Here is a 243,793-nt window from a genome sequence, read left to right on the forward strand (position 1 = left end):
CTTGAGAACAGTAGGGTTCTTAGTACTTGGGCGATGGAATGACCCATTTGTTTTACGTCGATAATACGTCCACGAACAAAGTCGCTATGATCACCACATTTGCCCATGTTCGTCGATTGTGATGTACTGTTGGGAGGCCTCGATGTCAGCCTATTTAAGTCTGCGTTTGGTTTGGGTACGTTTCACTCTGCACCGGGGATGCCAGTGTCAACTTCCCGCCACCCCTATCTCTAATGTTTCATCCATTGAGTGTATTTCCTCACACATTCACTATATAGCTTGGATTATACGCATGAGATGAAGACAGTTGTCTGATATATTCTTCTATCACTTTTACACCTGGAAACGTACTCATTTCAACTTCATGATGAAGTTGAGAACTTCTAAAAAGTGCCAGATGTTCCCTTGGGGAATAAAAGGGAATCCAGGCTTTATTACTTATTATTATAGATTTAGATTATAGATTATTTATTATTATAGAAACACAACCCTATTATATACTATTGTTCCAGGAGAAAAAATACATCGAAATGTAGAATACTGTACAAAAGATATTAGCTGGTAAACTGTGATATTGTGGTGTTCCACTTTACTTGCGACACAAACTAAGAATCGGTGGTTTTAAGCTTCTACGAGAAAGTTTTTTTGTTGAGCATGATTTTTGTTGTGTAGAAAGTTTCGGTAGTGACCCTGTAGGACAAATTGTGCTTGAAAATTTAGAACAGTAGTTTCACGCTGATGTCAATAAAACGAACATTACAGTTTCTAATTAAAAAAAAAAAAAAATTCAGAAAAACTGAACGAGAGATTTGTTACAAATTGAACTACTGACCTACAACGATATGAAAAAAAAAAAAAAACTATCGAACAAACATTCATTGAACAGATATCCTTTGGTAGGAAAGACGTAAGAATAGCCCTAAGACAACTTTCCAGAATGAAGTGGACTTACGCAGATGTCAAAATTCTCGACAATATTGCTATCTCAGAAAAAGTCAGCGGCAACAGCAAAAGTATTTGATTTTCGGTTATGTTCGATTATGTTCGTTAATTTCGTATGTGTTCTTCTGGTCGGTTTGTCTGTCTCGCGGAATGCACAACCCACAATCCGAGTTTTCAGAAGAAGAAAACGCTGCAACTTCCATATAAGATTGATTTTCTCACCTTCAGTTGAAAAGTCGTTATGGTGTTTCCTTGAGACCTAAACGAAAATCAAACCCTACCATCAAGGAACATCTGTTCAATGAATGTTCGTTCGATAGTTTTTTTTTTTTTTTTTTTTTCATATCGTGTAGGTCAGTAGTTCAATTTGTAGATTAGAATAGTTACACAGATTTATTTTGTTCTTGCAATCTTGCGAATATTTACGAAACCTGTCTTTGTTTGGATTAATGCAACATAACGTTTTCTAGATATTTATACAAACAAGTAAACAAACAAAAAGACTTCTTGGATTTCAACGACCAAATGAGGTGATCCAGTCCTCTTCCGTTCTTGAATGTCCGTTTAGAGAACCTCGACGTCATCTGACTCCATTTCTTTGAAGATGGTCTCAGGAAAATTATCCTGTCCTTTGTTCGATATCTCAGATGGTTTTGTCTGGATGGAAATTTTCTTTTAGATGAACCAGGGTCTGGTAAGATGACCATACCTTGAGCAATACTTCCATCAATGTTTTATTTTCAGAGAAACACTGTTTGTGTCCTCTTTTGGAAAGACATTCGGCATGGTTGATATCCTTTGTCGAGAAAGATCTGAACTCGAATCCAGTCTACGTTGCGACGAACCATCATAAGGAATTTTTCAAGTGAAGAGGAGTTAGCTGATCTCATGCGGAGGAATTAGGTTTTCCTTTCAGAAAACGCAGCTTCTAATCTCAGCTTCTAATTCCATTTCTCATTTATTAGCTGATTAAAAGAACATTATGTCTTATAACATTATTTATTTTATAAAAGTATAACTTAGAAATATTATAAAATTATTATATCCGTTATCAATGTGAATTAGTGTAAAAATTCTCAGTATCTATAATAGAAACTTTACGGCTCATAGAGCTTACTTGAAGCAATAAAAATGTACCGTTGTGACCTTAATATTCTCCTGAAACAAACTTTTAATGGTGAATGCATTTTGTCTTAATAACACTTTATTTGTAGCCGCTGTATATAAATATTTCACTTGTTAAATCTGTGCATTCAGCTGTAAAATTACTACTGCATAACATTATCAAGTTTTGGATATTTCTGTATTTCTTCAAACCTAATAAACCAGAGAATAAAAACAGAAAAGTAATTTGTGCTGTTTTCTATGATCTTGTTTGTTGATATACTTAAACAAGAATATTAAGTTCCACTATGCCATTCTCGTTAAAAAAAACATCTCGTTAATTTTTTATACAAATTTTTGTGAAGCAATTTCTTTAGATATAAATTTTCTAATGTAGGTTGAAATTTTTCATAAATTTATCTTCTGTTATTTTATTCCATAAGGTTTTTAAACTAGTAAATCTCATTTGATTTGTAATAAAAAGATGCCTAGTTCCATTTTTCAAGCCATAGTGAGTTCTAACAATCCAATTTTAAAATAAAATAAGATTTGCCAGTCCCAGTTGACTGCTGAAAGAATGGATCAGCTTAATTCACCTCCAGAGTTTGAATTTATTCCTTTATTTGTTTTCCTTTTTTTACTACATAATATGATTTCTACTAAATTAACTTTCAGGAATGGCTTATCTTATCGCAAATTGGGTTATTTCTCTACTAGAAAGAAGGCTAAGTTGGAAATACGATGGACTGCATAAAATACTGACTCAGAATATAAAGCAGTTTTGGGATTTCGAGAAATAAATTTGTTTTATTTTTCTTATAATGAAACACTAAATTTTGAATTTATTTATTTAATTATTTATTAATATATTTTATTAATATATATTAATACATTGATTAATATATTTTGAATGGATCCATGCTATCCATCCATTTTAATATAGTTATTAATGTTCTGTTTAATGATGACTATGTAATACAACTATGAGCTATGTAATGCGTGAAAATTATTTCTATACATTTACTGCTTGGAAACTGACACAAAAGATAGTGACATAATCGTATTAATTGTTTTTGCCAGCGCCCTCTACTATGTTCTGTAAAGACAGCATTGAAAATAAATATCATATTAGACTAAAATAATACTTTTCAGCTAAGTGTTTATTCGATAAACAGAAAATTCGCCTCCATAATGTTAATCTCAGGTTAGAAATGAATATCTGTGAAACGAAGAATATATAGAACAGCAATAAAAAATGTAACGCATGAAAAGTATTTATATATACATTTACTGTAAAAAAACTGACTCGAAGATGGAGCAGTAATTATCTTTATTGGTATTCATTAGCGCCATCTACTATGTTTCGTCAAGAAAATTTTGGACATATATAATATCTGATTATTCGATAAATAAAAAATTACGCTCTATAATGTTATTTTCAGGTTAGAAACATATTTTATAATGATCTGTGAAAAGAATGTTTACTACAGTTATAAGATATATAATACGCGCCTCTGAAATAGAAATTCAGAGATTTTTTTTAATATCCCTAGATTCTAAAGCGATGAGTTATTGAATTCTCTATTTTTTTTTATTACACATGTGTAAAAGGATCGCCATTTATTCTTTTTTTCCCCTTTTTTTCACGGTATTTTTGATATCCAGGCATGAGTAAATTATATTTTTTCCCAGACTTATTTGCAACATCCATCTCCTAGCAAATAGCGGATTTTCACATTCGCCTTAAAGGGTATTGACAGAAACATTAGTTGTGTGTGCGTATTTTACTTCTCGCAAGAAATCTTTATAGCGTTATCTGAACCAAACTGCCATGTTGGGAAAAGGAGTACATCATTAAGAAAACTATAACAAGAATTTGATCGACGACTGATTTATGAGCTTACCATCAATCATTTGAAGAAAGCTAATAGATAGCAACAGTGGGAGTTAAAAAAAAATAAATATAAAATTGCAAAAATATATATTACAGAACGGAACGTATAATTCGTTCTGAGCTGGGATTTTTATTAAAAATAACAAAAACGACGTGCAAATAGTGCAAATGTATCGCACGTTCTACACTACACGAATCTTGTATTAGTGGAAACAGATTAGTTAATCCATGCATACTGCCCAGCGAGTTTAATTTCGTCTCTATTCAATCAACATTTATCGAAACTAATTAAATAAAAGTTGTTTTCTTTTAAATTTCACCTTTGTTCTCCTATCCGATATCCATATTCGGAAATTCTAGCAAGGGACCAGGCTAACTCTTCTTCTGCATTTTGAATTTTAATCTCCTACAATGTTTTTATAATATTTCTAATGATTTTCTTACTTTTTTCTTAAAATTTCGGTTAATTTTTTTTTTTAGTTTTAACCAAAATTTTAAAATGTTTGTTAAAATCCATCCCTTTATTTCCTTTTTTAAACTATGCCCCGTTGTAAAATTTTTTCAAGAAAAATTGCATTAAACTTTTACCACATGTACCACATGTGGTAATTGTTTAATGCAAATACCACATATTTTGCGTACGTACGTGTGTGTAGTCTGTCGGCAAAAACGGGTAAATGGTCAGAGTGCTTTAATTCTATTGCTTGAAGTAAAGTCAGTAGCGGCTAATCCCTCAGAGTGAGAAACCTAAAAGTTAGAATAAAACCATTAAAAATTGAAGAATTGCCGGTAAGCCGTACCATTGCGTATTGCATACGTATGTAGGAATGATGCCCTTCCACATCCCTTCATTTCCTTTTTTTGCAATTTACTCCATCCCTTATCCAGGCCTTCTTTTCCCACCAGAATCATTCAGTCTCAGATAAGACATCTTATTTTTAAATCATGTATTAATGGTTTAAATAAAAAAATAAAATAAAAGACAAGTGGAAGCTGCAGAAATGAAGTTTCTAAGACTGCTCGCAGGCTATAAAAGAATAGATAAGATAAGAAATGAAGAAATAAGAAAACAGTTATCCATAATTAACATAACAGAAGACATCACAAACATAGAAAGAACTGAAAAAATACACAGAAAGAATGAATGAGGGCAGATGGCCAAATATTGCTTGGAAATATAACCAAAGGGACATCTCTCAAGAGGAAGCCCCAGGAGGAGATGGGCAGAAGACTTTCTAAATCTTTGAAAACGTTACTGGCAAACAATTGCCTAATACGGGAAGCCAAGAAGAAGAAGATGATTTAAATTTAAACCCTTAGACGTGGTACTCCGAAGTATTAGCTGCCAATATTTGTACTCGTATAGTCCTTTCTCTTATTATTGTTGTTGTTTCTGTTTGAGTTTTCCCAATTCTCATCTGGGTCTTTGTTTTTTATATGGCAGTATAAATGTTACGAAATGAACTGAAGGGAAAGAATCAGGGAAAAAAAATACCTAAAACTGAAACTAATAAAATTTTATTTCATTTCTGTCAACCACTTCCAAATTCCTTATTCTCTTTCCTTATGGGTGTTTTAATGGCTTTTAGTCGAAGTTGAATTTTTACTACCGACAAATCATATGAACTATATCTCCGGGAAAACCGTCTCCAGTAGACTCCTAACCTACCATCACTATATATACACAATTTTTCACTTTTGACAAGCGTAAACTTCTCTGCAATTCTCAAAAACTAAGATGTACAAGAATCACCTGAAGCATTTCTCCGATTGTTTCACTTAACTGCAATACAATATTTCTATATTCAATCTGAATTCATGAAATAGTCATGGAAAGTTTTTTCTTACTTTTTCCCTCTAGTAGTATATTATACGTGACAAAAATGTAATCTTGTTTTTCGGCATCTTTCTCTTTAGCATTGGCAAATAATGAATATGCAGGAGATTATCAAAATAATGGAAACACCTACAATTGTTTTGTACTTTTTTTTATTAATAAGCTGAAGGACCACCTCGGGCTGTTATAACACCATGAATTTGACGTGAAATAGACTGATACAAGTCATATACGTAAGATAATGGAATTTGGGAGCATTCTCCTGCAAAATATGTCCCAACTGTGCCAGTTATGTTGAAGGCGGAAAATGTGATCTTACCTTGGAGAACCGATTGGAAACAATGCTTTGTCCGTTTCCGCACCTTATAATCTTCGATTATAAGGTGCGGAATGCGGAATGAATGTGGCTCATGATACACCTACAATTTCTACCGTTTTGTTTACGTCAGCTCCTGCAAGTCGCAATCCAATGATCATTCCTTTTTTTGGAGGTCATTGAGTTCTGACGTTTTGTGCAAAAGTGTTCTCCAAGGTTCGAAAACATTTTTTGCTTGCCAAATCACTGGCACAGTTAGGACATATTTCCAATGTCCCAAATTTCAGTATCATCACTTATATCAGTCTATTCCACGTCGAATTCATGGTACTAACATCCCGATGCGGGCCTACAGCTTATTAAGAAAGATATTCCCCAAAATATTTGTAGGTGTTTCCATTATTTTGCTAATTACTCGTATGTATTAGAAATAAATTTAAGATTCTAAAAAAAAATATAAGTATACTTAGAGCAAGACTTTGCTTTTACTGTGGAGAGTTTGCTTGTTTTGTGGTAAGATATATTTCATAAAAAACATCTATTTTTCATAATGAGTATTACTGCTAAATTCGATGTAATAGTACTAATCGTTATAAGAATCGTTATAAACATTCTTAATGAAAGAGCACGTGTTTTATCTTGGTATAACAACAAAAAGGAAACAGAAATGGATGACCTCAGGGAAAATACTTCGAAAGAATGGCTACAGTCTAAGAACTATCAGCATTTTACTAAACCCACCAAATGTCTCGGTACACATGCATGAAAATAAGGATGTAATCACTTTACCATACATAAAAAATGTAAATGATAAAATAGCTAATGTTCTGACACATGAGAACTTGAAGTTGCTTTTCAAAGTCATGCCAAAAGTTGCTACGATACTTCCTGTCACGCAAATAATCATGCTTACTTATAAGATCATGTGTTTATAAACTTTTCTGCTTATGTACTATCTATTACATGTATTACTATTTATTACATCAAACAAATGAGACAATTCCAAGAAATTTGTATGTAAGAATATTTATATGAATATAAATATATATTTATATTTATTTATTTTTAATATTTAATATAATAAATTATTTATTTATTTAAATTTATATTAATATAATAAATTATTTATTTATTTACATTTATATAAATATCAATATATATTTATATATAAATATTGATATTTATATTGCTATAATTTGTTACTTTATATTAACAATCTTGACGATATGAAGCATAAATAAATTCAAAACTATTTTTTTTTTTATTATGTTTAACGTATTTATAAATTGCTAAGTGAAAATATTGTACTGACTGCTTCATTACTATTTCGGAAACATATTGTTAGATGGCGCCTTGTAGTTTGAACTATATGTGATTTTTTATTGTAAACAAATTCGGGTATACTCATTTGCATGAATAAATTCAAAACTTTTTTTTTAATTATCACGCTTAATGTATTTATAAATTGCCAAGCGAAAAAATTGTACTGACTGCTTAATTAGTACTTCGGAAACGTGTGATTTTTTATTGTAAACAAATTCGGGTATACTCATTTGCATAAATAAATTCAAAACTTTTTTTTAAATTATCACGCTTAATGCATTTATAAATTGCCAAGCGAAAAAATTGTACTGACTGCTTAATTAGTACTTCGGAAACGTATTGTTAGATGGCGCCTTGTAGTTTGAAATATATGATTTTTTATTGTAAACAACATTCGGTTATTCTCGTTTGCTTCCGGGCGTTTTGAATGATCTGGAATATTATTATTACGCTAGCATGCAAAATGTTTATTAAAGCATTTCTTTGAATTTTTCCGTAAACTGAATGAAATTCTAATGGTTGCAACTGATTTTTATTTTCAAGTTCGTTTTCTGTTTCCTAAAACTGCCACAAATAAGTCAAAATGCATTACTTATTCATTCTATAATCAAAAAAGCTTTTTTTGTTTATATAAAAATGCATTACCGGAAACTTGACCAACTTCTGAGAATTTCTAAAAATGTGTCTTAAACCCCTAAGGAAAGCGAAACGAATTTTAAAAAAGCATAAAGAGAACTCCGCACATAATTATCTGAATCTGTTTGTTCATTCTTGTTACTCGGAAAAGAATAATTTATATCTCTCGAGATTCCAATGCATAAGGCTTCCATTAAAACGTTTTTTTTTTTTTTTTTTAATGTTCAATTTCTGTCATGGGAGATATGCTGCGCACAATCCAGTAATTATTCTCGCCTTAATAACTAGCTACATTTAAATTATTTTCCTGTGGAATTCTTAAAAAAGTGAAATCTTTAATTAAGACAAATGCACCTTTGAGTGGATGCAAATACCAGCAGTATAAAGATGGATACAGACGGAAGACATCAAGCAAAGTGAGAAGTAAATTATTATATTTTTCTTATTAATTGAAGAAAGTTATTAATATGGACAAATTGGGTACTTAATATTAAAATTTTGAATATGAGAAGATTAGGTAAGAGACTGAATTAAGTCATTTTTTTAAAGTCTACTGTTGAAAAGGATGTTGAAAAATATATTTATTTAATTTTATGTATTTATTATTTTAGTTTATTTTTGTTTTATACAAATCAACTTCAGGATTCTAAATAGAATATTTTCAGGTTATAAGGCTGTATCGAATTATTTTCCCATAGCCAACAAAAGTTAATCCTGTGGAACTGCAAGGGTTCCATTACTGCCTATGGGTCTACGTTCTATGGGAAAATATGCTTAAGCCCTCATTTAAGAAATCCCGGTCCATTAACGTGCACATCATTTACTTTAACACTCATTATATTTCTGTAAACAAAAGAAAATGGCGAGTAACTTAGATCCTTAAATGTCATTGACAAAATTTAAAGATGTAGTTTTTGTAATAAACACAATATTGCCTGCAGGGGAATGGGCATTACAAAGCTTTATAATTCTCTACTAATCTTCTTTTATAGCCCTGGTAGGAAGCATTTCCAGACATCTTTATTGCCGCAGTTACATTTTAAATAGCATATTTGGGCCGGAACCAATCATAAAATTCTCGCAATCCATAACTGTTCGCAGTTTTGGCTTCCTAGTATGTGATTCAAAATGAGGGCTTATGAACACATAGTGTAGGCTGGGTAAGTCGAGATAGGAACGAGTGGCTTTGATGTATATCTTAATTAATTGGATAATAACACATTACCAAAACTATGAGCGTCGTAGTGAGAATGAGAATATTTTTTGTCCTCTACAATCTAATGTCATCAGACAATTAGACTTAAATTAGGAAAATAAATCTTTATAATTAAATTAATACTTTAATTGTGATGCGAATTCATTCATTTTTAAAGATAATTCCTAATTTTACATTCAGTTAGCACTTTTGCTATGATGAATTTATTTATTATATAACAGAACGCCCTATTTTTAATGATTTGCATATATGTTAGAAATATATATAGTATTTAAAAGTATTTAATTTAAATTTTTGAAAAAATTAATAGTTTTTATTCAAATCAATTAGTTCATTTAAAAATTAAAAGTGTTTAAAAGTACTTTTAAAATATTAATTTAATAATTTGATTGTAATGTGAATTTATTAGGAAAATATTTATTTATTATTTATTATTATTTATTTTTTAAATTTATTTATAATTGTAAGAAATTTATTATTATATTAAGAAAAATTTGCTGTTTTAAACGTAATTAGCACTTTTGTTGTGTTATTGAAATGTAAAGACAAATAAACCAAATGTTGCAGTTATTTATATTTTATACATAAATATTTCATCATGCCAATAATATGTAGTTAGATAACATTTTTTAGAAAATAGAATGGATTTGTTAAGGGTAGATCTAGTTATGCCAATCTACTCGCGTTTAATGATAAACCCGAGTAGATTGGCATAATAACGATAAGGGACATACCATAATTCGTTTACATTTGACCAAAGCGATTATTATACAAATTCAAAGGAAATGGGTATGCAAAGTAGACATGGATTAACGGCGGCCATCACAGGTAAAAAAAATAAAAATAAAGAATCTGTTTAGAATATGAGAGTGACATACGAAGGTGGTTTGACAAGTTTTCGGCCTCGACCAAAAATCGTCACTATGGGAAGATTTTTTTTTTCTAAGTTGGCATATCTGTCATACGCATCGATGTGAAATTGCAAGTCATTCTATCAAGTAGTTTGTTTTCTACAGCTGTCTGAAGCAAAAGTGTTGTGTGTATCCCTTGAAATGGATAAAATTGAGTATCGTGCGGTTATAAAATTCTTTGTAAAAGAAGGTTTAACGCCAAAGGAAATTCATTCCAAGTTCATAAAAGTTTATGGGCACTCTTCTCCTTCATTTTTGACAATTAAGAAATGGGCTGCCGAGTTTAAATGTGGCCGTACCACCCTTGAGGATGATCCACGTGAAGGACGTCCAAAAAGTGTAACAACACCAGAAATCATTGATCAGTTGCATACTATTGGATGACAGGCAAGTTAAATAGTGTGAAATTTCTGAGACTATAGGCATTTCAAAAGAACGTGTAGGATATATTTTGCATGAAGAATTGCAAATGAAAAAGCTTTGCGCAAGATGAGTGCCGCGCTTGCTCACAGCAGATCAAAAGCGCACTCGCATGAAAATCTCTGAACAGTGCTTGGAGCGTTTTAACAAGAAAAAAAACTGATTTTCTTCTTCGATTTATTACTATGGATGAGACTTGGATTCAACTTTACACACCAAACAGCAGTCAAAACAGTGGACAGAAGCCGGTTGTTCAGCGCCAAAGAAGACAAAGTCGGTTCCATCGCCAGGAAAGGTCATGGCATCGGTGTTTTGGAATGCTAAAGGCATTTTTGTTTATTAATTATATTGAAAACGGTAAAACAATAACCGGGGAATATTATTCCGTTATTTTAAATAGACTAGACGAAAACATTCGTGAGAAAAGAGTGGGTTTGCAGAAGAAAAAAAAAATCATCTTTCATCAGGACAATGCACCTGCCCACAAAGGTATTTTGGCAATGGGAAAAATTAAGTGATCTGAACTATGAATTGTTGTAACATCCATCACATTCCCCAGATTTGGTTCCCTTTGAGTTCTATCTCTTCCCAAAACTAAAACTCTTGCTCGCTGGTCAGCGTTTTTCTTCGAATCAAGAGGTGATTGCAGCAGTACAGTGATATTTTGCAGATCTTACTGAGAACCACTACAGGGACGGGATAATGGCGCTGGAGCATCGCTGGAATAAATGTATTAGTCTTAAAGGAAATTATGTCGAAAAATAAAAATAATTTCGAAATTATAAATTCGTTATTTCATTGTTAGGTCCAGAACCTTTTAGACCACCCTCGTAATCTGTGGTATAATATTAGTACACTTTATCGCGCAGTTTCTGTCCTTGTACTACTCTTGTTTAAGATGTACATTGATGATACGTGGGAGATCCTGGAGGGAAACATTCAATACACGGATAATGGATCGAGTGACAATGATATATCTCATGCGAGATCTTTGCAGGCTGCCTCGAATAGACTGGTTCTATAGAAAAGGCGAATGAATGTCAGTTTAAATGTTGCAAGTCCTAGGTTATAAAGATGATGCAGACTGAGTATTGTATTGTATTTTATTAAGGAGAATTTGCTGCAAGTAATTCATAATAAATAAATATTAATTATTATTAATCATTACCTAGAGGCAATGTTAGGTTCAAGTATTTTTAATGGTGAGTGGTGAATGAATGAAAGCCACTATTAGACATTATGAATGCGTTCTTCAGTTTTCAAGGAATTACATCTTCAAGAACCCTCCCTCGATGAGTCCCCCAATCCCTGCGTTTGCCTATACACCCTCTGTCCAAAACGAAACCGAACTTTTCGAAAATAGAAGAAACTAGTGGCGCCACCTGTTGAATCTTTTTGTAGTCGAGAGCGGCAACTTTCATTAGTGTTGTGTCAACTGTTAATGACATTTGTTTCATTAGAAGTCGAGTTATAGTGCCAAGAGTGACAGTGTGTTTTCACGAACGGTCGGTGGTCACGATATTCATTCCGTACGCGAGGAATTCTCGCTATCGATCGCTTCAAAACTTCGAGATAAAACTCACCATTGACCATTTGGCCAGGCGGAACGAATTCTTTGTGGATAATGCCCTTAAAATCGTAGAAACAAATCAGCTTCAAAATTCAAACAATTTTGACTTCTCCAAGCGACTTTTTATCGGATGTCCCTCTTCTGGTGGTCTCGACTCAGCACTCTGGCGCTTTGTTTCGAGCTCATACTCAAAACACCACGTTTCGTCACCAGTAACGATCGTTTCAAGGAAGTTTAATTGACGAAGGCCCAAACTCTCGGTCAAAATGTTGTGCACTGTTGATTTTGGAATCCCCAATTCATCTTCAATCAATCTCAAGGACGAATTCAGGTTTTCTTTGATGAAATCACGCACTTTTTGGATGTTAACTCAGTCCAGTTTTTGGACGGTCCGACTTTTCGTCGTCCTGAAACGTCTCACGACCACTTTGAAATCGCTTAAACCACTCGTAAACTGGAGTATGGGATAAACATTCATCACCGTATGCTTTTTGAAGCATTTGATGAGTTTCGGTAAAACTTTTACCAAGTTTAACACAAACGCAGCTCTCTGTTTGAAACTCATTTTGCGACCGTTCGTCAAAACACAGTCACTCTTGGCACTATAACTCGTCTTCTAATGAAACAAATGCCATAAACAGTTGACACGACACTAATAAAGGTTGCCGCTTTCGACAACAAAAAGACACAACAGGTGGCGCCACTAGTTTCTTCTGTTTTCGAAAATGCTGTTATCTTAATATTATTTATTTTTTTTACACCAACAACAAAATGTTTTAGATTAGATGCAAAATTCTTTCAGAAATGCCTGGTTATTTCCACATATACGGTTAACTTTTTTTTGCTTATTTATTTATTTTTACCCCTATCTTAGCTAACATTGGTCAAATTTTATCGCTGATTAGAAAGTTACGATTAGGCTTTATGATAGAAAAACAAGCAATAGAACACACATCTTAGTGCATATCTATCTCGAACATACTATATAATTATTGATAAAATAAATGTGCTCATGAAACATCTTAAACATTTCTAAAGATACATTATCTTCTCACGTGATTTACATTCGATCCAAATTTCAATAACAATAATTCGTAAGAGATTAATATGCACAATTTTAAAATATTCCATGGATATACTGAAAGAATCTTTCCCTTCATTTTTCTGTGGAACTCAAGCAAAGATTTATTGTATCTTCATAAAGCGTACAACCCAAATCACCCACTGTTCAATACTTTTATGTTCGTATGAAGAGACACCGAGAAATTCTTATGAGTGCTGTCATCTTTTTGAAATATTGCTAATAATGAAACAGAAGACTGGCTTCTCTGTGAAATTATACAGCGAGTTAAAGAAATGTTCATATTCTCCAGACGAGACTTTCAAAGAAACTCGGAAAAATTTATTTCTCGAAGACCATGGTGGTTATTAAAAGTTTTCCGACCGATGATTAAGTGGATAAAAAGGGAACAGTTAAAGAAGGAATTCAATTCACAACAAATATCAAATTAAATTTGATTTCTTTCAAGAAATTTTGATAAGTTTCTTATTGGGACTAGAGGATTATCATTATTCTAAATCCTTTAATTCTAGATTATAATTATCCTAAAGCTCTAAATATTATAAATAAATGCCTTTTATTACCTTTACATTGTTCTAAAACTTTGAATATTATAATCATTCTAATTAATGCGACGAAGTGATATTTTTAGTGACACCTCAAATCTCAAAATGAATGTACTTCGCATAGTATACTATGTGCGCATGCGCAGGTCAAGACAGATTACCAAATTGAGAATGGCAGCTCATTGAACGGAAATAGCAATTTTTTCTGACAATCAGGAAATAAAAGAAAATAATAATTCTTGAATAGTCAATTTACTTATTTACTAAATTCACTTAATAGTCAATTGAAGCTTACACAGGTTATTATACGGATAAAAAAAAATACAATTTAATTTATATTTGATAAGTAACTAAGTTCGTTTTCTATGTTTAACGGACGTTTACATTTTTGTAAACAAACTTCAGTGTAATTAATTTCGTCACAAGTTGCCATTGGTAACCATATCATGGTTACTAAGGCAATCTGTTTCTATGAAATTAACTTCACGTGAAAACTTCTGTTTGTTTCGCTAAGGTAAAATATGATTAAAACAAAAAGTTAATTTTAATCATCTATAATTTTATACATCTATATTAATCATCTATAATTTTATACATCTATATTAATCATCTATAATTTTAATAATCAATAATATAATAATATGTATTAGTAAATAAATAGTGAGGAATAAAATTGCTGCTATTTCGAAAAAGTTCAAGTCCAAAAGACATTATGGAAGTAAATATGAAGCAATTACGTTCAAAAATATTTTGTAAATTTCTTGGAATTTTTAAGGATTTTAAGGACGTTGAATTGTGGCTATTTTTTTTTTACGAACATTTTAAATAAATAAATAAAACTTTCCTACGTTTTCTCTTAATCCACAATTCGGTAATAGAGTAGGAAACATATAATGAACGTAATAAAGAAGTGACAAGTTTGCAAACAGTTCAACGGAAGCGTTATTTGTTCTATTTGCTAACGTTCTCGGGTGGCGACTTCCTGTGTATGCTATGCTATGCACGTACTTGCTGAAATTCAAGTTTCGTAAGTTATTACGAATGACTCTTGCACATTCTTTCCGGCCACTGACGCTATGTAATAGACGAGCGGAAACGTGTGATCACTCCAAGAATTCCAAACAGGGAACAACAAAATTTGTAAAGATGCTTTTATAAAATATTGACCAGGACTAGCCCAAATCGTCGTATCTTTACTCTTTAATGTGACCAAAATCTAAAGCAGAATCTTATTTGGCGTGAGAAATAGTCTATGAACAGTTAATCCACTTCTGTTTGTTTTACAATATTATTAGTTCTTTTTGTGAATCCTAAGGTTGGAATGGAATGGATTCTGTTTAGTGTTAAAAGGTTATCACTGCTGACGGATACGATATACTGTATGCCAAATGATAAGAATGAAATATCACTGATTTTGGATTTGGTAATGATTTTATTTATTTATGCTTATGGCTACATGAAAACTGGTAAGTGAAAAGTACAATCACAATTTCCAGAAACAAATGATGAAAATCTTAACATATAAAAGTTCATTATATAAAAGGCACAACCTGCTTTCTAAGTCTTTCCTTTTTAAAAAAAAAATATAAAGCAAAAGTAACTTGTCATAATTAAGCCAGGGACAATTATCGTCCTGCTGCACCAAGTATGACAAGCCTGCATATTCTCACAACATAAAAGTAGCTGTATCCTAGGTTTAAGTAGAGAGCAGTTGTGTCCTGTGTGAGAAAACTTGATCCATTAGAGGAGGCCCATTTCACACTTTATCATCATCTTCTAACATGAGGAAGAGTTCTGCTGATACTATGACGAGGACTATGAGAGTGACAACGAGAATAACGTCTTCGTGGTGAGACGGGACCGTGATCTTCTGTTTCCTCCATAACCACCCCCGCCATCATACCGACTACAAGTCAGGGTCCAGGTTGGAAAGCCAATTCAAGGCCTCATCCGCCACCTTGTGGATGTCCTGTAGGCCACCACCGTGAAATTGGCGCCTTGAGCAGTTGTTCACAATGTGAGTAATCGTTGGGCCACGGGAGAACAATCACAATAAGGGTGATCTGACAGCCCCCATTTATGTAGAAGATGGCCACATCTGCCCTGACTAGTTCTGATCCTGTTTATGGATGACAAATCTTTCTAGGAAGATCAAAACCAGGTTGCAGAGCACAGGGATTCTTCTACCAGGAAGCCGTTTGTTGGGAAATTGTTGGACCAGCATTCTCTCCATATGTCAGATATTGATGGCAGCGCAGCTGAAGAGAGTTCGTCTATGGACCATAGAGGCTTTCTAGATTTGAGGCGAAAAGTAGGTGGGTTTATGAGAGGCTGATGTAGGGGTAGGAGTGGGTTTCTCATTGCTTTATTAAATTCCTTAATCGAGGCTTGTCTTCTCCGTATGTGTAGTGGAGCAATGTTAGATAGAACAGACAGCTAGGAGAGAGGGGTGCTTCTCACTGTCCCACTAATTTTGTGCATGGTAAAGTTCAGCTGGGTGTCTATAATGTTAGTGTGCGTACTTCTTTCCCAGACAGGGGCAAAATATTCTGCTGCAGAGAATGCGAGAGCTAGTGCAGACGACCGTAGGACTTCTGCACCACAACCCCAGGTTGTTCCAGCAAGTCTTGAAATGATGTTATTTCTGGTTTTAATTTTATTGGAGAGGTTGATGATGTGCCTTTTATAGGTTAGGCTTCTGTCCAGGCTCACTCAAGGTATTTTGGGTGAGGCTCATGTTCTACCATTTTTCCACAGAAGGAAAGGTTGAGTTGTCGATTCGCCTCTGCATTGTACAGGTGAAATACTGAGGACACTGTTTTCGTTGGATTTGGCTTCAAGTACCCCTGCTTGAAGTACTCTTCCAGGGTGTTCAGGTCTGTATTCAAGGTTGATTCTAGGTTGTTAAAGGAGGTGGATTGATGTAAGATCGCTAGGTCATCGGCGTACATACAGTTGCTTGATCTGGTATGAGGTAGTCATACACAGAGATGTTAAAAAGTAGAGGAGATAACACAGAGCCCTGAGAAAGACCGTTGTGAAGGAATCTGGGCCTGCTCTTTTTCCCGCCAATATGAACCCGGATCTTTCTGTTGGAGAGAATATATTAAAAAAGTTGTAGAGTTTTTTTACACTTTATGATATTTCCTAGTTTTAGGAGGAGGCCTCTGATCCAGACTGTGTCATAAGCAGATGTTAGGTCAATGAAAGTGGTTCCAGATTTAAGTTTCTTCTGGAAGCCTGCTTCAATTTAAGTTGTCAGGGCCAGGACCTGGTCACAGCAACTTCTTTCTGCCCTGAAGCTAGCTTGTTTGGTCGGGAGTGCTCTTTCGATGAGTGGTGAAATTCTTTTAAGGAGAATTCTTTCAAAGAGTTTAAAGGTGGTGCAAAGCAAGGAGATAGGTCGTAGTTTTTCACTTCATTTGGATCTTTCCCTGGTTTGGGCATGGCAATTATTTTGGCTTCCTGCCACAACTTTGGTAATTTACCAGACATGATGATTTCTGAGAAAAGGACAGCCAGCCATGTTTGGCCATGTTGACCAAGATGTTTTAGGAAATCAGGGAGAATACCATCCACTGCTCTACCTTTGCCATTCTTGGTCAGTTTTAAGGCTATTTGTACCTCTCCCGAGATATTGGGTGTACGAGTTCAGGAAGCTCGTGTTCCATCTTCAGGATGTGTCTGATGGAAGCTTGTACAGCAGTTTTCCTGGTAGAGCTGGAATGAATCTTGGAGGTTTTCAATAAATTGTTAGCCATTTGATCAGCAGTTATCTCTGTTGTTTTGTGTGTTGGTGGCTCTGCTTCACCTAATTTTCTCAGAAATGACCAGCTTCTCCGACTAGATGTGAAGAAATCGAGTTCATTGATGGTTGAGATCCATCTTTCCTTTCTGTTTTTATCCAGGGTTGATATGAGCTCCTTAGCAATAGTTGGATCTTCAGTTTCCTCATATTTGGCTAGGAGTTCCTCACTTTCTCTACTCCAACATGGGATATATTGTTTTCTGTAGCCTCTAGGGATAGAGGCTTTTGTTGCAGATTTGAGTAGTTTAACAAATCTAGGATAGCAATTAGTAGTAGGCGGATTTGCTATAATGGTTTGCTCGATTTGTTTCTGAAATGCAGACCAGTTGGACCTGCGGAGATTCCATGTAACGATTGGTGTTCCGCTGATGGCTGGGATTGATGTTCCTATCTCTATTAATGTAGGACGATGTTGACTATTAAGAAATCTGTTGAGGATGGTTCTGGTTGATGGAAGAGGGTGGTCTTCGGAGTCTTTAGTGACTATGCACAGATCTGGGGTGTAGGTTCTGTTTCATCTGGCTCAGTAAAGAGTGCCGTCCTGCTTGGCATCATAATTCAAATACAAATTATATGTATCCATCCCGTTTGCTAGATTATTACCATCCCAGTTGTTAGAGAAATAGCCCCACATGGCGTGATGGGAATTGAAGTCATCAACATAAATAGCACGGTGAGGAGGAGGTCGGTCCATCTGATCAGGCCAGGATTGCGATGGAGGTTTGTAGACATTATAGATGGTGATATTTTGAAATTTAATACCTATGGAGTATTCTGTATCAGGAACACTTTGGGTTATATCTTTGAAACCAGGCCGGATATAGGTTGCAAGGCCATGCTTGAGATGGCAGTTATAAGACACGAGAATGAGTCCTGGGATCTTTAGTCTACTGAAGGAGGTGTCAGGCGCATGGGTTTCCTGTAGAGTTAAGACATCAATTGCTTTATCTTTGGCTATTTTGCCGATGACTTCGGCTTTGGATTTAGATATCCCTTCTGTGTTTAGGGAACATATCTTGAGGTAGTGTTGAGTAGGGGACTGTAACATGTTTTTCGAAGCTTGCCCTCCACCTAAACAAGCTACGCGATCCTTGTTTTTCCGGGCGACCATCGAGCCGGCATGGCAATTTGGTGGCATCATTTTGGTAATGATGCCACCAAATATGGATGTATAACTTCGTGTATTGTATCAGATATATTATGTACGCGATTTTAATTTTTTCAACATGTTATATCTTAGTTTAGGTTTGACACGAAACACTGTATTCTCTATTGGCTTAGGCTAAAAGACAGTGATGGTACAGCAAGATATGTCGTACTGGCATGTGCGTCGCTCTGTTAAAAAAAGGGCCTCTTCTGTTTTCCTCAGGGAACTAGGGCGAACAGTGGAGTATCATCTACTGAAACACACTCTAACTCAACATCATCACAATTCAAGAGACATCATCAGCCTAAGAAGAAGAAGATTTAAAGAAGTATTTAAATGGGTCCAGTTATTTAAACAATAACTGGACCCGTTGCAGATGAAATGGATGTAAGGACTCAGAGTGCAAAACGCGCAATACATTGGATCGAGATACTCCTATAGGCAGAGGCAACGGCACGTGTGCTTGTCTCTGGATTATTGTCCATCACATGCAACACCTCTTCCATGGCGGGATTTCGCGTCGATCGTGGCCTGCGATCCCTGAATGATCCATAGTCACACAAATTCTGATGCAAATGCGCAAACATTTGGTGATGCTGTATACGTCTGTTTGGATACCTTTCGCGATACATTCGTACAACTGCTCGTCCGTTACCGTCAGCTAACCCGTACACGAGGTGCATGTCTGCCATCTCAGCGTTCGTAAAATGACAAACGACCCATGTTCTTCGTACGATGTGGCTTGAATGAGGAAACCCCCAATTGCTCATCTGGAGCGCTGGCAAACAGCGCCACCTATCACTTTCGGGTGGCGTTTCCGGTCATACTTTTCTATGTGAATATGGTTGATTTTGATATTCTCTATTCTCTACTTCTCAAAGTTGGTACGTGAAATTTGAAAAAATCGTGCGTATTTAAAGATAAAGAGACCTTTTAACTGAAAGGATCTCCCGAACCAGAAACACAGATTAATCATAATATTATGATAATAAAAAAGTAAAGGTGTGTTTGACATATATTTTAAAATTTTAGAAATTTTTTGTAATATTTAAAATTATTATTTATTTATTAAAGCAAAATACGAATACATTATTATTTCAGAAATACTTTAAAAAATAAATTCATAAACTATGTAAATTATGCGTGATTCTTCACCTATTTCTATATCTTATCAACAAAACATTAAGAGATATAGTGATGAAAATTTAGTTGGATGGGTTTTTATTTACTTATTTGTTCCGGTTTTCATCTTACCGAAGCACAAAACAATGTCACGAAATTGGTAATTTACGACATGTGCCAAATGAGTGCAGAAGCAACACCTTTACGATAATTTTGAGGCTAGATAAGGTATCATACAAAACCTTTCTGTACACAAAATAATGCTAATTTGGGATTACTTTGGTTAACAGTTCTGTAATATTCGACCCGGTCTGCTTTATTACAAAAGATGTAATTTATCAGGAGGAAAAAAAAAAAAAAAACCAACAAGGAAATGGAGGGGTATTCCTAACAAAGTGGCCACTCAGTGTAATATACTAATTTCCTCTGACGATAATTAACCTTTCAAGCAAAAGGACTTTTGACTCCCGACTGAATAGGGTCAGTCTTACAGCTAAATCGTTTGAATATGTAATTGCATGTTGTTGCTGCATGTCTTTATATATTCAATTTACGTTGATTTATGTACACTGAAGATTAATGAATTCTCATTGTTTAGTGCAAGTAGGAAAGAACCCAATTTCTTTTTCATAGTAATACCAGAAGTTCAATCGACAGTACGAAGGTGGTCTGAAAAGTTCTCGGCCTAAGAATGAAAAAATGAATTTATAATTTCGAAATTATTTTTATTTTTCAAAATAATCTCCCTTAAGACTAATATATTTATTCCAGCGATGCTCCAGCCTATTATCCCGTCCCGGTGGTGGTCCTTAGTAAGATCTGCAAAATACCTCAAAATACAGCTGCAGTCACCTCTTGATCCGAAGAAAAACGCTGACCAGCGAGGAAGAGTTTCAGTTTTGGAAAGAGACAGAAGTCAGAGGGAGCTAAATCTGGGGAATGAGTTGGATGTTCCAACAATTCATAGTGCAGATCCCTTAATTTTCCCATTCATAGAACACCTTTGTGGGCTATTGCCATGAGCATTGCCAGGTGCATTGCCATGATGAAAGATGATTTTTTTTTCTTATGCAAACCGGGTCTTTTTTCACCAATGTTTTAGTCTAGTCTGGTTATAAGATCGGAATAATATTCCTCGGTTATTGTTTAACCCATTTCAAAATAATTAATAAACAAAATGCCTTTAGCATCCCAAAACACCGATGGCATGACCTTTCCTGCTGATGGAATTTGTCTTCTTTGGCGCTGAACAACCGACTTCTGTCCACTGTTTTGACCGTTTTTTAGATTCTGATATGTAATGGTGAATCCAATTCTTATCCGTAGTAATAAATCGACGCGCAATATGAGTTTTATTCTTGTTAAAACGCCCCAAGCATTCAGAGATTTTCATGAGAGTGCGTTTTTGATCTGCTGTGAGTAAGCGCGGCATCCAACTTGCGCAAAGTTTTTTCATTTGCAATTCTTCATGCAAAATATATCCTACACGTTCGTTTGAAATGCCTATAGCCTCAGCAATTTGAAGCACTTTGATTCGCCGGTCATCCAATACCAGATCGTGCACTTGATCAATGATTTCTGTTGTTACACTTTCTGGATGTCATTCACTGGACCATCTTCAAGGCTGGTACGGCTATGTTTAAAGTCGGCAGCCCATTTCTTAATTGTCGAAAAAGAAAGGAGAAGAGTGCCCATAAACTTTTATGAACTTCAAATGAATTTCTTTTGGTGTTAAACCTTCCTTTACAAAGAATTTTATAAACGCACGATACTCAATTTTATCCATTTCAAGGGATACAGACAACACTTTTGCTTCAGACAGCTGTATAAAACAAACTGCTTGATAGAATGACTTGCAATTTCACATGGATGCTTATGACAGATGTAGAAGGATTTGTAGTGGTAGTAGCTGAAGGAGATCAAACAAGGTATTTAATGAGTTTGTGTGTGTGTGTGTGTGTGTGTGTGTCACCCACAAAAGGTTGTAAATCTATAAAATATTAGTACCATCAGTGGGCGATTTATTTTTTAAAAATAATTTTCGATTTTGTAATTTTGTTCCATAATCCGGAAGTACTATTACAGACACCAAACAGACTTTTTTTTAAGCCTCTTCAGGTTTCCAGGAAGCCGGGAGATAGTCTAGCAGTGGACGATGAAATCCATCTCCAATCTCAAGAAAATCACAAACATTCAAGCTCATGGCGGGAATCAAACTCATCACCTGTTGGTTGGGGAACGCATATGTGCTAATCACTCGCCAACCAGATCAGAAATTTATTTAATTATTTAAAACAGTTAAAATGTAATTATTTAACGTTCATTAATTACTTAACAGTGAATATTAAATGAATATTATATTTATGCATAATACTAATTGAATATTTTATTTTATTTTATATAAGGAGTGAAGTTATCAGTATGCTAAACATTGATCTTGTAAAGTCTGTCATTAAAAACTTAGCTGTGGAACCGTAACCTTGGCAACGTTAATAACACTGAAATTCAGTATCGCACATGCGCAGTACTCCCAAAGGAATTGGCTCATTTTGAGAGGTTACTGTATTGTTAATATGTCTTTTGACGTTATGCAGTGTATTGAAAATTACCTATTCAGTAATTCATAAAATGATACACAAATTTGTTTTAGATGTTCGTCATTGCAAAACCATTTTAAGGAATACTGGAAGTAACTAATAGTTTAGAGGAATCTCGAAAGATTCCTAGAGGCACACTAAAATATGTTTACGGAAATTTTAATAAAATACGCAACGAAAAATTGATTTTCTTGTTACTACCGAAAGTGTTGTTTACACAGGTTAAGCCTTCTCTTGCGTGTAAGTATTGAGTTTCATCCACTAGAGACTTTCTCAGTTGACTCTCATCAGTGTAAAATGATTAAACACATATTTTATGTTTCTAAGCAGCAAAAGGAAACTACCCAGAAGACCCTTGTTATCTTGGCTGTGTCATGAAAATATGCCTGTCAGCTTAACAGCGTCAGTTTTATTAAGACCTATGGGGTCCATCAGTATCAACAAATTATGTTGTATCCTGACAGCTAATTTACTCGAACAATAATTTGCTTTTAAGATTTCTAGAAAGTGTTTTTAAATTAGAGTTTGATTATAATCTTTATTTCAAACATTTAAGTAGTTTAAAATGCATTCTAAAATTCTACAAAGCACAAACATTCCTATCATATTTATTCACATAATAAATACACAGTCAAAACAAGATTTAAACAACATTATTTAAACATTTTTTATCATTTAAAATTACTATTGAAATTATTATTTAAAATTATTATTATTATTATTATTATTATTATTATTATTATTATTATTATTATTATTATTATTATTATATTTTGTTATTTATATATTATTTTTATTTATTATTGATTTGATTTCATTATTATTATTATTATTATTATTATTATTATTATTATTATTATTATTATTATTATTATTTAAATAAATAACCATTCAGTCGGGTTCGTTACCAAAAAAGTTACCAAAGGGGTAACCTTTGGTAACTTTTACCACAAAGTGTTCTGATATATTCTTTTCACGGGATTCTATATGTATTTAATCCATTTTTATGACATAATAGAAGATAAAAAGGCTTATGAATAACAGGTATATTAATAAATAAATTATCAATACTTAAAAAATAAATCATCGATTAATTAATTAATGATCTATTTTATTCGTATAAGGTGAACTGCCAAAAACAATTCAATAAGATTTTGATGATGTTATCATTGAATGATTTTTTCTTTTTTGTTAATAAACCACCTATAACGCATAGTTTCTTTGAAATTCATTGACATATTTTCAATCGAACTCACAATTGTACTATTAATATTAATTGACCTTAATGTCTTAGAGGTGAAGCGAAAAGCTTTTTTCATATTCCCCGCTGTCTGTTACGGCTACAGTGAGGGTAGAATTTTATGAGCAGTTTGCTCGCCCTGAATGGGCATGGAGATTATGCATCACTACAGAAAGTTAAAATAGCTTTTGGTCTTCTGTGTTTGAATATATCCGTTGCATCGTACGCTACAGCTTGCTGAACTACAGAAGATTATTGGGATGTGTGGACGTCTTTAAGAAGAATTATGTTGCTTTAAGAAGAATTAGATTGCAGGAAAGAGAAGATATAAGGAATATAAGGAATATTTGTGTCTCGATGGAGTTGATTATTTCTGACGAACGATGGGGCGTTCAGCATCATTCGCAAGCACTTGTTTAATAATACTTATACTTTCATCTTTCAACTTTATTGGCTTAAAGGGTGAAGCAGATGCTTTTCATATTCCCTGCTATCTGATGAGAAAAACTGTGAGAGGGAAAATATTAATAAGCCTGTTGCTCGCCCTAAGTGGGATTGAGGATTAATAACTGAGGTTGCAGTTTAAAATAGCTTTTGGGCTTTTGTACTTGGTTTAATCTGTTGCGTCGTAATTTTCAGCGAGTTGAATTAGATTATTAGGAAGCACAGATGAAAAGAACTTAGTTGAAAAGAACTTAGTTGCTGTAGTCTGCATGAAGGTATAAATATAGGGGACTTCTGTGTCCTGGTGAAGGTTCATAGCGCGTATGAACCATGGTTCGTTCAGGATTATTCTGAGACATTTATTCTGCACACGTTAGTTTGAGGATATTAGTATTAGCAGTATGACTCCAAGCCAGAGAAGCATAGATGAGTATAGGACGAATCATCAATTTATATATAAGTAGTTTGATTCTGGTGCTCAATTTTCTGTTTCTGTTTATTAGAGGATAGAGCTGTGCAATGATTTTTGATGTATTTAAACATTGAGACTAGATATGGGAGCTTAAAGTCAATTTTCTGTCCAACAATATGCCAAGATATTTGATCTCAGACTGCCAAGGGATTTCGTGTTAAACAGGAGAACGTGTCCAGTAGGAAGCATTGATCTTCTGGCGAACAATACGGCTACGCTTTTCTGAAGATTTATTTTGAGTCGCCATTTGGTGAAATATTGTTCAATTATCAGTAGATTTTCCTGCAGTTTTTTGATTGCTAGATGCGGTTTTAAAGATCTGACTAATATCGCTGTATCATCTGCATATAAGGCTTTTGATAGATGACAGTGGGTTGTGCGGAATATCACACATATAAATGGAGAAAAGAGTCGGTGCCAGTAGTGATCCTTGTGGGACACCAGCCAAAATGCGTTTTGTATGGAGAGTGTGCCATTTAACTTAACTTGCATGCGCCTATCATAGAGGTATGATCTGATCAGGTGAACCACTTCCAATGGTATTTCAGATGTTAGCACTTTATATAGCAAGCCGTAGTGCCAGACTTTGTCGAATGCACTGGCTATGTCAAGGAAAACAACCCCAGTGCATTGACGCCAGTTAAATCCCGTGGTGGCATATTCTACTAATCTGTATACTTGTTGTGTAGTAATTCTAATCTGTATACTTGTTGTGTGAAATTGTCGGAAAATCCAAATTGCTCCTCAGGAAGAATGTCTAATTTGTTCATTAGTTCTTGGAGTCAAGTGAGAATGACTTTCTCAGCAATTTTGCATAGGTTGAAGATGAGGCTAATTGTTCTATAGTTTTTGTGGTGATCGCGGGTCTTTTCAAGGTTTATGGATTGGGATTACATCTGATAGTTTCCAGTGGGAAGGAAAATATTTGTAGTGTAAGATGGAATTTAAAATGTTAGTCAGATGCACAATAGTTGTGTGGGGGTAGTAGTTTTATCACCCTGTTTGTGATTCCATCAGGTCCAGGAGCCTTTTTGCTTTTAAGCTTCTTGATTATGTCGTATAATTCTACAGGTGATGTGGGTGCAATTTGGAGAGAAGATCTGACATGTCGATGGACCTTGTATATGTGATTGAAGTCGAGATGAGGGTTTGCATTGTTTTTCTAGAGATGTTACTATTGCCTCGGCTTTGTCTGCGTCGGTATGGATAAGGCTAGTATCTGTTTGGAGAGGAGGAAGAGGTTTGTTTTTATTCTTGATGTTTTTGAGATAAGATTCCATCCCATATGGAGTGATTGTCAGAAGAGATAGAATTCAATTTTCCTTCACAAATTTGATTTCTGTGTGCTGTGAGGGCATCTCTAACTGCAGAGTTGAATCTGTTCAAGATTCTTTTATCTTGAGGCGCTCGCGTGTTGTGATATCTTTTTCTTGCTCTGTTCTTTTCTCTGATCAATTTCATAATGTCTTCTGGCAAGTGGTTAGATCTGGGGATAGTTCTGGAAATAGTTACTGTTGCAACGGCAGTGTTGATTTGTTTAGTTCGATCCTTTATAGCTGTTTCAATTTCCTCTGTCGATTTAATCAATGGTACAGGACCAATATATTTTGGGAATACCTTGGATAGCTTATCCCAAAGTATATATGAGTGTGGGGGGGAGGAGACAGGTTATCCTGGTTTCCCAGTTTTAATAGAATGGGATTGTGGTCAGATGAAAGATCATTTAGAGTCACTACACTCTACTGGAGTCTTACATTCTGTAGGATAGTTATGTCTAGTACATCAACCCGACCGTATGTAATGGGATGATTAGGCGCTGTGGGGCCTGCCACAACCACATTGTTGGATCCAGAGTAGTTAGCGAGGATGTGACCATTTTTATTTGTGGAACGGCTATTCCAGATAGGATGATTGGCGTTTAAGTCGCCAGCCATGATGACAGGCTCTCTGTTGATAATAGTAATGTTTTTTTTTTTTTTTTTGCGGAGGATTATATGCTGCGAAAATCTTTAGTTTGCCCACCGTGCACGTGGGAATTTCTGTGCCTGTAATCTCAAGATTAATGGTGGATGGAATATTTATAGAGTGATGATTGATGTAATTTTTAATGTAAATAGCAGTGCCGCCTCCTCTGCAGGATAATCTGTCAGTTCTGTACATCTGGTATCCATTTATTTTGGGATTATCTGATGGTCGGAGATGGGTTTCACTTATCAAGAGTATATCCGGCTAACGCCTTTGGGCGAACTCCAGGAGCTCCAGCATTCTGCCTCTTAATCCGTTTTTATTCCATGCTATGATCTGTAAAGAAACTGGTTTTATTTTATTTTTGTTCATGAGTGAGCGCTGAGATAATGACTTGTGTGTCCTTTAGAAATCTATTTGTAGAGCATGGTCACGGGTTGGATCTGCTAAAATCCAACAGCATATTTGATAATGATAGCTGTCAGATTTGGATGTGATGTTGGCAGTTCCAGGGATGTCTGTTTAGGGCGAGTTACATCCACATATGTCCTAGACTGTTTTTGCTGAGTTGTTCTCTTAGTGGCCTCTGACTTCAGCAGACGGGCTTCTGACCCTTTATGTTGATTTTTAGGAGTCTGTGAAGTAGTCTCTAACGTAGGTGTGCAAGAAGAGTATGTTTCTTCTTCTGATTTTCTATTTCTTGGATTGTGCACGCATTCTCTGTAGTTAGCAGTGTGAGGACCGCCACATTTGGCATATTTAGCCGGGATGGATTTTGGCTTAGAGTATGTATTTGTTGAGTGGCTGACCTCACATTTTAAGCATTTAAATTCAGCCTTCACATTGTTGAAGCAGTTTTCCTTAATGGTTCTATAGTTCTTCAGTCCACAGATGAACGTCAGATCATCTATGTGCTTGTAGGTTTGACTGATCTCTACTAATACCAGTGGCATTGGAGTCCTGTCTCTCTGGTCATTCTGCTGACCTTTACGGGTGGTAAATCTTGCCGGTGTAGATCTGCAGTGATTTCTTCTGTGGAAACATCTTCAGATACACCTCTAATCACTGCGTTGAGTTTTATTTCTGATCCTAGTGAAAAATCAGGGACTATCTTCTTCGATTACATCGCATTGGTTGGCTCAGAGGCTGCAGTTTTGGGTTTTTTGCAAGCACGATCCTCCTGATAATCGGTGTGGTCTGTAAGGGGATTATCGTCAGCAGTTGTTGCCATTTCGCTAGCGCTGTCTTGAAGAAGTTCTAAAAGTTGAGAGTCATTTGTATTAACTTCTTTTATTTCATGCACTACAACTTTTCCTGGCCATTTTGTGTGAAACAGATTGCCTACATGTTTAAATATTGCCAGAAGCTGTTTAAAATTAAGTTCTTCGTACGGTGCATCCATGGTTAGACCTAAACCTTGTTCTGTAGAGCAGAACAGGTCTTTCCCTTTCCACAATAATAAGTAGACAGTTTCTAATGAAGTAAATGAAGCAATGGAACAATTGCCATACTAATTGCAGTAGGCCTAGCGTATCGCCCTTGTTTTGAAATTTGTTGACTTACCTACGTAGCTGATTTATTTGATGTATATAAAAAACCTCTTTGAAAATAAACCGATTGATTATAGTAGTAAAACTATTTGCTTCTAGTAAATTAACTAGTCAAAATTCCTTAAATCACATTTTATATCAACTATCAAAATCCAAACTCGATCGATACCTCCGCAGGACGCAGGACATATATGGCGCAGAGGGCGAAGCTTTGCGCTTTTTATATTCCCTGTTGTCTGTTTCGGGAGCAGTGATGGGAGAGATTTGTGAGCTATTTTAGCTCGCCCTGAGTGGGAAGAAGTGGTTACACGTCGTTGAGTGTTAGGATGATATTCGGTCTTTTATGTTTCCAGTAGTCATTACCGTGATAGCTTCCGGCTTGTTGTATTAGTTGGTTTGGGTGCGTAGATAATGTCTTCCTAAAGAATTTTTTTTTTAGGGAGTGTAGTAGTGAAGAGATATAGGGGATATTTATGTCCCGGTGGATCTGGGCGTTCCTGATGAACCACGGGGAGTCCAGTATCATTCGCGGGCACTTGTTCTGTAGTCTTTGTAGCTTGAGGATGTTTGTCTTGGAGGTATGGCTCCAGGCTGGGAGGCGTATATAATTGTGGAACGGATCACTGTCTTGTAGAGTAAAATTTTGTTTCTTGTGCTTAGTTTGCTGTGTCTATTGATCAAGGGCCTTAACTTTTGAAGCTTTGGTGCATGTGCTCTTGATGTGGCTGTTGAAGCATAATCGTTTGTCGAGAAGTATTCCGAGATATTTTGTTTTAGTTTTCCAGGGAATTTTAGAGTTGAACAGGGTGATGTCTCCTTTGGGGGATGCTCGTCTTCTTGTGAGGAGTATCGTTGTGCTTTTCTTGGGGTTTAATTGTAGTCGCTAGCCTGTAAACCATTTTTCTAGATTCAGGATGGTGTCTTGTAATTTTTTGGTTACGAGATGTGGTTTGTGGGATCTGGCTAGTATAGCCGTGTCATCTGCATAAAGGGCGTTGATGGATGTGAGAGGATTTTGATGGATGTCTGCCATATAGATGTTGAACAGGATCGGGGATAGCAGTGATCCTTGAGGAACTCCAGCGAGGATTTTCCGTTGGGTTGAGACTGTTTCATTGATTTTGACTTGCATCCTCCTGTTTGAGAGGTATGATTTGATCAGGTGTATCATGTTTAGTGGAAGGTTGGCGATGATAAGTTTGTAGAGGAGGCCTTGGTGCCAGATCTTATCGAAGGCCTTTGAGATGTCTAGGAAGACGGCTCCAGTGTGTTGATTCCAATTGAATCCTGTGGTGATGTATTCTACCAGTCTATGGATCTGTTTGGTGGTGCTGAGATTTTGACGGAAGCCAAATTGTTCTTGTGGAATGATATTTAGTTGGTTGACATGATCTTGGAGTCTGATGAGGATCGTTTTCTCAGATATTTTCTCTAAATTGGATAGCAGGCTGATGGGACGGTAATTTTCAGGTAGGTGTGGATCTTTGCCTGGTTTGTGAATTGGGATGATGTCAGCTATTTTCCATGACTGGGGGAAGTGCTGCCATTTGAGGATGGAGTTTATGATGTTTACCAGATGTGCTATGGCTTTGTGTGGTAGTGCCTTGATGACTTTGTTATTGACGCCGTCAGGACCTGGGGCTTTTTTGATCTTGAGATGGTTGATGATGCCGATTATTTCGGTAGGTGAGGTAGGCATTATAGGGCTTGGATTGTCATCGGGACGATTTACTGTGAACCTGATTTTATGATGCATCTTGTATACATAGCTGATGTTTAGGTTCTCATATGCAGGACTGCATTGTTTCTCTAGGTTTCTTGCTTTGGCTTCAGCTTTGTTAGCATCTGTGTATGCAAGGTGCAATTCTGCTTGGAGAGGAGAAGGGATTTGCGCTTGTTCCTGAGGTTGTTTAGGAATTTCCATATGGAATGATCTGCTGTGGAGATAAAGGTGAGCTTGTTATCCTATTGTTGATTCCTGTGGTTCTGAAGAGCTTCTCGGACAGATTTGTTTAGTCTGTTGAGGGTTGTTTTGTCCTGGGGAGCACGTGTGTAGTGGTATCTTTTTCTTTGTCTGTTTTTTTTCCCTTATTAGGTTCATGATTTCTTCCGGGAGACGGTGTTGTTTGTGGGTAATCGTGGATACTGTGGCTAATGTTGTGACTTCATTGATTTGATTGGTGAGGTTCTTTATTGCTGTGTCTATTTCTTCCTTGGCTTTTATATGGGGAAACGGACCAATGTGTTCTGGTAGTACTTTCCTAAATTTCTCCCAGACAATGGAGGTTTTGGGGGGGGGTGACTGGTCTTTGTTCCCTAAGTGAAGTAGGATTGGTTGTGATCTGATGCTAATTCGTTCAGTGCTTGAATGCTGTACTTTTATTTGATGTTGTGTAGGATGGCGATGTCTAGGATGTCGGCTGTGCCAGTTGGGCTGTGGTGGGTTGGTTTGGTGAGTCCTGTTACGACAGCACTGTTTAATCATGTGTAGTGAAGAGGATACGGCCATTTTTATTTGTGGTTCTGCTGTTCCAGGAGGGATTTTGGAGTTTAAGTCCCCAGCGACGATGATGGATTTCTTTATGCCCAGTACAGCATCCAGGTCAGAAAATAGCAGGGTCTTAGTGGGGGAGTTGTAGGCGGCGTAGATTTTAAGTCTTCCAGTTGAGTTTGTGTGGACTTCGACACCAGTGAGTTCTAGGTTGGAGGTTGGGGGGATGAGTATTCCATTGTGCCTGATGCAGTTCCTGATAAATATGGCTGTACCACCACCTCTGTAGTCCGGTCTGTCATTTCTATACAGTGTGTAGCCTCTCAGTTTTGGATTGTCTGCAGGTCTTAGATGAGTTTCATTAATTAGGATGATGTCAGGGCTGTATCTGTGAGAGAATTCTTGAAGCTCCAGTGTCTTTTTCCTTTTTAGGCTATTGGCGTTCCAAGTGGCGATCTGTAGTGAGTCTGGGCGTAATCTAGTTTTGTTCATGAACAAGCACTGATAATATGGTTTGAGTTTCTTTTAGAAATCTTTTTTGTGGAGTTTGGTGAAGGGTTTGACTTACTGAAGTCTTGAAGCATGTTTGCCAATAAGGCTGTGATGACTGTTGTCATGTTTGGAAGAATTTGGTCCTGCTGGATATCTTTGGATGGGCGGGCTACTTCGGCGTATGTCCTGCTTCGACGGTAGCTTTCCAGACTGTTGGTATTTTCCATTTGTGAGTGCTGGTGTTTTGTTGTCTTTTGTTGAGTGGCAGGCAACTGGGGAACCGTCGACTCTGGTGCCTGTGAGCAGGGTTGAGAGATCTGTTTCATTTTGTTGTCTGTTTTGTTCTTAGGGTAGTGACTGCAGCCTCTGTAGTTTGTCGGGTGGGGGCCCCCTGCAGTTCGTGCATTTGGCTGGTGAGGTGCTGGGTTTTGAGCAGGTTGCTGTGGGATGGTTTTGCCCACATTTGAGGCATTTGTAGTCTGCTGTGCAGAGTTTCTGTGCTTGTCCGTATTTCCACATCTGTGGCACTGGCCCGACGAGGCTCTTTTCCCTTAGTGGTTCAGTTGTGATTTTCAGACCACAGATCGTTGTTATCTTGTGTATGTTCTTGTGTATGTTGGGTATCTCTACGAGTACCAGGGGCATTGGACTCTTGTCGGTCCGTAACATTCTGCTGATCTTGACAGGTGGGAGATCGTGGAGGTGGAGGTCTTCAGTTATTTCATCTGTGCAAAGGTTTTCTGTTACTCCACTGAGTACAACTTTTAGTTTTTTCTCCGACTTCAGTGAGTAAGTGTGATATTTAATATCTAACTCACCCATGGTGTTTGTGAGGTGTCTGTAGTCGCCTACTGTGGCAGGCTGGATTTTAACTCCGTCGTCTACTTTTTTTGCCAATGAATAGGCAATTTGGTGGTTCTTCATAATAGGCTTGAGGTCCGTCCATCGTTCTTTTTCCCGTAGTACAATTGGCGGAACGTTTTCATTGTTGGACGTGGGGAGATCAGTGTTGGGGGCATCTTTTTCCATCCCCTCGTTTATCTGAGTCTCCGCTGTTTTACGCTTTTTTCGAGCATGGGTTTCTGTATGGTCTTTTGGTGTTGGAGTAGAGATTATCAAGTTCATCTTCCCTTCTTCCCCTGGTGTTGAGTTGTCCCCCTTCTGTGGAGTCATCCGTCGCTGAATATAGGTTTAGAAACCTTGGCCACTCTACCTCAAATTTCTTCAACAGTTTTTTGAGGAGGTCAAGCGCTAGCTTCTTATCCAGAGATTGGACACAAAGTCGTCGGAACTTAAACTATATATATATATATATATATATATATATATAGGGGCGGGGCGGAAAAATTGCACCAAAAGTCAAAGACTTACCTTGTTCTCCGCTATCAAAGAAGAATCACAAAATCTAAAACTCACTAATCACCACTGAAATCAAAAACATTCTTTGCAACAACCACACTCACCCTCGATCGATACTGCCTTATATCCTTATATGGACTGGCTTAAAGGGGCGAAGCAAGAATGCTTTTCATCTTCCCCATAATCTGTAGAGGACAGTGTAGGGATAAGGCGTTTTTGAGCTATTAAAGCTCTGATCATGGTAGGAGGGTAACAGCAATAGCCGAGCCTCAGTTAGAACTTAATTGTCTACAGCATTGCCATCCATTACCCTCCAAGGGTATTAATGACCGCATCTCACGGTCGTTAACTCTTTTTCCGTTCCAATCGATCGATACTACCGAAAACTGATAACTGATGTGGCTTGATGGATATCAGTCCCGTGGACTCTGATCCCTTCATCGTTATGAATAATTCCCGGTTTAAAGGAAGAAAGTTTTGAGCACTTGGCTCGCCCTAATTAGGGCTGTGTTGAAAGATTTCAATCTGTGATCAGGGCCGCCTTTGGGCGTTTATGTTTCCATCTGTCTTTTTCATCGTAATCTGATGACTCACGAATAAGTAGGTTGGGATGGAGTGGTGCTTGAGTAAAGTACTTGGTTGCTATCTGGAGAAGAAATGTAGGAAACTCTGTATGGCGGAATAGAAATGTGTGAAGTGCAGAAATAATCATCCCTCGCACACATGTACCAAACCAAGAACCACTGCTGCTAGGTGTGCCAATGCAATGCTCAGAATAAACTATTTATGATTGCATTTATGATTGCTACGAAGTGCATGACAGCTTTGTGTGGAAGGGCCTTGATTGTTTTGTTGTTATTTTCATCTAGGTCAGGGGCTTTTTTGTTGTTGAGCTTCCTAATGATTGAGTAGACCTCTTTAGGTGAGGTGGGACAGATATTTTCACTGTTGTTAGGCTGATGGAGCGCAGTACAGACTCTACAGTGAATTTTCTATATGAAGACCAAATCCTCATGCACATAATTAGGACTGCACTGAAGTCGAAGAGCTTCTGCCTTTTCATCGTCCCTGAAAAACTATACCTCTTTCTCCGTGAATGGAGTGGATATTGGAACGGTCCGTACGGATAGCCTTTGCCAACTTCCACAAGGATTTATCTTCAGTTTTCAGGGAACAAAGTTTTCTTTCCCATTGTAGATTTCTGTGATCTTTTAGTGCATAGCGAAGTAAGTTTGATGCTCTGTTCAGCTTTGGCTGAACATGAGGAGATAGCGTGTTATGAAAGCGACGTCTGATTTTATTTTTGTGTTTGATTAGAGCAAGGATTTCTTCTGGAAGTAGGTTTACTTGAGCTGGAGTGAAGATAGAAGGGGCTGCAGTTAAGCTAGTTTGAATTTTTCTTTCCAGGTTGTTGACTGCGGCATCAATTTCTTCACAAGTGAAGATATTCGGCACTGAATCCATGATAGTGTTGATTGTAGCCTTGAATTTTGTGAAATTAGTAAATGACTGACTGGAATAAGTTCCGGATCCTCTCACAGTTTTAGAAGTACTGGGTTGTGGTCCGAACTCAGGTCGTTAACTACTTGCAGCTGGAATTGATGAGATGTGTTTTTGAATATGGCTATATCTAATACATCGGGCCTGTCATGTGTTCCATAGTGTTTTAGTTCAATCGGGCCTGCGATGATAATATTTCTCAGCTTAGCAAAATTTGAAAGGATTTTTCCGTTGTAATTGGTACACCTGCTATTCCATAAGGGATGTTTTGAGTTTAGATCACCAGCTACTATTGTTGCTTCCGTAGTGTCAAGCAGCTGAGAAAGATCAGAGGATAGCAGAGTTCTGCATGGAGAGTTATAAACAGAATATATTTTTAAGTTGCCTGCATTAATGGTGTAAATTTCTATGCCAATTTTTTCCAGATTAGTTGTAGGAATCTTTTTTATCTCATTATAACGGATGTTTTTCTTGATAAAGATTGCAGTACCTCCACCTCTGGCATTAGGTCTGTCATTTCTAATTAACGAGTAATTTCTTAGCTTGGGATTATCACAGGGCCGCAGATGGGTCTCATTAACTAACAAGACATCAATGTTGTAGTGGGTAGCAATTTCTTGGAGTTCTAGAATGTTGTTGCTGAGTCCATTAGCATTCCAGAATGCAACCTGTATAGAATTTATTGTGATGGCCGAATTATCCATTAATCAACGAGAATATCACTTGGGTATTTTTGAGAAATCTGTTTGTGTCAGCCTGGTTTCGATTTGATTTGCTAAAAGCTGATAGCATTTCTCCCAAAGCATTGCAGCAGAGTTTTGGCTGCTTGGTGGTTTCTGCCGATTTGTTGTATGAGGAAACTACAGAGGCATATGATTTATCAGGTGTAATATTTCGCACTTTAATTTCCGATGTAAGGTATGTGATTCGCTTCTGAGTGGGCGGGGTTACTGCCTTTCTAGTCCTTGTCAGGTTAGATGGGTGGAGTGAACAGCCCTTGTAATTAGCTGGATGTGGGCCGCCATAGTTGGCACACCTAGCAGCAGTGGTTCTTGGTTTGGCACATGTGTGCGAGGGATGATTATTTCGGCACTTCACACATTTGTATTCCGCCCTACAGAGTTTCTGCGCACGACCATACTTTTGACAGCGATGGCATTGTCCGGCGGATGTCTTTCTTCTGAGGGGTTCAGTCTTGATGACCAAGTTACAGACAGATTTAAGGTCATAAATCTCTCGTTGATCTTTATTGATCTCCACCAAGACCAGAGGCATGGGTCGCTTATCCGCTCTGTACATGCGTGATATTCTCATTGGTGTTAATCCTTGCGATTTGAGATCAGTGGCTATTTCTTCAGATGGTATGGTTTCTATTATTCCTCTGATTACCACCTTGAGGTTTTTTCACTTTTAAGTTGAAAAGTGTATGAGACTTTTAATTCATCTAAATGCCTGGTGAACAGACGGTAGTCCTATGCACCTACAGGCTGAATCCGGACTCCTTCATCGGTGTTCTTAGCAGCGTTGAATTTAATGTTCTTGTTTTTCATCAACTCAGTGATTGATGACTATTTTTCTTTGAATCGTAAGATCACTGGTGGAATTCTCTCTTTAGACTGAGCCACTATATCCGTCTCCACCCCTCCCTCAGCCTGTGCTGCAGTATCCATTGGTGTTGCTCTCTCTGAGGTCCGAGGCAGCATTTCAGGTTCTAGAGACTCCTTCTTTTGCTTCTTCCTACTGACTACTTGGAAGTCGTCATTATCGTCTAGTGTGTGAATATCAGTTGATGTGGCATTTTCTTTGCTGGAATCTTGAAGGGGGTCAAGGGGATTGGCAATCCTCTGATTCAACCTCTTCTACTTGGTGAATTGCTACCTTTCCTGGCCATTTCCTTTGCAGCAGGCCTCCTACATGTTTGAAGACTGCCAATAGCTGCTTAAAATCAAGCTCGTCGTATGGGGAGTCCATAATTTGGCCTGAGAGAAAATAGCAGTTTTTGGATTTTCTGATTAATCCTGTAGACTGAGAGTCTACTAGCTAATCCCGTAGACAGCTTAGAGTAAGCGTCTACCAGCAAAAAGTTAGTATATATAGGTGACTATCCTAAAAACAAGGAAATAGGAGTTTCGGGAACTTACTTGGACACAGTACTGCGACCTACCTCCCTAAAATACCATTCAACCACCACTGGTCCTCATTGCGGGTGGGGCCTGCCGGCCATTAGAACACTGTATATTTCATACAGAGGGGGAGAGGTCACGAACTGTGTTAGTTCCAGTGCATTGCGAGCTTCACGAAAAACCTTATATAAAATTCAACTAGGCAGAGTCTATAGGAATACGTCCGATCACAATGACAAACCCATAATGATAATCTTTTTCAAAAGTGGTATTGAAATGCAGAATGAATCTGAAAACAGACAATTCATCGATACTGCCATCTAATAACTAATAAGGTTATATATCAACTATAAAATAATATTAATGGTGTGGTCAAGATATATGCTATTACAATTTTTATACTTTGTAATAGGTAAGTTATTCATATTCATATAAAATTAATTACTTAATTATATAAAGTTATTTAATTATTTATTCATATATCAATTTATTCAATAATGTATTCATATATCAATTTATTTAATTTATTTAATAATTTATTCATATATATCAATTTATTCAATTTATTTAATAATTTATTCATATATATCAATTTATTCAATTTATTTAAGTTTTATTGTAATACTCATTTATTTTCCTGATATTTTTTCTTTCATCACTAATATAATCCATCTTCGGATGACATTGCATATTGAAATTGCATGCAGTTTAACTAACGCATCGAATAAAAAGAATATAAATTAACATATTGAATTATAATTTTTACCCCTTTGAATACTAGGAATTTGTGTATAATTACATCAATTTTTATTTATTTTAATTAATTTCTGTGGAATTTTTTCTTAGTACAAATCTAATCTAACTTCGAATATGCAGTCCTCAGTTATTAATCAAATAAAAAATCGGTTCCACATAAGGCATAAAAATAATAACGATAAAAACTATTTTCAAATGCAATATTTCATCTTCACTCACTCTCTCTCTCTCTCTCTCTCTCCTGTGCAATTCTTATTTATTCGAAAGGAAATTCTGGGAGTGCAAAATAGCTTCCTGAGTCTATAAATCGTATACCGTAAAACTCATTTGGCTTGACGATAACGGCATAATATTCTTAGCAAACTCCCCTGGTGCAGCTAAATACATTTTCCGGAAAATTATTATTCCCCCCCCCCCCCTTGGAGATATAGAATGTCGGAAAATAGTATACGGATGTCGCTATTTTTTATTTCTTGTTTCTATACTAAAAAGGAAAATAAATTGAACTCCAACTCTGGTCTGACATTATAATCGCGCTGCTTATTTTTCTTTACTAGCTTTCCATAATAATTTCGCATGAAAACAAGAAGCTATAGTTTGTTTTTATTGCTAATGTTGTTGGTGAAGGATGAATTCTATTAAGAGTTGAATAAAGCCATGGTGATCTGAATAGTTTAAATAAAAGAATAATAAAATTCTGCTTAATTATTTAAAAAAGAAAATTGTCACAGGATTTATTAAATTCGGCCCAATAAAAACTGATTACTTCTGACAGATTTGCATTTTCTTTTCCAGACGTATAGCGTGTTTGTTTCATTCATTTTTTCGGAGCGCCCTCTTAATAAATAATGCACTACGAAGTGAATATTTAAAAAAAATAAATATTAATATTTTTGTACCTAACGACATCACTGATGAAATAGGACTGTGAAGGTTATTATTAAAGAGGTCAAAAGATTGATAATGAATAGTTGATTAATAATGAATATTAATAATATTCATAAAGATCAGCGCTACCTGTAATAATGATGTTTTAATTTTCTTTCAAAAATGCTGTCGGAAAACTAAGTTTTATTATCTCTCAAATAAATACATTCATATACTATAAATTTAGGCAGTATTTCTATATTTTTATAGGCAGTCCAGTAGACAGATTATAATTAATATCATCATAATTTGTATAATTAATGCAACTGACACAAAAGCATAATTCATATATTATTATTATTACTATTATTTTTTGAAAATGAAAGCGTTTATTATCATAAAAAGTAATTACACGTATATAATGAGAACATTATCATTATACTTTCTGTCCTGTACACAGATTCAGTACAATATGCTGGGTACATTCCTTTTTGATAAATATATCATGCAAAGTAATATTTTATACTTTGCAAAATAATATTTTATAATAATAGGTCTGTTATATTATCATCTTACTGAGTATTTACATATGTACAGATAAAGCTTTATTATTACATTTACTCTTTAGTACGGGATATTAAAAGCATTCGTATTTGATAAATATCCGTGATTATTTTTCACTGCTGTAATATACTTTTTTTTTCTCTTTGTTCTGGTAATGTTTCTGCTGTGTTCCTCGAAATTTGTGCTACGCTACGCTTATCTGAGGAAGATATTAGATGGCAGTGGTTTCGTGGTTTGGATTCAGTATCCACGATAAGCCAGGTGTCGATGTAACTGTGTGTGTGTGTGTGTGTGTGTGTGTGTGTGTGTGTGTGTGTGTGTGTGTGTGTGTGTGTGTGATCTGTTAACTTTCTTTTGGTTGACCGAATGAAAATCCTTTTAGGAATATTTAGATTTTGACAGTTGTAGGGAGAGAGAGAGAGAGAGAGAGAGAGAGAGAGAGAGACTGCCATGGAATGTGCGTGCGTTTGGCTTTTCATATTCAAAATCGCGCCTTTCATCCAAAGCTATAGAAACCAACGTCAATACAATAAATTAACATTATAAAAGTAGTACTGAGTGTCGCACACAATACAATCACAAAGAGTCTGAGAGATACGCTATTATTGTGACCACAAGCTAACCCCAGTTTAGTTTATTTTGTTTCAAAAACGTAATTCTGGATAAATTTTATGTGACTTGCACGATCGTATTGGATTAAAAGTTAGATCATCAACAGAATGGTGATTTATATCAGCAAAATGCATTCAGCTATTAAAATGTTTACTTTTAATTAATAAAACTATATTATGTCTGAAATAGTGTGTGATTTATTTTTCGACTGAACCGTGGATGCCAGCTACCAATATTTTGTATGTTAGTATGATCTTTATATGTTAGTTAGGGCTAAAGAAAAAATTAATTTTCTACTACAAGTCACAAATGGATTTTGTAACTTGTAGTTGAATAGTTATTGTAGTTCGGTCGGTATAGACGAATCCCTTTGGTCGGAAAGACCTACGTTTGATTTCCGTCAGTGACGTGAGGGTCGTTATCTGGTCTCTTTCGACTAAAGGTAAGTTAACCGGTCTCATATGAAAGTAGGGGGTTTTTTCACACGGGTTTTTCGTTCCCCCAGAACAGGCAAACCGGTCCGGTGAACATACGCATCTAGGACACACCTGTTAGTATAGAGTCAACCACCTTATCCTCGAGATGGTCGCAGTTGTGAAGACCACAAGCTAAAGAACCTCTCAATGGTTCGTGTAAAGCTTAAGATAAGACAGAACTAGTTATAATTATATCTAAATGTTTTGTTTCTAATTATTAATTGTAAAATGAAATATTTACAGTATTTATGATATTGTAAATAATAACATCCATGCTTTTATTTCCAAATAACTTGTGTTCGTACTTGTCAAAGATATAGACAGTGGTGGGAGTTTATTAGCATTGGAGTTGTTCATTCGTCAAAACGGGCAAGGTCAAAAGCACACCCATAGTTAACATAATAATAATAATAATAGTAATAATACACCAGACTGGCATCTTCAAAATAATCAACTAACTTCTCAAAGAAATGGCAGATCGGGGGGGGGGGGTGAACAGTAACCATCCCTTTTTCCTTTAGAACCTATGGAAAAGAAAAAAACTATTGTGGTTTTTGGTAAACATTAAAATACTGAAGGTTAGTAAAATGTTAAAAAACAATTGTTAAATCATAAAATCTTATGTTTCATGTCCCCTATCCCCCCTAAAAAAATAAATAAAAATGTATATATAGATAGATCCGCTTCTTGGTCAAGAACAGGTCAGCCCCGTATATTGCAATTTGGACTGTTCTCAATTAGCAGGAAGGCGGTCTAATTAATGTCTCCTTGCCCATCAATGCGAAGAGCTTAAACGCCTCAAACGTAATCTCATGTCAATTCCGGATGTGCAGTTGACATGAACTTCCGTCTCAGTGGCTGTCGCTAGTACAATTCAAAAGCTTCATTAGTAGAGCCACAGCTTTTGCTGCCGAAAGGCAATGGTTCCCAATCTCAAGGGGGGGGGGGGGGGGATGTTTGCTAACTTGCTTCCAGGTGAAAAACGATCAGCGTCGTTCCAAGAATAAATAAATAAACATGAATAGTCGATTATTTTTACTTCCAGATGATACGCCATCTAATGTTTAATAAAAATCGGAAGTGAGTTAGTTGGCATAAAAATAGAAATTTCATTTTTAAATAGAAATTTGCCCTATACAAAACCAGTAGTACAGTAGGTGTTTTAATTTTCTTTTGGTTTAGTATTCATTTTAATAATTAGTCGATTAGTCACAGTAATAATTTAGTCATTATTTTAATAAACAGTTATAATTTAATATTTTATTATAAACATTTTTTTAAAATTATATTTTACTGTATAACAATCATTTCAATAGCAATATGCAATAACCAGAACAACGAAAATAATAAAATCAATACATAAAGCTACTGTCCAATTTATTAGAATGATATATCAAATATAAGGTTTCGATTGGACATTGTACTGTACGAAAACAGATGCGAGATCCTTCGATACTTCTGCGCATGGCAGAAGAAGGGGAAATCCATTTCTATAATAGGGTAATCAATGCGTTTCGTGGGATGAGTATTTATTATTACACGTCGAAAAATTATCTTTTCTTTTATGAACATTCTAGTTTTTAAAATGGTAACTATTTTGCTTGTTCAACAGCTGGAAAATTTTACTTATAAATCACGTGATTTCGCGTGTTGGTAACGAATTCGTACATTGCCTTATTCCTTTATTCTCTTCAACAGGAATTGACTCTTCTTGGCACGTTACCAGCCGCGGGTGTCGCATCTGTGGTTGGACAGTAAATATATACAAAAAAGGTCTTTTGAATTTAGGCCTAAACAATCAGCCCTTAAATTCAGAACAATTTATTTGTTGTTTTTTTCTTGATTTGCAATTACACGTGGAAAACACAATCCATAGTGTTCACTATGCATGATTAAATTGGATGCCATCCATCAATAAACTATTAAATACGATCAATAAACCAGCAGAATCGGCTGCCAAGTGATTTCCCAAAGAGTTAAGTTAAGAACTTCCTTGTCCTTTACGAAGTAAAGTATCCCCTTCTAGACGTGATTTATTTTCGAATTTCATATTATTTTTATATCTAGCAATTACAACAATCGGAGAACAGAAGTCACCGAGTGACCTTTTCACTTCAATGAAAATAATTCTTTACTGATGACCAGAACAAAAGAACAGAAAAATAATTCATGCGTAGGATACAAAGACTTAAAGGAAAACACATTAAAATAGGAAATATTAATTATTTTCGCATTAATTATACCACTTTCTATTAATTATAATTACCGATGTAAAGACCATAAGATGATATTGATCAAAGGAACTTCTGATTAAACAAATGGAAACCCTCACATGAAAAGATAGCAAACATTAATTGCAATCCTTCTATGATTAACTAACCTAAATGAAATTTTTTTTAAGAAATACACTTTTCATTCTAACTTTGGCATAATTAGCCGACAGGGAGAAAACATCACTATAATGAAAATCCATAATGTAATGTTAACAGCGAAGTAGAGGATAAATGAATTCTAATAACTATCCCCAAAGGTAACCAGATGCATAGAAATTAGGTATAATGCACGCATATATCGATGAACTTAGAATCTTAATCTTATGGTATTATAGTCTATTTGTTTATAGTCCTCTGATAAGAATTTATTAACTACTTTGTAATTTATTATTTATTTTATTCACATAATTGTTACACAGTCAAAACAAGATATCATTTAAACAACAATTTGACTGGTGATACAGAACAGTTCAGATTCGACCCAAGAATCTAAGAATAGTTTGTCAGGTAGCGTCGTAAAATATGGACTGTTCCAAGTAATGCTGTTTTCTGTAGGTCATATGGGGTCACTTCGTTGATTGTTTAATTGCTGTAAATACTTGGATAGCTTCTTTGAAATTGCACCAAGTGCATCGATAACTATTGGGATGACTTTGGTGTGTTTAAACCAAAGCCGGCCAACTTCGATTGCCAGATTTGATATTTAGTTACTTTTTCCAGTTCTCTGTTGTTAATGTTGTTATCACTGGGTTCTGCAATATCGATAATCCAAACCTGTCGATGTTCGATCATTGCGATGTCAGGTCTATTGTGTTCCAAGTGCCGATCAGTTTGTATTCGAAAGTCCCAGCGAATTTTTGCTGTTTCGTTTTCCAATACTGTCTCTATTTTATGCTGCCACCAGTTATCAGAAGTAGGAAAGCCATATTTTTTGCATAGATGCCAATGAATTATTTTTACAACTTGATCATGGCGGTATTTATAATCAGTTTGCGCTATTTTGCTGCAGCACTGATTAGATGTTCTACATCTCATCTTTCTGATCACATAATCTGCATTTGCTGTTATTATTGATGTTCGAAATTTTTGTTTTCATTGCATTAGTTTGTAATGCCTGTTCTTGAGCTGCAAGAATAAATCCTTGTTTATCAAATACTAAATTATAAATAAATCCTAATTTATTATTATTATTATTATTATTATTATTATTCCGCACCTTCTGGAATTAAAACCTCACTGAGGTAAGAATAAGAAAACCAGCAGGGTCACAATATTTGTCATAACCATGCCTTAAATTGATTCAATGGGTGTGTACGAGTATTTATCACTTTCTTCAAGAACGCTTTCCACTCACTAATTCTCCACGCAAAAAAAAACATTATCCCATCATTATTCGAGACTCCTTGCTCACTTTAACACCTATAATATAATATCACCAATGTGATACACAACGTTATATTTCTGAATTCAGTGTGTAAACCTTACATTTATTGACGTTGAACTGAAATTCCTACTGGTCTGTCTACATAGACAGTCTATTCAAATCATCACCATTATCACTGTCGGTGCCAGGTTATTTTGCGCCCTAGGCAAAGTTTACAAGTGCGCCCCTTATTTCATAAACTAAAATGCTTCTAATTGACATTAAACAAAATAAAATTGTCTTTCAGGTTAAATTAAGAGGTAAATTAATAGGGCTTTTTTTCTTTTTTAATTAATTTGAAAATTCTCTGTTATAATTCATTTACAAAAAAAAAAAAAAAAAACAGTTATAAAATACCGAAATTTAATATTTTAAAATGTTAACGCTTAAAATAATTATCTTAACTGAATTTTAAATAGCGATAAGTTCAAATCATTTAGGTAAGGAACAAAAAAGAACAAATAGTTAAATAGTAAAATAGTGTGATGTGTGAGGGATAAGGAAAAATAATCGATACCTAAATCATATATCACTATTTAATTTCGATATTTTAGTAAAGTATGAATAAAGCATAGTAGCTTGAAGTTTTGCGCCCTTTTGTGGCTTTCGCCCTAGGCGGTTGCCTAATTTGCCTAAATGGTAGCTCCGGCCCTGATCATTATCCTCATTCGTAAATAGCTTCTTCTAACTTTGCACTTTGTTCGTCTGACTGTCAACAATTCAATATACACTTGCAAACTCCCTCTCTGTATCATTAACATACAGGTTAAACAGCAGTGGTCCCAGGACAAAACTTTGTGAGTGTCCATGGGTAACTCCACTCCCCCACTCAAAGATATAGAACCTCTATACACAACAATTTAGGGTCTATGAGTGTATCGGTCAAATGTTTTGCAAAGTCCGGAAATATCACGTATATAAATCTTCTTTATTCACCACTGTAGTTGCCTTTGTAGAGCATTTGGACTTGTAGAATTTTTGTGTAAGAAAAGCCTGAATGAAATATTAAATATTTCATTTTTCGAAATATTTTCGTACCGTATCAAATGTGTTGGACTTTTTACTTCAAATTTCTGTTCATCTGACTAGGAATAAATGAAAAAATATTTCCTTTTACATTACTCTCCAAAATACTTGCTATATTTGCAAGCCAGAAATTCTTTTTAAGTCAAATTATTTCTTCAGATATTCTAATAATTCTCCTGATATTTCTACAGAAAATTGTGATACAGTATTGCAAAAACTGAATTTGTTTCGAAGTTCTACAATAAAGATGATTGCTGAAATTCTCATGATGACGTTCTTTTTAAAATAATTTTCTTTTTAACGACTTCTCAAAATCGATAATAATTATGCTTTTTTTTTTATGAAAACCAATAACTTCGTTTATACTCGAAAATGCTGATTTTAAGCGAGGGAAAATGATTTATTGTTATAATCTGCAATCGCCGCTAGGTGGCAAAAAATCGACTGCTCGTAATTTGGCACGTGAAACGAACTTAAAGAAAACTGATAAAATTAAAATCCACTTCACGTACATTTCTCTGGTTTTCAAAGCGTGAACAATTTTTTAATAAAAGCTATCATAAATGAGCATAAAATTGCCGTCTGCTGTAGAAGATTAATTACAAAATGCGTCAGTAATTCCATACGTTTAACAAGAAATATACGTCTTTGCTTTGTGACAAAAAATGCATTGTAATCCTACTTAGTCCTATCAGCATTCTCTTTTAAGTAATTAATCTAATTTATTACACAGTAATCCTTCTTTTAGTTATATTTCTTTAAGTTTTTGATTATTATCATTAATTTCTGAATTAAGCTGGTTTAGTGTCATGCAAATAAGTAACTAGAAGAAACAATTTCTAGTTAAAGAAAATATATTTATTCGTCAGGGAAAAAATAAAGCTTTTCTTGAGGCTTATCTTTGTAAATTAATTAGGATTAAATGGAAAAGAATAATTACTGTATCTGAGCAGCTTAACTGAACTTCTTCAAAGACTTCATGTTCAGAAAAATCATAAGTCACAAGAGTCAATCAGAAAGTCCAATAACGTCATATATAAAAAGGAGGCAATTAGTTACATTTTAATTTTCATTCTTTTTTTTTCTTTTAAATCGCTCTCCTTCCTGATTTATGCTCACGGGGAGACACACATTTTACCGCGCAGGCGTTTGAAATCAAATTCTCCGAAATAGGGTGATTAATTCTTATTCCCGTTTAAACCCATGAAGACCACATAACTTTATGTGGTCTTCATGGGTTCTTCACTTCTTGAGGTCTTAATATATTTGTAGGATGAAAAGGATTAAAGTTATTAAAACTATTAAAAGATTGATGACTACAGAATTTAGGTGAGGTGACTCAGACAATTCCTTGTGTATTGGATTCATAGTACCTTGATAGACGTTACTACATAAAGGAGCCATCGAATGACTTACCGCCTATTATTCATGGGAATTAATACGAATCATAGGAGATCTCCGTCCAGAACCAAAACACAAACCTTCAAATTTCTGCCCCATAGCAAAAAAACCCAATGTCAGCAGGTGCAAATGCAAACAGCCATCGTAAAGGTATTTTCAGATTTCACTACACCTTAGGGAATGCTGCTTCCCAACTCCAACGAACTCGCTTTCAACTTGTGTCATCGGAAGACTATTAGTTCTTCCCACAGAAAATATACCACTGCCTCACTTCACAGCATCCAAACTCTCCAGGTGCAAATGCATCTTCATCCATCTGTTCAAAGCCGCCACTACAGCTTCTACCTTAAATCATAACAGATAATAACCCTGCCAACCACCGACTTGAAGTATAACACCTCTTGTGCAGCTTACGCAGAATGAATTGAAACGTTTCCTTCAAATATATATTTTACCAAATGAAATAAAAAATAAAAACCGCAAGTATAGATCTATAGACAGAGACAGGGAGAAAGAGAAGACAAAGATCGTATCGTTTAGTCAGTTATTTCTATAATTTCATATTATTATCGCATTATGGTGTCTTTTAAGAATATCCTGTTTAAAAATAACGAATAATAGTTGGAAATTTTTGATCTACAAATTTGTTCACAATCCTAAACACGACTCATTTGAATATAATGAAACACTGCTCCTTAGAATTCGAGAATTTCGAAATATTTTTTATGTTATGCAATTAAACTTTAGTTTAAAAAATACGCTAATAAAAATTGCGCTACTAATGGAACCTGAAGATATAAAAAAACAGACCACATGCTATAATTCCTGATTAATTTTCCCATTGTCAACAAACAGTTGTAATTTAACTTTTAAATAACATAAAATCACATTAATGATAGTTATAAATAAAATTGTTTTTCCTATGGCGAACCATAAATCAAATGTATTTTTACATGGTCTAAGCGATGCTGCATAAAAACACCGTCAAAGAATTTGATCGATTATTACATTTAAATCCCCTCTTACTCAGAGGAAACTAAAAATCTTAATTACATGAAATATATATTCAGCATTATTTAATTCTATAAATAAAAAACAGAAGGAACTATTATATATTTGTAAATTATTTATTATTAAATGAAATTTAAAATGATTTTTTACTTTTTTATTATAATATAAGAAACCACCTATTTAATCTTTTGATATGAAAAATCCAACTAGTATGCTATGCTCGTGCATACTAGTTGAATTCCAGACGTGTCAGGAATGCTAAGAATGCCACAATGTTCTTTTTGCTGGTGTGAATCTTTTATTAAACCTCTACAAAAAGATTCTTACGATATACAAAAAGATTCTTACGATATATATACACTCTATTTTAATAGGACTTAGCAATAAATAGAAGTAAAATTTTCCCCAATTCTCTCTCCTAACTGCCGCTTGGAATGCCAACGGCATCCCTAACAAAATTTTAGAACTACAAGTATTTGCGGTGAGATCACATGTTACAATCCACATGTTATTGTAATCAGTGAGATGCATTTGCGACTAGCAAACAATACGAAATTAAGAGGATACTTGATTTCAGATGTGATGGCACTGTCATTTATATTAAAAACTACATTAAACATAATGCCATAACCCCCAAACTACAAACTTAGAGATTACAGGCATCGAAGTCTACACCAACACTGCTGCTAATTTAAAATGTACGCTGCATATAACTCACCTAACAAAATTTGCTGATGACTGATTTAGACGCCATTCTAGGTATTAAAGACTCTCATCATCACGGCAAAACGCACGCACGCGCGCACACACACACACGCGCACACGCAATCTTCACCATGGAGTTCACTGGAAATACCTGATAGAAGTAAACGATTAATCGTCTTTGGGTAATACAAAAATTTACTTATGATTTAAGGATCGAGGAATATATTACAATAAATAAAAGTTGAATGAAAGGAAAAAAATTATATTTTATTACATTTTTAGTAGCAAGATAGCTTGAAAGTGTTATATTTAATCGAAAACTGTATCACATTTGATGTAGTTTTCGATAAAATGAAAATAGTAATAAAAATATACTCTTGAAATGCGAAAAAATGTGTATAATATTCTTCACCCTAATTATTTTAATAATTTGCTGTAAAGTTTTCAAACATGACTATTTAAAAAAATCGGATTCTTATTTTTCTATTCAGTACAAAAAAGATTAAAAAGTAACATTTTGCGAACAAATTAACGAGAAAATAAATTCACTAAAAATATGTTTCTCACAGCCAAATATAGAAGTTAACCAAACGATCAAATAATGTACGTTTAGATTAGGCGTTTGGTTTATATTAGCTTACAAAATAGACCAGTAAAATAATATTTATGTTATTAAAAAGGTGCATTATTTTTTATCAAAATATCAGTTTATTTACGTCTTTTGCGAATAAAGTTTATATAAAAAAAAACGGAAATTACTTTCCACAATCGATTTTTGTATTAAGAAGAAAAATAAGAGAAATAATAATAATAAAAACAAATACCTGAAGTGTAGTCGTTTACTAGTACTTCTAAATCTTCTTTCACCAACCATCGATTTCTTCACATAGAGGATAAAAAAAAAACGGATTTTTTTTTCTTAACTTTCTTTTTAAGTTTCCAGTTGAAGTAAATTGCTTCAAGTTAGTTGCTGTCACTTGACACACTACATGAAATTTGACTTCAGGCTTAACACAACAATAGATGACATAAACGGTTTTCTATTATGTACCTGTTTTGGATCCGTTGAAGATGGGGAAACGACACATCGTGGATCTAACAGTGACACAAACAAGAATCAACACTGTTGTTTCTGTTTACCCAAGCTTTGATTTCTCGACATGGAAAGTTGACCCAAAGTGATAAAAATAGATTTTATCAGAAGTCTGTGTTGTTTGTCTTTAAATTTGTTCGTCGAATGTTTTCTCTTTCCTGGAAATACAGTTTAGCCCACTTAGATGTCTAGAAAGAAATTCAGTTGTTAGATTTTCCGTAGACATCGTATAATGTAACACGTCTTCAAGACACTGCTGAATATATGGATCTCAAATAAAGAAATTCAAAGAAAAAAAATCAGATAAATTACCACATATATACAGCGTAATCAAAATTAAAGTCTTCTTGTTTAAGGCCTTGTTGAGCGCCTTTCAATGATCCAAATGTTGCGATACTTTGCAGGAATACATTGTGCGTCATCCGGAATTGAGGACATTTGCCAGTCGCGTGCTGTGACCTGCTCAGTTACTGCTGAGAGGTATCGCGATATGATAAACCATTTTGTTGTGTGACATCTACTACTGCGTCTTTGCATGGATTCGGTCATTTTCATGCAAGATGAGGGCCCAATTCACACATCGGTCATAGAGAACGGGAGCCAGAGTGATCAGCCATGCGCTTCTCAGTGCATGGTCGCCTCGTTCACCTGATCTAACCCGCTGTGACTTCTGGATCTTGAGATTTTTTTAAAGACAGGGTTTATCTGGAATCGTTCTGAAAACTTGCCAACCGCTGAAGACAGTACAACGCAATAAAAAATGTGTTATTTATACTTGTGTCGCTTTTCTCCTTTTACACACAGAAATATTGCTACATCTATATTCGGTACCTCGTGCAGTGCCCCCTGGTGGTAAATTTTGAACTAGTTTTTTTTTTTTTTGGCAAAAATGATTTGACAAATCAATTTTGTCAAATCGTTGAATCGTGTACATTTCCCCGTTGCCTACCTGCTTTATATAGCCTAGAACGAAGACGACAGTGTCTATGCCAAACAGTGAATTTCTGAACAACGATGCATGCCTAATATATTGTACAACGAGTGTGTATTGAAACTTACATAGCATATGAAATATAATTCAGATAGAAGATCCCATTACTTGATAAAAATAGAAAAGCAATGTATAGACATTTATCAGAAACTATATGGAGCATGGCATATTTATTGTTTTGTATATAACATATGTTTCGCATGTACATAAATTTGTCCTTCCAGATGTTATGGATTTTTGGGTCGATAGGTAGGTTATTCCCCAGTATATTATTCTGTAAGTGCAGAGTTGGCTGCACCTCAATAAAGCTAAAGGTTGCTGAGCATTTCCATTCTGATTGTTTGTCTCTGATAATAGAATTTGTAGAGGCTCTCTAGAGAGCTTATGTTATGATGTTGATGCAAGAATCTCCAACTAAGTACACTGTCAGTTGCAATTGCAAGATATTTCATGGTTTTTCTATTTGTTCGAATAAGAATAATGTGACGTATATTGCAGTTTGTCTGATAATATTATTTTTGTTAGGAGAAAAGTTTTATGTTGTAGTGTAAACATCGATAAATGGATTAGAATGTTTATTAGTTTGTCGTATGATAGAAAATGCATTCTTTAATGAGTTTTTTTTATTGGATTGAATCATTTAAAAATAGGATTTAAATATATTTCGATGCAATCTCTCTAATATCATTTCTTATTAACAAAAAATATTGTAGGTAATGTTATTTTTGTTAGGAGAAAAGTTTATATAAATTTTATTGGATTGCATGCCTGTAAAGAACAACCTTGTCAGTTGTTACTTATAATTGAATAACAACTGACAAGGTTGTTACTCAATTATAAGTAACAACTTATTGAATTGAGGTCAAATACTTGGCTTGTTCGAAATTCAAACCGAGGCCTTTCTCACTAAATGCGTCTTCCAAACTGACCGAGCCTATCGAAGTGTCTGTTTCAGTTTCCAAGTCGCATTATTATATCAATAAATTCATATTAAATCCAACGCAAGAAAGCAAAGCGTTTATGTCAAAATATAAACCGATCCACAAGATCAAAACGCTCCGGATGCCTTCAAATACCAACAATTCATAATACGAGCTTTGGATTTAAGTAAATAAAATATTCAAAATATAAAATATTCTATCAAAGTACAAAACACAAGAGAATCGAGTTATACTAAAGTAATGACATACAAATACTTGGCTAGTAACATGAATTTGTTTCGAATATCTACCATTTCAATATTTTCCAAACGTTTTACTTCAATGATTGGTTATCTTTTTCTCTGAAAGAATATTTCTATAACTCTAGCGTGCAGAGATCCTTCATTAGTTTAAAATTGTGATTTCAAGTACGCGATGAATATTCTTATATAGGATAAAATAATATATATTTCTTTGTTCTTCGCTATCGTTAGCAGATGAGTTTATTTCTGTCAATGATTTAAAAGTTTGCGTGTGACAAGAGTGCTGAAGATAACCGAAACATCTCGTATTCGTAACTATAGCTCGTATTATTGCAGGAAACAGAGTGAATTTCAAAGTTTTCTTTTTTCAATTCTTCTTAGATATAACGTTAAGAATTCAAATTTCCATAATAAAAAAATACTACTTTTCTACACCAAACATGATAGTTCTTCCGATGCGGAAAGGGAAAAAAATCCAATTATATTATAAATTTTGAATAAAATTCGATTGAAATCTTTGAAATATATATAGAATTAATAATTAATATAGTAATTTATAAAATAAATTTATTTATTAAGACAATAAATTTATTTATTTAAGACAATAAAATTATTTTTAGAATTGTAAATTATTAATAATTACGTATATTATATATATTATTTCTGGGAAAACTCCATTTCTGGGAAAAATTAATAATTACATTAAACAAAAATATAATAAGAATAATAGACCCCGTGTGGTGGCCGGGATAAGAATAGCCCACTGTAGCCCATGCATGTCGTACGAGGCGATTAAAATGGATGCTGTAGCCAACGAAGTTTTAACTGAGGCTCGGCTATTGCTGTCACCCTCCTGCCATGATCAGAGCATATATATATATATATATATATATATATATATATATATATATATATATATATATATATATATATATATATACAGGGTGTTCGGGATAAATTTGACATATTTATAATTAATTATATTTTTCCGTAAGTTACATGTATTAACACACACTTCTCTTCATTTAAAAGTTTGGACCCTTCTTCATTCATATACAAGATGTCAGAAAGGATGGATAGCTGGAACCCACCTGAATCATGGAAGAGAATAACTTGTATCATGATGATTCGGGCCCGCCATCAAAATAAGGATATTACGACTGCTGCCCAATGCTCCCTGAATAAAGTAAAAACAATCAGGCATGAACTAGAGACTTGCAATGGTGACTACGAGGATGTAGCAAGAAGAAAGATCCCTAGCAGACGATCTGATTGCGTTCGTACAGCAGAATTCCTCGCAAATCTGCAGGAACAGGTGTTGAAGAACCCTGGCATTGGAATTCGGGCTTTGTTCGTGGAGTTGCTAACTGTAGTCAAGCCCTGGATAACAAGGGTAGCCAATGGTAGGCCGTATGTATGACAGCAGGATTCGGCCCCTTGCCACACCTCTGGGAAAAGTCAAAAATGGTTGTCTGAAAATTTCTACGACTTCACCAGTCCAAATGTTTGGCCTCCAAACTCCCCAGACCTTAACCCCATGGATTATTTTGTATGGGGCGCAGTTGAAAAAGACACCAATCGCACTTCCAGTAATACAAAAGCCCAGTTAATGGATAAAATTAAAACAGTTTTTGCGGCCCTTCCCAGGGAGACTGGAGCATCAGCTTGTTCGAGGTTCCGAAGCAGAATTGAAGCTGTGATCGATGCTAATGGTGGTTATTTTGAGTAAATCTTGTTGATAGTATTGTAATTAACTCTGCCTGTAATGTTTTTTTGTCAATTTATTAAATTTAATAGATACAAAGAAGATTTTCTTTTTCCTTACGAAACTGTCAAATTTATCCCGAACACCCTGTATATATATATATAGATTCAATTATTTATTTATATTAATTATATTACTTCATTAATATATTAATGCAATAGTATAATTAATATAATATAATTTAATTAATATAAATAAATAATCTAATATATATGTATTTTTTTCTTTTTATATATATATATATATATATATATATATATATATATATATATATATATATATATATATATATATATATATATATATATATATATATATATATATATATATATATATATATATATATATATATATATATATATATATATATTAGATTATTTATATAGTTTCTTATATCAGGACTGGTTTGGAGAACCGCATTTTTATTAGGTTGACAATGTGCACAAACCCCAATCATTTGTCAAGGTCTCTTACCTCTTACTAGGAGCAGTGACAAATAATTGATTGCATGTAGTAACTCAACACGATCGATAATCCATCTCAGCATAGCGTATGAAGTGCCAACATTTATTAGCTGACTTCAAGAGGTCAATGAAGCCACAGCTCTTTAACTTATATCAGTAATCACTTGGTGTGTCAGGTATATTTTATTCTCTGTGTCTTAAGAAATTAAAAGATTTCATTTATTTGATTTGTTTTCACCGAACGTTATCATTTCATCAGGTTACAAAATGGCACGAAACTAGATCCTTCTAATATACGATAAATAATGGTTGCTATTTAATCAAGAAACTATCTCGGAATGTCTCTGTAACGTGCTACAATAAATCGCAGAATTCTGCAGTGTTCATCAGATAGATGCAGCAATCAGAACTTGTAGAGGACAGCATTTGTTCCACTCGTGTTCTCTTGTAATTGATTAGAGCAAAGATTACGAGTATCGTAAATCCATGAACTAATGACAAGTTAGAAATGTTCCTGCACTTAATAATGAAGGTTGTCTGGACACAAATAATTGAGCAGCAGAAAACTTCCGAGTAGTTTGTCGTCTGTTAAAGCAACAGTTTAATCATTATAAGAAGGGTTAAAAGAGAAATGTCTAGCAATTTATATTAAACGCAACGCGTGCTTTTAACTTACTAAGAAGACACTCACCGTTGATAAATTTTGAAAATAATAAACTCATTAAAAGTATGAGTTTACTGCTAACTTGAAAACGTTTTAAAAGAAATTAAAAGTTTTATCGTTCTCGTTTACGTTTTGATTGCTACAAATGCTTAATAACAGCTACACCTGTAAACAATGCATTATAGATGTCGCTGGTCGCTGCATGTCTTCTGATTCAATTATATTTCATAGTAGCGACATCTGCAAATAATAACCGTTAATAATTCTAATATAATAAATAATATTAAATGAAATAGTAAAGAACAATTTAGCTAATCACTTTTATTTCAAATTAGATCATTTACATAGAGATTATTAAACTTGTAAGAGAAAAATCAAACGACTACAAACAGCTAATTTAATTTAATATTTTCTAACATCTTATGAAAAATGCTGACTTTATTTAGAATATTATGCTATACGATAATCGATACGACAAATTTAGAATTACCAAACTGTATGGCAATTATTTAAGCAACATTTTTAGTATATATCTCACTTTCGTCAAATAATTTTTTACGCATTTTTTCCATAGAATTTTAGCTTTCCAATGGCCCTGATTATTTACACTTATATCTGCTTCTATTTGTCAACCACGAATGTTTTACGACTTCAAGAAAGAACTTCGAAAATGTTAAGGATCTTTATAGACAGGAAACTCTAAATGAGATGAAATGCCAATGGTGGTTGCAGAATTTCAGCTCTGGTGATTTACAGTTTAGCCAATGAACCGTGTTTCGACTGATCCATTTAGTGTAATAATAACCTGCTATTAACTATGGTTGAACAGAATCCTAATTTAACTGTTCTAGAACTTGTCCTGAAGCTCGGTTTGAGAAGTTACACTATACATCGCAAAGCACATAGTCTGGGAAACTTGTCAAAACTTGGAAAATGGGTTCCAATATGTTGTTAACAGATGATCAGATAAACATTTCTGCTTCACTGCATCTTGTGAACTGCTCTGTTTTAATCGCTTCATTCTTAACTAACGCTATCGTATTATCTACAAGGGGTAAAATATCCAATAATGATTTTCATCTGAAGGAGATTTTGGTATGCGTTCAGAACACATTCAAGGTATAGTTGAATATGAACTAACTCAATGAAGCTATTACAAGCAAAGTCAGTTTGTCAGTAATTCGAAAATGTAAATACAATATTATCAAAAAGGCTTGGTTTTGTTTTTCTCTAACTCTCCTGATTTGAATCTCATCAAATACCGGTTTCATTGAATACCAAAATTCTGCCTAGTTGGTTCAGAATAAAAGCTCAGAACACCTTCCTTGGTCTAATAGAGTAGAGGCGAAGACGGATTCAAGGGAGTTCAAAGAAGGCCCAACACGCTACTAGATGGTCATGAATTGTATATATAAAAAAATACAAAAATTAATTAATAATAATAATCTTTAACTTGCCCATGGCTAATGCATATCGATTTACAATTTTTCCCACAAATAGAAGTGGCATAAAAAATTAAAAATATCAGATCTTCACAACTACAAATCTATAACAGTTTCTCAATGGAAAATTTGAAAATTCACATTGAAAATTTCGAAGCGGTTCGTAGTGATCATTTATATTTTTGCTTCAAATTTTAATTATTTTATAAACATGAAATTAAAGTGCTTGTAGGGAGGAAAGAAGATGATAGAAGCTATAGAGACCGTAAAAAAGACAGTTATTCAATTTCAGTTGTATTTTCAGATATACAAAGAATATTATTTATGACATGATTTGATAACATGCAGGTGTGTACAATCATCTCCTACACTTGTCTTTGTATGTTTAAGAAAGGTAAGAAAAATAAAACTGCAGTGTTTATTAATATTTAGTATTGAAGGTGATGTTTCACTGCCAACCAGGCTGACGTCTGTTCTCTTGCATTTGAACAGACTATTGTTATGCTAAAAATTAGATTACTGTTCAAAAGAATAAGGCTAATGTTTGGTTGACTGATTATATGCCTTGTGTCACTTAATAAGCAGTATAAAAATTCTCACAGGTCGTCTTTCACCGCTAACGTTCTAGAAATTAGGATGGTAGATGATCCTATCCCTTCGTCATTGTTATAAATTCAATATATTTCTAGCCACTGTGATCAGACCTAAGTAACACTAGAACATGACAGGCAATTGTCGCTATCTCATGTTTCAAATCTCAACTATTATTTTATGTGTTGTAAGTTTTATGGTCGATTTTTTTGAACTGTGTATTAAAAAACAAAGGTTTACCCAGAGATGAAAAATATTTTCCTGTCATAATGGTTTCGTGTGCTTAGGTCGAACCTATAAGATTCACTGCCGATTTAGTATCACGTAGGCAATGAACTGTAATAATATTCTTTTGATGGCCAATTGAAGTATATTGGACTTCTCTGGAGCAATTATAAAGTTATTCTTAAATAAGATAATTTTTTTATTTATTTAGTATTTGGATAAATAAAGCAGTTATGTACATCAGACATATGAGTTATATAAATTACACTGTTTGCCGTTTATAAACTTAAATTCTGTTCTTTGATGCATTTTTAAAATAATACAAAACGAGACATCCATTTATTACATGTATTACATTTGGTAGTTTATTGGACACAAACAAGAAATTGTGTGGAATGCACAGCGACTTAGGTGTTATCCACATATTAAGAAGGTTCTTCTTGTGTAAGAGAGATTGAATCACCAGTTCAGTCAAGAACTTTTTTGATTTTATATCTTCCCCTCATCTGTTGTGACACAGTTCCTCACTGATGTAGATAGATTTATGGATGTTAGTTGCTTTTCCAAAATGTTGATAATGATTTAAAGGAGGGGAAAGTTAAAAGTCAGGATTGCTCAATCTCTGTACCATTCATATTCCATACAGGGAAGCCATTTATCTTCTGGTATTAGATTATTTATGTGTGTGTGAGAGAGAGAGAGAGAGAGAGAGAGAGAGAGCTGTGATCAAACTTGTTCACCAGACAGCAGTACAGTATTCTTCAGTGGAAAATATAAAAGGGCTACAGAAGCTGTCCTTAGGGAATTATCATAACATTCTTAAGAGGTTCTTTTCAGTTTTAATTGCGATGGTCATTCCTGAAACTAGATTTGTCTTCAGTTTTACTAGATGCTGTTTCGACGTTAGTAGTTAGACCAAACCGTCACATTCTCAAATTCCTTATTATTCATTTAAAAGGAGAAACAAACTATTTTCACGATATCAAGGTGAGTCTTAATATAAACAAGAGTGGTATTCCAAAATTTCTCACTTTCTTCAAGTAAACTGGATTAATTTATTCTCAAAACAAGTCCAACAAATACTCATTTGAGAGACATGATATTTTAGCCTCATAACCTTAGTTATCCGACCGTATCATCAAAACTGATAAAGTTACAAGCTGGGATAGGAATAGGATCCCAAAGTAACAGACAATGGTGGAACAGCTCAATTCTACAGTCTACTAAGTTTCCTAAGACAGTGTGTCATAGTGACGGATAGTGAATTATATCTCTTCACCTGCCTATAAAATAATCAAGTACTTATCATTTCTTCTAAGTAAAAAATATGAAGCATTCCAACGCTATTAAATATTCTCCCATTTTCTTGAGCTAGTTTAAGTCATTACAGCCGATTTTATGGTAGTTTTTGATATCGCATTTCTATTTATCAACATTCCCTTAGTAAACACAGTACGCATTTAAGTCCCAAGTTCTTGTCATCCTTGATATCTTCGACTTTGGTCGTACATTCTGATGATGCCTTCCTCCTGGCTATTTACAACATCTGGAAGATCAACTATTTCAACGATGATTCATAATTCAGTCATTCCCTTTAAGTCTGCTATGTTCGCAGCGTTTTTGCAGTTTTTCATAAATTTACTATGCAGAAAAAAAACAAAAGAGCAAAAAAGTACTCTTTTTAGAAGTTTACGTATGAAGGATATCTAGAAATGGTTTGTATAGGTAGACGTTCTACTTACACGAAGTTCAAAAGGTACTTCCTGTTACTACCATATGTCGCAAACCCATCTTCTGAGGTAAATATATTCAAAAGAACTCAGCTTATAATCTTTTGCAGAAATGCCGCGTTGTAAACATACTTCTCACAGAGCTAGCACCCTTCATTTTCATGTAGCCTTACGAGTTCTTAACTATCAAATCCTTGATGCAGCGAAATGGGCAATGCCCATCCAAAGGATCATAGACAAATACACGCTCATTACCGCCTACAACGAATATATATGGTAAGAGATATACATCTTTCGTATATCCAAAGGCAAAGTATATCTTTATACCATATCCCATATCTTTTCCCTAAAGATATAAAATCAAAATAAAAGATTTTAAAAAACATTGATCTTACATGGTGTTAATCAGATTTTTTTTTTAGTTCAAGTGTTGGATTTTATATAAAAATATACTATTTAAGTCCACTTGAAAAGATTATTATTATTATTATTATTATTATTATTATTATTATTATTATTATTATTCGTGACACCTCCAAGGAATCCGAAGACTCATCGCAGGAGGACACCTACCTACTATACAACTAAGTTTTAAAAGAGGTATACCGTGAGTAGACATATCGATACAAAATTAATAACGGAAAAAACTCACATACAAAGATTATTTAATAGTATAATTTTCGCCTGTGTGTCACAGGCATCTTCAGTACATTAAGCTCAAAATTAAACACTAACTGACAATTCCAAAAAGCGCCACCTAAGTAGCTTGTGTAAGATAACTAAAAAGGTCAATAACTTTCCTTAAAAATAAATAAAATAAATTAATACAATAAAAAGTTAGGAAAGATTAGCTGATTTGTAAAGTACTATCTCCCATAAAGGGGATAGACGTAAGCCGTCGGATATGTTTAAGTTAGGAGAATGAAGTAGAGTTTCACATGTTTCTTTATAAAGACGTTCCATGAAAAACTGACTTTTGTGAAGAACTCTTGTCTTTCTCCAATGAACTCTGTGTCTAATGAAGATGGCATGTTCTGCAAGTCCAGACTTTTCAGGTTTAAAGTATTCAATATAAGATTGGTGTTCTTCTAGCGGAATAGAGGCAGATCTTCCCGTTTGTCCGAAATAAGATAATCCACAAGAGCACGGAATCTGGTAGACACCTGGATGATTAAGATGTGGAAGCTTGTCCTTAGGAGAAGTGAGAAAGGTGGAGATTTTTCTAAACGATCGAAAGGCAACAAAAATATTCAGTGTTTTTAAAACTTTTGCTATACGTTTACTGATTCCTTGTACATAAGGGATAGGAATGCGTCGTTATTTCTTCTGTGTTTGAAGAGGAACACATATTAAAACTACTCAAAGAAAGAACTACAATATATAACTTCTTTCTATCTAATGGTTATAAGAATTGCTTCATTAAAAGAACTTTGAGTAGTTTTAATATGTCTTCCTCTTCAAACACAGAAGAAAAAACGCGCATTCCTATCCCTTATGTACAAGGCATCAGTAAACGTATAGCAAAAGTTTTAAAACCACTGAATATTTTTGTTACCTTTCGACCGTTTAGAAATATCTCCATATCTTATCTCGTTTCTTATTTCGGACAAACGGGAAGATCTGCCTCTATTCGGCTAGAAGAACACCAATCTTATATTGAATAATTTAAACCTGAAAAGTCTGGACTTGCAGAACATGCCATCTTCACCAGACACAGAGTTCATTGGAGAAAGACAAGAGTTCTTCACAAAACTCAGTTTCTCATGGAACGCCTTTATAAAGAAACATGTGAAACTCTACTTCATTCTCCTAACTTAAACAGATCCGACGGCTTACGTCTATCCCCTTTATGGGAGATAGTACTTTACAAATCAGCTAATCTTTCCTAACTTTTTATTGTATTAATTTATTTTATTTATTTTTTTAGGAAATGTATCGACCTTTTTAGTTATCTTACACAAGCTACTTAGATGGCGCTTTTTGGAATTGTCAGTTATTGTTTAATTTGAGCTTAATGTACTGAAGATGCCTGTGACACACAGGCGAAAATTATACTATTAAATAATCTTTGTACGTGAGTTTTTTCCATTATTAATTTTGTATCTACTATAAGCCTGTGTAGCTCAGTGGATGTGGCGTTTGCACACCACCGCACTTGGCCGCACGAAGGAAGACTTGGTTTCGAGTCTAGTCGGCGACTAGAGGAAATTTTTCTAAGCCTTTTTTCGACCGGTTCCCGAGTTAGTCGATCTCTGGCACTGGCAAGCAGGTTTTTCCTCCCGGAAACTCGGGTTTTTCGTCCCGTAAACTCAAGAAAATCGACCGTAGAACCCACATTATTTCAGACATTAAATATAATGTGTTAGGGTTAGGGACCACGAGATGGCGTCACATTTGAGCCGTCTCTCTTCACTGCGTACCGCTTAATTAGTGATAGCTTTGGGCCATCTGTCTCTGATTGGGTACCAGTGGAGATTGAACTGCCCACTAAGTCTCCAAAAGTTAGATAGGGCTAAATGGCCTTGCCTACTCCCGTATACGGGAATAAAAAGGCGTTAGCTGATTTTTTTTTTTTGTATCTACTATACAACTCTCTCCACCACTACACCATACCTCTACTACCAATCATCTCCATCAACGCCATCTACCGCATACCACCACCACAAGTAGTATTTTTTGTCAGTAAATGGCGTGTTTTCTGAAGGGCCAATTTGTCTGTATGCGGGATGAAAAACCCGAGTTTCTGGGAGAAAATACCCTGTTACCTCCGTATGAGATCGGCTAACTTACCTTCGATTGAAAAAGTCCACATAAACATTCCTCCCGTCACGACGAGAATCGAACTTAGGCCTTTTCCAATCGAAGGGCGCAATGTAACGTCGTTCTTCCAATTGTGATACGGAGGCGTTAAATATAAATTTCAACGGAGATCTTTTCGAGATTAAGCATTTGCCTGTTTTGGCTTCACTGGTATTTCCATCTTGGATCTGTTAGAAGAGAACACGCAGTTTACAGAGCATAAAATACATTATCCTCATAGCCATGTACTTCCAAATAACAAGAATAAGTTTTGTATACTGTAATTTTCTGTGGAAAATCAGTTTTTTAATCTGCAACCACTCAAGAAAATCGACCGTATAACTCACATTATGTCAGACAATAATATAAGTGTTCCGGACCACGAGATGGCAGCAGTTGTGCTATGCACTCTTCTCCCTGAATGCCATTCAAAATCACTGCTGGTCTTGTGTCATTTATCTCTGATTGGCGAAGATTTACACTCTCACTTTCCTAAAGTTAGTTATGAATAAAGGTCTCCTCAAGAGGCTTTAAATGATTTTTTTGTTTATTTGTTTTTAATCACTATTATCACAACTTATATCCCATTTATGAGCCTGTGTAGTTCAGGAGAAGTGGCGTTTGCAATCTACGATGCTTGATCGCACGAAGAAAGACATGGGTTCAAATCTAGTTGCCGACTAGAGGAACTTTTTCTAAGCCCTTGTTCGATCGGTTCCCGAGGTTGTCGATCTCTGCACGGGCAAGCGGGTTTTTCCACCCGGAAATTCGGGTTTTTCGTCCCGTAAATTTAATATTATCGACCATCGAACCCACACTGTTTTCAGACATTAAAAATATATTGTTAGGGTTAGGAACCATGAGATAGCGGCACTCGTAAGTCGTCTGTTCACTGCATGCCGCTTAATTAGTGATAGCCTTAGGCCAGCCATCTCTGATTCGCTACCAGAGGAGATTGAACTGCCCACTCAGTCTTCAAAAGTTAGATAGGGCTAAAACGGCCTCGCCTACTCCCTATACGGAATAAAAGGAATTATCTGATTTATTTATTTTCATATTTATATCCCATTTAAAAACACACACAAAAACACTGTTGTATGTATGACAATTTCAAATGTGCAGAAAAAGTGCAATATACGTAAGTCGTATTTCATGAGTAAATATTTTTATTTATAAAAATGTTTCCGTCTTACATATGTTTTCTGTTTATAAACCGAAATTCTTTAATACATTGTAAATCCAATATAAAAGCCGTGCTTAATCTTTATAATTTACCAGAATTTTTTTTTTTGTCCTGAACACGATTGACGCATTTGAGTTTGCAGTCTTAAAAGCCCAATCGCCTGCTTTATGTAAGTCGCTGGTAAGCCTACACATTCCTTCATCAACTGAAATTTCAATTAAAGAACGAATACGATTAGTTTCTTTGCCCATTCTAAAGGCATCAATGAGTCTCTCTTCTCCTGCACCTCTTTTTGATAATTAAAAATTAATAAAGCTCAGACAGACTGCTTCAGATAGCGATCTATCTGGGCCTTGCCTAATTACTTCGAGAAATAATCAGAAAAAAAAATACAAGTTAATTAAATAAAGACTTTTGTTAAGCAAACCTTCAATTATGGTGCTTCTTTTGGAGGTATTAAGAAAGTTAATGAAAGTATACGAAAAGCTGAAGGCAAACCAAGTAAAGAAGATGAATGGTCACAAGAAGTGAACGAAGACGGGTTTATTTAATTTCCTAATGGGATTTTCTCACACCTTTGTATCCATCAACTTCCAACTTGTTTCACTTAATCTTCTTTAACAAGTTGACGGGTTACCAAAACAGAGTTGCTACTTATAAACAGATGTATGACATTTGACGTTCTAAGTGTAAACAGGTAAAATGACATTCAAAATAATGCTAATTTTATTTTGTTCCAAATAGTATTCAAAGTATTTTATATCCTTGGACGAAATGGGTAAAAACGAAATAAAAAAACAAGCAACAAATAACAACACGTCGAATGTCAAAAATAAAATCTTTAATGTGACATTAATTAATTTTGAGGATAAATACGCATCAATTATTATTATTATTATTATTATTATTATTATTATTATTATTATTATTATTATTGGAAGATATGTTTAATTGTGTCAAATATTATCAAAAAAAAAAAATCATATAACGCCTTTTTATTCCCGTATACGGGGAGTAGGCGAGGCCATTTAGCCCTATCTAACTTTTGGAGACTGAGTGGGCAGTTCAATCTCCACTGGTACCAATCAGAGATAGATGACCCAAGGCTATCACGAATTAGGCGGTACCCAGTGAAGAGAGACGGCTCAAATGTGCCGCCATCTCATGGTCCCTAACCCTAACACAATATATTTAATGTCTGAAATAATGTGGGTTCTACGGTCGATTTTCTTGAGTTTACGGGACGAAAAACCCGAGTTTCCGGGAGGAAAAACCCGCTTGCCCGTGCCAGAGATCGACTAACTCGGGAACCGGTCGAAAAAAGGCTTAGAAAAATTTCTTCTAGTCGCCGACTAGACTCGAAACCAAGTCTTCCTTCGTGCGGCCAAGCGCCGTGGTGTGTAAACGCCACATCCACTGAGCTACACAGGCTCTTTATCAAATATTAAATAACAAAAAAAAATCGCAAAAGTGTTTGCTTAGTTCTTATTTTAATTATGGATTTTTTTAAATAATTTTAATAACTCGACTCTTAAGAACCCCAGTCGAGTTAACTATCTCAACTTAATTGGACAATACTATTTAAAAGCTACGCTACCGATATTAAGGTACTTCAAATCACATGGATGCATTTCAGTACAACAGCAGATCTCAGAACATTACTGTTCATAGGGTGAAACAAGATGCTTTTTATACTCTCCACAGTCTTAGGGGAAAAAATATGAGCATTTAGCTCACGCTCACCTTGTGAATGCAGGGGAATTACATAGCATGTCTTTTATGCTTGTAGAGGTCTTGTAGTTTGCAGTCTGTTGTACCAGTTCATTAGGGTGCGTAGTCGTTTTTGGGAAGAACTTTGTTGATAAAGAGTTTAATAATTAGGAGATATATTACATTTCTGACGAACCATGGAGCATTTAGTATCATTCGTAAACATTTGTTTTGCATTCGTTGCAGTTTAAGAATTTTTTAAGAAAGTACTTTTCTGAGGGTTAACAAAATCTCCACTCAGAGAACCATTGTTCTAGTTCAAGAATGCTATCTTGAAGTTTTTTGGGTACAAGGTGTGGATGACGTGAGTTGGCTAAAACTGCCGTGTCATCTGCATACAGGGCCATAATGGATGACATTAGGTTATGTAGGATATCTGCCATATAGATTGAGAATAAAATCGCCGCCAGTGAGGATCATTATAGAACCCCAGCCAAAATACGACGTTGGGTTGAGACTGTCCCATTTATTGACCTGCATTGTTCTGTTCATGAGATATGATTTGATTAATAGTATCATCTTCAATGGAATGTTAGAAATAATGAGTTTATATAGCAGCCCATAGTTCCAAATTTGGCCCAAAGCCTTTGCGATGTCTAGAAACACAGCATCAGTTTTCCCACCAATTCTTTCCCACCAGTTTTCCAACCTGTAAATTTGTTGGTTGGTGCTATGATATCGACGAAAGCCAAATTGTTCTTGTAGAATGATTTTTAGATTATCTACTGATTCTTGAAGTCTGGAGAAGATGATTTGTTATTATTATTATTATTATTATTATTATTATTACGTAACACCTCTAAAGAGCCCAAAGGCTCATCGAGATAGGGCATCTACTCTACAACTCTCCGTCCGTCTCCATCGCTCGCAACCACCTTCATCATCTACTGCTACAGACAATCACAAACATCCATGCCCACAGCAGGATTCGAACCTGAAACCTTTTGGTTGGAGAGTGGATATGGTAACCACTCGGCCAACCAGGCTGGCAAAATTTTTTTTCTGAATTTTTCCTAGATTTGATAGCAAGCTAATGGGGCGATCATTTTGAGGCAGATGTGAATCTTTGCCTGGTTTGTAGACTGGGACTATGTGAGCAATTTTCCAAGAGGGAGGAACATATTGTATTCTGAGGATTGCATTTATAATATTAGTAAGATGTATAATAACTTTAAGGGGTAATAATTTGATAACTTTGTGATGCCATCAGGACCTGGAGCTTTTTTATTCTTGAGGCACTTTATGATGTCAATTATTTCCTCTGGTGAAGTAAGCGTCATCAGGCTAGAATTATCGTCAGATTGTTTTAGTGTGCATCTAACATAGTGATGAACTCTGTATATATGGTTGAGGTTTAAGTTCTCATATGCAGGTTTGCACCATTTTTCCAAATTTCTTGCTATGACTTCTGCTTTTTCAGCATCCATGTGTACAATGCTTGGATCTAATTGGAGAAGGGAAAAAGATTTACGCTTCTTAAGAGTTTCCAGATGGAGCGATCTATAGGGGTAATAGATGTACGATATACAGGTAACAGATTAACTTATTTTGCCATTGCTGATTTCTGTGATTTTTGAGAGCTTCTCTGACTGAGCTATTCAGTTTATTGATGAGCCTATTTGTCTTGAGGAGCGCTTGTGTTATATCTTTTCGTTGCTTTATTTTTCTGTCTAATTTTATTCATGATCTCTTCTTAAAGATGATTGGGCTTGAAAGCAGCTGTAGTTTTGGTGAATGCCGCTAGTTGATTTGATTTGTTAAGTTATTCACAGCTTCATCTATCTCTTCCTTTTTGTGGATGATAGGTGCTGGGCCGATGTGTTCTGGGAGAATTTTGGATAGCTTGTCCCATGCTATGAAGAAGTGCGGGGAAGGGAGTTGATCTCTGGAGCCGAGTTTAAGCAGGATGGGTTTGTGGTCTGACGATAGCTCATAGTCTCTAGTTGATACTGATATTTCTGAAGATAACAATGTCTAGTATATCTGATCTCCCACGAGAGCTGTGATGAGTGGGTTCGGTGGTTCCTGCTACTACAACTGTGTTGTGTGTTGTATATTTGTTTAGTGTGCGACTGTTTCTGTTGATCGTGATGCTGAACCATGCTGTGTGCTTGGCGTTTAAGTCTCCTGTTATGATGGTGGAGTCTGTGGAGCAGAGGATGGAGTCCAAGTCTGACATCAGTAGGGGTTGCTTGGAGAGTAGTAGGCTGCGTATATCTTGAGTCTGCCACTATTGTTAGTGTGGAACTCAATGCCTATTACTTCCAGGTGGACGGTTTGTGGGTTGGTTATAGCATTGTGCTTTAGATAGGTTTGATGTAGATGGTGGTACTTCCGTCTCTGATGCCGAGTCTGTCCGTTCGGTACATGGAGTATCCTCTTAGTTTTGGGTTATTTGCACGGCGTAGATGCTTTTCGTTGATTAATATTAATACTCTTGTAACTCCAGTATCTTATTGGTAAGACCGTTAACATTCCAGGAAGCAATCAGAAGGGAGTTCGGAAAGATTTTGTTTTTATTCATGACTGAGGGCTGTCAGAATGGAGTGGTTTCCTTGCAGGAATCTCTTTGTGGAAGTTGGTGAGAGGCTGGCTTTGCTGAATTCACGGAGCATAATGGGTAGCGAGGCACTCAAATTTGCTTCTAAGTTGGGGCTCGTTTGGTCATTAGAAGATGTACTCTTTGATCTCACTGATTTTGCATATGTTTTGATTGGCGACTGAATTCTTTCCTGAGTTATTAGGATTGGATTACTTTGTATTGGAGGATGATCACTCTGGTTGCTTCGAGTGGCATTGAGGGGAGAGGAGGGATGGTGGTTCTTACCGCTCCACGATTTTCGGATGTAGGCTGCAACCTAAGGGATGAGGCCTGCTGCACTTGGCACATCTGGCTAGTGTGGTTCTTGGCTTGGTTTGATAGTTTTCACCGCATTTCAGACAACTAAATTCTGCTTTGCATAGCTTTTGGGCATGGCCAAATTTTTGAGTGGTTCTGTGGTGATCCTGAGACCTCAGACTGCGGTTAGCTCAAATTCCCAGACAAGATGAGATTTCTCTTCTCGGAATTACCCTGTCATCAAGATTCTTCTGGCATAATCACATCACAACCATTGCATCCTCAGCTTCCAAAAAACTAGGTTTTCTCTTTCGCTCAAGACGCTACTTCACCTCTAAACAGCTGTTAACATTATACAAATCACAAATCCATCCAGCTATCAAATACTGTTCTCGCATATGGAGTCGGGGCTCCTAAAAGCTCCCTGAAAATGCTTGACTCAATATACAGGAGAGCAATTAGACTGATAAATGACCCATCTCTCACCAACTCGCTCCCCTCACTTTTACATAGACGCTTGGTCTCTGCGACTTATATATTCTATAAATATTTCCATGGGAAATGTTCACCTGAAACAGCATCAATAATTCCCCTACTGAGTACTAAGCCCATTGAAACACGTACAGCTGCCGCCCAACATCCTTTCACAGTACACCTTGTAACAGAACAAGTTTCTTTTCCTCCTCCTTCATCCCTGCTACTGCTGTACTGTGGAACAGTCTTACCCCTGACGTATTTCCCAAGGAATACAACATACAGGCTTTTAAATCAAATGTAAACAAGTTTCTCCTTTCCCGACCCACTACCCATGTACGGTACTAACGTACTGTAGGTTGACTAGCCAACCTCTCGTATATGGGCCCAACAATAAAAAAAAAAAAAAGCTCGTATATCTGTTTTTGGGTGTTGTTAATTTCGGCCAGAACTAGTGGCATCGGTTTTTTGTTTGTTATGTACATGCTGCTCACCTTGAGTTCAGTCCCTGGTTAATGAGATCTGCAATGATCTGGTCAGATGTGATGTCCTCGGCAACCTTTAGATTTCTTTTGGTACTTAGAGCGAAGGTGTGGTAATGAAATTTAAAATTGTCATCATTTTGGTCATCTGTCTGTAAACCGCAACAGTGACTCGTTGGAATTTTACCCCCTTATCTGTATTTTTGACCCAGAAGTAGGCGATATTTTGTTCTCTGAGGGTCAGTGAGACTGAGGTCCACTTTTCTTTATCTCGTAGAATTATTGAAGGGGGGGGGGAGACCTTTTCCTTGTTACTTGGAACGTCCTGTGTAGATGAGGTCTCCTCCATGTTGTCATCTTCGGTCCTGCATCCTTTGCTGGTGTGTGTACCTCCTGAGATCCCGTTTGCCGGAGCTCCGTAGATGAGGAGACTGTTGTATTTTCATATTTCGTCACCTTCCGAATCATTTGTTTATGTATACAGGTTTAGGAAACTACTCGGGTTTCACTAAATTCTTCAATAGTTTCTTAAACAGTCATATCGGGCACGTACAGAATTCCTTCGGCTGTAAACTCACAATCGTCCGTTGGCTGGAGTTATTACCAGCCTTGGAGACGCTTATGAGTTGCTCTGGTTCACAAATGTTATTCACAGATTTTAAAATAACAAAATTAGTATTAAAAATACACAAATTTTGCACAACTGGAGAGCTTAAACTACTTTATAATTACTTATACTTTATAATATAATCATTTGAAGTCAATCAATACTAGATATAATTATATAATTATAATTATCACTCACAATATCAAGAAACACGAAATTATCTTATCCGAACACACACGTATCTCTCAATCCACTGTACCAATCTTCTACAAAATCTCCATTTTTCAGACAAAAAAAAAAAAAATCAATGAATTCATGCCTCCATCAATCGTAATCCCTCAGTATAACGGTTGACAAAACTACTCTTAATAAAAAGATTATTTATAAAAGCTTATCTTATTTAATGTAAGGTGTATTATTATGATAGAAATATTTTGTTGTTCATATTAAGAAATTCGTTTAAATTTTATTTTATAATTTTGATTTTTATTAATACTTTATTTTTTATTTTCAATATTTATGGCATATTCGTTATCTTAAACGAACTTCTTAATAAATGGTTCATAACTGCTTGTAATTAATGATCTTTAAAAACACCTAAAATAATCATAAATTCTAGACAATAAAATGAATAATAAAAATACAAACAAAATAAAAGTATAGTATTTTATCATTAATTTACTTCTGTTTTTTTTTTGATATTAAGTATTTTAACGAGTGAGCATTTTTTATTTTATTTTTTTAATTTACGTGACCAGTGTGGCATTTTGAGTTGCAGAAACAATGCATTTAATATTTCCGGTGGACTGTTGCTCTTTTCATTGAGTTATGGATGTAATTACATGTTATTACGAAATCCGAACAAGCAGCACATAGAAAAAAAATAAAATAATAATAAAATAAAATAAATAATAATAAAATAAAATAATAATAAAATAAAATAAATAATAATAAAATAAAATAATAATAAAATAAAATAAAATAATGATGAAATAAAATAAACAATCGATCTACTAATGTCTTTTATTTCCGAAGGAAGCAAGAAGAGCTCATAACCCCTAACTTTTAGAAGATTGGTGTGCAGCTAGTTCCTAACCATCAGTCATCACATTGTGATTTCGAGCTAACACTCATAGCTTTCTCGGAGAGATTAAGGCAGATAAGTGCCACCAAGTTGGGGCCTCAAATCCCAAAAGGCATATATTATATGTGAAATAGTGCAGTCTCTGAAGTCAATTTTTTAAGATTAAAACAGAATTTCCATGAATAAACCTTGCTTGCCTGTGCTAAAAAACTAACTCGGAAATTATCTTAGTTGGTTTCGATGAAGTCCTTGGCTGGAAATACCTCGATTTCGAGTCCCATCCATGATGCGATGAACTTTTATCAGGGTTCAGCAATCAAAGGTGAGTTAGTCGGTCTCATAAGAAGATGAAAGGTTTTTCCAGGAAAGTATTTGGGATTCTGGTCCCTCAAAACACACAAACCTTAACCGTGAATATATACGAGGGTGGTCTAAAAAGTTCTCGGCCTAACAATGAAAAAAAAAACGATTTATAATTTCAAAATTATTTTTATTTTTCAACATAATCTCCCCTTAAGACTAATACATTTATTCTAGCGATGCTCCAGCGATATTATCTGTCCAAGTAATGGTTCTCAGTAAGATCTGCAAAATACCCCTCTACAGCTGCAATCACCTCCTGATTCGAAGAAAAACGTTGACCGGCAAAGAAGAGTTTTAGTTTGGGAAGAGATTAGAAGTCAGAGGGAGCAAAATCTGGGGAATAGGGTGGGTGTTCCAACAATTCATAGCGCAGATGCCTTAATTTTTCCCATTGCCAAAACACATTTGTGGGTAGGTGCATTGTCCTGATGAAAGATGATTTTTTTTCTTCTGAAAATCGAGTCTTTTCTCACGAATTTTTTCGTCTAGTCTGGTGAAAAGATCGAAATAATATTCCTCGGTTATTGCTTTACCCTTTTCAAGATAATTAATAAACAAAATGCCTTTAGCATCCCCAAACACCGATGCCATGACCTTTCCTGCTGATGGAACCGACTTTGTCTTCTTTGGCGCTGAAAAACCGGCTTCTGTCCACTGTTTTGACTGCTGTTTGGATTCTGGTGTGTAATGGTGAATCCAAGTCTCATCCATAGTAATAAATCGACGCACAAAATCAGTTTTATTCTTGTTAAAGTGCTTCACGTACTGTTCAGAGATTTTCATGCGAGTGCATTTTTGATCTGCTGTGAGCAAGCGCGGCACCCATCTTGCGCAAAGCTTTTACAATTGCAATTCTTCATGCAAAATATATCCTCCACGTCCTTTTGAAACGCCTCAGCAATTTCATGCACTTTGACTCGCCGGTCATCCAGTACCATATCTGGCACTTGATCAATGATTTCTGCTGCTGTTATACTTCTTTGACGTCCTTCACGTGGATCATCTTCAAGCGATACAGACAACACATTTGCTTCAAACAGCTGTATAAAATAAATTACTTGATAGAATGGCTTGCAATTTCACATGGATGCTCATGACAGATGTGCCAACTTTGAAGAAAAAAAAAAATGTTGTCGATAGTGTTGCCATCTATGCGAGGCCGCGAACTTTTCAGACCACCTCGTATTAGAAACCTGACCTTTCGTCAAACACGCTGGAGAAGTGCATTCGACTGTAGCGATAATAAAAATGGCGAAAGTCGCTTAAATATTACGCAAAAAAATACGAGTTGAGAGTATTGTATACATCTACTTTATTAAATGAAATTTATGCAATCTTTCCGATTATTTCTTCCAGATTTCGGGAATGAAGCAGTGTTAGAAGATTATTATTATTTATATACTTTTCTTAGGACTTCTCACGTATGCAAACTCAATTGCAGAATAAGCTGACAGATGTTGCAAAAGTTGAAAAATAATGATAAAATATATTTATCGAATTTCAAATTCGGGATAAAAATGTCATAATTCTTTGTCTTGCTTATGATACGAATTTCTTTTATTTCTGATGCTTTACAATCAATTAGATCATTTTTTTTCTTTTCTTTTTTTTATTGCTTTGTTCGCAGCAGATTGCAGATCAGTTTCATTTTATGGAGTAAAAGAATTCTAGAATATTTATTGGTGAGCGATCGCCTTATTTATCTTCATCACTATGGCAGAGAACGGAAGTTTACCTTGCGTATTCCACTGGCATCGTTATCCGATTTAGCATGTACAACTCTCGTGCTATCTTTAAGAGAAAGTATTTTTGCAAACAGTCAACGCTGGTGAATATACTAGATGAAATTAGTCACCTCGTATGCCTTCACTCGCAATGTAACAACTAGCATCTGGTAACGAAGTCGGTCTCTTTTACCGTAGAAGCAGGTGCATCTATAGTTAAATAATTTTATCATTTTCCTTTAAGACTTTTTCGTTTACTAAAGAAAGTAAACCTGTACTAATTTATCTGTAACGTTCATGAAAAAAAAAAGCCTTGGGCGAGCGCAAGATGGACTAATTTTGGAATAGGATATTTTATTTATTTATTTTTATTTAGAATTTCGATAATATCTGATATTAATATGTTTTATAAAAATATTGTATATGAATAAATTAATATAAATGAATATCTGATATTAAGCTATGAAGAACGCAAATAAGTGAATATAAATGAATATATAAATATAAATGAATATATGATATGAAGCTACGAAGCGAAAAGAACATAAATAAATGAATATGTGATATGAAGCTATGAAGAACGCAGCACCCTCTGCAGTCAAAATCTGCGAATGAGCATGTTAAATATAAAATGAACGAATAATGGGTTTATTTTGCTTCCGAGCTTTATATGTTAAATAATTTCATTATTTTAATTCGTTCAATGACTATATATAATTTTATTTTAAAAATGTTACATTTTTTAATAAAATAACATTAAAATATTAATTACAAAAGATAATTTAATTATGCTAAATGAGATGAACATAGAATTACCGCTTAGTGGCGTTAACTCGGAATTTCGTTCTAGGATAAAATATAAGCAAAGCTATCTAACGAATTATGACGTCGTAAAATTCTGGAGTGAAATAAAATGTCGTTTGGAGATTTATAAAAGCACATAATATTAAATGCAAGATGAGAAAGAGAGAGAGAGAATTTATGTAAATTTTCTTATCATGAATTGATAATTTATCTCGCAATATTTATTACATTCATAAAAATAAATCTATATTTTCAAACGGATTTATTTTAAGATAAACATTAAGGGAAAACTCTTTAGTTTAATAAATCACGTTTAACTCTAGGCAGAAGTTTATCCACATTTATATTCCTCTAAGAGCAAAAGAAATCTCTATAAACAAGTTAATTGAAATCTGCCCTTCACCTGGATTTATTCTTTTCTTTATACTCTCCAGAGACAGATGTGTGACTTTACTGGAAATCTGTGTACCAGAATTAAATGTAAGTTCGTCCAAAGTGCTGCACGTGCTCTTTCGACTTCCATCTCAAGCCAGTCACGTTATTCTAGTTTACGACCGTAACACTAGCCATCTACTTAGTAAGATAACGTATCTTCTCCGTATATAGAAAAACAAGGTACGGAATGGGCGCTTCGAATTTTGCAGCCCTGTCAGTTATAAAATATTTCTTTGTACATGCTGGGCTGGCTCACGTAGCAAATTACGATTTCTTTCCCATCCAATGTATGGTTTTGTCGTGCTGTTAACTCCCTTTTTTTTATGTTGGAATGTCGGGATGAAGAAAAATCGCGTTAACAGAATGTTCAAAAAAACATTCACAATGTCTATCCCATTTTCAAGATGGTGACAAGGTCTTTCTAAAGCTTTTTTTTTTTGTTGTTTACTTATTTATGTATTGCCGAGAAGGATTGGAATGTTTTTGTTTGGAGGAAAACAAACGAATAAATGAATGATAAACTTCAAAATAAACTAGTGTTCTATACTCTCTAAGCTATAAGTACCGCAATGAAGGAGAGAAAAAGTACAAAGATTTGGTACCCCATGAAGTTTTTATGAAGGTTTTGACAAATATCCTTCTTTATATGAGGTGCTTTGAAGCAAGAGAGTGGGAATGAAGCAGATTTTTCTGCAGGCTGGAGACGCACGACTCCCTTGACCATATAAAGCAAAATAACTAGTGGCTATTTCAGGAAATATCTGCGTTGCCTATATATACACTGAGGTACTAAAAGTGTACCAACACTGAATAAATAACTTTGCAATATTATAACCATATTATCTCCACAGTTTTCTCCACAGTTTTAATCATATTTCTTCAATACCTCTGTTAATAAACTGTGCTTTAAATCATGGAATTAAATTTCTTTATGGAAAAATAGAATTTTAAAAGAAAACATTCGCTTATGAGGATTGGTTTTAACTGTTGTTCTAATCTCCTTCTCTCTAAATGAATAATAAATGAAGCCTTTAACACCTTTTCATTCTCCAGAAATAGGAGGCCTCTTTGTTTTGTCCATGCCATTCTGGCAATTGGAAAATAGCCGGTTTCCATTTTTATCATCGCAGCAATTTAGTGCACTTCTGCGACCTGCTAGACGAGAGGTAAAGTTCGTAATCCCGGCTAGTATTTATTTATGTGTAGTAGTGCGTATTCGACGATCGATTTTTCTGAGTTATAGGATTAAAGAAACGACTCCCATAAAGAAAAACCCAGTTTCTCTGGCAAACTGACAAACTCAGCAACTAGTTGAATACAAACAAGCAAACAAACAAAAACAAAAAAAAAACTAAAACAAAAACGTGAATTGTTTTTTATTTGAATCGAACTTATAAGTTTTTGTTCTGTGTATCAACAAAGGTCCACAAAGCAACTTAAGGCAACCTTTTTCATGAATATTTGTAACAATAATTTATACTTAAACTTTAAACATTTTAAAATGTAACTAATAATGAATCCTGAAAAAAAAATGTATTCTTCAAAGGGAGCAAGAAGAATTCGTAAAGGAATTTTTAGCCCTAACTCACTTTATGAAGACAGAGAGGCAGTCAGTTTCCATCCTTTAGCTTCACTGCTGGTGAACTCAAGCTATCAGTCAATGAACCACAACTTCCAGGAAAGAGAGTACAAAAAAAAAAAAAAAAACTGCTGTCATATTGTGGCCCTAAACCCTAACACTCGAATATTATCTGCAATAAGGTTGGTCGATTGGTAGAGCCTCTGCTACTAATGGCTCAGTTAAGTAAGTTTGAGCGCGGTCGTAGTTGGAAGGGGACCAATCGTTCGATGATGTTGGCACACTCTCCCTCGATGAGTCTTTGGACTCCCTAGAGGTGTCAAATAATAATAATAATAATAATAATAATGATATGAGTTCATTGGCTTGTCTTCTTCAACAGAACTCTCAACTCCTGTTTGTTTTTCCGGATATCGCATCTGACCTCGTACTCTTGACAACTCAGATGCCACACTCGAATGACATGGCCCGAAAGTAATTAGTATTTGATTTTAGTGTTGTTTTATTATAATTGAACTGTGGTGGAAGTGAGCCCGTTCGTTTATGTCTTGTTGTTTTCATATTTCCGTGGTTCCATGTTGTTTCCACTGTTTCCATGGTTTCCTCACGTTTCATAAGAAAACCACCATTATATACGACTTTAGTTATTTTCAAATAATGCTGTGTTTAGAGCATGTTCAGCAAATCCAGATTGTTTTCACTCATGAAAGCTAATGTAGATGAGATGCTCTTCGCGATGAACAGCTGGAGATCTACCAATTTTTTGCCGAATAGAACAAACCATATGTAAGTAAGTTGACAAACACCAAAGTAGGCCAAAGGGAAGTTTGTCCTTCACAGATGTAGAACAAGATTACTCTCTTCTAGGAAGAGAGTAATCTTGTTCGCCAGGGCGGAAGGCAGTTTGAATACCAATAGCCCTAAATAGCATTTTAAGTAAGTTATCTGTTATTATTTCTTTATGTTATGCCTATTTATATTTCAGTTCTTGAAGATGGTTGTTATTTCCTACTTCATTTGTAATTGTATGTGTAATTTCTTTATACTTTTATATATATAACTGGTCAGTTAGCAGTTTCTTGTTCTGTTTGCAACTAAGGGTAATAAGTGTTTAACTGACGAGGTCTGATATATTATCAAATATCATGTTTACAAGTAGCAAATTTTAAATGTTTTGTAGGTAATTGTTCAAAAATGTTTTTATAAGATCGGTTTTCTTTTCTATTTCCCACCTAAACTATTATTTTGTTTCATTTACAAGAAAATATCTGTTAATTATACTATTTTAGACCGTCTATTCATGGGTTATTATCTATTTGAAGCATGTTTGTCAAATGTATTGTTAGTCTCATATAAAATTATGGGTTCAATCATTTTAACGAGTCTATCCCAGTGTTATTTTAAATTTGTTTGATTTCTCTCACATATTTAGTATCACATACTACAAATACATTAGAAAGAAAGCCATTCCTTTGGAATGTGATATAAGCCAAAAATGGTTAGCTCTTCTTTCTATTCCATATCTCTTCAGTCCGTGCAGCGAGTTTCCATCACTGCAGTGCGGTCTCCAAAACATTTTCCACTTAGAAACACCGTCAACATTTGCACCATCGCATTCGCTGCCACTCCCCCTCCTTCCCTCAATGCAATACGCTTCCTGTTAGCGGTAGCTATAGAAACGAGAAGATATTTCGTATCCTGAGACGATCTCTTGATCCACTCTTTTGCAACGCTTATATTATAGCCGCAGAAAGAGAAATCGTATCGTTAATTCCACAGACTCAGCAATATTTGACATTCAATACGAATTAAAAATTAATCAGCTCAGATAAGTTTTTATCTGGAAAAGAGAAGCGAAACCTTTCAGGATTTGTTTTATTATTAAAGAAGTTTGAGATTTTTATTTTTTATTTTTATATATAAACATTAAAAGTTCTATGGGAAAGAGAGAAGCGAAAGTGTCAAAGGCTATTAAATCACTTTGGCTAGCAATTTAGTAAAATTAATAAAATTTCGAAAATCTACTTGAGACTTGTCAAAAATCGTTTATCACTGGGATTAAATTTTCCATTATTTTAATGCATGATGACCTTTGGTACAAAACCACTACTGAAAATAAATAAAAAAAATTAATAAAATAAATAAAACCTTGATCTTTCAATAACTTAATCTAATCATAAACTACTCGTCAACCCTTGCTTTATAAAAATGAAGAATTCTTAGTTAAATAAGGTGCAGTTATGAGATGGACAAAATTACTGAAAGCGCTTACATGTTCCTCAAACTCCTACATTACAAATTCCGAACATTTTCTATTTCCACGATTAAAGACATACATCTACAAAAGGATGAAATTTTAGTCAGCTATCATGTGACTTCTCTATTAATATGCACACGGAAGAAGTGTTAGTTCTTTGACAAAATAAATTATCTTAAAAAACTTGACACTCTTAAGTCAATGTATAAATTCAGACGACTTCATTTTTAGAAACACGATCTACAAACAAAATTATGGGCATCCCCCTCTATCACTTGTACTAGCAAATATATATACATATATATATATATATATTGACCCCATGCCTCACGGTGTATCCTATGTCTGTAAAAGCGTTGAGTTCTCAAGGTCGGTTTGCCTGCTTGGGAGAAGGAAAACCCCCAGATAAAGTGGGTAGAAACCCTGCAGTTCACGCCCAAAACGGGCTAACTTCGCTAAGTCCGAGAAAGATCCTAAGCTCCTCACATCAGCGACGGGCATCGAACCCAGGACACTTCTTCCCCAGGCATATGGTTGGGAAGCGCTTAACCACTCGGCTGTCAGCGCGGACTTTATTTGGAACTATTGTCCAGATTTAGTCCAAGAGTTCTTGAACCAACTTAATTATACTTGATCAAGTATAAGCAAAATTTATACTATAACCAAGTGAAAAATATTCAACGTCCTAAGATAAAAATTTACAGCAGAAATAGAAGTTAGTGGTTCTTTTCTTTTCTTGATGTAAAACTTTCTCGTTCGTTTGAAAAACTAAAGATTTCTATCTACAGAAAATCCACAACTAACGTGTCTCATCATTATTTTCCTCAAAAAATTGGTATCATTTCTCCTTTGGGAACTCATGCGCGTACTCTCATCAGCGATGAAAAAGAGATCGCCAAAGAATTAAAGCTGTTTTTATCAATTTTCAGAAGAATGGTTATCGTAAACAGTGGATTTCTAAACTCTTGTTTAATCTACCTACACACCGTGCCGAAAAGAGTAATGATGTGAAAGGTCGTATCATTAATCCGTTTAGCAGCTCTATTTCCAACAAGTTAGCCAAAATCTTCAAGAAATACAAAATTAGCTTTATTCACCCCTTAACTAAGCTTCAATTCTGGCTTCGCCTGGTAAAACCAAAACACGATTTAAAGTATCCAGGTGTGTACCGTCTTTGATATGGCTGTAATTTCCCCATATTTCTCTGTTTCTCTGGATAAACAAGAGAAATCAATTGAACTCCATGTCGAAGAACATCTTAGCGATATCAACTACGGTAGAACCAAGGATAAAGCTTTTTGCAGTTATGTTTTCAGTTCTTCTGATCCTGACGACAATCAATCCACTATACACTCAGTAAACTGGGAAAGTTCATTTACAAAAATCATTTATAAATGCTATGATGAACTCGAAAGAAAAATCTTGGAATCAACAGAAACTCCACTAAATCTTGTTCACTTTAATGTCCACCTCAGTCATAATCATTCTGATTGTTACTCATCTGATGTTCAGTTATGGCAGTCACAAGATCAGGCCCTCATGATTTTTTTTTCTGATTTCTGATTTTTTCACTTCCATGTAATGCACCCGATGAAATCTAGAAAGACAAAACTGGTAGTAGCTTTAAAAATTAATAAATAATTTTACTTTATCATTCAGCTATAGAGTCATTTCAGTTATTGTTCGAAATATATATACAGAGTGATCAAAATTAAAGTATCTCTGTTTGCATTGTAGAGCACCACCTAATGATCCTTTTGCTGCGAAACTTTGGGGGAATACATTGTACGTCATGTAGAAACAATATCTGAGGAAAAAAGTAGTTCCAACATTCACCACCAGGGTAAACACCAAATGAATGGAATTTGCATATATCATGCCAATTCCAGGAGAATTTGAAAACATGGACATGGGATTTTTTTCCTCTCATTCTGGTTGTTAATATCGTCCACAGTGATGGCACTGACCTTTCCCCAACGTGCTTTGCTCATGAAGCTGTAATACCTAAACAATTTCAATGCTGTTTCCGCACTCTACGAAGTTCGTTGCATGAACAAATCTCGACGAGATCCACTATCTTCACGTGCTCTGCGACGAATGATCACCCGTTTTGAAGAAACTGGATCGTTGGAAGTTAGACCTATCAGAGGTAGCAAACCGATCAGTTCACAAGTGAATGAAGTTGCTACTGTCGTTGTGGAGCAGGCCATGAATAACAGCATTGGTTCCTGCTGCACGTGCGGTATCAAGACACATGGATGTGCCTTACACAACTGTCTGGAAAATTCTACAGAATATTTTGCATTTCTACTCATTCAGGATGACTCTGATACAAGAGTTGCGTCCGCAGGACTGAAAATCGAATGACATTCGCATTAACATGCTTTGGTCAAGTGGAGTTGGACGCTGCGTGGCCGTTGATGACTTTGTTGAGAGATGAGGCTTACTTTAACCTGAACGGAGCTGTGAATACCCACAGTTGTCAGGCATGGGTTATGCAAAATCTCCATGCAGTCCGACAACTTCCTGTCTTGTGCGGGTTTACATCTTCGTTTATCATTGGACCATTCTTCTTTGAGAACATTTCGAGTTGGGTCCTGTGACCTGCTCAGTTACTGCCGAGAGGTATCGCGAGATGATAAACAAATTTGTTCTGTCACAGCTACAGCAGCGCTTGTGCATGGATTCACTTATTTTCATGTAGGATGGGGCCCCTCCACACATCAATCGATCCATACAGGACGTTCTACGAAAGAGTTTTACACAAGCCAGAGTGATCAGCCGTGTGTTTCCCACTGCACGACTGCTTCATCCACCTGATCTGAATCCTTGTGACTTCTGGTTCTGGGAATTTCACAAAGATAGGGTTTATCGGGAACATCCTGATAACTTGCCAGTGCTGAAAATGTGCCCTGATGAATCTGGATTCATCCACCATACCGTATCAAAAGGTTCATTGTGCAAACATTGTTCCAAGAGTATACCCAAGCATTCTTTTTTCTCTCCTAGCCTCCTAATTCTCCTGATTTGAATTCCATCTCACATTTATAGAATTCTATGGAACACAGCATCCGCAGGTCTACACCAGACCCTTGCTTTGTCACTGAAGTCTGGGACGTTAGTGTGCGTAAGTGGTAATCGCTGCCAGTAGACACCTAAAACAATATTAAGTATGTAGTTATGATTTTTCATCTCATATGCCATGAGATGAAAATAATAATTTGATGTCATTTTTAGAAAAATAATAATTTGGTGCCACTAACCGGTCTTCTCTTTTCTTTTTATTTATAATTTAATAATATTAGTGTTTTGCACACTTATCATTTGGTTTATATGCTCAGCTCTGTTTATTTTTTTCCCTTTTTCTTTTATTCATTCTACTTTTAATTCTTTTCAATTATCCTCATTTATTTATGGTAAAAAAACGTATAATTTGAAATTGATTATAAAGTTCATTTACTTGTGTATTTTCTTGTCGGTTAGAAATAAGAGTAGCCTTTAGCGATATATAATAAGAGTAACCTTTATTTCGATTTTTAATGAATTGCAATCCTTTTTTCTTTCTTTTGTTTTTATTTTGACAATGTGGATTTTTGTAAACGCATATCTGTAAGGCAAGTTTTATTTATTTCAACATACTAAACAGCTCATTTCCCGGTAGAGTGCGCTGCTTGAAAATACTGTACAGTGTTTTACTTTAAAAATCATTTAAATGTATAAAAAATATTTACATTTCAAACGATTTTAGACAGATACACGTTTAAAAAATATTCCCATTTTCTTTAAATAATCAATATCCCCTAGAGGAACGGGAAAAAAATGAATTTCCATTACTCCAAAAGATATCCACCGGCACTAAAATACCTTTGTAGCCGTTAACAAAATAAAAACCGTTAATGTGCATCGCTGATCTATTTGTATTTTGACAAGAAACTACAGATGAAAGAATGCAGTGCAGCAATATATTTTATTTAAAAATGAGGCCACTCTGGTTTCGCTGTAGTCTGACTTAAATTATTCAGAGTAACAAGGCGATGGATATCAGGGAGCTACACTTAATGAATGCAAACAATCCTAGAATCTCGTTAGTGCGTCACGATGTATTATGTGTTGGAAGCCGAGAAAGAAATGAGATACCTTTTTCGAGCCATTCTCTAGTTGTTTGTTTGCTTTTGTATGTTGGGAATGGAAAAGGTCACATAAACGAAGCTTAATAATGTAGCCTACAAGAATTGCACAGCTATATAGGGTGATTTAGTATGAAAGCTAATGCGTTTTTTTTTTGTTTTTTTTTAATCGCTTGTTGTTCTGAATTGATTTCATTTTTGTAATACAAGATCGGGGTAATATAAGAACATGACAGTAATAGGAACAGCCATTTTATAATATTTTCAATTGTATCATTCTAATCATACTAACTGCCTGTGTTTTCGTTATTTATAATTTTACATTGTAAATTTAATATAAATGTAAATATAAAAAATAATATAATTAATTAATATTTTAATTATAATAACATAATTAATTTTTTATATTAGATTCTAATATTATTAAATTAATTTCCTGGTGTTCTCAGTTAACCTGATTGGCCTAGTGGTTAAAAGCGTATCCACTTTTAATTCAAATGACTGAGATCTCGAATCCTACTCGTTTATAGATGTATCTGATTGTTTTTAAGTTGGAAAACAATGTGTTCGCCAGGTGTGAAACTACTCATCCGTACATTTTCGTCACGAAATCGTTTGAATAGTTCTAGCAGCTCAAGAACAGGCATTACAAACTAATGCAATCAAAGCAACAATTTTGAACCTCAATAATAACAGCAAATGCAGATTATGCGATCAGAAAGATGAGACTGTAGAACATCTAATCAGTGCCTGCAGCGGGAAAGCTAAAACTGACTATAAATACCGCCATGATCAAGTTGTAAAAATAATTCATTGGCATGTATGAAAAAAATATGGCTTTCCTACTTCTGATAACTGGTGGCAGCATAAAATAGAGACTGTATTGGAAAACGAAACAGCAAAAATTCTCTGGGACTTTAGAATACAAACTGATCGGCATTTGGAACACAATAGACCTGGCATCACAATGATCGAACATCGACAGGTTTGGATTATCGATATCGAAGTACCCAGTGATAACAACATTTACAACAGAGAACTGGAAAAAATGACTAAATATCGAGATCTGGCAATCGAAGTTGGCCGACTGTTGCTTAAACACACCAGAGTCATTCCAATAGTTATCGGTGCACTTGGTGCAACTTCAAAGAAGCTATCCAAGTATTTACAGCAATTAAAAATCAATGAAGTGATCCCATATGACCTACAAAAAACGGCATTACTTGGAACAGTCCATATTTTACGACGCTACCTGACGGACTATTCTTAGATTCTTGGGTAGAATCTGAATTGTTCTGTATCACCAGTCAAATTTTTGTTTATATGATATCTTGTTTTGTCTGTGTATCAATTATGTGAATAAAATAATAACTGGCTCCTTTAAAATAAGAATAATAATAATGATATGCATATAAGCGTTCTGGGATCAACTCATCTAAATTGAGATCACATACATCGCTTTTTCATGAGTATTTCTTTTCGAAGATTCCTTAGCGGCGGTCATGTATAACATAGAACGGAAAAAGGGTTAAAAGTGAGCAAGAAACAGCACAACTCCCTCGAATCGGATTATTTTAAACGTGCTCTTTTTTTTTTTAGTTTCATTTTCTGACATGCGAACAGATTATTGATTTAACATGGAGAAAATAGAAGGCATAAAATTGAATAGAGATTCCCACTGCGAATATCCATAATTGTTCAAATAACTCACGAGGCTGCATTGTCAATAAGATAACGTAGAATACAATGTAGGAAAATGTAATATTGGCTTCTAGTGATGTTTTTTGTTTCTTCTTTTATACGCATTGTCTATAACACATTTTTCTAGTCATCCTTATGTTTATTTGCCATATATTTATGATTCCTATTTTCCATATAACAAAGAAATTCATAATTAAGATATTGGATTCAGACAGTAAGAGCATGAAAAGTCGAGGGGGGGGAGGACATATCACAAGAGGAAAGAAGTGGAGATAAACAAGAAATATGCCAATGCGTTGTTTGCAACATTGAGTAAAGTTGAAATGTGACGATTAACGAGATATTAATAAAGAAATGCGTTCTATGGCTGGTTTATTTTTTTAAAGGAACTCGAGTGTTTGGAAAGAAAACCTTCCCACCCTTCCCTGAAGAAAGAAAGTAACTCACCTTCAAACAACGACAATAAATATTCCTTGCGATCCCCTATATTGGCTCTTTACAACCAAAGCTTTTTACTTCCGGCTTGGCTAAGGACGCGCTTTATAGTTTACATGAAAAATTGATAAAATGCAGATTATAGCGTATCTATTCATAAAATTTAGTTCATGTTTTTATATGTGATACGTTTCATAAAGTATGTGAACAAATATTATTTATTTATTTATTGTTAGGGATGTAATTATCAGGAGGGTTGATATTGTAAAGGTACTGTATATGCTCGTTACTTAAAAATTTCCCTTACTCATTGAGGGGGGGGGAATCATTAGCCTGCATACTCGAAAGCACTGGGAGAAGAGGGAATATCATTCTTAAATTATTTTACACGTTTTCTCTTTCTTCCTCCCCCCCCCCTCCCCTTTTGGGTCACAGTTCATTACATTTAACTTCAGACTTCGGTGTCATCCGGACGCCCCTTAACACTGTTATAAAGGAAAATCTAAATACAAGCAGTTTTGCCATTTTTGTAACTCGGACAGCGGGTTCGAATCTCGCGTGAAAGTTATGTCTTTATGTGGTACAGGATTTTAAGTGCACTGTATAAGATTACCACACTACCTAATGGAGCCTTAATGTCGTTGGGTAAAAAAAGTGGAGGGGATTTGTTTGTTCAAAAGTAGGACATTTTCCTACCTATTAGTAATGTGCTATAGTTTTCCAAACTTATAAGCGATTAGCATTAAAAATGACAAAAAAAACTTCATTCTAACTTTGACACAAATAATACTTATAGGTCATACTTTGGGGGGGGAAACAAAAAGCGAGCGGTTTCTTTTCAGACTTTGTAGCTCAGTTAATTTCGACGACGTCCTTTGATCGAAAAGACCTGACTTCGAATCCAGTCCAGGAGGCGAAGAATCTTCATCATGGCGTTTCAATTGAAAGTGAGTTAGTCGGTCTCACACTGCGAGGAAGAGTTTTTTTTTTTTTTTGTCTTTAGGAAACTCGAGTTTTTCATCTCACAAAACAGGCAAACCGTCCAGAAGAACACACGCAATATGGATGCAGGCTTTAACCATAAGAATGCTGGTTAAAGCCTGCATATGGCGTGGGTCTATGCTTTCTGTTTTCATTCAAGCATGTTCAAAATTCAAGGGTCCTCTGAACAGGTCATAAAGCTGGGAGGGTTGTGCAATCCGAGATGAGCTGTCCATTTATGCTGTTCAAAGAGGAAGTAAAACTAACTGGTTTCCCAATTAGTCAGTCTTTGGTTTTTCCTTATGGAAACTGGGAAGTTTGACTCTGCATCCAAAATAAATAAATAAAATAAAACAACCGTAGAGCTCACACTATTAAAGAGAATAATACCAGTGCTAGACCACGAGATGGCGCACTCATCTGCCGTTATCTCTCCCCTGCATCTCTCGATTCAGTGACATCCTTCGGTTCAGCTATTATTCACAGCTGAAGGGAGCTCTACCTACTACTTTGCGAATAAAATATATTAGAGGATTCATTTAAAATAATAAAAATAAAAATAAAAATCGATTAAAATGATAAAAGTTGGATATGTTCACAAATTTATTCTGTTTATGTGAATTATTGAAATAAACAGAGTAAATGCCTAAAGCAAGGAGACCTCAAACGAGGAAGAACTACCCTTCCTTTTTATCTTAAAAAAAAAAAAAAATAGAAAAAATAGGTAGTTGAATGTTGGCGTAGAAAAATTAGGCCCTCCTAACTCGCATTCTTGTATTTAAACAATATTTTCTTATATCGTACTCGTGTAGATTCTGTCGAGGGCATATAAGATATAAGCAATAATTGTTAAAAAAAATGTGGATCCACTAATAAAATAAAGGCAAAAATGTGTTATCTTTCTTAAGGGTGACCTCTCTTACTCTCCCCCTACTGCACTGTACACAGAAAAAAAAAAGTCATCAGTGTCAATCCTATAAAACCCCTTTAGTAACTTCGATCATACTCCTTTCTCACGACTATCAGCTAGTCTTTGGAGCTCACAAACCTTCATTCTGTTCCCATAGGAAGCATTCCACAGATCTACCACAATCTTTGTCACATGCATCTGAATCCTCGCGACCACTTTTCATTGCAAACGAATCCAGGTCACCAGATATGTGTGCAGTAGTCCAGATGCGGCGTTAATAATGCCCTATAAAGTGGAACAATAACTTCCCTATCCTGCTTGTCAGTGTATTCTTCAACAACCATGCAATTTGATGTGCTGTTTTGGCCTCCTTTGTAATAAGCCCGCTAAACTTAAGTTTTGTCCACAATTACCCTCAAGTGGCTTGCCTCGTCAACTTCTTGCAGTTCATTTCCATTAATATAGTATACAGCATATGATCTCATCCTCCCACCAAAGTGCGCTGCCTTCAACTTAGCCACGTTAAACTGGTAGCCATTTACCTTTGCCCATATTGCCAGTGTATTTAAGTAATGAAGATAATGCAAGCTTCTACATTATCTTCATTGACTATCACGGTAAAGAAAGATGGCCTTTTTTAAATTTATATCTGTAAAGAGAAAATTAAAACTTTTCACTTTTGCAATAAATTATCAGAAATGCGATCTCCAAATATACTGAAGAATTTTTTTAAAGTTTTTTCTTCACAAATGCTTCATTGTTTATTCACTTTTAATGTCAATTTTCAGTAAAAAAAAAACAAAAAAAAAAAAAACATTTTTAGTAAAATAAGGAGAAAGTACTATAACGCAACTTATCCAATTTTAGGGTTTACTAAAAATAGATTTTTAGCAAATTACCAAAAATAGATTAAATGTAAAAGTTTTCCTTTAAAAGTAACGGTACGTATATTGTAGCGACTGAAATATCACAGAAAAGTTGATATATTAAAATTTGAATAACAAAAACAGAGATTAATCACCAGAATATTTTATTTTAAATTTAAATTCACTATTGGACACAGGAAACATACTGACGTCACACTTTCTTCCATGAATGATTCCAAAGCAAAATAATAGCCTTTCATAAATGATAAAAAACATATTTCATTTTATTTATTATTATTAAATCAAAACTAATAAATTGACTAGCACAAGTACGAGAAATTACTTTTATTAGACAACATGATTCTCGCCATCTCTTATCTGACTGCACGTTCTCTTTTAAAAACGGAGCACGCGCGGCTCGAGCAATGATGCACATTTCATAGTCGTTGAAATTACTGTGTTCAGTTTAGAAAGACATTATGGCTCCCCCTGCTGTCGTTATCAGTTCGTGTTTGCATCGGGTCTTCATTATTTTCTCCTCTTGAAGATTTTTATATTTCTTTTCCGGTCTATAAGTGGCCATAATGTAATCTGGGTTAAATGTACCGGTAATATGTATGTCGTATCTCCCTCATGAAGACTTCATGCGTTAGACAGTCTTTTATGTCCATAAATGCACCTGCTGACTTTAAATAACGTTACAAAAATGGCGATAGGCACAAACACATAAAAGGTGCCTCGTTGTGTTTAGTGGTAGCTATCAGCTTCGTTCAATTTCAAATAATAATAATAATTATTATTATTATTAAATTACTTTATTTATTACTTTATTATTCATTATTATTATTATATTCCTATATTACTGTATTATTATTATTATTATTATATTCCTATATTACTGTATTATTATTATTATAATATATACTATATTACTAATAATATATACTATATTACTAATAATATATACTATTAATATATATTGTACTATATATATATATATATATATATTTTTTTTTTTTTTAAATTTTATTTATTTATTTTTTTTTCAGTAGTAATGATTTATGAAGATATACATGTTAACTTATTGAAGTCTCAGAACTTATCGCCAAACACTAATTAAATCTATTATCATGGTTACTGTTGTAAAAATAAATCTGCTAAGGCCTTTTATTCTCTAAACGGAGAAAGCGAAGCAGTTTAGTCCCAACTACCTTTTTGGAAACTGGAGGCCAACCAGCTCCACTCTTAGCCAAACAGATAGCTGATCCAAGACTATATGCGATTTTATACAGCATCCGGGGTAGAGAGAATAGTAGAGAACTGCCGTCATATAGTGGTTCCAAACCTTAACACTATATAATATTTTTCTCGAGTTGCGAGATTAAAAACCATAGGTTCTGGAAGAAAAAATTGCTTACTCATGCCAAATACCGGCTAACTTGGGAACTGGTCGAAGCAAGACAGGAAACTTTCCTCTAGTTGGCGACTACAATCGAACTTAGAACGCTATTTCTTTGGGCAGCATAAGCACCATGATCATTATTCTTATTATAGTTAGATTGGCTATCTCGATTTCAGTGAAAATATCTTCAGAAAGATTCTTCAAATCATGTCGGGTTTCGCACTTCTTTTTCCCATTTCGTGTCACGTGATCCTTTTGACTGTACAACGGAGCCACTATTCAAGTAATTTTTTTCAGTAATATGCGTTTTTATTAATTTATATATAAAGAAGAAAAACAAATATAAAAAATACAAACTATTTTTGTAAAATATACATAATAAAATAATGTCTGTTAGAAGAAGCCGTTAACCAGGTCTAATAAAAAAAAATGGCCACACTATTTTATTTTGTCTAAATTTATTGTATTGAAATATGCTGACTTCATTCTTGATGTAATGAAGTCGATAAAATGTTTAAGAATCATTGAAATGGAATTCCCATATTGTTGTCAATAAAATCAGTCTAGTACTATTACTTGTTGAAGGGTTAATATTAATAAATTATTTCTCCTCATAACCACTATTTTTCAGATTCCATCTCATTCTCCTCCTCCATTTTGACTGCCCTAGAGCTTTCTCTTTGCCTATGGCATAATGAAAACTATTTATATTCGCAGCGCCTTTTTTTGGCTCTCCTCTTGTTCCTTTTTCTTCCTTTTAGTTCCCAGAGGAGTAATCTCAGTAAAAAAATACTGAAATTAATTCGCCATCTTCCAGATGAGGATTCTGGATCAGAGCATAAATGCTTTTCCCAGTTTTTCGGGTAATTCTTGTATATGGTCTGGTTTGACTATTGTTTGAAATGTGATAATGCAACTTTTAGGACGTTAGAGAAAATCAGTATTTGATGGCAACAGCCTTATAGATCAAGAGTTCAGGTGCAGCTGCCATCAAAGACTCATTTTCACTAACTTCCTAAAGCTAAAGCAATCGTGTTTCGAACAAAAACTGAATTTATTCATCAGTATCATCATTTACTAAGAGATGACTGCCGAGAATCTAATAATGTTGCTAATTGCATTAGTAACATTCATTAGTTGATTGATTGAAAGTTACCATTCATTTGAATGACAGATCTTTGCTTTTAATCAGTTCGAGAAGATAGGTGAAGCACCTGTGTCTTTTCGATGTTTCCGCTTAGTCCAATTAGTTCGTAAGTTTGGAAAATGTCAACAGCGATTTGAAGATTAGTTGCAGAGCGAGAACAAATGCCATTGTCCTCGGAATACTGAAGTTGCATAAATGATATTTTGATTGTCTTTCTTTTGGGTTGAAGTCTATTACAATTAAAGGTTTGTTCTCTGTCCAATGGTTATATTTCAACTACAACAAGAAGTTTTCCCATCAACAGGACAAAGAACTGTTGGACAAACTCTAAAGATCATGGTGCAGAGACAAATTCTTGCTTCCTGACCGTTTAAATCATGAATGGGACTCCCGGATGGTTCTTGCTGATGACACTAAGAGCACGTCTTGTGGTAACCTTCAGAGATGAATTTTTAGAGGATAACTAAATCTGTAATTCTCCAGTTCACATAGTCAAACGCTTTGATTGGATAAACAAAGACCATGAATATTTTTCAGTGAAAATTATGTCGATTTTTTCATGATGACTTGAAAATGCTCTGAAATTCTGGAACCGTTTTTTTTTTTTTTTTTTCAATAACAGAAAACAGTAGATTAGCAGGAATAAAGTAAAAAAAAAATATACTCTATTAGGAAAGCGAACTTAAAGGTAGCTTCGTTACATTAAACTGTTAATCCTCTACAATCACCGTAGAATGGATTAACAGCTAAGTCGGGTAATTACATGATAAAAGCAGAAAGAGCTCATGTTTTAATACTTGAAATATTGTAAGTTGTTTGTTTATTTGATCAACTTCTGCCCGGTTAATGATGAACTACGAAATTTTACGTGTCAAGAATTTGCATATAATTAACCGATTTTTTTCTTTAGTTCTAAGAGGCTAAATAATTTCACGTGGACTACATGAAGTAGTAGATCAATAATAGATTACTTTCTAGGAAAGGAAAAAAAAAAGTCGAATCTTTTTGATGATGTAAGAGCCTATAGAAGCGCAGATGTCAGTTCAAAATCACTATTTAATACAAGTCAAAGTAAAGTTGAAAAATTGGCAAAATGCCAAGTAAGAAAAATAAATACTGTATTTGAAAAGTGTTGGGAAAATCCATCTTCGAAGAGAAAAGCCTATTTAAGATCTATAGGGAAAAAAGATTAATTCAGTATATTAACGAAAATAAACAAACCTAACATATTGAAAAATGGGAAAGTATTGCAAATGCATTAGAGAGAAAGTTGGAAATAAATGTCTCGGAACTTCTACAAAAATTATATGAGATAACGAGCTTTAAGTAAAATCAGTTTATGAATTAAATAAAATAAGCCAACAATATAATTTAAATATTTCGCAAAATGAGACAAAAATTATAACATTTAATGGTCGAGTTCATATTAGATAGTCAAAGAACAATGTAACGATAAAGCAATAATTTTAGAAATAAGAGGATATAAAAAGAGTCGGGGGTAGGGAGGGGGAAGAGTAGAGAATTTTACGAAATTAAATAAGCATAATCCGAAGACATTGAAATTTGGCAAGAGTTTAGAAGGGAAAAAAATATAAATATTTTAACACTGTTTAAAAATATGATATGTGATAGGACAACGTAATAAACATTTCCGCATTTACAACATCCATACTCGCAACAAAAAACAACAAAAAGAATTGGAAAATAATAATTAGTAATAATATTATGTCAGAAATAAAAAGGTGTTAAAGATAAATGTACAATTACAAAGAAAACACTTTATTTAAAGAAGCGTATAATATATTTTATAAATTATTTCCATAAATCTTACAAAATATTATAGAAATATTAAACTTTAGAAATATGACTGATAAAATAAAAATTCGATTTTAAAAGACCATACCTTGTGCAGACAATATTATGTTAACACAAATTATAGAGAAAAATAAGGTAAAATAAAGTAAGTAAGCCTTACGAAACATCTGCGAAATTCTAGATGTTATAATATACTATATTAGAGGATTTACAATGTTACTTTTACATTTTTTTTAACTTTTAATTTACAATCAAAATAATAAAAAAAATTGATAGCATTTAAAGTTGTGTAATTAAAATTTCCAGTTTAGTAAGCAATCGAGTTTGAAATCTGAGTTTAGAAATTAGAAAACACCACACACACACACAGAGAGAGAGAGAAAGAGAGAGAGAGAGCGAGAGAGAGAGAGAGAGATCGTGTCATTCAGATAACATTCCAAACTGTAACAATGATAATTCTAAGCTGAAATCACATCCAAACTTGTGGTAAATATCGCTTTATCGCAACACTTGAAGTAATTTTGGTTCAGTACATTGATGAATAAAATGCGATTTTATTAAATCTTTCATATGCATTCCATACAGACAGTAAATGCACCATAATTGCATGCGATTCACTTCCAATTGTTAATTTCTCCAATCATCATTAAAATCGCCATTTCCTCGTATGTGCTCAACTTGGTGAAGCGGATACTATGAAACTCCAACGCAATTAACATTATAATGCTGAACTAGCACATTTACATTATTACCAGTTTTCTATCAATAATTTTCTTCCAAATTAATTTACTATTGGTCTACTTTCCAGTATTGTCGAAATTCTTACATTTCCATCTTTGCTTATTCCGTTTTTTTTTTTTTCAATACTTAATAATACGCCACCTTTATTACAAACTGCATCTAAACAGTTGACGTATTTTATTTTGTATATCAATTTCGAATTTCTAGTATGTAACCCATCTGAGCGGATTTTGAATCGAAGAATGTTCATTGAAAAAGAATGAAATGGCCAGTTTACCATATTTCTATAAAGATAACAGTTAGTTTGTTTTATTCCTTAATATGGCTGCAGTACATTTAGGATTCTGATCAATGTATGCCATTGAACTGGAGTTCATTTACAGTTAAGTTGGAAATTGTACGAAATGACTGAATAATCCATATTGCAGATGTGAACAATAGGAAACTAAATGTGAAGTTTATGTGTCCTCTGCATTAAGTCTATTAATGGGATTTTAATAAACGTTTTGATAAATAATCCTGCCACTGTAGTGTGATATGAAAATATACAAATATAGTTAACCAACAAAAATGAACGGCATTTTTGCTGATGTAATGCTTCCTACTTTGTGGCGTTTCTGAGGAATTGACCATAGTCTCTTTCAGTAAGACAATGCACCGTGTCAAAAGGCTTCTGCTGTAACTGCATGGTTTGTGGTGATGTTCACGTCACCACAAACCATGACTCGCTTGACTGGCCTCCACAGTACAAGGATCGCAACTCTACTAAATGGGATGAACTGAAGTGTCGCGTGAGGGACGTCCGCCCCACAACAGTCCAAGACCTCATTAAATGCCTGAAGGAAGAATGGTCCAAAATTCCCATTGATCGCTATCGTTTGGAAAGTATGCTCCATAGAACTGCTGCACTTATCGCGGCGAAAGAAGGTCCTACATCTTATTAAGGAGGGCGCCGTGGCTGTTTGTTGCTCAAAATACGGTGTTCGTTAACTTGTTTCCAAGCAGTATGAGAAGTTACATTTTTAATCTGGAAAATTCAAAATAATTTTCTAACGTGTGTGTGTGTGTGTGTGTGTGTGCGTGCGTGCGTGCGACGAACGATAAACGATGTTTAAGTACTCACCGCTTCACTTCATATAATGCCACGGATTATCAACAGCATCCCCCTGTGAAATGTAGCATTACACCATGTTAACAAAAGTATTTTGGCACCTAACAGGCCATCCAAATTTCTGATCCTACCACATGCAAATATTCAGGGAATTTCTGCGTAAGTCTGGTAATAAAAGGTGGGATGTGCTGCATGTTTTGCACTGTACTCGATGTCAAGATGCCATGTTCAGCTGAACTGATACCCTTCCAACCTGGAATGGTAGTTGAGTATCACATCATTATATTCATTTTAAAGATCCATGACATTTCTACCGGTCTCAGTATACTGAAATCCACCGTGACTTATACGCAGAGAGTTGGATTGCTTAGGTTACCTCAGCGGAGCTGCTGCGAACAGATCACAATCACTTCCCCTCAACTGCAAACGACGTTTGGACTGGTGTCTTTGACTCCGTTCTTGGACCGTACATGATAAACGATGTTTAAGTACTTACCGCTTCACTTCATATAATGCCACGGATTATCAACATGGGAAAGGGTTTTGATTGTCAAGTTTGGTGGAGGCTCGGTAATGTTATTGGGGTGCTTCAGCTGTATGGGATTTGGTTCATTGTTGGTGGACGTGATGTATGATTGCTAGCTGGACATCCAGGACAACTTCATGCTTCCGATGTTGTGGAAGTACTTCGGCAGTGACCCTTTCATGTTTCAGCAAGACAATGCTCCATGCCATAGTGCATTGCGTGTCCAACGTTGAAATATTGGATTGGTCAGCTCAGAGTCCAGACACCAACCCCATCAAACATTTTTCTAACCAATCACAGGGCCGAATTCGCTCCTGAGCAGAGCTGCCGTCATCAGCATCAGCACTGTGGGTAGCTTTGCGAGAGGAATAGAAGACTATTCCTGTTGCGACGTATCAGAAATTGGTTGACAGCATGTCCTGAAGGGTAGTTGCTGTCATTCAGGCCAAGGGTGGTTTCACTCGGTATAGAAATGTAATTAAAACGCATTTTTTAACCACAACTAGGTGTCCAAATACTTTTGTTAACATGGTGTATATCTTAAAAGACTTAAGTGTCATTTTATGTACCCATTTATTAAGTTGCAATTAAAACGATATCAAATATAATGCTTGTTTTAATTTACGGATATTATTTTTTTATCTCTTAATAAAAAAAATTTAAATATCTATTTTAATTAATTATATTTGTTTATTCAGTTTGAATTATTAAATTTATATTACTTTTTGATTAATTACTTTTCAGATTACTTAATGTTTATAACGAGAGCTTCGGTTGACGTTTCCTAGACGGCAGCATAGTACAGTTGTCGTCTGCTGTTATTATATGACGTCAATTGACAACTGCAAAATTCAACATTTCTGGGAGGTAAAGGAATGTTTTATGGAATATCTAATTTAAGAGGATTTATATGTAATATAAAGTTCTGAAGCAATATTAAATGTTCTAAAACGTTCTCACTTAATAACGTTGAGAAATTCAAAGATCGTTTCTGCATGTACTCAGGTATGAAAATTCCAAAGATATTTAAATTTTTGATATTACAAAATATGACACATTTACAGTTTTTAATTTCAATACTGAAATTCTTTCTCAGTGTGGCCTATTTTAATGGTTTTTAGAGCTGATAGACGAAAGTGATAGAAATTTCTTTACCATAAAAAAAAAAAAAAGTTGTTGTCGTTTAGTAACCTCAAAATAAAAATAAAATTAAAAAAAAAAAAACCTCCATCTTTGAATGTATATTTCCATAAGAAAAATATTCGCAAAATTGCCTATATGGACTAGTTTTTTAAACATTAATCTTCCTATTCTCTTAGCGTACGACCAGCCGTTAGAAGAAAATAGCTGTTTGAAAGATGAAATATTCAATAGTTTAAGACATACGTATTTTATACGGAAAATTTTTGAACGTAAAAAATCAATAGCCCATAAATCTGATTCCGATAATCTTACCAATCTCTTAATAAATAAAATAACTTTATATATCTATTTTAATTAATTATATTTATTCACGTAGTTTGAATTATTAAATTTATTTTTAGAATAATTTCTAAGCAGTGCTCTGCAACCTTTCGTGTGTGTGTGTGTGTGTGTGTGTGTTAATAATAATAATAATAATAATAATAATAATAATAATAATAATAATTCAGTGACTCTCCAAATTTTATTCACTTATAATAATTATAAATAACACACAAGGATTTATGAGTGAAGTAAACAAAACATTTTGCTTGTCAATTTATGTGTTCGTAAAACTAGCTGAGAGGCCAAAAATCCATATAAAGTACTTTCATAAACGTTCTGCTACTTATTATAGTAGCAGAACGTTTATGTGGAGTATGTGGACAAGTTGGGGAGACCGAATATTAATCAGTAGCGTAATATAGACAGAGAATTGGGTATACTATCGTGCCATCTAGTAACAAAAGCAAGAACTAAACTGTATAAAATATAAAAAGCCAAAAAAAAAATGGGTTCTTATTATTTACTAATAGATATTTCATTATTTAAAAACGTTAAAATTCCAAAACAATGTAGCATTACTAAACTCTTTACTTAAAAATGTGCTCCCTTATAATTATTTACAAAATATGTAATCTTATGTTATTCCCTCCAATGATTAGATTAATAATTATTAATAATTAGATTTTACTAAATTAAATCAAATATCTCTAAATTAATAATTAGAGATATCTGATTGATGTCCCTATAAAGATATCTTTGTAGGGACATTTTAATTAAAGATGTAAAGAATTATGACACCTATCTGTGAAATATTACATAAATATAACGTGGCAGAACTAATTATAGGGTTTAATAACTGGATGTCAAAAATAGGAATTTACGACGGCTGATGTAATTTATACTTTTTTTTTCACTACTAGAGGTCAGGCTATACATATGTCATATTTAAGAATGTAGAATGTATATGCATACATTCTAGAAGATAACTTTCATGTGAAGCTCAAAATGTAGAATTTTAATGTTATTAACGTTATTTATGGCAAAACGGTAGTTGATTCACTAAATATAATTTAATGAGTGCAGTTTACCGTTCAGTTGCACTGGAAATAAAAAGCATTTCAAGATAAATTAGCCTATTTTATAACGATATGGTTTTTCTTAAAAGAAACGATGTCCTCTCTCAAAATTAACAAACCGCGAAGAAAATAAACATACATTTATTAGATAGGATATAATTACCAGTTAATTAACCTTACTTAGCTTATCTGATATATATCCTAAATAATCTTCCTATTAACTATATATACGTGGGAGGTCTGAAATGTTTCCGATCTAACAAAGAAAAAACGAATTTATAATTTCAAAATTATTTTTATTTTACAACATAATCTCCCTTAAGATTAATAGATTTATTCCAGCGATGCTCCAGCGCCATTATCCCAGCCTTGTAGTGGTTCTCAGTAAGATCTGCAAAATACCCCTCTACAGCTGCAATCACCTCTTGATTCGAAGAAAAACGCTGACCAGCGAAGTGATAGAAGTCAGAGGGAGCTAAATCTGGGAAATAGGGTGGATGTTCCTACAATTCATAGTGCAGATCCCTTAATTTCTCCACTGCCAAAACACCTTTGTGGGCAGGTGCATTGTTCTGATGAAAGATGATTTATTCTTCTGCAAACCGGGTCTTTTCTCGCGAATTTTTTCGTCTAGAACAGATCGGAATAATATTCCCCGGTTATTGTTTTACCCTTTTAAAGATAATTAATAAACAAAATGCCTTTAGCATCTCAAAACACCGATGCCATGATTCGTTGGCGCTCTACAACCGGCTTCTGTCCACTGTTTTGACTGCTGTTTGGATTCTGATGTGTAACGGTGAATCCAAGTTTCAGCCATAGTAATGAATCGACGCACAAAATCAGTTTTATTCTTGCTAAAACGCTCCAAGCACTGTTCGGAGATTTTCATGCTAGTGCGGCACACATCTTGCGCAAAGCCTTTTCATTTGCAATTCTTCATGCAAAATATATCCTACACGTTCTTTTGAAATGCCTATAGTCTCAGCAATTTCATGTACTTTCACTCGCCGGCCATCCAATACCATATCGTGCACTGATCAATGATTTCTGGTATTGTTACATGTTTTGGACGTCCTTTACGTGGATCATCCTCAAGGGTGGTACGGCCGCGTTTAAACTCACTCGGCAGCCCATTTGTTAATTGTCGAAAAGGAAGGAGAATAGTGCCCATAAACTTTTATGAACTTGGAATGAATTTCTTTTGGCGTTAAACCTTCTTTTACAAAGAATTTTATAACCACACGATACTCAATTTTATCCATTTCAAGGGATATAGACAACACTTTGGCTTCCGACAGCCGTATAAAAAAACTGCTTGATAGAATGACTTGCAATTTCACATGGATTCTTATGACAGATGCACCAACTCAGAAAAAAAACTCTTTCCGATAGTGTTGCCATTTATGGTCGAGGCTGAGAACATTTCAGACCAAACACGTATATATATATGTATTTATTCCCTTATAGGGAAGAAGCAAGGCCTTTTATCTAGCCAATCATAGATAGTTGGCCCATGTCTAACATCTCCAACGGTGGTCGCCTAATTATAGGCGTCCACCGATGAAGACATGGGAAAACAAGTGCTGCCATCTCTTGGTATCTAGCCCTAACAGGAATGTTACTGTCTGAAATAATGTGGGGGTCTATGGTCGATTTTCTTTAGATTATGGGGTGAAAAACCTTAGTTTCCTGGAAATAAAAAGCCGCTTTCCATGCCAGAGATCGACTAACTCGGAAATGGGTCTAACTACCTCTCTTCATAAAAAGTTCCTCCAGTCGGCGACGAGACAATATATATATATATAATAATTGTCTTGATAGTGAAATCAAAATGTGCATCAAGAAATATGAATCATTATCTTAAAGAAAAGCATAAAATCAATGAAACTGAAAATGGTACATTAAGGTTTGTGCAGTTAGAGTATTGCATAAAAAATAACATGATTTGAAAAATAAGGACAACCAAGAACCTCTGGATACTTTACAAAAAAAATAAATAAATAAACAAATAAATAAAACAAAATAACTGATATATTCGTTATAATAAACTATAACGAATATTTTGATAATAAAAGTTCCTTGTAGAAAAACCAGAATTGGATTTCATAGTATGCCTATGTAGCCTTGTGAAAAACGCATTGGTACCGATAGCGCTAGGCCACCAAAGAAAGCGATTCTCAATTCCAAGAACCTATATTTTTGAAACAATAAACAAAATAAGTAAAAGATGGTCATAAGAGGATCATATAGAGTGTATTTCAAATTATTGTAATCAGTCTCTAGAGAATAACTCAGAGAATGAGTAGTAATGTAAAGCTAGACGAGGCGTTCCCATATTTAGTCTAAGAAATTCATATAGGATTCAGTGTAGATGACTATCGAAAGAACATTCATTCATGAAGCAGTTTTATTGACATATCTTCTTCAGATTGATGAGATCAAAATTATTTTTAAGATGCATATATTACTTAATCAAATTATGTGGTCTCAGAAACGATTTCAATATTATTTATTAGTAGCATTTTGACAACGCCGTCTTATAACATTTTCATCACTATAAACTTTGTTCTAGGTAAAATTTGCACTGTCATGGAAGAACATATTATATGTGAAAGTAAAGAGGCCCAGATTACAAACGAAGGAGCATGAAGTGTAAGTCCAGGACGTTTGTACATCAAACGATTATTGTATTCCTTAAAGTTTACATTTTTTGTTACGCGGTACATTTTTCAGTCTAAAAATTAATAAAAATAACCATTCTAAAGCGTGTCTCTTACTGAGTTAAAAGTTAAAATAGAAACAAAGGAGTGAAAGAATAGATTTTTAAATATGGTTTGTTCAAGATTCAGTATTGCTCATTGCCCACTGTTGCTCACCAAGGGAGCAGGCTAGGCCAATTTAGCTAACTTGGGCAGCTAATCTTCATTCTTGAGTAATCGCAGAATAGCTGGCCAAGACTATTAATGATTTTAATAGCAGAGTACAGCAGACACAACTGCTACCATCTCGCAGTCGCCAAGACTATATAGTATTGTCTGAAATCTTGTAAATCTTAGGTCAATTTTCTTGAGTTTACGGGATAAAATGCCCGCGTTTCCAGAAGATAGAAAACCAACTTGCCTGTGGGAGAGAATGACTAACTCAGTCAGTTGAAGAAGACTTAGTAAAAGTTCCTGTAGTCGGCGTCTAGAATCGAATCCAGAACTTTGTTTAGGCGGCCTAGTATAGCGGTGTGTAAACTGTATTTCCACAAGAATACTTGAGTAATTAAATATATTGCGTGATATATTTAATTGTATAAGCATTTTTATTATAATAATTCCAAACATTAATGGTCACAAGATTTATAACGCAACAGTAGAAGGTGTGGGCAAGTGATTATGGAAAAAGAAATGATCTATTAAGATGTTGTTTAAACAATTGGGGTTTGTCTCATTGGGAAAACAGTACTGCAGAAAAACAACTTAAAAATCTTAAGAAAAACAACATCAAGTTGTTTTTTTTTGAAGGCTGGGAAGCTATTAATTTGATATTTTTGTGTCAGGATAAGCTAGATATGACAATCAGCTCAAAAGGAGGAGTGAACTTGTCAAGATGATGGAACCTTGTCAAAAGTAAGTGGGAGTGAAGTAGGATCTTGTTGGTAATAAGACAGGAGAGAGTTTTAAGGCATTGATTAAAGCATGAGGAGAAACGGTATTTAAGTTATTGATTATGGAAGAACTTGAAGCTTTTATCTTTTGAATACGACAGACATCCTTGAATGAAGAAAGGAATAATGAGTACTTTCATTAGCAAAACTATAAATAGGATTTTGGTTAGAGAGAAAAGATCATTGATGTAAAGAAGGAAGAATATGGACAAGAGTACAGAACCATACGGTACTCCAGCACTGATAAATTTGATGACAGGTAGCTATCTACCATGTCACTCTACGAACAGAAAGCCAGCAATTTAACCACAAAGGTTAGAAGGCCTCGATGCCAGACATGAACAAATATGTATGAAATATTGAGGGAGACCACATGTGTTTCTCCAAATCTTTCCATGGTCTGTGTCCGAAGGTAAGTAGTAATAGTAAAGGTCTGCTGCAGAACCATAATGAAGGAATCCGTATAGGGGATAGCTAATTAATTGTGGAGTCCAAGTAGTGAAGAAGCTGTGTGTTGTTGACTTACTACATCACTTTCGAGAACACCGAGGTCAGAGTAATGAGGCGATAGTTTAATGACTGACTGTCACCTGTCTTGTTAGGTACAGGCTTCATAAATAGTTGCTTGCTTCCGTGCTGTCGGTTACATGCTAGATGAATATGATAGCTTTTATAGGGGATACAGGATAGGTGTTAGTTCTTGCATTATTTTATGTACTTGGCAGAAGATCAGAGGAGACGTGCAATGGGCAGTTTGTGGTAGTGCACGAAGTGACACGAAGAGTAATGGGAATAGACTAATGCCAAGATATCTGCCTTATCATTGAGTTACAATACAATTAACATAAAAGACAGGTAGAAACACAGTAAGAGAGAAATTATGCCCAACAGGCCATAGCAAAGGACGAGAAGTTTCTACAGCAAGTTAAGCAGGAGCAAGCTTATTGCATTTCATTCTGCTTTAGAAGTGTTGATAGCTTTTTACTCCTGTTTCAGGCTGTAATGTATTCTGAATGAGAAGCCAGAGTTTTTGATTTAAGCATTGAACATATGCTGCATTTTTATCATGGACTAGAGGTATATTTTTTAGACAACCAGGGCTTGCAGCAGAGTGAGAAATGAACACTTATTCCTATAAAGATTATTTTGGTTATTAGTCCCGTGCATGCACTTAAATCAGGATAGCGATTATGGAAAAGAGGCATAAAAATTTTGGATGACGTTCCCAGTTGGATGCATTGTTGTGTCGTAGGACGAGATTAGCTGGAAGGAGAATATTTGTGGAAAAGGAGACTTGGAAAAGATTAAGATCAGAGTTGTCAATAGGATAGCAGATATTCACTGTGTATTTGGAGGGAGAGTTAGTTAAGAAAACTTCCAGAGTGCTGGAAGAAGGAGGGTTGTCTGGTTTGATTTACACGTTATTTTGATGTTGAAGTTTAGAGAAAGGAAGCCCATTTGTGGCATGTAACTTAAAGCACCCTAGCACAATTTTGCAATTTGTGTAATTAGGTTGTATGAAATCAGCTTTTAGCAATTAGCATCAAAAAGGGCAGCATGATGATATGAATTATGGAAGTAGTTAAAATAACAAATGAAGCTATAAAGGGAAGTAAGGAATCTTGAGCTACAGTAGATGAAAGAGTGAAAATTCCAGGACAGATGGCCTTTGGTAAGGGACATCTGATTAGACAACAGCACATAATCCTTCCTTTTTTTGAAAATCGCATCAAGTATAGTGGTATATATCATTAATGCTTGTATTGATGCCTCAGATTGCTGGTGAACAAGACATGGGAGTAATTGTTATTGGAAAAAATTTTGGAGAGGTTTTTTTGGGGGGGGAGACTGATATATATTTAAATTGCTCTTACAAATTTTGTGGAATTTTTTTGCATCCACAGTGACACTAATATTTGCATGGCTATCTTTAATGGTAAAGTTGATGTAGGAAACTTAAAGAACAGAGGCATGAGGATGAGGTGAGGGACCTTGTGCAGATAACTCCCACACAGGGAATACCCATACTCCATTCCAATTCTGGTCTCTTACCACATCCCCTGCACACAGCTATACTTTGACTCATGGCCCCACATCCTGAAGCTGGCCCCCAGGCGATGAATTTTTGGAGGGCCCCCTACCTGTCGCTCAGGTTAAGGACAATGCATTGCTATACAGTCTACAGGGGTTTAGGATCAATTAGTTTAAATGATAACACAAAAGTAATATTCATTTAAAAAATTACCAACATCTACATAATACAAACTAATAATAATATTCAAAATTACTTCAAAGTATATTTTCTAGCTTTTGTTGACGCAAATTTATCAATAATATCAGTAAAATCAATTCGCTTAGTCCATCGAAAATGGACAAAATTGTCCATTTTCGATGGACAAAATTGCTGGGTGATTAAGTCCTTCTTGGCTATGAATTGGCCAGTCTGCTGAATGATCTCTCAGCTGAAGAAACAGTAACCAATATTGTGCAAAATAGCTTATAAATCATTCATAATGAAATCCAATACTGGATAAATTACGAAAATTTTGAAATCTTGTTCAGGTTCCACAGTAGTTTCTCGATTTTCGCAAAATTGAGGTTGCACACCGATTGCTTCAGCAACTACTTTTGCTTCTTGGACAACACTTTCTTACGAGTCGCGTAAGTGTTGTTTCTCTTGCACTAATTCTCTTATAAGTGCAGACTCGACCTCAAGAGATATTCCTTTACTTTGCATAAAAATGTTCTTATTGTCAATATTTGCAAATATTTTGTGCCAAAACATTGTCATTAGCATATCTTTATAAGATCTGAAATATTTTTTAAAGCCTTTAATTGTGGTCAGTGTTGAAAGAGTTAATTCTGTGTCCATCTCTCCGAGAATGACATCTAACACGACAAGTACACCGGGATAATGTTTAACAGTTGGGCGCACAGTTTTAATTCTTTCACTCCACCTTGTTTCTGAAAGACTTTGAAGAGATAGTGGTATGTGTTTTTTTCATTACTTCTCAGTAATGAAAAAAAGGACCGTGAGCAAAGAAAGAGTAGAAGCTCTCTATATTCCCAAAAAACGTTATAAAATGGGTTGATTTTGGCAGTATTGACTCCTACGCGATTTAGTGAATGTGCTCCGCAGAAAGAGAATAAGACACATTTGTTCTTTTGTAAAATGAGAGTTTTTACGCCGCTTATTTTTCCATGTATATTTGCGCCATGATCGTGGCCTTGTGAACATGGGGTATACTGTTTTGTTCCAGAGTTGCAAGTATTTCTTCAGTTTTTTTCTCCAGTTTTTCCAGTAAAGTTCATGAATTCAATGAAACGTTCATTAATTTCAAATTCGCTTGAGTCTTGGTTTTGTAATATGCATTTGAGAATTAGGACGTTTTGTTCATTGTGGAAAATATCTGGTGTTATGTCTACTATTATTCCGCAGAAAATTGCTTCTCTTCGTTGGTCTGGAATAGTTTGGAGAATTTTCCTTCGCAAAGGCCAATAAACTCATTTTGCGAATTCCAATACAAGCAATGTGCATATCCTTTCATACTTTTACCTTTCATCTGATTTTGTTGAACTTTACCGAGATGTTGTCGTGTCACTTCATCGTACTTTCCAATTAATTCTAATATACCTTAGAAATTCCCATTATGAACATCTCCAATCTTCGTGTTCTCTCCTTGAAATGTTAAAGCTCTGGATGATAAAAATAACGTTACATCTACAATCCGTTGCAGAAATGCTCTCCACTAATTTGTTTCATATTGACTTTGTAGTTGTAAGTCTCTATCGACTCCATGTCCTTGCAATGACGGCAAAAGGGATTTCCAAGCCAGATGTTGTTTTTTGTGTTCGGCGCTATTTTCGTGAAGAGGCAACATACACTACAACTTTTTCCAATGCTTATTTCTAGGCGAAAATCCTTTTTGGGCTAAACTGCTTAAGTTTTTGTTATTAGAGTCGCAAAAAATACGACATGGTAGACAATAAAGATTTTCTTTCGATGCACTCCATGTTAACCATTCTCTTGGAAAATGTTCTCTTGTTCTTTCATCTTTCGTTTTCGTATAGAGCAAAGAATCTTGAAATTTTCTACCATTAAGATCTGTTGGCAACTCCTTATAAATATTTTGGAATTCTTTAAAGCTGACAGTTCGTACTATCTCTTGCCGCATGTTGTTTGAGATTACTCTGGGCCAATTACTAGGGTCCATCATATTTTATATCAGATTTTCAACAGGGTCTACAACTAAAGCATCGACTGTATCATATTCTTCCATAATCACTCCTTCTGCAGGTTTTTCACTTGCTGCCTTTTCTTTAGTTTCAAGAGATTTACTTATAACAGTCGCTTGACTTTCGACTGCCTTATGAGCTTCGATTTGACACTGATATTCCGTTTGGATTTCAATGTCACAAACATTATCACCACCTTCACTATGATCAGTACTTGAAACTATGTCCCTTTCGTTTTCAGATTTGAAAAATTTAGTTATGAATTGACGACCACGCGATGCTTTCGATTTTCTCTCTCTCGGATTTAAGTTTCCTCTTCTGAGCTCCGGACTTATGTTTGTACTTTGAATCAGACATTGGGATTTTAATTATTTTAACTAGAACAACTTTGCTTGCTTGAGAGCGATTTATTTAAATATTTTTAATATCTTAAATTTGTATGATCTGAAAAGAAATAATAATGAAGTTTGTTTCATATAAAAAAAATTTTTATAACTAAAAAGCTTTATATTTTCTTTTACTTACTTAACTAGCAAAATTTTAATTCAAATAAGACAAATTCTTCTCAAATAAAGAATTTTGTAGAAAATTTTCAGTTCTTCAGATCAACTTAACCAACTAAAACTATCAAATAAATCTTTCTTTTTTAAGAATAAAATAAAATTCTCTCAGCATCCGTAGCATTCGCACCGTAGGCACTGGTAGGCAGGGCTAGATTAACCATTAAGCAAAATAAGCACGTGCTTAGGGCATCATGGAAAGGGGGACACCACAAAATTTCTGCTTTAGTTAGATGACGAATTTAATTTAAATTAACTTTTAATTAGTTTTTCATGTTTTTTCATAATTTTTCTTTGTTTCAATAAATAATGACGTGTAGAAGGCCTGATAAAACTCTAACCACGTGCATGACGGTTCTTTTACACCGTATATCGCTCACGACGCTTTCTGGCACTACCATTGCGTCAAATCAGGTAATTTTTTTATAATTAACGTAACCATTTTATTTTTTATTTTCCTGTCTGTTTTAGATCTTGATTTAATAAATTACGTCTTATAAAAGGCTCCAGAACCAAATATAAAACAAATCACGACGTTGTCTCTGAATAATCACGTGGTTGTCCTCCGGTAAAAGGCCTAGCTGTCGTAGAAGTGCGACTCCGGTAAAATAAGAGTTAATTAAAGCACGAAAGCACAAGATTCAGCTGTAAGCTAAGCCGAAAATTAGATTGTTGATATGTCTAACTGTGTTGATTGTCACCTAACATTCAACAAAATAATCTTTTTATTTCTGTATTTAACAGATCCCAAGAACCAAGATGAAACGTGTTCAGTTAAGTGGTGCACAAAAGCGAAAACTATCAAAAAAGAAACAAGAGGAGACTTTAGAATTAGATTCCAAGACTGCAAAGCTGACTGATTTCTTCACACAAGTTCCATAACATTAAACCAATTCCTGATCAGAGCCAATGTCCGTCATCAGAAGTGGACACAAATACCACTTTGATCACTTCAAAATCAAAATATGATGATGTTGGAATCATCAAGGTGTCACAAGCAGGTTCATCTAGCACATGTCTCATTACTGACCTCACTTTGTCTGTAAATTCTCTTGATATCTCTACTGCAAATGTTGATGCAAGTTGTTTTACAAAACATTCTGAGGTTGAAATAATTGCTGAAAATGAAAGTTCGGACCATGCTCGGACTTCTCCAAGCATAAACCGCACAGTAAGAAGAAACAGGATTATTCGCCAGCTAATCAGAAAATTTTCCAACAAACGCGTTGCCTTCAAGTTCTGTCCCATGTACTATCTGGCAGCAAGGCTGCAGAAAACTGCTTTACTGCAGTACCCGACAAAAATAACAGTGTATACAGTATGCCTCAGCAAGGTCATCTCCCTCACTGAATGTGGAAAGAATGAAAGAGAAAAGAAAAAGCATAATGAAGTATATAACAGTTATACCACGGCATAATCCGTAAATATTTCTTGCTCCCTTGAATTTACCTTTTCATATTTTCCATTTTTGTTTTCGTTTTATTGTTCCGATTTCATCATGAAACACTACAATTTAAATCTATAAGTGCGAGGCATTAAATTTTCATAACAGTATGTACACTGCACAGCGTCTAGATAACAATTCAGTAAGGTTAGACCATCTAGCAATGGAATGGCAAATAACTACCGGCAAACAGAGATCACACACACAGTACCCAAAATATTATAGATATCTGTAAGCCAAATAGACTTCATGAGAGTAACACGTGCTAAAGAAATCACAAGGAATCGTTTGTAAATGGGCAAGAGGTTGCCCTGGAAAGATGGCAGAAATGTCTGAGAGAGAGAGAGAGAGAGAGAGAGAGAGAATTGAAAAACCTCGTCATGTTAGTGATTTGAACTGATAATGATAATGGAGGTCTGGCGAAGTAAGATGTCTAGAAAAATATTGCTTTGTTAGAACAGATACAAGCAATATTGTCCCAGCTATTTCGAAACTGTTTTGATAAATCAGTATCATCGGCCATATGGCCATTACTGTTGATCATTGTGAGAAGCAGACTTCATTAAAGATTCTAAAGATTCTAAAGTCCAATGCATGTGTTATAGTCGGGTAGCTAATAACGTGGTACAATCAGGCCGAGCAGAAGGATTTTAATCCCATTGAGAATACTTTTCAGTCTCTTCCAGTAAGGGCTGGATAATAATACTACTACTACCATGAAATATAAAAACATATGCAGTATACTTTGTTCTGTTCTGCATGCCTAACTTTCAGGCTCCTTAATCTGCACTATCTTCACCACTCTCTTTGTCCCTGGGTTCAAGGACTGCGAGTTAGTGTATCTCAATGCACCAAGTACAGGTACATGTCATTTAGGAATGATACTGAAGATCACCGTGGTACATGATGATGACTGAAATGGATAGGCCTCTTAATTATTCGATCTCACTCTTAATGATATTCACATGGCCACCAAAAAAAAAAATAGCTCTGACTTTATAAACAAAGAAGCGTAATTGATGGGAAGTCCTTGCATAAAGTAAGGACTCTCAGTTAGGATAGATTTGGTTGTTCTGAATTCCAGCAAAACCATTTCAAACTATTATTATGATGTTGATAACTGAGTGCAGTTTTCCGCACTATGAGATAAAACGCTCGAGTTTCTGAGAGGAAACCTCTACCAGCTCTATATATGACCGGCTAACTCATTTTCAACTCAAGAGCGTTTAAAGGTTTTTCGAGTTCCAGAAGCCATTCAAACCTTAGGTCTTTCCTTCCAAACGATATCTAAATTAGGGAAGTGCAATCTTCGTTCCTTTTATTTCATCAGAGATGAAAAGAAAGGTCAAAAAACAGTAGTATGAAATCATGAACCTGTTATGCTTGTCACAACGAGGTAGTGAAATTATGTTGTAGAACAGATTTTATTGTTAAGCGTAATAAACAATCCCAATACCAGTAAAACAACATTTGATGATGCTTCCTACCTGTAAACAGTTACCAAAGAAGTACATCAATTTCACATTGATCATATACCCTGCACATAATGGACACCTTTAACAAATTATTGCACCACTGGTTCATGTCATTCTGGAAGGTTTAAGCATAACTTTGATTTTAATGGATTGACACCTTAATCACTGAATCTCACTCTCTCTTATTGAGCATCTTTGTTATGTGATGTGAAATGTTCCTGATGGTACCCATCTCCAGAAATCTGAGGAAACTATAAGAATTCATCATTTGTATATGGAGTTGGAATCTTTTGGAGCATTTCTGGAACTCCTGTAGTTATTGCTAGACATAAAGATTTGTTTTAAAGACTCCTGGTAGTCCAACATTCTATTCAGGAAGGATCTCTCTCTCTCTCTTACTAATCACCATATAGTTTCCAGATTCAGGTTATTTCTTCTCACTAGAAGATTTCGTAAAGGCCAGTAGTAGGCTTACAGAATGATTGGCAAACGCTTAGCTCAGATGGATTCAGTGATTCCATCTGAGCTCATGATACTATCTCCAGCATTGCAAGGTTTTGTAGTATAATAAGTTATTGTTGTCATTAAAATATTACTTCTTCAATTGAAGTCTTCAGTGCCCATTTTAAAAACCAATCAAGGTACATCCTAAAAGCACTGGCCTAAAAAGAATGAAGGAATTAATTGTAATGAGAATTATTATTATTATCATAATCAATATCAGACTTCATTAAAGATTTTAAAATCCAATGCATGTGTTATAAACGGGTAGCTAATGACATTCCATACTTCAATTATAAAAACGTCGGACATTGCACTCTTTGATTGGTAAAGAACTGAGTTCGGTTCTTGTTATAATATTTATATTGGCTTTTCAGTTGAAGGGTATTAGCCTACCTCATATGGAGATAGTAGGATTTTTCTCGTCAATTATTATTTAGAGTTCAGATAAATTGGCCCTGGTGAAGGCAACATACCAGTGGCGACTCGTACATAAGCACTGCGACACTGGAGCACCCCGAAGAAAAAAGGAAAAAATTAAATTTTGTTTATGTTTATAAATAATAACAATGCTTACAACATTATATAAATGCAATACAACTTGTTTAAGGTTACAGCATATGTTTGGACATTGATTGATTAGTTAATAATTGGAATTCTTCGATTAACGCTTTAGATTACGAAACAAATGCAGTGCGATCTAACGCCGAGATTCGTTTGCCCTTGTCACTGCACGTTACGTCATTCCCACACTGCTCAAACGGCAGTGTATCGTTAGTATGCTTCCGCGAATTATTTCTGTGAGATATGAAACAGTGTGCGTGGTGATCTATTTTTTGTCAATTTATTTTATTTTGTTAAAATAACATATAATTATTTATTTATTATAGATACAAGGCTGAATTATGACGAGTGTCGCTTTGAAAATATGAAAAGAATTATATTTTTTCATTTGTTTTGTGTAACGATAATTGCGATCTAATGTCGATATTCGTTCACGCTTGTTTGTGCTTGCACATTAGTATGCTTTCCGCGTTATTTATGTGAGATGTGTGGTGAACTATTTTTTGTAAATCTTATTTTATTTTGTTAAAATAACATATAATTATTTATTTATTTATTATTATTATTATTATTATTATTATTACGGACGACTCTAGGGAGTCCTTAGACTCATCCAGGGAGGCCCTAAACATCATGTCCACACAACTATAGGACATTCTCACAGTATCTATCATACCTTGCCTTGAACTCACTCACCGTCATAGCTCCCACAACAGACTCTGGCAGCTTATTCCACTCATTTACCACTCTAAAAGTAAAGAACCCAGCTCTAACACCCTTGCTAACCACACTCTTGCCCAGCTTCCATAGGTGTCCCTAGTTCTCCCACCACCACCAGTCCTGATCTCAAATATATCCTCTGAATTAATCCTATAGAAACCCTTTAGCAATTTGAATGTTTCAATCATATCTCCCCTTTTCCACCTATCAACTAATTTCTGCAATCCACAAATCTTCAACCTGTTCTCATAAGGTTCATTCCATATACCTGATATCATCTTGGTCACTTGCCCCTGGATCCTTTCCCAAGAAGAAACCTAGGTGACCAAATCTGGGCAGAGTAGTCGAGATATAGAGGTACAATAACTTGCTTGTCTCTGCTCGTCAAAGTATTTTTCAACAACCAAGTGAGTTGATGAGCTGATTTAGCCACTTTTGCAATGTGCCCCCTTAAACTTCAACTCCCTATCCACCAACACGCCCAAGTTCCTGGCCTCATCAATCTTCTGGAGTACAGTTCCACCAATGTGATATACTGCTGCTAATCTTTTCACCCCAAAATGCATAACCTTACATTTTGTCACATTAAATTGACATCCATTCTCCTTAGCCCAGAACTCCAATCTATCCAAGTCGTCCTGCAAGATTTTGACATTCACTATTCTGCACTCACTATTGCCCTACCCAACTTTACCTCATCAGTGAACAAATGAACTGTTCCTCTTAGATCCTTCCCTATATCGTTAATGAACAAATTAAACAGCAATGGTCCAAGAACAGAACCCTGTGGCACACCACTAGTCACAGGCAATCTTTTGGAGTCTACTCCTGAGTCTACTCTCTGATATCTCTCCATCAACCACCCACCTATCCATCTCACCAGCCCTATATCCATTCCCATATGTTGTAGTTTACGGATTAGAATTCCATGTGGTATCCTGTCAAATGCCTTAGCCAGGTCCAGCAGTATCACTGTAAACCCATTGCCCTTATCCAGTTCAGCCGTCACTGTGTTATAAAACTTGAGCAAGTTACTGAGGCATAATCTACCCTTCACAAAGCCATGCTCTCCCCGATAAAGTATCTCATTTTCATCAATCCATTCCTGTATTTTTCCCTTGACTACTTTCTCGAAGACCTTGTCAACGACTCCTGATATGCTGATCGGTCAGTAATTTGCAACAGTAGTCTTGGATCCTCCCTTATGTAGTGAAACTATTTTCCCCTCTTTCCACACCTTCGGGACTAAACCAGGCCCCAGACTCTGATTAAACAACATGGTCAAGGGCACTGATAATTCTTTAGCTGCTTCACGTAAGACCCGTGCCGGTATGCCATCCAATCTCACAGATGTATCCACATTAAGGTTCTGTAATAGACTGTTCACCTCCACTTCATTCATCCCAATTCGCGTATAAACTAATGGTTCCTTCATTTTTTTCAATGTCACCACCTGGATGATATACTCTTGCACTGTTAATATTCTCTTGATATTATAGATACAAGGCTGAATTATGACGAGTGTCGCTGTTGAAAAAGAATTATATTTTTTCAATTATCGTTACACAAACAAATGCACTGCGATCTAACGCCGATATTCGTTTGCGCTTGTCATTGCTATTGATGCGAAACTTTTATTATTGGTGTTTGTTCGTGGGGAGGATGAAATATTTTTAATAAAGCAATTTTTAATATGTAAATTTATTTATTAATAAATTCATTACTGACTAGGGGAAATTTTTTTTTATTTATTATTATTTTTTTGTTTTTGTATATAAAGTACCCCCACTTAATATTTTCACTGGTCGCCACTGCAACATACAGACAAAACTACTGTTAGTAGCAGTGGCGCACGCAGGATTTAATCTTGGAGGGTGTCGAGCGCTCAGGATTTAACCTTGGAGGGGGGGAAAGTTAAGTAGACGATTTGCGAATACACACTACGCATCGCATACGACCTATGACTGAGCATCTGCAGTGATCGCTAATTCATAAGTAGTATAGAAATAGAAGACACGACACAACAAAAAAAAAAAAATCAGCTAACGCCATTTTATTCCCGTATACGGGAGTAGGCGAGGCCATTTAGCCCTATCTAACTTTTGGAGACTGAGTGGGCAGTTCAATCTCCACTGGTACCCAATCAGAGACAGATGGCCCAAGGCTATCACTAATTAAGCGGTACGCAGTGAAGAGAGACGGCTCAAATGTGCCGCCATCTCGTGGTCCCTAACCCTAACACATTATATTTAATGTCTGAAATAATGTGGGTTCTACGGTCGATTTTCTTGAGTTTACGGGACGAAAAACCCGAGTTTCCGGGAGGAAAAACCTGCTTGCCAGTGCCAGAGATCGACTAACTCGGGAACCGGTCGAAAAAAGGCTTAGAAAAATTTCCTCTAGTCGCCGACTAGACTCGAAACCAAGTCTTCCTTCGTGCGGCCAAGCGCGGCGGTGTGCAAACGCCACATCCGCTGAGCTACACAGGCTCCTATCCAGACACGACACAACATAAATAAAAAAAAATGAATTTTAATTAGGAAAGATTTTTGGAAAATTTTCTAGTGTTTTTTCCTTTTCTTTGGGGGGGGGGGGTTCATGGGACCCTTTCCCCCCCTCTGGGTGCACCACTGTTTAGTAGCAGTTGATCTACTAAGGAAAACTCACATAAATTTCATACAATACGGTTACCAACCACAAGATGGCGGCAGTTGTCGGCATTATTCTTCCCTATCTGGCTTTTAAAATTAACGGTAGCCTTGGAGCAACTAAGAGTAGGTGGTTGCTGACCTGCAGTCTTCGAGTTTTGGCCAAACAGCATTGGTAACTCGATGAATAAAAGCATAAGCGATTTTTTATTTTTCAGTTTCCGAATTCTGTTTTGTTTTGCTGTTTAACTTTTTTTTTTTCGTTTCGTTAATCTTCGGTAGAGGGCCAAATGTGAAAACGAAATTAATGCGGAGTGTGAAAAGGAAGTGGAACATAAAATGTGCTCTGTGTTTTGTTAATGATTTGTTTACAAGGGTAACTGAGCATTTACACTTACAGACCTAAATTTCTCTATTTCCATAGCATGAGACAATGAAATAATAACCGACTACATCGTCTCGATTGTTTTGCAGACGTACTTATTCAGTGGAGCCTCTTATTTCAGTAAAGCTTTCGAATTCAAGAGTGATATTTTGAAATGAGCTATATGAGAAAAAATGACAAAAGTAACTAAAGGTTACATCCCTTTTTTATGTGTTGTATGAGGTATAAGTTTCCCTGAAGCAGACTTGGAAGTTTTTGTTTAACAGTCATCTCTCAGGTTTCTAGTATTCCTTATGGAATTATAATTTTTTAATTTTTGATCCTGTAGTACTTAATTTCCTTTGACTCGCATCTAAGAATTATATTTTTTTTATCTGAATCCCTTGAAAAGTTAAACCTACTGCACATTAGTACAGTTGGTGGGGTGCTGGCACCACGCAGCCCACCAACTCCAGAAACTTTATAATCCAGAAACTTTGCTTTAGAGACTAGACACAGAACTGTTTTCAAAACCATTTCGATCATCTAATAAGCAGTGTGAATGAAATTCATCTGCTACCAGATGATATTAGCAAACATCATTGCTTGCAACTAGACATTTGTCCAACTGATGGTTGAACTCACAGCCTGTTACTTGGAGAGTGAAAGTGCTATTCACTTGACCATACAGTCTAGCAAATTGACTTGTCAGACATGTCCATATTGCTCATAATTAAAAAAAAAATTAGTACTTAATCTGATAAATTTCACATGAAAATAAATATGCACTTTTAAAGAATTTAGATAAATTATGTTTGTGTATAAATTCTCCTAGAAGTCATATGAATGAAGTGAACTGCATGAAAAGTGTGCAGCTGATCTGCAAAAATCATAACAAATAGTGTATTTCATCACTAACTGATTGTTGTATTTTCCTTCATAGACCCCATCTCACAGTCTGCCAAATTCAAATATTTTGTATATTTTTATTGAGTGGAAAGTGCTTCCACCCTCCAGCCAATAGGTTTTGGGTGCAACCTTGGTTGCTGTGAGTTGAACAAAAATCTCATTGTGAGCATGAATCTTTGTGAATGCCTTTAGCTGATAGTGCCAGTGTGAGACTACACTTATTGAACACCTGAAGTGGCTTAAAAAAAAATGGATGTCTAGTGTCTGAGCTTCTAGATTATATGACCTCATTTCATCCAAAGACATTCATAGAGGAATGTTAATTTATAAGCAGCTGTATTACATGAATGTTTGTGCAAAATAAACAGCAATGGTCCTAGCACAAAGCCCTACAGCACACCACTATTCACCTGCCTTCTCCTGGATTCTGCTTCTTCATATACTACTTTTTGATATTTGTCCATCAGCCACCCTTTTATCCATTCCTATTTGTTGCAGTTTGCATAACAGAGTTTCACATAATATCTTATCAAATGCCTTTGCAAAACCCAACAATATCATAGTGTAGCCATTCCTTTTATCCAACTCAGCTGTTAATCTATTATAAAAAGTTAGTAGATTATTAAGGCATGACTGATCCTTCACAAAGCCATGCTGCTCCTCAGCAGAGTATCATAAAAGAATTCACCCATTCCTGAATTCTCTTTTTGACCAACTTTTCCAGTACTTTTATTACCACTCCTGAGATACTAATTGGTCTATAATTTGCTACCACATACTTTGATTCTCCTTTATGTCCAGGAATTATTTTTCCCTCCTTCCACTCTCTTGGGACTTGAATTAAACAGCCTAGTCAAAGGCATCACCAGTTCCTCTGCACATTCTCGTAAAATGTGAGCCAATATTCCATGCAATCCCACAGCTGTATTTGCATTCAGATTCTGCAATATATACTAAGTATCTCCAGTTCTTCAACTTCTGTTCTCATATCAGTCCCTATAACTTCTGTCATAATATCTTCACACTTGGATGATATATATTGCAAAACTCAGTATCCCAACAAAGTGTGAGATGTGATTCAAAAAGACAGAAGATTGGGTGTTCAAGCTGCAGCTGAGAAAGTTCATTTGGACAGGGAGAGTGTTCGACGCATTTTAATGAAAGAATTGAACATGAAAAAGATTTGTGCAAAAATGTTTATAAAAATGTTGTCAGATGAACATAAAGAATGTCGCAAGGAACTATGTTTGAACCTTCTGCAATGCATTAAGGATGAACCAAATTCAACAGATTTGTTGAATTCAGTAATTACTTGTAATGAAACTTGGATATTTACGTATGATCTGGAAACCAAGCGACAATCAATGCAGTGGAAGTCAGCAACATCTCCAAGACCAAAAAAAAAACACACGAGTTGTTCAAAGTTCAAGGCCATGCTGATTGTTTTCTTCGATATCCAGGGTATTGTAATGGCAGAGTGGGTTCTCAGCGGCCAGATGTTAAATCAGCAATATTACCTTGAAGCCTTGATGAAATTGCATTAACACGTGAGAAGGAAATGACCAAAATTGTAGAGAAACGGTTGGATTTTGCACTAAGACAATGCGCCAGCCCATAGCGCTTTGTCTGTGAATCACAACATCACTGTGCTGAGCACCCATCCTATTTGCCAGACCTGGCTCCCTGCGACTTCTACCTCTTCCTAAAGATCAAGTTCAAAGGAACCCATTTTTTGTCAGTAGAAGATGTGAAAGCAAAAACGACGGAGATCCTCAACAGCCTTTCAGAAAATGATCTGCAGAATACTTTGAACATTGGCAGCATCTTATGCAGCTGTGTGTCAACTCAGAAGGGAACTATTTTGAAGGAGATCATAGTTGATTTTCTCAATTTGTTAAATAAAAAGAGATACAGGCACAGTCTCGTTTTTTTCCTCTGTCAGACCTTGTATTGCATGAACCAGATTGATAAATCTTGGCAAAGTGAGCACTAATTGTTTGAACTACTTCATCTGCTTCTGATACTAGGTTAAAGTTATTCTTCCACAGTTGGCCATCCTTTCTTTTGCTGGCAGCAGAACGATAAAGTTCTTTTGGGTTGCTTTTAACCTGTCCAATTTATTTTCATACTTCAACTCAGCTTTTTGTACAATACTCGTAATTTTTCTGGCTTGTGCTATTTCATAACTCCTTGCACTCTTATTCTCACGATGTTACTTCCATATGATTTTCTTCTTATGGATCTCTTGTTTAATGAGATTTCACTTCCATTCTATTTGTTCTTTGAACTGTAAGGACACATTCAGATACTACATCATTAAGCATCTTTTCAAAAAAACGAAACTTCCCATGCACTGCTGATATCCTTCCCTGTTATTAATACTGTTATTACAGTATGATTATTTATAATTAATAACAGTTTTAATGGTTTTGAAGATTAAGTGTCAGAATAAAGAGTTCAGTGGGAGATTGAAATTACAAAATCTGGGAAACTAGAACCATTGGTGTGGGGGGGGATGCAGATAACCATTGGGATGAATGAGTGAGAGAATAGGAATTATCTAGAAATGTTAAATAATGTTTCTCAGGCCTCATCAAAATATGAATAGCCATACAAGATGTAAGTAGTGTTAAGGACTTTAAGATTCTATATGATAAACATTTGTCAGTTGAATAAACTGCCCACGATGAGTCTGTTGACTCCATGGAGGGTGTAATAATAATAAAGATGCAAGGATAGTTGTGGGCTCAAGGGGATGTGGCAGTTCATGTACCTAAGCATCAGAAATAAGAATGAGCAGTTTCTGGCATTAGTTCAACTCAGCCAGAAATTATCAGCATTAATGAGACTTGATTGATGGAAGATGATATAGGAATAGATGTAAAGGGTACTGTATTTTCTGGAGGATAGAGAGAACAGGATGGCGAGCTATTACTGATGATAGCAGAGGAATTGCTGCCAACAAAAATAATTAAGTAGGAGGAAGGCAAGTCTGAGGCAGTACATTTGTAGATTGTTTGGTGTGAGATAAAGCTAACAGAGCAACATATATGGTCAGATGCTGCTGCTGTTGCTGTAGACCAGGTAGTACAGCAACAGCAGCATCTGACCATATATTTGCTATAGACCAGGTAGTACACCAAAAGATATAGATACCATTCATTAGCAGATTAGCTTTGAGTTCAGGGCATGTAATTATTATAGGGAATGTTGGCTAATTGGAAAGAGGAAAGAAGCCTTAGTAGGGTGAAAATAGAATTTATACATCAACTAAGAAATCTGAAAAAGTTTGAAACAGAGATGATGGAAGAGATCCCACAGTTTGAGGAATGCTGAATCTGGTAATATCCATAATCAAGCTACTTTGCTTCCATATGGGTAGAGAACCATGTAGTATGGGTAGAGAACCATGTAGTATTGACTTGGGACATTGCTAAACATGAAATTTTCAATTCAGAAGGACTATGTGTAGAAGAGCTACTGATTATATCAAACTTAACAGGTAGCTTAAGCAGTTTCTTATGTTTATGGCATAGGAAACTGCAGCTGAAAGATGTTAGTAGTCCAGTTATAGTAGTCCTTAAACTTATTCACTGCCTGCAGCTTTCACCATTTCACATCTCCATAAACTTTCATGCAAAAAAACCTGCTCATTATTCCCATGCACAATTTCCAGAGATGTTCCCCCTCTCCCTCTTTCATGTTTTGTCTTTTGGAAAATCTCCTTGATGTCTGTCCAATAAATGACTCAACTTATATATCTCAGTCATATCACTTCTCCATCTTATGTATAAACCTTACTAATTTTTCCAAGATTTTAACAACCATAGAAGGTGTGAAACACCATTCTGCTTATTAGAAAGCTCTGCTCTAGAAATCAAACATGGAATTTGGTTTCTGGGAGTTTTTGGATTGTCTAACTATTAGTCCATTCATGGTAACGATAGTGATTTACTATAACCAGAACGATTTTTGATTGGTAAAATTCATGTTAAAAAATAAAAATACTAAATACTAGAAAATACTAAAAAATATTAAAAATAGGCAAAACCATAAAAATTAATAAAAATACTAAATTGAATTCTCAACAGTTAAATTGGGAGTTAAATGGATGAATGATCAACATGGTAAGCCCTGTAAAATCAATTGCAAAAGAAAATCAGCCAAAAGAAATTGCAAGGAGATGTTTGTCCATGTGCACAAGTATAAAAAGAAAAGAAGACTAATTACTTTAATATATGCAGATGGCAGGGAAGTGATAGAAAGAGAAAGAGAAGAGTTGAATTATTGAATGATGAATTTGCAAGAGTGTTTCATCCAAGTGGAAAAAATGCAGGGGATCAATTCGTGAATATAAGTAGATGAACTAGAAGTGTTAAGAATGTTATGAAAGTGGTGGCCCATGAAGTTTTAAGTGGGGGTTGCTGCCTATACAAAATAAAAAAAAATTCTTTTTTTCCTAATTAGTAACCAATTTATTAATAAATAAATCTGTAGATTTATTTATTAATAAATTGGTTACTGATTAGAAAAACAAATAATTTTTTAAAAATTATTTTGTATAAGCACCCCCGCTTAAAACTTCACAGGCTGCCACTGATATGAATACAACCATGAGGGTGTATAGGATATTGTCCATATGTTGTTAGAATAAAGTGAAAGAGTGCAATGCCTCTAACATGACTGTTAAATTAACTCTCAGTTTTGATAGTGCCTCAAGGGAATGGAAAGGGGACAAGATAGTTCTGTTTATGAAAGAGACTCCAAGACAGAACGTATCTAATTATAGACTGATCAGTATCAAAAAATTGGTGGTTAATATATTGGAAAAGGACAGAACTCAGGAATGGATAGTATTCACCTACCTATTGAAAAGCATGTACATGAATGCAAGAATGCATTTAAATGGTTTTGGAGTTATATGTTTGGAGAAGGTGTTGTTTAGTGAGAGTTTAGAAGTGAAACTGAAGATATTAGGGAAGATGCAATCAAGCGTCTGTCGCCTCTGTGATAAATGAACATAAGCATACAGAAATTATTATTCAGTGCTGAATGCATTTTCACAGGTTTCAGATTCGTTGGTAATGACATTACACAATAGTAATGGTGGGTACAAGGGGATGTTGAAATGCATGTACACGAATGCAAGAACTATCAGGAATAAGAGAGAGGAGTTTTTGTTATTGAGCAGCTCGACTTAACCAAAAATAATGGGTAACAGCAAGGCCTGGTTGATAGAAAATGATAGAGTTACAGAGATAGAATGTAAAGGGATATTGTATTTTTAGGGATAGAGGGCATAAGACAAGAGGTGTTACTGAGGATTGCTGAAGAATTATAATCAACAAAATTAGATGGTAAAGAGGATTTTAGGTGTGGAGTAGATGGTTCATTTGAGACTGTCTGGTGTAAGATAACAAAAAATATATTGTTGGGTGCTGTTATACACCAATGGGTGGTCCACAGAAGGATGTGGATGCCATGTATCAGCAGATTAGCACAATGAGTGCATGTAGACTGAACAATTATTATGGGACATAGATTGGAGGGAGGAAAGAGGACATGGTAAGATGGAAGTGGAATTTTTTAAGGGATAATTACATGAAACAACATGTTATAGAGGAGACAAGGGATTTGGGAGTGTTAGATCTGATAATAGCATCAGAAGATATATCCATAACCAAGGTAAACACTCAGCCTCCAATTAGAAAAGTGACCATGCAGTCTTGTTCTGGGAAGTTGCTAAACATAGAATTCTCTGTCAAGAAAAGGTTTATGTTGAACTATAAAGCTGGTAATTATGACAGACTTATTAGTCATCTTGGAGCAGTGCCATTGGCTTGAGAAGCTACAAAGAAAGAATGTCATTGTTGGAAGTGGTCAGAGATTATTATTATCTGAGACCATCAGGAAGTCAAGGACTCATTGAGGGAGGCTGTAAATTACCCAACCCAGCTATCATAGCTTCCCTTAAATTCATTTACACTAGATGCACTTGCTACCCCTAAGGGCAAATTATTCCACTCACTCACTGCTCTCTGAGAAAAAAACCTAGCTCTTACCCTTTCTTGACTGAGAACAGCCTTAACTTCCATGGATGCCCCCGTGTTCTCTCCCTGCCTTCCATATAATAATGAAAAATGTTATCATTTGAAATGCCATAACACTCATTCAAAAGTTTATAGACCTCCATCATATCACCCCTCTTTCCCCTGTTAACCAGAGTGTGCAATCCACATGCTCGCAATCTGTCCTCATAATCTAAATCCCATAATCCAGATATAATCTTTGTAATTCTTCTTTGCATCCTTTACACAGCTTCTTTATCCCCTTGGAACCTGGGAGACCAAATGTGCACACAGTAATCCAGGTGTGGTCTTATCAAAGCCTTGTAAAGAGGCAAAATTACTTCCTTATCCTTACATGTCAAGGTTTGCTTCAACATAACAATTAACCTCCAAGTTGTATTTGCAACTTTTGCTATGCGACCTTTGAACTTTAAATTCTTATCCACCAATACACCAAGATCCCTTGCCTCTTCAGTTTCTTGTAGCATATTTGAGAAATTATTTATTATTATTATTATATTATTTTTATTTTTATTATTATATTATATTATTTTTAGTATTATTATTTGAGAAAAGTAGTATCAGAATCCATACTCAAGGTTTATTCATTCATTTTGTATGGTGATTTAACGACCATGAGCTGCTTTTACGGGGAGGTACGGCACCACCTCAATCCCCCCATTTTTATCTGGACTCAGGACCAGCATAGCTGACAATTCAGACCTATGGCTGGAAGGATTGTCTTAAGTATTCCTGACTGTATCCGTATGTGTTCATGGGGCTGGTTTTGCCTGCTTGCGGGATGAAAACCCCCAGATAAACTAGGGGAAAAACCCTGCTGTCTACACCCAAGACCAGCTAACTTGGCTATGGCTGAGGAAGATCCTTAATCTCCTCACGTCGTCGATGGGAATCGAACCTAGGACACTCCTTCCCAGGCATATGGTTGTGAGCGCATAGCCACTAGGCTAACCGTGTAGACATACTCAAAGTGAAGAAGATAAACCAAGTGGGAATTGAGTGAATGAATAGAGATATAAAGCATCTCAAGCAAGAAGGGTGACTAGTTTGGTAAGAAAGGCCAAATCAGATTATGAGAGAAAATTGACTGGTAGATCAGTTAACATCTGTGGCAAAGAACCCAAAAATTACATCTGTGATCATCTGTATGGCAAGTCAGGACTAGAAGACCATGCTCTTGATACTCTTTCACCTAGGATTAAATAAAGGAAGACATGGGTATTACACAGAAGTCACTATTGGTCTGAGATGCTATTTTTATAATCAGTATCTGCTATGAAGCACTTTCCCCTCCCCCATCCTCAGCAAGTGTGATTGCATTAATTTGCCAAAGATATGGGAGACAGTCATTCTGAGTTCAGAATAGTCTGTCTTCTTTATGGTTATCCAGCCCATAGAGGGTGTCATGTTAGACATTGGTTCTGTTTCAGTTACAATTTGAATTGTTTCTTATGATTTTTTTTTTTTTGTTGCCTGTGTGCTTGTCACACTTCTAATTTGTGCTCTGAAAATGCTGAGTCGAAAACAAGCAAAATTAATATCATTGAATTATAAATTAATTTTGTTTCTCTCTTGTTTTGTGTACCATGAAACATTGTTATGAATAATCAACATTAGCCTTTTTGTATGTAAAGCTTCTTTGAATAAGCACTTATATTTGAAATGGCATCTGTATGATATTCTTTATTGCCTCCAGTGGACTCTTATGGAAATGGTATGGTTTACCGGGTCTCACTTGTCTGATTAGAGAACTCTAATGTAGATTTCTCTATTAGATGTTCTATTCTGATTTCTGCTTATCCAAACTAGCAGAGGTGGGATGTTAAGGTCTCCATATACATCAATGCAAAATGCAGGTGGTTGTGTAACAAAGGCAGTTTCCACATAAATTTGAATGTTGCAGGGAGTTTGAGTTGTTGAGAACTTAAGATATGCATTCTGCCATAAAGATTCTTGTATTATCTAAAGGAAGTTCATTTGAAGGATTTATACTGGTCAATGATGCATTGTATACTGCTTGTATTATAGCTATTATTAATCGTGGATAAGGATGAAACTCATTCACTCAGTTTCTTTTGCAGACTGCTGTTAGTGAAATGGAATTATGTGAAGCATTATCAAAAGTAGGGTTGGTCATGATGCCATTTTTAAGGTAGGTAAGTAAGTTGCTGATTAAACTATTTCTTGTATTGTAGTGTACCATATTGTAGTGTGCTTTGAATCCATGCAGAACATAATATTTTTAACATATTTAAATTTAAGAATCTAAATTATAAAATCTGGTTAACATAATCCTTACTTTATTTACAACATTGCTGATTACTATCAATTTTTAATCCCAAATATTACAATCAATTTTTAATTTCAAATTTACTACTCTGCCTAGTATGCATGTTAATTTAAAATCCAAAATCATGTTCATTTTGTAATCTAGATTATGGGAGAAATATAGAGGTTCATGCTTTAGCATCCCTTGAAGCATTCTATGTCGACCATATTTCAAGCCCAGGAAAATGACTAATCAGGTGAGGCATTTTCAGCTATCTTCCTTAATGAATACTGAGACCTTCTGGCTAGCTGAAATTGTGTTAACTAGTAAGCTAAGTAACAAATAAGCCAAACCTTAAAGATAATTATTAATTCATGTCTGGTGCTGACTGCTTGGCAGATTAATTTCTAAATTTTGCTAATTTTCTAAATTCTTTATTATAACCCTCATATTATAGTACAAAAGTTTAAATAATGATTGATATGTGTTACCTAAGAGCAACAGCTTGTGTAGGTTATTATTATTATTTGTGACACCTCCAAGGAGTCCGAAGACTCATCACGTATAGGGAGGACGCTTACTGTACAACTCTCCATCTCCACCATTATGCTGAACCTCTACTACCAATCATCTACATCAACACCATCTACTGCTCACCACAACTAGTATTTTTTGTCTGTCAATTGCGTGTGTTTTGAAGGACTGATTTGTCTATGTGGGATGAAAAACCCAAGTTTCTGAGAGAAAAATCCCTGCTACCTCCATATGAGATCAGCTAACTCACCTTCAATTGAAAAGGTCCATATAAAGATTCCTCCCATCACAACGAGAATTTAACATAGGCCTTTTCTAATTAAAGGATGCAACATACCATCGTTCTTCCAATTGTGCTACAGAGGCACTATGATATGCATATAGTTACGGTTATGCAATTCACACACAGAGAAGAAGGTTAACATACTAATAAAAATCAGAGAAGGGCGACATGCTAATATATACATTAGATTTTGGAACAAAATAAAAGAATGTAGTTAAATAGCATTTAAATTTTACATTTTACACATGAAACTGGACCTTGGAATAAAAATATGCTCGAAATCTTTACCTAAGACCAATCATTTATACAATTATTTTAAACAGATCTTCCTCATTTCTGTAGAAAAATAAATATTCTTTAATTAGGGTTTTCTATTTGTTTTCTATTTAGTTTCTGTTAGATCTAGAATAAGAGTCCTAGCATATTTTTAGCCTTTCTTCTAAGCTCTAACAAGAAAAGACAAAATTACGCAAAGATATGCCTGTACTTTTGAGAAAAGGAGATGATAAACACTTTCTGTAGGAAAAGGCATGTCACAGTCTAATTAGAAAAGGGTATTGAAGTTAAAATTATAATGTATGATTAAATAAGATAAAAACATGGAACCAGTAGATTAAAATTGAATTGTGTAAGTGTTATAGTCAAAATTCTAAAATGTATTAAACTACATGCTTAACAAAAAAATATAATGTTAAAAAGGAAACACAGATGTAAATTATGCTCTGCAAGATAAAAGAAAAAAAAGGCTCCACATCTACCAGCCAACGAGAGTCCAAAAGGTCACTACCTAATGACGACATGATGACGTAATGCATGGGTGAATAAGTACTCGAGGAAAACAAGCATGGCGTACTTCCGTGAAAGCGCACTCAGAGAAGGGAAGAGACGTGACGTCATCCATGACAATGAATGGGAAGGTGACATGGAATATGAGTAAAGTGCTGAAAGAGGGCGCTGTAAAGTAGAATAAAAGTAACCGTGCGCAATTTGAAACTCTCTCTCTTGATTTTCTGTTCCTGTGTTCCCATTAGAGCCTGCATGGCTGAGGAAGCTTGCCGGTGACCAGCAACTATCTCCCATCGCTGTTAGATCCGAGATGAACAAAGCTACCTGTGGAATGAAGCCAGATTCTCAGTAAGGAGCCATTGGTAAACCACACCAATGTAAAGACAGCGAAGGACAACCTTCGAGGAAGAAATAAGTAAGTCGCAGCAGCCATGAAAGTGATTGACTGATGAGCATGTGGGAGAAACCATGAAACTCTTCTTTGTAAAGACAAGATGGTAAAGTACAACACTTTAATTTTCTTATATAGTTGTAAAGAAGAAAAGGGGGGCAAAGAAAGGAACAATTCTATGCATATGTTTGCTCTTAGTGTTCTAGTGGACTGATTGTCTGTGTTAGAAGACTTGTGCTATTCTTAAATTATACCAAGGGGAGACATGACTTTTGAACAGTTTGTTGGAAGAAACTAACAGTTATAGTGCTGAATGTAAGCCTGACTTACACTTAAAGTGTGGGCACAATAATTACAGAATTGAACTTTGTTTTCTATAATTTGAATATAAAATAGTGTGAACTTTTGTGCCATATGTGACCTGCACTTATATATATAGAGAGATTGAATATTGATTAATTTAGTGAACATAGATTGAATTTGAGCTTAATTTTAATGCAGAGATATCTAGTTGAGATTATCTAGTTGATCACTTAAATCTTGAGTGGGGGGGGGGGGGGGTTAAGAGTTTCAGTTCTGAATAACGGATAACTTAGTGGTGAGATTATTGATTCATATATTTTAGAATGTGTAATCTAAATGTAACTCTTTTGCTATAATAAATGTATTTTGTTAACTTTAATCTGAGAGTTGTCTAAATACGAGATTGAATTTCCACTTACAAAATCTCGGACCTGTGCATAGAGGGGATACCATAGATTTAAGGGAAAGTGAGCCATGACTGCAAATCTCACGATCTCCTAATGCTATTAAGCTCATAGTCTGTTTAGATTGCAATTTATTTCTGGTATACTTTCTCGGGATGAGAAAAATCTCCGTCCCTAGTTTCTGACTGGTGCAGTTAAAATCTAAATTTTGTCAGAGATCAAAAGGAAAGTGCCACCCCAGAACTAAAATAGGAGTAAGTTATAGTAAGCACATATAGGATGACATTCCAAAGAATAAGTAAAATAAAAGAGAAGAACACCACAATTGAACATTTCACTTCTTATTATTAAAGGTAGTATAGTGAATATTTTTTGGTGCTAAATAAGTGTAATATTTGTGTATTGCTTCTTTATTTGATTTAAGGACTATATATTTTATGTCCATATGTCTACTAAAGAAAACATCTTGTTTGATATTTACATATTCATTATTGTTTTTTTATGAATATCAGTAACCCATAAATATCTAACATGTGTAGTATGCTGTATTTATTGCACTTTGTTGTATCCTTGTATTTGTTTCTAGTTAAGGTTTGAATTACTTTATTAAGTCGAAACTAGAAGTTTCATTGTAGCACTATAAATCCTGTTACCATATTGTAGTGTGCTTTGAATCCATGCAGAACATATTTATAACATATTTAAATTTAAGAATCTAAATAATAAAGTATGTTTAACATAATCCTTACTTTATTACTACATTGCTGATGTGCAGTTTCCAACTTAAATTACCAATTTTTAATCCCAAATAAGTTATTACATTGACTTTTTCTATTTCCATATAGTTGCAATTTGAATTTGTTTGCATTTCCACGTAAGAATAATTGTGCCATGAAGTTCATTTTACTTGTTGTATTTTGCAAGTTAAAATTTACATATTTAGTTTTTAATACATTCAGACTGAGTTTATTTTGCTGGAACCAATTTGTTATTTTTTAAAAGATCAGCATGCACTATGGTTTGTGTTTGTTTTGCTATTTTCGAAGAGAAAATTAGAACCATATCATCTGCAGAAGTGTTTATTTTACTGTTTAGTTTAATATTGCAGAAGTCATTGATATAAATACTAAATAAAACTGGTCCTGAGACAGATATTGTGGTTTGCCATGAACTAACCTTACCACGGCTAAGGTTAGTTTATGGTCATCTAGGGAGGTATAAACTATGTTTGTGAAGTTTAGAAAATCATGTTCTGTTCTAAATTTTTGTCTGAACCCAATCTGATTCTTTGAAAAGAAGTTATTTTTTTAAAAAAAATTCAGGTGTCTAATTTTTACCAATTTCTCTAATTTTTTTGAAAAGAAGGGAGACTAGTCTGTAATTTGTTTCCCTTTTCATAAATTGGTACTGCTATGGCCTTCTTATAATGCAATAGAAAAAAACGTATCTATCATGATAAATAAAATATGCATTAGGTATTCAATAATGTACATTTAGCATTCTTTCACAATGCTAGCATTAATGCCATCTTATCTTTAAGTTTTGATTGTTTTTAGGCTAGCTTAACACTTGATTTCTTGGGAGATTTTAATACAGCAGTATAAATTGGGAGAAGGAATTTGCATGTAGTAATGGAATGGAATTTCTAGAATTCTTGAGGAATAAATATCTTAAGTAACATGTCATACACACATGCACACATGAGTGAAGAAGAGGACACAATTTGGTGTAAAGTGGATGACAAACAGTATCAAACAGGAGTTTGATATTGATTACAACCTCAAAGCCACCTTTAAACCTCCTGCAAAATTAAAAAGCTTACTCAACTCATCCAAAGACCCACTCCTTCTGCTGGCCCACCCTGGAGTATACCATATTTTTTGCACCTGTAATCTACCATACATAGGGGAAACAGGACATGTAATCTACCATACATAAGGGAAACAGGACGCACAATTCCTATCAGACAAAAGGAACGTAAACGACACATTAAATATAATAACTATGGTGACGCTGGCCTTTCTGATCATGCCCTGAACACTTTACATAGAATTGACTGGAAAAGCATTGCATCACAAAAAATGATGTGAAGGTTTACATCACACCAAAACATGGTATGAACACAAATTTAAGGAAACCTGTGAGATTCTTATCAACCACCCCAATCTGAACAATAATGATGGTCTAAAAATCCCAAGCATATGGAAGGCACATATTCTACCCACGGAACCTTTCTTCCTGAAAGCTAACTGTAAACAGGACTGTAGATAATCCAGAATCTTAAATCTAATATAACAATTGTCATGTTAAAATAGGACATCATTGTTACTGTAAGAAAACTATCAATATAAAGAATTTTCTCCCATGTTATCTTAAATAGAATTTAGCTTTGATGTAGTTTCTAAATATTTAATTAATTTTTAATTTTATCTGTATCTTTTTTTTTCCCACTAGAGGTCATGCCAGTAGAATAACCGGTGATCAAATCATTGTTTCTTTAGCTTACTGTACGAAATGTAACTCAGCTTGTCCTTGTATATTTGTATATACTCCAGATGATGACCTTGATATGAAGGTCGAAACGTCGGGAAATTAAAAATAGTTATTTATAACACGGTTGTAAAGTCCATAATTTCCAAAATGAATGCTGATGACTGTGCAACACTAAAAGAAAGGATTGATATTTTTTGAAGTGAGTCTTTTGACTCCATGGAGCACCCATATAAATAATAATAATAATAATTTAACAAGGGACATAGTTCACAAATCGCCCATTGGACAATGCAAGACAATAATGCTGTGAATTCCAGTATTCCACGAAAAACGTGAATTGTTTGAGCAACAATTCACACAGATGTGAATTGTTGCTCAAACATCTATATAGTATTTTGTCTGGTAATAATATAGAGAGCAGTGAGCTCCAGAGGAATATTGACTACTGTTTGAAAATACTGTGTATTTTGTTCAGAAGTTCCAGTGTGGCAGAGAAGAAAATTTGTACTTTGGCATATTGGTGAACTAACCCTCAGTATAGAAGTATTTCCTCCACACTGAGGATTGGTTGCTTTGAGGCATTCAACACTAATAAATAATCATCATCATCATCATCAAATTCCTGCCATGTACCCTCAAGGGATGTACAGGATATGACAGTACTACATGAAAAAAATTACATCATTATTAATTTCCTATCTACAATTTTCCTCCAAATCAGTCTGTTACTTGTCAAGACTCCAACATTATCAGATCTTATATTTCTATCGTCTAAAGCATTTTGTACCGTATCAATCCACCTATATCTTGGTCTTCCTCTGGGTTGTTTTCCTGCCAACCTGGCAGAGAACACTTGTTTTGCTAATCTTTCCTCGCCAATTCTTTTTAAGTGACCATACCACCTGAGATTAGCTCTGCTAACGCATTCCTGGATGCTGACAATGTCAAGTTCTTTCCTAATATCCTCGTTTTTAATATGATATTGCCATTGATGCCATCTGTTCATGCCTGTAATCTTTCTCAGGACTCTCATATCTGTGGTCTCTAGTCTTTTGTCAAGTGTTTTACTTCTGACACAGCTCTCAGATCCATAAGTTAAAAGTGGTTTGAACACTGTCTTGTACACAGCTAATTTAGTGTTCCGACTGATTTCTCTCTTATTCCATCTGAATTTATTCAATTGACTTCCCACCATACCAGCTTTGCTGATTCTGTTGTCTATTTCTATATTTAATTTACCATCTTCAGTAAAAATCGTCCCTAAATAGCTGAAATGTTTAACTTGTTCCACAGGTTCTCTATTCACAACACAGTTGACACAGTGTTTTACTTCTGACCCAGCTCTCAGATCCATAAGTTAAAACTCGTTTGAACACTGTCTTGTACACAGCTAATTTAGTGTTCCGACTGATTTCTCTCTTATTCCATATGAATTTATTCAATTGACTTCCCACCATACCAGCTTTGCTGATTCTGTTGTCTATTTCTATATTTAATTTACCATCTTCAGTAAAAATCGTGCCTAAATAGCTGAAATGTTTTACTTGTTCCACAGGTTCTCTATTCACAACACAGTTGACATTTTCAATGATTCTGCCTATTTTCATTGTCTTTGTCTTTTTATTGCTGACCTTCATACCATATCTATTACAACAGCTATTCAATTTAGTCAGAGAATCTTGCAGACTTGTAGCAGATTTATTTAGAAGTATAACATCATCTGCATAAAGCAAAGAGCTGACATTAACATCTCCAATTTTGATATCATGTTTAATACCACTTTCCTTCATAATGTGATCCATATAGATAATGAATAACAGAGGGGATAATGTACATCCTTGTCTCACACCAGATTTAACATTAAACCATCTTCCTTTGACACATGCCCCATTGACACCATATAACTGAAGCGTATTGAATAGCTTCTCTCTTGGCACCCCTTGTCATATGCCTTTTCCAGATTGACAAAACTTAAATACAGATCTTTGTTATATTCCCATGCTTTCTCGACTATTTGTCGTAAAGTGAAGATCTTATCCTGGCACTCTCTATTCGGCCTGAATCCAGCTTGTTCTTCACCAAGCTTTTCTTCCACAATTCTTCGCAACCGTTTCTCAAGTATACTTGCATAGATCTTGCCAGGAACACTCAGTAGGGAAATACCTCTGTAATTTTCACATGCAGTTTTATTTCCCTTTTTATATATGGGTACTATGAGAGCTCTACTCCAATCATCGGGAATTCGTCCCTCTGTCCAGGCTTTCTGAACTATGCAGTGCAGCCACTGTAAGACTCTTATACCACCATACTTCAGCATTTCTGGTCGAATATCATCTACTCCTGCTGCCTTTCCACATTTCAAGCCTTTGATGGCTTTTTCTACTTCTAGTATGGATATGTATTCCTGACTGCATGCCTGGTCAGTGTTTTTTACCACTGTGCTGTCATCACTGCTTGTTTCATTTAGCAGTTTTGCAAAGTAATTACTCCATACTTCAAGGATATCTTTTTCTCCCGTTTTAATGTTTACAGCACTCTTTCCTCCATTCTTAAGCTTCTTCAACAACCTCCAGAATATTTTGCCACCTTCTTGATATTTATTTTCTATATTCTTGCCAAAGTCCTCACATGACTTTTTTAGCTAGTTTTACACAGTGTTTAGCATTCTTGCTTTTGTCTCTATATTCTCTAAGAGCACAAGCTGACTTATTTGACAGGAACTTTTTGTATGCTTTCTTCTTTTCCTTCACTGCCTCTTTAACTTCCTGTGTCCACCAGGGAGTTCTGATTTTTTTATCCTTACAGATAACCTCACCACATGCCTCTCTGGCCTAATCAATCAATGTTTTCTTCAGAGTTTGCCACTGAATCTCCAAGGTTTGATTCCTGTTCTCAAACTCTTTCATTTTTTCTTCAATAATCTTTGTGTATTTTATTACATACACAATACATTATATCACATCTGAGAGCTGCTCAACTTTTATTCGCTTTAAAACTTTAAAAATTGTTAACTGTAGAAATGGGGTTTCAGATTCAACTCTTCAGACTACTAGTCAGCTGTCATATGTATAATCTAATGGCAGATGCACCAGGAATTAAGGCAAGGAATTCTTAGCATTGGCAGATGTAATGAAACCAAAGATTATAAGATATTATTGAGACCTGGCTGAAACTTTGTAACTGAGTGGAATCTGGAGAAGATTGGTAATAGAAGGGTTATCAGAAAGTAATAATAGTTATGGGAATATTGACTGTGCCTCTTTTGTGTGTACAAATACTGGGAGTTTCAGGAATAATGGGACTGAGTTTGTGGTACTGATAGACTCAGTCTATCCAAAGATTATTAGATCAGCAAAGCTTGGTTGATAGCTATATGTCCTGAGAGGGATAGAGGTCGAAGGATATAGCATATTTCAATATGATAAAATGGGTTAAATGGAATGGTGAAGCATTATTTATGCTCAGTAGTTGTTTGTGCCATCTCAGGATGGAGAATCAAGAAGGCGATGGCACAGATGGTTTGACAGTGTATGGTGTGAGCTAGAGGTGGGCAGGACATAATATTTAGTGGCAGAGATGGCTTTGAGAGTAAATGGTATGAGCTAGAGGTGGGCAAGATATAATATTTAGTGGGATGTTGCTATAGGCTAGCAAATATAAAGAATGATGAGTGAGAAATGTTATGAAGGATTTTAACTGTAGCAATATAAATTAGGCAGAGGAATCAGCATACAGTATTACATGAACTAGAATTCTTGGGGAACAGATGTCTGAGATAGCATGTGATGGAGGGAACATAAAAATCAAAAGTGTTGGATTTGGCCATATCATGAGAAGATCTGATAGTAACTGAGATGTCATAACTTTTCCCTTTTTGAGAAGAGTGACCATATTGTGTTGACCATTGAGGATAAATAGGTATGCAGAAGTATTAAGAAGAAAGGAATTTATGTGAATTTAGACAGATGATTATAATATAATTGGGAAATCAGCTTGGAGCAGTGGAAGCATTTAAAGGAAGAAAAATCATTGAGAATGGAAAATATAAAGAGAAATTAACAGTTGCCTGAGGAATATAAGACTCAAGCTAGGAAGGTAACATGTAGTAAGAAGGGAAAAAATTATAATTCCAGAGGAGTCTAGCACTGTGAATCAAGAAATTCTTTCATTATGTGCCAATAGGAGGAGAAATGGTTGTGAATGAATGATCTTGTTGGGTGGAAATAGTAATCAGATAACCAGTGCAGATGATGTAGTAATATTTAACAGTTATTTTTTTATGGTGTTTCATCTTAGTGTAGAAGGCTTTATTCCTGTGTGTATAAGGAAGGGTAAGGGTTGAAGGATTTAGAAGTGAATAAAGAGATTGTATTTCAAATACTGAGAATTCTTGATTTTAGTAAGGCAGTGGGACTGGATGAGATTTCAATGTGTTTTAAGAGAATGTGCTAAGAAACCGACATGTCATTAACCTGGTTGTTTTGTTGCTAGACTAGACTAGATGCATTCCTAAAGAGTGGAAAGAAGGTAAGATAGTTTCATACATTGGTTTGTATTTCTTCTGTGATTTGTTGATAGATTTTCAAAAAATTAGTTAGTGCTTGTACACAGAGTTGAGATTCTGTGTACAAGCTGTGAAAAGATTGGGGTATCATGATTTATGAAGGTTGGCATGGATTTATTAAGTGAGTGCTCTGGTTTTTGAAAGATATCTGGTTGTCTTTTGTAATAAAGTAACAAGTACAGTTGATGAAAGGAAAATACTGTCATTTTTCTGGATTTTGCAAAGCATTTGATAGAATTCCACACTGTCATTGCAGAGTCCACTAACCCAATATCTAAATTGTGGATTTAGATACTGGGTTAGTGGACTAAATCAGAAATTGGCTTTCTGATAGATATCAAGGCATTATACACTGGGGTGGTATACAAGCAAGGACTGTTATTCTTCAACCTTTGTCAGTGATATTAGTACCAAATTGCAGGGCGATATTCAATGATTTGATAACGAGAAGGGTTATTAACAATATCACTGATGTCATTGCTCTTCAGGAAAATTTTAGTGAGCTAGACAAATGATTGGATGTTAGTTTAACACAGCGAAATGTAGTTTGGGATCCACAGATGGGAGGCTGCATACTCTCTTTGTAGAAGTGAATACTGGTAGAAGTGAATGAAGTAATGGATCATCAGATGATACTAGATAGAAATATGGTGTTCAGAAGACATATTACAAAAGTCATGAAGAGGGTACAGAAGCAGATAATAAAACAATGATGATGGGACTGTGAAATGTTAGTTATGAAGGATAGACTAAGGACAGATAACAAAATTCATAATGTTTCAGTCATATCACTTTTTTATCAAAAACGATGGAGTAATATGATTGAGACATTTAAGCTGTTGAGCGATATTTACCAGATCGACACATGAGAGATTTTCATATGCTAAAACAAAGTGAAGGAGCAGGGACAAAAGGCTATTATTAATATTATTATTAATAATAATAATAATAAATTTTTATTTAATTTTTTAAAAAAATTTGTAATATTAATATAAAAATGTTTATGTTGCATTATGAAATGCATCTTTTATGATCGTCTCTAGTAATTTCTTTATTTGTTTATTTCTATGCAGAATAAAAATATTGCTTATGTTCAGACATGTGTTTAAAAAAAACAACAAATTGTGAACATGGGACTCAGCACATTGTCTTGTTAAACTAGATTTGAAAACTAGTATTTAGCAGCAATAGTAGCTAGGTCTAAAGGAAAGGAAGAAAAAAGTACTCTCCTTAATTTCTCAGTATAAGCTGAATTTAATTAACCTGCGTATTAATCTATGCAGTATTTTAATTTTTTTGTAAACTTCTTTTAGGTGTTCACTTTGTCGAGTTGTTACCTCATACTGCTTAATAGAAATGTAAAGAAACATAGATGGAAATTTGTCTGCAGATCTATTCATAATACATCCACGTTGATGCCATCCTTGTCTATTTATGGATTTATCAACAAAGGAGGATTAGAAGAAGTTGCACATGTTCAAACACAGATGCTTTCAAAGGTAATTGGATGTGCACCTCTCACTGCTCATGTACTCTTAAAGAAAAATAAGCATCTCATTAGCATTAAAGAAGAAGAGATTAAAAAGACTATGCTCTGCTTAAAAGAATTTGATTCGAAAAATATTGCAAAGTATCCTGCAGTTATTTCTCTTTCCCCAGAAATTATTATGGAACGAAGCCAGTGTTTAAAGGAGATAGGCTTTCCCCGTATTAATTTGTATGCTATTGACAGGTGAGAGCATGTCTCTATAAAATTCATAGATGTATATAAACTGGTGTCTAAAACCTAAGGACAAACATTATTTCTGAAGATTACAGCTGAAAATTCAGCTGAAATCTTCAGAAATAGCTTTCTGAAGAAATTGCTTTGTGGCAATTTGTATAACTGACAATTTCAAGTATAAAGCAGATATACATTTAAATTTTCAAATAACATGCAAAGGAGTCATGGTAGCACTCATCAAGATAAAAAGCTAAGCAAATTGTGTTTGAGGGAAGCTCTTTTCATGAATAAAGTTGCAAACTTGGTTGCCAACTTTATTCCTTTCTTAAACACACCACACAAGGTCAGCTGGCAAGTTGGCTCTCTTCACACACAGGTATGCGGATATCTCAACAAACTGTGACAAATATGCCTGTAATCTGTGTCCCTTTATCCACAGCTCATCATAGAGCTTGTTTTCAATGGTGTTGTGTCCATAAAAATTGGACAAGATACCAATGGACTAATGTAATGAGAGTCATTTTAGTCTTTTCTCTGATTCTAGTCAATACTTGATCTGGTGTGAAAGTGGTGCTCCTTACCATCACCAGAATGTTCTTGAAAGGAACAGATACAGCGTTGCTTGGGTCATGATGTGGGGAGGCATTATACTTAATGTAGTTCATCCTTAGCTTTTGGACACCTGTGTGTGTGTGTGTGTGTATAGCATAATTACTGTAATGATAGACCATTACATGTTTCTGTTATCTGATATGCAGTTTGAAATAGTTAATTGAACTGAAGTTATCTGATTTAGTATACTGAGAGTATAATAGAACATGCTTAGATTTACTACACTAATGCTTAGGAATCATTCTGAAATGCATAGTTTTTCTCACATAGGAAAAGCAAGTAAGAACTAAATCTTAGTCAGTTGTGTTTTGCTCTATATTTATTTCTAGATCTTCAGAACCAATGTACAAGAAACTATCCAGAAAAAATATGTACATAAAAGCAGTTTAATATGTATATTAATTGCTATATAATACATTTATCTGTTGTTTTGGGGAAATTGATTTGCATCAGTTAACTGTGAGTATGCTATCAAGAGTTAAGATGATATATTAATCTGTTCAGGGAGTGGTTAACTAAGGATTTGGTTGTTAGAAGATTAGATAATTCAGATTCTGTTTTAATTTTCATTTATTTATAGTATTTTCAAACTATTATGATACAGTCAAATTTGATATATTAAACATGACTTGCATAAACCTTCCTAGCCCAAGTCTTCTAGCTTAGAGAATTTTATTACAGCATTTCAAACATAATGAGCTTGACATTTCATTTCAATCGAATGCACTTTGTAATAGGTTCTGTGAATCTCTATAATAACCATCGTAATGGTAGATTATTAATTTCCGAATTCAGAATCAGAATGATAGATCAACCATTCCAAAAGTTTGTGAAATTGTAATTGTGAATTGCATTTACTAAATAAACTCTATGTATATAATATATATTCTATTAACCAACTAGAAGAACTGTTTAGTCCTTTTTCAGCTGGTTCAAGAGTTACTTGTTAAAGACATGTTTCATGTCCTTCTGGAAGAAGCTTATGTTTTAATGCTACATATCAAAAAACTGACTGCAAGACTTGCACAATATTCACACAGTAGTTCTAGCTAGACATGAATGTATGTTTTAGAATTTCCAAATATTTGAACAAATTTTTTTTTTATTAAAATGAGCTTTAGCGATTCAATATAATTTTTTGATTTGATGGACTCACAAGAAACGAAAAATGGTTCAAGTGAATCTGTTTCAAGCAAAAGCAAAATTAATGTAGTTAAAAAGTTTATGGATTTCATATTATTGAACAAGCTGAAAGAAATAAACATGTAGCTGATATTGCATGCGAATTCCGGAGGCTGTGTCATTGGTGAAAGATTATCATCAGTAAAAACACTATGATTGCAAAGCATACCCAAGGTTCCATAAAAGTGATTAACCTTCTCTCTGTGTACAGGGGTGTAAACACACCCCAGGCTAATAAAACTGTAAATAAAAAGTTGCCAAATGGAAAATTTCCAAAGTTTTCTTAGGAATGCTATCTGTGATATGTTTCACACACAATTTGAAAAAAATTTCATTGAAATCGGTGAATTTGAATGTAGTAGTAAGGCTTTGAAGGCACCTCAGCGCTTAACTGTGTACAGGGGTGCATATGCACCCCAATATTCTCCATACAAAAATCGGTTTTTGTAAGCAGCTGCATTAGTATTTTTCCATAATTTGTTTTGTATTTACATTCCTATTGCCTGAAATATATATTTTTTGCTTTGCTACCATATTCACTTTGGAACCATGTATGATTCTTGTATGAGTACGTATATTTTTCTTTGTTTTTAGTCATTTTTTGTTCAGCTTACTAGTGTACACTGTAGCGTAATTTCATTATCTCGAAAATGATTTGATGCAGTTTCAGTTCAGTCTTTGCTTGCATTTCAAAGAAGTAAGATATGTTTTTTATTGAATTAGTGGTGAGTGTTTATGGTTTTCATATTTGATATTGTCTTGCGAATTACGAACTATCATTGCTGTGTTTATTGCTGTTTTTCTTCATTGCTGCTTATTTTACTACTACTTATTGCTACTAAGTTTATTTATTTTGTTGTAGTTTTTATAGAATGTTTTTTTTTTTTTCCTGTGGATATTTTAGATAATTATGACAGGAAGAAAAAGACGTCGTACCAGTTCCAAGTTGAGAGATCTTTTAGAGGAAGCATCGTTAGTTGCTTCATCAGATATGCCAAGTGATGGTGATGATTCAGATGTGGAATTAGAAACCGATATTTTTGATGGTGATTTCTCAGCTTTTGACAGGGAGTTGTGGACTATTGTGGATGCTTCAGCTGCTGAGAATATCCCGGAAAATGTTGTTGTGTATCTGAATAGAAACTCAAAAATGAACAGAAGATGGACCAATGTTCCTGCTGATGTACATAAAGTTCCTGACTTTCAGATATTTCGAGAAAGAGAAGGAATTGCTGGAGCAATACTAACTCAAAATCTACCTCCACAATGGACTGTTTCAAATTAATAATTCCTGAAACAATTATAAACGTGATTGTGTATGAAACTAATAGAAAAGCCAGAGATCATTACAATTCATCCACAAATCCACAGCAATACAAACAACCTTGTATTTGGTATGATACTGATGAAATCTATACTATGATTGGCATTCTAATATATACTGGAAGTTTTATGCCAAAGTTTTTTCTTTACATTTTGCACTGAAAATTCATGTTGTGTAATTACACCCCTGTACATGGTTAACGTTAAAATATTTGTACACAGAGAGAAGGTTAAACCTCTCTAAGTAATTTTACTGTGTTTTTGAAAAAAAAAACTGCTAAAATGGTTTACAGAGAGAGAGAGATGTGAAAAAGTGCGATTTGTGTCAGTAGGAATGATTTGTGAGAAGGGTTGAACCATACTTTCTGATCTTGGAGGAAAAAATTCAACTTGCACATTTGAATTTAAAGCAAGGTTTGGGTGTTTTAAGCAAGTGTTAGTGCCTGTGTGCACATATCATTGTTTTTGTGATCTCTGATGATGGCAGTGTAAAGTTGCTGAAATATAGGAAAGCATTAACTAAATATTATAATTAATATTTTAGTATATTGTTATTTCCTGAAAAATAATAGTTATGAGTAACCAACATATAAGCCTATCTTGTACTTCATTATTTTTCCAAAAATAATGAAGTACAAACAAAAATGTAGCAAAAATATAAAACATGATTTTATTAACATTTAAATACAACATAGAAAAAAAAATTCAAAATAAGCAACAACAACAGAAAAGAAATTAGGAAATATTTTATTTAATGTCATGGGTATGCTTGCCATAAAACATGGAAGGATTTATTTTTATTTATGGGAATAAACAGAGTTTTGCTTACTGTTGCATACTTTTTTGTAAAACAAATGAAAATATCCCTGTATAATAATAAATATCCCATCCCCAACAGACACCATACTGCAAATGCAAGAAAAACAAGTAGTTTTATTATACCACTGAATACAGTACAGACACAGTTTATGTACTATATGTAGCAACAGTTAATGTAAATTAGAGACATCTGGAATGCAAATAACCTGACTCTTTGCACAATTATAAACAACTCTCCTATCACAGACACTATATACTATCATTGAGAAAATACTAATTTTACAATTAAAATTTAATCAAAACATTCAGACTAAGTCCACACAGTTAGCTGAGTGGCTATGCGCTTCGCAACCATATGCCTAGGAAAGGAGTGTCCTGGGTTCGATTCCCATCGCTGATGTGAGGAGCTTAGGATCTTTCTCAGACATAGCCAAGTTAGCTGGTCTTGGATCTGAACTGCAGGGTTTTTCTCCCCAGTTTCTGGGATCTTTCCTCCTGCTAGCAAGCAAACCGGTCTCGAGGACATAATGCTTCTATAGACATAGGATACCCCAGGAAGCATAAGACCAACCACCTTATTCTCGTTTAACAGTTCCAGTTATAAGAAATAAAAACTCTCAACACCATAAAGGTAAAAGAGGGAAATGTGAGATGCGATACCACCCAGTGTGAATGTGTTAATGCTACAAAATCTATAAGATACATTCTGGTATTTTCTATTCTGCTTCGTTTTTAAAAAAAAATGTTGGCTATGACTTGCTAAATTGATTTCACAGCCCACTAAAGGTGCCTGACCTGCAGTTTCAAAAACACTGATCTGAAACATTAAAACTACTGCTGATTTAGATCAACTTAATCTTTGTTTGCCATTAAAGTTGTCACATGATTTACAAAAATCTTTGTTGTATATATACAGTTTTATACATATATATGTATATATAAATACGAGGGTGGTCGGAAAAGTTCTCGGCCTCGACCATAGATGGCAACACTATCAGCAAGATTTTTTTTTCTAAGTTGGTACATCTGTCATAAGCATCCATGTGAAATTTCAAGTCATTTTATCAAGTAGTTTGTTTTATACAGCTGTCTGAAGCAAAAGTGTTGTCTGTATTCCTTTGAAATGGATAAAATCGAGTATCATGTGGTTATAAAATTCTTTGTAAAGGAAGGTTGAATGCCAAAAGAAATCCATTCGAAGTTCATAAAAGTTAAAGTTAATTACCTTGAAAAGGGTAAAACAAGAAACGGTGAATATTATTCCAATCTTTTTAACTAGACTAGACGAAAACATTTGTGAGAAAAGACCCGGTTTGCCGAAGAAAAAAATCATCTTTCATCAGGACAGTGCACCTGCCCACAAAGGTATTTTGGCAGTGGGAAAATTAAGGGATCTGCACTATGAACTGTTGGAACATCCACCCTATTCCGCAGGTTTGGCTCTCTCTGACTTCTATCTCTTCCCAAAACTAAAACTCTTCCTTGCTGGTCAGCATTTTTCTTTGAATCAAGAGGCGATTGCAGCTGTGGAGGGGTATTTTGCAGATCTTACTGAGAACCACTACAAGGCTGGGATAATGCTGCTGGAATAAATGTATTAGTCTTAAGGGAGATTATGTTGAAAAATAAAAATTATTTTGAAATTATAAATTCGTTTTTTCATTGTTAGGACGAGAACTTTTCAGACCACCCTCGTATATCCAATATATATATATTGGATATCCTTTTCCAGTCTGTCATTTAAATAATTTACATTTTTAATCTGACATTTCTTATATCCTCATCATCATCAGCCATTATCAATCCACTGCTAGATGAAGTCCTTTCCAAGATGACTCCAAAACTGTCAGTGGCTTTTTTTCCTATGCACTCCTGCAAAGCTGATGATCTCATCAATTTATTGTGATTTAGGTCAGCATTGTGATTGTATTTCCTCCCAAGGAATCCAATCTAGTACCCCTTTTTGGCATTGTTTATATTGTTTTTAGGCAGTATACCCAGCCCACTGTCACTTCAGATGTTTTACCTCTTTCTGTAATGTCAGAGACTTTGGTTTAATTTCTTATTCAAGTATTACTTTGTGATACAGTTTTGCAGCCATATGTCAATATAGGAAGAATGCACTGATTAACAGCTTTTTAGGCATAGTGAGTAATCACTTTAAATATTGACTAATTTTCCAAATGTTTTCCAGCACTTTTAGTCTTTTGTCTTCTTTCATGGTATTTTGATATATTGATATATATTGTCCCAATTCTATGGAATAATTCACTTTTTCACTTTCATCATCATCGATTTTTATTATTTCTCATTGCTCATACCTATTGAGCATGACCTAGGTCTTCTTTGGGTTTCATCATAACATAATATCTTCAGTAGTCCTATTTTATTCCCAGTAAAGAAGTTTGAATATTTTTTCTAACTATGCTATAAATCATTTTGGAGATATTGTGTCACCTTGTCTTATGCCTCTTGATATTTCTATACTGCAGATGCTTCCATTAAAAGGAATAGCTCTTGCAGTGTGTATACTGATTTGATGGTCCTTACATATGGCTAATTCATTTATTCATTTCATAGTGCTTTAAGTATTGCACAAGTTTTTACTGAATCAAACGTTTCTTCAGAATCAGTAAAACTAAGACATATTCCAAGTCAGTATTTATTACACTGTTTGATAATGTGTTGTACAACTTAAATATGTCCATTGCACTAAAGGCCACTTCCAAAACCTGCCTGTAAGCCAAGACTTTTGTAAACACTTTGTAGATTACTGACAGTAGACTCTTAGGTTGACAGCTCTTCAAATCATCTTCACCTTTTTTGTATATCAGAATAAGAGTAGCCTTTTTTCCATGCTTCAGGTACATCATGTTTCTTTGGGCATATGGTAAAAATTTCACTAAGATTTTATAGATCACTTCCCAACCTGCTTTTAGAAGTTCAGCTATGACTCCATCCTCACCTGCAGCATTAGTGTTTTACATACCATGGTGCTCCACAACTTTTCCTGGTAGAATTTTTGGTACTTTGGTTATTTCATAGTTGTTTTTTTTTTTCATTTGTTTTGTCATTCTGATATAATATTTAGTAAACCTCTTGAGTTATTTTTGCTATAGCATATCTATCTCTGATTATAATTCCCATTTCATAGATTGACTGCAACCATTTGTTTAGTGCCGTTTGGCTTTTTTTGAAGTAGTGATATGTTATTTGATATTTTGCACAGTTCAATATATTAAATTTTACTCACTAGCCTTCCATTTTGTTTGATTTTCTTCATTTCTTCATAAGTTGTCATGTTTATTCAGAAATTTTGTCTTGTTTCTATTCTGTGGTACCGGCTATTCCAAGTAGGCATTGCAAATGGTTTTGAGTAATGTCATTACTTTCTAATGGATCAGCTGTTAATTCATGTTGGAATATTTCTTTTTTTTTTTTTAAATGTTGATTTTATGCACATCTGTGTTTTGTTTTGATCCTTGAAACATTTTCTTCTTTCTTTTTTGGCAATTTAATTGCACCTTGCTGTATACCATATGATGGTCATTTCCAATGGTGTAGATGTCATCAATAATATTAATATTGTTGATAACAGAGTGGTCCTGAAAGATGTTTTTGCTGAGAATAAAGTCAGTTTCACTAGCTCTATTTGGATGTTTCCATGTCCACTTTCTATGTGTTTTTTCCTTTGAAAATATAATTCATTATGCAGAGCTTTTTTTTTCCCCAAGTTCTGTTAGTCTTGCTCCTTTCTCATCTTTTCTGCAACATCCAAAATTTCCCATTGAGCTTCATATGACCTTTTATACCAATTCTGGCATTAAAGTTTCCCCATGATTTTGAAATGTTGTTTTCCTCTATTATAAAGCTGTGATACATCTGGATAGAAGTCTTTAATTTCTTTATTAGTATGACTTATTGTTGGTGCATAGACTTTAAGAGTTTATCCATCACAGGTCCTCCATCATACACACAACTCATCATACCATGACTTGAATGCATTCACAATCTCCACACATACTACATTTCCAGGCAGTGCATTCCAACCATCCATGATTCTCCACACAAAAAAACCTGCTCCTCACTCTTTTGCTCATACTCTCCTTATACAGCTTCCAGGGATGGCCTCTTGTCCCCCCCATTCTACAAAAAATCTAATCCACATTACTCTAGTAACCTTACCAACTTACTTGTCTCAATCATCTTGCCATCGTCCTTTTACCACTAGATGCTGCAATTTGCATTCCCTCAATCTCTCGTTATACTTAACATTCCAAAGACAAGAAACTGCCATAGTCAACATCTCTGAACTTGTGCCAACATCTCTTCATCCTTCTGAAAACCCGTGGCCAAATCTGTGCAGAATAATCCTGATGGTAGCGTGATCTGATCAAAGCCGTATACAATGGAACCTAATATACAAACTAATAATAAAATAATAATACAAACATAACATCCGTACTCCTACATATCAGTGTTCTCCTTATTATTGCCATAATGCACTGTGCTGTTCCTCACAATTTTAGCAAAATGCCCCTGAAATTTTAGGGGTCCTTATCCACCAACATCCCTCACCTCCTCTAAGATATCCCTACCAATCTTATACTCTGCATCCTATCTGTGCTTTCCAAACTTTAAAATATTACACTTTGCTACGCTGAACTGGTAGCCCCATTCAGAAAGTGTGTTCAAGTCTACTTGCCAAGCTACAATATTCATTCTACTCCTCATAGTTCTTTCCAACTTTGCATCATCTGCAAACAACTGTATATCACCATCCAATCCATTCTCAATATTTACACACAAATTAAACAGCAATGGACCCAAAACAGATCCTAGGGGGAACATTACATTCTTTCCTCTTCTGTTATATCGCTCCCCCATACCCAACTTGCTAACACATATCAGATAGCCATTCTCCAATCCAGTGCACTAATATACTATTCAACCCTCATTTGTTCCTGTTTAGTTACCAGCTTGTCATGTAGAAACCTATCAAAGGCTTTATCAAAATCTAAATAAATCAGCTTGAATTAATCTCCTAGTCCATGTCACCTTGTTAGAGAAAGTAAGTAGATTGCTAAAACACAGCCTTCCATTAACAGATCCATGCTATCCATCAAAGAGAACATTGTTGTCATCAACCAGTTCTGAATCCTGGTCTATAACACTTTTTAATTCGAAGCCTTAATCTTAGCATTACTTTTATGAAGCAGAACAATTTTAACCTCGTTCCACTTCTTCAATTGGTTTCCAAGTTAGTTGACTTCTGGTACTGGCAAGCAGGGCTTTCCCTTTCATTAACCTGGGTTTTTAACCCCCAAGAAAATTGACTGTAGATATCACTGTTACTGGCAATAGTATAAGTGTCATGATTTAGGGCCACAAAATGATGGCAGTTATCTTCTGCATTTTCACTTTCCCTCCCCCTTAAAAGCTTTGATTTATTGTTAGTTCAGGGCCACTATCAGAAAACCCTTGAAGAAGGGAGACTGGCTGCTTACCAGTCCTCAAAAAGTTATTTTGAAGACTAAAGACACTCCACCTACTTCCTTTGGGGAATAAAAGCCATTAGAGAATTTTTTTTAAAAAACGTTTTAATGAAATTTTGTAATAGGAGTGCTTATATTTTTTTTTCCATAATTTACATTGTGCAATTTCCAAATTTTTACTTCAATTTAAAAAAGAGTATAATTCAGAAAGAAAGAAAAAAAGGACAAAATTTTTCAATAAAAAATTAGTATGCCTCTTAATTCTAGCATATATACACTATTGAAATCAGGGTCTAGTTTTAATTAAATATATTAATAAAGAAATAAATTTAATATCTTACATTAATAACCAATTGCTTATGCAAAGTTTACAATATTTTCATTTCACATAATACTTTAATTACATTTCTTTAAATTTTTATTTTTAGGTTTCCTGTTTTGATTAAAAAAACACCAAATTTGTTGATGAGTGGTAATTTTCTTTCTTCACTGGATGTAGTCAAGCACATGTTGCCTTATCTAGAATGTTCAGCAAATGTCAAATCCCAGATTATAAAGCAAGCTAAACACTACAACTCAAACACAAGTATACTGGTGATTAAAAATTTATTTCTGACTGAATACTTGTCATGGAAAATGAAGCTTAACTCCACACTTATACAAAACCTAATTAATAAACAGCCTTCATTGTTAGGTAGAAGCCTGCTGTTTTTACAGCAGACTTTAAAAATTTTATTACAAGATTTTCAGTTTTCAGTTTCAAAGGTAAGAAAAAGCTGGACTATTAATTTTCTTCCAGTTACTGTTATTAAATGAACAGGTATTAATATATTTATAGAAATATTTGACCTTTTCACTTCAATGCAGAATTGTATTCTGGTTTAATTTCATTTATAGTGCATTCTTTTTCATTATATTTTATTTTGATTTCATATTTATGTGACATCTAAACCGATCACACTATATACCAGTTAACAGTACATAGATTCTTCTGATCAAAAATGCGATTACTTTTTCATTGTCACAGTTAAATACAAACGTTAACACTACCCAAACTTAAATCAGAATGATTGTTTGTCCTTACTGAAAATATGGGGAAAGTCTCATATCTCGATGTCACATCATATGTACATATGGCTAATATTTTAAAAATTCCATTGTTAGCATTCTACCTTGTATAATTCTACACTAAGGATGACTTGTTAGCTTCAAGCTAAAATAAAGTGTAATTTAATATTTCTAATGTTTACACACTAAAAATATTTATTAATATGAGAAGTGCCTCTAAAAACATGCATGCTAAATTATTGTAGTTGTATATGGTATATACTGGAAATGGCATAGAATTAATTGGCTTTAAGCAAGATGTTATTCATTGCTTGCCATATGGTTGAAAACTTGATAGTGAAAAAAAAAAAAAAATTTCAAGAAACATCAGGCAGAAAAAAAATAGCACTTTGTGTTTTTCTCAGGGTGCACCAAGGGATTTTCTTAATCAGGAAGTTGTGTCTCCATAACTACAAATTTTTGCCGAGACATTGTACAGCAATCCCTCGATTAATGCCCCCCCCCCCCCGGAAAACTAATATAATAACCTATGGGAAAATGTATAATTTTCCCATAGGTTATTATATTAGATTAGTGCATTTTTGATTAATGCGCCTGTTTTAAAGAACGCATTAGGCACACTAATCGAGAGATTGCTGTATATTAAACATAGTAGCCTTCTTTCCCTGGAAGAGTTCCTGAAGATTTGTCAAACATTATTCCCAATGTTTGGTTCAACTTGATATGTGACACAATTGAGAGAGAAAGAGTAAAAATGTTCAATGAAAGAATAATATGACTGATATCAAGAATGAAGGTTTGGCTGCAATGAGGAAGATAGCTCAGTTGCATGGAGTGACACATAGGGCAAAGCAAGAACTGGAGTGAATGAAAAAATGTCTGGTGAGTGAATCAGAAATGAGCTGATTGTGAAATAAGAAAAATGAGGGCTTGACCAAGAGAAAAAATAAAATCAAGGAGCGAGTGTTGTATGCTGATTCAATCATAAAAAGGCATGATCGGTGCAAAAGCTATTAGAGCAAGAAAGGGTAGGGTGAAAGAAATAATCATAGTGGCTGGAATGAATGAATGATTTAAAAGGAGAAAAGTATGGCATGAGAGAGGACATGAAAGAATTACTGGAAGTAGCAAAAGAAAAGAGTGAGAGAGTTAAGATAGTGAGTCTGTTGCCATGGTATGACAGGTTAGAGCTGAGGAGGGCCACAATAGTGAATGACTCTTTGCAGGAGGAGTGGTATGGAGTTTGATGGGCGAAAGGACTTATAGAAGGAAGAGGTTTTGCATCTGAATGGATTTGGTGTTTGGAGACTAGAAAAAAGTGTTGTTGAATAAAGTGAAAGTGGATGTGCAGAAAAATTGAAACTAGAGCTTGGGGGGGGGGGGGGTAAGCTGTTGAGTGGATATGTAGACATTAGTGAAGCAGTTGATTGTAAGAATGTGTATAATATGCCTAAGTTAGTACCACTAGTAACAAACCAGAATGGGATAGTTAGTATAAAGCGTTATGCCACTAATGCCAGAAGCATTCAGAACAAGTGGGGAAGAGTCATGGGCATTGGTTAGTTCTCTGAAAACAGGTTATTGGCATGAGTGAGACATGGCTAAAAGAAGATGATATAGTTAGTGGGATAGAATGTGAAGGGTATAGTGTGTTCAGAGGATAAAGAGAAAAGAATGGGAGAGAAGTGTTATTGATGATAGCTGATGAATTGCAACCAAAGAGAGTAAAAGTTCAACTGCAGGGGCCACTGAAAAATAGCAAATTTGAAAGTTGGATGCTGCTATAGACAAGGGGATAGAAAAGATGATGGAGATAGTATGCATTGGCAGATAGACTCAACAAGTGGAGGACAGGTAATTATTATGGGGCATTTCAACTATGTGAACATAAATTGGAAGGAGGTGAGTACACATGGGAGGAAGGAAATAGATTTCATGCAGTTACTAAGGAATAATTACCTGAGACAGCATGTAATTGAATATATTAGGGGTTTGAGAGTGTTTGAACTAGTAATTGCATCTGAGAATTTGTCTATAACAAATATGACCACATTGCTACTAATCGGTAAGAGTGATCATATGGTCTTGACCTTGGAGAGGGCCAAATTGTGGAGTTTTCAGTTAAGATGGGGTATATGTAGAATTACAGGGCTGGTAAGTATGACAAGCTTATAGATGTTGATAGTGCATGGGAAGTGGTTTTTCAGGGAGGTAATGGCAGACTGCATGCCTAGAGTTAGGAGAGTAAATCAAGTGAGAGTTAAATGGATGAATGTCAGCATCAAGCTGGAGGTGCAAAAAAAGAAACAATTGTGGAGGGAACTGTAAGGAGAAACTTGACTTGCAGGCACATGAACAGTATAAGGCACAGGCCAGAAGGGTAACTAGTGTGGTAAGAAAGTCAAAAGCAGATTATGAAAGGAAGTTAGCAATGCAGGCTAAAGAGAATTCCAAACAATTCTTTCGATATGCCACAAGTAAAAGAAAGAATGTATATGACAGAATGATTTTAAGGAATCCTCTTTCTTTTCCAAGTGTTTGCCATATCTACATAACCAAGCTGCTATATATATCACAGACACTATTCTTGGCGGCAGCTCAAATATTACAAAACCCTAATAACTGCAGTAGAACTAATGGTAATGGAATGCCTAGATAATGCTGTCTCGAGAAACATTGGCTTGTAACATTTAATTTGGTCACTGAATTAATTTTTTTATAGGTTAGAACAATTGATGTATGTTATACTGTTGTTCATAGTTCACCTAATCCTCAGTAAAAATTGCACATCCAATTTACAGAACAGTATCATCACTTTTGCTGTTCTTCAACCTACAGGCTATGAGTTTGAATTCCCATTGATGTTTGTGAATATTTTTATGTAATAGATTAGTTTAACTGCCTTATGTGAGACCATGCCCACCCTCCTTACTGGAGGGCTGAAGCATCTTGAAAAATACCAGGTTTATAGTCTTAGTCTAGAGCAGGGGTTGGCAACCTTTTTGTAGTGAAGAGACATTTTTAAAATTATATCTGTTAAAAAATAATAATTAGGGAGCCACACGTTTTTTTTTTTTTTTTTTTTTTTTTTTTTTTTTTTTTTTTTACAGTAACACGTTATCATACTTGTAAAACACAGGGGTGACATGTCACATGAAATTATATGATATTTTAAAATATTAAATAATAAAACAAAGATTTCCTTCTCCTTACAAAAGCATATGTATAAAATCCAGTAACATACCTATTTGTTTAATTTTTTTAATTTAAAATATCTTCTTAGTGCGACTTTTGCTGTTGAACTTCGGATAGTTTCTCAATATGCGGCGAATACGCCGTAATTTTCATTTTCAAACATGACGAAAGACTCGCATTGTTTAGTTGGTTTCTCAACCCACTTTTAATAAAATTCATATTAGAAAACATTTGCTCACACAAATATGTCGATCCGAAAATCGATAGAAGTCCAAATGCATATGTTTTTAACTGAATGTACGTGTCTGGTAAACAATTCCACGTGTCAAATACAATCTGATCTTACTTTTTAAGATCTTCTATTTCAGACCATTTGTGTTGTATTGCAAGGGTTGATTTTTGTCTTTCCAACTCCAGTGGCATCACATGCCCATTTAGGTTGAGTGTGCTGTCATGTGGCTTATGCAACCCCCACTACAAAATTCACGTCAATTTGATCATGTGATTACATTTTTATTGATGTATGAAAGTTTTATGAGCATAGCATTCATCTTAATTGGTTCAATGCAATTAAGTTCACACTTCATGCATGCAAAACAGATGAAACTCAGAAAACAAAAACTTTAATTCATGACAAATGCATCAACAAAACGCATCAACACCACACCTCTGGCAAGCCATCTTATTCTGTTATGCAAAAGAAGATCGGAATATTTGCAATTGATTTCTTTAAGAAGTTCACAAAATTTCCGATGATGTAGCGGTATTGCCATTATTTTGTTAACAATTTCTACAACCAAATCCATCATTACTGTTTTCTCTTTTGGAAAAGTTTGTATCTCTTGATGGATTATGCAGTGAAAGGAAAACACGTCATGCAAAATTTGTTTTAAATAAAGAAACAAAACCTTTTTTTGTACCTTTCATGCTCGGCGCCCCATCGGTTGAAATAGGTATTATTTTGTTAATATTAATACCCTTACTTTTCAAGCAAGTGGTAACAGCAGATTCAGTGTCTTCTCCACGAGTTTGTCCTGTAAGTGGCAGTATATCGAGTAATTCTTCGTGAGGTCCTTGAGAGTTTATGTATCTACAAATAAGTACAATCTGTGCAGTGTCATCCACATCACATGATTCATCACAGGCAATGGAGAATCCTGGTGTTGAATTTAGATCTGTAACCTGCTGATTTGTTATATCTTCTGCCATTCATATAGTTCTGTCCCTTACAATCTTAGCAGATAATGACATATCTTTTATTTTTGTAATTATTTCTACTTTGTTTTTAAAATTGCAGAAAAGATATTCAGACATTTTAATAAAACATTCTTTCACATATTCGCCGTCCGTAAAAGGTTTTCCTCTTTTAACAACTTCTTGAATGGCCACAAAACTAGCAATAATTGTATTTCTTGATTCTTTTATCCATTTGGAAAATGAACATTTAGTTAGATTTACTTTGCGTTGCAACTCTTCTACTGCCTTTTTTTTCCCATCTCCCCGTGGATATGCTTTGCCAAATGTATCGTGTTTATTTAAAAAATGTCTCTGTATATTTGATTTTTTTATTATTTGAAAGCTTTTCATGGCATATTAAACACATTGGAAATCCTGCTATATTTGCTACAAACGCGTAGGTTTCGATCCATTCACTTTTAAACTCCCAATTTCCTTGTTCTATCTTTCTCTTCTTTGCTGACATTTTAAATACTATAAAAATATTTTTATTTTGTTAATATTTTCCTAGGTTTCGATCCATTCACTTTTAAACTCCCAATTTCCTTGTTCTATCTTTCTCTTCTTTGCCGACATTTTAAATACTATAAAAATATTTTTATTTTGTTAATATTTAATTGAATGTTACAATATTCACGTTAGCTAACAGAATCACCAGTAAATAAAAGCACGGCAATGTCCACTACAAAACCTTTACTTATTTTAACAAAGTGAGCAGATTTACATACCACACCTGCACTATATGCGAAGACAATGGGCATATTCAGACAGGCAAGCACTACATGTGCTAGCTTAGCGTGACATCATAAATGTGTCCGAGCCAACTGCTCGATCGTCATTCTCTACAAATTAATTTAATTTGTAGCGATTAATTTTCGCTACAAAGTAGCGCTCTGCCGGGCTGATCACGCCCAATGTAAACTGACGTTTTTTGAGTATCGACATATGGTTAGGAGTCATTTGACCTACAGAATATTTCTTTTTACTTCTATGTTTAGATAGATTGTTTAATATAATATGGTCGTTTAATTTAATATGGTCTCACAGAAGGTTCTACTAAGGTAGAAATGGAGGAATTTTTTGATGCTTTAGAAAAAGCAACTTGCACAATGAAAAAGGAAAAGTTGGTCCTTGTTGGGGATCTAAATAGCAGAGTAGGAAATGATTGTAATGGAAATGAGGAAATGTAGAAAAGAGCAAAGCTAATAATAATGGCAAATATCTGTTGGATTTCTGCTCAGGACATGGACTGGTTATTAGTAACACCATGTTCCAACATAAAAATGTGCACAAATTCACATGGAGAGAAGAGGCAAGGAATAAGAAAAGTCTCTTTGACTATGTTATTGTTGATAGTGATGTTTTCTCCCTGGTGCAGGACACCAAAGTGTATAGAGGATTTGAAATTGGAAGCGATCACTATTTAGTCTTGAGCAGGATAAAATTGAATTTCACATTGAAAAGAATAACATGTAAGAAAGTTTCAAAGTAAATAAAAGTTCAGCAACTCTCAGATGTGAACTGTAGACTAAAATACACAAAGATTATTGAAGAAAAAATGAAAGAGTTTGAGAACAGGAATCAAACCTTGGAGATTCAGTGGCAAGCCTTGAAGAAAGCCCTGATTGATTCAGATGAGAGGCATGTGGTGAGATTGTCTGCAAGGATATAAAAATTAGAACTCCATGGTGGTCACAGGAAGTTAAAGTGGCAGTGAAGGAAAAGAAGAAAGCATATCAAAAGTTCCTGGCAAATAAGTCAGCTTGTGCTCTTAGAGAATACTGAGACAAATGTAAGAAAGCTAAACAGTGTGTAAAACTAGCTAAACAAAAGTCATGGGAGAACTTTGGCAGGAATATAGAAAATAAATATCAAGAAGGTGGCAAAATATTCTGGCGGTCGTTGAAGAAGCTTAGGAATGGAGGAAAGAGAGCTGTAAAAGGAGTTAGAGATGATAAAGGTGACATGAAAATGGGAGAAAATGATATCCTTGAAGTATGGAGTAATTACTTCGAGAAATTGCTAAATGAAACAAGCAGTGATAGCACAGTGGTAAAAAACACTCAACAGGCATTCAGTCAGGAATACATATCCATACTTGAAGTAGAAAAAGCCATCAAAGGCTTGAAATGTGGAAATGCAGCAGGAGTAGATGATATTTGACCAGAAATGTGAAGTATGGTGGTATAAGAGTCTTACAGTGGCTACACTGCATAGTTCAGAAAACCTGGACAGAGGGACGAATTCCCGATGAATGGAGTAGAGCTTTCATTGCACCCATATATAAAAAGGGAAATAAAACTGAATGGGAGAATTACAGAGGTAATTCCGTACTGAGTGTTCCTGGCAAGATCTATGCAAGTATACTTGAGAAACGGTTGAGAAGAATTGTGGAAGAAAAGCTTGGTGATGAACAAACTGGATTCAAGCCAAATAGAGGCTGTCAGGATCAGATCTTCACATTACGGCAAATAGTCGAGAAAGCATGGGAATATAACAAAGATCTGTATTAAAGTTTTGTCGATTTGGAAAAGGCATAACAAGGTGCCAAAAGAGAAGCTATTCAATACGCTACAGTTATATGGTGTCAATGGGGCATTATATCAAGCAATACTTAGTCTGTATTTGAGTTGTAAGTCGGCAGTTAGAATTGAAGGAAGTACAGGAAGATGGCTTAATGTTAAATCTGGTGTGAGACAAGGATGTACATTATCCCCTCTGTTATTCATTATCTATATGGATCACATTATGAAGGAAAGTGGTATTAAACATGATATCAAAATTGGAGATGTTAATGTCAGCTCTTTGCTTTATGCGGATGATGTTATACTTCTAAATAAATCTGCTACAAGTCTGCAAGATTCTCTGACTAAATTGAATAGCTGTTGTAATAGATATGGTATGAAGGTCAGCAATAAAAAGACAAAGACAATGAAAATAGGCAGAATCATTGAAAATGTCAACTGTGTTGTGAATGGAGAACCTGTGGAACAAGTAAAACATTTCAGCTACTTAGGCACGATTTTTAGTGAAGATGTTAAATTAAATATAGAAATAGACAACAGAATCAGCAAAGCTGGTATGGTGGGAAGTCAATTGAATAAATTCATATGGAATAAGAGATAAATTAGTCATAACATTAAATTAGCTGTATACAAGACAGTTTTCAAACCAGTTTTAACTTATGGATCTGAGAGCTGGGTCAGAAGTAAAACACTTGACCAAAGACTAGAGACTGCAGATATGAGAGTACTGAGAAAGATTATAGGTATAAACAGATGGCATCAATGGCAATATCATATTAAAAATGAGGATATTAGGAAAGAACTTGACATTGTCAGCATCCAGGAATGGGTTAGCAGAGCTAATCTCAGATGGTATGGTCACTTAAACAGAATGGGTGAGGAAAGATTAGCAAAACAAGTGTTCTCTGCCAGGTTGTCAGGAAAACGACCCAGAGGAAGACCAAGATATAGGTGGATTGATACGGTACAAAGTGCCTTGAACGATAGAAATATAAGATCTGATAATGTTGGAGTCTTGACAAGTAACAGACTGATTTGGAGGAAAATTGTAGATAGGAAGTTAGTAATGATGTAAATTTTTCATGTAGTACTATCATATCCTGTACAACCCTTGAGGGTACATGTTAGGAATTTGATGATGATGATGATCTATTTGAGATTGGTGAAAAAGGAAAACTGATAGCCTTTGGCTATATGATGATATAAAAGAGAGGCATTTTCTCTGTCTTGCATACTATCTGTCTGTCTTTTTTCCTCTTAATACTATCAGACTTTCTTTTACCCTTATACTAACTACTCTACTCTTTACTTTTTAACATCAATAAACATCGAAACCTGTCTAGGTAGTGACCCTTCTTATAATGCATATCATTATATATGTCTATTCGATTATGTGCTTTGCATTATGGAATACTAAGGCAAGTGATGTGAAGTTGTTAGCTTCTGTGTATGAGTTGCCCTGTCCTGAAGTTACTTCAGGTGAAACATTGTTTGCTTACACTTGTATAAAGGATTAAACCAAAAATATTATTTCTTGCCACCTTTAAGGTCTGAATTATAGGAGGGTCACTACATAGACTAGTTTCAGTCTTTATTGGGGTTTTATCAATAAGGACCCAGACCCTATACAAAAAAGATACCAGTGCACATCTGAAAGGAAGTGTGTTTTGCATTATGAAAAACTTAAGCACTTGATGCGAAATCATCAGTCTCTATATACAAGCAGCCTTGTCATAAAGATAAGTGTGAATATTATTTGCAGTTATGTGGATGAATGATTAAACAAGAACATAATTTAATTACTTCAAATTCAAATTGCTAAATGAAACAATCAGTGACAGCACAGTAGTAAAAAACACTCAGCAGACATGCAATCAGGAGTACATATCCATAGTAGGAAAACAAAAATGCCATCAAAAGCCTGAAATGTGGAAAGGCAGCAGGATAGATGATATTTGACCAGAAATGCTCAAGTATGAAGGTATAAAAGTCTTACAGTGGCTGCACTGCATAGTTCAGAAGGCATAGACGGAGGGACGAATTCCAGATGATTGGAGTAGAGCTCTCATAATACCCATATATAAAATGGGGAAATAAAACTGAATGGAAGAATTACAGAGGTATTTCCCTTGAGTATTCCTGGTAAGATTTATGCAAGTATACCTGAGAAACAGTTCAGTATGATTGTGGAAGGGAAGCTTGATGAAGAACAAGTTGGATTCAGGCCAAATAGAGGCTGTCAGGATCAAATTTTCACTTAATGACAAATAGTTGAGAAATCATGGGAATATAACGAAGATCTGTATTTAACTTTTGTAGATCTGGAAAAGGTATATGACAAGGTGCCAAGAGAAAAGCTATTCAAAACACTACAGTTGTATGGTGTCAATGGAGCATTATATCAAGGGATGCTTAGTCTTTGAGTTGTAAATCAGCAGTTAGAATTGAAGAAAGTACAGGAAGGTGGTTTAATGTTAAATTTGGTGTCAGACAAGGATGTACATTATACCTTCTGTTATTCATTATCTATATCAGGGATCGGCAACCTTTTCTGAATCGTGGGCCACATTCAGCTTTTATTTTTAATAATCAGGCTGCAAGCGTTTAATTAAGAGAAAATTGTGTGTGAAAAAAATACTTAAGTTATCAATTTTTATTATATCAATCTTAAAAAAACACAGATTATTATTTTTATATCTGTTAGCTTATTTTTGTTTAGAGGAGTAACATGGGAATTTTCCCAGAAATAATACCTACCTTAAAAAACAGAAATATTTAGAGTACCAGATATGAAACAAGCATAAAAATGAAACTCAATGAAAAATTATTATCACGTAAAAACAAAGTTATATAGTTTATGCATCACAATATATGTCTCCCTGTTTAATGTGATTGTTTTCTCTTAGCCAAATTATCTATATCCACTTTATAACTTGAGGTGCAAATTTGAATCGAAGCATGCAAATGTTCATCAGTCAGTCGAGAAGCAAATTTTTTTTTTTTTTTCTAAAACTCATGGCAGAAAATGCTTGTTTGCAAATGTATGTGCTTCCAAATGGGACTATTATCTTCTTTGCAAAACTGATTAATCCTTCAGATTTTTTGGTAAGAATCGATAAAAGTTTTGGATATTTTCTAACGAAAATGCGTTCTTTAATGTTTCATTGTGTTCTAATTCAAAAACTTCCATCTGTAGTTCATTTGGTACGTCATCAATATCGACATTAAAAGGGTTTCAAAAATAATCGCATTTCGATGCTATTTTTATGAAAATCCACAAATCTTGTTGAAAATTACGTTTGTAAATCTTCAATAATACCAACAAGAGTTTCCTTTTGTGTTTGCCATCCAACTGTAGATGCAGATATTCATGTATAGTGACTAATATTTTCTTCCATCATATGTTTCTTCAACAGACATAGTTGGCGACTGCAAGTGTGCCAAAATCTTGGTTGTTGTCGGATGAAGTCGCCTTTGTTATCCCCACTCATGATGACTCACACGGTTGACTCGTGCCAAATTGCACAGCGATATCATGAAGTATAGGAATAAAAATTATTTTTAATTTATTATTCATATTATAAAATGTATTATTTAAATAATTCAACATATGGGCCACATGCCATGTGAGTACGGTAAACCTTTTATGGGTCGCATGCAGCCTGCCAGTTGCTGACCCCTGATCTATATGGATCACATTATGAAGGAAAGTGGCAATTAAACCTGATATCAAATTTGGAGATGTTAATCTCAGCTCTTTGCTTTATGCGGATGATGTTATACTTCTAAATAAATCCGTTACAAGTCGTCAAGATTCCCTGACTAAATTGAATAACTTTTATAATAGATTTGGTATGAATGTCAGCAATAACAAGACAAAGACAATGAAAATAAGCAGAAACATTGTGAATGGAGAACCTATAGAACAAGTAAAACATTTCAGCTACTTAGGCACGATTTTTAGTGAAAAGGATAAATTAAATATGGAAATAGACAACAGAATCAATAAAGCTAGTATGGGAGGAAGTCAACTGAATAAATTTATATGGAATAAGAGAGAAATTAGTCAGAACACTAAATTAGCTGTATATAAGACAGTGTTCAAACCAATTTTAACTTATGGATCTGAGAGCTGGATTAGAAATAAAACACTTGACCAAACACTAGAGACCACAGATATGAGAGGCTTGAGAAAGATTAGAGGCATGAACAGATGACAGTCAATGGCAATATCATATAAAAACGAGAATATTAGGAAAGAACTTAACTTAGCATCCAGGAATGTGTTAGCAGAGCTAATCTCAGATTGTATGATCACTTGAACAGAACAGAAAAGGAAAGATTAGCAAAACAAGTGTTCTCTACCAGGTTTGGCAGAAAAAAGATCCAGAGGAAGACCAAGATATAGGTGGATTGATACAGTAAAAAGTGCCTGAGAAGATAGAAATATAAGATCTGATGATGTTGGAGTCTTGACAGGTAACAGATTGATTTTGAGGAAAATTGTAGATAGTAACGATGTAAGTTCTTCATGTACTACTATCATAAATATCCTGTACACCCCTTGAGGGTACATATCAGGAATTTGATGATGATAATTTCTTGGCAAGTATAATTTATTTGCAACCAAGTGAAAGTAGAAGAACCAAGGTAAAAAGGAACCAAATAGAGACTTTTTCTACAACTATTCTGATCCAGAGTATTTTAATAATAAGATGATACACCTTTTTACTACTTGTATATGAGAAATATATAAATTTTGCATTAATTCAACCTTGGTTTCTTCCTGGCTTTGGCTTCCACTGATTATGAGCATGTTTCTTGGGGAGTAGAGTTCTGCTCAGTGGTAGGTTTATGATTGGTCAGGAGTTGATAAGTATTTAATAGTCATCTTTTCAGGTCAGTTAGAGAGCTTTAGAGTGATCTTGTAGGTCACTCTAAAGAGTTTTTGGAGAGGTCCCTCCCCACACACACTTTAACAGGACTCCAATAAATATCGCAACCAGTCTGGATAATGACCCTCCAATAAATGCATAGCATAATACATGTCTGAAAGGAAGTGTCATTTGCATTATGAATACCAAGACACTTGATGTGAAGTCATTAGCCTCTATATACAAGCAGCCTGGGTTGTCAAAATACTTCACATGCAAACTTTGTTTACTTACACTTGGATAAAGGATTAAATAAGAATATAATTTTTTAACAAGTATAATGTATCCTAAAGCGGTGTACAGGATACTATGGCAGCCTGCATGATTACAGTTACATTATTGCTTATTTCCTATCAGTGATTTTCCTCCAAATTAGTCTATTACTTGTTCTCAGCCCCAGTGTTGTCATGTCTAATATTTCAGTCTTCTATTGCACTTCTAACTGAATCAGTCCCTCTAAATTTTTGTCTTCCTCTGGCATTTCCTGCCATTTTGGCATCAAACATGTTTTTGCTAACCTTTCCCATATATTTAAGCAACCATACCACCTTAGATTATCTCTGCTCACACATTCTTGAATGCAAATCATATTGAGGTCCCCACCTAGTATCTTCGTTTTTAATGTGATTGTGACATTGATGCCATCTGTTCATTCACCTAATTTTTCTCAGAACTCTCATATCTTTGTTCAACTGCTTTATCTATAACCCATCTCTCAGCACCATAACTTAAAATTAGTTTGATCACCATCTTATATGCTGCTGCTTTAGTGTTTTGGCTAATTTCTCTCTTATTCCATATAAATTTATTCAGCTGGCTCCCTGCCATACCATTTTCACGTATTCTGTTGTCTGTTTCCATATTTAATATGCCATCTTCACTAAAAACGGTGTCTTAATTGCTGGAATATTTTATTTGTTCTATAGGATCTTCATTGAGAATACAGTTGAAGTTTTCTGTTTTCCTGTCTCTTTTGGTCATTTTATTGTTGATTTGCATACCAAATTTGTTATAGCTAACTAGTTAGCTTTAGTTAGAGAATCCTGGAGACTTTGATCCATAAGCACTGGGATCAAAGCCAGATAACTAGGAGGAGACCTTTACATCATCTTTAAGAAATGTAGAGAACCAACCAGGGCTTCTGACCTAATGCCCTGTCCTCGCCTTCATGTGATCCTGTTAATAGGTGTACAATGGGTACTGAACAAACAAGGATGAGCTGGGAATTAAGTATTTAGCTGACCAAATTGTACTCTTTGTTGGCTTAAACCAGAAATAAACATGATGATACAACAAAATGAAAAATATTTGTATGCTATTTACTTATTTGACTTAGTCAAACTGGTCACACTTCTCCCAAATAGATGTTTCTGTATAGCACTTCATTTTTTGCAGTGAAAATGAAAAAAAAATGTTTTTCCAACCTAGATGCAACTATGATATTTGTTTTTCTCAACATAAAATTTATAATACTTTGTTTCTAATAAATGATATATATTTTCAGAAATCTTGTTTATTGCATCTTTCCAGATATGCACTTATCACCTTCTTATATTACACCCTGGACATCTTAAAGCCATCCTTGAAGTTCCCATTTGTGATAATTTTGATGTGAGAGAACTTGTCAACAGACATCCTAGAATTCTTCATCAATCTGCCAACAATTTGAGTGCAAACTTACAGTGTTTGAAAGAGTACAGTATACAAGATTATCAGATTGAAGAATGTCCAAGTATACTGATGCGTCCAAATGAAATACTTAAAGCAAGAATGGCTGAAATGCTTCAGATACCTGAATTTGAAAATCATAGAGCAACTCGTGGATTTCTGTCCTTAGTTGATGAATATTCACATGGTAATGAAAGTTGTCTGTATTTAGCATCCTGTTTAAATAGTACTTTACCAGAAATCAAGTACAAACTGTGTAGACATCCTTTTGCTGCATGTGCTACATTATCAAATGTAAAGAAAGTTATTCAATTTCTGCTATTAAATGGAATTACCAGAAGACAGTTATTAAATGGATTACCCATAGTGTTATATGAGAGCAAAAAAGTTGAGAAAATGTTTTATGACTTGCCACACTATGAAGAAATTCAACCATTTGCTGAGTGGAAAGTTCATAATAATTTCTTACAGTTTCTGTTGTATTATTTAGAAAAGGATACTTATTTTAGTGGGACAGGTATATATCTACCAGATAAAGATGAAAATTGACAGTGGATATGAATAACTGATGTAAAATTCAGTGTATATTATGGGTGATAATAAATTATTTTTCATGGAGTGCAACTTTTGCAGTAAAAATCTCAGGTATGTAAATATTATTATTATTATTTTAAGACCCCATGGTGGAGTCAAAGACTCATCTAGGAGGTCACTTTGTCATACATATAGCTCATAATACTGTGCCTTAAACACATTCAAATTCTCTGCAGACACCACGATCTCAGGCAATGCATTCCAATCGTTCACAACTCTCCATGCAAAAAACCTGCTTCTCACTACCTTGCTCACACCCTTCTTATACAGTTTCCAAAGATGACCTCTTAATCTCCCACCATTTTATGAAAAAACCTCCTCAACATTAATCTTATAACGACCCCTTACCAACTTGTATGTCTTCTCAGCCTTTCTTCATATTCAACATTCAAGAAATCAGAAACTACCTTAGTGAATCACCTCTGGATCATTTCTAACATCTCTTCATCCTTCTGTAAACCAGGTGACCAAATCTATGCATAGTAGTCCATATTTGGTCTAATCAAGGCCTTATACAATGGAACCAGCATCTCCTTACTTATATAAGTCGGTGTCCTCTGCATCGTTGCCAGAATTCATTGCATTGTTGTTCCATCACCCTAAGATCTCTTATTTCCCTCACCTCCAACAATATATCCCCACCAGTGGCATCACATGCCCATTTAGGTTGAGTGTGCTGTCATGTGGCTTATGCAACCCCCACTACAAAATTCACGTCAATTTGATCATGTGATTACATTTTTATTGATGTATGAAAGTTTTATGAGCATAGCATTCATCTTAATTGGTCCAATGCAATTAATTGTAGGATAACTTTGAATACTTTAATTTATCAATTAATATAATTTTAAATATGGAAAGCATAAAAGTCAAATGAACAATAGCTATGCTTCACATGCACCATTTATGTGAGAGGCAGAAAGGGTTTATGCTTCGTGGTGAGATTATGTTATCATTGACAAATGCTAAAGTGAGACACAGATAATTTCATTTTTGATACAATTTTTAAATACAGCCATATAATACACACAGAAATCAGAAAAAGTAATCACTTGGATAATTATTATTTTTCCAGATTGAACCAAATAAAGGCTGAAATAATTTGTTTTACTGACTTATTTATATAAGTTTCATCCTTTGACTATAATCATACAATCTGCAAAAGCTCTGGCAGAAAATAAGACATTCAGTAGATCGTCCAACACTGTTTCCCAAAAGTTATAAATTAGTTATAGAAAATTATACATTAAAAACTTGTCTATATCAGTGTCCTAAACACTTCATGCATGCAAAACAGATGAAACTCAGAAAACAAAAACTTTAATTCATGACAAATGACAATGTTCAATTGGATTGGTTGACACAATAACCAATCAGCCACTGATTTCCTCTTATATACCTCTTTCTTACTCACAGTCAGTCTCTCCTCATTTGCTGCTCTCAAACTCTCTATGATGTCACATTCACAAGGATGAAAGACCTTTATGAACTGCTCATTAAATATCTAAACCATATCCTCTGCAGCAATTATCCTTATACCATTTTCTCCAATCAGTGCCACCCAACATAATCATTCATTCTTTTGTTGGATACATATTGAAAGAACTCCCTAGCATATTTTTTTGACTTCATTAGGTAACTGCTGCTCATACTGAACTTTTGCTACCCTTACCAACCGAGTCACCCTTCTTGCCTGTTCTTTGTATTCCTCATGGAATTGATTATTACCACTACTCTTATGTTGCCTCCATAATGCCTTTTTTTTCCTCTGTTGGATGTTTAATGTCTTCATTCAGCCATTTCACACCTACCTTATTTAACCTTCTGACTTTTGGAATACATTTAAACATTGCCTCTACTAAACAGTTCTTCAATATCACTCAAGCAGCAATGATCTCCTTTTCACTCAGCTCCTCATTCCATGCTACATCTGCAAGCTGTCTCCTGAGCTCATAATCATCAGCCTTGTAGTTCCACATATACCCTTTCCTCACATGGTTGGCAACCACCCAGGTAATCACTTGATGGTAACTCTCACCAACTGAATGGAGATTTGACACCTCATTTATAATAACATCCTCCGATGAGATGATCATATCCAACACTCTCAATCCTCGTGTGCCTTCTGTTACATACTGTCTGAGGTAGTTGTATGACATTAAACAAATATGTCAAGGCAGATGTCAATTCCCTGTCATATTCCTTCAAAATATATCATATTTTGAATATATCATGTGGTGATATATCATCAAGTCCCACAGTTCTAGGAAAATATACAAAATTTCCATATATTTTAGGAAATTGTTGCTTTCATGACACAGTGTTATTGTTTAGTTCAGTACACATGACATGCTTATGCAAGTAAATATATTATATTTTGTAGCAATGGAAGAGGGAAAGAATGTCATGAGAATGAGAGAGCAAGGATAAGTCAATTGAAAATTAAATGTTTGGAATTAAAATGAAAATTACAATGAATGTGAGATCTAGTCTTCAAAGAGAATGGAAATTAGGAGAAATCAAGAGCCAGGGAAGGAGAGGAAATTGAGAGAGAGAGTGTGGATGAGAAGCAAGTGAGGGGGGGGGGTGAATGAGGAATGAATGGAGCTGTGAGAATATGGAGATGTAATGACTTGGGATGTACAGAGCAGAATTTTAGAGAAGTCCCTGCCTGGGGAAACAGAATGAAGTGTGGCTGTAACAATGAAGGGAGAGAGGTCAAAATGTGATGGTGACTGTTGGCACAAGTGATGTGAAAGGTAGTGATTTAAATTGCATAGCAAAAGATTTAAGATCAGTGTTAGAGTCTGTATGTAGCACAAAAGTTTGATAGAAGATAATGTGTGTGGTGTGTGTGTGTGTGTTATATCAGCATGATGATGCAGATTAGAGAAGAGTGTCTTCTCAATAAAATTAACAGAACAGAAATGTTTTTCATGACTATTTTACTTTTAACAGTGTCTCGAAGGTGAATATCTGATGTAAATATGTGTTCTCAATAAAATTAACAGAACAGAAATGTTTTTCATGACTATTTTACTTTTAACAGTGTCTCGAAGGTGAATATCTGATGTAAATATGTGTTCTGGCAAGAAAATTCTGAGTATCAAATTTGCATGTCAGAAATTGATCTATCATTCAGATTCAGTAGAGTTGATCAGCCATTCAACACGTCCACACAATGCAAATTACTTGCAACCACATCACTTCATTCCCATTTTTTGGCTTTGTTAGATCCTGAATGAAGGAATCTTGGAAAGAAATCATTCATTTAGGGGCTAACATACAAAAATTGCAAACAGAGAGAAATACCTGCACATCAGTTGTAATTAAAAGTGAAACTTCCTCACTTTATGTAAAAATTTGTATTCTTTATTTAAGCTATTGTGATTAATTTGAGATTTCATTTTTGTATGTCTTAAAAAAAGAGGGATAATGTGAATTAAATTTAAGCCTTCCTTAAGCTATGTAAAATCTATTGTGAGTCATCATAAAGCTGTTAAGTATTAATTCCTGGAAGGCCTAAAGCTACGCACGTACAGTGTAATGCTGGCGGGTATGGCTTATTCAGAAAATCACGTAACCATGTATTCCATGAATCCGAGTATATCAGCATCGTAGAAATGAAGGATAAGCCAAAGGGTGAAATTAGTAAGGATTTTGTGCAAAAAGGGGCTGAAAAAGAGGGTGCTCGATAGGAGTATAAAAGGGGGTTGAGCCAGGAACACAGGGCTTTTTCTCTTGATCACTTGTCGTATCGTTTTCCTGTTGGGTGGTTCGGAAGTTGGCAGGCAGTTTCACATAGGGGGGGGGTGAAATCTGTGATGTCGGGCAGCGAGCGTTCGTAAAGAAATGAAGCTGGATTCTATGCAAAGCTGAAGGTAAAAATTCCAGTCCTAGCAGAATCAAGCCGTCGCTGAAAAGCCCCATTGAGTTGTTCCTGAAATGCAAAGGTTTTTGAGTCCATTTCTGGCAGATAGAATGAAGATAGCGTAATCCCTACATTGGCGTATAGACAGCCAAAATAGATGAGAAATATCCAGAAAAACACGTGGTGCAGAACGACATGGGAAAAAAGTCGGTAAGGTGTAATTGCTCTAATTTTGTGTGAATGTTCATTAGAAGAAAGAAGATTGTTTACGATTGTGAAATTAAGAACTTTATATTAAGGAACTCTGTGGACTGTCACTATTAAGAAAGTTAACCTCGTTTGTGAGTAAGAAGAATTGTTTAGGAGAGATCTTTTGTAACTTGTATGTGATAGGATTAACTTGATGCGAAATGAAAGGTAGAATTTAGTATCTCAGTAACATTAGAATGGTTGATAGTTTGTTCTTACGAGTAATACTACTGAAAGGAATATGCCCAACTTAACATCATTTACTTTATATACCAATGTGTAATTACTGTGTTTAGCTTGCCTTATAAGTTTTAATTAGTTCGAATGTGTTAATCTCTTAGTTCGAGTTTTATTTAGTATTGAGCATAATTAAGTGTATGAGTTTGTAATGTGTATTAGATATTCCAATAAACATGTCACATTTTCCTGAACCTGAGTCATGCCTGATTACGATTCCAAATGACCACTTATAAAAATAGAACCTATTTTGGCGGGAAGGATTTAGAGAGTGAACATAAAATATAGATTTAGGTCACGACTGCAATAATCTAGCTCTATATGGCAGTTAAGTAAGATATTGGGTAAGAAAGCTAAGAATCTAGTATTGTATCCCTGAGCAAGGATCTTTTCTGCTATAGGATACTGGCTGGTGCAGCAAAATATAAATTTGCTCCGAAAAGGAAACAATCCTAGATATAAAAATAAGATTAAAGTAAGAGAAGAAAGAATAAATAATGAAAGATAAATATATAACAATAGAGCAGCTGGTAGGATTTTGATAGAAGAAGGTTTTGATTCCTGGAATTAAATAAGAAGGATAGATTTAAGTAAACAGCTAATTGAGTATAAAGATATAAAAAATAGAAAAACATCGATTTTAACAAATAGAACAACTTATATAACAGCTTACTCATTGGATTAGCCACATCTCCAGTACCTTAAAGATGATAGGCTGTTGGATGATGAAGCCAGGGAGTCGCTGGCGAAGATGGCAGATTGGCTTAATATATCACAAAGTGTCATCTCGGCACTATAGATGCACTTTCAGAAGATAAGAACCATTACAAGAAGAGCTGGCCAAAGTCATTTGAGAGCTGTCTCAACCAGAATAGACCACTATCTTGCTCTAACAGCAAGATGTAAGCCTATGATGTCCAGTCACAAACTATCTTTTGAGGTTGCTGCAGCTGAAAATATTTCCAACCAAAGAAGAATTATTATATTAAGAAGACTCAATTCGGATGGACTCTGAATTGAGTCTTCTTAATATAATAATTCTAAATATTGATCATGAAGCCTGCTCTCAGGCATGTTTAGCTGTTAGAGGAGATCATATGTCATACTAATATTATGTGAGGATATAGTATCTACTTCTGTAATGTGATCTTTTTGGTAATTCTTATACATATGTAATGTGTATAATCTAGTGGTTTGTGTTCTATTAACCACAAATCTCCACAGAACTCACTGAAATTGGTGCTATAAACATGTGATTTGGAGCCCCAACAAATGGGGTAGATACAGTGCAGTTCTCTGATTCTTGGTTCCTCTAACCATCCCTCCAACATCAAAGAAAGGGACACTTACACTGGAGATGGAATAATGATTAATGGCCTTTATGTTTTTGAAGACATAAAGGGGGGGTGTCCAGATTTTCTTTTCATGCATGATAATAATACTGTCCATAGAGTTAAGTAATGGAGGAGTATCGTGAAACTGAAGATATCTAATGACCAGCATATCCAGCATGATCACCAGACATAAATCTGATAAGATACCCTTGGATGTCACAGTGCATGTGGAAAGCCACCATCTCAGTCAATTGGTGAGATAACGTCTGGTCTACTGGAAAAAAATGGGATTTGTTGCCACAGAATCTCATGGAACACCCTTCTATCAAGCATGATCCCTGCTGTCAGGCCTATTTAGCTGTTAGAGGAGATCATATGTCATACTAATATTATGTGAGGATATAGTATCAACTTCTGTAATGTGATCTTTTTGTTAATTCTTATACATATGTTAAAGATGCCAAGCAATTTTATAAGCTAATTTTTTAACCCTTTTTCCCAAGTAAGCAAACAGACAAGTAAGTCAAGTTTGTGGCTGCATGTATATACATATGTAATGTTCCTTATACATATCTGATGCTTCTCAGTGTCTATTTCATTGTTATTCTATTGTACACCACCATATACTAAATTTTGTCCTGCTTCATTGCAAACATTGTGAATTATCAGTCTTCATTGTGAGTTTTACACCACATTTTCAAAGTGTTTTTGTTAATTTTGTCAAGCATTGTAACTATACAAATCCAAAATCTGCCCACACTTAGAATACTATTCATGTTTGGAGTGGTGCACCTAAAAATGCCAGCCTGGTTGGCTGAGTGGTGAGCATATATGCTCTCCAGCCAAAAGGTGGGTTCAAATCCCATCGTAGGCATGGGTGTTTGTGATTATCTGTGAAAATACTAGTGGTGGTGGACAGTAGATGATTGGTAGTTGCAGTACGTTGTAGTTAGTGGATTGAGTGGTGGAGATGGAGAGGTAGAGTAGATGCCTTCCCTCGATGAGTCTTTGGACTCCTTGGAGGCGTTACATAATAATAATTCACCCTAAAAATTCTTGATGCAGTATACAGAGGATAACACTCATAGACTCACTTATATGTCTAGATCTCAGGTGTACTGTTTCAGCTCTGTTTCTTCTACACATGCCTCCATGGTCACTGCTCTAGTGAACTGGCAATCATCATTCCTCCACTTTGTCAGACCTGCTACATGAAGAGCAGTAGCTGCCCAACATCCCTTTTCAGTACAACTGCAAATACATTGAAACTGTTTCTCCTCTTCATTTATTCTAGTTACCTCTATCCTCAAAGTTTTACCCAACAATACAATCATCAACTCTTCAGGAAAAATGTCTATAGATTTCTTCATTTTCAATCCTCACCTGCACCCCACAAACAAATGGCACTAATGTGCTATAGGATCTTCTATTTTTTTTTTTTTTTTTGTGTATGGGATAAATATATATAAAACAAAAACGTCTTTCTTCTACTAGCCACCTATTGAAAGAACCCACTGGAATATTTCTTTGGCTGATTTCTGCACTTTTGTTTTTTTTAACCAACAACGTCACCTCATATCCCATTCTTTATACTGTTCATGAACCAGATTATTGCTTTCAACCTTATAATGTCTCCATGGCTTCTTCTTCTGGATTTTATTCTTAATCCCATTATTCATGCATATTACACCTCCCCTATTTTCCTCCACTCGTTCCTTCCTGCTCTCGTTCAGGCACATTAAATGAAGAATATAACTTCTTGGTATCTTTAATTTATAGTATAACTTTTGACAGGGATTGTAGTTTTAATATTAATAATTGCAAGGTGTTACACTTCGGGAAGCTGGGCTTCAGAAGTGGATGAAATTTGAGTTCTTGGGGTGATGTGCCCTTCAAGTTCCAAGGGCATATTGCAAGTGTTGTAGAGACTGCACATTGTATTGCTTATATAATAAAAAGTACGTTGACATGTATTGGTAAGGGTGGTAGTAGTGCCTCTATATAATTGCATACTAAGGCAATTGATGTGAAGTCATTAGCTTCTATATACAAGTAGCCCAGTCGTGAAATTACTTCGCTCACAAACTTTGTTTGCTTACACTTGGATAAAGGATTAAACCAAGAATATAACTTCTTGGCATCTTTAATTTATACAACCCCCCATCATTTGTCCAAACTAAAAGTCTCTTCAAATTTTCCTGTAGAGAATTAGCATCATCAATACTCCCGATAATTCTACCTAACTTTGCATCATCAGCAAATGTGTGAAGATTCCCATTTATGCAAGCATACTGTAAAATTGGGTGTGTGACAAGGCACACACTATCCACACTGTTATTTATTATTTATGTGGATCACATTTATGAAGAAAAGTGGCATTTAGCCTAATCTCAAAGTTGGAGATGTTAATATTTTATACCTATGATGTTATACTCTCAAATAAATCCAGTACAAGTCTGCAGAATCCTTAACTAAATTAAAAAAAAAAAAACTGAAAACATATTGCAAAACAATAGAAATTTAAGATATGAAAATAGGCAAGAACATGAAACCATTAGCTCCATACTGCATGGAAAACATATAAAATCAATAAAATATTTCAACTAATTTAGGCACAGTTTTCACTGATAGATGGCATATATGAAGATAGACAACAGAATATTGAAGGCTGGTGTAGTAGGGAGCTCTCAGCAGAATAAATTTAAATGGAATAAGAGAAATTAGCTAAAACATCAAATAGCAGTATACAAGACAGTATTCATACCAATTTTAACTTAAGAGAGTTCTGAGAAAAATTAGGGGAGTGAACAGATGCCAGAATGATATAAAAATTAAAATATTAGAAAAGATTACTTAAGTATAAAGAGCTAATAAACTTCATTTCGGCAATGAAAACATTACTTAAATTAAGGGGATATTAAATCCCACATAGTTTTAAAACCGAATAAGAAACTCCAAGATTGGAATCAGAGAGTTTCTTGCCGAATATAGTAAACTATAAAGTATCGGCGACACTAGCGTTAGCCAATGCAAGTGATCCTAGTACGTGGTACAATACCGGGCAACTCGTTGCAAAGGTGGGGGAAGTTCAGATCGCTATTCTTAGGTATTTTCCATAATGTAAAAACACATTTCCTAGGAAATGTATGCTGTTATTACATTATGGAGGGAGGTCACTACCCAGACCGGTTTCAGCCTTTTTTGAGGCTTCATCAGTGAGTAGCTAGACCTAATACTAAAGTGTATAGCGAAAAGAACTTATGTACTCTGCAAACGAGTTTTCCAAACAGGTGCAACCATTAAGTTACTTAAGTATAAAGAGCTAATAAGCTTAATTTCGGCAATGAAAACATTACTTAAATTAAGGGGATATTAAATCCCACATAGTTTTAAAACCGAATAAGAAACTCAAAGATTGGAATCAGAGAGTTTCTTGCCGAATATAGTAAACTATAAAGTATCGGCGACACTAGCGTTAGCCAATGCAAGTGATCCTAGTACGTAGTACAATACCGGGCAACCCATTGCAAAGGTTAGGTCTAGCTACTCACTGATGAAGCCTCAAAAAAGGCTGAAACCGGTCTGGGTAGTGACCTCCCTCCATAATGTAATAACAGCATACATTTCCTAGGAAATGTGTTTTTACATTATGGAAAATACCTAAGAATAGCGATCTGAACTTCCCCCACCTTTGCAACGAGTTGCCCGGTATTGTACTACGTACTAGGATCACTTGCATTGGCTAACGCTAGTGTCGCCGATACTTTATAGTTTACTATATTCGGCAAGAAACTCTCTGATTCCAATCTTCGAGTTTCTTATTCGGTTTTAAAACTATGTGCGATTTAATATCCCCTTAATTTAAGTAATATTAGAAAAGAACTTAATAGTATTAGCATTCAGGAATGTGTGAGCAGAACTAATTCCAAGAAGTATTGTCACTTAACTGGTATGGTTGGCTGAGTGGTTAGCATATCTGCTCTCCAGCCAAGAGGCTGTGGGTTCAAATCCCACCTAGGCATGGATGTTTGTGATTGTCTTCCACCTTCATTCATCCAAGTGTATATACACTCTCTCAAGATGGACTGGGTCACCATGGGAGAAGTAGACCCAATTCTCCCACAATGGGAGAGGCCTTTACCCTGCAGTGGAAAGAAAACTGACTGCTCATCATCATGGTCACTTAACAGAATGTAAGAGGAAGGATTAGCAATTCAATGCTAGAATGGTAAAAGACCTAAAGGTAGGCCATAGATCTAGGTGTATTCATGTGGTTAAAAATGCATTAGAAGACTGAAATTTGACAATATTAGAGTCCACACAAATAACAGGCTAATTTGGAGGAAATTTGTTGACAGGAAGTTAGTGATAATGTATGATATTGTATATCATATAATATCTTGTAAACCTCCTTGAGGATATATACCAAGAATTTGATTATGATCTACTAGAGAGTCACTTAGTGAAAGATTGCTGTTTAAAGTTTGACATTGAAAATATAAGTTTTCTTTTTGTAATAAATTAATCATTTGGATTGTGTTTTAGTGTAATTTTATTTATTTTTCATAGCTTAGTGTACCTGAGTGATTGTGGAGCTTTGTATGTCTGAAAAAGATATTTCTTATACTATTTTTGAAGCTTGCAGTGAATGATGACAAAATGGCAATATAAACAAGATCTGCCATTGTGCACCATGAAAATCAAATGTAACTAACAGCATGGACTTTTCAGGAATGGTTCATAGTGCAACATGTATACATGACAGATGTGGATAACGTTTTTGTGGAGAGATTGAAAAGGAGATGAGGGAACAGATTCTTTGCATGGAAAGTGGTTAGTGGGTGGAACATTTGCCTGAGTATGTTGTGAATACAGGCACATTAAATCAGTTTAAGGCATAGTTTGATGAGCTTTGTGATAGTGTGTACCTCCTGTGACAAGTCTGATGTTAATAACAATACCAGGTGTTATCAACCCTTTGCCTATGGGCACTTGGTGCTCTTCCAACATATTCAGAGATACCCACTCAGATTTTATAGAATACTCTATTATTCTATTGATTTTATTGTAGGAAGTCAGCACAGGATGATCCTGCATAAAAAGTTGCCCGCTTTCAGTGTGCTAACAGTAGTTAGTCTTTCTCTTCAAATTTTACTCTTCAGCTAGAAGTCAGTATCAGTGAGTTTGAGTGCATCTTTGTGAGCAGTTCTTGGGGTATTAAACAGTTATCATCTCCCTGAAAATAAATGTGGATATTTAAAAAAAGAAAATATATAATCATCAATCTGAATGGGTAGAAGCCTACTGCTTTGTTAAAAATAAAAGACAAATGTGTGTGTGTGTGTGTGTGGTATGTGGCAATTCTGTTGCAGTTATGAAGAAGCATAATGTGGAGTGACATTTCGAGACTAATCACTCCTCATCTGACCACAATTATCATGTTAATTCTGAAGTCAAAACTTACATCTCAACAGTTAGTTTTTATTAGACCAATAGTAAAGCATAAAAATGCCATCATTGCTTCTTATAAAATTACTCACTTAATAGCAAAAAGGAAAAAACCATATCAGGATGGTGAATTGATAAAAGAGGCATTTCATGCCGAAGCCAATTCTTTATTTGAATGCTTTAAAAACAAACAAGAAATTATGACAGTGATATCAGACCTGCAGCTTTCAAATAAAACAATCACAAGGTGGTTGATCTCAATTTCCCTTGACATGCAAGCCCAACTGAAAAATGATTTAGGAAAATGTGAATACTTATCCCTGCAATTTGATGCCCATGAATGGTCAAACAACAAGAATGGAAATTTACCATACATTTAAACAATACATCAAAACAACAGATTTCCCTCTAAGCAAGTTGGTAGCGATCACTACTAATGGAGTCCCAGCAATGATGGGCACTTTCAAAGGATTTATTGCTCTCTTTGCAAGGAGGACAAATCATTTCCGATCTTTACATCATACCATTGCATTATTCATCAAGAAGCATTTTGCGGTAAAGTTCTCTCCTTTAGTCACATCAAAACAGTTCTAAAAATAATAAACTCAATTAGAGCCTCTCCTCTACAGCACCGCTTCTTTAAGTCTTTCATTGAGAGTACCGACGATGTAACTAAAAAAGATCTTATTTTTCATTCCAAGTTTGCTGACTAGGCAAAGTAGAAGTACTTTCAAGATTTGTGAGTTTGATTGAAAAGATAAAAGAATTTCTCATTTCCAAAGGACAGAACTTTGAGCGGTTGAGGGATCCTTTTTGGTTAATTGGATTTGGGTTTCCTTATGGATATCATAGAAAAATTAAATCTTCTAAACTTGGAACTCCAAGGAAAGGATAAACACATTGTGATGATGATAAGTTTGATCAGATCATTCAAAGAGAAGCTGACTTTGTGGATATATCATTTGGAGTGAAAATCTCCCAATCATTTTTCAAATCTGAAGAAAACGATTGACAACAGAGTTTGTCCCAGAATCATTTGTTAAATCGCTTAAAGTGCTTCAGGAAAAATTTGACAAGATGTTTGAGCAGTTCAACACCATTTTGCCAATGGTATCATTTTTTAAAACCCTTTTACAGACTTTGAGAGTAAACGAAATTGCTGAACTCATTACAAACTTTAACAATGCAACAACAGAAGAACTGGAAATTTTAGATCTCAGGAATTGATATCACATCAAAGTCATATAAAGGTGATGAAAACTTTGGTGTAGGTTGATGGATAGAGAAAGATTTCCTGTTTTAAAAAGTTGTGCATACAAGATGTCGTTTTTGGGATCAACATACATGTGCAAGTCAGTTTTTCCACCATGAACATACATGTGCAAGTCAGTTTTTCCACCATGATGTTAATCATAACATCATAACATCATAACATCATTTATGATGTTAATCATAAAATCTAAATACAGATTGCAACCAAATGATGAACGTGTCGACAGTTGTTTGTAAGCTGCAACATCATCTTATATTTCCCAACTACAAAGGACTTGTCAATGATATTCAACTCCAAGGATTCCATTAAAATCCATTTTTCTTCACAATTTGTTTAAAGCATTTTTGTTCCTTTCCAATAAATTCAAATATTGACTCCATTGAGGATACTGTAATATTAATAATAATAATAAATTTTTTCTGGAACTGAATGTTCCAGGAAAGATTCTAATTAGGTTTTAGACAGTGAATTGGTGGGAATGCACTACTGGAAGTGGAAAAGTAAGGACCACATTGGCTAGAATTGTGAAGACAACCTTGATCGAAATATGGATGCTACTGTGCACAGATTTGGTCAACTTGTTTTCAAGGAGAGGAAGAGAAGAAGATGATTAATTAAGTTAGTGTTGAGTATGAAGACATTGAGGGAATGGTGTCCGCAGAGTTGAGAAAAGAAGGGGATAGGATTAAGTCATGTTGAAGAAGTTTGTACCAGTTTAATATAGAAGCGCTTGTTGATATAGTATAGGGAGACAGAAGTAGAACATCAGGTTATCCTTGGGAATTACACAGAGAGGGTGTAAGTTTTTTGCATAGAGAGTGAAGAGTAAGTGAATAAATTTAAAGCATGGTTTAATGAGGATTTTTTTTTTTTTTTTACTGGAAAAATATGGAATTCTAATGATAATAATGAGATTACTGGAAAAAGAACACCATCATTTTTTGCACCATACTTGAAACCATTTATGTGTGTGTTATATTCCATAGAGTCATTTACGACTCCTGGTGACTCCATGAACATACACTCTCCATTTCGATCTGTCCCTGACCATGTCTTTCAGAACCTCCAAGCGCACTCCAGTTGCTTCTTTAACTCCATCCACACATCTAATTCTTGGTCTTCCTCTTCTCCTGCTTCCATCAACTTTAGCAAGCATCATCATCTTCTCCAGACTGCCATTTGCTCACATAATATGTCCAAAGTATGACAATTTTTGCTTGATGATCATAGCTTCGAGGGAGCAATCTGGCTTTATTCTGTCTATCACTGACTTATTGGTTTGCTTTGCAGTCCATGGTATTCTTAACGCATCTCCAAACCCATAATTCAAATTCATCTATCTTCTTTCTTTCACTCTTTCTCAGGGCCCAACTTTCACATCCATACAGTATCACAGGGAATACCATTGCCTTCACGATTCTGACTTTTGTTGCGACGCTGATATCTTTATCTTTAAAGATCTTGCTTAAATTTGTTATTGCTTTCTTTCTGAGTAATAATTATTTATACATGCATATTAATAATGATAATAATAATTTATACATGCATATTATTCAAATAGGACTAAGTTTTCTACTTGCTAGTCTTTATGGGAATGATGTGGTTAAGTGAGTTAGTTGTGAATTTACTTTTAGAACCAAACTAGACTGGATAGCAAAAATGGGTAGAAAGAAGAAGACAATAATCTTGTAAATGATAAAAATTTAAACAAAATTCAGTAAAAGTTTAATTTTATAGACACTGGCTGAGTGAATTGCATCTTTGTTCTGTAACCAAAAATGTAGGTTCAAATCCCATTGTAGCACAGATATTTGTGAAAGTTTTTATAAATATCTTTGCAACTGTTGTCGTAGATAAATTTTATCATGTTATGGGCTAAAAGATGCTTATTTTAGACCTTATTCGGAAAAAAAGTTTCAAACTACTTCCTGTTTCCAACAAGCAAATGAACAACTATGCAGGAATGTGAATCATATAAGAAAAAAAATTAGATCATCGTCATCATTTACTGGTATTGTAATCACTAAGATTTCGCCAGATGTTATGTGATACTGTCAAACATAATTACTATTTTCCAATCAAACATTTTCTTCCAAATTATGATTATTTCAGTTCCTGTTTTGATCAGCTCATTTCACTCACCAACCACTCTCCATGCAAAGAACCTACACCTCACATCCTCCTTATACAGTTTCCAGCGATGGCCTTGTGTTCTACCCCCCCCCCTCCCGTTCTATGAAAAATCTCTTCCATGTCGACCTGATAACAACCTCTGACTAGCTTATATGTCTCAATCATATTCCCTCCCTCCCCTTCCTTCTATTCATGAGACTCTGTAACTTACATTCTCTCAATCTGCTCTTGTACTCCACATTCCAAAGACCATTAACCACCTTTGTGAATTTTCTCTGGACCCTTTCCAACATATCCTGGTCACCATGAAAACACGGCATCCATATCTGTGCACAATAATCCATATGAGGCCTGATCAAGACCTTATACAATGCCATCATAACCTATTTCTGCATTTCAGGGTCCTCTGCATCATTGCCATTATCTAATGTGAAGTCTTCATCACTTGAGCAATGTGGTACCTGAATTTTAGGTCCTTGTCCACCATCATTCCTAGATCTCTCATCTCCTCTACTTTCATTAGTTTCCCCACCAAGTGTATACTTTGCATCCCATCATTGCTTACCAAATTTCAAAACCTTACACTTGGCAACATTGAACTGACAGTTCCACTTACCTTCCTCATTCATGCAATCTATTCAAGTCCTCTTGTAAAGCCATAACATCCACTTGACTCTGCATTACTCTCTCCAGTTTTGCATCATCTGCAAACAGCTGCATATCACTATTTAAACCCATCCCAATATCATTAACATACAAATTGAACAACAATGGCCCCTAAACTGACCCCTGCAGCACCTTGCTAGTGACCTTTCTCTTTGCGATACCACACTCCTATATACAACTTTCCGATTCTTATCCGACGGCCAGTCACTGATCCAACTTAGAAGTCTGTTATTCCAATACCATCTGTTTCAATTTATTTAAGAACTTGTTGTGTGGCAGTCTATCAAAAGCTTTTGCAAAATCTAAGTACACCACTGCATATGCATCTCCCCTATCAAGTTATTTGTCACCTTGTTATAAGTAAGTTAGTGAAACATGATCTCCCCTTAACAAACCCATGCTAATAACCACAGAGAATACTACTGTTATCAGCCCATTTCTGTATTCTATTTCTCACCAACTGCTTCAGTACCTTCACCACAACTCCAGATATACAGATCAGCTTATAATTTGAAGCTACAGCCTTATCACTACCTTTATGAAGTGGAACAATTTTATCCTCCTTCCACTCCCTTGGATTCTGTGCTGTTATAAGAATTTTATTAAACAGGCATTAAGATATATTAACTGAAATTCTACTTCAGTTATTCTGATTTCGATTTTATTTTCTGAAGTGCCATACTAGCCTTACAGACTAAGCTAACCTATTCCCAGAAGCCAGGTAATCATATTTCTGATATTGGATCAGTGTTGCATGGTTAGAATATAGTTCTTTTTCCATAAAGAACAGTATGCAAAGAGTCTGGTAAAAGAATATGAAATGAATCTTGCAGAATATATATATTTTTTTAAACAAAGAGAGAATTTACTATATTCTGAACAAAATTCAGAATATGGTAGAAACAGGCTATATTTCAAATTAATTAAAAACATAACATGCATAATAAACATAACCTTTAATGAAACAATTTGAACAACTTAATTTTTCATTTAAGTGTGAAGGTGAATAAATGAATAATTTGTCATACAAAACACATACAAGAATATAGATCGATAGATATATAATTATGAAATTGTTATTCTGTTTTTCCTAATAGGCTATTATTTTTAACCTGAAATCTTATTTCAGGATATAACTTTATAAACTGATGGCAGCATTTCACTGTGAGCTGCTTAAATTAGTGATTGTCTTGGATCAGCTATCTCTGATTGGCTACCAGTGGAGATTGAACTACCTACTCAGACTCCAAAAGTTAGATAGGGCTAAAACAGCCTCGCCTATATCTATACGGGGAATAAAGAGTTTTAGTTGATGATATCTGACTTTATGAACTTTTGCAATTCAACTGCCTGTCTTGTAGATACTTCAAATATTTTATTATAATAAGATTAGAGGAGAAAAAATATACCTGAAGCTCTTATTTTATGTGTGTATAAAATAAGAGCTTCTGTTCTCTCAATTTAAGCTTAATATTTAATGGGTAAAGCAATGCTTACCAGCTTTCTCTGAATTGCTGTTGGAACTCCTTGGGATGTATAGACAAGAATGATAAACACATATTATAAAATATAATAATGAAAATAAATAAATAAAATTTGTACGAGACAGTTCCCTTTATCACGGATTGTCGGTCCTGATAAGGACCTTTTTTTTTTGTTTAATAGGCATCAGTGTTCCAAACTGTAAAAGAACAATAGTGGTTAAACTTAACAAAGTATGTATTTTCATTGCAATAATCCTTCTTAAATTAATTTTAACAGCATAGAAGAAAAAAAATTCAGTTAAGATTACTATTTGAAAATTACAATATTATTGGAAAAATCAAAATATTATAGTAGTCCAAAAAAGGATATTTTATACATATATATATAAAATACCCCCTTGAGCCTCAGTAGCTCAGTTACTATAGACAAAGACTTAATTTAGCAAGACCTGGGTTAGTATCCTGTCTACGACATAAAGAACTTTTATCAGGACTTTTCAACTGAAGGTGAGTTAGTCAGTCTCATATGGAGATGGTAGGGTTTTTCTTCACAGAAACTCGGGGGTTTTCATCCCCCAAAAGCCAGAACACACACAGAATTTACAGCCATGGCATAAAATATGCAGATAGTATTAACCATCCTACCACAGTAGTATTAGATTTCTAAGATATTATGTTAGTTGGCTACGACAAGTTATTGAGCCTAACACAAAAGGAAAGATGATGAAGATAATATCTCTCTTGGTTTCAAAACCTATAATACACCAATACTGTGTGGGTGGTTTATTTGTATGTTATAACAAGTAATACAGCTAAGTTATGCTGTTTGGAATTATGGCCAAGTAACTACAAAGTTGATATATTATTTTTGTTAATCACATGTATCATACTGGTAGCTTTGCCTGTTGTTCAATCTGAAAAACTTTACCACATCTGTATGAAACTGATTAACTCATTTTCAGTTGAAAAGCCCTTATAATGATTCTTTGCATCCTACAATGGATTCAAACTTAGGTGTTTCCATTCAAATCCACAATTAATAGGGAAAAAATCACTTTCAGTCAAATTTCTTCACAAAAATTCATTTTAGAACATTTCATCAGAAAACAGAATTTGTTGTAAAAAAAACTTACAGGAAATAGCAAATTAGCAGTGACTGCAGGCCAGTTGATTATTATGGGAAACTTCAGATATGTAGGCATAAATTGGAACAAGGTAACACGTTATAATACAGAATTTATAAATCTGTACCAAGAGATAATCACTTAGTATGTCATGGAGAGAACCTAGAATTTTGAGAGTAAGTACTGGATCTAATGCTTGCATCAGATCATCTGTCCATAACCAAATAGCCATGTGGCTTCCAATTGGACAATGATTATGCAGTCTTGACTTGGGAGGTTGCAAACATAGAATTTTCAGTTAAGAAGAAGTTTATGTGTAGCTATAAGGCTGTTTGAAAAGCTCAAGATACAGCTTGAAGCAGTTCCAAGGCATAAAAATCTGCAAAGGAATATTCTTATCAGTACATGGGAAATGGTGAAGAGCTGTTGAAGAAGACTATATCTGATTGCATAACGAAGGTCAGGAGGATAAATCATGTAGTAAGATGGATTCAGTAACAGCAGTGAAGTTGAGACTCTTCAAGAGGATTTGAATAAACTGGAAAGGTTTATAGTTTTATCTTAAAGTGAAGACTTTTTGTCGTAAAGTGAAGATCTGATCCTGACAGCCTCTATTTGGCCTGAATCCAGCTTGTTCTTCACAAGCTTTTCTTCCACAATTCTTCTCAGCCATTTCTCAAGTATACTGGCATAAATCTTACCAGGAACACTCAATAGGAAAATACCTTTGTAATTCTCATATTCAGTTTTATTTCCTTTTTTATATATGGGTACTATGAGAGCTCTACTCCAATCATCAGGAATTCTTTCCTCTGTCCACACCTTCTGAACAATGCAGTGCAGCTACTGTAGGGCTTTTATACCACCATACTTCAGCATTTCTGGTCAAATATCATCTACTCCTCATGCCTTTCCACATTTCAAGCCTTTGATGGCTTTTCTTCAAGTATGGATATGTATTCCTGACTGTATGCCTGTTGAGTATTTTTTACCACTGTGCTATCACTGCTTGTTTCATTCAGCAATTTTTCGAAGTAATTACTCCATACTTCAAGGATATCTTTTTCTCCTGTTTTCATGTCACCTTTATCAAATCTAATTCCTTTCACAGCAGTCTTTCCTCCATTTCTGAGCTTCTTCAACTACCTCCAGAATATTTTGCCACCTTCTTGATATTTATTTTCTATGTTCTTGCCAAAGTCCTTCCATGACTTTTGTTTAGCTAGTTTTACAGTGTTTAGCTTTCTTGCATTTGTCTCTATATTCTCTAAGAGCATAAGCTGACGTATTTGCTAGAAATTTTTGATATGCTTTCTTCTTTTACTTCACTTCCTCTTACTTCCTGTGTCCACCATGGAGTTCTGATTTTTCTATCCTTGCAGACAATCTCACCACTTGCCTCTCTGGCTGAATCAATCAGGGCTTTCTTCAAGGTTTGCCACTGAATCTCCAAAGTTTGGTTCCTGTTCTCAAACTGTTTCATTTTTTCTTCAATGATCTTTGTCTATTTTAGTCTACAGTTCACATCTGCAAGCTGTTCAACTTTTATCCGCTTTAAAACTTTCTTATGTTATTCTTTTCAATATGAAATTCAATTTTATCCTGCTCAAGACTAAATAGTGATCACTTCCAATTTTCAAATCCTCTGTACACTCTTGTGTCCTGCACCAGGGAGAAAACATCACTATCAACAATAACACTGTTAATGAGACTTTTCTTATTCCTTGCCTCTTCTCTCCATGTGAATTTTTGCACATTTTTATGTTGGAACATGGTGTTAGTAATAACCAGTCCATGTCCTGAGCAGAAATTCAACAGGTATTTGCCATTATTATTAGCTTTGCTCTTTTTTCCAAATTTTCCCAAAATATTTTTGTATGTCTGACAATCACTTCCTACTCTTCTATTTTCGATCCCCAACAAGGACCAACTTTTCCTTTTTCATTGTGTGAGTAGCTTTCTCTCAAGCCTCAAAAAAATTCTTCCACTTCTACCTTAGTAGAGCCTTCTGTGGGACCATAGGCACAAATAAGTCTCATTGTCCAGTTTCCCATTCTGATATTTGCCCACATGACTCTACTTGAGAGTCATGTGGGCAAATTGAGACTGCCTGCCATTCAAGAAGATTAGCCTCGTATTTAGTTGAATTATATATTTATAAAATTATGACATAGTATTTTATTATGTTCAGTACATTTTTCCCCTAGTGAGATGTATTGTAAATAAATTATTGTACTCTTTTTATGGAATCCTGCTTGGTGCTCTGAAAGGATATACTTTATATTTTCCTCTCAATCATAGAGAGTAAGATGCTTAGGAAATTTTGCTTGTAACTGATAGTTCTATAATTGCTACTTTTTGTACTATTCTCTTCATTAGGAATAAGAATATCAGAATAGAAGTGCACCATTTATTAGGCCATGAATCATTGTTCCATAGATCTTGATAAATTTTGAAAAGCGCGTCTATGATAGGTTCTCCAACTGTTTTCAATAGTTTTGAAGTTATTCCATCTATGCCTGGCAATTTTTCCATCTTCACAGAATTATTTATCCTTTATCTAATGCTATTTTTTTAATTTTTCTTCAAAGTTTTGATTATTAAGGCTACTGTCTTCTGAGAAAAGGTTAGTTGTGTAATCATGCCATTATTCCTACAATGCCTTTAATACCTTACCGTAAACTCGTTCAGTGTCAAGACACTCACAACTACCTCAGGCAATCTATTCCACCCATTCACTGGTCTCCAAGTAAAAAATCTATTCTATACACCTTACTAACCACTCACTTACACAACTTCCCCCTTAGAAGTTGTGTAACAGTGTGGTTAACAAATAGGTTAATTAACCTCCATACTTGTCAATATCTGAGGAACACAGAAAAAACTTCCCTTGTTCTCTCACTACTCATCATGTATGGAAAAATTTCTTTTGTGTCAATCTTACAGAAATCCTTTAGTAACTTATGAGTTTCTGTCATGCCCCCCTCTCTTCCACCTGTCAACTAAATCTACAACCAACACGTCAATCTGTCCTCAGGGAACATCTGATAGATTTGTCCAGCATAGTCCCTTGCCTTTGAATCCTCTTCACCACCACCTCCTGATCCTCAACAAAACTAGGCAACCAAAATCTGTGCACATGCACTGTAGTGAAGATATGAAGAAGGATAAGATGATGACCTCTCTACCTTACAGTCAGCATGTTCTTCAACATCCAATCCTTTGAGCTGTTCTGTTAACTTTTGCAGTACGTCCTCTGCACTTCATTGACCATCATCCCCTAAATCCAGAGCATCACTAATTGCCTGCAACCAAGTACCATCAATATGATGTACAGTTTTTAATCTTTTCATTCAAGAGTGCATAACCTTATGTTTTGCAACATTAAACTGACAACCACACACAACCAATTTATTTAAATCCTCCTGCATATTTATATCAACTATTTATCACCTGTTGCCATCTTGTGTTTTGTATCATCAGCAAACAACTCAGTATCTCTCCTCTTAAATCATTCCCTATACTATTAATATACCAATTAAAGATTGGTGTCCCTAATAGAGCCTTGAGGCACTACACTAGTCACCTTCATTCTACTAGATTCAACTCCACCATATACTACTCTCTGGTGTCTGTCTGCCAGTCACCCCCTCATCCATGCCACTAGCTCTGTATCCATTCCCATGTGCTCCAACTTATGCAATATTTTGTCATATACCTTTGCAAAGTCCAGCAGTATCACGGTGTGTAGTCATTTCCTTTATCCAATTCCGATATCACTTTATTAATAAATGTAAACAAATGTTATTATGGCAGAATATACCTTTTTTTCCAAAGCGATGCTAGTATCATAAAATATATTCCTATATGCACTTTCCTGGATTTTAGCTTTAACCAATTTTTTTCCAATACTCCAGCCACCACTCCTGAGATACTAAGTAGTCTGTAATTTGCTACTTCTGTCGTGGAGCCTCCTTTATAATGGATATATGTTATCCTCTTTTCACTCCCTTGAAACCAGAGCTGAGATAACTTCATCAGAGGCACTGCCAGTTCTCTTGCATATTCTCATAGCACATAACCTGTCATTCCATCCAGTCCTACTGCTGTGTTCACATGGATATCTTTCAATATGCTTAGCATCTGCAGTTTGTCTACCTCAGTTCTCACATTTATAATTGCAAAATCTCTGCCTTCATGATACATCTTGAAAAGTGCCCTTAGGAACGGAACTATTTCTTCTGATTCTGTTCACTTTATTCCCATCAGCATTTACTAAAGTTGTTTCCACAGTCATTTTTTTTCCTATTCACTTCATGGCAAAAAAAAAAAAAGGATTTACTTTGACATTAGCTAATTTTCTGTCATAATCTGATTAGCCTTCCTTATCATACTAGTCACCCATCTTAAGAGTCTGCATTTTCTACTACTCAAAAGAATTTTGATCACCTTTTTCATTATATTCCATTCTCTCCACAATGTTTTCTTTATATTATTATGGGCTACTGAAACAGTTTGATTTGAACAGTATATACAAGCAGTTTAGTTGTTTTCTTTGTACATGCTCGGGAAAGGATTACAACAAGAGTATAATTTCTTGTCAAGTATAATTTACTTTTATTAACCAGAAAAAAAAACTCTCCTCCACAAGTGATATAACTGATCTTGTGATGTCTAAGGTAGACTTCTCCATGATCCTATCAAAATTCACATGGATATTACCATTAAGTCATGAATAATAATAATAATATAAATCAACACTATTGTTCTAACTGATAAGCTTAGGCGTTGATGGTTATTCATGACTTATTTTTCACGGTATTAACAACACCACAAACACTTTTATCAACAAGGATGTTTTATTAACGCTAATATTTCACTGAGTTTCAACTCTGCATCATCAGAGCACAACACACATGTAAACGCGACAGTGAGTAAGTGAAACAATATAATTGCAAAAGACAAAAGATCTTAGAGGGCGCCAAAAATAGGACTTTAGATCTTTTGTCTTTTGCAATTATATTGTTTCACTTACTCACTGTCGCATTTACATGTGTGTTGTGCTCTGATGATGCTGAGTTGAAAATCGGCGAAATATTAGCATTAATAAAACATCCTTGTTGATAAAAGTGTTTGTGGTGTTGTTAATACCGTGAAAAATAAGTCATAAACAACACTATTGTGCTGGTACAATATTGCAAATTTAGCAGGTATGCAAAGGTTATACTCACCTTTAATCTGTCTGATTTAGGGAAATATGAATTCCTAAAATAAAATAAAACAATAATCTCTCAGAAATGAGCTTTTTAAATTGTACAAATTATATCATCATCATCACCATCAAATTCCTGCCATGTACCCTCAAGGGGTGTACAGGATATGATAGTACTACATGAAAAATTTACATCATTACTAACTTCCTATCTACAATTTTCCTCCAAATCAGTCTGTTACTTGTCAAGACTCCAACATTATCAGATCTTATATTTCTATCGTCTAAGGCACTTTGTACCATATCAATCCACCTATATCTTGGTCTTCCTCTGAGTCATTTTGCTGCCAACCTGGCAGAGAACACTTGTTTTGCTAATCTTTCTTCGCCCATTCTGTTTAAGTGACCATACCACCAGAGATTAGCTCTGTTAACGCATTCCTGGATGCTGACAATGCCAAGTTCTTTCCTAATATCCTCATTTTTAATATGATATTGCCATCTGTTCATGCCTCTAATCTTTCTCAGCACTCTCATATCTCTGGTCTCTAGCCTTTGGTCAAGTGTTTTACTTCTGACCCAGCTCTCAGATCGATAAGTTGAAACTGGTTTCAACACTGTCTTGTATACAGCTAATTTAGTGTTCCGACTAATTTCTCTCTTATTCCATATGAATTTATTCAATTGACTACCCACCATACCAGCTTTGCTTATTCTGTTGTCTATTTCTATATTTAATTTACCATCATTAAAAATCGTGCCTAAGTAGCTGAAATGTTTTACTTGTTCCACAGGTTCTCTATTCACAACACAGTTGACATTTTCAATGATTCTGCCTATTTTCATTGTCTTTGTCTTTTTATTGCTGACCTTCATACCATATCTATTACAACAGTTATTCAATTTAGTCAGAGAATCTTGCAGACTTGTAGCGAGCTTATTAAGAAGTATAACATCATCCGCATAAAGCAAAGAGCTGACATTAACATCTCCAATTTTGATATCATGTTTGATATCACTTTTCTTCATAATGTGATCCATATAGATAATGAATAACAGAGGGGATAACGTACATCCTTGTCTCACACCAGATTTAACATTAAACCATCTTCCTGTACTTCCTTCAATTCTAACTGCTGACTTACAACTCAAATAAAGACTAAGTATTGCTTGATATAATGCCCCATTGACACCATATAACTGCAGCGTATTGAATAGCTTCTCTCTTGGTACCTTGTCATATGCCTTTTCCAAATCGACAAAACTTAAATACAGATCTTTGTTATATTCCCATGATTTCTCCACTATTTGTCGTAAAGTGAAGATCTGATCCTGACAGCCTCTATTTGGCTTGAATCTAGCTTGTTCTTCACCCAGCTTTTCTTCTACAATTCTTCTCAACCGTTTCTCAAGTATACTTGCATAGATCTTGCCAGGAACACTCAGTAGGAAAATATCTCTGTAATTCTCACATTCAGTTTTATTTCCCTTTTTATATATGGGTACTATGAGAGCTCTACTCCAATCATCGGGAATTCATCCCTCTGTCCAGGCTTTCTGAACTATGCAGTGTGGCCACTGTAAGACTTTTATACCGCCATACTTCAGCATTTCTGGTCAAATATCATCTACTCCTGCCTTTCCACATTTCAAGCCTTTGGTGGCTTTTTCTACTTCAAGTATGGATATGTATTCCTGACTGCATGCCTGGTTAGTGTTTTTTACCACTGTGCTGTCATCACTGCTTGTTTCATTTAGCAGTTTTTCAAAGTAATTACTCCATACTTCAAGGATATCTTTTTCTCCTGTTTTCATGCACCTTTATCATCTCTAACTCCTTTTACAGCACTCTTTCCTCCATTCCTAAGCTTCTTCAACAACCTCCAGAATATTTTGCCACCTTCTTGATATTTATTTTCTATATTCTTACCAAAGTCCTCCCATGACTTTTGTTTAGCTCGTTTTACACAGTGTTTGGCATTCTTGCATTTGTCTCTATATTCTCTAAGAGCAAAAGCTGACTTATTTAACAGTGAATTTTTGATATGCTTTCAAAATATATCAAATTTTGATATATTTTGAAAGCATATCAAAAATCAGAACTTCATGTGTCCACCAGGGAGTTCTGATTTTTTTATCCTTGCAGACAACCTCACAGACACCTGGCAGAATCAATCAATGTTTTCTTAAGAGTTTGCCACTGAATCTCCAAGGTTTGATTCCTGTTCTCAAACTCTTTCATTTTTTTTTCAATTATCTTTCTGTATTTTAGTCTACAGTTCACATCTGAGAGCTGCTCAACTTTTATTCACTTTAAAACTTTCTTACATGTTATTCTTTTCAATATAAAATTCAATTTTATCCTGCTTAAGACTAAATAGTGATCACTTCCAATTTCAAATCCTCTGTACACTCTGGTGTCCTGTTCCAGGGAGAAAGCATCACTATCAACAATAACATAGTCAATGAGACTTTTCTTATTCCTTGCCTCTTCTCTCCATGTGAATTTGTGCACATTTTTATGTTGGAACATGGTATTAGTAATAACCAGTCCATGTCCTGAGCAGAAATCCAACAGATATTTGCCATTATTATTAGCTTTGCTCTTTTCTCCAAATTTTCCCAAAATATTTTTGTATGTCTCACAATCATTTCCTACTCTGCTATTTTAGATCCCCAACAATGACCAACTTTTCCTTTTTCATTGTGTCAGTTGCTTTTTATAAAGCCTCAAAAAATTCCTCCACTTCTACCTTGGTAGAACCTTCTGTGGGACCATAAGCACAAATAAGTATTCTCATATTTGCCCACATTACTATTTATTAGCCTTGTATTTTGTGTTGAATACTATGGCTACTCCTTCTTTTCCTTGATTGCCATTGCCTGAATATAACATTTTGTATTTATTGCTCAGAAAGATCTCACCAGTTTTGGTCTTTTTTGTTTCGGTGACACCTATTATGTCGATCTGGTACTTATCTAATTCCTCAGCTAGCTCCATTTCTTTGCCATTCAGGCTTCTTACGTTGATAGTACCGATCTTTAACTCTTGTGATGTTGTTTCAAATATTTATACAAATTATATAAATATTTGAAATTCTCATTACAAATATAGTAAAATCTTAAATATGACTATCTTAGGTTTAAAGTTGTTATTTATTAACCTTTGCCTCTATATATGTCAGTAATTGTAAAGTCATGCACTTTGGCATGATTAGGTACCCAATGTCATATTATACTCGTGGGATTATGATAGAAGAAACTGATCAGTGTTTGTAGATAGCAAGTTGAAGTTCAGGGGGTTTATGTAGCAAAGATTGCAAATACAACTCAAAAGATAATTGCACTGCTGAAAAGAACTTTGACATGTAAAGTTAAGGATGTCATTTTGCCTCTTTACAAGGTCTTGATAAGACCTCACTTCAACTATCATTTGTGGGTTCGCAATTGCTAAAAATAAATAAATAAAAATTCTTCTCCCACCCATGGTACAAGTAGACTATAGGTCTGTTTATATAACCTTTCATGGGTGGAAGACATCAAAATATAGTAAAAAAAATAATTTCTGTGTTCGACTTTAATTCTGGTGGGTAAATCGTGGCTGGCCAAACCAGCTTATTAGACTCATGAAGGAATATAATCTTGATGTTCTTCTAGACGAATCTGAGCAGAATGACCTGTCTTCAGTTGCAGGAGTATAGGATTCTGTCAACTCCAGAATGGGAGAGAGGAGAACATATATGTCAGAGAGCATAGAAAGGAATTTAATTTTTAAACTGGAGCAAAAGAAACGTTTAGGTAAATTTGGTGACGAAGTCTCGCAATTCTCTTCAACATCCTCTTTACATATGGAATGGAAATTCTAGAAAGTTCTAGAAGAAGAAGATTTGGGTGATGGGAATGATTATTATTTTATTGATCATTTTGGTATTGTATCCATTAGAGATGACAGTAGCTCTGGTAAAGGATAGTTCTTTATTTAAAACAGAACCAGTAGAACAGAGTTTATGCACATGGTGAACCAAAGTTTTAATCACACCATATTCCTGACAAGGGTGGTGATATGATGTAGCATTAATGTATTTACCAGTATGAGTTGTTTTTCTGTATACCAATAATTATAGACTGCCATTGGGGTGTTGTAAAATGAGAATATCCAGAAATGGGAGGCAAATGGTTTCATGTTCTTCAAGAGTAAATTTAATTCTTGGATTTTCTGAATTAATTTTAATTAATTTTTTCAAGAAATTCGTGAAGCTTTGAACTTTTAAATATAACCTTGCTATCTGTACTAGTAATAAAAAAAAGTAATAAACAATTGCTTACAATGTAATGCTTAATAATTATAACAATTTTAAATTCAAAGTAAATTATGCCTAAGAAATTATATTTGCTGTTTTTATTCTTCACTCAGGCATGAATAAATAAAAGTTTGCATCAGTAACAGATGAATTCATTATGAGATACTAAGGCAGTCTGATGTGAACTTTCGTAGTTGGAAAGTTGCTTAACATGCAAACTTCTGTTTGTTCATGGTTTCGTGAAGGATGAATATAAAAAAGTAATACAATTTCTTGCCAAGTATGATTTACTCACTAATCAAACAAAAAGGGGGTGCCTAAGAGTCAAAGCTGTATAACTGAGAGGAGACCTCCACATAGTCTTTAAGGAATGCGGAGAACCGACAAGGGCTTCTGACCTAATGTCCAATCCTCACCTTCTCGTGGTGCACCCTGTTGGGTATCTACTTAGATACTGAACGAACGAAGATGGTCTGGAAATTTGGGGTTTAGCCGACCAAATTGTATTCTTATTGGTTAAACCAAAATAAAAAATGATGGTACAGCAAGACAAAATTTCATGCTGGCTGGAGCGTCGCATGGTTAAACAAGGCCCCCGTTGTTTTCGCCAGGGAACCAGGGCGAACAGCGAAAAGTCAGCTACTGGAACAAATCTGAAAACAAACCCCAACTCAACATCACCAGAGTTAAAGATCGGTACTATCAACATAAGAAGCCTGAATGGCAAAGAAATGGAGCTAGCTGAGGAATTAGATAAGTACCAGATCGACATAATAGGGGTGACTGGAACAAAAAAGACCAAAACTGGTGAGATCTTTCTGAGCAATAAATACAAAATGTTATTCAGGCAATGACAATCAAGGAAAAGAAGGATTAGCCATAGTATTCAACACAAAATACGAGGCTAATCTTCTTGAATGGCAGTCAGTCTCAAGTACAGTAATGTGGGCAAATATGAGAATGGGGAACTGGACAATGAGACTTATTTGTGCCTGTGGTCCCACAGAAGGTTCTACTAAGGTAGAAGTGGAGGAATTTTTTAATGCTTTAGAAAAAGCAACTGGCACAATGAAAAATGAAAAGTTGGTCCTTGTCAGGGATCTAAATAGCAGAGTAGGACATGATTGTGAGACATACAAAAATATTTTGGGAAAATTTGGAGAAATGAGCAAAGCTAATAATAATGGCAAATATCTGTTGGATTTCTGCTCAGGACATGGACTGGTTATTACTAATACCATGTTCCAACATAAAAATGTGCACAAATTCACATGGAGAGAAGAGGCTAGGAATAAGAAAAGTCTCATTGACTATGTTATTGTTGATAGTGATGTTTTCTCCCTGGTGCAGGAAACCAGAGTGTACAGAGGATTTGAAATTGGAAGTGATCACTATTTAGTCTTGAGCAGGATAAAATTGAATTTCATATTGAAAAGAATAACATGTAAAGTGAATAAAAGTTGAGCAGCTCTCAGATGTGAACTGTAGACTAAAATACACAAAGATTATTGAAGAAAAAATGAAAGAGTTTGAGAACAGGAACCAAACCTTGGAGATTCAGTGGCAAGCCTTCAAGAAAACACTGATTGATTTTCAGCCAGAGAGGCATGTGGTGAGGTTGTCAGCAAGGATAGAAAAATCAGAACTCCCTGGTGGACACAGGAAGTTAAAGATGCAGTGAAGGAAAAGAAGAAAGCATATCAAAAGTTCCTGTCAAATAAGTCAGCTTGTGCTTTTAGAGAATATAGAGACAAATGCAAGAATGCTAAACAGTGTGCAAAACTAGCTAAACAAAAGTCATGGGAGGACTTTGGCAAGAATATAGAAAATAAATATCAAGAAGGTGGCAAAATATTCTGAAGGTTGTTGAAGAAGCTTAGGAATGGAGGAAAGAGTGCTATAAAAGGAGTTAGAGATGATAAAGGTGACATAAAAACTGGAATAAAAGATATCCTTGAAGTATGGAGTAATTACTTTGAAAAACTGCTAAATGAAACAAGCAGTGATGACAGCACAGTGGTAAAAGACACTGAGCAGCCATGCAGGCAGGAATACATATCCATATTTGAAGCAGAAAAAGCCATCAAAGGCTTGAAATGTGGAAAGGCAGCAGGAGCAGATGATATTCGACCAGAAATGCTGAAGTATGGTGGTATAAGAGTCTTACAGTGGCTGCATTGCATAGTTCAGAAAGCCTGGACAGAAGGACGAATTCCTGATGATTGGAGTAGAGCTCTCATAGTACCAATATATAAAAAAGGAAATAAAACTGAATGTGAGAATTACAGAGGTATTTCCCTACTCAGTGTTCCTGGCAAAATCTATGCAAGTATACTTGAGAAACGGTTGAGAAGAATTGTGGAAGAAAAGCTTGGTGAAGAACAAGGTGGATTCAGGCCAAACAGAGACTGTCAGAATCAGATTTTCACTTTACAACAAATAGTCGAGAAAGCATGAGAATATAACAAATATCTGTATTTAAGTTTTGTCGATTTGGAAAAGTCATATGAAAGATGCCAAGAGAGAAGCTATTCAATATGCTGCAGTTATATGATGTCAATGGGGCAATATATCAAGCAATACTTAGTCTTTATTTGAGTTGTAAGTCAGCAGTTAGAATTGAAGGAAGTACAGGAAGATAGTTTAATGTTAAATCTGGTGTCAGACAAGGATGTACATTATCCCCTTTGTTATTTATTATCTATATGGATCACATTATGAAGGAAAGTGTATTAAACATGATATCAAAATTGAGATGTTAATGTCAGCTCTTTGCTTTATGCGGATGATGTTATACTTCTAAATAAATCCGCTACAAGTATGCAAGATTCTCTGACTAAATTGAATAGCTGTTGTAATAGATATGGTATGAAGGTCGGCAATAAAAAGACAAAGACAATGAAAATAGGCAGAATCATTGAAAATGTCAACTGTGTTGTGAATGGAGAACCTGTGGAACAAGTAAAACATTTCAGCTACTTAGGCACGATTTTTACTGAAGATGGTAAATTAAATGAAGATGGAAAAGAAGAAAGCATATCAAAAGTTCCTGGCAAATAAGTCAGCTTTTACTCTTACAGAATACAGAGACAAATGTAAGAAAGCTAAACAGTGTGTAAAACTAGCTAAACAAAAGTCATGGGAGGATTTTGGCAAGAATATAGAAAATAAATATCAAGAAGGTGGCAAAATATTCTGGAGGTTGTTGAAGAAGCTTAGGAATGGAGGAAAGAGTGCTGTAAAAGGAATTAGAGATGATAAAGGTGAAATGAAAACAGGAGAAAAAGATATCCTTGAAGTATGGAGTAATTACTTTGAAAAACTGCTAAATGAAACAAGCAGTGATGACAGCACAGTGATAAAAAACACTGACCAGGCATGCAGTCAGGAATACATATCCATACTTGAAGTAGAAAAAGCCATCAAAGGCTTGAAATGTGGAAAGGCAGCAGGAGTAGATGATATTCGACCAGAAATGCTGAAGTATGGTGGTATAAGAGTCTTACAGTGGCTGCACTGCATAGTTCAGAAAGCCTGGACAGAGGGACGAATTCCCGATGATTGGAGTAGAGCTCTCATAGTACCCATATATAAAAAGGGAAATAAAACTGCATGTGAGAATTACAGAGGTATTTCCCTACTGAGTGTTCCTGGCAAGATCTATGCAAGTATACTTGAGAAACGGTTGAGAAGAATTGTGGAAGAAAAGCTTGGTGAAGAACAAGCTGGATTCAGGCCAAATAGAGGCTGTCAGGATCAGATCTTCACTTTACGACAAGTAGTCGAGTAAGCATGGGAATATAACAAAGATCTGTATTTAAGTTTTGTCGATTTGGAAAAGGCATATGACAAGGTGCCAAGAGAGAAGCTATTCAATACGCTGCAGTTATATGGTGTCAATGGGGCATTATATCAAGCAATACTTAGTCTTTATTTGAGTTGTGAGTCAGCAGTTAGAATTGAAGGAAGTACAGGAAGATGGTTTAATGTTAAATCTGGTTTGAGACAAGGATGTACATTATCCCCTCTGTTATTCATTATCTATATGGATCACATTATGAAGGAATGTGGTATTAAACCTGATATCAAAATTGGAGATGTTAATGTCAGCTCTTTGCTTTATGCGGATGATGTTATACTTCTAAATAAATCCGCTACAAGTCTGCAAGATTCTCTGACTAAATTGAATAGCTGTTGTAATAGATATGGTATGAAGGTCAGCAATAAAAAGACAAACACAATGAAAATAGGCAGAATCATTGAAAATGTCAACTGTGTTGTGAATGGAGAACCTGTGGAACAAGTAAAACATTTCAGCTACTTAGGCACAATTTTTACTGAAGATGGTAAACTAAATATAGAAATAGACAACAGAATCAGCAAAGCTGGTATCGTGGGAAGTCAATTGAATAAATTCATATGGAATAAGAAAGAAATTAGTCGGAACACTAAATTAGCTGTATACAAGACTGTGTTCAAACCAATTTTAACTTATGGATCTGAGAGCTGGGTCAGAAGTAAAACACTTGACCAAAGACTAGAGACCGCAGATATGAGAGTCCTGAGAAAGATTAGAGGCATGAACAGATGGCATCAATGGCAATATCATATTAAAAATGAGGATATTAGGAAAGAACTTGACATTGTCAGCATCCAGGAATGCGTTAGCAGAGCTAATCTCAGATGGTATGGTCACTTAAATAGAATGGGAGAGGAAAGATTAGCAAAACAAGTGTTCTCTGCCAGGTTGGCAGGAAAACGACCCAGAGGAAGACCAAGATATAGGTGGATTGATACGGTACAAAGTGCCTTAGACGATAGAAATATAAGATCTGATAATGTTGGAGTCTTGACAAGTAACAGACTGATTTGGAGAAAAATTGTAGATAGGAAGTTAGTAATGATGTAATTTTTTCATGTAGTACTGTCATATCCTGTACACCCCTTGAGGGTACATGGCAGGAATTTGATGATGATGATGATGATGATGGTAAATTAAATATAGAAATAGACAACAGAATCAGCAAAGCTGGTATGGTGCGAAGTCAATTGAATAAATTCATATGGAATAAGAGAGAAATTAGTCGGAACACTAAATTAGCTGTATACAAGACAGTGTTCAAACCACTTTTAACTTATGAATCTTAGAGCTGGGTGAGAAGTAAAACACTTGACGAAAGACTAGAGACCGCAGATATGAGAGCCCTGAACAGATGGCATCAATGGCGATATCATATTAAAAACGAAGATATTAGGAAAGAACTTGACATTGTCTGCATCCAGGAATGCGTTAGCAGAGCTAATCTCAGGTGGTATGGTCACCTAAACAGAATTGGCGAGGAAAGATTAGCAAAACAAGTGTTCTCTTCCAGGTTGCCAGCAAAACGACCCAGAGGAAGACCAAGATATAGGTGGATTGATATGGTACAAAGTGCCTTAGACGATAGAAATATAAGATCTGATAATGTTGGAGTCTTGACAAGTAACAGACTGAATTGGAGGAAAATTGTAGATAGGAAGTTAGTAATGATATAATTTTTTTATGTAGTACTATCATATCCTGTTCACCCCTTGTGGGTACATGGCAGGAATTTGATGATGATGATCAAACAAAAAATGCTATACAACAATCATAACTTTTCAAAACTTGCTTAGAAGAATTTTTTGAAAAATTAGTCTAAGAATTGTACTTGAAGTTTTTTCCATAAACTAAAAAGCATAGCATTAACTGCCAGTGAATACACTGTATCTCTAATATGACATTTCTGGTTGTTGTTGTTATTATTACTATTCAGACCTTCATGGAAAATCACAAATCCATCTATTGTTTATAATCTTCATAGAAATTCATTTTTATAGTGTATTATAATTTATGTGCAGAAAAAAGGTGTATTAAGAACAAAGTAAGGTATAGCATTGAAAAATCCTTATGTTGAAAAAAAAATATATATATACCATAAATTTTTAAACTAATGGCTAAAATTGTTTTTCACATATAATATAAGCATTACAATTATGTCTGTCTATTTCATAGATTAAGATTTTCATGCTGTGTTTAAAGTTTCATGATGCTTTAGAGCTATTTTCAATATCTTCAAGTTCTGGTAATAAGGTCAATTAATCCACATATGGAAAAAACATTACCACCTGGATTTTCTGAAGTAATTACCATTTACATTTCATCTAAATGATAAATGAAGAACTGTGACATTCTTTAGGAATCATTTAGAAATACCGCATGCCTAAAAGTATGGAAAATCATGGTTCACCATACATCCTCTGAGACTGTTATTGTAACACTTATCGGTGGTTATACAATCTGTCTAATTCAAAAACTATACTGACTTTCCTTAAAATAGGATTCAAAATTTAAACTTGGAATGTAATCACTCATTCATTCAAGATTAAATTGAAGATTTAGTCTTGAATGAGATAAATATGAATAAAATCCTATTTTACTTATATTTAACTCAAGATTAAATCAAAAATAAATCCACAATCTATAACAGTGTCAAAATTCTAACATTTAGAACACTATTGAGCCACTGCCAGTAGAATTTACCAGTGAAATATGCAATTCTTACATAAAAACCTGTTTGGATATACAAAGTCAGCTTATAATTTCCTTAAAAATTACTTAAATTTGTGAAGTTGTGATAATACTTCCTATCTCTTGAGCAATCTTACTGATGAAAGGTTATCATCAATCTTATTGATGAAATAATGATAATAAATAATACAGTAAAAATTGACTCGACAAACTCCATTTTTTAAATGTAATGAACCCATTTTGGTTGGATTCATATGATCAGTAATTTCTGATTTTATTAATTGCCAATGTGATAGGTTTTGTGATCTCTTGTGTGTGGGAGGAGAGGAAGAGATTAATATAAAAATAATAATAAATTAGGACTTGTATTTTCAGCTACATACCTTTAATACAGTGTCACACAAATCTGATGGATCCTCACAAATGGTTTTTTCACTGGAGGAATCTTCCACATTTCTTATTTCTGATTCATCTTCATCTGGAATGAATGGCGGCTCCACATTCTTATTAGCTAATTCAGTCCAGTTGATTCCCTATGAAGTAAAAGTAATCATATTCATTAAATATGAAATAAAAATTTCACATACACTTATATTAAATACATGCTTGAACCAAGTCTTTACTGACCTATGAGTCTGTAGATTGACACATACAAAAATTAATGCTTTAAGGTTTAAAATATTATATTAAGGAGCCTGTGTAGCTCTGTAGATGTGGTGTTTCGACACCACGGCGCTTGACCGCATGAAGGAAGACTTCTTGGTTTCGAATCTAGTTGGCGACTAGAGGAAATTTTTCTAAGCCTTTTTTTGATCGGTTTCCGAGTTAGTCGATCTCTGGCATGGGCAAGCGGGTTTTTTCTCCTGGAAACTCGAGTTTTTTGTCCCATAAACTCAAGAAAATCGACCATAGAACCCACACTATTTCAGACATTAGAGTCAGGGACCACAAGATGGCGGCACTTGTTGAGCCGTCTCTCTTCACTGCATGCTGCTTAATTAGTGATAGTCTAATTAAGCAGTACCACTGGTACTGCTTAATTGTACCACTGGTTAGTTGGGTACCAGTGGAGACTGAACTTCTCACTCAGTCTCCAAAAGTTAGATAGGACTAAAATGGCCTCGCCTACTCCTTATAAGGGAATCAAAGGCGTTAGCTGATTTTTTTTTTTGTTATATTATATTAAAAATTTAGGAAAATCATCATGCAGTATGTTTAATAGATGTACATAAAAGTTAACCTACTGATTATTTTGAATTTATATTAATAGAACACACAAAGAGGAGTAAATAATAATAATAAAATCCTGAGAGTAACCTTATAAATATACCATTGCTGTTGTTTGAAAAACAAAATCATATAACATTTTTTTTGTATGTATCAACTACACGTGCAATATATCAAGACCAATAATGTCTTACAAGTAGTGAGAGAGAAAAAAGTAATCTATTTGAAGGGGGGGGGGTGTATTTATTGGAGAAAACAGTATTGGAAATACCATCCCAAACAACAGAAAAAGAGAAGGTGATTTGTTAAGTTTGGAACCAAACTGTGTATGGATGCTGCCATGTTTAGTGAGGAACAAAAGTCGTGAAGTTATCAGAAGCAAAAGACAGAAATGTGATTTTTTTTTCTCAGAAATAAGATAGGATTATGTTTTGATTAGTCATCAGAATTGGAAGAAATGTAAAGACAGGAAATGAAAGCACCAAAATGAAGCAAGTACCTTGATCCAAGCTCCATTTCTGAATAACCTGTGACATCAAATCTGACAAAAGCACATATTCTGCCTCATACTATAAAATAATATTTTATAGAATAATAAACTCATTTGAAGTTCGGTGATAAATAACATATCAGCTTTAGATTTTGTAAGATATAAACATCTTTCATAGTTTGTTTCAATTTTGCTAATCTGTGTTAATGTTAATCCAAGTAATACAAATGGTGCTCCAGATGCTTAAAGAAAGTTGCTGTGATCGTAAGGCATTCTCTGTATAAGAAAAATATATTTTACTAGAACCAAGCCATTTGTCCTAGATACAATGGCATTGCCAAAATTGGGCCCTGTTAGGATTCCATGGTATTTTTGATAATGGTTTAATATTTAAATGTTAATTTCATCATTATTTAAATATTTAGTAAGGAAATTTCCATATACCTGACTAATCTCTGCTGTATATGGAAATGATATTATTAGTATATGGCCATGTCAATGGAGTTCAAATATACAATAGCAAGGAAGACAAAACCACTGCCTTATTCACCTTAAAGTCAGGTAAAAAGTTTTGCTTTAACACCTTGTTATCAAGTCTAATGAATTAAATTTAATATTTTCAAGGTGAAAGGATGATGGACAAAGTTGAACATTAACAATCTCCTTTAAATTAGGATACCTAGAGTAGATACTAAATGTAGGGAATGAAATACACTGTAGTAGAAATTTTTTTTTTAAACTTAGTTCACTGTGGTGAACTAAGTTTAAAAAAAAATGCATCTTCACTACCAAGATGAGTTCTCAGAAACAAATACTGAAAATTATGGCAGTCACTAGAAAAAGCTGTGCCTTTCCATCCCTCTCTGGCAACAAGCTTTATTTAGCTTAAGAACCTTTTGTCTCCAGCACTGGAACTTAATTCAAATCATGAACATACTTGATGCCCTTAATATATGAAATCAATGAGAGTGAGCTGTTTACAGATTCTATGCTGAATTAAAGATAGATTTTCTCTTTTCATACTTATTTATGAATAGTCAGTTTAGATTTGGTCTTGAGATAAGTTAGTTTTTCAAAAAAGTTTTTTTTCTCTCTCTCTTTTTTACTCGTACATTAAAGTTCATGGAACAATCAATTAATGGAAGTTATATTCTACGTTCAGTTTGGTTTTGTACTCAAACTATTTTTTTCCAAGAAGCAAACCACATCAAAACATGTGCTTAAGTTTGTTAAGAGCATTCTGCAGATCACAGTAACTGTTTTATTTCAATACAATTATTAGAGATCACATGGATAATCCTTATGATATAGCATATATCATGAAGATGACATATTTGTGAATCCTAATTATGGTCAGCTCCTACTATGTCAGACCTATTGGGACAAAAATAATTTATTATAGAAGGTTATGAAGTAAAGCAATTATTCAGCTTTAGATAAAATTAAATTTTGTATAGTAAGAATTTATTATATAATAATTCATTAAATTTGAAATTATTCGGCTCATTTAATTATGCAGACATTTAATAAAATTAGCAATCTGGCTTAATGCATAGACGGACATATGAAAATGCCCCCATTGTATTAAGTTAATAAGAAATATTTAATATAAAAAAAAGGTGCCTCCACTTTCTAACCAACATAAAAATTACCTTTTCTCATTAAGGCAACAGGATTTTTCCACAGCAAAGCAGACAAATGAGAACATACAGAGTATATTAAATAACTAATCTAACAATCACTGATTTATGAAATCAGTGATCGTCAGATTCATTCAGGTTGTGTTTATTTATTATACTTACTGAAAAATAGGGATGCTGTTTTATCCCTTCAACACCATAATCATCACAGCCTAATCTGTGTACAGGATCCTTGCATAGTAGTTTTGAAATAAAATCAATTACAGTTGGACATATATCCTTAGGAAATTCTGGCTCTCGTTCTCTGATGTCTCTGTAAATTTAAATTCAAAAATTTTAGTCAATTATTTAGGATATATTCAAAAAGAGAAAAGAAAAAAAAAATAATGATATACAGTATTAGAAGAGGAAGTATGAAGTAAACTTTATGTGATAAAAAAATCACATGAAATTTACTACAGACTGTGTATAATACTTGGATGTTTGAAATTCAGAAATAAGGCACTAATCTGATTGATTGATCTGTCTTTAGGCAGTATATGATTTTCATTGTCTAGTATAGCACTGCCACTGACTGTGTTTATTACTTCACAGGCTGAAGTAGTACAAAAAAAAAAAAAGAGACTATCTTTGAATTTCAGAGCAAAGGCAAGGTTTATCATGCCTGGTTCATTTCTTTTTCATATGTTATAGATTTTTGACCTTTTAAAGGCTAAATTAAAAAAAAAAAAAAAAATGAAAAGAGCCAGAGTGATAATACAAGATAGCAGATTCCCCCCCCCCCCAGATGTACTAGCATAGTTATTTATTATTATTATTATTATTTAGGAACTCCATGGTGTTCTAAGGCTCATCATGTGATAGATGACACAAAGTCTATCATATAACTCCTTAAGCTCATTCACTGTCTGCATTTGCTGCCCTCTCAGGCGATGCATTCCATGCTAATACCATGTCCCATGAAACTAACCTCTCATCCTCTTCATTTAGCATCTTCAAGGAGTGGCCTCTTGTACTTGTCTGATAAATACCTCTGAACAGCTTAAATGTCTCAATCATTTCACCCCCCCCCCCCTTTTCATCTTTTATCTGTCACTCTTTGCAGATTATATGCCATCTCATCATAACCAATGTTCTGCAGTCCCAATATCATTTTTGTTATTCACTTGTGTACTCTCTCTCTCCATGGATCAAATTCTTGTGACCAAAATTGAACACACTAATTGAGATGAGCTCTTATCTTTGTTGGTCAATGTCCTCTGTAGTAGTGCAGCAATCTTCTAGATTGTGTTTGCTACTTTTGGAATATATCTGCTGAACTTCAAATTTATATCTACCATCACCTCAAGATCTCTTGCTTCCTCTACTTCTTCCAGCATAGTTTCAACAAGAGAGTACATAGTCTATCATCTCTTTATCTCAGATTTCAAACCTTACATTTAATTGTGTAAAATTAACATACCCATTAATTTAGCCACCTTTCCAGCTTATTTAAATTCTCCTGAAGTCATAACATCTTCACTGTCACAAATAACCCTCCCAAGCTTGACATCATCTGAAAAGTTAAAAAAATCACTCTGCAATCTAGCACCAAAAATTATAGACTGAATAGCAATGATCCCACTATCAGTCCCTGTGGAGTCACACTTCCAATAGCCCTCCTGCAATCTTCTCTTCCTTATACTACTGGCACATTTCCAGTAGGCCAAATTCTCATTGAAAAACAAGTTCAATGAAGTTACTACTTCCTTAACCACATTTTTGTAAAACACATGGCAATATCTCATCAACTCTCAATGCCTTATTAACTTCCAGAGTTCTTGGTATTTGCAATAATTTTCCTAATGCACTACTAAACCTTCAACCGTCCCTATCGCTGTAGAAATAGAACTTGCTTTTCCAGGATGAAATACTTAATAAATGATTGCTTAACAACTCCATTATGTTATCTGCATTGGTCACTCAATTCCCATAGGTCATTTGTCCAATAATTTCTTCTTATGACCATATAATAAAAGAATTCCTTCAGATTTTCCTTGGATCACAGGTGCTAAGCTCTTCTAGTATTCCAGTTTTGTCTTCCTTACTATACTAGTCATCTTTGCACAAGTTTTATATGTAACTACTACTCATCTTTCTCTCTCTTTATACTTTGTTCATAATCTATTTTTCGTAATTATTTCTTAGTAAAGAAAAATTAAAAAATAATTTTGAAAAGAAAGTAAAGCTGAATTTATGAATTCCATGGAAATATCCAACAGTAATAAAAATAATAACAATTGAAGAAATAAATATTCCTATAAGATTCATTTGAGCACTTTTATGTTCATCTCATTCAGATTCTAGTACAGAATCTGAATGAAGAAAGGAAACCATTTCATACTAATTCAGACTAACGAACATCTCAAATAATTGTTAATAAATGCTTAATTGTATATATATATATATATATATATATATATATATTAGGTAATGGTTAATAAATAAACATTCTAATCTTATTATGACCTTTTTCTTGACTACTAGTATTAATAAATTAAAGACTTAATTCTGTATGTTAGTCAAGTATATATTAGTTTAATATCCAATGTTTCATTGACTGATATCTGTCAGCATTTTCAAAGGAATACACTGGTAAGCAACAGAAAGTAACAAAAACTAGGAAACTAACCAATTTCTTTTTGGTTAAATGATCTGATTAGAGTTTTCCATATATCTGGTAAGATTAGGCCTTGGTTTTTATTTAAGTTACCTGTTGAACAGGCGACTGTAACAGCTTCTTTATATGTTCTGAAATGGTAGTTGTCTTCTATGTAGGGCATATGACTCATATCCCATTCAATATTATGGTTGGTAGAGGCAAAGTGTGAAGAAAGGCCTGATATAAACTAATATTTACTTGACTAACATACAGAATTAAGTCTTTACTTTATTAATTCTAATCTTATATTTATGAAATTTTTAACCCACATATCAACATGAAACAATTGAACCAAAGTTTACCGTCTTGTTTTGAAAGGCACTTTTCGGCAATGAAGGCGATATGCAATTATTCCCAGACCCCACCAGTCTACTCCCTGAAAGGGGAAAAAAAAAATTATTCAGATTTTTAATGGTTATGTGATTATTTGAAAAAATTAAAATAATGACTTAACTAGAGGGGAAAAAAAAAATCATCATCATCATCAAATTCCTGCCATGTACCCTCAAGGGGTGTACAGGATATGACAGTACTACATGAAAAAATTACATCATTACTAACTTCTTATCTACAATTTTCCTCCAAATCAGTCTGTTACTTATCAAGACTCCAACATTATCAGATCTTATATTTCTATCGTCTAAGGCACTTTGTACCGTATCAATCCACCTATATCTTGGTCTTCCTCTGGGTCATTTTCCTGCCAACCTGGCAGAGAACACTTGTTTTGCTAATCATTCTTATTCCTTGCCTCTTCTCACCATGTGAATTTGTGCACATTTTTATGTTGGAACGTGGTGTTAGTAATAACCAGTCCATGTCCTGAGCAGAAATCCAACAGGTATTTGCCATTATTGTTAACTTTGATTTTTTCTCCAAATTTTTCCAAAATATTTTTGTATGTCTGACAATCAGTTCCTACTCTGTATTCAGATCCCCAACAAGGTCCAACTTTTCCTTTTTCGTTGTGTCAGTTACTTTTTCTAAAGCATTAAAAAATTCCTTCACTTCTACCTTAGTAGAACCTTCTGTGGGACCATAGGCACAAATAAGTCTCGTAAAGCTCCCCATTCTTGTATTGGCCCACATCACTCTACTTGAGACTGCCTGCCATTCAAGAAGATTAGCCTCATATTTTGTGTTGAATACTATGGCTACTCCTTCTTTTCCTTGATTGTCATTGCCTGAATATAACATTTTGTATTTATTGCTCAGAAAGATCTCACCAGTTTTGGTCTTTTTTGTTTCAGTCACCCCTATTATGTCAATCTGGTTCCTATCTAATTTCTCAGCTAGCTCTATTTCTTTGCCATTCAGGCTTCTTATGTTGATAGTACCGATCTTTAACTCTGGTGATGTTGAGTTGGGGTTTGTTTTCAGATTTGTTCCAGTAGCTGACTTTTCGCTGTTCGCCCTGGTTCCCTGGCGAAAACAACGGGGGCCTTGTTTAACTGGGCGACGCCCCAGCCGGCATGAAATTTTGTCATGTTCTACCATCATTTTTTATTTTGGTTTAACCAATAAGAATACAATTTGGTCGGCTAAATCCCAAATTGCCAGCCCATCCTCGTTCGTTCAGTATCAAAGTAGATACCCAACAGGGTGCACCACGAGAAGGTGAGGATTGGACATTAGGTCAGAAGCCCTGGTCGGTTCTCCGCATTCCTTTAAAGGCTTTGTGGAGGTCTCCTCTCAGTTATATAGCTTTCACCCTTAAGCACCCATATATACTTGGTTTAATCCTTTATCCAAGTGTAATAAAAATAGTTTGTGCCTGAACTATTTTCAGGACTGGGGCAACCTGCATATAGAAGTTTAAGACTTCACACCATTTGCCTTAGTAAATAAACCCAGTTCTGAAAATAGTTCAGACTCAAACTTGGATAAAGCATTAAAACAAGTATATAATTTCTCGGTGTCTTTAATTTATAGTATAACCAAGTGGAATAGTTTCCAACAACTATCTCTAATCCAGAGTATTTAAATAATTAGGTGTGACACCTTTTCACAACTCATATATTAAAATTCAACTTCTGCATTACTTCAACCTTGGTAACCTGGAGGGAGATTGTATTCTGGAGGAATTTAGATGATTGAATTGTTTTGGAGATCGGACTTGTTATCTTAGACTGTGCCTGATTGAATTTTACACAAGGTTTTTCGGGAAACTCACGTTGCACTGGTGCTAACACAGTTTGATTCCTACTGTCTCCCCACCTGCTATGAGGACCATTGGTGGATGTATGGTATTTTAGGGAGGTAGGTTTTCACTCTGTGGCCAAGTGAGTTCTTGACACTCCTTTCTCCATTTAGGAGGGCATTACAAATTTAAACATTGCTAGTAGACCACTGTAGCCTACAGGATTTTTTGTTGGCAGGCCCCCTAGCCCTGCTAGATTATATTTGTAGGCCAACAGGCTTACTTCACTGTAAAGACTCCCACATTCTTTACTGCTCTCAAACAGTTCCAGCCAGCAGGAGATGCCACCTCGATATTGAAAACATCAAGGAGCAGATCTAGATCCTTCATAAGGAGCAGTCTCTAGAGGTACTGAAGTTTATAATGGAAAAGCTTGAATCTTACTAGCCGGGTTTTATAAAGCAGTACACTCAACTGATGATCAGGATGCAGAGGAGGAGGTAACACAAGGAGAATTCATCACTGTTCTGCCATCAAAATCTCCTCACCAAAACAACTCACAGGGGGAGCATTCAAAAAAGACGCAGAACTACAGAAGACCAGATGGATGAAGACTCACCAACACCGATGTCCCGAGGAACACCGAAAAGGTTCCCCCCTGTTATATCAAGGAAGAAGGATAAATGGACCATTGTCTCATCAGCCTTTAGGGAACATAACATATCATATTGCTGGGCTAAAAAGTTAGAGGAAGGAATCAACATCCAGCCAGCCTCAGTAACTGACTATAGACAAATGACAAAGCTAAGAGACAACAAGTCTTCCTTACCATACATTTGCTTTACCCAGCAAAAAGAATCTGAAGGTGGTACTTCATGGGGTCACCGAAGGTGTTACCCAATGAAGAAATCACAGCTGACCTTATGAGTCAGAGATTGACCCCCTTTCAAAGTGAGCAGGATACTCAGGTCAGATAAATGGCCTGTGAGACTGGTGCTAGTAGAGATTGACAAGATGCAGAAAAAGATATACAAACTGACTGCTATTTGTGGCCTTGAAATTTCTACTGAGCCACTAAGGAAAAAGTCATCAGCTGGGCAGTGCCAAAGATTTGGCCATGCCCAAAAACTAGGCAAGGCCAACTTCAGGTGTCTAAAATGCAGCGAGGGCCACTTGACCATCACATGCACAAAACCAAGATCCACGCCAGCTAAATGTGCCAACTGCAGAGGACCTCGTCAACTACAAGGGGTGCATTGCACACTCAAAGAACCACAGGTCAACAAAAGCTGCCTTTCCACCAACCCACAGCAACGATCAAGGCAGCAGCCACCTAGATGGCCCCCCAGTTCAAATAATCTCAAATTGAACAACTCGGGAAGGAAAACAAACTGCAGCAGCTACTAAAACTTATGCCAAGGCTGCATGAGCTAAGGCTATTCCATCTCCAATCTAACATCAGTATTAACTGCCACACTAGCTACCTTGTTATAAAAATTCAGCATGACAAATCCTTTGCCATCCTCCACGAAAAGATTCCTGCAAGGTTCCCATTCAATTCTGAAAGCCCTCAATCACAAATAAAAGGAAATATAAGCCTAACTCTCTCATCATCACCACTGTATGGAACGCATATGGTCTTAGTAACAAAATCCTGAAACTGCAAGAGTTCACTCACAGATACAATCCTGATATAGTCTTAGTAAATGAAACACATCTCAGGCCAGCTAATAGTCCTAAATTATGTGGCTTTGTGATGTATAAAACATAGACTTACTGCCGATGGAGGAAGTACAGCCGTATACATCAAAAATCATTTAAGCCATAACATCCTGACCAATCCACAAACCAAGAACCTTGAGATAATACCGGCAGCATCAAAATCTACGCTGCATACAACCCACTGTTGGCATCTGATTTGGATTCCATTCTCGGCTCTACTGACATCATTATTATGGCTGGAGACTAATGCCAAACACACAGCTTGGTTCAGCTCCACAATCAAGGTCCTACACTAAACAATTATTCAACACAAAACTCAATAGTTATAGCCAGACCTACAGAATTCACCCATCACAGCCCAGTTGGAAGCTCAGATGTACTTGACATAGTCATCCTCAGAAACATTAGAACCAGTATCAGCTAGAAACACTAAATGAACTATCTTCCATCCACAACCAACCTCTGCACTCCTTTATATCTTGGGACAAACTCTCTAGAATTCTCCCAGAGCACATCAGCCCAGCCCCTGTTATTCACAATAAAGAGGAAATATACTTTGCTGTAAACAACCTAACTAGTCAAATCAAAAAAGCAATACATTCAGTTACCCAAACTACAGTCTTTCACTCGATCAGTCAGATCCCCCCCCCCAGGAAATCATGGACCTAATATGAGCAAAAAACAAAGCTTGCAAAAGATACCACAACACAAGAGCCCACAAGATAAAACAATACTGAACAGATTAAATCGGAAAGTCCATGAAGCTCTTCAAAAGCACCAAAACCTTGATTGGGAAACCAAACCGACTAACCTAACCCAGAGGACAAATCCATCTGGAAATTCTTGAGATCTCTTCACACTAAAAGGCAACTTATACCCGCAATACAAAACTGAAGCTCTACTAGACAACCTGGAAACACAACGCAACCCCCTCTTATGAAAATTTAAACATCAACCTTATCTACAAAATTCACTGCCGTGTCAAGCAATTCTTAAGACAACAGCAGGACAATTCTGAACTTATCACGCCTACTTCTCCAGCAGAAATAACAAATATTATAGCCCATCCGAACAACAAAAAAGCTCCAGGTCCAGATGGCATCACCAACAGAATAATCAAATTACTACCCAGAAAAGCTATAATTCCTTTAGTCAACATAATCAACACTACTCTCAGATTTCAGCACTTTCCCACTACCTGGAAGATTCCTGACATCTTCCCTATCAAAAAGATTGGAAAGAACCCCCAACTCCCAGAAAGCTACAGACCTATCAGCCTTTTACCCTGTCATGGTAGGTAGCTGAAAAAATTATACTCACAAGGCTTCAATCAGAAACGGACAAATTAGGAATCATTCCAAACAAGCAATCTGCATTCTGTAAAGACCATAATACTGTTCAACAGATTGATAGACTGATTGAGCAAATCACAAAAGGCTACAATTGGAACCTCCATACAGCTGCAGTCTTCATAGATGTTGCAAAAGCTTTTTACAAGATGTAGCATCAGGGCCTGCTTTATAAACTTCTAGAATTCAAGCTACCAATTAAACTAATAAAATTAATAGATGTATACCTCAAAGACAGATTTATGCAAATCAAAATAAATGAAATCGCATCAACTAGATGCAAAATCATGGCTGGTGTGCCTCAGGGCTCTCTCTTGGCTCCCATTTTATTTTCAATTTATGCAGCTGACATTCCCCAAAACCCTAGTACAACCATCACTGCATTATATGCAGATGACACCGCTCTACTAGCAAGATCGCTCAGCCCCCAACTGGTAATCAGTAGACTCCAAAGCAGTATTCATAAACTAGAAAAGTCGCTGATGGACGACAGGATACAAGTAAACCCCCAAAAAAGTTCAGCTATAATGTTTACCAAAAAGAAGGTCCAGAGCAAGAAGGACATACATCTATTAGGAGTGAAGATTCCATGGCAGACTTAAGTTAAATACCTAGGTGTGATACTTGACAAAAAACTTCAATTCGGCAATCGCATAAAACATATTGGCTCGAAGACATCTAAAGCAATCACGCAACTCTACCTCATGATCAACAGCAGAAGCAAGCTGGATGTACATATCAAACTACTTATAAGATGGTAATATGCACAGTCATCACTTACACATCTCCTGTTTGGAGCCATACCTTGAATACAAATGTTCAAAAACTGCAGAGGATACAGAACAAATGTCTGAGGATGATTCTGGATGCCCCGTGGTTCATAAGAAACTCCCAGATTCACATAGAAGTCAACATTCCTTATATTTCCTCCCTTCTCCATATTCTAGCAGAAAAGTTCTTCATCAAGGCAAGTAATCACCCAAACCCACTGATCAAACAAGCTTCGGACTACAATGAAGCAGAATACTACAAATATAAAAGACCCAAATCAATCTTACACTCAGCTGAATGCAGCTAATCTCAATGCCCTCACAGGGTGAGCCTAGAGCGCAATAACACTCCACTCAAAGAACCTCTCTCACAGACAAAGGTGAATATGAAAAGCATTAGTGCTTCACCCATCAAACCAGCAATGTTCTGCGTTCTGCCTTGGTAACCTATGTCCAACACTGAGCTGGCTCCCACTGACGAGACCTCAATAAAGGTTGAAACCAGTCTGGGTAGTGACCCTTCCCATAATGCATAACATTATACATTATGGGAAGCACATATCCTTACAGGATATGTGCTTTGCATTATGGGATACTAAGGCAAATGATAGACGCTTAAGACATCATGAGTTGCCCCAGTCCTGAAAATAGTTCAGGTGCAAACTTGTTTGCTTACACTTGGATAAAGGATTGGATAAAAATATATAATTTCTTGGTATCTTTAATTTATAATGTATGATAGTTCCATTGTACAAAGTTAGCATAAAAACCAGTGTATTAAACTACCCACCTTAAAAATATGTCTAGAGTTGTGGTCTTCACCACAAAGATTTCGGAGAAACTGGTAAGAACTTGCATAACAGAACTGGCTGGATGTACAAGCTATACTCTGCAAGGAACATCATGGATTTACTAAAGGAAGGTCATGTTTTAACAATTTGCTTGTATTTTATAACAATGTTACAGCTGAGTTGGATAAAGGGAATGGATACACTATAATACTGTTGGGCTTTGCTAAAGCATTTCATACAATAGCTCATAAAAAGCTGAAGAACATGGGATTGGAATATATACTCTTCACTTTAGATAAGTGGATGGTTGACAGACAGTGTATACAGTGAATGTGAATCTGCAAGATTTAAGATGACCGGATATATATGTATCCCAGGGATCAGTCCTTGTGTTATTTAATCTATATGTTAATGATATTGGAAAGAATCTGACAAAAGATGTTCAAATGTTTCCTGATAATATAAAGATAGGCAGGGCAATCAGGGGATGCTACTTAAATCCAACACTTACAGATTGATTTGAATAGGCTCAAAATTTGGACAAATGATAATTAGCTTTTAATTCAGTGTTAGGAAGTGTAAAGTTATGTACTTTGGCATGATGAGATTTACAATGGCATATTATATTGGCAGGATTATGCTTACAGAAAGTGATGAGCCTAGGGATCTTGGAGTTATGGTTGATAGGTCACAAATACAACAGTGTGTTGAAATGAATATTGACATAAGTAAAGGTAAGGGAGTCATGTTGGCTCTTTATAATGTCTTGATATGACTACACTTGGACCACTGTACACAGATTTATAGTCTACTGGGTTCAGAGGGGATAAAGAAGCTGGGGAAAGGGTGTAAAGAAAAGTTTACAAAGATTACATAGAGATTATGTAATGTAGATTATGAGAACACATCGAAATTGTATGTGCTATAGACCCTGGTAAATAGGAGAATGAAGGATGATATGATAGTTTTCTATAAAATTTTGAACAGATGTAGTAGGATATCATCTGATGAATTTTTTGTTATTAAACAAACTTAATTTAAATTCATGTAAATTAAGTTTGTTACACTTAAGAAAGGGGTAAGAGCTTGCTTTCTCTCACAAAACCATGAGTGAGTGAGTGGAACATTTTGCCTGTTGAAGTAGTGACTGCATCTTGTGTAAATGGGCTTAAGAGAAGCTATGACAGTTGGAGTGAGGATGTGTGGTCTTTGTTGATGAGACCTTAACTCCCTGACGGTCTCAATTAATATTAATAATATTAAGGCTTGCAAATTCATAAAAAGTAAGTGAATAGTACAATCTGTATGTAGTTATTAACAAATCCAAGATGTATAAAATACAAATAAATGCATAAAAATATGATGAATAAAATGTATAAAAATGTAATTACTTACGTAACTATATTTTTTACTAGTGATAATCTCAGGAGCAGTATAGGGCATGGTCCCAACACCTCCTTTTGTTTCTACCTGAAAGCAGACAAATTCATGTTATCTTCAGTGATTTTGAAATTAATGAAATTGCTCAACCAGATCAAAATATATTTTCATATATCAAGAGTGAAATCAATGACATAAGCTAAGTACTGCAGCAAGTCACTGCATACTTTTCTTACAAAAATCATTTTGGCCAATTTGCATATTATAAAAAGAGTGGATGTCAAGATGGGAAGAACGAGAGGCCATTCCTGGAAGTTGTATAAAGATGTGGTGAAGAAGGGTGTGAGGAATAGATTTTTTATGTGGAGAGTTATTATTGAGTGGAATGCATTGTCTGAGTGCAAGCTGTAATTAACTTCAAAGCTCATTATCACAGGCATGTTGCTAGAGCCTCCCATGATGAGTCTGTTGACTTCATGGAGGTTATCAAATAACAATAATAATAATAATAATCGAGCATAATAATAACTGACTTGAAGAAGTAAGTCAGTGGTTCCATTTTATAAGGCTTTGATTAGTCCGCATATGGACTATACACAAATTTGGTCACCTGGTTTTCAAAAGGATGAAGAGATGTTGGTGATGGTCCAGAGGCAATTGACTAAAATAGTTTCTGATCTCTGCAATGTTGAATATGAAGAAAGGTTGAGAGGGAGCTATTCACAGAGTTTAATGGATAGGAGAAAGAGGGGTGATATGACAGAGACATACAGGTTGGTAAGGTGTTATAGAATTGACATTGAAGAGGTTTTTCATAAAATGGTGAGAGACTGGGGTGAACAAAAGATTTTGACATGATGAGTTCTGAATGATTCGAATGCATTGCCTGATAATGTGGTTTATGCAGAGAATTTGAATGTGGTTAAGGCACAGTATGGTGAGTGATTGTATGACAAAAGCGACCTCCTAGATTAGTCTCTGACACCGTGGGATCTTAGAATAATAATTGGCAAATTATTCAACAGGAATACATGCTGATGCTAATCATTATGGTATTAAAATAATACACTCAGACTGAATCATCTCTTAAAAACCACTAAACTTATCTTATTTTCACAAAACAATTGCTGCAATGATTTCTATACTATACTAGTAGCACCACAGTCTTCTGGATAAAGTATGTATAAGAAATCAATTACAATTTCATTTCTTGAAAGCCAGTTTTTCCTTTGAATTACTCACTGGTTGTCTTGAGATTGTGCACTCATAGCCATTCTAAAGAAGGGTGGGTTCTTTTTTCAAAACTGGAGTTCTTTAGCTAGTCATGATTGGATGTTGGGCTCTTTCTCCCAGTGATGAAATGATCCCAGTTTTTAGGTTAGTAATGGTGGGTAGACATATGTAAATATATATAATTATTATTTCTTGAGCATCTCCATGGAACAAGGGCTCATCACAGGAGATCTACATTGACCATTGTTCACACAATACATAAAATACCTTTCCTTGGACTCATTCCCCCAATGAATTACTCATTGGTTATCTTGAGATGTGCACTCATAGCCATTCTATAGAAAAGTGTTTTTTTTTTTTTTCAAAACTGGAGTTATGTAGCTAGTCAGTAATCAGATGCTGGGCTCTTGCTCTGTCAGTATGAATTGGTTTTCAGAAGATGGAGACTTTTAATTGACCAGATTCCTTTAGCTAGTCTTAGATCTAAAAACAGAAATGAACCATTGGATTCAAATTCATAGTTAAATGTTATCTTAGGAGGGGTGCTTAAGGGTCAAAGCTGTATAACTGAGAGGAGACCTCCACATAGCCTTTAAAGGAATGCGGAGAACCGACCAGGGCTTCTGACCTAATGTCCAATCCTCACCTTCTCGTGGTGCACCCTGTTGGGTATCTACTTTGATACTGAACGAACGAGGATGGGCTGGCAATTTGGGATTTAGCCGACCAAATTGTATTCTTATTGGTTAAACCAAAATAAAAAATGATGGTAGAACATGACAAAATTTCATGCCGGCTGGGGCGTCGCCCAGTTAAACAAGGCCCCCGTTGTTTTCGCCAGGGAACCAGGGCGAACAGCGAAAAGTCAGCTACTGGAACAAATCTGAAAACAAACCCCAACTCAACATCACCAGAGTTAAAGATCGGTACTATCAACGTAAGAAGCCTGAATGGCAAAGAAATGGAGCTAGCTGAGGAATTAGATAAGTACCAGATCGACATAATAGGGGTGACTGAAACAAAAAAGACCAAAACTGGTGAGATCTTTCTGAGCAATAAATACAAAATGTTATATTCAGGCAATGACAATCAAGGAAAAGAAGGAGTAGCCATAGTATTCAACACAAAATACAAGGCTAATCTTCTTGAATGGCAGTCAGTCTCAAGTAGAGTAATGTGGGCAAATATGAGAATGGGGAACTGGACAATGAGACTTATTTGTGCCTATGGTCCCACAGAAGGTTCTACTAAGGTAGAAGTGGAGGAATTTTTTGAGGCTTTAGAAAAAGCAACTGACACAATGAAAAAGGAAAAGTTGGTCCTTGTTGGGGATCTAAATAGTAGAGTAGGAAATGATTGTCAGACATACAAAAATATTTTGGGAAAATTTGGAGAAAAGAGCAAAGCTAATAATAATGGCAAATATCTGTTGGATTTCTGCTCAGGACATGGACTGGTTATTACTAACACCATGTTCCAACATAAAAATGTGCACAAATTCACATGGAGAGAGGAGGCTAGGAATAAGAAAAGTCTCATTGACTATGTTATTGTTGATAGTGTTGTTTTCTCCCTGGTGCAGGACACCAGAGTGTACAGAGGATTTGAAATTAGAAGTGATCACTATTTAGTCTTGAGCAGGATAAAATTGAATTTCATATTGAAAAGAATAACATGTAAGAAAGTTTTAAAGCGAATAAAAGTTGAGCAGCTCTCAGATGTGAACTGTAGACTAAAATACAGAAATATTATTGAAAAGAAAATGAAAGAGTTTGAGAACAGGAATCAAACCTTGGAGATTCAGTGGCAAACTCTGAAGGAAACATTGATTGATTCTGCCAGAGAGGCATGTGGTGAGGTTGTCTGCAAGGATAAAAAAATCAGAACTCCCTGGTGGACACAGGAAGTTAAAGAGGCAGTGAAGGAAAAGAAGAAAGCATATCAAAAGTTCCTGGCAAATAAATCAGCTTTTACTCTTACAGAATACAGAGACAAATGTAAGAAAGCTAAACAGTGTGTAAAACTAGCTAAACAAAAGTCATGGGAGGACTTTGGCAAGAATATAGAAAATAAATATCAAGAAGGTGGCAAAATATTCTGGAGGTTGTTGAAGAAGCTTAGGAATGGAGGAAAGAGTGCTGTAAAAGGAATTAGAGATGATAAAGGTGAAATGAAAACAGAAGAAAAAGATATCCTTGAAGTATGGAGTAATTACTTTCAAAAACTGCTAAATGAAACAAGCAGTGATGACAGCACAGTGATAAAAAACACTGACCAGGCATGCAGTCAGGAATACATATCCATACTTGAAGTAGAAAAAGCCATCAAAGGCTTGAAATGTGGAAAGGCAGCAGGAGTAGATGATATTCGACCAGAAATGCTGAAGTATGGTGGTATAAGAGTCTTACAGTGGCTGCACTGCATAGTTCAGAAAGCCTGGACAGAGGGACGAATTCCCGATGATTGGAGTAGAGCTCTCATAGTACCCATATATAAAAAGGGAAATAAAACTGCATGTGAGAATTACAGAGGTATTTCCCTACTGAGTGTTCCTGGCAAGATCTATGCAAGTATACTTGAGAAACGGTTGAGAAGAATTGTGGAAGAAAAGCTGGGTGAAGAACAAGCTGGATTCAAGCCAAATAGAGGCTGTCAGGATCAGATCTTCACTGTACGGCAAATAGTCGAGAAAGCATGTGAATATAACAAAGATCTGTATTTAAGTTTTGTCGATCTGGAAAAGGCATATGACAAGGTGCCAAGAGAGAAGCTATTCAATACGCTGCAGTTATATGGTGTCAATGGGGCATTATATCAAGCAATACTTAGTCTTTATTTGAGTTGTGAGTCAGCAGTTAGAATTGAAAGAAGTACAGGAAGATGGTTTAATGTTAAATCTGGTGTGAGACAAGGATGTACATTATCCCCTCTGTTATTCATTATCTATATGGATCACATTATGAAGGAATGTGGTATTAAACCTGATATCAAAATTGGAGATGTTAATGTCAGCTCTTTGCTTTATGCGGATGATGTTATACTTCTAAATAAATCCGCTACAAGTCTGCAAGATTCTCTGACTAAATTGAATAGCTGTTGTAATAGATATGGTATGAAGGTCAGCAATAAAAAGACAAAAACAATGAAAATAGGCAGAATCATTGAAAATGTCAACTGTGTTGTGAATGGAGAACCTGTGGAACAAGTAAAACATTTCAGCTACTTAGGCACAATTTTTACTGAAGATGGTAAATTAAATATAGAAATAGACAACAGAATCAGCAAAGCTGGTATCGTGGGAAGTCAATTGAATAAATTCATATGGAATAAGAAAGAAATTAGTCGGAACACTAAATTAGCTGTATACAAGACTGTGTTCAAACCAATTTTAACTTATGGAGCTGAGAGCTGGGTCAGAAGTAGAACACTTGACCAAAGACTAGAGACCGCAGACATGAGAGTCCTGAGAAAGATTAGAGACATGAACAGATGGCATCAATGGCAATATCATATTAAAAATGAGGATATTAGGAAAGAACTTGACATTGTCAGCATCCAGGAATGCGTTAGCAGAGCTAATCTCAGATGGTATGGTCACTTAAATAGAATGGGAGAGGAAAGATTAGCAAAACAAGTGTTCTCTGCCAGGTTGGCAGGAAAACGACCCAGAGGAAGACCAAGATATAGGTGGATTGATACGGTACAAAGTGCCTTAGACAATAGAAATATAAGATCTGATAATGTTGGAGTCTTGACAAGTAACAGACTGATTTGGAGTAAAATTGTAGATAGGAAGTTAGTAATGATGTAATTTTTTCATGTAGTACTGTCATATCCTGTACACCCCTTGAGGGTACATGGCAGGAATTTGATGATGATGATGATGTTATCTTAGGATGTTGGCTGTCGAGGTGGTCAAGGACATTCAAAAAGTGAAGGTTGTCTGTGACTCCAGATTAAGACATCATTAACATACCTTTTTTCATAATTTATGTTTGAAATAGTATTCTTCCACGATCTTTCTTTCAAAGGTTTCCATATAAATATTCACTAAAATGGGTGAAAGTAAATATTCACTACTCATGCTTGTTCACCAAGAAATATGTTGCTGATAGGTGGATTCAAACTGTGCACAGTTTTAAATGAAGGATGGTATTGTGTTGTAAGGGATAAGCTGTTAAAACTTTTTTTAACAGTTTATCCAAACATTCAGGAAAAAAGATATTATTATTATATAGGCCTCCATGGAGTCAAGAGACTCTCGTGGGAGGTCCTTCCGAGGAAACACAAAGTCTATCCTACCACTCATTGACCGTTCTTGCTTTCACCACTCTATCAGGCAATGCATTCCACTGTTCCGCCACCCTCTGTGGAAAGAAACCACTCCTCACCCTCCTGCTCACAGCTTCCTTTCATAACTTTCAGGGATGGCCCCTTGTCATCACTCCTTCCCACTGCTCCACCAAATGAAAGAACTCCCCATTGTTTACCCTGTTTAAAAGTCTCGATCATATCACCTTCTTCTATCCACATTCCCTCAGCTGATCCTCATAATTAACATTGTACAGTCCTGAAATTATCTTTGTTATCTGCCACTGTACCTTTTTCACAGTTAATTTATCCCCTTCAAATCCTGGGAACCAAATATGAGAACAACAGTCTAAGTGTGGTCTGATCAGGGTCTTATACAATGGAATGATAATTCTTCTATCTCTGCAGGTCAGCATCCTTCTCAGTATTGCAGCAATCCTCTGGGTTACTTCCACCACCTTTGCAATATGTCCCATGAATTTCAGTTTTCCATTAATCATCACCCTCAGATCTCTTGTCTCCCCTACTTCCTCCAGTACAGCTCCTCCAATCGAGTATGCAGCCTCCCATTAATGTATCCCAAACTTCAAGACTTTACATTTTGCTGCATTAAATCAATGCCCCCATTCATTTGCTCATCTGTCTAGTTTATTCAAATCCTCTTGCAGGGCTGCCACATCTGCACTATTACTAATAATTCTTCCCAGCTTCCCAATACTTTTCACCAGAAGATTGGTAACTCCCAAGGGGGACCTTTATCTATTCAACACCAAAATCCACTAGCAAACAGAAACAAAATATCTTGGGGTAATACTGGACAACTTTCAACCCACACATCAAAGCCTTATGCACGAAAGCATCTAAAACCATCGCACAACTTTACCCTCTAATAAACAAAAAAAGCAAGTTAAATACAAGAATCAAAGTACTCCTCTACCTGCTGATGATCCACCCAATAGTGACATACGCATCGCCAGCTTGGAGTCACACATCCAACACCAACATCCTCAAGCTACAGAGTGCAAAACAAATGTTTGTACATGATCCTACAAGCACCATGGTTTGTAAGAACCGTCCAAATGCATACAGACACAAACATCCCTTACATCTACTCCTTCCTACAAACTACAGCAGCAAAATTCTTCTCAACAATCTCTACACACCCCAACAATCTAGTGAAACATGCATCAAGCTACGACGAAACTGACCTCTTCAAACCCCTCTCCTTATATCTCTTCCATAATCTTATATCGCTAATGATAGCCTACCCTTCATTCCCCCCTCTATGGAACTGCCCCAAGTTGATATCTAAGACTATTATAATCACCCGCCTTATAATTCCACATATGTTCCCTTTTCTTTGATACTCCTGCATATCTGTTCATCTTCCAAGTTAAAACCACATGGTCTCTCTCTCCAATGGGAGGGAGGAGATGTCATCTTAGTTTTTATAGATAAAGATGTCATCTTTATCAGACCAAATCCAAAACACTTGTTCCCTCTATTATATGTTGCCTAAGAAATTTGTCCTTCAAGAATTCCATTCTCTTATTACTACATGCATTTTCCTCTTCCCAGCTTAATGCTGCTGTAGTTAAAATCTCCCATATCAATCATTCTTCTTGCACTTAACAAGCTCAACTGCCTAAACATCTCCTGCTCCCCACCCTCTGTACTCCTTCGCTTGTAGCAGCACCCACTAAATATCCTGTCTTTCCCACCTCACACCATATGCTTTCAAAACCATTACTGTCACTGCCTTCCAAAGCCTCCACTCTTAGAGGACATAAGTCATCACTTATCATAAGCAGTACTCCACCACTATGTTTTCCTTTCCTATCCTGCCAAAAAATGCTGTACCCTGCTACTTCTATTCCTGTTATTATATCATCTTCTGTGAACCATGTCTCAGTGATCCCAATAATCTTTGGCCAGGGTGATGCTATCAGCACCACCAAGTCATCTCCTTTATTCCAGATACCCCTGGCATTAGTATAAAGCATAAAAATGTCACTGCTTTTATACTTATTATTATCCCCTCCAGACCCCACTGGACTCAGTGTTACCTGAGTCTTTGAAGGAAGTTACCTTGAGGGAAGGGTAACTCAGAGTTACCCTTTCCTCAAGCACCCATTCCCATAAGAGGCAACCCCTGCTACCATCCACCCTGGGAATTCTAGTTTCCCTGCATTGACACACCAACTCATTCAGAAAACAGCAATCTCTCCAGATGTCTATGTTCTTTCTCATTCAAATGCAAGTGGTCTGTCACATATAAAGTTCTTTTCTGTCCTCAAATGCTCTCCAAGCATCCACTATTCCAGTCCTCTCTTCTGACACATTCTGGCTATTATGCTATTCATTATTACTGCTCTTCTGCTAAGCTCTTCATTATCATACCTGGGTAACACACACACACTATCTTTCCCCCTCTGCATTTCTCTTTTGTACAACCTCAAGTATGAATCTCAGATCTCTCTCACCACTTGAGTTACACTGCCTCTTAAGTCATTCGCCTTCAACTATTGGATAAACCTTTTTTGTGAATTTTAGGAGCCCCATACTGGCATGGGAGAAGATGATGTAGATATCTAAGTGTTAGTCTGGTATCTCTTTTGAACTTATAGGTCATCTTCAGATGGTTTTGGTGCAGCTTTGAAGCTCTCTAGTAGGATCATGATCTACTATAAAGTATGTGTTTGTGTTATGGAGTTGTCTGATTTTTGTAACTCTTTTGTGTCAAGAATGACAATAGCATTACCTTGATATGTTTGTATGATTATTATTTTGGTATTGTTTTTAAACTTTTTAGACGAGCCCATTCTAGATTTAATAAAAATTATCATGAACCTCTTTGCAGTAACGCTAATAACTTATTGTGGAAAGGAGACCTCAGTTCTAAATCTACAGTTGGTTCTTCCAGAAACTGATTTTTTTTCCTTAAAAAATGAGTAAACTGGCCTATGAACACATGCATTGAATGGACATACTAACTGTGAGTATTGGGCTAGTCATCTTATCCCTTATGATCAGTTCAGTGAAACTTTGTGAACAGATATTAGAATCACTCTAGAGAGAACTTCTGTGATAATAATAATAAAGTAATCAACTGAATTCATATGTGTTTATTTATTTCAATAAATGCCAATGCATTTATTAAAATTTTTTATTAAATTTGTTAATTAAAAAGTTCTCTCAGGGGACCCTGTAACCCCTAGAGAGTGCATCCCCTGGGTAGCAGATAGGGGAGCCCACCATGTGTGTGTGTGTGTGTGTGTGTGCATGCATGTGTATATATATATAAATATATGGTGGGGTGGTCCGAATATACCGAATAAGGACTCGTGGACCAACAGGGCCATAAGGGACAATCATCTTGATTGTAGGGGAAGTGGCACTCCCATGGACCCCTAGCTGGATCTATCCTCTCCTTCTTCTACTTTGAGGAAGATCCACTTACTTTAATCTTTCCTATAAGGCCTTATCAGCCAACTCTTCTTATTTTATGACCCTTATGTTATTAGAGTACTCGAGGGCCATGGGGTTTTTTCATTTCTGGCCTTACAACTATGCCCTCTCTATAAACCTTACTATAATTCTTCTATAATCTACTCTTTCCCCTTCAGTATACCCTATTGAAGGGGAATTTAAACTCCTATGGGTTTAAATTCGGAAGAAGGCTAGTTCAGAAGCCTTAAGGTAGCAGTCCTACCACTGAACTATTCTATCGTCAGGCTAGTCCCCTGACATGGAGAACATAATCCTACTTGTAAGCTGACAGAAAAAGATAATTGGATTGAATCTATGGGAAACGACCCTGGAATGGAAAAGGTAAAACAAAAATGGAAACGACAAAATATAATACACATAGCAAACTGGAATGTAAGAGGAATAGCATATAAAGAAATAGAATTAGACCAGTTATTAAATGAAAGAAATTTTAAAATAGCAGTAATCACTGAAAAAAAAAAATTAAAAGGAACTATGAGAACTGAAAATTTTAATGTGATATACAGTGGAGTCGACAGAGACCAAAGAGCACAAGCAGGAGTCATGATTTGGATTCATAACTCCCTTTCAAAACAGTTAAAACATTATAAATTATGGAATGAAAGAATAATAGAAGCTAGAATAAAAATAGATAGAGGCTATTTAACAATAATTGGTTTATATGCCCCAGAAGAAGGAAGAGAACAGGATAATATTGATTTTTATAATCAGCTACAAAACATATATAATAAAATAAATAAAAATGATTACATAATTTTAGCAGGAGACTTAAATGCAAGAATTGGAAACACGAACATTAATAATAATATAGGAATACATGGAGAACACATTCTAAACAGAAATGGTAAAAAATTGATTGACTGTAGTTAATAATAACCTAAAAATAATGAATTCCTTTTCTAAACATAAAGACATACATAAATATACTTGGGCAGCAAGAGGATGGAAATCAATATTAGATTACTTCATATTAAATGAAAAGACATCAAAATTTTCACTAGATGTTAGAGTTCACAGAGGATATGAAATAAGCAGTGACCACTTCCTTGTTAAAATAAAATTAAGATTACCACCTAAATGGCTACAAGTAACAAGAACAGAAAGAAAAATTGAAACATTTGTTTATAAAACTAGACTATTGAATGACACAAATGTACAATGGCTATATGAACAAAGAATTAACCAATATCTAGATAAAATAAAACAAAAGGAATAAATAGAAATAGAAATAGAATGGCTTAATATAAAAACAATACTAAATGCAGCAGCAAATGAAAGCTTAGGAAAGACCAAAAAATTCAATAAAAGAAAAAAACTGAAGATCTGGGATGATACAATCAAAGAAATAATCAAAAAGAAAAAAGAAGCCTATCACAAATGGTTAAGCAGTAAAATATTAGAAGATGAAATAGAATATAAAAGAATAAGAGCCATAGCTAAAAGAGAAGTCAGAAAAAGACAGAGAATCATGGAATAAATTTGTTTCTAATTTAGAACTTGATTTATATGAAATAACACCCAATGTATATAAGATTTTGAAACACCTAAATGCAGATACCAAAGAAAACATAAAATTAAACACTGAATTGAAATTAGAAGAATTTCTAAATTACTACACAGAACTGTGGACAGACAAATATTTAAAAAAAGACAACTGGCAAACAATTAACGAAAATGAAAAGGAAATAACTGAAGAAGAATGAGAAATCAGCCTGAAAGAAACAAGAAACGGAAAGTCATCTGGAGAAGATAAGCTAGGTTCAGAACTATATAAATACGCAGGAACAAGATTCAAAGAAAGTCTCTTATTTTTAGATAAAATTTACTCAACTGATATCCACCCAATAGAATGGAAAAAGCAATTGTGATTCCTATCTTTAAGAAAGGTAATAGAGATGACCCTAAAAACTATAGAGGTATCAGTATACTAAATTCCTGTTACAAAATATATAGCAGAATCTTAAATAACAAACTAATGAAATATTCCAAAAACTTTATTGTAGAAGTACAGAATGGATTTAGAAAAGGACAATCATGTATAGACCCGGCCTTTTGCCTAAAATTAATAATACAGAAAAGAAGAGAATACAATTTAGAAATACATATTGCATTTATTGACTTTGAAAAAGCATTTGACAAAGTTAAAAGAAACATATTATTTAACATATTAAAAGAAAGACAAATACCAAATAATATCCTAAGAGCTATCACAAGTATATATGAAAATAATCAAATACAAATAAGATTAAATCACGAGCTATCATATACAAGAGGATGTATGATCACATATGAAAATGAAAACGATATAAACGTAAAAATTGCAAAATATTTAAAAATAACAGGTGTAATTAACTCTATATTTAAACCAAACCTAGTTCAAAAGCAAACCAAGCTAAAAGTATATAATTCATTAGCCCTACTAGTCTTAATGTATGGAAGCGAAATCTGGACAATAAAACAAAAAGACAAACAAAGATTAACAACAGCAGAAATGAAGTTTATGAGAAAAACTGCAAAGTATACCCTATTTGGTCACAAAAGAAATGAAGATATTATGAAAGAATTAAACCAAGAACCAGTACTAGAAAAAATTAAAAAATATAAACATAAATGGATGGAACACATTCAAAGAATGAAAACAGAAAGATTACCAAAACAAGCCGTAAAGTACAAGCCATTAGGAAAAAGAAAACCAGGACGTTCTCTTAAACGATGACTTCTAAGGCCAGAAAAGGCCTAAATCCTTGATACGCATGATGATGATGATTAAAAAGTTATTAAAAATTATATCTGAAAAATAAAGAGAAAAGCAGTACTCCTTTCAAGCTTGTCATACTAGTGAGTTGCTGTTAAAATAAACTTTCATTCTGATTTTCTTTACTGGTAAATGCATGAAACAGTTTTCAAAAATTACAGAATTAAATCATACCTCATTTGGCAAGAAGAGATGACTGAGGCCATAATCAATGACAACCACATGACCATCATTCCCAATAAGGATGTTACTGAGCTTCAGATCTCTGTGAATTATGCACAGCTGGAATTAAACATTTATTAAAATTAATGAAATCATATTTAATATCAATCGAAATAACCTGAAATAATATATAACTGTTTATTATTATAATTATTATTATGGATATTTCTATGTAGTCAGAAGTGTGAGCTTTCTGATAGTGAACGAGCTAAGAAAAGAGATAGATATTGTGTATATGGACCTTCGGCACCCTAGTCTTCACTGAAGAGTAGTGAATGACTGCAGTGGTATTCCATTCTGGTCATCCACCACTCTCCAGGAGATGAATATCATCACCTGGTGTGAGACCATGCCCCATTTATTGGAGTCCTGAAGTCACTAGAAAAAGTTCCATGTTTAGTCTCTAGAGCAGGGTTTCTTGACTATGTAAAAAAATAAACGAAAAATACAAAAATATACGAGGGACATCCAGAAAGCAAATTCTGATAGGCTGTCAGAGAAACAAAAAAAAACTTTATTGGAAATTAAAGTAGACATCTTTCACTACTTTTCTACATAATTTCTGCCATTGTGCAGGCACTTATCATAACAGGGCACCAAGAGATGTATACCTTCACCATAGAAGGTTGCTGCCTGTGATGGAAACCACGTATTGACTGCTTCTTTGACCTCGTCGTCGTCTTCAAACCGCCAGCCACCAAGGAAAGATTTCTGATGTTTGCACAGGTGAAAGTTGCTTGGTGTGAGGTCAGGGCTATATGGGGGGGATGATGGAATTGTTCCCAACTGAAGGTGGCGAGAAGTTGTTGTGTTATGCTGGCCGTGTGTGGGTGGGCGTTAGTCAAAATCGTCAGTCACCAAAGATGGTTGCCTGCTCTATTCATCATCGTGCACACCTGTCCTTCCTTCATTAAAAAAGTCTTACCCATCTTCATACCATTGAATTACTCATTGCGTGTTCTCCATAAACCTCAATAATTTGCCGATGAATTTCAGCTGCTTTAATGTTCCTCGCATTCAAGAAACGGATAACTGACCTAATTTCACATGCAACGGGTGATTCAATTTTCTTAGACATTATAAACACACACCAAGAAGTGTATGCACTGCGAGAATGTCACCAATGCCTTGCTAACAAATCAACAAACTCAGCACGCATGTGCACCATTGTGATCACAGCGCTACAGTGAAAATATTTAAAAATGGAAGTTACTTTCTGGATGTCCCTCGTATATAAAATTGATAAAAATAGAAAAAAATATCCCTAGCCTGCCCACAGTACAAAATGTGTGATAAGGGTTTACAAATAACATTTTGTGGGTGGGAGCAACATAAAAATAAAAAAATCCTTTAGTAACATATACGTTTCTATTATGCCCCTTCTTTTCCACCTTTCAACTAAAATTTGCAACTCGCACATCTTCAATATATTCCCATATGGAGTATTCCACAGACCCATCAATTTGTCTCTAGAATGTCTCCACAGAAATTCATTGGTAAAAGAACTTAAATCCTGAGAAAGTCCCAAGAAAGATTAGAGGGGTGAACAGATGGCATCAGTGGGCAATATCATATTAAAAACGAGGATATTAGGAAAGAACTTAATATTGTTAGTATCCAGGAATTTGTTAGCAGAGCTAATCTCAGGTAGTATGGTCACTTAAACAGAATGGGAGACGAAAGATTAGCAAAACAAGTGTTCTTTGCCAGTTGGCAGGAAAAAGACCCAGAGGAAGACTAAGATATAGGTGGATTGATAAAAAATGAAAAGTGCCTTAGAAGATAGAAATATAAGATCTGATAACATCCCTTGAGGGTACATATCAGGAATTCGATGATGATGAAGTAATGTATCTCCTTATTGCCTAAATCAGTAATGTATCTACCACATCACAAAACCTCACAGTGTATATGTATATATATATATGTGTGTGCGTGTAAAGGTCAAACCTAAGGTTGTCCTACTGAAATATTGCTAGGAAAGAAACTCTAATTATGTCAGTGGCCTAAGAATGAATTACTTTTATTTGCAATTTAAATGGCAATAACAAAAAAGGTTTGTAAACCAATTATAACTTTGAAGTAACTTCTTCCTTTCCAGAAATAGGCCTAGTGGCCTGTTACGGCCTCTTTCCATCAGCATTGTGTGCAATAGTGTGTACCTCTCACAATGAGTCCCTGACTCCATGGAGGTCAGATGCTAATAATAATAATAATAATAAACAAGCTAAAAAAACGTTTCTGGTGTTCTGATGGGTTCGAACCTAGATTTACCTATTTAGGAAGATTTTCTGATATCTTTCATTTAAAAATTCTGATGTTGGGTCAGGAGAGGGAAATAAAAAAGTTTAATCTACATCATGCATTAAAGAATCCAGCTACTAAATTTTTTTAAAAAAATTCCTTAATAAATATTTTTTAATTAAAATTCCTCAATAAATTTGAGTGCGGTTAGTAGTTGGAAGGGGGCCAATCGTTCGATGCTGTCGGCACACTCTCCCTAGATGAGTCTTTGGACTCCCTGGAGGTGTCAAAATAATAATAATAATAATAATAATAATAAATCCTTTTAAAAACTGCCACGAACACCAAAAACAAAAGACAATAAATTATCATCTGCAGCTCTTGTGATGAAAGATCATTTCACAAAGTAAGAGAGATCATTTCATACCAGCTATACCAGCCACTGAATTAGAAATTTTTATTTTACCTATTGGCATGTCACTGCCAATACTGATCCTCTTCAATTCCCTGTGCATAGTTCAGTGAGATATGAGACTGGGACAGCCTTCATTAAATGCTTTGGTCAATTGCTGCACACAGGAAGTTCTGCTTGTCTGTACAAGCCTTCTCAGATGATGCCAATCTTGTTCCTGACAGACTGTCTTAGGACCAAAGTTAAACCACTCAGACAAGCAATGTGGGTTATTTTTTCCCACTGATTAAACATTCGGGATCTCTTACCTTCTGAGAAACCAGTCAGTTCTGTGTTTTCAAAATTGTGTCTCCAGTCAGACAGGCACTGATGATAAACCTTTTATAGAACTCTGAAAGATCCTTTGTTTTTCCCATTGTAATCAATACTATTGACCAGCAGCTTTCTTATATAGTTGCCTAGAACATGTGGTGATGCATGTGACCAAGTATTTTGCATATATCCTGCAAAGTAATGTTTATGTACATCTGCATACAGGTTTCTAATTCAGTGGCTGGTATGTGTACCATGTAATGTTTATCACATGAAATGTTTGTAAAAAATATCATATGTATTATATAATATGCTACAACATATCAGAGTCTTAAAAGTACTTATATTTTTAATTCCATTAAATACTTACATTATGCAATTCTTCTAATGCACAAACAAGTTCAGCAACATAAAACTGAGCAACACTCTTTGTGAAACATCCAACACTTTTAATTTTAGCATAAAGTGTTCCTCCACTGGCATAATCTATGTATCAAATTTAAAAATCTGATTATACCATTAGAATTCAATATCACAAGAAAAAAAAAGAAATTAAATATCATATCTAAACTTCAAAGAAGAATTGTTTGCTCAAAAGTAAACGGTGATCTACTTCTAAATATCTGTTTAGAAATAGACAGACTAGAATTAACAACTAGACAACTGACATGTATATTTAGAAATACTTTGTTTAGGTATTTTAAAAAGACTAACTGCTTTAGGATTATTAGCTGGTATTTCAAAACAGAAAAACATAAAAATTAAATGTCTTTATATCATATGTATCGACATAACCTAAAAACAGATGTCGCTGAATTTCAAGTCATATCAAAGAATTTATTCATAAATTCTCTGTACAAGGACCACTACTCTTTAATTTGTATATTATTAGCATATTGGTAGAATTAAAGGCAAATACTCAGTTGTATGCTGATGATGCAAAACTGAGCAGGAATAGTTGATAAAGACAATGAAGATATTCTGCAGGATTTTGCAACATTCTTCAATGTTGCAAAATGTAAGGCATTGATGGCAGAGTATAGGAAATTGATTAGGCTAGAGATCTGGGGGTGATGGTGGATAGAGATTTCAACTTCAGAAGATATATTGCAAAAGTTGGAAATAGCTCAAAGGTTTACTTGGATAGTGAATAACACATTTGCAAGTAAACAATAGGATGGCTATGATTCCCCCCCCCTCTTTACAAGGCTATGATTTGGCCACATGTTTACTGCTATTAACAAATTTGGTTACCTGGATTTCTTGGAGATCAGGCAGTGATGTAGAGCATTCAGAGACAAGTGACCAAGCTGGTGACAAGTCTGTGAAATGAGGATAGATTGAAGGTGTGTGGATGGCAAGTTTAGGTAACAGAGGAGAGGGGACATGATAGAAACTTATAAGCTACTAAAGGAATTCTTTAAGAATGACACAAAGAAATTTTTCAAAAATGACTAGGAGGAGAACAATGGATCACCCCTTAAAGTCATGTAAGAATGTAGTTAGTAAGGTGTGCCGACTAGGTTCTATCTTGGAGAGTGCCAGATGTGCAGGAGATGCCAGAAATTGATGCAAGTGTTCTGCCAGTGAAACAAATTTGGTCACCAATTTATCACAACACACATCTTGAGGTATGATGTGTGTTGTGGGAATAAATGGTTAGTGATACCCATATAATAATAATAAGAAGAAGAAGAAGAATGAATGTTTCATAATTAGCTTCCTATCAACAGTTTATTTGCAAGTCTCTAATTTCATCCCATTTATTTTTCAATCTTCTACAAGTAATATACATCTAACTAATATGATCAAATCCACATCTTAGTCCTCCCTCCTCTTTGAGTCTTTTTTGCAGACTGTTTTATGTTATACACCATTTTGCTATCTTAATTCTATTTACATAAACTTCAATATTAGTAATGTCAAGTTCATTTCTGATATCTTCATTTTTAATATGGGTCTGCTGTACAATGTCCTTTGATTGAAAAGATCTGGGTATTTAAATCCATTCTATAACAGAATGCAAACAATCTTTATAAGGGCTTTCAACTGAGACTGCTAACTGAAGAGTTAGCAGCTTCATATAGAGGTGGCAGGTTTTGTATTTGGAAATTCCAGTTTTTTATCCTTATTAGTGAACCTGCAGAACATTTTACAAATTTTGGCTATAATTGAAAAAATTTGTAACATGATAGGTTCTCTAAATAAGAGTACAGTTGATGCTTTATATTTATTTTTATAGGAACTGTAGGAGACAAGGGAACTTGGGATAATGGTAGATGAGGCAAGTTCAGGGAATACATTAAAAATGTGGCAAAGACAATCCAGAAGATCACTACAATAGTAAGAAAGATGCCGATCAATAGAGAGCAATGTAGTATTGTTGTATATGGACCTAATTAAATCACATTGTGCTGAGATTTGTACCTATGATAGGTACAAATGTGATATTAGGACTCAGGACAAGCCATTATCCCATTCTGAAATAATTCTCATGTGTCTATTCTATAAAATTCATTTAACAATTTATGTTTCTATTACAACCCTTTTTTCCATCCAACAGTTTTACCATATCCACAAGCTAATACATATTCACTATTTGCTAGGAAGATAGTGAATATGTATAGTGAATACATATTCACTATCTTCCTAGCAAATATTTGAGAGATCTAATTAGCACTATATTAATTAACAGCTTCTGAATCTTTACTCCCATGAAACCCAACAACCAAATCTAAGCATAGATAGAGATATGACAGAACCAGAACAATAACTTTGTTATTACTTGTTCAACATCACCTGTAATCCTTCATGCTATTTTTTTTTTAATAATTTCACAATATGTCCCCCTGAACTTCACAAATTCCAATTCAATATCAATCCCATATTAATAGTCTGGCTCATGAAGTTCTTGTATACCACTGCCATCACTTTAATGTACAGCTTGTAATTTCTAACATACAAAATGAATAACCTTCCATTTACAACATTCAAGTAGCATCCACTGTCCTTTGTATACACACACATCACTTCATTCAAATCCCCCTGATGGATTTCAATCTACTTCATTTGCAATTACTTGTATTTGCATATCATGATCAAAAAACAACTAATTACTTTCTAATCTTTCTGTAATGTCATTAACAATACAACAAACAACCATATTCCAAGTATGGTCCATTTATAGCACACTCCTGATCAAGTAAATCATTCATATTTCCCTAATTTCTGGTCACCATATACTATTCTCTTATTCCTGTCTATCAGACACCACTATTATTTTTATTTCAAGGTCTCCATGAAATCACTAGACTCAATGTGGGAAGGTTTTATATGGTATACACAGCAATACTAATCTTACCTCACACTGAAAAAATTTCATGTGAGGTATGATTGATTTACTTACCCACCCACACCATGCAAAGAATTCTATTTCTCAAAACATCTTTATAAAGCTTCCAGGAATGATCTTTTGTTCTCCCATTGCCCACTGTCCTGAACAACAATTCCCCTACATCTTGATAAGCAACTCTCACCAAATAATGGCTCAATCATAACTCCTAGTATTGCTCAAACACTGCAAATGATTCCTCCAATCTATTTTTATACTCAACATTCGATATTTCTAATCAGTATCAATTACATTCTTATCCTACTTGTCAGTATCTTTCTCAATATGGAGAAAGCTGCAGTTGTAAATTGTTTCCTAAACCTCACCACTTTATCCACCATGTATCCCCAATATCAGTTTAATACTTGAAAATATTAAACTGATATCTCATTCATCAGCACATAGAATCTATTCATACAATCCTGAAGTAACACCACATCAATTTTGTAACACCATATCAATTTTGTATCGTCTATGAATCTGTCACATTAATGATATTCTATCAAATACTTTTTCAAAATATAGAAAATTACTGTATATTACTGGAATAAAGAGCCAAGAGGCTTCACTTCAGCAATGCAGAATTGTACAAATTAAGTGGATATTGAATCCAACATTATTTCAAAGCTGAATATATAGAAACTATAAAAGTTTCGGCAGATCCAAGCATAAACAACCATTCAGGACAGGGGCAACTTGTGGCAACTCATTGCCACGAGTTCAGAACTTACTCATCTTACTCCACTACACATGAGAACTTACTCCACCTTTGCCACAAGTTGCCCCTGTCCTGAAAGGTTGCTTATGCTTGGATCCGCCAAACCTTTTATAGTTTCTATATATTCGGCATGAAACTCTTGTAATTTCTATATATTCAGCTTTGAAATAATGTTGGATTCAATATCCGCTTAATTTGTATAATTACTGTGTATTATTATTATTCAGCCCTCCATGGAGTCAAGAGACTCATTGTGGGAGGACCTTCCTAGGAAACCCAAAGTCTATCATACCACATCTTGAATTCATTGACCTTTCTCTCTCACCATTCTATCAGGAAATGCATTCCACGATTCAACCACCCTGCATGCAAAGAAACCACTCCTCACCCTCTTGCTCACAGCTTCCTTTTGTAACTTCCTTGGATGGCCCCTTGTCATCCCTCCTTCCTGCTGTTCCACCAAATGAAAGAACTCTCCAGTGTCAATCCTGTAATTGCCTCTCAACAGTTTAAAAGCCTTGATCATATCACTTCTCCTTCTTCTATCCACCAAACTCTGCAGTCCACATTCCCTCAGTCGATCCTCATAACTAACATTGTAATTGTACAGTCCTGAAACCATCTTTATTATTTGCCTCTGTACTCTTTCCACAGTTAATTTATCCCCTTCAAATCTTGGGGACCAAATATGAGAACAATAGTCTAAGTGTGGTCTGATCAGGGTCTTATACAATGGAATGATAACTCTTTTATCTCTGCAGGTCAGCATCTGTCTCATTATTGCAGCAGTCCTCTGGGTTAACTTCACCACCTTTGCAATATGCTCCCTGAATTTCAGTTTTCTATCAATCATCACCCCCAGATCTCTTGTCTCCCCTACTTCCTCCAATTGAGTATGCAGCCTCCCATCAATGTATCCCAAACTTCAAGACTTTACATTTTGCTGCATTAAACCAATACCCCATTCATTTGCCCATCTGTCTAGTGTTTATTCACATCCTATTGTAGGGCTGCCACATCTGCACTATTACTAATAGCCCTTCCCAGCTTCACATCATCTGCAAACAACTGAATATCCCTTTGCAATCCACTGATATAAAGGTTAAACAATAGAGTCCCAGTACTGAGACCTGTGGAACCCCACTTGTAACCTTCTGCCTCCTTGATATTGCCCCCCACCATACACAACTCTCTGATACCTATCAGACAGCCAATTCTGAATCCAGCTGACTAACTATATATATATAGTACCATCAACAGGGTGTAGCCACACAGGCAGCCTGCCTCATGGCGCCGCTTAATTAAGGTGCCCATTCAGCCATATTGCGGTAGGTGCCATATTAGGACAAGATATTTTACAACATCTGATGTAGACGTATAGATTTATTTGAAGAACTAAAAATTCTCTCAAAAATAATACAAGAGAAAAGTAACTCTCACCAAATTTTATCATTTTATATATATATATATATATATATATTAATGTTCATTATTTACTCGGTAGAACTGTATATAAAAAAGGAAATTAAATGACTTTATACCGAGAATGACAAATTTATTGTTAAGATACAACTAGTTTCGTTGAAATACAACTTCTTCAGGTATCATGGGCAAAGAATAAAATAAAAAATAACAGACACATGAAAAAATACATTAACAGATCTAGTATAAAACAAGTGCATTTAAAAAAGAATGTGTGCTACAGTTCCAACTAAAGTTGACTACATGCGTGAGCTGGTATTAGTACGCCAGTATTGGACAGTGGCAATGTGCGCATCAGAAATATTATAGCTAAGGCTGTTATTAATATGAGACGAATCAAGCGATATGTCTTTAGATTCAATTATTCTTCTTTCCAGTTCATCATAGCACACATGGATATTAGAGGTTTTTTGCCAGTCAACGATGTGTTGATGGCCATCATCTGCGTTGATGGAGAAACGAACGTGGCTAGAGAGAGAGTGCTGGCTCTGGTTCTGTTGTAAGAAATGTCTCTTTGATGTTCTTCCATGTGTAAAAGGATGGATTTAGCAGTTTGGCCATAATATGGTTTGCCACAATAAATGCACACAAAATCTTATAGACTCCTGGATACTGCATAGGAAGATGTTTATTTTCGGTCTGCTTAGTATGGAGCGAAGTTTAGGGAACGTAGTGAAGCAAGTTCTAATGTTGAATTTCTGAAGCATTTTTGTCAGTTTTGGGGAGAGAGAGCTGATGTATGGTAACGAAATAAATCCTCTTGGTGGAAAAGAATCTTGAAGAGCAGTTGAGTGGCAGACAGAGAGAAATTTATTAATCTTTTTAAGAGAGAATCCATTGTTAACGAAAGACTTTTGAAGAAAATTGAGTTCATATTCAATTTCTGTTTCATTTTTAGAAAACCCACTCACACAGACAGATACCTTCATGCTTCTTCCCATCACTACCCTCCACAAAAGTTTGGTAATATTTCAACCCTGGCAGATGAAACAGAAATTGAATATGAATTCAATTTTCTTAAAAAGTCTTTTGTTAACAATGGATTCTCTCTTAAAAAGATTAATAAATTTCTCTCTGTCCACCACTCAACTGCTCTTGAAGATTCTTCTCCACCAAGAGGTTTTATTTCATTACCATACATCAGCTCTCTCTCCCCGAAACTGACAAAAATGCTTCAGAAATTCAACATTAGAACTTGCTTCACTATGTTCCCTAAACTTCGCTCCATACTAAGTAGACCTAAAATGAAACATCTTCCTACTCAGTATCCAAGAGTCTATAAGATTTTGTGTGATTGTGGCAAACCATATTACGGCCAAACTGCTAAATCCATTCTTTTACGCATGGAAGAACATCAAAGAGACATTTCTTACAACAGAACCAGAGCCAGCGCTCTCTCTAGCCACGTTCTCTTCTCCATCAACGCAGATGATGGCTGCCAACACATCGTTGACTGGCAAAAAACCTCTAATATCCATGTGTGCTATGATGAACTAGAAAGAAGAATAATTGAATCTAAAGAAATATCGCTTGATTCATCTCATATTAATAACAGCCTTAGCTATAATATTTCTGATGCGCACATTGCCGCTGTCCAATACTGGCGCACTAATAGCAGCTGACGCACGTAGTCAACTTCAGTTGGAACTCTAGCACGCATTCCTTTTTAAATGTACTTGTTTTATACTAGATCTGTTAATGTATTTTTTCATGTGTCTGTTATTTTATTCTTTGCCCATGATACCTGAAGAAGTTGTATTTCAATGAAACTAGTTGCATCTTAACAATAAATTTGTCATTCTCGGTATAAAGTCATTTAATTTCCTTTTATATATATATATACAGTGGTATCTCACTAATCCGAACTAATAAAAACCATGATTGTTCGGAGTAGCGAAAAGTTCGGATTAGTGAATTTTCTCCCAAGAGACAACAATAACTAGCGTTTAAGACAAAAATAATCAGATTTATATCTGATGGTACATCAATTTAATTCTGTAAATAAGTGAATTAACTGATAGAAAAAAATGCTAATCTACTGTAATATAAAAATTAAAAAATAATACAGTACACAAGTTTATTTTAGAAAAAAAAAATTAGTTTGTGTGTATCTGTAATGTTGAGGATTCTGATTTAATAAAATTGCATAGTTCAGTACATAACTTAATTTACGTAAAAAATATCACTTTCTTGTAGGTAACACAAAAAAAAAAATTCACAAAATAACACCAAAAAAAAAGTTTTTGATTTCTTTGTAAAAAAGTCACTGGTTTTCTTTTGCTTCTTAGAAGCTAAACTTTTTTCAAATGCTTCTTCTCGGAGCTGCATTAGCAATAAAATTTTGTGGAATGGCGTATCATTCAGCTTAGCCCATTCTATACACACATTAAAACTGTCAACTGCCTCTCCATGTTTTACTTTTTTTTTTTTTCCTTCGAGTTCTTTATTGTCATTATCATGTTCTAATTCATTCTGTAATGTCATATTTATAATTTCAGCATCTGATTTGATTTCGAATTTACTTTCGGTTCTACCTATAATCCATTCCGTTTGTGAAATTTGAACATTTGGATTTATATTTTTAACCAAATTATGCACGTTTTTAATTTCCGCTTTTTTGTGTATCACCATAGTTATCTTCGTAAATTCTAGAAGGCCACAGTTTTATCCATGACTCTTCACAGCGGTGATTCATGCCGACAATATAGTACGTACAGTACAGTATAAAAAAGCAAACGTGAACACACAATAAATCAAAATAGGACTACAGTGTAATCGTAATATCGACAGTATGAAATAAAAAAAATACTGTACTGTAATAATAATAAAATAAATAATAATGGTTAAAATAATAATTATTAAAGAAAAATAATAGTACACAAAATATAATAATACGTAATGAAACCTTTTTTCCTTTAAAACCACAGTTCGGATTACTGGAGGGTTCGGATTAGCGAGATACTACTGTATATATATACATATATATGTATATATCTTGTAGAAATTTATCCCAACGTAACCACCGCCCTCATGATATTGTTAACAATTCCTGTTAGCATAGCAAGTGTGGAAAGTAGTTTTTTCCAGCTTAAACTGATTAAAAATTATTTACGAACAACAATGACCCAAGAAAGATTGGTTGGTCTGGCAACTATATGGATAGAGGCAGACATAGCTTATAATTTAAATTTAGAAGAGCTTATAAACAGCTTTATTGTGCGATATCCCCGTAGAGCAAACATTTAATTAATATTATTATGTAATTGTTTTGCATTAAGGTTTCTCTTGTAATAAAAACAAAATTGCAATTGGAAATTTTCTTATATTTTTGTCTTATAATCTCAGGGGCGATATTTAATCATTTGCCTCAGGGTATGATCTAATCTGGCGATGGCCCTGTATATATATATATATATATATGTGTGTGTGTGTGTGTGTGTGTGTGTATCCTCTGTACAATGCATTTGTCATCCTATTATAAAATGTAATAACTAGATTACTGAAACAAGACTATCCCCCACTTAACAACAAACGTACAGTATTTGCTGCTGTCTTCTGGAGAGATTTCTTATATCGAAGCCAACTTCTCTACATCCTCAGCAATATCTGTGAAATAAAAACTAGTCAATAGTTCAACACCCACTAATTTGGATTCCTCTTTATATTATGACATCATCCTTCCCTTCTACTTCTCAGAGAACATTTTTAAGTGCTGCAAGACTCTTACTGTACAACTAATACAATGACACTATTGTCTGTTAACACACATATGACAATATCTCATTGAGTTCCACAGCATTATTAACATCACACTTACTTAATATCTAAAATGACAAACATTAATCACTTACCAATCCCATATCATTCCTCCCTCACCTTTGTTTTCAATGCTATTTCCCTTCCCCCAACATGTAAACACTTATGATATTCATTAAACATATGTACTCTTTTAACTGCTGCTGGTTGGCCCAGTGGATAGCATCTTCAAGTAACAGGTTGTAGGTTTGAATCTTGCTGAGCACAGATGTTTGCATACATCTTAAGTGGTAGATGAATTTTACTAGTGTGAGAACTGTCTTATTAGAGGCCTCAAGTGCCTTCCTTGATCTCATGTTTGGTCTCTGGAATAGAGTTTATGGAGTTATCTAACCCTGAAAAACCTCTTATAGGTAAGATTTGCATTAAAAAAAAAAAAAAACCTGGGAGGAACAATTTCTTCCTATATGAGAACAATGTACTAACACTGCAAGAGTGTACTATTACTGAATTTTTGCTGGAAAGAAAGGGGACAGAGAAATCCTTTGAGCTCCACTTTAATTCTTAATCTGATGCCATCCGACAACAGGTTATTTTAGAACTGAAGTCATTTACTTTGGAAATCACTACAGCTGAAAAGCATTTCTCAACACTCAACAGAATCCCTTAAAAATTGGTTTACAGAATCACCGAATTACTTGCCATGTCCTAAGGTATTAATATAGATAATATTTAAGTTCATGTAGCGCATACCCAAACTAAGTGTTTATTTATTTATTTTTTTATTGTTCAATTCAAGACCTTGCAGTTGATGTAATTGTGAAGAATATGATTAAAAATAATTGGAGAAATAGAATTCTGCTTGGAGGAAGAGCGTGAATATACTAAAAATTCAAATTTGTATATTATAATATATAGATTAAGTCATAAATTTCTTGAACTAGAATATGCATTATTGTGTGAATGTCTCTCAAATATTTATCAAGTTATAAAAAACTACTTACCCATTACATAATGTACATGCTTGTTACAATAAAAGCTACTATGCAGGTTTGTTAAAAATGGTGTTCCCCTAACTTCGAGTAGAGCTTCGTGTTCCAAGAGGGAACGTTTATGTCTCCATTTTGTGGATAAAATCCACTTCTTCTTTACAACTTTCATAGCATACTTCATGCCTTTATTCAGTCCACTAAGTTTCTCAACCAAGTAGACTTTCCCAAATCCTGAAATTAAGCATATAAATAATTATTAATTGAATTTCAGTTGACAAGTTGATAAGAGATTGACAAAATAATTTATAGAGATCAGTAAAGAGCAGATCAGTAACTAACAATAGAGCAAGATTTTTCTACAGAAAAGGGGCAAGTTCGACCAGTATGATAGCAAATACTTTAGCATCTCTACCTGCAGCATCAAGCGAGGTTGGAAAGCAAAGCCAGTCAGAATTAATTAACACTAAAATCTAATCTTAATCAAAACCTAATATTAAAATCTTAATTTATACTTCGAAAGGTGACTCTGCTATTAGGACAGTTGGATTGGAAAAGCTAAACATTTAAAGAATGAAAATCAAGACTTTCAGAATTAACATGCAACATGTACAAATGCTAAAAAAAATGTATACGGCAGAATGATTTTTAAGGTAGGGAGGTAACTGAATCAGTTACCTCCCTATAACTATACCAGTTTGGGTCTTACATGAAGCAGCTAAAGAATTGTCAGTGCCCTTGACCATTTTGGTTAATTTGAGTCTCAGGTCTGGGTTAGTCCTGAGGGGGTGGAAAGAGGAGAAACTAATTCCACTGCATAAAAGAGGTTCCAAGACTGCTGTTGCAAATTACCGACCAATCAGCATATCAGGAGTCGTTGTCAAGAGAAAAATACAGGAATGGATAGATGAAAATGGGATACTGTATGGGGGACAGCATGGTTTTGTGAAGGGTAGATCATGCCTTACTAACTTGCTTGTGATTTATAACAGTAACAGCTGAACTGGATAAAGGTATACAGTGATACTGCTGGACCTTCCTAAGGCCTTTGAGAGGATACCACATGGAATTCTAATCAGTAAACTGCAGCATATGGAGATGGATATAGGGTTGGTGAAATGGATAGGAGGGTGGTTGATGGAGAGATATCAGAGAGTAGTTTATTCAGGAGTAGAATTCAAAAGACGATCTGAGACTAGTGGTGCCACAGGGTTCTGTTCTTGGACCATTACTATTTAATTTGTTCATTAATGATATTAATGAGTAAAGGATCTGAGAGGAACTGTTCATTTGTTTGCTGATGATGCAAAGTTGGGTAGAGCAGTGAATGCACATGATGTCAAAATTTTGCAGGATGATTTGGATAGATTGGAAGACTGGGCTAAGGAGAATGGATGTCAATTTAATGTGGCAAAGTGTAAGGTTATGCATTTTGGGGTGAAAAGATTAGCAGCAGTATACCACATTGGTGGAACTGTACTCCAGAAGATTGACGAGGCCAGGGGTTTGGGAGTGTTGGAGGAGATGGAGTTGAAGTTTAGGGGGCACATTGCAAACGTGTCTAAATCAACTCATCAAATCACTTGGTTACTGAGGAATACTTTGACGAGCAGAGACAAGCAAGTTATTGTTCCTCTGTATCGAGCCTTGATAAGACCCCATCTAGACTACTGTGCCCAGATATGGACACCAGGGTTTCTTCTCGATGAGGAGGAGGTGGAGAGGATCCAGAGACGAGTGACTGAGATAACAGCAGGTCTATGGAATGAACCTTATGAGAACAGGTTGAAGATTTGTGGGCTGCAGAAATTGTTGATAGGCAGAAAAGGGGTGATATGATTGAGACATTTAAATTACTGAAGGGTTTCTATAAGATTAATTCATAGGATATTTTTCAGAACAGGACTGGTGGTGGGAGGACGAGGGGCCATCCATGGAAACTGGACAAGAGTGTTAAGAACTAGGTTTTTTACTTGGAGAGTGGTGAATGAGTGGAATAAGTTGCCAGTCTGTTGTGGGTGCCATGACTGTGAACGAGTTCGAGGCAAAGTATGATAGATACTGTGGGGATGTTGAATAGTTATTCTTGATATGATGTTTAGGGCCTCCCTCGATGAGTCGTAAGAACTCCTTGGAGTTTCCTGTAGTAGTAATAATAATAATAATAATACTTTTCAGTTGAAAAGAGTCAAATTGAATTTGGAAGAGTTATCAAAGATATAGTAATAGTTTCTTTGTGAAGCTGTGGACGTGGAGAATTTCACCAACTCCATCAGTACAGCATGCTTTATAAACAATAAAAAAACATGCAATAGTTAAATTTCTTAAATCATGATATTATACAGGCGTGATGGGTTGCATTGAAATGGCTTTGGAGTGAATGTGCTGGAGAAAGTGTTGCTGGATGAAAGTATAGTGTGTGTGGAAGTGCAGTGTGTGATGCATGCCAGAGATCAGAAGGAAGAGATGAAGAGAAAAATCAGGAGAGTGGTACTGAAGCGGCAGCAGTGCTAGAAGAGGTGAGGGAGGAAGAGAGAACGGGAATACAAGAGGAACAGGGAAACAGGGGGGAGCTCAGGTGGACAGGGAGACATGGCATAGAGGGAGTGAGTGTTGGAGGTGGCGGTGAGTGTGTGTGTGTGAAGATGGAGTGTATTGCGGTGTGGATGGAGAGGTGGAGACTGGGGAGGTATATGTGGTATGTGGTGATAAAGGTGATTTGCCAGGTGTGGTGGGGAGATCACAACCAACATATGGCTTGCATAGGACTGGCTATAGACCTAAAAATGAACTGTTGTGTTTATTTGCAAATGCCAGACAGAAATAAAGGGGATGAAATGGTTTCACTGATTGAGTTTATTCGCCCCCAAATCATTGGAATAAGTGAAACATGGTTCAATGAAGATGATATAGTAACAGAAATAGAAATGGAAGGGTACAGTATTTTTCATTGCGATAGAAAGAGCAGGAAGGGAGACGGGGGGAGTGCTGCTGATGATAGCAGAGGAATTAAGTCCACATAAGGTAGACATGAAAGGGAGAAATAGTGGCAATGGTTATGAGGCAGTGTGGTGTAACGTGGAGGTTCAGAGGAAGACATATTTAGTTGGATGTTTCTATAGGCCTGGGAATGTGGTGATGAAGAAATGTATAAACAACTTGGATTAGTGAACAAAGGAAGGGTAATTATTATGGGTGATTTTAATTATGGTAGTATACATTGGAATGAAGAGATAGCGTTTGGGAATAAGAATCCTAGGGAGTTCTTTCGATATGTAGCCAGCAAAAGAAAGAATGATTATGGAAGGATGACATTGATTGGAGGAAATGGTATAAAGACAGCTGTTGCAGAATGTGTGGTGGAGATACTTAATGAGCAGTTCATAAAGATCTTTCAATCTTGTGAATGTGACTTCATGGAGAGATTAAGAGCAGTTGATGATGGGGAGGAGAGACTGACTGTAAGTGAGCAAGAGGTGTTTGGGGAGTTGAGTAAACTAGATGTAAATAAGGCTGTGGGACTTGATAATATATCACCGCGTATTCTGAAGGAATGTGCCAGAGAGTTGACACCTGCCTTGACATATTTTTTTAATACGAGTCTTGCACTTGGTCAAGTCCCTAAAGAGTGGAAGGAGGGCAAGATTGTGCCACTTCATAAAGGAGGTGATCGAACTCAAGCATCAAACTATAGTCCTATCTGTGTGTCGGGTGTTGTGGTTAAGTTGTTGGAGAAGCTTGTGAGAACTAGAATCCAGAGTTGGGTTGACAACAATGGTATAATCTTTGATGGACAGCATGGATTTGCTAAAGGGAGGTCGTGTTTTAGTAATCTATTACTTATTACAATAAAGTGACTGCTTCCTTGGACAGAGGAGAAGGATACACAGTAATATACTTGGATTTCGCAAAAGCTTTTGATAGAGTGCCTCATGATAAGTTGACAGTCAAACTAGAGCAGATGGGGTTGGATATTAGATTAGTGCATTGGATTGGAGACTGGCTATCTGATAGGTATCAACAAGTTGTGTATGGGGGTGCAATATCCAGGAAAAGGAAAGTCACTAGTGGAGTGCCTCAGGGATCTGTTTTAGGGCCATTACTATTTAACTTGTATATTAATGATATTGGCGAAGATTTGGATGGAGATATTCAGTTGTTTGCAGATGATGCAAAGTTGGGACGAACCATAAAGAGTAGTGAAGATGTTGTGGCCTTGCAAGAAGACTTGAATAAATTGAGTGATTGGGCAAGCAAATGGGGATGTGAGTTCAATGTTGCAAAATGTAAGGTTTTAAAATTTGGAAAACAAAGATGGGATGCAGAATTTATGCTTGGTAAGAATATATTGTTGGAAGTAGAGGAAATAAGAGATCTGGGAGTGATAGTGGATAAGGATCTAAAATTTAGGGGTCACATCGCCAAAATTGTGAAGACAACACAAAGACTTCTGGGAATGATGAGGAGGACACTGACGTGTAGAAGTAGGGAGATTCTTGTTCCATTGTATAAGGCTTTGATTAGGCCACACATGGACTATTGTGCCCAGATTTGGTCACCTGGTTTTCAGAAGGATGAAGAGATGTTGGAAAGGGTCCAAAGGCGACTGACTAAGGTAGTTTCTGACCTCTGGAATGTCGAGTATGAGGAAAGATTGAAAAGATGTAATTTGCAGAGACTAGTGGAGAGAAGGAAGAGGGGAGATATGATAGAGACCTACAAGTTGGTAAGGGGTTGCTATAGCATCAATGGTGGAGAAGTTCTACAGTGAATAGTGGGAGATCAGGGGAGAACCAGAGGTCATCCCTGGAAACTGTATAAAGAGGGTGTGAGTAGGGGAGTGAGAGGCAGGTTTTTTTCGTGCAGAGTTGTGAATGATTGGAATGCCTTGCCTGAGAGTGTGGTGTCTGCAAGGAGTTTGAATGTGTTTAAGACCCGGTATGATGAGATGTGTGTGAGATAAAAGGACCTCCTAGATGAGTCTTTGACTCCATGAGGTCTTGTTTAATAATAATAATAATAATAATAATAATAATAATAATAATAATAAGGAAAGTGAATTTCTCGAGTTCTTGAGAGATAACTATCTCAGGCAGCATGTAAAGAAAGGCACGCGAGGATCAAGAGTTCTAGATCTCATCATTTCATCAGAGGATGTAATGGTCAGAGGGGTTTCACATTTTCCTCCAGTTGGTGAAAGTGATCATGAAGTAATCTCCTGTGTTGTGGCTAGTCATATGCAGGCTTCTGTGAGGAAAGGATATATGTGGAATTATAAGGCTGGTGATTATGACAAGCTTAGGAGCTATAACATGGAACGAGGAGTTGAGCGGTAAGGAAATAAATGTTGCATGGGAACTTACAAAGAAATACACAATAGCATCAATGTACGAATGTATCCCAAAGGCGAAAAGGCTGAATAAGGTTGGTGTAAAATGGATCAATGTGGAGCTTAAGCAAGAAATCTGGAAAAAGAAAGTCCTTTGGAATAAGTATAAGATGAATAATGGTAATCAGTCACATGAAGAATATAAAGAACAAGCCAGGAAAGTGACTCAGTTAGTAAGGAAAACAAAATTGAATATGAGCAGAAATTGGCAAATCAGGCTAAGAAAAACCCTAGAGAATTTGTTAGATATGTAGCAAGTAGAAGGAAGAATGATCATGGAAAGATGAAGTTAAGGGATGAAAGTGGTAGAATGGTAACTGCTGCAGAAGACATTGTTGAGTTATTCAGTGATCAATTTATAAGAGTGTTTCATCCTGATCAGGTTGGAATCATAAGGAACTTAAGTGCAGAGGACATAGGAGAGGGTAGCTTAATTGTGAGTGAGCAGCAGGTATTTGAGGAAATAAATAACCTTGATGTTAATAAGGTGATAGGATTTGATGAAATATCACCATGCATCTTAAGGGAATGTTCTAGGGAACTGGCAGTAGCACTGCCATGCCTGTTTAAAGAGTTTTGCAACAGCACAGGTTCCAAGAGAGTGGAAGGAGGGTAAAATTGTTCCACTGCATAAAGGCAGTGATAAGACTGTAGCTTCAAATTATAGACCGATCTGTATATCTGGAGTTGTGGTGAAGATCCTGGAGAGATTAGTGACAAGTAGGATACAGAAATGGGTTATTAACAGCGGTATTCTCTGTGGTTATCAGCACGGGTTTGTTAAGGGGAAATCATGTTTCACTAACTTATTTATGTACTATAACGAGGTGAAAAATACCTTGGACAGAGGAGTGCATATACAGTGGTGTACTTGGATTTTGCAAAGGCTTTTGATAGACTGCCACATGACAAGCTGTTAATTAAATTGAAGGAGATGGGATTGGATAACAGACTTCTGTGTTGGATCAGTGACTGCCTTTCAGATATTATTATTATTATTATTTCAGGAGACTCCAGGAGTCCTTAGACTCATCGAGGGAGGCCCTAAACATCATGTTCACACAACTATGCGATCACATTCTCACAGTATCTATCATACCTTGTCTTGAACTCGTTCACCGTCATAGCACCCACAACAGACTCTGGCAGCTTATTCCACTCATTTACCACTCTAAAAGTAAAGAACCCAGCTCTAACACCCCCGCTAACCACACTCTTGCCCAGCTTCCATAGGTGTCCCCTAGTTCTCCCACCACCAGTCCTGATCTCAAAAATATCCTCTGAATTAATCCTATAAAATCCCTTTAGCAATTTGAATGTCTCAATCATATCTCCCCTCCTCTGCCTATCAACTAGTTTCTGCAACCCACAAATCTTCAACCTGTTCTCATATGGTTCATTCCATAGACCTGTTATCATCTTAGTCACTCACCTCTGGATCCTCTCCACCTCCTCCCCATCAAGAAGGAACTGAGGTGACCAAATCTGGGCACAGTAATCGAGATGAGGTCTTATCAAGGCTCTGTACAGATGTACAATAACTTGCTTGTCTCTGCTCGTCAAGGTATTTTTCAACAACCAAGTGAGTTGATGAGCTGATTTAGCTACTTTTGCAGTGTGCCCCCTAAACTTCATCTCCTTATCCACCAACACTCCCAAGTCCCTGGCCTCATCAATCTCTTGGAGTACAGTTCCAATGTGGTATACTGCTGCTAATCTTTTCACCCCAAAATGCATAACCTTACATTTTGTCACATTAAATTGACATCCATTCTCCTTAGCCCAGAACTCCAATCTATCTAAGTCATCCTGCAAGACTTTGACATCTTCTGCATTCACTATTGCCCTACCCAACTTTGCATCATCAGCGAACAAATGAATTGTTCCACTTAGATCCTTCCCTGATAGGTATCAGAAAGTTGTATATGGGGGTGCAGTATCTCGAAAGAGAAAGGTCACCAGTTGTGTGCCACAGGGATCAGTTTTGGGGCCATTGTTGTTCAATTTGTATGTTAATGATATTGGGCTTGGTTTACCTAGCAATATCCAGCTGTTTGCAGATGATACAAAACTGGGGAGAGCAATGTACAGTTAGGCTGATGTTAATGCCTTACAAGGGGATTTGAATAGATTGCATGAATGGGCAGGTAAGTGGAACTGTCAGTTCAATGTTGCCAAGTGTAAGGTTTGGTAAGCAACGATGGGACACCATACACTTGGTGGGGAAACTTTAACAGTAGAGGAGATGAGAGATCTAGGAGTAATGGTGGACAAGGACCTGAAATTCAGGGGTCACATTGCACAAGTTGTGAAGACATCACATCGAATAATGGCAATGATGCAGAGAACTCTGACATGCAGAAATAAAAGAGGTTATGATTCCATTGTATAAGGCCTCATATGGATTATTGTGCACAGATTTGGTCGGCCAGATTTTCATGGTGATGATGATATGTTGGAAAGGGTACATAGAAGATTCACAAAGGTGGTCAGTGGTCTTTGGAATGTGGAGTACGAGAACAGATTGAGGGAATGTAAGTTGCAGAGCCTCGTGAAGAGGGGGGGGATATGATTGAGACATATAAACTGGTCAGGGGTTGTTATCAGGTAGACATAGAAAAGATTTTTCATAGAAGTGGAGAAGGAAGTAGAACAAGAAGCCTTTGCTGGAGGCTGTATAAGGAGGGTGTGAGCAAAGAAGTGAGAAGCAGGTTCTATGCATGGAGGGTGGTTGGTGAGTGGAATGCATTGCCTGAGTGTGTTTTGGATGTGGACACATTGAATCAGTTTAAGACACGTACGAGAACAGATTGAGGGAATGTAAGTTGCAGAGCCTCGTGAATAGGAGGAAGAGGGGGGGGATATGATCGAGACATATAAACTGGTCAGGGGTTGTTATCAGGTAGACATAGAAAAGATTTTTCATAGAAGTGGAGAAGGAAGTAGAACAAGAAGCCATTGCTGGAGGCTGTATAAGGAGGGTGTGAGCAAAGAAGTGAGAAGCAGGTTCTATGCATGGAGGGTGGTTGGTGAGTGGAATGCATTGCCTGAGTGTGTTTTGGATGTGGACACATTGAATCAGTTTAAGACACGGTTGGATGAGCATTGTATGCAATAGTGAGTACCTCCCACGATGAGTCTCTGATTCCATGGAGGTCGGGTGTTGATAATAATAATAATAATAATAATAATAATAATGTATAAAAATTTATATAGTTTATATCATATATTATGATATATTGTGCAGTATAAGGGCAACACATGACCCTTTGATCAGAAAATACTTAGGACTGAACCTCATAACCACATTAAAAGCTATAAATGTTTTCCCCTCCCTTTTTTTTTTTTTTAAATTGGATGTTCAGTTAGTGGTCTCATTATGAAGTAACAGGAATTACTTTAGTTTGTTTAGAATTAAAGACGGCATATCTAAGGTTTTGAGTCTAGGATATTATGTCTGTTAATTGTGCATGTTTTCTGGTCTTGTCTTATGGTCAATTTTATACTAATGCAGCGAATGCAATCCAATCAGAAACACATACCAATTTAACAAACAAATACATTTAATGGGTGAAGACGAGTGAATCTTAGATGAAGGCTTCTTTTAAGGAGTCCCAGAACTACAGCAGTATATCTATTTTTTTCCCTCAAGGGAATGGGAACATTTAGTTTCCCCATTACCTTTGATTTCAGAATGTCTCCTCATAATATTTAATTTTCATTTAAAGATTTTTTTTCAAATGAAGAGATTAATATGTTACACAATGAAAAAAAAATCTTTTACTTTTTTATTATATTTTGCACAAAACGATGAATGATACCCACATCTTTTGGCAAGTATAGCAACCATGCAGGATGTAATTCAGACAGTTAAAATTAATATCTCCTTAGTTGACAGATATTTGGGAGTCAATCAAAATCAGGCATTCATGTTTAGATAAGGGTACACATTTTTTTGGTTGATGTTCATACCACAAATGTTGGTAAGTGAATGTGGAAGAAATTTTTTTGTACCATTGTTTTTTTTTTTTTAATTTTGAGGAGAGATTTTTTTTTAACTGCAGTTTTCCTTCTATTTACTTTCAAAGGTGATGCGAAAAATCGCCCATGCAAGAAGCATCAAACCTCTGTGACATAACATGGCCTCGGCAGTGCATTCTCGTAACTATGTTTTATTTTCATAATTAAAGAATTAAATTAAATTATAAAAAAGAGAATTAAAAAATGACAAATAATCAAAGGAAATTCAAAGACAAGTTTAAATTTGTTTTTCAGCATAACCAGTTGGATTACAGAATTACTCTGGCTGCAAGTCTTCATCACTGTATGATAGTACAGAGGTAGCAGGGTTTTTTCTCCCGGAAACTCGGGTTTTTCATCCCGCATACATACAAATCGGCCCTTCAGAACACACGCAATTTACAGACAAAAATTACTAGTTGTGGTGGTGTTGGAGGTGGGCGGCAGATGGCGTTGATAGAGATGATTCGTAGTAGAGGTTAGGTGCAGAGACAGTTGTAGATGTCCTCCCACGATGAGTCTTCGGACTCCTTGGAGGTATCAGGAATAATAATAATGATATGGATGTTTGAGAAAACTGGTGTAAATTATTATTATTACATATAAGGATACCTGCAATCAGTGCCGTAACTAGCTTTTCATGGGTCCTGTGCAAGATATTATTTTTGGCCCCCTTTTTTTTTGAAAAAAATAAAATAAAATAAAAACTAATACGATAAAATTAGAAATTGTGTTAATAAATAGTTTAATATCACGGTGGAAAAAGTTAAAATTTGAAAACGAAAATATAATACTGTTTATTATATTTTTTATATTTTAAATAAAACAATAAATAATAATATAAAAAATAATAAATATAATATATTATATATATAATATATATAAGCGCCTCCGTAGCGCAATTGGAAGAACAAAAAAAAAAAAAAAAAAAAAAAAAATTGGAAGAACGATAGTACATTGCGCCCTTCGATTGGAATAGGCCTAAGTTCGATTCTCGTCGCGACGGGAGGAATCTTTATCTGGTCGATTTCAATCGATGGTGAGTTAGCCGATCTCATACGGAGGTAGCAGGGTTTTTTCTCCCGGAAACTCGGGTTTTTCATTCTGCATACATACAAATCGGCCCTTCAGAACACACGCAATTTACAGACAAAAATTACTAGTTGTGGTGGTGTTGGAGGTGGGCGGTAGATGGCGTTGATTCGTAGAGGTAAGGTGTAGAGACAAAAGATGTCCTCCCGCGATGAGTCTTCGGACTCCTTGGAGGTATCAGGAATAATAATAATATATTTATATTTGTGATACCCCATTAAAATCTCCCAACAATATTGTTGGGTAAGCTATAGACTCCTTTTGTATTATGTTGGACACTGTGTCACAGAATTCATCAACTTCATCTTCATAGCTGTTGGTTGGCGCATTCACTCGTATTTGTACTATTTTAATGTTTTTTCTGTTTTGATGCTTTTACTATAATACACGTATATGCTATCTAAAACAACAAATTAATAAAAAATTAATATTTCAAAATTCTATTACAATACTCTGTATTGCAACAGAAAATAAACTGCATAAGTTTATGAACAATGTATATGACCAGAACATTAGCTTTAGGATTTGATAATACTAAAATCATCGTTATCATACGGCACCTCCAGGCCTCATCACAGACCATTCCACACTACACGTCCGCCATTTGCCCCATATAGTACACATTACTCAGCATTTTTGTTTGTTAACTGCGTGTGTTTCTGACCCGTTTACTTCTTCTTTTATTTTTTGGGGGAGGGGGGGGGGGATTTCACGTTTCAAACCACATTCTCATCCTAATGATAACATGACAACCAGGCCTTTTCCAATTAACTGCATTTGTCTTGAATAAAACGTATGTTAGCAATTTCTATTAAAATGTATTTTCAGTCTAAAATATGTATGACTATCTAACATACCGACTTAAGGAAAAAAAGCAGTTCAGAAATGTGAAATAACTTTCTGTATTGATCGAAAATGGGATTTGAATAGTTAGAGAAAAAAAAAAATCTGATGGAAAGAATTAATTCTTTTTTTTTTTCTTCCCAAGCGTATGAATACAACATTTCCATGGCCGTTGTTCAGCAAAACCAGCATCACTTCGGTTATGTATATATAAATCGAGAAAACTGGAGAAAATACCACGAAATAAGTTATATAATGTAAAAGTTAAAGAAGAGGACGAATAGTGGATGATTTAATTAATCACAAAAAGTTCAAATTAATTTGTCCATTAATTCCTCTTTATCGAGCCTTGATAAGACCCCATCTTGACTACTGTGCTCAGATCTGGGCCCTTCGGTTTCTTCTTGATGGGGGGGGGGGGGCGAGGTAGAGAGGATTCAGAGGCGAGAACAGGTTGAAGATCTGTAGGTTAGAAATTGGTTGATAGGCGGAAAAGGGGTGATATGATTGAGACATTCAAATTACTGAAGAGTTTTTACAAGATTAATTCAGAGGAAATTTTTCAGAAGAGGTCTGGTGATGGGAGAACTAGGGGCCATCTATGGAAACTCAGCAAAAGTGTAATTAGCAGGGAATGAGTGGAATAAGCTGCCAGAGTTTGTTGTGTGTGCCATGACTGTAAATGAGTTCAAAGCAAAGTATGATAGATACTGTGCGAATATCCGAATAGTTGTTCTTGATATGATGTTTAGGGTCTCTCTCGATGAGTCTAAGGACTTCTTGGAGTTGCCCGTAATAACAATAATAATATTAATTAATTATAGAACGAATAATGAATAATCTAAAGCAGTCTTTCAACCTTTTTCATAACACGGCACACCTAGACTAATTATTAAAAGTCTGCGGCACACTAAAAATGTATTTTTTTTAATTTTTTTTTGATGATCTGGCAAAAAAATAGGCATAATTTTGATTGATTTACCCACACAAGAAGATGGAAGACCAGACACTAATAAATAAATGCGCAAATTACGACATTATTTCTTTCAATTAATTTGTTTTCATAAATCTCGGTGCACACCTGAAGACCTCTAGCGGCACACCGGTTGAAAATCGCTGATCTAAAGCAAATTACTCCGGAAGCGTTTATTGTCCCCCTAACGGCACTCACAAAACATAGTAAAAATATTCATAAATTTTAATCGCGAGATTACTGGACTCACTTGTAACAACAAACTGAAAAACGGAAATGTCATTCTAGTGCGCCCTCTCACGATGAGTCCTTGTACTCCCTGGAGACGTCACGTAGTAATAATAATAATAATAGTTTGCGAATATTAAATGAAGACCTCATACGGTAAAGTTTACAGGGTTGAGCTTACCGAAAAAAATTGAATTTCTTATCCGCATTTTTTATTCTTAGTCTGCAATTAATAGAAACTAAAAATTTGTTTGATTTAGTAAGCAAAATATTCTATATCGTATACTTTTCATTAGAAAACCATTTGGAAACGCCAGTGACGCAGAAATGCTTTGCTACTGGGGCAATTACCAAAGGCAGTTTTACGGATTATCTAAATTGTCACGCTATAAAAGGCGATTATGCCAAGAGCGCTAAAGGCATAGTTACACTACTTGGAAACAAACGCTAGAATACAATAGGCGTCACTAGTATAATGTGTTTTTAAAAGCAGTCATATTTAATGAATATGTTTATGTTTAAAAAATTCAAAATAAATCGCCATTTTCTAATAATGCAATGAATTGTTTTACTATTGTAAATTAAGGGATATACACTGTAATTGAGTTTCAATTCTGGACTTATTCTGTTCTCAAAGATACCGCCATGAAATTAAAATAATAATAATAATTATTATTATTACTGTTGTTTTAAGTATAGTTCATGTAAAATCAAGAAGTTATTTGAAGAAAAATACTGAGGATCTTTTTGGAAATGTGTTAATATTATGATATTGATTCAAACAACCTGCACACATTTGATACATGTTTCTATTGTATTCCATTTGTTGGACAAAGGAGTTTTTATAATTTTTCTTGTTTTGTTTTAAATGTTTATAAAGTTTAAGAAATTATCTGTATTAAACAGCTGCCAACAAACTTCCTTGATTTCAAAAAAGTGTTGACATGTTTCTAAAAGTTTTTAAACACAAAAATCTTCTAAACTGGTCACTGGAAGCATTCGCAGGAATTTTGGAAAGTGATATATGAATTTTATGTAGTTGTATATCAATATTAAGCGAAATCTAAGATATGCAGAAGGATAGATAGTAATTATTAAATACAAAAGCTTAGATAGTTGAAAAATCACTCTCTTTCTACAGCTTGTTGAGGGCGGGATGCAAGAGTTGCAATGACGCCATTACTTTTCAATAAACTCAGCATTTCAGTAATTGAAAAAGTCTTGGCAACAAAAATGTATCGTCATTTAGAGTAAACATTAATATGTTAATATACTACACTTGTGTCTGAAGGTCTTCTACTCTGCTACTCACTTTTTTAAGATGAATTCCTCCATAACTAAGACATTTATCCTATCTATATGATCCTATCGAAAAAGTTGATATTTTCTTCATAATTTCACTAAATAATGAAAAACTACTTACCTCCAGAGCCAAGTAATTTCAAAATCTGGAAATCACGATGACAGTAGGCGCTACAAGAAGAACTTTCTGAATTTTCGGACATTCTATTTACTGCTTTACTGAATAAAATCAAGTCATCTACTTAAATGAACCTCAATACTCGTATTTTTTCTAGTGAGAAAACTGATTATTAAGAAATTTTTCATGGACATGATATTTTTCAAGGAAGTTTACTGGCACGAGGTTAGATATTTTTTATTTAATGTCATTGGCTAACCATAAAACTGCCTTAAGCTAATGGATTATATGCATCATATGATAAGGTGAACGAGGCTAATTATCCTAAGGCTACTTATTTCTATTTATATAGAAATTACTACCGATGAATGTTTGTATACCAGACTTTATCAGTTCAACATAATTATGAAAGAGAGAAAATATGTTTACGAAAACAAATTTCGATGAAAATTTAGAATTCTTCTTTCTTTAAACAGAAAGCATATGCTATGCACTGTTCAAATAAATTATGTTATTCTTATTCAGACATGAATGTGAAATAGACAAATAGATGCTTGAGTTTTTAAAACCTCAAAAGAATTATCGAATAGCAGACAGCAATATGCGAAGAACTCTTGCAATCTTTGACAAGAGTTCTTGGTGATCTACATAAAAAGAAATTTTCAATTTTTCCAAAAATACGAGAATTCGTATATTTGTGAGTTTGATTTTGAATTGCGATAACCGAAATGAATTTTATAGTCTTACTTTCTTGTTTTAAAAT

General features: G+C 35.1%; 2 protein-coding genes across 5 annotated transcripts; one reads left to right on the plus strand and one right to left on the minus strand.

The window, feature by feature from the left end:
• The first annotated feature begins 109,988 nt into the window (after positions 1-109,988).
• On the plus strand, positions 109,989-156,436 carry LOC150102257 (transcription termination factor 5, mitochondrial-like). 4 transcript variants are annotated; one of them, XM_090399276.1, is made up of 6 exons: positions 109,989-110,050; positions 119,319-119,393; positions 119,672-119,762; positions 130,578-130,996; positions 140,847-141,183; positions 154,907-156,436. In XM_090399276.1, exons 3-6 carry the CDS (start codon positions 119,751-119,753, stop codon positions 155,591-155,593), a joined length of 1,455 nt encoding a protein of 484 aa, XP_090255402.1. In that variant the 5' UTR covers positions 109,989-110,050; positions 119,319-119,393; positions 119,672-119,750; the 3' UTR covers positions 155,594-156,436. The 4 variants fall into 4 exon arrangements, with proteins under 4 accessions (XP_090255402.1, XP_090255400.1, XP_090255401.1 ...); XM_090399274.1 differs by lacking the exon at positions 109,989-110,050 and adding an exon at positions 110,182-110,537; XM_090399275.1 differs by lacking the exon at positions 109,989-110,050 and adding an exon at positions 110,182-110,537 and having other exon boundaries at positions 119,319-119,389.
• A 7,413-nt stretch (positions 156,437-163,849) lies between these two features.
• On the minus strand, positions 163,850-243,115 carry LOC150102258 (ribosomal protein S6 kinase alpha-5-like). The gene is made up of 9 exons (XM_090399541.1): positions 243,034-243,115; positions 229,081-229,299; positions 219,100-219,215; positions 215,714-215,821; positions 203,746-203,820; positions 195,881-195,954; positions 193,040-193,190; positions 189,904-190,053; positions 163,850-163,894 (listed from the first exon to the last, which is right to left on the minus strand). Exons 1-9 carry the CDS (start codon positions 243,113-243,115, stop codon positions 163,850-163,852), a joined length of 1,020 nt encoding a protein of 339 aa, XP_090255667.1.
• Between the last annotated feature and the right edge of the window lie 678 nt (positions 243,116-243,793).

The sequence above is a fragment of the Typopeltis vanoorti genome, chromosome 10 (assembly GCF_054136105.1).
Source record: "Typopeltis vanoorti isolate ZY-2024b chromosome 10, IOZ_Tvanoo_1.0, whole genome shotgun sequence".
NCBI classification, from domain to species: domain Eukaryota; kingdom Metazoa; phylum Arthropoda; class Arachnida; order Uropygi; family Thelyphonidae; genus Typopeltis; species Typopeltis vanoorti.

Bases quoted from the DNA above. Each gene is read 5' to 3' on its own strand.
- LOC150102257 (XM_090399276.1), top strand. The intron at 130,997-140,846 runs GTGAGAGCATGT...TTTTATTTTTAG, and splicing joins AATTTGTATGCTATTGACAG to GTTTCCTGTTTTGATTAAAA. The intron at 141,184-154,906 runs GTAAGAAAAAGC...GCATCTTTCCAG, and splicing joins TTCAGTTTTCAGTTTCAAAG to ATATGCACTTATCACCTTCT.
- LOC150102258 (XM_090399541.1), bottom strand. From the start codon at position 243,115: ATGTCCGAAAATTCAGAAAGTTCTTCTTGTAGCGCCTACTGTCATCGT. The intron at 229,300-243,033 runs GTAAGTAGTTTT...GCTTAATTTCAG, and splicing joins GAAATTACTTGGCTCTGGAG to GATTTGGGAAAGTCTACTTG. The intron at 215,822-219,099 runs GTAAGTATTTAA...GTTTAATTCCAG, and splicing joins CATTAGAAGAATTGCATAAT to CTGTGCATAATTCACAGAGA.